This window comes from Anguilla anguilla, chromosome 5 (assembly GCF_013347855.1).
Source record: "Anguilla anguilla isolate fAngAng1 chromosome 5, fAngAng1.pri, whole genome shotgun sequence".
Classification (NCBI taxonomy): domain Eukaryota; kingdom Metazoa; phylum Chordata; class Actinopteri; order Anguilliformes; family Anguillidae; genus Anguilla; species Anguilla anguilla.
Window position 1 is genome coordinate 59,837,739 of NC_049205.1, and position 282,724 is coordinate 60,120,462.

Sequence of the window (282,724 nt, forward strand, 5' to 3'; positions counted from 1 at the left end):
GCGTCACTAGGGTTGGTGACACCCGGTCCGGTGAACCGATGGTGTCACCTGATGTTGACGACGGGGGGGGGGGGGGGGCATCTGCTGTTGGACAGGGCCGGCCCTAGGATTTTTGGCCCTAAGCACATTTGGCCTAGCCAGGGGGGGGGGGGGGGGGTTGTCGGATTCCGTTGAGCATGGGCGGGGCGGCGGAGCTGTTGTGGTTGGATTATGTCGAGCGGGGGGGTGGGGGGGGGGGGGTTCGCTGGGTAAAAGCCTTCTTACATTACATTGTTTCCGTTTTAAATTTGTACCGCTAGTTATAGTTATAGGAGACGAATAACATAATTGTGGAAATAACGTTATTTACCTTAGATACATATTGGATTGTGTGGCCATCGTGTGGATGTTGGATGTTGTCAACCAGGGAGGGTGGGGGGGGGGGGGGGAGAAATTAGCTGTTTCAACTCGTCGCTACTGACATGGGAGGGCAATGTGACAAAACAAAGTTTTCTTTCTGATATGAAACAATTTCGCAGAACTGGTTTAGAATTAGAGCTGGAAAATGAGTAATATTGGGATTTGACCTTGCTTACTGAGAAAGTGCATTTATTTCCTAATTGTCTGAAAGCGAGCCAGAGAGATGAAAGCTTTATTCCTGGCATTAAACTATGTTGACAGTGAAAAAATGTTGACATGCGAAATCCAGGGATTACAGCTGTCCTGTCTTTTACATTTTTTTTTAAATGGAGCATGTTTATCAACCAAAGAATTAAAATTGTTCTGGAAAAAGCCCAGTGCTAGGTCAGAATCATAGATATCTACAGTGAAAGGTAAATCACTGTGATAACGATCATTCGGGAAGGCTTTTTCATTGAAATACCAAACAAAAAAAATTTCTTCACTAAAACTTGTGATCTAAATTTTTTAAAGATGTTCTTCAAGGGTGAAAGGTATTTATTTTGCTTCTGTTTAAAATGAATGGCTGTGGGCTGCTTTACCAGAACTTTGTTTCTGTCATTCCCTTTAAGCTGAAGAAGAGTTAACTGTCCAAGAATCCAGACGGAAAGGTGGAGCTTGAATGTGAATGTGGATCCAAGTATGTTTGTGTTTGTATGGGGGTGGGGGGTGGGGGGTGGACGGGCAGACGAAAGACTAGCCTATATATTGTAGGACACCAAGTACCAACGCCAGTAGAGCAGTAGTCATCATGCTGGGCTCCCTAATTCTCCTGTGGATAATCTTCATCCTCCTCTTCTTTCTCTTCAGAAATCAGAGGCCCAAAAACTTCCCCCCTGGACCTCCGCTCATCCCGTTATTCGGAAGCCTGCCTTACCTGGACCTTGTCAATCCTCTCAATGACCTCAGGACGGTATGTTTAAAAATCTAAACTCATGTGCACCCTTTTTTTTTTTTTTAGCACATCCTCTTAAAACTGATATTTGTAAAACTGTAAAATATGAAGTGTAATACTCATGTGCATGAGTAAATTATCTTGGTTTTTACTACAGATAAGGTGCATTTGTAATAGACAGCTGAAGCCTTTGTAGCTGTTTTAATTAATTTTTTGTTGTTGTTGTGTATCCAGGTCAGGGTGCCCTATGTGTACAAATTGTGAGACTACCTTGGTCTGCATGTCCTAATGGAGTAAATACACATGCTGCCGGTCATGGCATTATCTTAAACGTACTTTTGCAATCAATGGAGGAAATACTTCTCAGCCACCATAAATCTGTAGCACCTACCTGAGCGATCTTCACAGAGATGATACACTACATTCCCAAAAGTATGCGAACACCTGAACGTCACACCCATATGTAGCAGTTGAACATCTCATTCCAAATAAACATGGGCATTAATATGGAGTTGGACCCCCTTTTGCTATTGTAACAGCCTCCACTCTTCTGGGAAGGTTTTCCAGTAGATTTTAGAACATGGCTGTGAGGATTCGCTTCCATTCAGCCAGAAGGGCATTAGTGAGGTTGGGCATTGATCCTGGATGTAAGGCCTGGCTCGCAGTTGACATTCCAATTCCTCCCAAAGGTGTTTGATAGGGTAGAGATCATGTCTCTGTGAAGGCCAGTCAAGTTCCTTCCCATCATTTCTTTATGGTTTGTGCACGGGGGCATTGTCATGCTGAAACAGCATCCCCAAACTGTTGCCACTAAGTTGGAAGCGCACAATTCTCTAGCATGTCATAGTATGCTGTATCATTAAAATTTCCCTTCACTGAAACTAAGGGGCCCAAGACCAAACCATGAAAAACAGCTCCAGACCATTACGCCTCCTCCACCAAACATTACAGTTGGCAATATTCGGGCTAGTACAGTCGGCACCATGCATTCCACCAAACCCAGATTCGTACGTCAGACTGCCAGATGATTCATCACTCCAGAGAACGCATTTGCACTGCTCCAGGGTCCAAACGACTGTGCGCTTTACACCACTCCAGTCGACACTTGGCATTGCACATCTTAGGCTTGCGTACGGCTGCTTGGCCATGGAAACCCAATTCATGAAGCTTTTGACGAGCAGTTCTTGTGCTGATGTTGGTCCCCAGAGGTGGTTTGAAACTCTGTAGTAAGTGTTGCCACTGTGTCCGCTACACTGGGTGTCAAGTGTCAATGCAGCAAATGTGGGGAGGAAAAAAACTGAGAAATGCTTAGAAATAATGAATGTTCATGTCTCCAGTTTCACGTGACACTTCATTTCACTTCATTTCCATCTTCCATCGCAAACGTAAGCTGTCGGAGCGCTATGGGAAGATCTACAGTATCTACTTCGGGAGCCACAAAGCTGTGGTGCTGAATGGGATGCAGGCGATCAAGGAAGGGCTGGTCACTCACTCAGCGGAAAATTCTGGAAGACCTACAGGCTTTATGATAAACGATATAACAGAGGGGAAAGGTAAAAACACCTAACTTTACATCCTATGACATGATACCACACTCTCCACCACTTCCTGACTCCTACTAGGCAGCTCTGGAGCATCAAGCCTTTAACTTTTTTTTTTTTTTTGTATTTTTGAGAAGGCAGGCTTGAAAAAAAAATTATTACAAAGGTGCCATGCATTATCGATGCTGATTTAAATCAAAAATACACAAATCGCTTTCTTGAAGCCACGGACGAACAGGAGCAACTGCCTGCAGCTCGTTTGGCTCAGAGATAGATTTATATGCTATAAAAAGACTTGCACAAAGTTAAGACTTGCATGTTTGCTCCTCCTTTCCTATATACTACTAAACGGATGCCATATTTACAGTTAGTCTATTATTATATTGCCACAATTTCATAGACATTTAGCATATTACTAGAAAGTATGAAGTATGGCAGTTCACAGTCGCTCATTTCACAGTACTAATGTTACTTCTACCAGTCCAAGTAACTATGTTAGGTGGAGTAACTTGCCATGAGTGGGTGGGGTTGAAGAAGGAGGAGGAGACTTATTTGATTGTAAACACAGGTTAAGAAATCCTACATAGTATGCCTTTAATGGGAAAGTCCCAACTTGACTGTCCCCACTGTAATGTTGCAAAATGTCTGGCATCACCTGAGATACTTTGATAAAACTGCTAAAATTTTAAGCTAAAATTGTCTGTGGTATCACTCAATAGGTATTACCATTGTTTGTACTTATTGAATGACATAAGAACACTGCCCCTAGTGGCTTGGATGATAAATGATAAATTTCATCCTTTAGGCATCGCCCTGAATTACGGGCCAGTGTGGAAGATGCACCGGCGATTTGCCCTAATGACTCTGCGGAACTTTGGCATGGGAAAACATTCTATGGAGGCCAGGATTCTGAGAGAGACTTCCTACCTCACCTCATATCTGGAAAAGAATGCTGGTAGCAATAAGACTTCAATAGTCACTTTAAACTTGTATTAATTGTTGTATTATATAAATTTAAATAGAACATCCCCTAAATGGGTGAGGATTGGCCACATATAGCATCTGCATGAAGGGGTTAAATAGTTAATTTACAGAATAAAGTTGGTTTTATTTATGAATGTGATGAAAGGAAGGGCACTGATCTCTGCTTTACTGACATTTCTGGAAGGCAAAATAGACCCCCAGATCCTTTTCCACAAAGCCACATCCAACATCATTTGCTCCGTCCTCTATGGGACTAGATACGACTACGAGGACAAGTTTCTAGAGCTAATCGTCTGCTGCATCACTCGGAACAACAAGATCTTCAACAGTTGTTGGACCATGGTAAGAAGACCTACTACGCAGACCAAACACGGCTTAACAGTCCTGCCAGAAAAGTAAGATAAAGTGAATCTGCCTTGTTTTTATACCATGTTTTATTTTTTCAATAATCTACTTAATTACACGGTGACATTAGCACAAAACATTTAAGGGCTATTTTAATCTCCACGCAGCAATAAGTGAAAACAATCACTACAAACCCTCAAAAAATAAGACTAAGAGAAAGTCCCCAGAGGCCACTTCGCTCTGTGGTGCTTCCGGGTGGATGCTACCTTCATCACATTTTTAACAAAGATTTTCAGTGACAGGCCAGTTTCTCATGTTCTGTAAGTACAAGTAAAATTAAACACAGCACCTTTATCTGCCCAAACTGCAGATCTATGATTCATTACCCCTGCTGAGGTTCCTGCCCCTGCCCTGCCTGAAGGCCTATGAGAACTACAAAATCCTAAAAGAAGCTGCAGCAGCTCAGGTGTCCCAACACAAGAAGTCCTGGGTGCAGGGAAAGCCCCGGGACCTTGTTGACTGCTACCTTGATGAAATTGAAAAGGTACAATATCTGTTTAACCGTCATGCCCTCTGGCCTCAGTCCAAACTCAAATCCTTATCAGCCCAGCGCCACCAAGGGCTGATCTATAATAGACTGCTTTATCGCTGATTTAAAAGAACTGGAAAACTAGGGCACGCATTTCAGTGGATGTGGGTGGACACTAGTCTTTGATCTTCTGAATTGATGGAAAACACAATGGCGTGTTCAAAATAATGAAAACACGCCATCGGAATGAAATAATGATGGGTTCATATTTATCAACGGATCTCTCTCCTTGTTGTCTTGATTGCTGTCTCTGCCAGAGGAAAGACGATGGCTTCTCCTTCAATGAAAGCCAGCTGTTAATTGTTCTGCTGGACCTCCAGATGGCTGGAACAGACACCACTGCCAACACACTCCTCACAGCCTTTCTGTACCTCATGACTCACCCAGATGTTCAGGGTGAGTTCTCAGTTGTGTTTCTATGGTTACCTGTGCCTGAGACTGAAATGCGCACAGCTGCAGCAGCCTTTAAGGTGGAGATGTCTCCCAGCTCAGTGACGTGTGCCATCTCTGCCTGAGGTCTCCAGAGAGGTGTCAGAAGGAGATCGACGAGGTGCTTGGGGAGAAGGAGCAGGCCTCTTTCGAGGACAGACTCATGATGCCCTACACACAGGCCATGATCCATGAGGTTCAACGAGTTGCCGATACAGTGCCACTCAGCATCTTCCACACTGCCACCGAAGACACACGGGTGATGGGCTACGATATCCCCAAGGTGAGGCCACAAAGCATCCTTTACAAGACAGGATGGAAAAGAGGCACAGCAAAGGCCCAGAGAAAAAACTGATCTCAGAAAAGTATTGTCAGCAAAGTGGTGCACTTTTCCTTGTCTTTCTCCATCCCTCCGTCTTTATATTTCCTTCTCTCTCTGTTTTGATTTTAGGGCACCCTCATTATCCCCAACCTCACCTCTGTGCTGAGTGAGGAAACCCAGTGGAAGTTTCCTCACGACTTCAACCCCTCTAACTTCCTAAACGATGAGGGAGAATTTGTGAAGCCAGAGGCCTTCATCCCCTTCTCTGCAGGTAAGACTGGGACACGCTACAGTCCATTTGGTTTATATTGTCATTCTGTGCAATTAAAATCTCTGTAGTTCTTTGTATTCTGAATGTAAATATGACTAGGGAAACCAGCTTACATGTATCAAGGCCAGTTTCCTCACATGCAATTCAGTCATTCCCCACTTTGAGAGACTTTTCTCCCATCCTTCATCTTTTCGTTCGCAAATCAGCAACAGCATGCTGCATGTAATTCTGCTGACGTTGTATTACAGAGGTAATAGCTTCTAATACACTTCTTACATGCCTTTTTAAAAACGCAAGCCATTTAGGATTGTTTTCAGCTTCATCACGTTGAATATTTAAGCTCCAAAATGCCTCCGTCAAATCTCGAATGACGTCTGTCCACCGCTAAATTCCGTTTCTTACGGCAACAGAGAGTTTCCCCCTCGCTGTTTATTTCAGATAGTGACTCCTTTTGTGCAGCATACCAGGAGGGGGCCTGGTCGACATGATTTTGTATCTGACATTCAATCCATGCCAACCAATTGCTTTAATGACGGTCACAATTGATCAGTAATTGGATAAACAGTAAGGGAACGGTGACAATGTAATGCCTACAGTCACTACACTGTTGTCCCTGGATATTACAGTATGTGTGTGTGTGTGTGTGTATGTGTGTGTGTGTGTTGTAGGGCCTCGGTTGTGTCCTGGAGAGGGTCTCACACGCATGGAGCTCTTCCTGATTCTGGTGACGCTGCTACGCCGCTTCGAGTTCATCTGGCCTAAGGACGCCGGGGTGCCAGACTACACCCTCACTTTTGGATTTACCCAGACACCCAAACCCTTCAGAATGGATGTCAGACTGAGGGCAAACTAGTGAAATGGAACAATGTAATGTTTCTGAACAAATCATTTGGATAGCTACTATAAACAGCAAATTTCTAATTAGGACTGACAGCATGTTGTAGTGATTATGGAACTAATTTGCTCTGATTCAAATAATAGTGTACACAATGAGCAGAACAGAAGTGTATGAAAGGCTTCTCCTAAGCTTATGAAAGGGGCCCCCCATGGTTAAATTTTAGGTCTGATTCCACATACTATTATATTATATTTCAACATAAATGTCTGCTTCACATGCCAATGATATCTTTAATGTCCACTACTGATATTCACTGTTGCTCAACAATCATGATACATTTCTATGCCATTATGGCCACACTTGCCACTATTATGACTGCTGCTGCATGCTAATGAATCTTTTTTTTTGTTTTAGTTTTTTACTTGTTTGTTAATTTATCCTTTGTTTTCTTTGTTTCTGTGTTACGTTCGCACTAACAAAATGAAAACAATATATTCATTTTTAAAATTCCATTCAAATTCTGTCCACACTACTGTTTATACTAGTGACTGAAAGACTGAGAATGTTCAGGGTTTACAATCAGTACTTGATTAAAATCAGATACAACTACTCAATACTGTATAAAATGGTACAATAGATCTATCTTTCTATCAGGAGTCTAAAACACTGGTGAGCAATGCCGTTAGTATTATTGTTCCTCCTCTTAAAATATCACAGTTGACATCCTGAACTCACACTTGCTGTTATCATTTACTCTTCCAAAGGTTACAGCAGAAATTGGGAACCTGTGTTTTCACAAATGCTCCATGATCAGACCAACTTACACAAAACTGTTTAGAGGAACTAGATTAGAGGAACTGGCATCATTGTCTGATTTAAAAAAAAACTCTTTTAGTAAGTTCCATTTGTGTGTATTTTCTGTCTTGCCGTCTTTTTGTATCGTGATTGGCAGATATACAAGCTGAAGAGTAATGATCTGGTACATGGTTTCCAGGTCTGTAAAAAAAAAAAAAAGTTGATCAAACTTGAGATATCTCCAGGTTAAATAAAGGCATTAAAACATTTTAAGATAACAATTACAAGGATTCTTTTTTTTTTTTTAATGCTGCCTCATGATTATTGTCTATAATTTTTTGTATGCGTTTTATTTTATATGTGCAACAAACAACATAAATCCACAGTCTGACTGTACAACAGAAAGCATACCTGTATATAAGAATGTTGCAGTACATCAAACAACACCCAAACGTAAGCATGTTTTAAAAATAAGAGAATGAGGCAGATGGAAATTTTTTTTGGAAGTTGAAATTTTCAGCATAATAGAAATACAGAATGGGACTGAGAGTACCTTTGTATGGAGATAAAGGTTTAAGGTAAAATCAACATCCAAACAAACAACTCGAAGTAGCAAAATGGGCTTTGCACAGGTGCACATGCAAAAGTACCTAAAGCAGAAGCATTCAGCGCCAAACCAAGGTAAGTACATGGCATAATCATTCAAATATTTAATCTAAATACGCGAGTCGTCCGGACTGAAATGCCCGTATGTAGCAGTGTCCTTAGCCATGCAGTCAGCAACAACACCAAGCACCTGAAAGTTCAGCGGCACTGCTGACAGAGCTGCTCTCTGCATATTGCCTACAGTGTTTATCTGGAACAAACTGAAAAACGGGGCATTTTAGGAGGAAGATAACCTATGCATCGGGAGGCTTGCTTTATTTGTATCGCTACATTATTCAGGTCAATTGAGGACCCAGTTCTTATAGGCTAAGATGACTTGGGGAACCAATGTGCTGAGGAAACAACAGGTACTGTGTAATTGCTTTTAGAATTACATGAAAGGGTGTCATGCCCAAGTGTCCCCATATTCACCACTGAGAAGCCAGCTGGTAATCACACACAAACTATCTGGGTTTTCTGAAAATCATACGCTAAAAATGAAATATTTAAAACCACCCCCCCAGAAAGTGAAATACCACTTTAAGATCAACTATTGGATTCCAGCCACATTCAATAAACTAAAAGAGTAAATAATTGATAAGAGTTGGAATTACTTTATTATACAGTGGTGCAAAGACCAACAGAGCAGAAGTGACCATGCTGGGCTCTGTGATTCTCCTATGGATCGGCTTTGGCCTCCTCTTCCTCCTCTTCAGAACTAGGAGGCCCAAAAACTTCCCCCCTGGACCTCGGCCAGTCCCAATATTTGGAAACCTGCTGCAGCTGAACATGGCCAATCCTCTCAACGATCTCAGAAAGGTACAGTGAAAACTAAAATCATGAATAAGTACAGCTTTCTTTAAAACCACTCAAAACTAGAACATGTGCCAAAAGTTATATTAAACGTGCCATATGCATAGACGACATCGTTCAAATTTATTATTTTTACTATTCATTGAAGTGACAAAGGTTAACCTACCGCTGGTGTGTTATTGTCCAACCATTGCAGTCTCATTGATCTCTACTTTGAAAATTGGGGATTGATGAATCTAGGACTTTTTGTACACTAATTGTAAGTCACGTTGGATAAGAGCTTAATGCCTAAAATGTAAATGTAATGTAAAATGTATTAGTTTCATATAACAATAAGGCTGCGACTCATATGCAGTTACCATCAGAAAGGTGAGACCCATCTCCAGGTGCAAGCTCACCCAGATTCTAACAGTATTGAGTAATCTGTCGTGTGGAAAATACTCACTGGAAGAGTTCACACACTTCAGACACAGCGTTCGTAGCAAAGTCCAAGTACCAATAGGCTACAACTAGGAAGAAAACATGGGTGGAAATCTATTGAAAAAATAATTAATGCCTATGTCGCTGTCTTGAGCCCCACATCATAGGCTGATTCATTTAATTTCCATCTTCCATTACAAATGTAAGCTGTCGGAGCGCTATGGGAAGGTCTACAGCATCTATATTGGGAGCATGCCAGCTGTGGTGCTCAATGGTCTGCAGGCAATGAAGGAAGCACTGGTCACTCAGTCTGTGGAGTTTGCTGGACGACCTGAAGACCTTATGGTAAATCACCTATCAGAGAGCAAAGGTAAAAGTGAAACCGTACAAATTTCAAAATAATGCCACACTCTTCACAACTTCTTGTCAAACTTGGCAATTAAGTCTCATGACTTAAGATTTGATAATCAAGAGAATATTGTCAATAGGAAAGAATTTAATTAAAAGTGCGGTATGTATTATCCACAGTGACTTGAATCAGAGAAATAAATTACATTCTCACAGAAGTAGATATCCAGGTGTTGGTGTCTGTTTTAAAAAAAAAAATTATTTAACCTTCATTTACCTTGGGTAGGTTCGCTGAGCACGGATGCTCTTTTGCAGCAACGCCCTGCTTCACATTCATACACATTCACACCTGGGAGCTGCCCAATACAACCGCAATCCTCTACTGTTGGCCACTGAGCAGCTCCACTGGAGGGAGAGAACATTATTTTAGCCAATTAAATCAGTGGTTGATTAGGTGGCAAGTTTTTTGCGAGAGCCTGATTTCTTTTTTCTTTTTACAGATAAAAGCTATAGAAAGAAATGCAGCCATTAGGCACTAGGAATGAAATGGTGTTATAAACAAAAACAGAGAAATCTGTTGACAGCTCATGTGAATGACCTCAACAATAATAATATACAAAGCTAAAATGGTTTGAGATTATAACAATGGTAGAAGTAAATGACTTGACTACAAAAATGTAAGAAGGATAATAAGTATTCTCGCCAAATTTCTGGTATCACTCAATATTTACAAACATTGTTCTAAGAATGCTGCCCCTGGTGGCCAGGATGACCAACAACAAATTTGAATCTCAGGGATTGTCTTGACTAACGGGGCTATGTGGAAGGAGCACCGGAGATTCGCCCTAACAACCCTACGGAACTTTGGCCTGGGGAAACGATCCATGGAGGAGAGGATTCTGGGAGAGATTTCCTACATAGCCTCGCATTTGGAAAATAATGCAGGTACCACTTAATAGCAAAAAAAACTTGTTTAAACATCAGTTTCTCTGTAGACCTGAGTTCATCAGTGTGCCCTGTTTTTAAATAGTAAACATTAACCACAATCTAACAATTTAGTAATGGTAAGGGAAGGTCACTCATCTCTGCTTTGCTGACACTTCTGGTAGGTAAAGCTATCGACTCACAGATCCTGTTCCACACGGCCTCATTCAACATCATCTGCACTGTCCTGTTTGGGACTCGATACAAACATGAAGATGAGTTTCTCCAGAGCACCATCCGCCGCATCACGGAAATCACAAAGATTCTCAATGGCCCCTGGTCTATGGTAAGTACACCAAAATTCAGTCCAAACAGTAGACTGAGAGTTGTAGAAAACTCTTTTTGATGGGAGTTGTGCTAATGAAAGTCAAGGAAGCCATTATGAGGTTGAGAAATAAGAAAACACTGCCAGAAATACAGGTCAAATCTTAGGTTTACCAAAATCAACAATTTGGGATGTCATTAAGAAGAAAGAACTGGTGAGCTCAGTAATCTCAAAGGGCATGATAGGTTGAGGAAGACTTCTACCAACGAATTCTCACCATAATAAAAAAAAACCTAATATATATATATATATATATATATATATATATATATATCCTTTATTTAACCAGGTAAAAGTCTCATTGAGATTAAAATATCTTTTCCCAGTCCAAATAGCAGTCCCACAGATCAAAAACACTCTTCAGAAGGCAGGCCTAGATGTGCCAGTGCCTACTGTCTGAAGAAGACTTCACAAACATAACTACAGAGACTACAATACAAGATGCAAACCACTAGTTAGCCACAAAAACAGAATTGTCAGGTTACAGTTTGCTCGGATGCACCTCAAAGAGCCCGCAGAGTTCTGGAAAACGTTTTGTTGATACCAAGACTCACTTGTATCAGAGTGGCAAGAGCAAAATGTGAAAGTCAAAAGGAATTGCCTAACACCCAAAGCACCCCGCCTCCCCTCATCTGAGAAACATGTTGGTGGTTGGTGTTATGGTTTGGGGATGTATGGCTGCCACAGATACTGACTCACTCGTCTTCATTGATGATGTAGCCTAATTGCTGATAGCAGCAACAGAATGAATTCAGAAGGGTACAGAAGCATCTTATCTGCTCAAGTTAAAGCAAATGACTCCAAACTCATTGGACTATGCAAGACCTGGGTCAAATACGTATTTGTTGTGGGTTCAAATACTTTTCTACACTTTTCTGATCTTGTCAGGTGTATTGGAACCAATGAAATACTCTCAAAAAGTGTAATCCCCGCCTTGTGGTAATATTGGCAGGCTCGATTACACCAGGCAAGATCAATAGAGCACAGAAAAGTATTTGAATCTAAAACAAATACGTATTTGACGTAGGTCTGGACCATGCTTCATCCTACAGCAAGACAATGATGCCAAACATACTGCAAATTAAAGCCACTAAAGCAACAATGGAGATTACAAAACCAAAAACTTGAAATTTCTTGACTGGATAAATCATTCACTTGATCTGAATCGAACTGAACAAGTGTTTTATATATAAACATATATTAAATGTATATAAAGTTAGACCTAAACACAAATCCTGTAACTTTCCACATTGCAGATTTATGAAATGTTGCCCGTGCTGAGGCACCTCCCCCTGCCCTTCCAGAAGGCCTTTCAGAACGTGAACATGGTCAGAAAGTCACTGGCAGACCAGGTATCCCAACACAAGGAGTCTTGGGTACCAGGAGAGCCACGGGATCTAACAGACTGCTACCTTGATGAAATGGACAAGGTACCACAGCACATGTTTATCCACTATGTTCTTAGCCATCCACATGCATATACCCCAGTCTAAACTCAAATGATTGTTAGCGTATGCAGTAACCAAGGATTCTTCAACATTGGAGCAGGCATCAGTAAATCCAGGATGTGACATTCCATTTTATCACATTGTAACCTGTTCAAAATAATGAAACTGATGATGGGTTGATATTTACCAATAGATCTCCCATCTTGCTGTCTTCATTACTGTTGCCATCAGAGAGGGGACGATGGCTCTTCCTTCAATGAAAAACAGCAAATCATTTATCTGCTGGACCTCCTCTTTGCTGGAACAGACACCACTGCCAACACACTCCTCACAGCCTTTCTGTACCTCATGACTCACCCAGATGTTCAGGGTGAGTTCTCAGTTGTGTTTCTACTGAACTGCATGTGCATGTACTGAACTGCGCAGCAGCCTTTAAGGTGGAGAACGATGTCGCCCAGCTCAGTGACGTATGCCGTCTCTGCCTGTGTTCTCCAGAGAGGTGTCAGAAGGAGATCGATGAGGTGCTTGGGGAGAAGGAGCAGGCCTCTTATGAGGACAGACACAAGATGCCCTACACACAGGCCATGATCCACGAGGCTCAGCGAGTCGCAGACACGGTGCCGCTCAGCGTCTTCCACACCACCACCAAAGACACACGACTGATGGGCTACCATATACCCAAGGTGAGGCCACAAAGTATCCTTTACTGGACAGGAAATAAAAGCACAGAACTCCCCCTGAGTCCAACAGTACTACTGTCAGCAACTACTGAATTTCCTCTTACTATTTCATTTTCATTCCCTCCTTTTTATGTCTCCTTCTCCCTCATCCCTCCATTTTGTCTTTTCTGTCTGTTCCGGTTTCAGGGAACCGTCATCATTCCCAACCTGTCCTCTGTGCTGAGTGAGGAAAGCCAGTGGAAGTTTCCAAAGGAATTCAACCCCTCCAACTTCCTAAACGATCAAGGAGAGTTTGTGAAGCCAGAAGCCTTCATGCCCTTCTCGACAGGTAAGAATCAGACGCTTCCTTTACAGTGATTTTTTATTTATTTTTATTGGAATAACTAGTGGAATGCTAGTTAATTGTGCTGTAAATGTAATATCTGATCAGGGCCAGTTGTAACTAATTGGGGAGGGTAGGCAGTGGTGGAACCTATCACTAATGGGCTGACGGGGGGGGGCGGTCTGGAGACAAGAACAATAGCATGGAAAAAGCTCTGAATATGATCCATAAAATGGCAGGGTTCCATGGCACAGCAAGTTTGAGAACACGGCCCCCTACCTCTCCTTCAGAACAGTGAAGGAACTGCCTTTGGGAATTGTAATGTTGGAACTTCATACGCGTTTTGGTTTTGATAGTTTGGTATGATACAGTGTGTGTGTGTGTGTTTCAGGGTCTCGGGTGTGTCTGGGAGAGGGTCTCGCTCGCATGGAGCTCTTCCTGATTCTTGTGACACTGCTACGCCGCTTCAAGTTTGTCTGGCCTGAAGACGGGGGGGTGCCTGACTACACCCTCATTTATGGTCTCACTCAAACACCCAAACCCTACAGACTGGGTGTCAGACTAAGAGACAGTTAAGATTTTACATTAGGCACCGGTGGGGTTGGGCCTCACCAGCAGATGGCGCTGTAGTGCACAATGCATGGAAATGCATATCTAATAAATCAAATAGCGAAATAGTGCAAAAACTTGTTCAATGAAGTAAACTCATAAAAAAGTCACAATTATAAGGGTGCTGCTTGGAGCCATTTCCCTTGGAAAACACAGCTTATTGTGCGTGTGTACATCCAGAGCTGCATTGACAGCAGGCTATCTTTTGTTGCGTGTGATGGGGCCAGTAGCTTTTCAGCCACATAGAGCTGTTGTGTGAACAAGCAAATTAACTCCTTGCATAAATACCCAGTTCGAAAATTCATGTTTAGCTTGGCGGGCAAGCCATTGTAAATGAAAGGACTGCTGAAGTGGAGATTTTGCCTGGCAACTTGTGGTTAAACACGTAATTTAAAAAATGTAATGCCAGCATTTTGCCTTGAAATTAAATGTCTGGGTCCACATAGGCTCATGGTTTGTTATTTAGGCCGTGTCTTTTGTGCTACATTGTCTGTATACATCACTGACTCTTTGTATGTGTTGTTTGTGTGTGAGAGTGTGTGTTTCTGTGTGTGTGTGTGTGTGTGTGTGTGTGTGTTTGTGGGTATGGGATTAAGAACAGTACAGAATAGGACTCAGATGACCTAGGTATGGAGAAAAAAGTTTAAGGTAAAGTCAACAGCACCCAACCAACCACATAAAGTAGCACAATGTGTTCTGAGCAACCTCACTGCTTGAATAAAAATATCAAGGCAAGACAATAATGGAATTTTTCTTGTTACCCCCACAAAAACCCTCCACATGCTCAAAAATGATAAAAAATCCCCAAATGAACCTTGCTGGGACAAGCGGGAGTTTACTAAGGGCCCAGTCCAGCCTCCGTCACATCCCACAGCTGAAATGCCCCTGTCTGGCCCTACAGCCCGTACATGAAATAAGCAGGTCAAGGTGACTCCTCTTTAAATAAATACGCACATGTAGCGGTGTCCTGAGCCGTGCAGTCAGCAACGTACCAAGCACCTGAAAGTTCAGGGGCACTGCTGACAGAGCTGCTCTCTGCATATTGCCTGTTGTGTTAATCGGGAACAAACTGAAAACAAAATGGGCATTTTTTATTTTTATTTATTTTTTGCCATTTTTCTCTCATTTTCTCCCCAATTTAGTCGTTATACCAATTCCGTGTGTGAATCATGGTCCTGGTTGATGCGATATCCTCTGTTGGTCTGGGGAGGGTACATGTGGAGTCGCCAGCCACTTCGTTTCATCTGACAGCGAGGAGTTTCACTGGGAGAGTGTAACATGTGCGGAGGTTCACGCTGTTTCCCCCAGATCCCCTCCCTGCTGAACAGGCAGTAGGAGTCGCCAATGCAACGATCAGGACTCATACCCTCACTGGCTTCCCACCTGTGAACACTGCCAATTGTGTTTGTAAGAACGTCTGGCCAAGCCGGAATTACCGCTGCCGGGGATTGAACCCGGGTCTCTGCAGGGCAGTCCCAACCTAGGATCACTCTTATTACTAACATCCTTCCACTTTATTCCTGGACGGAGTGTAGCACAGTGGGTAAGGAACTGGGCTTGTAACCAAAAGGTCGCAGGTTTGAATCCCGGGTAGGACACCGCCATTGTACCCTTAAGCAAGGTACTTAACCGGAATTGCTTCAGTATATATATCCAGCTGTATAAATGGATGCTATGTGAAAGTTGTGTAAGTCGCTCTGGATAAGGGCGTCTGCTAAATGCCTGTAACGTAATAATATTCCTATAGCACTTTCATGACACACATGTACCTCCTGTACCACTTTCATTTTACATGTAGGCTACCTCCATCCAGCACTTATTTTGAACTTGTATTGTTATCTTGATGTTGTAGCTTGTTGTCATGCCTCCTAGTTTGACTTAACATTACTCTCTGACATAGCTTATGCTTACTGTGTGAACTGCGTGTTCATGGCCGTGAATAACTGTTACAGAATGAGTACTGTACCTTATCGGACGTGCGTTTTGTAGTTGTTCCAATGACCTTCGATATGTACTTACTGTACCTTGAATAAAAGAGTCTGCCAAAGAAGCGTAATGTAATGAGAGTCCACCCCACGTTCCAAGTGTCCCTGTTGAAACCTGTGGTTACCAGCCCTCTGGTCCCCCCTGCTTCCTTCGAATGTCATCCTGGCCAAGCCTTCCATTAACCACACCATCCCACATTTGACAATATAAGCTCTGACCGGGCCAGTGTTCTGGCCTCCCTCACCGCCACCACCAAAAGACCCTCTTCCTACAGGAATAAGGGGGGCTGCATTGTAAATACACAGCCCTCCCGTGCAGGCACAGGGGACACTGCGAGACCGCTGACAGCAGAAAAGAGACGTTTGGTGTGCTCTTCTTATCAACTCTTATCGACCTCGGTGTACAGTGCATTTTGACGCTGTGTGGGTCAAAGACGATGGCCCCCTCTTACTCTGATTTTTATAATCCCCGATAACCCTGCAATTTATAGCCTCTTACACATACATCGATACCCCACCTTGGAACATACATACCCACATAATCACCTCCAAGACACAATCTCATCCCTCTCATCACGTGTTAGCACATTACAGGCATTTTTTTTTGTTTTTAGTTAGTACACCGGCCCTGTCTGACCAGCAATAATAAATGCATTTCCTTACAACAATGTATACAGATTCTGCAATGTGCTGGGATCAAGATTCTTGTCAGTTGTTGCCGTCAGATGTTTCATGGCCCCTGTCAAGTTTTGATGCCCAGCACTCCTTCCCCCATTATGGCAACATCAGTGACAGCAGGTGCTCAACAGAGACTCAGACCTCAAGGTACAACATACTGTACCAAAACAAACTTTGAAGAAATGAAAATGGTACCCGTGTTATAGTAATGCAATATGGGCATGCTGTTTACGAAATTTATACATAACAAATTTTTCTTAAAGGAAAAAAGCATGCTTTCTTTCCACGATGAAATAAATGTAGTGAGTAAATGCACCTGCCAATCAATGCGTTTCATTTATAGGCTCTATCTAGCAGACTTTAACTGCCCGTTTACTTTTTTTTTTTTTTTTTTTTTTTTTTTTTTACTTCAAACTACAGTGCTTTTTACTGTTGCTGCAGTTGCGCACGTTATTTCAATTATTTCCCACTGGTGCACATGAGATCCATTTATCAATTTCATAAATTAACATAAAGCACTTCCACTTTTTCCAGTTCAGCAAATTTGGCATTATTGCTCTCTGATTTCTGCCAGTATTTTCTGTGACCAACACCCAGCTTTACTGATCAGTAATCTGCAGTAGTTTTCAGGGTCTATGTATTTCACCCCATTTCAACAGAGTCATTGTCCAGCACTCCATCCCCAATTCCGGTACCATCAGTGACAGCAGGTGACTCAGCAAATCACAATCCCCCAGTGGGTGTGGGTTCATGTCCCCGGCCTCCCCCACCCCCCCCCCCCCTCCCCAATATTCAAAAGTGACACTAGCCTTGTTCAGTAAACTAAAAAGAGTAAATCATTGAAACAACTCCACCTCTGATGTTTCCTATTTTTTTCCTATTTATACGGTGGTGCAAAGACCAACAGAGCAGTAGTGACCATGCTGGGCTCTGTGATTCTCCTATGGATCAGCTTCAGCCTCCTCTTCCTCCTCTTCAGAAATAGGAGGCCAAAAAACTTCCCTCCTGGACCTTGGCCCATCCCAATATTTGGAAACCTGCTGCAGCTAAACCTGGTCAATCCTCTCAAAGATCTCAGAAAGGTACCGTAAAAACTAAAATCATGATTAAGTGCAGCTTTTTGTACACTCAGTCAAAACCTTAACATGAGACTAAAAATGCGATATTGAATGTACCATATCTATAGTATTCTAGTGACAAAGGTTTACCTACCACCGGCGTGTTATTTCCCAACGATTGCAGTCTCATTAGTTGCTATTTTGAATATTTGTGAATCTAGGCCTTTTTGTGCACTAATTGTAAGTTGCTCAGGATAAGAGCATCAATGTAATGCCTACACTGTAAATGTCATGTAAACTGCATTAGTTTCACATAAGGCTACCATTCATAAGCATCAGAAATCATCAGAAAGGTGAGATCTCCTTGTGCACGCTCACCAAAACTCTAACAGTACTGAGTAATCTGTTGTGTGGAAAATACTCACTGGAAGAGTTCACACACTTCAGGCACAGTGTACCTTGCACAAGGTGTAAGTACCGACACAATAATAACCTTAGAGGTACAACTAGAAAGAAAAGCCAGATGGAAATGTATTAATACTCATTATTGTGAATACATTATTCACAATAATTAATCCCTATGTCGCTGTCTCAAGCCCCACATGACAGGCTAATTCATGCCATTTCCATCTTCCATTACAAATGCAAGCTGTCGGAACGCTATGGGAAGGTCTACAGTATCTATATCGGGAGCACGCCAGCTGTGGTGCTCAACAGTCTGCAGGCAATGAAGGAAGCACTGGTCACTCAATCTGTGGAGTTTGCTGGACGACCCCAAGACCTTATGGTAAATCACCTAACAGAGAGCAAAGGTAAAAGTAAGACATTACATTGTTCAAAATAATACCACACTCTTCACAACTTCCTTTCAACTTCTTATTCGAAAAGAATCTCATTAAAAAGGTGGAATGTATTATCCACAGTGACTTGAATCAGAAAAACAAATTATTATCCTAAAGTAGTAGGCCTACATATCCAGGTGTTTAAATATGCAAGCTAAAGAAAGAAACACAGCCATTAGGCACAAGTATTTAAATGATGTTCCCATTTAATTAAATGGCATTCTAACCAGAAACAGATAGACCTAAATATGTGTAAAGCTCATGAGAAGAGTGATACAAGCATTCTTGCCCAATTTCTCATATCACTCAATATTTATTGACATTGTTTTAAGAATGCTGCCCCCAGTGGCCAGGATGACCAATATAAAATTTGAATCCCTTAGGGGTTGTATTGACTAATGGGCCTATGTGGAAGGAGCACCGGAGATTCGCACTAACAACCCTACGGAACTTTGGCCTGGGGAAACGATCCATGGAGGAGAGGATTCTGGGAGAGACTTCCTACATAGCCTCACATTTGGAAAATAATGCAGGTAGCACTTAATGGCAAAAAAAAAAAACTCATTTAAACATCAGTTTCCTTTGGGACATTTAGAGTGCTCTCCGAGTTCACCCATGTGCCATGTTTTTAAATAGGAAATATTAACCATAAACGAACAATTTAGTAATGCGATGGGAAGGTCACTCATCTCTGCTTTGCTGACATTTCTGGAAGGTAAAGCTATAGACTCGCAGATCCTGTTCCACAAGGCCTCATTCAACATCATCTGCACTATATTGTTTGGGACTCGATTCAAACATGAAGATGAGTTTCTACAGCAAAACATCAGCCATATCACAGAAGTTGCAAAGATCATCAATGGCCCCTGGAGTATGGTAAGTACACCAAAAAAATACCCAAACAGCTGTCCGACAGATTAAAAAACACTCTTTAGGAGGCAGGCCTAGATATGTCAGTGCTTACTGTAACCAGGATGGCCTGGTTACATTTTGCTAAGAAACACCAAAAAGAGCCCACAGAATGCTGGAAGAGCAAGAGCTAAATGTGGAAGTCAAAGGGAACTCCCTAAGATCCAAAGCACACACCCCCCCAATCTGAGGAACATGGTGGTGGCAGGTGTTACAGTTTGGAGATGTATAGCTATCGCAGATATTGGCTCACTTGTCTTCGTTGATGATGTAACTGCTGGTAGCAGCAAAATAATTAATTCTGAAGGGTACAGAAGCATGCAACCACAATTCATCCTATGGCAAGACAACAATGCCAAACATACTGCTAATGCAACAGCAGAGATTTCAAGGCCAAAAACCAGAAAATCCTTGACTTGCTAAGTCATTTGCCCAATCGAAATTAAATGTATCAAGTGTTTCATATATGTAAACATAGATTTATTAGCTGTACAAAAAGTTAGACCTAAACGCAAATACTGTAACTTTCCACATTGCAGATTTATGAAATGTTGCCCCTGCTGAGGCACCTCCCCCTGCCCTTCCAGAAGGCCTTTCAGAACATGAACATGATCAGAAAGTCACTGGCAGACCAGGTATCCCAACACAAAGAGTCTTGGGTACCAGGAGAGCCACGAGATCAAACGGACTGCTACCTTGATGAAATGGACAAGGTACCACAGTACATGTTTATCCACCATGCTCTTTGCCGTCCACATGCACATACCCCACAGTCCACCATGCTCTTTGCCGTCCACATGCATATACCCCACAGTCCACCATGCTCTTTGCCGTCCACATGCATATACCCCAAATGCTTGTTAGCTTATGCGGTAAACAAGGAGTCTTCAACATTGGAGCAGCCATCAGTAAATCCAGGATGTGACATTCAGTTTTATCACATTGTAACCTGTTCAAAATAACGAAACTCAGTGATGATAGGTTGATATTTACCAATAGATCGCTCTTCATGCTGTCTTCATCACTGTCCCTTTCAGAGAGGAGATGATGGTTCCTCCTTCAGTGAAAAACAGCTGGTCAGCTATCTGCTGGACCTTCTCTTTGCTGGAACAGACACTAGCTCCAACACACTGCTCACGGCCTTTCTATACCTCATGACTCACCCAGATGTTCAGGGTGAGTTCTCAGTTGTGCTTCTATGGTTACCTGTGCATGAGGCTGAAAGCAACGCAGCAGCCTTTAAGGTGGAGAACGATGTCTCCCAGCTCAGTGACGTATGCCGTCTCTGACTGTGGTCTCCAGAGAGGTGTCAGAAGGAGATTGACGAAGTGCTTGGGGAGAAGGAGCAGGCCTCTTATGAGGACAGACACAAGATGCCCTACACACAGGCCATGATCCACGAGGCTCAGCGAGTCGCAGACACGGTGCCGCTCAGCGTCTTCCACACCACCACCAAAGACACACGGCTGATGGGCTACGATATCCCCATGGTGAGGCTACATAGTATCCTTGACTGAACAGGATGGTAATAGAAGTGCAGAACAGCCCCTGAGTCCAACAGTACTACTGTCAGCAACTACTAAATTTCCTCTATTTAAGTTTTCTCTCTCTCCTTTCCATATCTCCGTCTGTGTCTCCTTCTCCCTCATCCCTCCATCTTGTCATCCCTGCCTGTTCCTGGTTCAGGGAACTGTCATCATTCCCAACCTGTCCTCTGTGCTGAGTGAGGAAAGCCAGTGGAAGTTTCCAAAGGAATTCAACCCCTCCAACTTTCTAAATGATCAAGGAGAGTTTGTGAAGCCAGAAGCCTTCATGCCCTTCTCGACGGGTAAGAATCAGACACTTCCTGTACAGCAATTTTGTTTTGGCTAGTTAAAGTGGAATAACTAGTGGAATAGTAGTTGCTTGTGCAGTAAATGTAATATGACCATTTTGGTGGCCCTAAACCGGGGGTAACCAGTCAGGGAAGGTAGGCAATGGAAAAACCAATCACGAATGGGCCGGCCGGGAGTTTGGGCAGCGGGCGATGTGGTGGAGAGGGAGATTTGGGGTGGGGTGGGGCTGGGCGATGTGGTGGTGGTTGCAGTCGGGGGACATGAACAATAGCATGGAAAAAGCTATTTGCACTACGTGAATATTGTACAATTAAAATGTCGCCCAAAAAACGGAACATAGCCTACATTTAACAGGGCCCATAATGGAGATTAAATACACGTAAACGCCACTTATCCACCTTTTTAAAACATGGCAGTGTTTACTCACCTATTTTCCATTTAACCGCATTGATAAACCATTCACATTGTTGCAGTTTTCTACAAAGTCATACTGACGCTTTATGCTTCTAGGTATTCAACATCATTTAACGTTATTGTACAAGAGCAACATGGGAGGGTAACTGGGAATGATAAATACAGATTGTGTGGGAATTATTCTCGTGCTTTCTTTAATCAATTTGCTTTTTTTCTTAAATTCGTTTTCTTATCACAGGTAGGCTACAAACGGTATTTCAATATTTTGTCCAACCAAAACGTTCTGTTCACAACACAAATCACCTTCCAGTACAAACACATATTTGCAATGTATGTAAATGGAAACTGGAAACTTAATTCAATACATACATTTCTGTGTTATTTCGCATTACACCATGTTCACCAATTTAACAAAAAATACAGCAGTATAACAACTTAGCTAGCAATACATATTCAACTCATACAATTGCAGTTCAATACTAGCTTCAATTCTCAATAACTCAGTACATGGAACGTTTTTTTTTTTTTACATGGGAGTCACAATTTCGACATAACTAAATGCATAAAACCATAGTAGTTAAATGCTGGTTAGCTATTGTAGCTACCATTCTTCATAACTGAATACACGGCTTCTAACACGAGTCGCCATTTTACAACTAAACGCACACGTTTTAAACATGGGGGTGGCCGTGTTAATTCGAAAAGATTGTCACTCCCCTTGCCCTCATATCTTTCAAATCAAGGAGTAAAATACAATATCGGTTGTACGATTTGCATGAATGAGAAAAACCTCGCTGCCGTATCCACAACAAGGAATGTTCCAGCAGCTAGTTTGGTTTAACTCCGTTTAGCTAGCTAGCTACCGTTTTAGCTCCAAATAGAAAACGATCTCAACATGAACATAACTACATTATTTTACTTGCACCGAAGAGTTTCTCTATTTCCTATACCGTGTTATAAGTTACTCCAATTAACTTTATAGCACATTTAAAGAGTTAAAATAGTTTTACATACCTGGGAATGATAATGGTGCTTTTCAATTCACTTTCTTTGGCCCCACACAAGGACAATAGTTTATTTATCACTGTTGGTACAGAGTGCCATCTACAGGATGTAACTATTATGACATGTTAGCTGTCAACTCCCGTAATTATTAAGAGTAGGCTAACTTTTAAAATGGTCACAGATCACACACTTTTTAATGCACAGAAAAACTCTTCCAAAAAAAAAAAAAAAAGTCACTCAAGTACAGCAGACTAGGCTGTAATACAGTTACACACAATAAAACAAATGAACTTCATAAAAATGGCCAAAAGAAATTTCTCCCAGAACACCCCCCCACGCCCCTGCGTTCTCCATGGTAAAGTAATAGCCTAGCCGTGTCCACCAAGGTGGAAAATGACTAGGCCCAGAGTTTACCCACTTTTAAAAAAAAATTTTAACCACAACAGCACTGCCTGAAAAAGTGGCAATAAACAGATAATTGCGGCAATAAACGACCGCTTAGAGCGTTTATGCCAGCAGCCAGCTCTGAATATGATCCATAAAATGGCAGGGTTCCATGGCACAGCAAGTTTGAGAACACGGCCCCCTACCTCTCCTCCAGGACAGTGAAGGAACTGCCTTTGGGAATTGTAATGTTGGAACTTCATACACGTTTTGGTTTTGATAGTTAGGTATGATACAGTGTGTGTGTGTGTGTGTTTCAGGGTCTCGGGTGTGTCTGGGAGAGGGTCTCGCTCGCATGGAGCTCTTCCTGATTCTTGTGACACTGCTACGCCGCTTCAACTTTGTCTGGCCTGAAGACGGAGGGCTGCCTGACTACACCCTCATTTTTGGTCTCACTCAAACACCCAAACCCTACAGACTGGGTGTCAGACTAAGAGGCAGTTGAGATTTTACATTAGGCACCTGCATGGAAATTCATGATGCATGAAAATGCATATCCCTAATTAATCAAATTGCAAAGTAGTGCAAAAATCAGCTTGGTCAATGAAGTAAACTTATGAAACAGTCACAATTATAAGGGTGTTGCTTGGAGTCATTTTCCTTGGAAAACACAGCTTAGTGTGCGTGTATACTTCCGCAGCTGCATTGACAGCAGGCTATCCCTTGTTGTGTGTGAGGGGGTCTGCAGTGTTCCAGCCACACGGAGCTGTTGTGTGAACTGCATAAGTGTGGGCAAACTAACTCCTCCCGCACAGGCCCAGTTGGAAAATTAATGTTTAGCGTTGGGTGCAAGCCATTGTAAATGAAAGGACTACTGAAGTGGAGATTTTGCCTAGCAACATGTCATTAAACACGTAATTTAAAAAAAATGTAATGCCAGCATTTTACCGTCGGAGGAAAAACTTGAAATTAAACATCTGGGTCCACATAGGCTCATGTAGGCTTTGTCTTTAGTGCTGCATTGTCTGAATCCATCACTGACTGTGTGTGTGTGTACAAGTGTGATTTCGTGAGTGTACATTGTGTATCCAGTACATAGTACATACACCTTGGTGCTACGTAGTATACTTGTGCTTCGGAGCCCTAGTCCCGGCTACCTTCCCTTGGGCCCTGGTGTCAAAGGTCAGGGATTTGTTTTTAACTTGTGAGAAACTCAATTTGTTATGGCTACAGATGTCATGGGCTCGGGGACACAGTTCCTACATCTCAGAGATTCAGACGTCCTGTGACACGATACCTTGTGCCAATCTCAGAGGTCAAGACTTGGGCTCCACATGTGACAGATTCCAGACGGTTCCAATACTTGTTGCAGCCTGTGGCTGCACTCTCAGAGGACTGAAGACTTGGATCACACTGCTGTAGGACACCGATCATTAGAATTTGCCTCAAGTGCGCGAGCCTGAATTTCTAGGCCATGCATCCGACCCTGTACTCAGAGGTTGAATGACTTGGATTCTACTGTTTAAAACTCTGAAGTCTGAAACTGGTTACTTGCTACTCAGATGTCTCTTATGAATGACTTGGTTCTAGTATTGAAACTCTGAGGTCTCTTCTATCTTGTACCCTGCTCTGGGTGAGCAGCATGGCCCTGACTCTGAGATGCAAGCACACACTGCACCTCAGCCTGTATGCACTGGCTCTAGTGGGTTTGCATTTAACCAGGAGCCGCAATGGCCTGTGGCGCTGTGGACAGTTTTCAAGGAAGCATTGGGGCATGTTACAATTATAATGGGTTTTGACCATATAAGGTCTGACTTGGCCAGTGTTCCAGCCTCTCACACTGCCACCACCAAATGACCCTCCTCCAAAACAAGGGGGGGGGGGGGGGGGCTGCATTGTAATTATACAACCCACAGGGGAATTAGCAATACAGCTGGTAGCATGGAAGGGACTTTGGACAGTAGGTGTGCTCTTCTTATCAACTCTGTCACCTCTGTGCATGTAATGAAATTTGGACGTGCAGTTTTCCATAATTTTCAACAAATTTGGCACTACTGCTCCGTGACTTCTGCCAGTATTTTCTGTGACAAACACCCAGCATTTACTGTTTAGGGGGGGTGGAGGTGGGCGGTTGGGTTGGACTTCATGTACAGTTCCACCGTTGTGTGTGTGTATCCCACCCATTGATAATCCATTCACAACCTATGGAGATTTAACCAGGCTGTATACATTGCTTTTTGGAATGACTTGAAACTCAGATGCCCAAGTGCCCCCATATTCACCACGGAGAAGCCAGCTGGTAATCATAAACTTCTTCAAGCTTAAAAAATTTCCTCCACCGCATATATAAACTGTCTGAGTAGACCAAAATCATACAGCATCACTTCAAGGTCAAATGTTGGATTCCAGCCTCATTCAACAAACTAAAAGAGTAAATAATTGATCAGAGTTGGAATTAGTTTATTAGACAGTGGTGCAAAGACCAACAGAGCAGTAGTGATCATGCTGGGCTCTGTGATTCTCCTATGGATTGGCTTCAGCCTCCTCTTCCTCCTCTTCAGAACTAGGAGGCCCAAAAACTTCCCCCCTGGACCTCAGCCAGTCCCGATATTTGGAAACCTGCTGCAGTTGAACCTGGTCAATCCTCTCGATGATCTCAGAAAGGTACAGTTAAAAACTAAAATCATGAATAAGTGCAAGTTTCTCAGGATAAAAACATCAGTTTAACAGCTAAAATGTAAATGTAATGTAAAATGTATTAGTTTCATATAACAATAAGTCATAAGCCATCAGAAAAGTGAGACTGATCTCCTGGTGCAAGCTCACCCAGATTCTAACAGTGCTGAGTAATCTGTCGCGTGGAAAATATTCACTGGAAGAGTTCACACGCTTCAGGCACAGTGTTCCTTGTATGAAGTGCAAGTACCAATAGAGCAATAACCTTAGAGGTACAACTAGAAAGAAAAACGTGGTGGAAATGTATTGTTGAAAAAAATAATGAATACCTATGTCGCTCTCTCAAGCCCCACATGACAGGCTAATTCATGTCATTTCCATCTTCCATTACAAATGCAAGCTGTCGGAACGCTATGGGAAGGTCTACAGTATCTATATTGGGAGCAAGCCAGCTGTGGTGCTCAACGGTCTGCAGGCAATGAAGGAAGCACTGGTCAATCAGTCTGTGGAGTTTGCTGGACGACCCCAAGACCTTTTGATAAATCACCTAGCAGAGGACAAAGGTAAATGTAAAACCTTACATTGTTCAAAATAATAACACACTCTGCACAACTTCCAGGCAACCTGGCAGTTCAAGAGCACAAAGTATCATGTCTTAATATTTAATCATTACAAGAATATTGCTATATGTATTATGCACAGTGGCTTGAATCAGAGAAACAAATTATATTCAAAAAGTAGTAGAGACAAGCTATAGAAAGAAACAGTCATTAGGCACCATGAATTAAATTGTGTTCTAACTAGAAACAGTGAAATCTCTGGACAGCTCATGTGAATAACCTAAAGAAAAATAATATACAAATGGCTAAAATGGGTTGAGAATACAAGAACAATGGTAAAAGTAGACTTGACTACAATAATAAAAATAAAAGAGTTATACAAGTATTCTTGCCAAATTTCTGGTATCACTCAATATTTATTGACATTGTTTTAAAAATGCTGCGCCCGGTGGCAAGGATGACCAGCAACAAATCTGAATCTCTTAGGGGTTGTCTTGACTTACGGGCCTGTATGGAAGGAGCACCGGAGATTCGCCCTAACAACCCTTCGGAACTTTGGCCTGGGGAAACGATCCATGGAGGAGAGGATTCTGGGAGAGGTCTCCTACATAGCCTCAGATTTGGAAAATAATGCAGGTACCACTTAATAGCAAAAAACTTGTTTAAACATCTGTTTCTTTTGTGACATTCTCCGTGTAAACCTGAGTTCATCTGTTTGCCCTGTTTTTAAATAGGAAACATTAACCATAAACCCACAATTTAGCAATGCAAAGAAAAGGTTACTCATGGCTGCTTTGCTGACATTTCTGGAAGGTAAAGCTATCGACTCGCAGATCCTGTTCCACAAGGCCTCATTCAACATCATCTGCACTGTCCTGTTTGGGACTCGATACAAACATGAAGATGAGTTTCTCCAGCACAACATCCGCTACATCAAGGAAAACTCAAAGATTGTCAATGGCCCCTGGGCTATGGTAAGTACACCAAACTCTATCCAAACAGTAGACTGAGAGCTGCAGACAACTCTCTTTGACTGGAGACAATTTACTTGACATTTTAAATTAATGTGAAAAATGATTTTCAAACTCTTTATGGAGGAACAAGAACAAACCGAATCCTTCCATTGGTATATATATATATATTTTAATTGAATTTGTTTAATTCACTGGCACAAAGAAGAAAATATTTTGGTTATTCCCATCTGAAATGTTCCTTCTCTGCAGTCTCTCCTGTAATGGACTATACATATATCTACAGTGAGCAGTATCGTGTTCGGGACAAACATATTTTTATTGATTTGTTCTCCACAATTAAAAACTTGAAATCAAACAATTTACATATGAAGTGCAAATTCTCAGCTTTTATTTAAGGATATTTTTATGCATTTTAGTTTCATCCTGTAGAAATTACAGCACTGTTTGTAAATAGGGCATCATAATGTTTGGGGCAAATGGCTTCACAAATGTTTCTGATTAGTCAGGTGTGTTCAATTGTTTCCTTAGTGCAGGTATAAGACAGCCTTCAGTATCAAGTTTTGATTCTAGCCATTTGATTACCCTTGGAGTCTGTTACTGACTATTTCATCATTATGAGGCTGAGAAATAAGAAAACACTGGTGAGATCAGTAATCACGTAATGGTAACCATGTAATCAGTAATGGTAGGTTGAGGAAGACTTCTACCAACAAATTCTCACCAGAGTGAAGAAAAAACCCCATATATATATATATATATATATATATATATCCTTTATTTAACCAGGTAAAAGTCTCACTGAGATTAAAATCTCTTTTAGCAGTCCAAATAGCAGTCCGTCAGATCAAAAACACTCTTCAGGAGGCAGGCCTAGATGTGGCAGTGCCTACTGTCTGAAGAAGACTTCACAAACAGCAAACCACTAGTTAGCCACAAAAACATAATTGCCAGATTACAGTTTGCTCGCATGCACCTCAAAGAGCCCACAGAGTTCAGGAAAAACATTTTGTTGGTACCAAGACTCACTTGTATCAGGGTGATGGCAAGAGCAAAATGTGAAAGTCAAAAGGAATTACCTAACACCCAAAGCACCCGGCCTCCCCTCATCTGAGAAACATGCTGGTGGTTGGTGTTATGGTTTGGGGATGTATGGCTGCCACAGATACTGACTCACTCGTCTTCATTGATGATAGCAGCAACAGAATGAATCCTGAAGGGTACAGAAGCATCTTACCTGCTCAAGTTAAAGCAAATGACTCCAAACTCATTGGACTATGCAAGACCTGGGTCAAATACATATTTGTTTTGGATTCAAATACTTTTCTACACTTTACTGATCTTGTCTGGTGTATTGGAACCAATGAAATACTCTCAAAAAGTGTCATCCGCGCCTTATGGTCATAATGGCAGGCTCGATTACACCAAGCAAGATCAATAGAGCACAGAAAAGTATTTGAATCCAAAACAAATACGTATTTGACCTAGGTCTGGACCATGATTCATCCTACAGCAAGACAATAATGCCAAACATACTGCTAAAGCAACAATGGAGATTACAAAACCAAAAACTTGAAATTCTTGACTGGATAAGTCATTTACTTGATCTGAATCGAACTGAACAAGTGTTTCATGTATAAACATGTATTAAATGTACATAAAGTTAGACCTAAACGCAAGTCCTGTAACTTTCCACATTGCAGATTTATGAAATGTTGCCCCTGCTGAGGCACCTCCCCCTGCCCTTCCAGAAGGCCTTTCAGAACATGAACATGATCAAAAAGTCACTGGCAGACCAGGTATCCCAACACAAAGAGTCTTGGGTACCAGGAGAGCCACGGGATCTAACAGACTGCTACCTTGATGAAATGGACAAGGTAACACAGTACATGTTTATCCACCATGCTCTTTGCCGTCCACATGCACATACCCCACAGTCCACCATGCTCTTTGCCGTCCACATGCACATACCCCACAGTCCTCCATGCTCTTTGCTGTTCACATGCATATACCCCACAGTCTAAACTCAAATGCTTGTTGGTCCATGTTGTAACCAAGGAGTCTTCAACATTGGAGCAGGCATCAGTAAATCCAGGATGTGGCATTCAGTTTTGTCACATTGTAGCCTGTTCAAAATAATAAAGCTCAGTGATGATGGTTTGAGATTTACTAATGGATCCCTCTCATTACTGTCTTCATCACTGTCCCTTTCAGAGAGGGGACGATGTCTCTTCCTTCAATGAAAAACAGCTGATCGGTTATCTGCTGGACCTCCTCTTTGCTGGAACAGACACCACTGCTAACACACTCCTCACAGCCTTTCTGTACCTCATGACTCACCCAGATGTTCAGGGTGAGTTCTCAGTTGTGTTTCTACGGTTACTTGTGCATGAGACTGAAATGCGCACACCTGCAGCAGCCTTTAAGGTGGAGAACGATGTCTCCCAGTTCAGTGACATGTGCCGTCTCTGCCTGTGGTCTCCAGAGAGGTGTCAGAAGGAGATCGACGAGGTGCTTGGGGAGAAGGAGCAAGCTTCTTATGAGGACAGACACAAGATGCCCTACACACAGGCCATGACGCACGAGGCTCAGCGAGTCGCAGACACGGTGCCACTCAGCGTCTTCCACACCACCACCAAAGACACACGGCTGATGGGCTACGATTTACCCAAGGTGAGGCCACCAAGCATCAGTGTTGGGGAGTAGTTTACCTTCATGTAAAATGCTGTTAAACTAGTAGTTTAATTACATTTTGCAGCGGTTTGCTGGTAGTTCAACTATATTCAATTGTGTGTAGTGGTTGTAGTAGTTAATTGCCTTTTTTCGTCATTTTGAGGTATACAGTAAATGCCAGCTACTTTTGACCCTAAATACAGGTATATATTTTTTTTCCAAACTCCTTTGACCAAATATTGCCTACTCGACTACCCGATTCAAAGCCCTGACCCTTGCCTACACTGCCGCCAACAGGACAGCCCCCATCTACTTGCAGGACATGACTCAATTCTATGTGCCTGCTCGACCACTCCGCTCTGCGGCAGCAGGGCGTCTTGCAACCCCTCCCACCCGCCCAAAGGGATCACAGAGCTTCTCCACCCTAGCTCCCCAGTGGTGGAACGAACTCCCCGTCCCTCTCCGAACCTCCCCCTCACTATCCATCTTCCGCCGTGGCCTGAAGACTCATCTCTTCAGACTATACCTAGAATAACCACCACCACGCTGTATATATATTTTTTTTTAAATTTAAAAAAACCCTTTTCCTATCACTTGTTACATGTTGCCCCTTCCCTGCACTTCTTGGTAAATTGTATTCGTCCTAATACTGTAGCTTATCTTCTGCCTAGTTTGGCTTTGCAGATGTTAGACCAGGATAGTGTTCTTTGTTCTCGGCTAGAAATAGCTTTACAAAATAAGTAATTGTACCTTACTGAACCCGTGTTCAGCAGTTGTCTACGATCATGAAAATGCACTTTTTGTACGTCGCTTTGGATAAAAGCGTCTGCTAAATGAATGTAATGTAATGTACTCTCACTGCTTTCCCTCCAATCTTGATTGGACTCTGCTTCATTAGAGTTGCCAATGGTCAACTGGCAATTGGCACTATTGCTGGTTCTTCCCATTGAGATGTACAATGGTTTTCCCTGTGTGCATAAAGAAGGCACATCATGTCGACGTGATAAGGATCATTTTTAACTTTTTTTTTTTTTAGTAATTGTAGTCAAAATTGTAGCTACTTTTCACGTTGGGCTAGCTTGGCTGTAGTTCAACTATTGTGTAGTTTCAGAGTACTTTCCTCAACACTGCAAAGCATCAATTACTAGCCAGGATGGTACTAGTCCACGCAGTCCCTGAGTCCAGCTGTACTACTGTCAGCAAACTACTACAGTTCCTCAAACCATTTAATTTTTATATCCCTCTTTTGCATAACTTCCTGTGTGTCTCTTTCACCCTCATCCCTCCATCTTGTTGTCCCTGCTGGTTCTGGTTTCAGGGAACCCTCATCATCCCCAACCTGTCCTCTGTGCTGAGTGAGGAAAGCCAGTGGAAGTTTCCCCACGACTTCAACCCCTCCAACTTCCTAAATGATCAGGGAGAGTTTGTGAAGCCAGATGCCTTCATGCCCTTCTCTGCTGGTAAGACTCAGCCACTTTCTGTGCACTGATTTTGCTTAGATTTTTTAAAAGTGGAATAACTAGGGGAATAGTTGCTTGTACTGTAAATGTAAAATGACATGTGAATGATGCACACAAAATCTCCAGGCCCTTCTTACATTACTGTATTGTCGGGGAGGTGAGGATAAAGTAAAATATGCTAATGTTTTGATTCCAGCATTTTTAACAGCTAACTCGTCCGTTGATCGTTCGGCTCTTGGAATACCGAAGTGCATCAACAGTTAAAACTTCTGATTTGTCTAACACTTAAGATACATTTATTTTATTTTATTTGGTAATTATCAATTAAGTCACTGAACTGGTTGATTGGCAGATCATTCTGTTGGATCAACCTTTATCAAAATGCTACAGCTCGCAGCCAGATTGAAATTATTCTTAAGTGTTCTTAAGTTTAAGCAAATACTCAACGTGGGTCTCGAGTGTAACGCTGTAAAGTTACAAAGCAAAAAAACACGAGACACGCGACTGGGATTTGAGTCCCGGTCGCACCATTGGCCAGAGGTCCGCATTGGCCTGGCAACAATTGGCTCAAACTCGCCGGGGAATGATGGGGGTAAGGCGGCTAGTTCCGTTGGTCTCATCGCTCTCTAGCGCCCACTCCTGCTCAGACCAGGGGCCTGCAAACACTCAAACCGAATATATGTTGTGAAATATGTTGACTTTGTTATCCTCCGATGACATAGGCAGTGTATGATTGGTGGTGCACCCGCAGTGTGGAGAATGGCGAGAATAGGCATCACATGAATCGAAGGAGTCATATGTCTGCCATCTCCTCCTTGAGGTCAGCAGGAAGGGTTGCTGGTAGGAAATCTACAAGTTTGGTTGAGTTGGGGGCTGGGGAAAATGGGATAAAATCAGGTATGCTAACAGCAGGTTAAATAGACTGCATTTATATAGCACTTTACAATTGATGCCTCGCATTCACCCAGTCACACACACACTCACACACCAACGGTGAAAGGCTGCCATGCAAGGTACCAATCAGCTCGTTGGGAGCAATTTAGGGGTTAGGTGTCTTGATCAGGGACACTTCGACACGCCCAGGGTGGGGAATCGAAGCGGCAACCCTCCGACTGCCAGACAACAGCTCTTACCTCCTGAGCTATTTCGCCCCCAACCCCTGATGGCCGCCGCAACAGGACTAATAAAACTGACTGATGTTAAAGCTGACCGAAAAGTTTACCACCAAAAGAAAAGAAAGGCCCACATGTTATGTAGTTGTAATAGGGATGGGGGGTGGACAGTTACACAATTTTTGTTGTTTTGGCCCTGTACTCCAGCAGATTTGACTTGAAATGAAACAACAAACATGAGGCTAAAGTGCAGACTGCTTTAATTTGAGGGCATTGACATCCATACCGGTTGATCCACGGAGGAATTACACTCTTTTTTATACACATTTTCCATATTTTAAAGGACCTGAAGTAATCGGACAAATGCCCGCACAGCTGTTTCTTGGCCAGCCGTGTGTCATTGCATCATTTCATGAACAAGAAAGCTCGCAAATGGCTGCAGACTGTATTTGAAATGAAACAATGAATATGAGGTCAAAGTGCAGAATGTCTGCTTTAATTTGAGGGTGCTGACGTTCATATCAGGTGGTCCATGCATTACAGCCCTTTTTATATATAGTTCCTCCATTTTAGGGGACCAAAAAGAATCAGATAATTGGCTGCTCAACTGTTTCTTGGGCAGTCATGTGTCATTACATCATTAATTCACGCAAACGAAAGCCACCAAAAGGTTGTGAATTATGCTGTATCTACACATCCGGCAGTAAACAACTCAAAATTTTATTTATGACCATTATCTGTCCACCCTTGCCCCCCAGCCCACACCCCACACCTGTCCTCCTGCACTGTGACAAAATGGCCTTTGGGATGTCAAATGTTGGAACTTCATACACATTTTTGTTTTAGCGGGTTTGGTATGATACAGTGTGTGTGTGTGTGTGTGTGTGTGTGTGTTTCAGGGCCTCGGATGTGTCTGGGAGAGGGTCTTGCTCGCATGGAGCTCTTCCTGATTCTTGTGACACTCCTACGTCGCTTCAACTTCGTCTGGCCTGAAGACAGTGGTGTTCCTGACTACACGCCTGTTTTTGGGATCACCCAGACAACAAAACCCTACAGACTGGGTGTTAGACTAAGAGGCAGTTGAGATTTTACATTAGGTGCCTGTGGGAGTCATGCCCCACCAGCAGATGGTGCTGTAGTGCACAATTAATTGTAACGCATATCTCTAAATGAACCCAATGGTGATTTAATGAAAAAATCAACTGGTTCAATGAAGAAAACTCATATAATGGTCGCAATTATAAGGGTGCTGCTTGGAGTCATTTTCCTTGGAAATCATAGCTTTGTGTGTGTATATACGTACATTAAAAAATGTAATGCCATTTTGCCATTGGAGGAAAAACTCGAATTAAACGTCTGGTACCGTATAGGCCCACAGTTCAATATTTAGGCTTTGTCTTTAGTGCTACATGGTCAGCATTCATCACTGACTCTGTGTGTGTGTGTGTGTGTGTGTGTGTGTGTACGAGCGTGTATGTGAGAGAGCATGTGTGTGTGTGTGTGGGTGGGTGTACGTGCAAGAGAGTGTGCGTATTACATTACAGGCATTTAGCAGAACCTGCTGCCATGGCGTATGTGTGTGATATAGAGAGAGCGAGAGAGAGTGTGTGTGTGTGTGTGTGTTGGACATTTTCAGAGGAAGATAATCTACTGTATGCATTAAAACTGTTCATGATTCACCTGAAGGTTGAAGTGCAGCTTTCAAAATGTGTTTAAAGAGTATAAAGTCAAAATCAGTGACACCAGCTTCCAATATTACAAAACAGGCCCAATACCCCCCAATAATAAATGATATAGGATGATGATGAGAAAAATTATGTCATATAATAAAGATGTGATTGGGATATACGTATCTGCAAGGCCGGGTGTTTGTCACAGAAGTCGCAGGTGTCACGGATTCCGTGACTATCCACTTTTTTTTGCCGTTTCCGTGATTTTCTCTGTTTTTAGAGCTTTCTGTGATTTTTTGGGCAGTTTTGGGTGGTTACTGTCGACATAGACACAGTTGCGCAGCTTTGAGAGAATGCATTGTTTACCGAATGTACATTGTGTATCCAGTACATAGTGCATACACCTTGGTATACTTGTGCTTCGGAGCCCTAGTCCCGGCTACCTTCCCTTGGGCCCTGGTGTCAAAGGTCAGGGATTTGTTTTTAACTTGTGAGAAACTCAATTTGTTATGGCTACAGATGTCATGGGCTCGGGGACACAGTTCCTACATCTCAGAGATTCAGACGTCCTGTGACACGATACCTTGTGCCAATCTCAGAGGTCAAGACTTGGGCTCCACATGTGACAGATTCCAGACGGTTCCAATACTTGTTGCAGCCTGTGGCTGCACTCTCAGAGGACTGAAGACTTGGATCACACTGCTGTAGGACACCGATCATTAGAATTTGCCTCAAGTGCGGGAGCCTGAATTTCTAATTTTCTGAATTTATCCGACCCTGTACTCAGAGGTTGAATGACTTGGATTCCACTGCTTAAAACTCTGAAGTCTGAAACTGGTTACTTGCTACTCAGATGTCTCTTATGAATGACTTGGTTCTAGTATTGAAACTCTGAGGTCTCTTCTATCTTGTACCCAGCTCTGGGTGAGCAGCATGGCCCTAGCTCTGAGATGCAAGCACACAAAAGATGCAAGCACCCTCCTCCAAAACAAGGGGTGGGGGGGGGGGGCTGCATTGTAATTATACAACCCACAGGGGAATTAGCAATACAGCTGGTAGCATGGAAGGGACTTTGGACAGTAGGTGTGCTTTTCTTATTAACTCTGTCACCTCTGTGCATAGTGCATATCCCCCTTTGTGTGTTGAAGGTAATGAAATTTGGATGTGCAGTTTTCCATAATTTTCAACAAATTTGGCACTACTGCTCCGTGACTTGGTAATTCGTAAATAGACTGCATTTATACAGCGCTTTTATCCAAAGTGGGAAAATAGGAAACATTAACCATCAACTAACAATTTAGTAATGCTAAGGGAAGGTTACTCATCTCTGCTTTGCTGACATTTCTGGAAGGTAAAGCTATCGACTCGCAGATCCTGTTCCACAAGGCCTCATTCAACATCATATGCACTGTCCTGTTTGGGACTCGATTCAAACATGAAGATGAGTTTCTCCAGCGCAACATCCGCCACATCAAGGAAGTCACAAAGATTGTCAGTGGCCCCTGGGCTATGGTAAGTACACCAAACTCTGTCCAAACAGTAGACTGAGAGCTGCAGAGAACTCTCTTTGACTGGAGACAATTTACTTGACATTTTAAATGAATGTGAAAAATGATTTTCAAACTCTTTATGGAGGAACAAGAACAAACCGAATCCTTCCATTAGAATATTTTTTTTTTTAATTTAATTTGTTTAATTCACTGGCACAAAGAAGAAAATATTTTGGTTATTCCCATCTGAAATGTTCCTTCTCTGCAGTCTCTCCTGTAATGGACTATACATATATATCGACAGTGAGCAGTATCGTGTTTGGGACAGACATATTTTTATTGATTTGTTCTCCACAATTTAAAACTTGAAATCAAACAATTTACATATGAAGTGCAAATTCTCAGCTTTTATTTAAGGATATTTTTATGCATTTTAGTTTCATCCTGTAGAAATTACAGCACTGTTTGTAAATAGGGCATCATAATGTTTGGGGCAAATGGCTTCACAGATGTTTCTGATTAGTCAGGTGTGTTCAATTGTTTCCTTAGTGCAGGTATAAGACAGCCTTCAGTATCAAGTTTTGATTCTAGCCATTTGATTACCCTTGGAGTCTGTTACTGACTATTTCATCATTATGAGGCTGAGAAATAAGAAAACACTGTCAGAAATATAGGTCAAATCTTAGGCTTACCAAAATCAACAGTTTGAAATGTCACAAAGAAGAAAGAGCGAACTGGTGAGATCAGTAATCATGTAATGGTAATCATGTAATCAGTAATGGTAGGTTGAGGAACACTTCTACCAACAAATTCTCACCATAATGAAGAAAAACCCCCAAATATATATATATATATATATATACATATATACACATCCTTTATTTAACCAGGTAAAAGTCTCACTGAGATTAAAATCTCTTTTAGCAGTCCAAATAGCAGTTCGTCAGATCAAAAACACTCTTCAAGAGGCAGGCCTAGATGTGGCAGTGCCTACTGTCTGAAGAAGACTTCACAAACAGCAAACTACTAGTTAGCCACAAAAACATAATTGCCAGGTTACAGTTCGCTTGCATGCACCTCAAAGAGCCCACAGAGTTCAGGAAAAACGTTTTGTTGGTACCAAGACTCACTTGTATCAGAGTGATGGCAAGAGCAAAATGTGAAAGTCAAAAGGAATTACCTAACACCCAAAGCACACGGCCTCCCCTCATCTGAGAAACATGTTGGTGGTTGGTGTTATGGTTTGAGGATGTATGGCTGCCACGATACTGATACTGACTCACTCGTCTTCACGTATTTGTTTTGGATTCAAATACTTTTCTACACTTTACTGATCTTGTCTGGTGTATTGGAACCAATGAAATACTCTCAAAAAGTGTAATCCCCGCCTTATGGTCATAATGGCACCAGGCAAAACAAATACGTATTTGACCTAGGTCTGGACCATGCTTCATCCTACATCTAGACAATAATGCCAAACATACTGCTAAAGCAACAATGGAGATTACAAAACCAAAAACTTGAAATTCTTGACTGGATAAGTCATTCACTTGATCTGAATCGAACTGAACAAGTGTTTTATGTATAAACATATATTAAATGTAAATAAAGTTTGACCTAAAAGCAAATCCTGTGACTTTCCACATTGCAGATTTATGAAATGTTGCCCCTGCTGAGGCACCTCCCCCTGCCATTCCAAAAGGCCTTTCACAATGTGAACATGGTCAGAAAGTCACTGGCAGACCAGGTATCCCAACGCAAGGAGTCTTGGGTAACAGGAGAGCCACGAGATCTAACAGACTGCTACCTTGATGAAATGGACAAGGTACCACAGTACATGTTTATCCACCATGCTCTTTGCCGTCCACATGCATATACCCCACAGTCCACCATGCTCTTTGCCGTCCACATGCACATACCCCACAGTCCACCATGCTCTTTGCCGTCCACATGCATATACCCCACAGTCTAAACTCAAATGCTTGTTGGTCCATGTCGTAACCAAGGAGTCTTCAACATTGGAGCAGGCATCAGTAAATCCAGGATGTGGCATTCAGTTTTGTCACATTGTAGCCTGTTCAAAATAATAAAACTCAGTGATGATGGGTTGAGATTTACGAATGGATCCCTCTCATTACTGTCTTCATCACTGTCCCTTTCAGAGAGGAGATGATGGCTCTTCCTTCAATGAAAAACAGCTGATCGGTTATCTGAATGACCTCCTCGCTGCTGGAACAGACACCACTGCTAACACACTCCTCACAGCCTTTCTGTACCTCATGACTCACCCAGATGTTCAGAGTGAGTTCTCAGTTGTGTTTCTATGGTTACCTGTGCATGAGACTGAAATGCGCACACCTGCAGCAGCCTTTAAGGTGGAGAACGATGTCTCCCAGTTCAGTGACATGTGCAATCTCTGCCTGTGTTATCCAGAGATGTGTCAGAAGGAGATCGATGAGGTGCTTGGGGAGAAGGAGCAGGCCTCTTATGAGGACAGACACAAGATGCCCTACACACCGGCCATGACCCACGAGGCTCAGCGAGTCGCAGACACGGTGCCACTCAGCGTCTTCCACACCACCACCAAAGACGTACGGCTGATGGGCTACGATTTACCCAAGGTGAGGCCACCAAGCATCAGTGATGGGGAGTAGTTTACCTTCATGTAAAATGCTGTTAAACTAGTAGTTTAATTACATTTTGCAGCGGTTTGCTGGTAGTTCAACTATATTCAATTGTGTGTAGTGGTTGTAGTAGTTAATTGCCTTTTTTCGTCATTTTGAGGTATACAGTAAATGCCAGCTACTTTTGACCCTAAATACAGGTATATATTTTTTTTCCAAACTCCTTTGACCAAATATTGCCTACTCTCACTGCTTTCCCTCCAATCCTGATTGGACTCCGCTTCACTATAGTTCCCAATGGTCAACTGGTAATTGGCACTTATTGCTGGTTCTTCCCATTGAGATGTATAATGGTTTTCCCTGTGTGCATAAAGAAGGCACATCATGTCGACGTGATAAGGATCATTTTTAACTTGTGGAAGGGTGGAGGTATGGTAGAGGGGTCAGACAAGGACAGCCTTATCTGAAAGTAGACAAACACACAAAAGGCTGTAGGTGTGGGGTGGGGGGGGGGGGGGGTATGGGGCTACTGGGACTCTTTGTGAATTAATCACTTGTTTTCATTTGCTTGACTTGCCATTCAGACGAACTTTGACAATGTTGTGGTATCGGAAGGCCATTATTAATTATCATTGTACTCCCAGTTAATAAAATGTGCAATTTCACGCTGAGAAAATAAGGTTGTGTTATTTTATATTTGCCACAGGACTTCAGCTTTCAAAAGTAAAGTCCACAAGCATTTGGACAGTGTCACAATTTTGTTGTTTTGGCTGTGTACTCCAGCAGATTGGACTTGAAATGAAACAACAAACATGAGGCTAAAGTGCAGACTGCTTTAATTTGAGGGCATTGACATCCATACCGGGTGATCCATGGAGGAATTACACTCTTTTTTATACACATTTTCCATATTTTAAAGGACCTGAAGTAATCGGACAAATGCCCGCACAGCTGTTTCTTGGCCAGCCGTGTGTCATTGCATCATTTCATGAACAAGAAAGCTCGCAAATCGCTACAGACCGTATTTGAAATGAAGTGATGAATATGAGGTCAAAGTGCAGAATGTCTGCTTTAATTTGAGGGTGCTGACGTTCATATCAGGTGGTCCATGCATTACAGCCCTTCTTATATATAGTTCCTCAATTTTAGGGGACCAAAAAGAATCAGATAATTGGCTGCTCAGCTGTTTCTTGGGCAGTCGTGAGTCATTACATCATTAATTCACGCAAAAGAAAGCCACCGAAAGGTTGTGAATTATGCTGTATCTACACATCCGGCAGTAAACAACTCAAAATTTTATTTATGACCATTATCTATTCACCCTTGTCCCCCAGCCCACACCCCACACCTGTCCTCCTGCACTGTGACAAAATGGCCTTTGGGATGTCAAATGTTGGAACTTCATACACATTATTTATTTAGCGGGTTTGGTATGATACAGTGTGTTTGTGTGTTGTAGGGACCCGGGTGTGTCTGGGAGAGGGTCTCGCTCGCATGGAGCTCTTCCTGATTGTTGTGACACTGCTACGTCGCTTCAACTTCGTCTGGCCCGAAGACAGTGGTATGTCTGACTACACCCCTGTTTTTGGGGTCACCCAGACACCAAAACCCTACAAACTGGTTGTTAGACTAAGAGGCAGTTGAGATTTTACATTAGGTGCTTGTGGGGGTCAGGCCTGCGCTGTAGTGCACAATTAATTGTAACGCATATCTCTAAATTAACCCAATGGCGATTTAATGCAAAAATAAACTGGTTCAATGAAGAAAACTCATATAATGGTCACAATTATAAGAGTGCTGCTTGGAGTCATTTTCCTTGGAAATCACAACTTTGTGTGTGTGTATACTTCAGGGGCTGCATTGACAGGCTATCCCTTGTTGTGTGTGATGGGGCCCGCAGCTTTTCAGCCACACGAAGCTGCTGTGTGAACTGGATAACTGCGAGCACATGCCCAGTTGGAAAATTAGCTTGGGATGTAAGCCATTGTAAATGAAAGTACTACTGACGTGAAGATTTTGCCAAGCAACATTGTTGTACGTCGCTCTGGATAAGAGCGTCTGCCAAATGCCTGTAATGTAATGTAATGTAACTTGCGGTGGGTCTTTTGCCTAGAAACTTGCAATGGCAGCAGGTTCAATTCCCAGGTTGGATACTGCCGTTGTACGCTTGAGCAAGGTACTTAACCTGCATTGCTTCAGTATATATCCAGCTGTATAAATGGATGTGTAAAAAAAACAGTTCTGTAAGTCACTTTGTCTGTTAAATGACTGTAATGTAATGTAATTGTGGTTATACATGCAATTTAAAAAAATGTAATGCCATTTTGCCATTGGAGGAAAAACTTGAATTAAACGTCTGGGACCGTATAGTCCCACAGTTCAGTATTTAGGCTTTGTCTTTAGTGCTGCATTGTCAGCATTCATCACTGACTCTGTGTGTGTGTGTGTACGAGTGTGTGTGCGAGAGAGCATGTGTGTGTGTGTGTACGAGTGTGTGTGCGAGTGAGCATGTGTGTGTGTGTGTGTGGGTGGGTGTGTGTGCAAGAGAGAGTGTGCGTATGTGTGTGATATAGAGAGAGCGAGAGAGAGAGAGTGTGTGTTGGACATTTTCAGAGGAAGATAATCTACTGTATGCATTAAAACTGTTCATGATTGGCCTGAAGGTTGAAGTGCAGTTTTTAAAATATGTTTAATGAGTATCAAGTCAAAATCAGTGACACCAGCTTCCAATATTACAAAACAGGCCCAATACCCCCAATAGTGAATGATACAGGATGATGATGAGAAAAATTATGTCATATAATAAAGATGTGATTGGGATATACTGATCTGTGAGGCCGGGTGTTTGTCACAGAAGTCGCAGGTGTCACGGATTCCGTGACTGTCCACATTTTTTTCCGTTTCCGTGATTTTCTCTGTTTTTAGAGCTTTCTGTGATTTTTGGGCAGTTTTGGATGGTAACTGTCGACATAGACACAGTTGCGCAGCTTTGAGAGGATGCATTGTTTACATTATGTATCCAGTACATAGTACATACACCTTGGTGCTAAGTAGTATTCCTGTGCTTCGGAGCCCTAGTCCCTTGGGCCCTGATGTCAAGAGGTCAGGGATTTGTTTATAACATTTGAGAAACAAAGAGGTCTAAAATTTGTTATGGCTACAGATGCCATGGGCTCGGAGACACAGTTCCTACATATCAGAGATTCAGACGTCCTGTAACACGATACCTTGTGCCAATCTCAGAGGTCAAGACTGGGGCTTTACATGTGGCAGATTCCAGATGATTCTCAGAGGACTGAAGACTTGCATTGTAATTATACAACCCACAGGGGAATTAGCAATACAGCTGGCAGCATGGAAGGGACTTTGGACAGTAGGTGCGCTCTTCTTATCAACTCTGTCACCTCTGTGCATAGTGCATATTCCCCTGTGTGGGTTAAAGTAATGAAATTTGGATGTGCAGTTTTCCATGATTTTCAACAAATTTGGCACTAAGCGCTTTACAGACATGATCATTTCACATTCGTCCAAGGGGGGGGTGGAGGTGGGTGGTTGGGTTGGACTTCATGTACAGTTCCACCGTTGTGTGTGATAATCCATTCACAACCTATGGAGATTTAACCAGGCTGTATACATTGCTTTTGGAATGACTTGAAACTCAGATGCCCAAGTGCCCCTATATTCACCACTGAGAAGCCAGCTGGTAATCATAAACTTCTTCAAGCTTCAAAAATTTCCTCCACTGCACATAAAAACTGTCTGGGTCGACCAAAATCGTACAGTATCAATTCAAGGTCAAATGTTGGATTCCAGCCTCATTCAATAAACTAAAAGAGTAAATAATTGATCAGAGTTGGAATTAGTTTATTAGACAGTGGCGCAAAGACCAACAGAGCAGAAGTGACCATGCTGGGCTCTGTGATTCTCCTATGGATTGGCTTCAGCCTCCTCTTCCTCCTCTTCAGAACTAGGAGGCCCAAAAACTTCCCCCCTGGACCTTGGCCAGTCCCGATATTTGGAAACCTGCTGCAGCTGAACCTGGTCAATCCTCTCGATGATCTCAGAAAGGTACAGTTAAAAACTAAAATCATAAATAAGTGCAATTTTCTCAGGATGAAAGCATCAGTTTAACAGCTAAAATGTAAATGTAATGTAAAATGTATTAGTTTCGTATAACAATAAGTCATAAGCCATCAGAAAGGTGAGACTGATCTCCTGGTGCAAGCTCACCCAGATTCTAACAGTGCTGAGTAATCTGTCGCGTGGAAAATACTCACTGGAAGAGTTCACACACTTCAGGCACAGTACCAATAGAGCAATAACCTTAGAGGTACAACTAGAAAGAAAAACTTGGTGGAAATGTATTGTTGAAAAAAATAATGAATGCCTATGTCGCTGTCTCAAGCCCCACATGACAGGCTAATTCATGTTATTTCCATCTTCCATTACAAATGAAAGCTGTCGGAACGCTATGGGAAGGTCTACAGTATCTATATTGGGAGCAAGCCAGCTGTGGTGCTCAACGGTCTGCAGGCAATGAAGGATGCACTGGTCACTCAGTCTGTGGAGTTTGCTGGACGACCCCAAGACCTTTTGATAAATCACCTAAATGAGAACAAAGGTAAATGTAAAACTGTACATTGTTCAAAATAATACCACACTCTACACAACTTCCAGTCAACCTGGCAGTTCAATTGCACAAAGTATAATGTCTTAATATTTAATAATTAAGAGAATATTGCTATATGTATTATGCACAGTGGCTTGAATCAGAGAAACAAATTATATTCAAAAAGTAGTAGAGACAATCTATAGAAAGAAACACAGCCATTAGACACGTGAATTAAATGGTGTTCTAACTAGACACAGAGAAATCTCTGGACAGCTCATGTGAATAACCTAAAAAAAAAATATACAAATGGTTAAAATGGGTTGAGAATACCACAACAATGGTCAAAAGTAGACTTGACTACAAAAATGAAAATAAAAGAGTTATACAAGTATTCTTGCCTAATTTCTCATATCACTCAATATTTATTGACATTGTTTTAAGAATGCTGCCCCCAGTGGCCAGGATGACCAACATAAAACTTGAATCCCTTAGGGGTTGTCTTTGCTTACGGGCCTGTATGGAAGGAGCACCGGAGATTCACCCTAACAACCCTACGGAACTTTGGCCTGGGGAAACGATCCATGGAGGAGAGGATTCTGGGAGAGGTCTCCTACATAGCCTCAGATTTGGAAAATAATGCAGGTACCACTTAATAGCAAAAAACTTGTTTAAACATCTGTTTGTTTTGTTACATTCTCCGTGTAAACAGATAAACAGAGTTCATCTGTTTGCCATGTTTTTAAATAGGAAACATTAACCATAAACCCACAATTTAGTAATGCAAAGGGAAGGTCACTCATCTCTGCTTTGCTGACATTTCTGGAAGGTAAAGCTATCGACTCGCAGATCCTGTTCCACAAGGCCGCATTCAACATCATCTGCACTGTCCTGTTTGGGACTCGATACAAACATGAAGATGAGTTTCTCCAGCACAACATCCGCTACATCAAGGAAGTCACAAAGATTGTCAATGGCCCCTGGGATATGGTAAGTACACCAAACTCTGTCCAAACAGTAGACTGAGAGCTGCAGAGAACTCTCTTTGACTGGAGACAATTTACTTGACATTTTAAATTAATGTGAAAAATTATTTTCAAACTCTTTATGGAGGAACAAGAACAAACCGAATCCTTCCATTGGTATATATATTTTTTTAAATTTAATTTGTTTAATTCACTGGCACAAAGAAGAAAATATTTTGGTTATTCCCATCTGAAATGTTCCTTCTCTGCAGTCTCTCCTGTAATGGACTATACATTTATATCTACAGTGAGCAGTATCGTGTTTGGGACAAACATATTTTTATTGATTTGTTATCCACAATTTAAAACTTGAAATCAAACAATTTACATATGAAGTGCAAATTCTCAGCTTTTATTTAAGGATATTTTTATGCATTTTAGTTTCATCCGGTAGAAATTACAGCACTGTTTGTAAATAGGGCATCATAATGTTTGGGACAAATGGCTTCACCGATGTTTCTGATTAGTCAGGTAAGTTCAATTGTTTCCTTAGTGCAGGTATAAGACAGCCTTCAGTATCAAGTTTTGATTCTAGCCTTTTGATTACCCTTGGAGTCTGTTACTGACTATTTCATCATTATGAGGCTGAGAAATAAGAAAACACTGTCAGAAATATAGGTCAAATCTTAGGCTTACCAAAATCAACAGTTCGGAATGTCACAAAGAAGAAAGAGCGAACTGGTGAGATCAGTAATCACGTAATGTTAATCATGTAATCAGTAATGGTAGGTTGAGGAAGACTTCTACCAACGAATTCTCACCATAATGAAGAAAAACCCCCAAATATATATATATATATCCTTTATTTAAACAGGTAAAAGTCTCACTGAGATTAAAATCTCTTTTAGCAGTCCAAATAGCAGTCCGTCAGATCAAAAACACTCTTCAGGAGGCAGGCCTAGATGTGGCAGTTCCTACTGTCTGAAGAAGACTTCACAAACAGCAAACCACTAGTTAGCCACAAAAACATAATTGCCAGGTTACAGTTTGCTCGCACGCACCTCAAAGAGCCCACAGAGTTCAGGAAAAACGTTTTGTTGGTACCAAGACTCACTTGTATCAGAGTGATGGCAAGAGCAAAATGTGAAAGTCAAAAGGAATTACCTAACACCCAAAGCACCCAGCCTCCCCTCATCTGAGAAACATGTTGGTGGTTGGTGTTATGGTTTGGGGATGTATGGCTGCCACAGATACTGACTCACTAGTCTTCATTGATGATGTAACTGCTGATAGCAGCAACAGAATGAATTCTGAAGGGTACAGAAGCATCTTATCTGCTCAAGTTAAAGCAAATGACTCCAAACTCATTGGACTATGCAAGACCTGGGTCAAATACGTATAAATACAAATACGTAATTGTTTTGGATTCAAATACTTTTCTACACTTTACTGATCTTGTCTGGTGTATTGGAACCAATGAAATACTCTCAAAAAGTGTAATCCTCGCCTTATGGTCATAATGGCAGGCTCGATTACACCAGGCAAGATCAATAGAGCACAGAAAAGTATTTCAATCCAAAACAAATATGTATTTGACCTAGGTCTGGACCATGCTTCATCCTACAGCAAGACAATAATGCCAAACATACTGCTAAAGCAACAATGGAGATTACAAAACCAAAAACTTGAAATTCTTGACTGGGTAAGTCATTCACTTGATCTGAATCGAACTGAACAAGTGTTTCATGTATAAACATATATTAAATGTACCTAAAGTTAGACCTAAACGCAAATCCTGTAACTTTCCACATTGCAGATTTATGAAATGTTGCCCCTGCTGAGGCACCTCCCCCTGCCCTTCCAAAAGGCCTTTCACAATATGAACATGGTCAGAAAGTCACTGGCAGACCAGGTATCCCAACACAAGGAGTCTTGGGTAACAGGAGAGCCACGAGATCTAACAGACTGCTACCTTGATGAAATGGACAAGGTACCACAGTACATGTTTATCCACCATGCTCTTTGCCGTCCACATGCACATACCCCACAGTCCACCATGCTCTTTGCCGTCCACATGCACATACCCCACAGTCCACCATGCTCTTTGCTGTTCACATGCATATACCCCACAGTCTAAACTCAAATGCTTGTTGGTCCATGTCATAACCAAGGAGTCTTCAACATTGGAGCAGGCATCAGTAAATCCAGGATGTGGCATTCAGTTTTGTCACATTGTAGCTTGTTCAAAATAATAAAACTCAGTGATGATGGTTTGAGATTTACTAATGGATCCATCTCATTACTGTCTTCATCACTGTCCCTTTCAGAGAGGGGACGATGTCTCTTCCTTCAATGAAAAACAGCTGATCGGTTATCTGCTGGACCTCCTCTTTGCTGGAACAGACACCACTGCTAACACACTCCTCACAGCCTTTCTGCACCTCATGACACACCCAGATGTTCAGGGTGAGTTCTCAGTTGTGTTTCTATGGTTACCTGTGCATGAGACTGAAATGCGCACACCTGCAGCAGCCTTTAAGGTGGAGAATGATGTCTCCCAGTTCAGTGACATGTGCAATCTCTGCCTGTGTTATCCAGAGAGGTGTCAGAAGGAGATCGATGAGGTGCTTGGGGAGAAGGAGCAGGCCTCTTATGAGGACAGACACAAGATGCCCTACACCCAGGCCATGATCCATGAGACTCAGCGAGTCGCAGACACGGTGCCGCTCAGCGTCTTCCACACCACCACCAAAGACATACGGCTGATGGGCTACGATTTACCCAAGGTGAGGCCACCAAGCATCAGTGTTGGGGAGTAGTTTACCTTCATGTCAAATGCTGTTAAACTAATAGTTTAATTACATTTTTCAGCAGTTTGCTGGTAGTTCAACTATATTCAATTTTGTGTAGTGGTTGTAGTAGTTAATTGCCTTTTTTTGTCATTTTGAGGTATACAGTAAATGCCAGCTACTTTTGACCCTAAATACAGGTATATATTTTTTTTCCAAACTCCTTTGACCAAATATTGCCTACTCTCACTGCTTTCCCTCCAATCCTGATTGGACTCCGCTTCACTATAGTTGCCAATGGTCAACTGGCAATTGGCACTTATTGCTGGTTCTTCCCATTGAGATGTATAATGGTTTTCCCTGTGTGCATAAAGAAGGCACATCATGTCGACGTGATAAGGATCATTTTTAACTTTTTTTTTTTTTTTTAGTAATTGTAGTCAAACTTGTAGCTACTTTTCACATTGGGCTAGCTTGGCTGTAGTTCAACTACTGTGTAGTTTCAGAGTACTTTCCTCAACACTGCAAAGCATCAATTACTAGACAGGATGGTACTAGTCCACACAGTCCCTGAGTCCAGCTGTACTACTGTCAGCAAACTACTACAGTTCCTCAAACCATTTAATTTTTATATCCCTCTTTTGCATAACTTCCTGTGTGTCTCTTTCACCCTCATCCCTCCATCTTGTTGTCCCTGCTGGTTCTGGTTTCAGGGAATCCTCATCATCCCCAACCTGTCCTCTGTGCTGAGTGAGGAAAGCCAGTGGAAGTTTCCCCACGACTTCAACCCCTCCAACTTTCTAAATGATCAGGGAGAGTTTGTGAAGCCAGATGCCTTCATGCCCTTCTCTGCTGGTAAGACTCAGCCACTTTCTGTGCACTGATTTTGCTTTGATTTTTTAAAAGTGGAATAACTAGGGGAATAGTTGCTTATACTGTAAATGTAAAATGACATATGAATGATGCACACAAAATCTCCAGGCCCTTCTTACATTACTGTATTGTCGGGGAAGTGAGGATAAAGTAAAATATGCTAATGTTTTGATTCCAGCATTTTTAACAGCTAACTCGTCCGTTGACCGTTCGGCTCTTGGAATACCGAACACAAGTGCATCAACAGTTAAAACTTCTGATTTGTCTAACATTTAAGATACATTTATTTTATTTTATTTGGTAATTATCAAATAAGTCACTGAACTGGTTGATTGGCAGATCATTCTGTTGGATCAACCTTTATCAAAATGCTACAGCTCGCAGCCAGATTGAAATTATTCTTAAGTGTTCTTAAGTTTCAGCAAATATTCAACGTGGGTCTCGGGTGCAACGCTGTAAAGTTACAAAGCAAAAAAACATGAGCCATGCGACTGGGATTTGAGTCCCGGTCGCACCATTGGCCAGAGGTCCGCATTGGCCTGGCAACAATTGGTCTCGCCGGGGAATGATGGGGGAAAGGCGGCTAGTTCCGTTGGTCTCATCGCTCTCTAGCGCCCACTCCTGCTCACACCAGGGGCCTGCAAACACTCAAACCGAGAATATGTTGACTTCGTTATCCTCCGATGACCAGAGGTGGGTATAGTAGCCAAAAACTGTACTCAAGTAAAAGTATTGTTACTTTAAAATAATAATGACTCAAGTAGAAGTAAAAGTAGTCATCCAAATAATTACTTGAGTAAGAGTAAGAAAGTTTCTTGTGAAAAGACTACTCAAGTACCGAGTTACTTCATATAATCTGATTTAATGTTGAAATAAGCAGAGCAAGATGAACGTAAAAATCCAAATGTCCAAAATATAAAATTGTAAATGCTTGTCCAATAGAAATAAACAAAATATAAAATAGCCATGTGCAAATTCAAATATGGCCTAAATCATATCCCTTTAAATAAAACAATACACAGGAGGTTCGTCAGAAGAGGAGGATTTTCGCTTTCTGTTGTACTCTATTAAGTCTGTATACCTCATCAGTTTGTTGGGGTGAACCCTCCGTTGACAGAAAAAATATCAATGAGGCTACAGGGGATTTATCCATTAAAATAGACTCATCATCACAACAAAGAGGAGCCTGCTCAAATTCAAACAGAAACTTTATATGTGGAAAACATAATGCTTTGTCGCACCATTATTGTACCTTATGATGCACTTATCCACAATATTCCAAAGTCCCATGATGCCTTGCGCGGAATATGTGCAGAACTTCCGGTTTAGCGTAAACAAACTTTGGCTGTGTCCCAAACCGCACACTTCCATGCTCCGAGTGCGCATAGCGAGCATGCCTCCATCTTGGAGTGCGAGTCCAAACCGAAGTTCGGTAGTGCGGAGCACGGATAAAGTACCCGGATGCGCACTCCATTTGATCAAAATTTGAAGTGTGCATCCGTGCATGCTCCGAATGGGAAAAATACCATAATTCCTTTCGCGAAAACGGTCAAAAACAACGGTAATGGCGGATGACAGTCTAGTGTAGGCTACTCTCTTGGATTGGAAATTGAAATCATGTCACAGGAAAATGGTACACAGGAGCTGGTATATAAATAAAGTGGTACAGTGTTAATGAATAACGCAATATGTAAATATCAGTTGTTTTTTTTTAGTTTAAAGGAGTACCATGGTGATTTTCACACTTTCTCGGTTTTATGTGCTATTTGCACAAGAGGCATTGAAGAAACACAATGAGTAAAGTATTAAATATGTCCGTTCTGTATTTTTGGAGAAATATGCGTTTTAAATTTATCGTCCTATTTTCAACCGGTTGAGAAAGTTGTCAACTTGGTGCGTCACGAACACAGTAACCACTCCCCTTTCCACGCCCCGTAAACCCATGGATAACTCGAGACCCATAGTTTGCTCCGCTGGCTTACAGGCAAGACAATGCAAATATTTGACTAACGTTAGGTTCACTTAAATTAGAGTGCCTTTTAAGGACTATTAGATTATTTCTGGTTATATTCATTTAGCTAGCTAGCTAACGTTAGCTAGCTAGGTAGTTTGCTTTCATAAGGCAATGTTATCGATAACGTTAGCTAGCTAGTTTGCTTTTATGCGGACGTTATAGTTGTGCTTTTATCTTAGCTTGGCTAGCTAGATAGCAAAAATTATAATTGGATATAAGTCAACGTCCTTACCTTAGCTATCTATCGATACTTGATATACTACTAAGCTAGCTAGCTTGTGATAAGTGTCTCAAAAAGAGCGCGTATCATGAGGGTAGCTATGGTAACGGGGCACGGTCTGTCAATCATAGCTAACTGACAGTTCTCATTACCACGCCCAGACGGTTCGGGTGAACTTTTATAGTGGGAAATTTAGGCTTAGAAAAATACGTTGAAGTATTGAAGTACATTGAAATGACTGAATAATAATTTAAAAAATGCACATTTGTTTTTTTGTTGCCTAAAGACAACTGGGAAGTGTCACGTTCAACCACCATGTTACTCCTTTAAAGATATGTACTTTTAACGAGTGTAACTAGCTATATTGAATACATCGGTGCTAATCGTCGGGTCCCGTTTTGAATTATAAACGGCCGTTTTATTCTCGCCACTGCCCATCTTTTCATTTAATTTGAAATACACCCCTTGCCTATGGAGTAGCCACCACAAACGACTGGCTCCATAAATGTTACCTAACTGAGTAGACTACACAGCGCGAAAATAATGAAAAAAAACCAGACACGACTGAATGACAATGAAATGGCAACTTTGTTATGGGGTTGACAGTACACTGAAAGCTATCCAAACTGCAATTCATATTTTCCAAGCTATCGTTGCCTTCCACTGCTCTTCTGACAGCAAAAAGGAGAATTCAATTGAAGTGGCTAGTTCGAAAAAAGTTGCTGATATTAGCCTACTGGTTAATCTAGATCATAATATTTCAGTAGCCTACTACTACTTTAGTGTGAGTATCTATCGACCGGGTTCGTTCGGTAGACAGAAAAACATCAGATTTTCAACTGTAGTCTATATAAAATATAAGTAACAGCCTGTACCTAGTTATGTAGAAAAAAACGTCCTTGTTATCCTCCGGAGGTAATTTTTTCAGTACTTTCGCGATTTTTTTCTGTGGGCAGGAAATATATATATAGACCTAAAAAAACGCTATTCCAAAAGCAAAATTAGACATGTTATACATCGTTAGAAAGCTTATAATCTCACCTACTGAATAAATGAATTGTCAATCAAGCCAGACTGTACTAAAAAGCGCGACAACGACGTAAACAACAGGTGTGGTATTACGCGCAGCTATTTTGGAAGATACCCAGGCGTCACGAATGCGCTTATATTTCACAAACGGATTGTCCAAGACAATAAATGACCACTCAGTCAAATAGTTAGCTATCCACAGCCAAAACTAACCTACAACTTACCGCCACATATTTTCTCAAGTTCGAAGTTGAGTTCTTGTAGGCTGAAATGTTCACATTTCTAGGCAGACAAAGAAAGCAGCGCATAATGTAGCCTAACTACTGTTTTTTTGGTAGTCTGTAAGTAAAACATAGTTTGAACGTGAGGCCAGGGGTGTTCTGCCTCCTACGAATCATCCGCCGTTGTTTCAGCCATTGTTCTCGCCCACTCATCCTTCTGTGTGCTGTGACTGGCTACGTTTGATTGGTGAAACGGAGTCATGTGGGGCTATGACAGCGCCAAAGCAAAGACCAGTCAGCCTCTTTGGCTGAAGTCTCTCTGAGAGAAAGAAACAAACAGAACGTGCGTTGAATAAAAAAATGGGTAAAAAATAAAAGTAACGAGCGGAATGTAGCCGAATATAACGGAGTAAAAGTAACATTTTTTCTTAGCAAACATACTCGAGTAAAAGTGAAAAGTATGTTGCATTAAAAGTACTCTTACAAGTACAATTTATTCAAAAAGTTACTTAAGTAAATGTAACGGAGTAAATATAACGCGTTACTACCCACCTCTGCCGATGACATAGGCAGTGTATGATTGGTGGTGCACCCGCAGTGTGGAGAATGGCGCGAATAGGCATCACATGAATCGAAAGAGTCATATGTCTGCCATCTCCTCCTTGAGGTCAGCAGGAAGGGTTGCTGGTAGGAAATCTACAAGTTTGGTTGAGTTGGGGGCTGGGGAAAATGGGATAAAATCAGGGATGCTAACAGCAGGTTAAATAGACTGCATTTATATAGCACTTTACAATTGATGCCTCTCATTCACCCAGTCACACACACACTCACACACCAACGGTGAAAGGCTGCCATGCAAGGTACCAATCAGCTTGTTGGGAGCAATTTAGGGGTTAGGTGTCTTGCTCAGGGACACTTCGACACGCCCAGGGTGGGGAATCGAAGCGGCAACCCTCCGACTGCCAGACAACAGCTCTTACCTCCTGAGCTATTTCGCCCCCAACCCCTGATGGCCGCCGCAACAGGACTAATCAAACTGGCTGATGTTAAAGCTGACCGAAAAGTTGACCACCAAAAGAAAAGAAAGGCCCACATTTTATGTAGTTGTAATAAGGGTGGGGGGTGGACAGTGACACAATTTTTGTTGTTTTGGCCCTGTACTCCAGCAGATTTGACTTGAAATGAAACAACAAACATGAGGCAAAAGTGCAGACTGCTTTAATTTGAGGGCATTGACATCCATACCGGGTGATCCACGGAGGAATTACACTCTTTTTTATACACATTTTCCATATTTTAAAGGACCTGAAGTAATCGGACAAATGCCCGCACAGCTGTTTCTTGGCCAGCCGTGTGTCATTGCATCATTTCATGAACAAGAAAGCTCGCAAATCGCTACAGACCGTATTTGAAATAAAACAATGAATATGAGGTCAAAGTGCAGAATGTCTGCTTTAATTTGAGGGTGCTGACGTTCATATCAGGTGGTCCATGCATTACAGCCCTTTTTATACATAGTTCCTCCATTTTAGGGGACCAAAAAGAATCAGATAATTGGCTGCTCAGCTGTTTCTTGGGCAGTCGTGGGTCATTACATCGTTAATTCACGCAAAAGAAAGCCACCGAAAGGTTGTGAATTATGCTGTATCTACACATCCGGCAGTAAACAACTCAAAATTTTATTTATGACCATTATCTGTTCACCCTTGGCCCCCAGCCCACACTCCACACCTGTCCTCCTGCACTGTGACAGAATGGCCTTTGGGATGTTAAATGTTGGAACTTCATACACATTTTTGTTTTAGCAGGTTTGGTATGATACAGTGTGTGTTTGTGTGTGTGTGTTTCAGGGCCTCGGATGTGTCTGGGAGAGGGTCTTGCTCGCATGGAGCTCTTCCTGATTCTTGTGACACTCCTACGTCGCTTCAACTTTGTCTGGCCTGAAGACAGTGGTGTGCCTGACTACACGCCTGTTTTTGGGATCACCCAGACAACAAAACCCTACAGACTGGGTGTTAGACTAAGAGGCAGTTGAGATTTTACATTAGGTGCCTGTGGGAGTCATGCCCCACCAGCAGATGGTGCTGTAGTGCACAATTAATTGTAACGCATATCTCTAAATGAACCCAATGGCGATTTAATGCAAAAATCAACTGGTTCAATGAAGAAAACTCATATAATGGTCACAATTATAAGGGTGCTGCTTGGAGTAATTTTCCTTGGAAATCACAGCTTTGTGTGTGTGTATACTTCAGGGGCTGCATTGACAGGCTATCCCTTGTTGTGTGTGATGGGGCCCGCAGCTTTTCAGCCACACAAAGCTGCTGTGTGAACTGGATAACTGCGAGCACATGGCCAGTTGGAAAATTAGCTTGGGATGTAAGCCATTGTAAATGAAAGTACTACTGACGTGGAGATTTTGCCAAGCAACTTTGTTGTATGTCACTCTGGATAAGAGCGTCTGCCAAATGCCTGTAATGTAATGTAATGTAACTTGCGGTGGGTCTTTTGCCAAGAAACTTTGTCTGTTAAATGACTGCAATATAATGTAATTGTGGTTATACATGCAATTTAAAAAAATGTAATGCCATTTTGCCATTGGAGGAAAAACTCGAATTAAACGTCTGGGACCGTATAGTCCCACAGTTCAGTATTTAGGCTTTGTCTTTAGTGCTGCATTGTGAGCATTCATCACTGACTCTTTGTGTGTGTGTGTACGAGTGTGTGTGCGAGTGAGCATGTGTGTGTGTGTGCGGGTGGGTGTGTGTGCAAGAGAGAGTGTGCGTATGTGTGTGATATAGAGAGAGCGAGAGAGAGAGAGTGTGTGTGTGTGTGTTGGACATTTTCAGAGGAAGATAATCTACTGTATGCATTAAAACTGTTCATGATTCGCCTGAAGGTTGAAGTGCAGCTTTTAAAATATGTTTAATGAGTATCAAGTCAAAATCAGTGACACCAGCTTCCAATATTACAAAACAGGCCCAATACCCCCCAATAATAAATGATATAGGATGATGATGAGAAAAATTATGTCATATAATAAAGATGTGATTGGGATATACTGATCTGTGAGGCCGGGTGTTTGTCACAGAAGTCGCAGGTGTCACGGATTCCGTGACTGTCCACATTTTTTGCCGTTTCCGTGATTTCCGTGAGTGTACATTGTGTATCCAGTACATAGTACATACACCTTGGTGCTAAGTAGTATACTTGTGCTTCGGAGCCCTAGTCCCGGCTACCTTCCCTTGGGCCCTGGTGTCAGAGGTCAGGTTTGTTTTTAACTTGTGAGAAACTCAATTTGTTATGGCTACAGATGTCATGGGCTTGGGGACACAGTTCCTACATCTCAGAGATTCAGACGTCCTGTGACATGATACCTTGTGCCAATCTCAGAGGTCAAGACTTGGGCTCGACATGTGACAGATTCCAGACGGTTCCAATACTTGTTGCAGCCTGTGGCTGCACTCTCAGAGGACTGAAGACTTGGATCACACTGCTGTAAGACACCGATCATTAGAATTTGCCTCAAGTGCGGGAGCCTGAATTTCTAGGCCATGCATCCGACCCTGTACTCAGAGGTTGAATGACTTGGATTCCACTGCTTAAAACTCTGAAGTCTGAAACTGGTTACTTGCTACTCAGATGTCTCTTATGAATGACTTGGTTCTAGTATTGAAACTCTGAGGTCTCTTCTATCTTGTACCCTGCTCTGGGTGAGCAGCATGGCCCTGACTCAGAGATGCAAGCACACACTGCACCTCAGCCTGTATGCACTGGCTCTAGTGGGTTTGCATTTAACCAGGAGCCGCAATGGCCTGTGGCGCTGTGGACAGTTTTCAAGGAAGCATTGGGGCATGTTACAATTATAATGGGTTTTGACCATATAAGGTCTGACTTGGCCAGTGTTCCAGCCTCTCACACTGCCACCACCAAATGACCCTCCTCCAAAACAAGGGGGGGGGCCTCATTGTAATTATACAACCCACAGGGGAATTAGCAATACAGCTGGTAGCATGGAAAGGACTTTCGACTGTAGGTGTGCTCTTCTTATCAACTCTGTCACCTCTGTGCATAGTGCATATCCCCCTTTGTGTGTTGAAGGTAATGAAATTTGGACGTGCAGTTTTCCATAATTTTCAACAAATTTGGCACTAAGCGTTTTACAATTGATGCCTCTCTGACTTCTGCCAGTATTTTCGGACAAACACCCAGCTTTACTGATCAATAATCTGTAGTATTTTCCCCCTTAGAATTCACCAGACATGATCATTTCACATTCGTCCAAGGGGGGGTGGAGGTGGGTGATTGGGTTGGACTTCATGTACAGTTCCACCCTTGTGTGTGTGTATCCCACCCATTGATAATCCATTCACAACCTATGGAGATTTAACCAGGCTGTATACATTGCTTTTGGAATGACTTGAAACTCAGATGCCCAAGTGCCCCCATATTCACCACTGAGAAGCCAGCTGGTAATCATAAACTTCTTCAAGCTTAAAAAATTTCCTCCACCGCATATATAAACTGTCTGAGTCGACCAAAATCATACGGCATCACTTCAAGGTCAAATGTTGGATTCCAGCCTCATTCAACAAACTAAAAGAGTAAATAATTGATCAGAGTTGGAATTAGTTTATTAGACAGTGGTGCAAAGACCAACAGAGCAGAAGTGATCATGCTGGGCTCTGTGATTCTCCTATGGATTGGCTTCAGCCTCCTCTTCCTCCTCTTCAGAACTAGGAGGCCCAAAAACTTCCCCCCTGGACCTCGGCCAGTCCCGATATTTGGAAACCTGCTGCAGCTGAACCTGGTCAATCCTCTCGATGATCTCAGAAAGGTACAGTTAAAAACTAAAATCATGAATAAGTGCAAGTTTCTCAGGATAAAAACATGAGTTTAACAGCTAAAATGTAAATGTAATGTAAAATGTATTAGTTTCATATAACAATAAGTCATAAGCCATCAGAAAAGTGAGACTGATCTCCTGGTGCAAGCTCACCCAGATTCTAACAGTACTGAGTAATCTGTCGCGTGGAAAATATTCACTGGATGAGTTCACACACGCACAGGCACAGTGTTCCTTGTATGAAGTGCAAGTACCAATAGAGCAATAACCTTAGAGGTACAACTAGAAAGAAAAACTTGGTGGAAATGTATTGTTGAAAAAAATAATGAATGCCTATGTCGCTCTCTCAAGCCCCACATGACAGGCTAATTCATGTCATTTCCATCTTCCATTACAAATGCAAGCTGTCGGAACGCTATGGGAAGGTCTACAGTATCTATATTGGGAGCAAGCCAGCTGTGGTGCTCAACGGTCTGCAGGCAATGAAGGAAGCACTGGTCACTCAGTCTGTGGAGTTTGCTGGACGACCCCAAGACCTTATGGTAAATCACCTAACAGAGGACAAAGGTAAATGTAAAACCTTACATTGTTCAAAATAATACCACACTCTACACAACTTCCTGTCAACCTGGCAGTTCAAGAGCACAAAGTCTCACATCTTAATATTTAATAATTAAGAGAATATTTCTATATGTATTATGCACAGTGGCTTGAATCAGAGAAACAAATTATATTCAAAAAGTAGTAGAGACAAGCTATAGAAAGAAACACAGCCATTAGGCACCAGGAATTAAATGGTGTTCTAACCAGAAACAGAGACATCTGTGGACAGCTCATGTGAATAACCTAGGCAAAAATAATATACAAATGGTTCAAATGGGTTGAGAATACAACAACAATGGCAAAAGTAGACTTGACTACAAAAATGAAAATAAAAGAGTTATACAAGTATTTTTGCCTAATTTCTCATATCACTCAATATTTATTGACATTGTTTTAAGAATGCTGCCCCCAGTGGCCAGGATGACCAACATAAAACTTGAATCCCTTAGGGGTTGTATTGACTAATGGGCCTATGTGGAAGGAGCACCGGAGATTCGCCCTAACAACCCTTCGGAACTTTGGCCTGGGGAAACGATCCATGGAGGAGAGGATTCTGGGAGAGACCTCCTACATAGCCTCACATTTGGAAAATAATGCAGGTAGCACTTAATAGCAAAAGACTTGTTTAAACATATGTTTCTTTTGTGACATTCTCTGTGTAAACTGAGTTCATCTGTTTGCCATGCTTTTAAATAGGAAGCATTAACCATAAACTAACAATTTAGTAATGCTAAGGGAAGGTCACTCATCTCTGCTTTGCTGACATTTCTGGAAGGTAAAGCTATCGACTCACAGATCCTGTTCCACAAGGCCTCATTCAATATCATCTGCACTGTCCTGTTTGGGACTCGATTCAAACATGAAGATGAGTTTCTCCAACACAACATCCGCCACATCACAGAAATCTCAAAGATCATCAATGGCCCCTGGGCTATGGTAAGTACACCAAACTCTGTCCAAACAGTAGACTGAGAGATGCAGAGAACTGCCTTTGAGGGGAGACAATTTATTTGTTTTAAATTACAATGAAAAATGAAGTGCAAATTCTCATCTTTTATTTAAGAATTTATTTAAAGATATTTTTATGAATTTTAGTTTCATCCTGTAGAAATTACAGCACTGTTTGTAAATAGGGCACCATAATGTTTGGTACAAATGGCTTCGCAGATGTTTCTGATTAGTCAGGTGTGTTCAATTGTTTCCTTAGTGCAGGTATAAGAAGGCTTTCAGTATCTAGTTTTGATTCTAGTCATTTGATTACCTTTAGGGTCTGTTACTTATTATTTCATCATTATGAGCCTGAGAAATAAGAAAACACTGTCAGAAATATAGGTCAAATCTTAGGCTTACCAAAATCAACAGTTTGGAACGTTACAAAGAAGAAAAAGTAAACCAGTGAGCTTGGTAATCTCAAAGGGCCTGGTAGGTCAAAGAAGACCTCTACCAAAGAATTCTCTCCATAATGAAGAAACCCCCCCCCCCCTCAAACAACTGTCCAACAGATCAAACACACTCTTCAGGAGGCAGGCCTAGATGTGCCAGTGCCTACTGTCAAAAGAAGACTTCATGAACAGAACTACAGAACTACAGAGATTACAATGCAAGATGCAAACCACTAGCTAGCCACAAAAACAGGACGGCTACAGTTTGCTAAGAAGCACCTAATAATGAACCGACAGAGTTCTGGAAGAGCAAGAGCAAAATGTGGAAGTAAAAAGGAACTGCCTTAGGTCCAAAGACCCCTTCCATCTGAGAAACATGGTGGTGGTTGGTGTTATGGTTTGAGGATGTATGGCTGCCACGAATACTGGCTCACTCATCTTCACTGATGATGTAACTGCTGATAGCAGCAGCAGAATGAATTCTGAAGTGTACAGAGGCATCTTACTTGCTAAAGTTCTAGCAAATGCCTCCAAACTCATTGGACCACACTTCATCCTATGGCAAGACAATGATGCCAAACATATTGCAAAGGAACAATGGAGATTTCAAAGCCAAAAACCAGAATATTATTGACTGGCTAAGTCACTCGCCCAATCTGAATCGAATTGAACAAGCGTTCCATACATATACGAACATAGATATATTAGATGTTTATGAAGTTAGAACTAACCACAAATCCTGTAACTTTCCACATTGCAGATTTATGAAATGTTGCCCCTGCTGAGGCACCTCCCCCTGCCCATTCAGAAGGCCTTTCAGAAAGCGAACATGATCAGAGAGTCACTGGCAGACCAAGTATCCCAACACAAGGAGCCTCGTGTCCCAGGAGAACCATGTGATCTAACGGACTGCTACCTTGATGAAATGGACAAGGTACCAAAGTACATGTTTATCCACCATGCTCTTTGCCACATGCATATACCCCACAGTCCAAACTCAAATGCTCGTTGGCCTATGCAGTAAACAAGGGGTCTTCAACATTGGAGCAGGCATCAGTAAATCCAGGATGTGACATTCAGTTTTATCATATTGTGACCTGTTCAAAATAATGAATCTCAGTGATGATGGGTTGATATTTACCAATAGATGTCTCCCATTGCTGTCTTCATCACTGTCCCTTTAAGAGAGGGGACGATGGCTCTTCCTTCAATGAAAAACTGCTGATTGGTTATCTGCTGGACCTCCTCTTTGCTGGAACAGACACCACTGCTAACACACTCCTCACAGCCTTTCTGTACCTCATGACTCACCCAGATGTTCAGGGTGAGTTCTCAGTTGTGTTTCTATGGTTACTTGTGCATGAGACTGAAATGTGCACACCTGCAGCAGCCTTTAAGGCGGAGAACGATATCTCCCAGTTCAGTGACATGTGCCATCTCTGCCTGTGGTCTCCAGAGAGGTGTCAGAAGGAGATCGACGAGGTGCTTGGGGAGAAGGAGCAGGCCTCTTATGAGGACAGACACAAGATGCCCTACACACTGGCCATGATCCACGAGACTCAGCGAGTCGCAGACACGGTGCCACTCAGCGTTTTCCACACCACCACCAAAGACACACGGCTGATGGGCTACGATTTACCCAAGGTGAGGCCACCAAGCATCAGTGTTGGGGAGTAGTTTACCTTCATGTAAAATGCTGTTAAACTAGTAGTTTAATTACATTTTGCAGCGGTTTGCTGGTAGTTCAACTATATTCAATTTTGTGTAGTGGTTATAGTAGTTAATTGCCTTTTTTTGTCATTTTGAGGTATACAGTAAATGCCAGCTACTTTTGACCATAAATACAGGTATATATATTTTTTTTTAACTCCTTTGACCAAATATTGCCTACTCTCACTGCTTTCCCTCCAATCCTGATTGGACTCCGCTTCACTATAGTTGCCAATGGTCAACTGGCAATTGGCACTTATTGCTGGTTCTTCCCATTGAGATGTATAATGGTTTTCCCTGTGTGCATAAAGAAGGCACATCATGTCGACGTGATAAGGATCATTTTTAACTTTTTTTAAATTTATTTTTTTAGTAATTGTAGTCAAACTTGTAGCTACTTTTCACGTTGGGCTAGCTTGGCTGTAGTTCAACTACTGTGTAGTTTCAGAGTACTTTCCTCAACACTGCAAAGCATCAATTACTAGACAGGATGGTACTAGCAACACAGTCCCTGAGTCCAGCTGTACTACTGTCAGCAAACTACTACAGGTCCTCAAACCATTTAATTTTTATATCCCTCTTTTGCATAACTTCCTGTGTGTCTCTTTCGCCCTCATCCCTCCATCTTGTTGTCCCTGCTGGTTCTGGTTTCAGGGAATCCTCATCATCCCCAACCTGTCCTCTGTGCTGAGTGAGGAAAGCCAGTGGAAGTTTCCCCACGACTTCAACCCCTCCAACTTCCTAAATGATCAGGGAGAGTTTGTGAAGCCAGATGCCTTCATGCCCTTCTCTGCTGGTAAGACTCAACCACTTTCTGTGCACTGATTTTGCTTAGATTTTTTAAAAGTGGAATAACTAGGGGAATAGTTGCTTGTACTGTAAATGTAAAATGACATATGAATGATGCACACAAAATCTCCAGGCCCTTCTTACATTACTGTATTGTCGGGGAAGTGAGGATAAAGTAAAATATGCTAATGTTTTGAATCCATCAGTTTTAACAGCTAACTCATCCGTTGACCGTTCGGCTCTTGGAATACCGAACACAAGTGCATCAACAGTTAAAACTTCTGATTTGTCTAATATTTAAGATACATTTATTTTATTTTATTTGATAATTATCAATTGAGTCACTGAACTGGTTGATTGGCAGAGCATTCTGTTGGATCAACCTTTATCAAAGTGCTACAGCTCGCAGCCAGATTGAAATTATTCTTAAGTGTTCTTAAGTTTCAGCAAATATTCAACGTGGGTCTCGGGTGTAACGCTGTAAAGTTACAAAGCAAAAAAACATGAGCCATGCAACTGGGATTTGAGTCCCAGTCACACCATTGGCCAGAGGTCCGCATTGGCCTGGCAACAATTGGCTCAAACTCGCCGGTGAATGATGGGGGTAAGGCGGCTAGTTCCGTTGGTCTCATCGCTCTCTAGCGCCCACTCCTGCTCAGACCAGGGGCCTGCAAACACTCAAACCGAGAATATGTTGACTTCGTTATCCTCCGATGACATAGGCAGTGTATGATTGGTGGTGCACCCGCAGTGTGGAGAATGGCGCGAATAGGCATCACATGAATCGAAGGAGTCATATGTCTGCCATCTCCTCCTTGAAGTCAGCAGGAAGGGTTGCTGGTAGGAAATCAACAAGTTTGGTTGAGTTGAGGGCTGGGGAAAATGGGATAAAATCAGGGATGCTAACAGCAGGTTAAATAGACTGCATTTATATAGCGCTTTACAATTAATGCCTCTCATTCACCCAGTCACACACACACTCACACACCAACGCTGAAAGGCTGCCATGCAAGGTACCAATCAGCTCGTTGGGAGCAATTTAGGGGTTAGGTGTCTTGCTCAGGGACACTCCGACACGCCAAGGGTGGGGAATCGAACCGGCAACCCTCCGACTGCCAGACTGCCGACTGCCGCCACAACAGGACTAATCAAACTGACTGATGTTAAAGCTGACCGAAAAGTTGACCACCAAAAGAAAAGAAAGGCCCACATTTTATGTAGTTGTAATAAGGGTGGGGGGTGGACAGTGACACATTTTTTGTTGTTTTGGCCCCGTACTCCAGCAGATTGGACTTGAAATGAAAAAACAAACATGAGGCTAAATTGCAGACTGCTTTAATTTGAGGGCATTGACATCCATACCGGGTGATCCACGGAGGAATTACACTCTTTTTTATACACATTTGACCTGAAGTAATCGGACAAATGCCCGCACAGCTGTTTCTTGGCTAGCCGTGTGTCATTGCATCATTTCATGAACAAGAAAGCTCGCAAATGGCTGCAGATTGTATTTGAAATGAAACGATGAATATGAGGTCAAAGTGCAGAATGTCTGCTTTAATTTGAGGGTGCTGACGTTCATATCAGGTGGTCCATGCATTACAGCCCTTTTTATACATAGTTCCTCCATTTTAGGGGACCAAAAAGAATCAGATAATTGGCTGCTCAGCTGTTTCTTGGGCAGTCGTGGGTCATTACATCATTAATTCACGCAAACAAAAGCCACCAAAAGGTTGTGAATTATGCTGTATCTACACATCCGGCAGTAAACAACTCAAAATTTTATTTATGACCATTATCTGTCCACCCTTGCCCCCCAGCCCACACCCCACACCTGTCCTCTTGCACTGTGACAGAATGGCCTTTGGGATGTCAAATGTTGGAACTTCATACACATTTTTGTTTTAGCGGGTTTGGTGTGATACAGTGTGTGTTTGTGTGTGTGTGTTTCAGGGCCTCGGGTGTGTCTGGGAGAGGGTCTTGCTCGCATGGAGCTCTTCCTGATTCTTGTGACACTCCTACGTCGCTTCAACTTCGTCTGGCCCGAAGACAGTGGTGTGCCTGACTACACCCCTGTTTTTGGGGTCACCCAGACACCAAAACCCTACAGACTGGTTGTTAGACTAAGAGGCAGTTGAGATTTTACATTAGGTGCCTGTGGGGGTCAGGCCCCACCAGCAGATGGCGCTGTAGTGCACAATTAATTGTAACGCATATCTCTAGATGAACCCAATGGCGATTTAATGCAAACATCAACTGGTTCAATGAAGAAAACTCATATAATGGTCACAATTATAAGGGTGCTGCTTGGAGTCATTTTCCTTGGAAATCACAGCTTTGTGTGTGTGTATACGTCCGGAGCTGCATTGACAGGCTATCCCTTGTTGTGTGTGATGGGGCCCGCAGCTTTTCAGCCACACGAAGCTGCTGTGTGAACTGGATAACTGCGAGTACATGGCCAGTTGGAAAATTAGCTTGGGATGTAAGCCATTGTAAATGAAAGTACTACTGACGTGAAGATTTTGCCAAGCAACTTTGTTGTACGTCGCTCTGGATAAGAGCGTCTGCCAAATGCCTGTAATGTAATGTAATGTAACTTGCGGTGGGTCTTTTGCCTAGAAACTTGCAATGGCAGCAGGTTCAATTCCCAGGTTGGATACTGCCGTTGTACCCTTGAGCAAGGTACTTAACCTGCATTGCTTCAGTATATATCCAGCTGTATAAATAGATGTGTAAAAAAAACAGTTCTGTAAGTCACTTTGTCTGTTAAATGACTGTAATGTAATGTAATTGTGGTTATACATGCAATTAAAAAAAATGTAATGCCATTTTGCCATTGGAGGAAAAACTCGAATTAAACGTCTAGGACCGTATAGTCCCACAGTTCAGTATTTAGGCTTTGTCTTTAGTGCTGCATTGTCAGCATTCATCACTGACTCTGTGTGTGTGTGTGTACGAGTGTGTGTGCGAGAGAGCATGTGTGTGTGTGTGTACGAGTGTGTGTGCGAGTGAGCATGTGTGTGTGTGTGTGTGGGTGGGTGTGTGTGCAAGAGAGAGTGTGCGTATGTGTGTGATATAGAGAGAGCGAGGGAGAGAGAGTGAGTGTGTGTGTGTGTGTTGGACATTTTCAGAGGAAGATAATCTACTGTATGCATTAAAACTGTTCATGATTCGCCTGAAGGTTGAAGTGCAGCTTTTAAAATATGTCTAATGAGTATCAAGTCAAAATCAGTGACACCAGCTTCCAATATTACAAAACAGGCCCAATACCCCCCAATAGTAAATGATACAGGATGATGATGAGAAAAATTATGTCATATAATAAAGATGTGATTGGGATATACTGATCTGCGAGGCCGGGTGTTTGTCACAGAAGTCGCAGGTGTCACGGATTCCGTGACTGTCCACATTTTTTGCCGGTTCCGTGATTTTCGCTGTTTTTAGAGCTTTCTGTGATTTTTTGGGCAGTTTTGGATGGTAACTGTTGAGATAGACACAGTTGCGCAGCTTTGAGAGGATGCATTGTTTACATTATGTATCCAGTACATAGTACATACACCTTGGTGCTAAGTAGTATACTTGTGCTTCGGAGCCCTAGTCCCGGCTACCTTCCCTTGGGCCCTGGTGTCAGAGGTCAGGTTTGTTTTTAACTTGTGAGAAACTCAATTTGTTATGGCTACAGATGTCATGGGCTTGGGGACACAGTTCCTACATCTCAGAGATTCAGACGTCCTGTGACATGATACCTTGTGCCAATCTCAGAGGTCAAGACTTGGGCTCGACATGTGACAGATTCCAGACGGTTCCAATACTTGTTGCAGCCTGTGGCTGCACTCTCAGAGGACTGAAGACTTGGATCACACTGCTGTAGGACACCGATCATTAGAATTTGCCTCAAGTGCGGGAGCCTGAATTTCTAGGCCATGCATCCGACCCTGTACTCAGAGGTTGAATGACTTGGATTCCACTGCTTAAAACTCTGAAGTCTGAAACTGGTTACTTGCTACTCAGATGTCTCTTATGAATGACTTGGTTCTAGTATTGAAACTCTGAGGTCTCTTCTATCTTGTACCCTGCTCTGGGTGAGCAGCATGGCCCTGTCTCAGAGATGCAAGCACACACTGCACCTCAGCCTGTATGCACTGGCTCTAGTGGGTTTGCATTTAACCAGGAGCCGCAATGGCCTGTGGCGCTGTGGACAGTTTTCAAGGAAGCATTGGGGCATGTTACAATTATAATGGGTTTTGACCATATAAGGTCTGACTTGGCCAGTGTTCCAGCCTCTCACACTGCCACCACCAAATGACCCTCCTCCAAAACAAGGGGGGGGGCCTCATTGTAATTATACAACCCACAGGGGAATTAGCAATACAGCTGGTAGCATGGAAAGGACTTTCGACTGTAGGTGTGCTCTTCTTATCAACTCTGTCACCTCTGTGCATAGTGCATATCCCCCTTTGTGTGTTGAAGGTAATGAAATTTGGACGTGCAGTTTTCCATAATTTTCAACAAATTTGGCACTAAGCGTTTTACAATTGATGCCTCTCTGACTTCTGCCAGTATTTTCGGACAAACACCCAGCTTTACTGATCAATAATCTGTAGTATTTTCCCCCTTAGAATTCACCAGACATGATCATTTCACATTCGTCCAAGGGGGGGTGGAGGTGGGTGATTGGGTTGGACTTCATGTACAGTTCCACCCTTGTGTGTGTGTATCCCACCCATTGATAATCCATTCACAACCTATGGAGATTTAACCAGGCTGTATACATTGCTTTTGGAATGACTTGAAACTCAGATGCCCAAGTGCCCCCATATTCACCACTGAGAAGCCAGCTGGTAATCATAAACTTCTTCAAGCTTAAAAAATTTCCTCCACCGCATATATAAACTGTCTGAGTCGACCAAAATCATACGGCATCACTTCAAGGTCAAATGTTGGATTCCAGCCTCATTCAACAAACTAAAAGAGTAAATAATTGATCAGAGTTGGAATTAGTTTATTAGACAGTGGTGCAAAGACCAACAGAGCAGAAGTGATCATGCTGGGCTCTGTGATTCTCCTATGGATTGGCTTCAGCCTCCTCTTCCTCCTCTTCAGAACTAGGAGGCCCAAAAACTTCCCCCCTGGACCTCGGCCAGTCCCGATATTTGGAAACCTGCTGCAGCTGAACCTGGTCAATCCTCTCGATGATCTCAGAAAGGTACAGTTAAAAACTAAAATCATGAATAAGTGCAAGTTTCTCAGGATAAAAACATGAGTTTAACAGCTAAAATGTAAATGTAATGTAAAATGTATTAGTTTCATATAACAATAAGTCATAAGCCATCAGAAAAGTGAGACTGATCTCCTGGTGCAAGCTCACCCAGATTCTAACAGTACTGAGTAATCTGTCGCGTGGAAAATATTCACTGGATGAGTTCACACACGCACAGGCACAGTGTTCCTTGTATGAAGTGCAAGTACCAATAGAGCAATAACCTTAGAGGTACAACTAGAAAGAAAAACTTGGTGGAAATGTATTGTTGAAAAAAATAATGAATGCCTATGTCGCTCTCTCAAGCCCCACATGACAGGCTAATTCATGTCATTTCCATCTTCCATTACAAATGCAAGCTGTCGGAACGCTATGGGAAGGTCTACAGTATCTATATTGGGAGCAAGCCAGCTGTGGTGCTCAACGGTCTGCAGGCAATGAAGGAAGCACTGGTCACTCAGTCTGTGGAGTTTGCTGGACGACCCCAAGACCTTATGGTAAATCACCTAACAGAGGACAAAGGTAAATGTAAAACCTTACATTGTTCAAAATAATACCACACTCTACACAACTTCCTGTCAACCGGGCAGTTCAAGAGCACAAAGTCTCACATCTTAATATTTAATAATTAAGAGAATATTGCTATATGTATTATGCACAGTGGCTTGAATCAGAGAAACAAATTATATTCAAAAAGTAGTAGAGACAAGCTATAGAAAGAAACACAGCCATTAGGCACCGGGAATTAAATGGTGTTCTAACCAGAAACAGAGAAATCTGTGGACAGCTCATGTGAATAACCTAGGCAAAAATAATATACAAATGGTTAAAATGGGTTGAGAATACAAAAAGTAGACTTGACTACAAAAATGAAAATAAGAGTTATACAAGTATTCTTGCCTAATTTCTCATATCACTCAATATTTATTGACATTGTTTTAAGAATGCTGCCCCCAGTGGCCAGGATGACCAACATAAAACTTGAATCCCTTAGGGGTTGTATTGACTAACGGGCCTATGTGGAAGGAGCACCGGAGATTCACCCTAACAACCCTTCGGAACTTTGGCCTGGGGAAACGATCCATGGAGGAGAGGATTCTGGGAGAGATCTCCTACATAGCCTCACATTTGGAAAATAATGCAGGTAGCACTTAATAGCAAAAAACTTGTTTAAATGTCTGTTTCTTTTGTGACATTCTCTGTGTAAACCTGAGTTCATCTGTTTGCCATGCTTTTAAATAGGAAACATTAACCATAAACTAACAATTTAGTAATGCCAAGGGAAGGTTACTCATCTCTGCTTTGCTGACATTTCTGGAAGGTAAAGCTATCGACTCGCAGATCCTGTTCCACAAGGCCTCATTCAATATCATCTGCACTGTCCTGTTTGGGACTCGATTCAAACATGAAGATGAGTTTCTCCAGCACAACATCCGCCACATCAAGGAAGTCACAAGGATTGTCAATGGCCCCTGGGCTATGGTAAGTACACCAAACTCTGTCCAAACAGTAGACTGAGAGCTGCAGAGAACTCTCTTTGACTGGAGACAATTTACTTGACATTTTAAATTAATGTGAAAAATGATTTTCAAACTCTTTATGGAGGAACAAGAACAAACCGAATCCTTCCATTGGTATATATTTTTTTTAAATTTAATTTGTTTAATTCACTGGCACAAAGAAGAAAATATTTTGGTTATTCCCATCTGAAATGTTCCTTCTCTGCAGTCTCTCCTGTAATGGACTATACATATATATCTACAGTGAGCAGTATCGTGTTTGGGACAGACATATTTTTATTGATTTGTTCTCCACAATTTAAAACTTGAAATCAAACAATTTACATATGAAGTGTAAATTCTCAGCTTTTATTTAAGGATATTTTTATGCATTTTAGTTTCATCCTGTAGAAATTACAGCACTGTTTGTAAATAGGGCATCATAATGTTTGGGGCAAATGGCTTCACAGATGTTTCTGATTAGTCAGGTGTGTTCAATTGTTTCCTTAGTGCAGGTATAAGACAGCCTTCAGTATCAAGTTTTGATTCTAGCCATTTTTTTACCCTTGGAGTCTGTTACTGACTATTTCATCATTATGAGGTTGAGAAATAAGAAAACACTGTCAGAAATATAGGTCAAATCTTAGGCTTACCAAAATCAACAGTTTGGAATGTCACAAAGAAGAAAGAGCGAACTGGTGAGATCAGTAATCACGTAATGGTAATCATGTAATCAGTAATGATAGGTTGAGGAAGACTTCTACCAACAAATTATCACCATAATGAAGAAAACCCCCAAAATATATATATATATATATACATATATATACATCCTTTATTTAACCCGGTAAAAGTCTCACTGAGATTAAAATCTCTTTTAGCAGTCCAAATAGCAGTCCGTCAGATCAAAAACACTCTTCAGGAGGCAGGCCTAGATGTGGCAGAGCCTACTGTCTGAAGAAGACTTCACAAACAGCAAACTACTAGTTAGCCACAAAAACATAATTGCCAGGTTACAGTTTGCTCGCATGCACCTCAAAGAGCCCACAGAGTTCAGGAAAAACGTTTTGTTGGTACCAAGACTCACTTGTATCAGAGTGATGGCAAGAGCAAAATGTGAAAGTCAAAAGGAATTACCTAACACCCAAAGCACCCGGCCTCCCCTCATCTGAGAAACATGTTGGTGGTTGGTGTTATGGTTTGGGGATGTATGGCTGCCACAGATACTGACTCACTCGTCTTCATTGATGATGTAACTGCTGATAGCAGCAACAGAATGAATTCTGAAGGGTACAGAAGCATCTTACCTGCTCAAGTTAAAGCAAATGACTCCAAACTCATTGGACTATGCAAGACCTGAGTCAAATACATATTTGTTTTGGATTCAAATACTTTTCTACACTTTACTGATCTTGTCTGGTGTATTGGAACCAATGAAATACTCTCAAAAAGTGTAATCCGCGCCTTATGGTCATAATGGCAGGCTCGATTACACCAGGCAAGATCAATAGAGCACAGAAAAGTATTTGAATCCAAAACAAATACGTATTTGACCTAGGTCTGGACCATGCTTCATCCTACATCAAGACAATAATGCAAAACATACTGCTAAAGCAACAATGGAGATTACAAAACCAAAAACTTGAAATTCTTGACTGGATAAGTCATTCACTTGATCTGAATCGAACTGAACAAGTGTTTCATGTATAAACATATATTAAATGTATATAAAGTTAGACCTAAACGCAAATCCTGTAACTTTCCACATTGCAGATTTATGAAATGTTGCCCCTGCTGAGGCACCTCCCCCTGCCCTTCCAAAAGGCCTTTCACAATGTGAAAATGGTCAGAAAGTCACTGGCAGACCAGGTATCCCAACACAAGGAGTCTTGGGTAACAGGAGAGCCACGGGATCTAACAGACTGCTACCTTGATGAAATGGACAAGGTACCACAGTACATGTTTATCCACCATGCTCTTTGCCGTCCACATGCACATACCCCACAGTCCACCATGCTCTTTGCCGTCCACATGCATATACCCCACAGTCCACCATGCTCTTTGCTGTTCACATGCACATACCCCACAGTCCACCATGCTCTTTGCTGTTCACATGCATATACCCCAAATGCTTGTTAGCCTATGCGGTAAACAAGGAGTCTTCAACATTGGAGCAGGCATCAGTAAATCCAGGATGTGGCATTCAGTTTTGTCACATTGTAGCCTGTTCAAAATAATAAAACTCAGTGATGATGGTTTGAGATTTACTAATGGATCCCTCTCATTACTGTCTTCATCACTGTCCCTTTCAGAGAGGAGACGATGGCTCTTCCTTCAATGAAAGACAGCTGATCGGTTATCTGAATGACCTCCTCGCTGCTGGAACAGACACCACTGCTAACACACTCCTCACAGCCTTTCTGTACCTCATGACTCACCCAGATGTTCAGGGTGAGTTCTCAGTTGTGTTTCTATGGTTACTTGTGCATGAGACTGAAATGCGCACACCTGCAGCAGCCTTTAAGGCGGAGAACGATGTCTCCCAGCTCAGTGACATGTGCCGTCTCTGCCTGTGGTCTCCAGAGAGGTGTCAGAAGGAGATTGACGAGGTGCTTGGGGAGAAGGAGCAGGCCTCTTATGAGGACAGACACAAGATGCCCTACACACAGGCCATGATCCACGAGACTCAGCGAGTCGCAGACACGGTGCCGCTCAGCGTCTTCCACACCACCACCAAAGACACACAGCTGATGGGCTACGACATCCCCAAGGTGAGGCCACCAAGTATCAGTGTTGAGGAGTAGTTTACCTTCATGTACAATGCTGTTAAACTAGTAGTTTAATTACATTTTGCAGCGGTTTGCTGGTAGTTCAACTATATTCAATTTTGTGTAGTGGTTATAGTAGTTAATTGCCTTTTTTTGTCATTTTGAGGTATACAGTAAATGCCAGTTACTTTTGACTCTAAATACAGGTATATATTTTTTTTCCAAACTCCTTTGACCAAATATTGCCTACTCTCACTGCTTTCCCTCCAATCCTGATTGGACTCCGCTTCACTATAGTTGCCAATGGTCAACTGGCAATTGGCACTTATTGCTGGTTCTTCCCATTGAGATGTATAATGGTTTTCCCTGTGTGCATAAGGAAGGCACATCATGTCGACGTGATAAGGATCATTTTTAACTTTTTTTTTTTTTTTTTAGTAATTGTAGTCAAAATTGTAGCTACTTTTCACGTTGGGCTAGCTTGGCTGTAGTTCAACTACTGTGTAGTTTCAGAGTACTTTCCTCAACACTGAAAAGCATCAATTACTAGACAGGATGGTACTAGCAATACAGTCCCTGAGTCCAGCTGTACTACTGTCAGCAAACTACTACAGGTCCTCAAACCATTTAATTTTTATATCCCTCTTTTGCATAACTTCCTGTGTGTCTCTTTCGCCCTCATCCCTCCATCTTGTTGTCCCTGCTGGTTCTGGTTTCAGGGAACCCTCATCATCCCCAACCTGTCCTCTGTGCTGAGTGAGGAAAGCCAGTGGAAGTTTCCCCACGACTTCAACCCCTCCAACTTCCTAAATGATCAGGGAGAGTTTGTGAAGCCAGATGCCTTCATGCCCTTCTCTGCTGGTAAGACTCAGCCACTTTCTGTGCACTGATTTTGCTTTGATTTTTTAAAAGTGGAATAACTAGGGGAATAGTTGCTTGTACTGTAAATGTAAAATGACATATGAATGATGCACACAAAATCTCCAGGCCCTTCTTACATTCCTGTATTGTCGGGGAAGTGAGGATAACGTAAAATATGCTAATGTTTTGATTCCAGCATTTTTAACAGCTAACTCATCCATTGACCGTTCGGCTCTTGGAATACCCAACATACCGAAGTGCATCAACAGTTAAAACTTCTGATTTGTCTAACATTTAAGATACATTTTATTTGGTAATTATTCCCAAAGACATCAATTATCAATTAAGTCACTGAACTGGCTGACTGGCAGAGCAATCTGTTGGATCAACCTTTATTGAAATGTTACAGCTCGCAGCCAGATTGAAATTATTCTTAAGTGTTCTTAAGTTTCCGCAAATACTCAACGTGGGTCTCGAGTGTGACGCTGTAAAGTTACAAAGCAAAAAAACACAAGCCACGCGACTGGGATTTGAGTCCCGGTCGCACCATTGGCCAGAGGTCCGCATTGGCCTGGCAACCATTGGCTCAAACTCGCCGGGGAATAATAGGGGGTAAGGCGGCTAGTTCCGTTGGTCTCATCGCTCTCTAGCGCCCACTCCTGCTCAGACCAGGGGCCTGCAAACACTCAAACCGAGAATATGTTGACTTCGTTATCCTCTGATGATATAGGCAGTGTATGATTTGTGGTGCACCCACAGTGTGGAGAATGGAAAGAATTGGCATCACATGAATTGGAGTCGTGTGTCTGCCATCTCCTCCTGAAGTAAGGAGGAAGGGTTGCTGGCAGGATATCAACAAGTTTGGTCAAGTTGGGGGTCAGGGAAAATGGGATAAAATCAGGGACACTTACAGCAGGTCAACCCCTGCTGTTCACTACAACAGGACTATTCAAACTGACTGGCGTTAAAGCTGACCCAAAAGTTGACCTCCGAAAGTAAAGAAAGGCCCCCATTTTATATAGTTGTAATAGGGGTGGCCCATGCAGACTTGAATGAATGATCAGGGGATGATGGTTGTGCTAACTGGGTGAGGTGTGGAAGGGTGGAGGTATGGTAGAGGGGTCAGACAAGGACAGCCTTATCTGAAAGTAGACAAACACACGATAGGCTGTAGGTGTGGGGTGGGGTGGGGGGGGGTATGGGGCTACTGGGGCTAAACAACAAACATGAGGCTAAAGTGCAGACTGCTTTAATTTGAGAGCATTGACATCCATACCGAGTGATCCATGGAGGAATTACACTCTTTTCTTATACACATTTTCCATATTTTAAAGGACCTGAAGTAATCGGACAAATGCCCGCACAGCTGTTTCTTGGCCAGCCGTGTGTCATTGCATCATTTCATGAACAAGAAAGCTCGCAAATGGCTACAGACTGTATTTGAAATGAAACGATGAATATGAGGTCAAAGTGCAGAATGTCTGCTTTAATTTGAGGGTGCTGACGTTCATATCAGGTGGTCCATGCATTACAGCCGTTGTTATATATAGTTCCTCCATTTTAGGGGACCAAAAAGAATCAGATAATTGGCTGCTCAACTGTTTCTTGGGCAGTCGTGGGTCATTACATCATTAATTCACGCAAACGAAAGCCACCGAAAGGTTGTGAATTATGCTGTATCTACACACCCGGCAGTAAACAACTCAAAATTTTATTTATGACCATTATCTGTCCACCCTTGCCCCCCAGCCCACACTCCACACCTGTCCTCCTGCACTGTGACAGAATGGCCTTTGGGATGTCAAATGTTGGAACTTCATACACATTATTTATTTAGCGGGTTTGGTATGATACAGTGTGTGTGTGTGTGTGTGTGTGTGTGTGTGTTTCAGGGCCTCGGGTGTGTCTGGGAGAGGGTCTCGCTCGCATGGAGCTCTTCCTGATTCTCGTGACACTGCTACGTCGCTTCAACTTCGTCTGGCCCGAAGACAGTGGTGTGCCTGACTGCACCCCTGTTTTTGGGCTCACCCAGACACCAAAACCCTACAGACTGGTTGTTAGACTAAGAGGCAGTTGAGATTTTACATTAGGTGCCTGTGGGGGTCAGGCCCCACCAGCAGATGGCGCAGTAGTGCACAATTAATTGTATCGCATATCTTTAGATGAACCCAATGGCGATTTAATGCAAACATCAACTGGTTCAATGAAGAAAACTCATATAATGGTCACAATTATAAGGGTGCTGCCTGGAGTCATTTTTCTTGGAAATCACAGCTTTGTGTGTGTGTATACGTCCGGAGCTGCATTGACAGGCTATCCCTTGTTGTGTGTGATGGGGCCCGCAGCTTTTCAGCCACACGAAGCTGCTGTGTGAACTGGATAACTGCGAGTACATGGCCAGTTGGAAAATTAGCTTGGGATGTAAGCCATTGTAAATGAAAGTACTACTGACGCGAAGATTTTGCCAAGCAACTTTGTTGTACGTCGCTCTGGATAAGAGCGTCTGCCAAATGCCTGTAATGTAATGTAATGTAACTTGCGGTGGGTCTTTTGCCTAGAAACTTGCAATGGCAGCAGGTTCAATTCCCAGGTTGGATACTGCCGTTGTACCCTTGAGCAAGGTACTTAACCTGCATTGCTTCAGTATATATCCAGCTGTATAAATAGATGTGTAAAAAAAACAGTTCTGTAAGTCACTTTGTCTGTTAAATGACTGTAATGTAATGTAATTGTGGTTATACATGCAATTAAAAAAAATGTAATGCCATTTTGCCATTGGAGGAAAAACTCGAATTAAACGTCTGGGACCGTATAGTCCCACAGTTCAGTATTTAGGCTTTGTCTTTAGTGCTGCATTGTGAGCATTCATCACTGACTCCGTGTGTGTACGAGTGTGTGTGCGAGAGAGCATGTGTGTGTGTGTGTACGAGTGTGTGTGTGAGTGAGCATCTGTGTGTGTGTGTGTGTGTGTACGAGTGTGTGTGCGAGTGAGCATGTGTGTGTGTGTGTGTGTGGGTGGGTGTGTGCAAGAGAGAGTGTGCGTATGTGTGTGATATAGAGAGAGCGAGAGAGTGTGTGTGTGTGTGTGTTGGACATTTTCAGAGGAAGATAATCTACTGTATGCATTAAAACTGTTCATGATTCGCCTGACGGTTGAAGTGCAGCTTTTAAAATATGTTTAATGAGTATCAAGTCAAAATCAGTGACACCAGCTTCCAATATTACAAAACAGGCCCAATACCCCCCAATAGTAAATGATACAGGATGATGATGAGAAAAATTATGTCATATAATAAAGATGTGATTGGGATATACTGATCTGCGAGGCCAGGTGTTTGTCACAGAAGTCGCAGGTGTCACAGATTCCGTGACTGTCCACATTTTTTGCCGTTTCCGTGATTTTCTCTGTTTTTAGAGCTTTCTGTGATTTTTTGGGCAGTTTTGGATGGTAACTGTCGACATAGACACAGCGCAGCTTTGAGAGGATGCATTGTTTACCAAGTGTACATTATGTATCCAGTACATAGTACATACACCTTGGTGCTAAGTAGTAAACTTGTGCTTCGGAGTCCTAGTCCCAGCTACCTTCCCTTGGGCCCTGGTGTCAAGAGGTCAGGGATTTGTTTATAACGTTCGAGAAACAAAGAGGTCTAAAATTTGTTATGGCTACAGATGTCATGGGCTCGGAGACACAGTTCCTACATCTCAGAGACTCAGACGTCCTGTGACACGATACCTTGTGCCAATCTCAGAGGTCAAGACTGGGGCTTTACATGTGGCAGATTCCAGACGATCCCCAGACTTGTTGCAGCCTGCGGCTGCACTCTCAGAGCGCCGGAGACTTGTATCTGCTGTGGACCCCAGGGGTCCTGGTATTCAGAGGCCTAGTGACCACTGGTACTGGCCTCAATCTCTGGGACTTATAGGCGTGGTTCCCCCAGGATTCCAGATGATCCCAATACTTATTGCAGCCTGTGGCTGCACTCTCAGAGGACTGAAGACTTGCATTGTAATTATACAACCCACAGGGGAATTAGCAATACAGCTGGCAGCATGGAAGGGACTTTGGACAGTAGGTGCGCTCTTCTTATCAACTCTGTCACCTCTGTGTATAGTGCATATTCCCCTGTGTGGGTTGAAGGTAATGAAATTTGGATGTGCAGTTTTCCATGATATTCAACAAATATGGCACTAAGCGCTTTACAAATGATGCCTCTCTGACTTCTGCCAGTATTTTCGGACAAATACCCAGCTTTACTGATCAATAATCTGTAGTATTTTCCCCCTTAGAATTCACCAGACATGATCATTTCACATTCGTTCAAGGGGGGGTGGAGGTGGGCGGTTGGGTTGGACTTCATGTACAGTTCCACTGTTGTGTGTGTGTATCCCACCCATTGATAATCCATTCACAACCTATGGAACCCAGGTTGTATACATTGCTTTTGGAATGACTTGAAACTCAGATGCCGAAGTGCCCCCATATTCACCACTGAGAAGCCAGCTGGTAATCATAAACTTCTTCAAGCTTAAAAAATGTCCTCCACTGCACATATAAACTGTCTGAGACGACCAAAATCATACAGTATCACTTCAAGGTCAAATGTTGGATTCCAGCCTCATTCAACAAACTAAAAGAGTAAATAATTGATCAGAGTTGGAATTAGTTTATTAGACAGTGGTGCAAAGACCAACAGAGCAGTAGTGATCATGCTGGGCTCTGTGATTCTCCTATGGATTGGCTTCAGCCTCCTCTTCCTCCTCTTCAGAACTAGGAGGCCCAAAAACTTCCCCCCTGGACCTTGGCCAGTCCCGATATTTGGAAACCTGCTGCAGCTGAACCTGGTCAATCCTCTTGATGATCTCAGAAAGGTACAGTTAAAAACTAAAATCATGAATAAGTGCAAGTTTCTCAGGATAAAAACATCAGTTTAACAGCTAAAATGTAAATGTAATGTAAAATGTATTAGTTTCATATAACAATAAGTCATAAGCCATCAGAAAAGTGAGACTGATCTCCTGGTGCAAGCTCACCCAGATTCTAACAATACTGAGTAATCTGTCGCGTGGAAAATATTCACTGTAAGAGTTCACACACGCACAGGCACAGTGTTCCTTGTATGAAGTGCAAGTACCAATAGAGCAATAACCTTAGAGGTACAACTAGAAAGAAAAACGTGGTGGAAATGTATTGTTGAAAAAAATAATGAATGCCTATGTCGCTTTCTCAAGCCCCACATGACAGGCTAATTCATGTCAGTTCCATCTTCCATTACAAATGCAAGCTGTTGGAACGCTATGGGAAGGTCTACAGTATCTATATTGGGAGCAAGCCAGCTGTAGTGCTCAACGGTCTGCAGGCAATGAAGGAAGCACTGGTCAATCAGTCTGTGGAGTTTGCTGGACGACCCCAAGACCTTATGGTAAATCACCTAACGGAGGACAAAGGTAAATGTAAAACCTTACATTGTTCAAAATAATACCACACTCTACACAACATCCAGTCAACCAGGCAGTCCAATTGGACAAACTATAATGTCTTAATATTTAATAATTAAGAGAATATTGCTATATGTATTATGCACAGTGGCTTGAATCAGAGAAACAAATTATATTCAAAAAGTAGTAGAGACAAGCTAGAGAAAGAAACACAGCCATTAGGCACCAGGAATTAAATGGTGTTCTAACCAGAAACAGAGAAATCTGTGGACAGCTCATGTGAATAACCTAGGCAAAAATAATATACAAATGATTAAAATGGGTTGAGAATACAAAAAGTAGACTTGACTACAAAAATGAAAATAAGAGTTATACAAGTATTCTTGCCTAATTTCTCATATCACTCAATATTTATTGACATTGTTTTAATAATGCTGCCCCCAGTGGCCAGGATGACCAACATAAAACTTATATCCCTTAGGGGTTGTATTGACTAACGGGCCTATGTGGAAGGAGCACCGGAGATTCGCCCTAACAACCCTTCGGAACTTTGGCCTGGGGAAACGATCCATGGAGGAGAGGATTCTGGGAGAGATCTCCTACATAGTCTCACATTTGGAAAATAATGCAGGTAGCACTTAATAGCAAAAAACGTTTAAATGTCTGTTTCTTTTGTGACATTCTCTGTGTAAACCTGAGTTCATCTGTTTGCCATGCTTTTAAATAGGAAACATTAACCATAAACCCACAATTTAGTAATGCTAAGGGAAGGTTACTCATTTCTGCTTTGCTGACATTTCTGGAAGGTAAAGCTATCGACTCGCAGATCCTGTTCCACAAGGCCTCATTCAACATCATATGCACTGTCCTGTTTGGGACTCGATTCAAACATGAAGATGAGTTTCTCCAGCGCAACATCCGCCACATCAAGGAAGTCACAAAGATTGTCAATGGCCCCTGGGCTATGGTAAGTACACCAAACTCTGTCCAAACAGTAGACTGAGAGCTGCAGAGAACTCTCTTTGACTGGAGACAATTTACTTGACATTTTAAATTAATGTGATTTTCAAACTCTTTATGGAGGAACAAGAACAAACCGAATCCTTCCATTGGTATATATATTTTTTTAATTTAATTTGTTTAATTCACTGGCACAAAGAAGAAAATATTTTGGTTATTCCCATCTGAAATGTTCCTTCTCTGCAGTCTCTCCTGTAATGGACTATACATATATATCTACAGTGAGCAGTATCGTGTTTGGGACAGACATATTTTTATTGATTTGTTCTCCACAATTTAAAACTTGAAATCAAACAATTTACATATGAAGTGCAAATTCTCAGCTTTTATTTAAGGATATTTTATGCATTTTAGTTTCATCCTGTAGAAATTACAGCACTGTTTGTAAATAGGGCATCATAATGTTTGGGGCAAATGGCTTCACAGATGTTTCTGATTAGTCAGGTGTGTTCAATTGTTTCCTTAGTGCAGGTATAAGACAGCCTTCAGTATCAAGTTTTGATTCTAGCTTTTTGATTACCCTTGGAGTCTGTTACTGACTATTTCATCATTATGAGGCTGAGAAATAAGAAAACACTGTCAGAAATATAGGTCAAATCTTAGACTTACCAAAATCAACAGTTTGGAATGTCACAAAGAAGAAAGAGCGAACTGGTGAGATCAGTAATCACGTAATGGTAATCATGTAATCAGTAATGATAGGTTGAGGAAGACTTCTACCAACAAATTATCACCATAATGAAGAAAAAGCCCCAAATATATATATGGTAAATGGTAAATGGTAAATGGACTGCGTTTTATATAGCGCTTTTATCCAAAGCGCTTTACAATTGATGCCTCTCATTCGCCAGAGCAGTTAGGGGTTAGGTGTCTTGCTCAAGGACACTTCGACATGCCCAGGGCGGGGTTTGAACCGGCAACCCTCCGACTGCCAGACAATCGGTCTTACCTCCTGAGCTATGTCGCCCCATATATATATATACATATATATACATCCTTTATTTAACCAGGTAAAAGTCTCACTGAGATTAAAATCTCTTTTAGCAGTCCAAATAGCAGTCCGTCAGATCAAAAACACTCTTCAGGAGGCAGGCCTAGATGTGGCAGTGCCTACTGTCTGAAGAAGACTTCACAAACAGCAAACCACTAGTTAGCCACAAAAACATAATTGCCAGGTTACAGTTTGCTCGCATGCACCTCAAAGAGCCCACTGAGTTCTGGAAAAACATTTTGTTGGTACCAAGACTCACTTGTATCAGAGTGATGGCAAGAGCAAAATGTGAAAGTCAAAAGGAATTACCTAACACCCAAAGCACACGGCCTCTCCTCATCTGAGAAACATGTTGGTGGTTGGTGTTATGGTTTGAGGATGTATGGCTGCCACAGATACTGACTCACTCGTCTTCATTGATGATGTAACTGCTGATAGCAGCAACAGAATGAATTCTGAAGGGTACAGAAGCATCTTATCTGCTCAAGTTAAAGCAAATGTCTCCAAACTCATTGAACTATGGAAGACCTGGGTCAAATACGTATTTGTTTTGGATTCAAATACTTTTCTACACTTTACTGATCTTGTCTGGTGTCTTGGAACCAATGAAATACTCTCAAAAAGTGTAATCCCCGCCTTATGGTCATAATGGCAGGCTCAATTACACCAGGCAAGATCAATAGAGCACAGAAAAGTATTTGAATCCAAAACAAATACGTATTTGACCTAGGTCTGGACCATGCTTCATCCTACATCAAGACAATAATGCCAAACATACTGCTAAAGCAACAATGGAGATTACAAAACCAAAAACTTGAAATTCTTGACTGGATAAGTCATTCACTTGATCTGAATCGAACTGAACAAGTGTTTCATGTATAAACATATATTAAATGTACATAAAGTTAGACCTAAACGCAAATCCTGTAACTTTCCACATTGCAGATTTATGAAATGTTGCCCCTGCTGAGGCACCTCCCCCTGCCCTTCCAAAAGGCCTTTCACAATGTGAAAATGGTCAGAAAGTCACTGGCAGACCAGGTATCCCAACACAAGGAGTCTTGGGTAACAGGAGAGCCACGGGATCTAACAGACTGCTACCTTGATGAAATGGACAAGGTAACACAGTACATGTTTATCCACCATGCTCTTTGCCGTCCACATGCACATATTCCACAGTCCACCATGCTCTTTGCCGTCCACATGCATATACCCCACAGTCCACCATGCTCTTTGCCGTCCACATGCATATACCCCACAGTCTAAACTCAAATGCTTGTTGGTCCATGTCGTAACCAAGGAGTCTTCAACATTGGAGCAGGCATCAGTAAATCCAGGATGTGGCATTCAGTTTTGTCACATTGTAGCCTGTTCAAAATAATAAAACTCAGTGATGATGGGTTGAGATTTACCAATGGATCCCTCTCATTACTGTCTTCATCACTGTCCCTTTCAGAGAGGAGATGATGGCTCTTCCTTCAATGAAAAACAGCTGATCGGTTATCTGAATGACCTCCTCGCTGCTGGAACAGACACCACTGCTAACACACTCCTCACAGCCTTTCTGTACCTCATGACTCACCCAGATGTTCAGGGTGAGTTCTCAGTTGTGTTTCTATGGTTACTTGTGCATGAGACTGAAATGCGCACACCTGCAGCAGCCTTTAAGGCGGAGAACGATGTCTCCCAGCTCAGTGACATGTGCCGTCTCTGCCTGTGGTCTCCAGAGAGGTGTCAGAAGGAGATTGACGAGGTGCTTGGGGAGAAGGAGCAGGCCTCTTATGAGGACAGACACAAGATGCCCTACACACTGGCCATGATCCACGAGACTCAGCGAGTCGCAGACACGGTGCCGCTCAGCGTCTTCCACACCACCACCAAAGACACACGGCTGATGGGCTACGATTTACCCAAGGTGAGCCACCAAGCATCAGTGTTGGGGAGTAGTTTACCTTCATGTAAAATGCTGTTAAACTAGTAGTTTAATTACATTTTGCAGCGGTTTGCTGGTAGTTCAACTATATTCAATTTTGTGTAGTGGTTTTAGTAGTTAATTGCCTTTTTTCGTCATTTTGAGGTATACAGTAAATGCCAGCTACTTTTGACCCTAAATACAGGCATATATTTTTTTTTCCAAACTCCTTTGACCAAATATTGCCTACTCTCACTGCTTTCCCTCCAATCCTGATTGGACTCCACTTCACTATAGTTGCCAATGGTCAACTGGCAATTGGCACTTATTGCTGGTTCTTCCCATTGAGATGTATAATGGTTTTCCCTGTGTGCATAAAGAAGGCACATCATGTCGACGTGATAAGGATCATTTTTAACTTTTTTTTAATTTATTTTTTTAGTAATTGTAGTCAAACTTGTAGCTACTTTTCACGTTGGGCTAGCTTGGCTGTAGTTCAACTACTGTGTAGTTTCAGAGTACTTTCCTCAACACTGCAAAGCATCAATTACTAGACAGGATGGTACTAGCAACACAGTCCCTGAGTCCAGCTGTACTACTGTCAGCAAACTACTACAGGTCCTCAAACCATTTAATTTTTATATCCCTCTTTTGCATAACTTCCTGTGTGTCTCTTTCGCCCTCATCCCTCCATCTTGTTGTCCCTGCTGGTTCTGGTTTCAGGGAACCCTCATCATCCCCAACCTGTCCTCTGTGCTGAGTGAGGAAAGCCAGTGGAAGTTTCCCCACGACTTCAACCCCTCCAACTTCCTAAATGATCAGGGAGAGTTTGTGAAGCCAGATGCCTTCATGCCCTTCTCTGCTGGTAAGACTCAGCCACTTTCTGTGCACTGATTTTGCTTTGATTTTTTAAAAGTGGAATAACTAGGGGAATAGTTGCTTGTACTGTAAATGTAAAATGACATATGAATGATGCACACAAAATCTCCAGGCCCTTCTTACATTCCTGTATTGTCGGGGAAGTGAGGATAAAGTAAAATATGCTAATGTTTTGAATCCATCAGTTTTAACAGCTCATCCGTTGACCGTTCGGCTCTTGGAATACCGAACACAAGTGCATCAACAGTTAAAACTTCTGATTTGTCTAACATTTAAGATACATTTATTTTATTTTATTTGGTAATTATCAATTGAGTCACTGAACTGGTTGACTGGCAGAGCATTCTGTTGGATCAACCTTTATCAAAGTGCTACAGCTCGCAGCCAGATTGAAATTATTCTTAAGTGTTCTTAAGTTTCAGCAAATACTCAACGTGGGTCTCGAGTGTAACGCTGTAAAGTTACAAAGCAAAAAAACATGAGCCATGCAACTGGGATTTGAGTCCCAGTCACACCATTGGCCAGAGGTCCGCATTGGCCTGGCAACAATTGGCTCAAACTCGCCGGGGAATGATGGGGTAAGGCGGCTAGTTCCGTTGGTCCGCCTGTCTTAACGACTAATTGCATTTTTATTTATTTTTATTTTTCCATAGATTGCGTTGTTGCCGTTCTCGTTGTTACTGTTAATCAGTTTAACCATCAGGGTCCAAGTTGAACTATGCGGTTGTTCCCTGTACTTGGACCGGTACTTCTCTCTAGGGTTTTCGTCATACTTGTTCCTGGTTATGGTTATACACTTTGTTGTACGTCGCTCTGGATAAGAGCGTCTGCCAAATGCCTGTAATGTAATGTAATGTCTCATCGCTCTCTAGCGCCCACTCCTGCTCAGACCAGGGGCCTGCGAACACTCAAACCGTGAATATGTTGACTTCGTTATCCTCCGATGACATAGGCAGTGTATGATTGGTGGTGCACCCGCAGTGTGGAGAATGGCGAGAATAGGCATCACATGAATCGAAGGAGTCATATGTCTGCCATCTCCTCCTTGAAGTCAGCAGGAAGGGTTGCTGGTAGGAAATCAACAAGTTTGGTTGAGTTGAGGGCTGGGGAAAATGGGATAAAATCAGGGATGCTAACAGCAGGTTAAATAGACTGCATTTATATAGCGCTTTACAATTGATGCCTCTCATTCACCCAGTCACACACACACTCACACACCAACGCTGAAAGGCTGCCATGCAAGGTACCAATCAGCTCGTTGGGAGCAATTTAGGGGTTAGGTGTCTTGCTCAGGGACACTCCGACACGGCCAGGGTGGGGAATCTAACCGGCAACCCTCCGACTGCCAGACTGCCGACTGCCGTCACAACAGGACTAATCAAACTGACTGATGTTAAAGCTGACCGAAAAGTTGACCACCAAAAGAAAAGAAAGGCCCACATTTTATGTAGTTGTAATAGGGGTGGGGGCTGGACAGTGACACATTTTTTGTTGTTTTGGCCCCGTACTCCAGCAGATTGGACTTGAAATGAAACAACAAACATGAGGCTAAATTGCAGACTGCTTTAATTTGAGCGCATTGACATCCATACCGGGTGATCCACGGAGGAATTACACTCTTTTTTATACACATTTTACATATTTTAATAAACCTGAAGTAATCAGACAAATGCCCGCACAGCTGTTTCTTGGCCAGCCGTGTGTCATTGCATCATTTCATGAACAAGAAAGCTCGCAAATGGCTGCAGACTGTATTTGAAATGAAACGATGAATATGAGGTCAAAGTGCAGAATGTCTGCTTTAATTTGAGGGTGCTGACGTTCATATCAGGTGGTCCATGCATTACAGCCCTTTTTATATATAGTTCCTCCATTTTAGGGGACCAAAAATAATCAGATAATTGGCTGCTCAACTGTTTCTTGGGCAGTCATGTGTCATTACATCATTAATTCACGCAAACGAAAGCCACCAAAAGGTTGTGAATTATGCTGTATCTACACATCCGGCAGTAAACAACTCAAAATTTTATTTATGACCATTATCTGTCCACCCTTGCCCCCCAGCCCACACCCCACACCTGTCCTCCTGCACTGTGACAGAATGGCCTTTGGGATGTCAAATGTTGGAACTTCATACACATTTTTGTTTTAGCGGGTTTGGTATGATACAGTGTGTGTTTGTGTGTGTGTGTTTCAGGGCCTCGGATGTGTCTGGGAGAGGGTCTTGCTCGCATGGAGCTCTTCCTGATTCTTGTGACACTCCTACGTCGCTTCAACTTCGTCTGGCCCGAAGACAGTGGTGTGCCTGACTACACCCCTGTTTTTGGGGTCACCCAGACACCAAAACCCTACAGACTGGTTGTTAGACTAAGAGGCAGTTGAGATTTTACATTAGGTGCCTGTGGGAGTCATGCCCCACCAGCAGATGGCGCTGTAGTGCACAATTAATTGTAACGCATATCTCTAGATGAACCCAATGGCGATTTAATGCAAACATCAACTGGTTCAATGAAGAAAACTCATATAATGGTCACAATTATAAGGGTGCTGCCTGGAGTCATTTTTCTTGGAAATCACAGCTTTGTGTGTGTGTATACGTCCGGAGCTGCATTGACAGGCTATCCCTTGTTGTGTGTGATGGGGCCCGCAGCTTTTCAGCCACACAAAGCTGCTGTGTGAACTGGATAACTGCGAGTACATGGCCAGTTGGAAAATTAGCTTGGGATGTAAGCCATTGTAAATGAAAGTACTGCTGACGCGAAGATTTTGCCAAGCAACTTTGTTGTACGTCGCTCTGGATAAGAGCGTCTGCCAAATGCCTGTAATGTAATGTAATGTAACTTGCGGTGGGTCTTTTGCCTAGAAACTTGCAATGGCAGCAGGTTCAATTCCCAGGTTGGATACTGCCGTTGTACCCTTGAGCAAGGTACTTAACCTGCATTGCTTCAGTATATATCCAGCTGTATAAATAGATGTGTAAAAAAAACAGTTCTGTAAGTCACTTTGTCTGTTAAATGACTGTAATGTAATGTAATTGTGGTTATACATGCAATTTAAAAAAATGTAATGCCATTTTGCCATTGGAGGAAAAACTCGAATTAAACGTCTGGGACCGTATAGTCCCACAGTTCAGTATTTAGGCTTTGTCTTTAGTGCTGCATTGTGAGCATTCATCACTGACTCTGTGTGTGTACGAGTGTGTGTGCGAGAGAGAATGTGTGTGTGTGTGTACGAGTGTGTGTGTGAGTGAGCATCTGTGTGTGTGTGTGTGTGTGTACGAGTGTGTGTGCGAGTGAGCATGTGTGTGTGTGTGTGTGTGTGTGGGTGGGTGTGTGCAAGAGAGAGTGTGCGTATGTGTGTGATATAGAGAGAGCGAGAGAGTGTGTGTGTGTGTGTGTTGGACATTTTCAGAGGAAGATAATCTACTGTATGCATTAAAACTGTTCATGATTCGCCTGACGGTTGAAGTGCAGCTTTTAAAATATGTTTAATGAGTATCAAGTCAAAATCAGTGACACCAGCTTCCAATATTACAAAACAGGCCCAATACCCCCCAATAGTAAATGATACAGGATGATGATGAGAAAAATTGTGTCATATAATAAAGATGTGATTGGGATATACTGATCTGCGAGGCCAGGTGTTTGTCACAGAAGTCGCAGGTGTCACAGATTCCGTGACTGTCCACATTTTTTGCCGTTTCCGTGATTTTCTCTGTTTTTAGAGCTTTCTGTGATTTTTTGGGCAGTTTTGGATGGTAACTGTCGACATAGACACAGCGCAGCTTTGAGAGGATGCATTGTTTACTGAGTGTTCATTATGTATCCAGTACATAGTACATACACCTTGGTGCTAAGTAGTAAACTTGTGCTTCGGAGTCCTAGTCCCAGCTACCTTCCCTTGGGCCCTGGTGTCAAGAGGTCAGGGATTTGTTTATAACGTTCGAGAAACAAAGAGGTCTAAAATTTCTTATGGCTACAGATGTCATGGGCTCGGAGACACAGTTCCTACATCTCAGAGATTCAGACGTCCTGTGACACGATACCTTGTGCCAATCTCAGAGGTCAAGACTGGGGCTTTACATGTGGCAGATTCCAGACGATCCCCAGACTTGTTGCAGCCTGCGGCTGCACTCTCAGAGCGCCGGAGACTTGTATCTGCTGTGGAACCCAGGGGTCCCGGTATTCAGAGGTCTAGTGACCACTGGTACTGGCCTCAATCTCTGGGACTTATAGGCGTGGTTCCCCCAGGATTCCAGATGATCCCAATACTTATTGCAGCCTGTGGCTGCACTCTCAGAGGACTGAAGACTTGCATTGTAATTATACAACCCACAGGGGAATTAGCAATACAGCTGGCAGTATGGAAGGGACTTTGGACAGTAGGTGCGCTCTTCTTATCAACTCTTGTCACCTCTGTGTATAGTGCATATTCCCCTGTGTGGGTTGAAGGTAATGAAATTTGGATGTGCAGTTTTCCATGATTTTCAACAAATATGGCACTAAGCGCTTTACAAATGATGCCTCTCTGACTTCTGCCAGTATTTTCGGACAAATACCCAGCTTTACTGATCAATAATCTGTAGTATTTTCCCCCTTAGAATTCACCAGACATGATCATTTCACATTCGTTCAAGGGGGGGTGGAGGTGGGCGGTTGGGTTGGACTTCATGTACAGTTCCACTGTTGTGTGTGTGTATCCCACCCATTGATAATCCATTCACAACCTATGGAACCCAGGCTGTATACATTGCTTTTGGAATGACTTGAAACTCAGATGCCGAAGTGCCCCCATATTCACCACTGAGAAGCCAGCTGGTAATCATAAATTTCTTCAAGCTTAAAAAATTTCCTCCACTGCACATAAAAACTGTCTGGGTCGACAAAAATCATACAGTATCACTTCAAGGTCAAATGTTGGATTCCAGCCTCATTCAATAAACTAAAAGAGTAAATAATTGATCAGAGTTGGAATTAGTTTATTAGACAGTGGTGCAAAGACCAACAGAGCAGAAGTGACCATGCTGGGCTCTGTGATTCTCCTATGGATCGGCTTCAGCCTCCTCTTCCTCCTCTTCAGAACTAGGAGGCCCAAAAACTTCCCCCCTGGACCTTGGCCAGTCCCGATATTTGGAAACCTGCTGCAGCTGAACCTGGTCAATCCTCTCGATGATCTCAGAAAGGTACAGTTAAAAACTAAAATCATGAATAAGTGCAAGTTTCTCAGGATAAAAGCATCAGTTTAACAGCTAAAATGTAAATGTAATGTAAAATGTATTAGTTTCATATAACAATAAGTCATAAGCCATCAGAAAAGTGAGACTGATCTCTTGGTGCAAGCTCACCCAGATTCGAACAGTACTGAGTAATCTGTCGTGTAGAAAATACTCACTGGAAGAGTTCACACACTTCAGGCACAGTACCAATAGAGCAATAACCTTAGAGGTACAACTAGAAAGAAAAACTTGGTGGAAATGTATTGTTGAAAAAAATAATGAATGCCTATGTCGCTCTCTCAAGCCCCACATGACAGGCTAATTCATGTCAGTTCCATCTTCCATTACAAATGCAAGCTGTCGGAACGCTATGGGAAGGTCTACAGTATCTATATTGGGAGCAAGCCAGCTGTGGTGCTCAATGGTCTGCAGGCAATGAAGGAAGCACTGGTCATTCAGTCTGTGGAGTTGTCTGGACGACCAGAAGACCTTTTCATAAATCACCTAACAGAGAACAAAGGTAAATGTAAAACCGTACATTGTTCAAAATAATACCACACTCTACACAACATCCAGTCAACCTGGCAGTCCAATTGCACAAACTATAATGTCTTAATATTTAATAATTAAGAGAATATTGCTATATGTATTATGCACAGTGGCTTGAATCAGAGAAACAAATTATATTCAAAAAGTAGTAGAGACAATCTATAGAAAGAAACACAGCCATTAGGCACCATGAATTAAATGGTGTTCTAACTAGAAACAGAGAAATCTCTGGACAGCTCATGTGAATAACCTAAACAAAAATAATATACAAATGGTTAAAATTGGTTGAGAATACCACAACAATGGTTAAAAGTAGACTTGACTACAAAAATGAAAATAAAAGAGTTATACAAGTATTCTTGCCTAATTTCTCATATCACTCAATATTTATTGACATTGTTTTAAGAATGCTGCCCCCAGTGGCCAGGATGACCAACATAAAACTTGAATCCCTTAGGGGTTGTCTTTGCTTACGGGCCTGTATGGAAGGAGCACCGGAGATTCGCCCTAACAACCCTACGGAACTTTGGCCTGGGGAAACGATCCATGGAGGAGAGGATTCTGGGAGAGGTCTCCTACATAGCCTCAGATTTGGAAAATAATGCAGGTACCACTTAATAGCAAAAAACTTGTTTAAACATCTGTTTCTTTTGTGACATTCTCTGTGTAAACCTGAGTTCATCTGTTTGCCATGTTTTTAAATAGGAAACATTAACCATAAACCCATAATTTAGTAATGCAAAGGGAAGGTCACTCATCTCTGCTTTGCTGACATTTCTGGAAGGTAAAACTATAGACTCACAGATCCTGTTCCACAAGGCCTCATTCAACATCATCTGCACTGTCCTGTTTGGGACTCGATTCAAACATGAAGATGAGTTTCTCCAGCGCAACATCCGCCACATCAAGGAAATCACAAAGATTGTCAATGGCCCCTGGGCTATGGTAAGTACACCAAACTCTGTCCAAACAGTAGACTGAGAGCTGCAGAGAACTCTCTTTGACTGGAGACAATTTACTTGACATTTTAAATTAATGTGAAAAATGATTTTCAAACTCTTTATGGAGGAACAAGAACAAACCGAATCCTTCCATTGGTATATATATTTTTTAAATTTAATTTGTTTAATTCACTGGCACAAAGAAGAAAATATTTTGGTTATTCCCATCTGAAATGTTCCTTCTCTGCAGTCTCTCCTGTAATGGACTATACATATATATCTACAGTGAGCAGTATCGTGTTTGGGACAGACATATTTTTATTGATTTGTTCTCCACAATTTAAAACTTGAAATCAAAGAATTTACATATGAAGTGCAAATTCTAAGCTTTTATTTAAGGACATTTTTATGCATTTTAGTTTCATCCTGTAGAAATTACAGCACTGTTTGTAAATAGGGCATCATAATGTTTGGGACAAATGGCTTCACAGATGTTTCTGATTAGTCAGGTGTGTTCAATTGTTTCCTTAGTGCAGGTATAAGACAGCCTTCAGTATCAAGTTTTGATTCTAGCCTTTTGATTACCCTTGGAGTCTGTTACTGACTATTTCATCATTATGAGGTTGAGAAATAAGAAAACACTGTCAGAAATATAGGTCAAATCTTAGACTTACCAAAATCAATAGTTTGGAATGTCACAAAGAAGAAAGAGCTAACTGGTGAGATCAGTAATCATGTAATGGTAATCATGTAATCAGTAATGGTAGGTTGAGGAACACTTCTACCAACAAATTCTCACCATAATGAAGAAAAACCCCCAAATATATATATATATATATATATATATATATATATATATATTTTTTTATATATATATGTATATATACATCCTTTATTTAACCCGGTAAAAGTCTCACTGAGATTAAAATCTCTTTTAGCAGTCCAAATAGCAGTCCGTCAGATCAAAAACACTCTTCAGGAGGCAGGCCTAGATGTGGCAGTGCCTACTGTCTGAAGAAGACTTCACAAACAGCAAACCACTAGTTAGCCACAAAAACATAATTGCCAGGTTACAGTTTGCTCGCATGCACCTCAAAGAGTTCTGGAAAAACATTTTGTTGGTACCAAGACTCACTTGTATCAGAGTGATGGCAAGAGCAAAATGTGAAAGTCAAAAGGAATTACCTAACACCCAAAGCATAACACTGTCCGTCTCCCCTCATCTGAGAAACATGTTGGTGGTTGGTGTTATGGTTTGGGGATGTATGGCTGCCACATATACTGACTCACTTGTCTTCATTGATGATGTAACTGCTGATAGCAGCAACAGAATGAATTCTGAAGGGTACAGAAGCATCTTATCTGCTCAAGTTAAAGCAAATGACTCCAAACTCATTGGACTATGCAAGACCTGGGTCAAATACGTATTTGTTTTGGATTCAAATACTTTTCTACACTTTACTGATCTTGTCTGGTGTATTGGAACCAATGAAATACTCTCAAAAAGTGTAATCCCCGCCTTATGGTCATAATGGCAGGCTCAATTACACCAGGCAAGATCAAGAGAGCACAGAAAAGTATTTGAATTCAAAACAAATACGTATTTGACCTAGGTCTGGACCATGCTTCATCCTACAGCAAGACAATAATGCCAAACATACTGCTAAAGCAACAATGGAGATTACATAACCAAAAACTTGAAATTCTTGACTGGATAAGTCATTCACTTGATCTGAATCGAACTGAACAAGTGTTTCATGTATAAACATATATTAAATGTACATAAAGTTAGACCTAAACGCAAATCCTGTAACTTTCCACATTGCAGATTTATGAAATGTTGCCCCTGCTGAGGCACCTCCCCCTGCCCTTCCAAAAGGCCTTTCACAATTTTAACATGGTCAGAAAGTCACTGGCAGACCAGGTATCCCAACACAAGGAGTCTTGGGTAACAGGAGAGCCACGGGATCTAACAGACTGCTACCTTGATGAAATGGACAAGGTACCACAGTACATGTTTATCCACCATGCTCTTTGCCGTCCACATGAACATACCCCACAGTCCACCATGCTCTTTGCCGTCCACATGCACATACCCCACAGTCCACCATGCTCTTTGCCGTCCACATGCATATACCCCACAGTCCACCATGCTCTTTGCCGTCCACATGCATATACCCCACAGTCCACCATGCTCTTTGCTGTTCACATGCATATACCCCACAGTCTAAACTCAAATGCTTGTTGGTCCATGTCGTAACCAAGGAGTCTTCAACATTGGAGCAGGCATCAGTAAATCCAGGATGTGGCATTCAGTTTTGTCACATTGTAGCCTGTTCAAAATAATAAAACTCGGGTTGAGATTTACCAATGGATCCCTCTCATTACTGTCTTCATCACTGTCCCTTTCAGAGAGGAGATGATGACTATTCCTTCAATGAAAAACAGATGATCGGTTATCTGAATGACCTCCTCGCTGCTGGAACAGACACCACTGCTAACACACTCCTCACAGCCTTTCTGTACCTCATGACTCACCCAGATGTTCAGGGTGAGTTCTCAGTTGTGTTTCTATGGTTACCTGTGCATGAGACTGAAATGCGCACACCTGCAGCAGCCTTTAAGGTGGAGAATGATGTCTCCCAGTTCAGTGACATGTGCAATCTCTGCCTGTGTTATCCAGAGAGGTGTCAGAAGGAGATCGATGAGGTGCTTGGGGAGAAGGAGCAGGCCTCTTATGAGGACAGACACAAGATGCCCTACACCCAGGCCATGATCCATGAGACTCAGCGAGTCGCAGACACGGTGCCGCTCAGCGTCTTCCACACCACCACCAAAGACATACGGCTGATGGGCTACGATTTACCCAAGGTGAGGCCACCAAGCATCAGTGTTGGGGAGTAGTTTACCTTCATGTCAAATGCTGTTAAACTAATAGTTTAATTACATTTTTCAGCAGTTTGCTGGTAGTTCAACTATATTCAATTTTGTGTAGTGGTTTTAGTAGTTAATTGCCTTTTTTCGTCATTTTGAGGTATACAGTAAATGCCAGCTACTTTTGACCCTAAATACAGGCATATATTTTTTTTTCCAAACTCCTTTGACCAAATATTGCCTACTCTCACTGCTTTCCCTCCAATCCTGATTGGACTCCACTTCACTATAGTTGCCAATGGTCAACTGGCAATTGGCAATTATTGCTGGTTCTTTTCACATTGGGCTAGCTTGGCTGTAGTTCAACTACTGTGTAGTTTCAGAGTACTTTCCTCAACACTGCAAAGCATCAATTACTAAACAGGATGGTACTAGCAACACAGTCCCTGAGTCCAGCTGTACTACTGTCCGCAAACTACTACAGGTCCTCAAACCATTTAATTTTTATATCCCTCTTTTGCATAACTTCCTGTGTGTCTCTTTCGCCCTCATCCCTCCATCTTGTTGTCCCTGCTGGTTCTGGTTTCAGGGAACCCTCATCATCCCCAACCTGTCCTCTGTGCTGAGTGAGGAAAGCCAGTGGAAGTTTCCCCACGACTTCAACCCCTCCAACTTCCTAAATGATCAGGGAGAGTTTGTGAAGCCAGATGCCTTCATGCCCTTCTCTGCTGGTAAGACTCAGCCACTTTCTGTGCACTGATTTTGCTTAGATTTTTTAAAAGTGGAATAACTAGGGGAATAGTTGCTTGTACTGTAAATGTAAAATGACATGTGAATGATGCACACAAAATCTCCAGGCCCTACTTACATTACTTTATTGTTGGGGAAGTGAGGATAAAGTAAAATATGCAAATGTTTAGATTCCAGCATTTTTAACAGCTAACTCGTCCATTGACCGTTCGGCTCTTGGAATACCGATTTGTGGTGCACCCGCAGTGTGAAGAATGGCAAGAATAGGCATCACATGAATTGGAGTCGTGTGTCTGCCATCTCCTCCTGAAGTCAGGAGGAAGGGTTGCTGGCAGGAGATCAACAAGTTTGGTCGAGTTGGGGGTCATGGAAAATGGGATAAAATCAGGGACGCTAACAGCAGGTCAACCCCTGCTGTTCACTACAACAGGACTATTCAAACTGACTGGCGTTAAAGCTGACCCAAAAGTTGACCTCCGAAAGTAAAGAAAGGCCCACATTTTATATAGTTGTAATAGGGGTGGGGGGTGATCACCCCCACTCCTTCTGGCCCATGCAGACTTGAATGAATGATCAGGGGATGATGGTTGTGCTAACTGGGTGAGGTGTGGAAGGGTGGAGGTATGGTAGAGGGGTCAGACAAGGACAGCCTTATCTGAAAGTAGACAAACACACGAAAGGCTGTAGGTGTGGGGTGGGGGGGGGGGGGGTATGGGGCTACTGGGACTCTTTGTGAATAAATTACTTGTTTTCATTTGCTTGACTTGCCATTCAGACGAACTTTGACAATGTTGTGGTAACGGAAGGCCGTTAATTATCATTGTACTCCCAGTTAATAAAATGTGCAATTTCACACTGAGAAAATAAGGTTGTGTTATTTTATATTGGCCACAGGACTTCAGCTTTCAAAAGTGAAGTCCACAAGCATTTGGACAGTGTCACAATTTTTGTTGTTTTGGCCGTGTACTCCAGCAGATTGGACTTGAAATGAAACAACAAGCATGAGGCTAAAGTGCAGACTGCTTTAATTTGAGGGCATTGACATCCATACCGGGTGATCCACAGAGGAATTACACTCTTTTTTACACACATTTTCCATATTTTAAAGGACCTGAAGTAATCGGACAAATGCCCGCACAGCTGTTTCTTGGCCAGCCGTGTGTCATTGCATCATTTCATGAACAAGAAAGCTCGCAAATGGCTGCAGACCGTATTTGAAATGAAACGATGAATATGAGGTCAAAGTGCAGAATGTCTGCTTTAATTTGAGGGTGCTGACGTTCATATCAGGTGGTCCATGCATTACAGCCCTTTTTATATATAGTTCCTCCATTTTAGGGGACCAAAAAGAATCAGATAATTGGCTGCTCAGCTGTTTCTTGGGCAGTCGTGGGTCATTACATCATTAATTCACGCAAACGAAAGCCACCGAAAGGTTGTGAATTATGCTGTATCTACACATCCGGCAGTAAACAACTCAAAATTTTATTTATGACCATTATCTGTTCACCCTTGCCCCCCAGTCCACACCCCCACACCTGTCCTCCTGCACTGTGACAGAATGGCCTTTGGGATGTCAAATGTTGGAACTTCATACACATTTTTGTTTTAGCGGGTATGGTATGATACAGTGTGTGTGTGTGTGTGTGTGTGTTGCAGGGACCCGGGTGTGTCTGGGAGAGGGTCTCGCTCGCATGGAGCTCTTCCTGATTCTTGTGACACTGCTACGCCGCTTCAAGTTCGTCTGGCCTGAAGACGGGGGGGTGCCTGACTACAGGCAGATTTATGGTGCCACTCAAACACCAAAACCCTACAGACTGGGTGTTAGACTAAGAGGCAGTTGAGATTTTACATTAGGTGGGGGTCAGGCCCCACCAGCAGATGGCGCTGTAGTGCACAATTAATTGTAATGCATATCTCTAAATGAAACCCAATGGCGATTTAATGCAAAAATCAACTGGTTCAATGAAGAAAACTCATATAACGGTCACAATTATAAGGGTGCTGCTTGCAGTCATTTTCCTTGGAAATCACAGCTTTGTGTGTGTGTATACTTCAGGACCTGCATTGACGGCAGGCTCCCTCTTGTTGTGTGTGATGGGGCCCGCAGCTTTTCAGCCACACGAAGCTGCTGTGTGAACTGGATAACTGCGAGCACATGGCCAGTTGGAAAATTAGCTTGGGATGTAAGCCATTGTAAATGAAAGTACTACTGACGTGAAGATTTTGCCAAGCAACTTTGTTGTACGTCGCTCTGGATAAGAGCGTCTGCCAAATGCCTGTAATGTAATGTAATGTAACTTGCGGTGGGACTTTGCCTAGGAACTTGCGATGGCAGCAGGTTCAATTCCCAGGTTGGACACTGCCGTTGTACCCTTGAGCAAGGCACTTAACCTGCATTGCTTCAGTATATATCCAGCATTATAAAAGAAGGTAAAAAATAAATAAAATGCTATGTAAAACCATTTGTCCATTTGTCTGTTAAATGACTGTAATGTAATGTAATTGTGGTTATACATGCAATTAAAAAAAATGTAATGCCATTTTACCATTGGAGGCAAAACTTGAAATTAAACGTCTGGGACCGTATAGTCCCACAGTTCAGTATTTAGGCTTTGTCCTTTGTGCTGTATTGTCAGCATTCATCATTGACTCTGTGTGTGTGTGTGTGTGTGTGTGAACTTTTCACCCTAATGAAGAAAAGTCATTGTATTCGCCAATTAGGTCTTGCTTGGCTTAGCTGGCCTTTTGAATTACTGAGCTCACAGGGCTCTCTTTCATCTTAATGATGTTCCAAACAGTTGGTTTTGGTTAGCCTAAGGTTTGGGCCTGTATCTCTGACTATTTTCTTATTTTTCAGCCTCATAATGGCTTCCTTGACTTTCACTGGTTAACAATCGCCAATAACAGACTCCATGAACCTCGTTGATCATGGCCTGTGGCCTGCTCCTTCTCCCCGAGCACCCCGTCAAGCTCCTTCTGACACCTCTCTGGAGACCACGGGTAGAGATCGGCACACGTCACTGAGCTGGGCGACATCGTTCTCCACCTTAAAGGCTGCTGCAGCTGTGCGCATTTCAGCCTCATGCACAGGTAATCATAGGAACACAACTGAGAACTCACCCTGAACATCTGGGTGAGTCATGAGGTACAGAAAGGCTGTGAGGAGTGTGTTGGCAAGTGGTGTCTGTTCCAGCAGCGAGGAGGTCATTCAGATAACCGAGCAGCTGTTTTTCATTGAAGGAAGAGCCATCATCTCCTGTCTGAACGGGACAGTGATGAAGACAGCAATGAGAGGGATCCATTGGTAAATATCAACCCATCATCACTGAGTTTCATTATTTTGAACTGGTCACAATATTTTAAAACTGAATGTCACATTCTGGCTACAGAGTTTAAAAGTAATGTCTGAAAGAATTTCATTTGGCCTGGGTAAATTTGTATAGTTTTGAATAGACTTCAATGGGGAAATGTACTTTTTGGCACCAGAGGCTCACTAAACTGTAATACCTTGTAAACACCTCACAGCTAGACCAATGAGGGTTTGTAGCTGGAGGGGAAGGTATCGCGTGTTCTCCCTTGGCTGGTGTGATTCAAAACCGGAGATGTTAGTTATTTTCCTCTGTTCGTAAGAACAGGGCACAATTATAATTAAGAATGCACTGGTTCCGTTGCCACGGGTTAGATATGAAGGCGCTGCTTCATATCCAGCTTAAAACTGGCCTGAAACGGATCAGTAGCATTCAGGTTACTCTCCGTTCGTAAACGGGGCTATGCTGTCATCAGAGATATATCCGATCTGTCGCCGGACTGTCAATATCCTAATGGGAGCATCAGAATATTCACAAATGCGCGGAACAACACAACAGACATATCCGTGACCACAGCAAGAAAGCGTAACAGTTACTATGTTTTACTCTCGTGTTAAATCTGACTCCATTTTATATGATAATTAAAAATTTGGCTTTAACTATACGTGGAACTTGGGAGTGGTTACACTCGACTCTATCTTGTGCCATCATTCCTCAATATATGCTCCCGGGCTTTAGCATTATTGTTAAATCTCAGTTCGGCAAGGAATCCAGAGGGTAGGAGGCTGACCACCATAATACATGCCTTCCATGCCTGGCTTACATGGATAGTGCATCGACAGTTATGAGCCCAGGACGGTGCGTATCTATCGGGCTCCTTCAGGCGAATTTGACAAGAACCGGCGTACTACGCCCATGGGTTCTCTTAAGCCAAAACACCAGAACCAATACCACCAATCCCTTAACAGGCAGATCGTGGTCACCTATCTAACTTGAAGACCCCACTAAAGACGTTTACTGTACTAGACCCCTGATCAGTAGGTCCTAGTCAGATTGCCCCCCTGAGTATTTAAACGGAATTTCGGCTGAAAAGAAGATAAAATGGATTAGAGTCATGAAGACCACGCAAGTTAAAAATAAGAATTTATTGAACAGGCAGGTAGGTTATTATCTTCAATTTCCAAAATCAATTATAAAGGTTAAAAACAGAAATTCAGAGTAAAAGGGTTCTTACCAGCCTGTTTAGCTACACACAGAACATCGAGTATGCGCAGTGCGGGAAGTCGATTGCGATCTTCCTTGTGAATCTACACACACCACGCAGATTATGTGTAACGTGGGGAAGTCGTTTACGATCTTCCCTGGCTATATCTACACACAGCGCACATAGTATGTGCACGGTGGGAAGTCGATTACGATCTTCCCTGATTGCTTTGTCTCCCTTCCTTTTAAGCCAAATCCCGCGTTTGGTCTAGGCGGCATTGCCATAAATTAACCTGTCCGAATCATAAATCTCTAATTCCGGCCCCCACCATTTGGAGGAGGTTGTTAAAACAATTGGTGAGGAAATGGGGAAAAGGAGATGATTACCAGAGAGGACATTCCATTGTGTTAGGTTTTTCCTGAGTTATTGAAACTATGTTTTTTCAAATTCTATTTGGTATGAAACATATTTCATTCAATTGCTTGAATTATTGTGAATTATGTACATACCAAACATGCCAAGTGGATGTAATATTATTGTGCAGTTGTCATGAAAATACCCTTCTGTTTAACCATTGTACATGCAATCCATGTTATTATTACATAAGGCATAATACAATAATACAATGAACACATGTGCATGGTTTGTAAGGTTTTCCGGGATTTGTAAATAAGATATACAGATGGTTTATAGTCCAGATCCAGAAAAGAAATACAAAGTGTAATGTCAGAGGGGTCCATATGTGGGCAGTGTGGTACTGTCCCGTGTAGTGCCCCCACCAGGTGCCGGTCGCTTCACCCTTTACGACCCCAAAACACCCACACCCACAACCACAGACAAAGAGACTAGTTCCCCTTATCTTGGTTGTGTCCAGGTGGTAACATTCCAGAGAGCCAAATGGCCTGCCCATTCAGAGGAAGTCCGAGTGACTTATTGTTTTACCACAAGGCTCTCGGGTCCTTTGAAGTACACGCTGCGTCCCAGCATGCTAGCTCGTTCAAATGTCAGCCTTTTCTGGGTCCCAGTTTAATTTCCCTCTTACAACCTCAAGTAACCACAGGTGTTTGCAAGCTTCACTGAGAATCAATCCCATGGTCCCCAGGTTGGGGCACTTATCAAACGGTTTAATCGGTGCTAATTGGATCAGTGTGAACAGGGTAGTCTGTATCTCTTAGGTGGGTGCTGGTTCCCTTTCCTTCCCACATTAGGGGTGGGCATGGATGCATTCCAAAGGGGTAACAAGTACCCCCCCCAACCCCCCATTTCCTGATGGTAGTGGCAGTTACTTTGTCAAGAGGAGAGAGGTGAAAATAAGAATTCTGTAGCATAGCTTAACAACGAATACAATGCATGGTCACCACATCAGCGAAGCCAACTTCAAACAAAAAAGACAACTTCAGGAGTCAGTTCTGTAACAGAGCCAGGGAACCAGTCCAACACTGCCTACTGTGTGTGTGTGTGTGTGTTTCTTTGGGGGGAGGGGGGGGGGGCAGCTCTATATATTGTCAGATACAAAGGCCACCAGAGCAGTAGTCACCATGCTGGGCTCACTGATTCTCCTGTGGATTGGCTTCTACCTCCTCTTCTTCCTCTTTAGAACTCGGAGGCCCAAACACTTCCCCCCCGGACCACTGCCTTTCCCGTTATTCGGAAACCTGCTGCAGCTGAATATGAGCAATCCCTTACAAGACCTGAAGAAGGTAGAGTAAAATGCAAATGAATGAATGAGTACACCATTGTGCACATCACCATGCGTGTGTCTGTATACAAAACCATTAGTACTGTTGACAAGCTGTAATCAAGTCTTAATTAGTAGATATAGTAAGTTTTTGATTTGCTCAAAGGGCAAAATAAGTTTTTGAAAAAGAATTTGATACGATGCCTTGAATCGGGGACACACTGTTTGTTGCGCAACACACTGTTTGTATACTGTTTGTACTTTTTGTAGTATAGCATGATAGAACTGTGGGACAAGCAAGGATTAATTAAAAATATGATTATTTTCTGAATCCAGCGGCTCCAACAGTCAATGCTCTCGTTAAAATGTCCAGCACTCTGAATACTGAACACAAGCGATATTGCGGGCTAGAACCCCTCACTTAACCTACATGTAAAATATATTTGATTTGATTTAATTTAATAATTATGTTTAAAATTAGAATTATCGATTAAATCGCCAAATTCATTGATAGGTCTACAGAAAACTGGTGGAATCAACCAACAAGTCAAAACAAGCTCTATATCAGGTTTTAAGATTAACTAATTGAACTTGCTACAAAGCAGTCAATTAGATTAATGCGTTAAAATCGTACATTCTTTATTGAATGCAGGCAGACAGAAGACATACAACAAAACATTAAACAATTGATTATGAGACACCAGAAAAGATGGTGAGGGAGAGACAGATAAGCCAGTCCTTGCCAAAGTATCACCCACTTCCAATTTAAGTGCCACAGGATGAAAGGAAATCAGCTAAAAACACACAACCAAGGAACCACCACCAAAGTGAAAAGAGAAAAACTCTTCTTCTACAAGGCCCCGAAACAAACAGCAACACAACAACATTTTCCTGTGGCAATCATAAATACCTAGCCCTATTGGGTAATGCCGAGTTAAGGTGAAGGAGAGAAGGGAAGAGGGCTAAGTCTAATTTATGACAAGGACTGGCCTACCTAAAGATTGCATTCAGACTTAAAGTAATGGGAAATTGCACGCAGGGTGTCCGACCCCCAATATGGTGTCTTGTCGTCTTCTGGTTTGTCTCTTCTAAGGAGGCGAGACCCATAGATTTTCTGCCTAGATTATGGTCAGTGGATTTTAAATTTCCCTAATTATATTTGCTTTGATGCTTGTGATGGGGAGGCCAGGCCACATTCTTAGAAACAATATAATATTGTGTCAAATTCACTGCTTCCTTATCTAAGGCCATAATCTAAGCACTACATATCTGACAGAACCACAGACTGTAGAAGACAGGTCTTGCATGTTGACCGCGTAGTCACTTCCTCCGTTACTTCCTCCGTTACTTCCTCGAGAAAACTGAAACACGTTTGGAAGATGGCGGAGACGGAGGTGATAGCTCTACTGGTGGAACCTCGTGTGCAACCCAATTAATCTTCCAAAGTATGGGAGCACGTTACATTGAAGAATTCAAAGGAGACAAGTTTGCAGAAAAACAGCTGAACTTGTGTGGCTCGAGAGCACAACAGTGACGCATGAGCTCCTGTAGAAAAAGAACGTTTGAACCATGACGCAGGATGAAGAGGGCTATAAGCACAAATACAAAATCCTTGCCAAAAGAACACTGCCTGCTTTTCGACAAGCACAGTTTATCACAAATTAAACAAGTTTAGCTTCAGTGTTCGAGTTTTGTTCACCTTGTTGGTACAGTAAGTCAGAAGAGGAAAACGACAACATTGATTCTCTGTCTCTATCTACTGAACACAGATAACATTTCATCATCGCTATGTAAGTATTACTGTTCGAAATATTTCAGTTATATACGTCATTTTTGAAATTGAGTGTCTTTAAATAGGTTATAGGTGGTATTTTAAAATGAGGATATTTCACACTAAGAATGCAAGCGTTCGTTGGTAGCTCAATAGTGGTTTTGTTTCATGCATCAGATATGCTGTGAAAGCTGGAACATACGGGATCTCTCAGTATTTCATTGCAAACTAAAAAAAGAGCAAATCCATTTTTGCTTTTTTGCCAAGACAATTGCATTTGTGGCATTTTATTTCTTCCTAAATTATATAAACAAATCTAATTTAGTACTGAAACACATTTAATCTAACACTGACATCAAACAATAGGATAGCATAAAACTTGCAATACCTGATTTGGGTCATTTTACTGCTATTTGTTGTGTTTTGTTTTATTTTGCGCATTTTGGTCTAGAATAGCAAATTCCATGACCTTGTTGTTTTATCTTGTTAAAACATTTTATGAGACTGATTAAATGAACTAACCACATAACACTGAGCAGCGTGTCACTAACACAAAGTAACCTTTGTTAAACGGTAGTACTGTCAACCTTTATAATTAGCATAATTATAATTTCATCTGATTAAGAATCATATATTATGAAAATGATTGTTTTCAATTATCTTATTTATATATTAATTATCAAGAGTCAATAATATATATATCATTTTTTCAAACCATTGTCGTGTCTATGTTATTTCACTAAGTTGGGCTCTCCAGATGTACAGAATTCTGATTGGTTGTTGAACTTTATACGTTCTGAATAAACCCCACCAAACATCACTACATAAACATATGATTTGTTCCCATCTTCCATTACAAATGCAAGCTGTCGGAGCGCTATGGGAAGGTCTACAGTATCTATATTGGGAGCAAACCAGCTGTGGTGCTCAACGGTCTGCAGGCAATGAAGGAAGCACTGGTCGCTCAGTCTGTGGAGTTTGCTGGACGACCCCAAGACCTGATGGCCAACCACATTGCAGGCAGCGAAGGTAATTCCTTGGTGTACACCTGTTGCACGGACAGTTAACCAGGGCAGTCATTCTACCCTTAACGGTGCGGTTAGCCCTTCTCCTCATTTAGATTTTTTTGACCTCTGGGAAGATGTCCACGTTACGGAATCAACAGTTTTGTGTTAAAAAGACATTCCAGGAAGTGGTCTGGATTACTCGTGACAGGTGCATCCCCGCACTGTAGGTGTCATATTGGCTGATTATGGGCTCAGCTGGAAGAAACACCGGAGATTTGCCCTGATGTCCCTACATAACTTCGGCCTGGGGAAACGGTCCATGGAGCAGAGGATTCTGGGAGAGACTCTGCACATCAGCTCATGCTTAGAGAGAAGTATCGGTAATGAACACTAGTCTGGTAATGAGCACTAGTCTGTAGCAAAGACTATACCAGTGGCCTCCAACCCTGGTCCTGGAGAGCTACAGGGTCTGCTGGTTTTTGTTTTCACCTTAAAATCAGCACCCAATTGAGACCCAAGACACCAGGTGAGTTGAGTTAACCGTGTAATCAACTGCTCTAATTGATCCATGAAGTGCAGAGTCACTATGAAAACCAGCAGACCCTGTAGCTCTCCGGGACCAGGGTTGGAGACCACTGGACTATAATAATGGGCCATATTTACGAAGGTGATGGTGACGACTGGTATCAATCGTCTCTTGACAGGAAAATCCATGGATCCTCAGCATCTGTTCTGCAGCGCTACGTGCAACATAATATGCTCCATCATGTTTGGGTCTCGGTACGAATATGAGAATGAACGCTTTCAGGCCATGCTCAGTATGATGCAGGAGAATTCGAAGATTACCAACGGACCCTGGACTATGGTAACAGCGTTACATCAGGGCATCACATTCATAACCCAGTATTTATTTAAAACAATTAATTTTGAAAACAGTTTTACACTGAAAGGATGAATTTCCATACATAGCAAATGGGGTTTCGCTCTGAAGTTTAAAGCATGTGTGTCAACATACACCCAAACCCGCAGTTACCGCCTCAGTGTGGAAACTATTATCTGCCAAAGTGGTTTTCAAACACAATAACTGATTGGTGGTTGGGAAAGAGACTATTCACAAGGAAGACGAATGCGCCATCAGCGATGGTCAGATTCCCGACCAATCGAAACTATGGAACGGGGGCGGAAAACTGATTGAGTCACACCGGAATGTCGACAGGCTCCCTTCTCCTTGCAGTTATACGACACAGTGCCCCTGTTCCGGAACCTGCCCCTGCCGTTCCGGAGGATCTTTCGGAACTACAGCAACGTGCGGGAGCACGTTCTGGGCATCGTGAGCCAGCAGGAGAAATCCTGGGTTTCCGTGGAGACGAGGCACCTCATCGACTGCTACCTGAATGAAATGGAAAAGGTGCGACCGCACACATCCTTACCCATGGCATTCAGGGGTGCAGTGGGGACACCTTTTCTGCCATGTTTTCAACTGTACAGTGCCCTCCGTAATGTTTGGGACAAAGACTTTTTTTTTCTCTTCTTGATTTGGCTCTGTAGTCTACATTTTTAGATTTGTAATCAGACAATTCACATGTGGTTAAAGTGCAATTTCTCGGATTTTATTACAGGGTAGTATTCAACATGTGAATAGTACGATTACTAATCAAAAATTGTGGAGTACAGAGCCAAATCAACATAGGTCTGTCCCAAACATTATGGAGCTCACTGTACATTCCAATACCTTTAAATTGTTTCTGCAGTATGCATTTTGAAAATGTTTTGTGCACACTGTTTGGAAAGCACTGTATAAATAATGTAATTATTAATAAATTAATTCTAAACTAAGGATTTTTTCCCCCTTTTTTTCAGCAAGGTGACAGCAATATTTGCTTTCACAAAAGCCAGATGGTTGCCCTCCTTCTGGACCTCCTCTTTGCCGCAACAGACACCACCTCCAACACACTGCGCACCACCCTCTTGTATCTGATGACTCACCCACACGTGCAGGGTAAGCTGCGGACTTCAGGTTTTTACCAAACATTAACAAACACCCTGTTTCTGAAATGACAGTCCTCGAGGGGCTGAGAACTGCTGGTTTTCCAACCCTCTCTTTGGAGTCAGGTGGGAAGACTGTCTGGCCAATCAGTAGCACTAATTGCTCAGTTAATTAACTGGGGGAGTGGGAGGGGGAGGGGAGGGGGGGGGATTCAAGGACCAGATTTGAGTATCATTCTTTAATGTGTTAGGGAAACACAACTTCAGAGATGTCTCCCAGCTCAGTGACATGTGCCATCTCTGCCTGTGGTCTCCAGAGAGGTGTCAGAAGGAGATCGACGAGGTGCTTGGGGAGAAGGAGCACGCCTCTTTCGAGGACAGACACATGATGCCCTACACACAGGCCATGACCCACGAGGCTCAGCGAGTCGCAGACACGGTGCCGCTCAGCGTCTTCCACACCACCACCAAAGACACACGGCTGATGGGCTACGACATCCCCAAGGTGAGGCCACCAAGCATCCTTTTAGCCTGTTTCAAAAAGCTACTAGACGAAGAAAGGAGTCGTAGGCAGAATGGCATTGAGTATAAGACTACACACTGCTCGCTTTAACCCCCCCCCCCCCCCCCCCCCCCCATCTCCTCGGCTTTGCAACCTCACAACCATTCCACTTCTCGTCCTCCCCGGAGTCAACTCTATCGTTCTCTCCATTCTTGCCTCAGGGAACCGTCATCATCCCCAACCTGTCCTCTGTGCTGAGTGAGGAAAGCCAGTGGAAGTTTCCCCACGACTTCAACCCCTCCAACTTCCTGAACGATCGGGGAGAGTTTGTGAAGCCAGAGGCCTTCAAAGCCTTCTCTGCAGGTACAGGAAGACTCAAGACGCTTCCCGTCACGCCATAGACACACAGGCCCCAGTATCATTACCCACTGAAGCTGTGCTCTGTCTGTATGTGCGTGTGAATATGATCCATAAAACGGCAGGGTTCTTGGCGCAACAAGTTTGAGAACACGGCCCCCTACCTCTCCTCCAGAACAGTGAAGGAACTGCCTTTGGGAATTGTAATGTTGGAACTTCATACATGTTTTGGTTTTGACAGTTTGGTGTGATACAGTGTGTGTGTGTGTGTGTGTGTGTTTCAGGGCCTCGGGTGTGTCTGGGAGAGGGTCTTGCTCGCATGGAGCTCTTCCTGATTCTCGTGACACTGCTACGCCGCTTCAAATTTGTCTGGCCCGAGGACAGCGGTGTGCCTGACTACACCCCTGTTTTTGGGGTCACCCAGGCACCCAAACCCTACAGACTGGGGGTCAGACTGAGGGAAAAGCCGGGGAAGTGATGCATGTTGGGATAGCTGGTGACGCAATATGTATATAGAAATAACCTGGTCCCCACTCTAAAATTTAACAAGGAATTTGATCTTAATGAGACCCCCTTTTCTAGACCCCCGTGTACGATTTAACAAAATATGCCAACTATCCACTGCTCTCTATACCAAACCAGTCAACAGGAATAGCCTTTTACACGCTGCAAGCGCACAACCCCCTCCCATCAAGAAGGGGCCTCCCTTATTCTCATATTCATGATTAAGACAGGCCACGGACAGCTTTATGAACACAGTTGTTTTTTACTTCATGTTTTTTATTCATTTGTATTGTTATATTAAGTAAGCGGAAATTAGTTGGCTAACATTAACTAGCTAGCTATGTCAAGTAGAATGGATGGCTGAAGAAAGCACTTTAGGGCAGTTTTATAATTCCAGGCATCTACTGCTATTTCTTAAAATGTTATACGTGTACAGGTCTTCAATCGCTAACATGTTTTGATTTATTCTTGGTTTTGTAATAGTTGAATAAAGTAATGTTCTACACTCAGAACTCATCAGAATAAACCATTTCAGAGTAATTTCTTTAAAAAAGTATCTCATGGGGGACCATGCCCCAAAACTCCGTCTCCTTATCTTATCTTTCCCTCTCCAACTCCCTTTTTCTTAAATTACAGCAATTTATCAATAATTATTCCTCGCCACCAAGGAAAAGCAATTCCAAGGTTAACCCAAATTCTTGAACGAGCCCCTGTTGGCTTAGCTGTACCTGGACTCCTGTGCTGGCCAGCTCTGCAGCCACACCCACCCCTCCTCACACAGAAAACAGCACCACAGGACACAGAAACGTCCTGAACACAAGTTTAAAATAACAAATACAGATAACGGTGCAGGTATTTGGCGAAGGTGCGTTAACACAGAGATTGCCAGTGCATCATAGATATATGCCTTAGCATGGTTATTTTATAATATTTTCTTGGTAAAAATCCTGCACAGTATGCCTTCAATGAAAAACTGCCTTGTAGCCATCATGACAGAAAAGCATTCCTCAGAAGCCAATATATTCACCAGTAGATCAAAAAATGCCACAAGACTCCAGGTCAGACACAGTTACATTGTGGTATAGCCCATGTCAGAGAGGTATCCTTTTTTTTTTTTGGTCGCTGGCATGATGTCTTCAGACGTCAGCAAAAAGCGGGAAATGGCGCGTGCCATTCATCGTACGTGAGAGGGCAGTGAGAAAGTAAAAACAAAGCGATTTATTTCTAATTTCAAGCATTTTGAATCTCATTTCGCATTTTGAAATATGAAATGTCCGAAATTGGAAACATCTGCATGGGAGTCAATTGAGGATTGGAGGTTTTTTTTTACGAGTTTTTAGTATTCATTAATTCAATTATTCAATTATTACATTACATTACATTACAGGCATTTGGCAGACGCTCTTATCCAGAGCGACATACAACAAAGTGTATAACCATAACCAGGAACAAGTATGACGAAACCCCTAGAGAGAAGTACCGGTCCAAGTGCAGGGAACAACCGCATAGTTCAACTTGGACCCTGAAGGTTAAACTGATTAACACTAAACAACAAGAACGGCAACAACGCAGTCTATGGAAAAAATACAAGCAGTAGTTAAGACAGTTAATGCACCTAAGTCACCTACGAAACAGCTGCCTAGTTACAACCCTAAGCTTACAGTCATACATTGGAATCAGACCACACTTGAACAGTGATTCGATTTATATGGTCCACGTTGCACTGTTTGAAAAGGAGTTGCACTGTTTGAAAAATAAATTTTAAATAAATTAAAATAACAATGTTAATCCAAGAACGTTAAAGTTCTAAAAATGACAAAGTTGATAACCTGCACGGGCCCGAACACGTGCCCCATGTAAGTTCCATTAATGAGGTGCCCTCTGTAAAATGTAGGAGAAGATAATGGGGGTATACCACTTAGAAGTCTGAAAGTGGCACATGCTTCACGATTAAAGTACATGAAGTAAGTAGTTACCTTTAGTGGCTGATCCTAGATGGGTGCATCTGTAATATGTATACAGTGTGAGTTGCTGTTGTGCGGATGGGAGTTGAGCGGCTACGCTGGACGTAGATCAGGCGTCAACGGAACAAAGAAAGAACGCTGAAGCTTCTGCGAGCACTCGGAAGTGTGGCACACAAACCACGTGTGAATCACCACGTGGTCTCGAGGTGATTTCTGTCAACACACAGAAAGCAAACTATTTAGCTAGAAACTTGGGTGGAAACCAATGCAAAGACAGAGTAAGAACTTGACAGGAAAAATACCGCTGTAGGAATGGCATCAGAAGCAAAAAGACCAAAGGTCTGTATGTGCTTTTTAAATGTTCTGATGTTACACTGACTGGAAAAGCGGCCATATGTCCTTGATTTTGTATGATCTAACATGATACAAAACACTGCTTCCCGAGCGGCTAGCTGGCTACATAGCTAGTTAGCCCTCATGACTTCGTAAAATGGTGTTATGGCTTCTTATCTTAAGACAACTGCCACTCAGCAGTTTAGATGCTTGGTAGATCTGGCTCGTTGATTACCCGTTTCGTTGGCTTCTTCGCTAGTGCTAGCTATTAACGTACTTGAAGTGTTTACTTAGGTGACAAATATCCTTGTCAAAGTAATCCACTCTCGGTACGTTACAAGACATTACGTTAGCTAGCTAGTGCAAAGAACGTCTTGCAGTGCGTGAGAACAGTGCATCTACCTGAGCTGTATGAGCGACAGTACTGCACCTGGCTATGAACATTCAACAACCAGGGAGTGTGCGTGCACCAAAAACGAGCTAACTTTGCAAACATAGTAACGTCACATACGTACAATTGCATGATAATCTGCTCACGTCATGACAAGCACCGTGTGGATGAAGCTGCAGGTGGAAAACCCAGGTTCAGAACGTAAAGCTCCTTCCCGGTATTTTGTTCCAACCACCCGGATTTTCTAATTGGCACAATTCTTCACACTGATTCTTCAGTCACGAGGTAGAACTAATTAGTGAAATCAGCTGGCTGAGCTCATGGGTGGAAGAAACAGGTAGGACTTTTGCTTTCTGACCCCTGAACTTTCCACCTCTGGAGTTGATGACCGATTCAGTAATTCAGAGCCTTACCTCTGGATAATCCATAATCTGTAAACTATCCTAGTAGTAAACAGCAATGGCTTTCCATCCATGAAGATTGATGTCATTAAAGCTCTTCTTATAGCCGTTCTAAATGCAACAGGCATTGCCTGTTGTTGCCCTATCCAATCAACCCAGTCCATATTCAGTGGCAGTGCTGTATGTATTCCGAAACCTTCAAGTATGTGTGTCGTCCATCAAGGTGGATGAAGATTCAACCTCAGACCTTTCGTCAGAGGATCCTCTCAAGAACTTCATGCGCTGGTGTGATAAAATTGGTCTGACGCTCAGTAACAAGGTAAGCAGGAGTTACAGTACCATCTACATTCAGTGATGTGAGTTTTGTTTTTTCCCTCAGAAAACCACAAACTCTTACTTTTTACTTAATTAGAAGCCTTTGTAATTCCAAGGATAGAAAGAGTTGTGATTTCTAAGATGCAAATACAGGTTCTTGTAATTCCTAGGGCAAATAATTTGAAATATTTTAATAAGTCTATATACAGTCATTATTGCATATGAAGTCTGGCCAGGGACCCCTTGTTGAACACTGAGGCTCTGTGCGGTAGAAACCCTGGCAGTGCTAATTTGGAGCTTTGCGCCCCTCCCCTTACAGGTGTACCTGAGCCGAGAGGGCACGGTCGCGGAGTACGGCATGCTGGCCAGCGGGGACATCGAGGAGGGAGAGATCGTCTTCTCCATTCCCCGGGCCGCTGTCCTGTTTCAGAGCACCACCAAGGTCAAAGCTGTCCTGGAGGAAGGTAAGGCTTAGTTTTCAGGTAGTGGATAGGCTTCTGTCTGTATTGTAGCAAGCCGTCTCTTTCATGATAACTGTACTTTTGTTTAAGGAACTTTACCTGGTGCACTCAGTACCGTAGTACTGACTTTCGAAATGTACAGTATAGCAGTAGAGGTGCTTGCAAGCACAGCTGAGAGAAGATGAATTCTCATTTTTAACCTGGACATGGGACCAGGTTTAATTGTTTCCACAATGCAACGGTGCGTCTCAGACCCTTGTCTCAGGACACCTGCCGTGTTCTTCTCTGCTCTGCCCAAGCTAAGGCCTCTCTGGACAGCGCGTCCGGGTGGGTCTCTCTCCTTATGGCTCTGATGTGGGAGTACACCTCTCCCGAATCCTACTGGGGGCCCTACCTGTCCCTCTGGCCTGACTTCAAGGTCCTGGACCACCCCATGTTCTGGTGAGGGACACTGACATTTAATTCTTATTTCTGTGGTCTGTTTCAGTTGGAGAACCTCCGGGTTCAGTTCAACTCTAGATTACGATAATGACGTTTTTGTGGATAGTTGCATGATGCTTCCCTTTGTGGGGCTCTGCTGTAAAGTGGCATCCTGATTGGTGTGTGGTGTCATTTCTCCTGTTCGTCCTGGGACGGGGGAGGCAGGTCCGAAGAGGAGCGGGTTCGACTGCTCCAGGGCACAGGGGTTCCGGAGGCGGTGGACACGGACCTCGCCAACATTCGGAAGGAGTACAGCGACATCGTCCTGCCCTTCATGCGCCTGCACCCCGACCTGTGGGACCCCGAGAAGCACACGCTGCAGCTCTACACCAGCCTGGTGGCTTTCGTCATGGCCTACAGGTGACTACAAAGAGCCTCCCAAAAAACTACAACTCTCACAGTGCCCTCTCCCTGTTCTCAGGCTCCGTTTCATCAGACGATCGCAAATAAGTATCTCGTGTTCAGAAACGTTTTGTGCCCTGGCCTCACGCCTGATTTAATCAAACGTTGGTAACTCACAGATTCGAGCAAACATTTGACAGGTGCTGATGAATCGCACTTGATGTTAAATTTTGTGTATGTATGTTACGGTTCAAAACTCACTCCCTCGTCTTGCTGACTCTGACATTCCCACTCTTGGACACACTTGCTCTTTTCCTTATTCTCTCTCTCTCTCTCTCTCTCTCTCTCTGCAGTTTTCAGGAGCCTCTTCCGGAGGAGGATGAGGACGAGGTCGAGCAGGAGCCGAACTTCCCCATGATGGTGCCAATGGCCGACATGCTGAACCACGTGTCCAATCACTGCGTCCATCTGGAGTTCACGCCTGTGAGAGACACGCCCACATTGTCAGCACTTTCATACCCCCCCACCATCTTGATGACATCAGCACTCACCCCTCAATATCAGCTGTGATTGGTGGTTTCAGTAATGAACACGGGGGAGTAAATGGAATAAGATAAAGGACCAAGGCAATATTCTGTGCTTAAAAAAATAATGTAACATATATATTACATGGCCAGTTCTAATGAACAGCTAAAAATGTGTCAGTAAAACCTTCATCAGGGAGTGAAAGAGTGAAGTTTTACAGCTGCATCTTTGCCAAATAAAAGCTCTGATGCAAAAACAGATGCAAACCTGCACTACAATACATTGACTTCTCGGCATCATGCATTGGAATAAAACATGTTGAAATTATTTAATGATGTCATGGAAAGCATCATGCAATATTGTCCGGTAGACCTTCTCCTCCCTCTCGATCTGTCAGACGTTTCTGTTTAATTAAGTAAAAACAATCACAAAACTCCCTGATGTTTGAAGAAGCCCATTTTCTCAGCCAGTAGGCTTGGTTTTGACTCGCCTCAGGTGGGGATTTATAATTCGGGGGGGGGAAAAACTCCAGCAAGGGTTGTGAATAGCGGTTACCATGGTAACCTGGTATGACAGACGTGTCTTCCTGTCTCCATCCCCCAGGACCTTTTGAAGATGGTGTCGGTGCGACGCATAGCGATGGGGGAGGAGGTCTTCAACACGTACGGAGAGATGGCCAACTGGCAGCTGCTGCACATGTACGGCTTCGCCGAGCCGTATCCCGGCAACAGCAACGACACCGCGGACATACCAATGTCCAACGTCTACAAAGCGGCCGTCCAAGGTGAAGGGGCTTGGGGAGTTTAGCGGGGTGATGTCAGGACACCACAGTGTGAATCGGGCACATTATTATTTTGTGTAAACACCACATAATTTCAAATATATATATATATATTTTTTGTTGTTTACATACTTGAGTTTGAAGGTAAACCAGTCTAGACACACGAGACTGGTATGCAGTCTGCAAACAAAAAAAAAAACTCTCGCCCTTGTGACACAGGCTGATAAAATGGCTTGTCCCTGTTGTCCCGGTGCAGCCACACAGAGCAGGGATGACCAGCGCCTCCTGGTGGACAAGTGGAGTATGCTGTGCGATATGGAGATGGTCGGGGAGAAGGGCGTGTTCATCTTCGGCCAATCAGGGGTGCTGACGGTCACGGAGCTCTACAACACGCTCAAGGTGCGAACGACTTATAAAATTTCCATTCATGCGTCATAAATGCTAGAGCACTTTTTCCCTGTTTGAAAGTCACTACAGGGATGTGTGCTCCTGTTTTAATGTTGCTGCTGGGTCCGCCACTCAGCTCTAGTGTGCAGTCTTGGAGGGCCGCTGTATCTGCTGGCTTTGGCACTTAAGCGATTTAAGTCACTGATTGGCTAGAATCTGCCCACTTGCTTCCAAAGCCTAAAATTGGCCACCGATTGAAACCACAAAAACCAGCCAGATGGCGCAGCGTGAGGCTAACACAATACGATACACGCCTGGTCCCGATCACGGCTGGTGTGGGTGCTCATCACGGCTGGTACAGAAAACATATGGTGCTGAACACACCTGGTGCTGAACACACTGGGTGCTGAATATGCCTGTTGCTGGACACACTGGGTGCTAAACATGCTTGGTGCTGAACACGCCCGTTTGCTCCCTCCAGATCCTCAGCATGCCGTCGGAGGAGTTCGAGGAGTGGAAGGAGAACGAGGGCTGGGAGGAGGTGGAGGAGGAAGAGGACGACGAAGAGGACAAGATGATGCGGGCCCTCTCCTTCGAGGCGATGCCCCAGCTCGCCCCCTGCTGGAGGCGGCTGGTACACGCCTCCGCCCGCTTCACCCTCGACTCGTACCGCGGGGACCTCCGGGCTGACAAGGAGCTGCTGGAGGACCGGGTGGCCTACGCCCGGCTGAGCAGCAGGGAGCGGCACGCCCTGCAGGTGCGCTACGGCCAGAAGGTGATCCTGCACAAGCTGCTGGGGCTCACTCAGCCCTGACTGCCCCCTGCAGGTCCGGAGGTCATCCTGCACAAACTGCTGGAGCTCACCCAGTCCTGACTGCCCCCTACAGGCCTGGAGCATCCGCAGTGAACTGTTAACTGAACACCCTTCAAAGGCAGGCTTTTTTTTCTTTTTTCTTTTTTTTAAATCGCATAATGTCTCATTTCAAACCGTATCTCTCAACGTTAAAGAACTGAACAGGTTTCAACATGAACCTTGGGATTTCAGGGTTTTTCATAATTCAAATCCCATGTACTGTCAATCCACGCTGCTTTTAATTTCTTTCTTTTTTTTGCTACCCCATTTCTTTCCGAAAATTGTATACCCCCACTGGGTTATAATCTCCTGTGGAAAGAATGTCTGAACTCCTGCCAGCCTTGTGAGTGCTTACCTGAAGTGAGCCTGCATATAACACTGTACCACTTGTGTGTGTGGTGAAGCAGAACTAAACCTCACTGTCGTAGGTTAAGACCTGTAGTGCTTGTTTTGAATGTGCTCCATCACTGAAAGCATATTGCTTTGTGTTTTGTACGGTATAAAACATCCATTGGGTGTATATCTGAGCAATCTCCCCCAAGGCTTTCCACCTTAATCCGTGGATTGAAAGCATTGTGTTTTAAGATCCTTTTTTTGTATTTATGGCAATTAGGGCAACTAGTTAAGACAGTTGGGACAGTTACTCAGCGATACACATTACATTACAGAATTTAGCAGACGCTCTTATCCAGAGGAACTTACACAACTTATATATACTGAGGTTAAGTCATGCTCAAGGGGACAAAGGTGGTGTCGAATCCAGGAATCAAACCTGTGACCTTTAGGTTACAAGACCAATTCCTTGCTTCAAACACGCCCCCCCTGGTTCCAAGCTCCACCTTCCTAAACCACTCGCGCTGTGGCCACTGCGATGCAGATGCCGCCATGTTGGCTCAAGTCAGGATTTTCAGTGGAGCCGTTGCTGATGAAAGTGACCTTAACTGTAAAGTGGGTGGTGTCAAGTGACTACCATTTTGTGAGTAGATCAAGTGCTGTGTGTACCTATACAATTTCTATTATTTTTTAAACAATAAAATTCAATTGAAACATGTCCCGGCTTTTCAATGAGCTCAAAGGAGGGCCAAAACGTATCGCACACCACAACAATCAAAGTAGCAACCAAAAGAGATGCAGTTCAAGACTTTTAATGCGTTAACTACAGAATGCATACATACAGGAAGTAAGTGGCAGGAACTAAAGGCAAAACTAAAGTACTACAAAATACAACACGTGGACCAATACATTTACAAAACATTCAAAATCCTTACAAAAGGGGCTGTATTGGTCCATTTCTTTTTCTCTCTTTTTTTAAGTTTTGCAATTTGGGGTCTTTGTACAAACTAAGATTTTAACCCATCTGAAATTTCTGTAATCCACAATTTTACAAGCATCAGGGAGAACCCGTTACCCCAAGTTTAAAAATTACACACCCCACCCTGCACTTTTGTCCACCCCCTCCCCTCTCCCCCCCCAACCACACAAAGCCTGGAATAAACTCTGATAAAAGAACACAGTGCACTGCTCCCCCCCCCACCCCCTTACGATTCCTCCCCACAAATTAAAAAAAGCAAACCAGAGCTAGGCTTTTTACCACGCCTCACAAGCCTCTGAATGCAAACTGAAACCAATCTTTCAAAGAAGGCAAAAAACGAAATCCTCTTGGGGGAGACTGAGCTGTGGGACCCACCAGATGGGGATGGGGGGGGGGGTTTGGGGTTGAGGGGGACGGGGGTGGCTGGCTTGCTCCCCAAAAATGGAACTCTAATCAGCAGCTGCCTTTCACTGTACAGAATTTGAGCATTTCCCACCCCACCCCCCCCCCACCCCCGGTCTGTGACCTCAGATTAGCATGCCGTCTCTTCTTACCATCCAGTTGTGAGACGCCCGTCTACTCCCTTTTTATTTACATTAAAGTTCCCAAATTATATTCACAGCATGTCCTTCTCTTTTTTTTTTTAAATTTTTTTTTTTTTTTTTTAATTTTTTAAATTTTAATGATTTTTTTTTGTTCTTTTTTTTGGGGTTTCTTTCTTTTTTTTGCTGGCCAATAAACTGAAAGCAGTCCGCCGGAGGCAGTCATGTGACCTCGTGTGTCTTGGGCGTGTCCTGTGTCGGTTGCCGGCCGGTGCGGTCGCAGGGCGGAGGGCAGGGTGTGTGTGTGTGCGCACCGTTGGGAGTCGTCGGGGCAGGGGGCAGGGGCAGGGGTTTGGGCGGGGCTGTGGTGATTAGGGTGCAGCCGGATTAGCTGGCGCTGGTGCCCTCCATCACCTGCTGTGCTTGTTTCTGCCCCATACAGCACTGAGCCACCGACTGGAACAACCTGGGGCAGGAAGGGAAGAAGTGTGCAGTCAGTAAGCTTTCCCTCTTCAGTGCTACAGGCCACAAACCCTGCACAGGGCTACTGCAGCTCTGACCTGCTCATCCCCCCAGCACTACAGGCCATAAACCTGCACAGAGCTACTGCAGCTCTGACCTGCTCATCCCCCCAGCACTACAGGCCATAAACCTGCACAGGGCTACTGCAGCTCTGATGTGCTTGTCCTCACACAGCCTTACAGACCCAGTTCCCCACTGCAACACAGCCCAGACAGCACAGGCTATAAAAACAAGCTGCCAGCAGGAGAGCATATGCGCACACGCATGCACTCACACTCACATTACACATATACAAACTTACATACAGCACAAATTAGTAATGCCACAGACACTTTTAAATCTGATAACTTCTACAACTTGTCTCCCCCCTCTTTTCTAAGTGTTTTGAGCAACTTTAACTGCCAAATGTCTATCCAGGTAATTTCTGGTTCACTTAAAGCTTTGCTTGATTATTTGCTCCGCCTCCTTCACCCCACGCATTTCACTGAACATCCACTGCATTGGCGTTGGCGCCCGATTATGACATCACAATTCACTTTGCAGCATAAAAAGGTCAGAAGGGTTTTCAGTGCTTGTGACCTCACACAGACAGACTGAGCTGCAATATGCACCAGTCACATGTGCTTATTACCACTCTCACCCAGACTGCTGGTGATACACACTCATAAAAAAGGGGGGGGGGGGGGTATGACTGTTACCCTGCCCAACACAATAAAAGCGAAGCGGAGTTTGATAAAGCGCGGGGGGGGGGGGCATTACTTCTCTATCTCCGGTGCGCAGTGCACAAAGTCGTGGTTCCAGAACTTGAAGGCGGGGTTCTTGATGAGCTCGATGAAGGTGATGAGGAGACCCCAGGGGTGTGGCCTGTTCACGATCAGCCTCTCCAGCAGCACCCTGTGGCAGAAACGAGCCAATCGAGTCACTCGAGCGTTTAAGCCACCCATGTTACAGAGTTGCTCAAGCGCTTCACCACGAATGTTACAAACAAATCGAGTCACTTGAGCGTTGAGCCCACCAAAGGCTACTAGTTCTGTCTTCGGTTTAATGGAGGCTGTTACATGAATTACTACAGTCTAGTACTTCTGTCCACCAGAAAAAACAAGGTACCCCAGGCCTGGCCAGCAGAGGATGGGCTCCCCCTCTGTAGGTGGGTTCCTCCCGAGATTTCTCTCCATTAGCAAGTGTTTATTTATTCATTTAAACGTCAGTTGCTTGCTCTTTGGGGATTCGGGCCAGATACTTCTCAAATTATCCTTTTGGTTTCCTCTGAAAAATGTCTGTCTCGCAGTATAAAGTGTTACACAGACAAAACCGAATCGAGTCGCTCACCGAGTGATCTGCTCTTGAATGGCTTCTGTATTGGCTTCGGCAAACAGGTAAAGCATAGTGCAGCTGAAGTAGTGGGTGTGGCTGTTTGGATACCGCAGCTGATTGGCTATCGCATTAAGGAACAGGTACCGCCCTGAAAACAGAAACAGCCCAAAGTAAGACACAGGGAAACAGAACAGGACATTCACTGCTATAGTTCCACAGGCTCTGCAATCCCCACAACACAAGGACACCTGCACATAAATACAGCTACAGTGCACAGGCACTTTTATACTGCACAATGCCCTTACGAGACAGGCATACTGTGCACACCAAACAAACCCCACACATTTCATATTAAAACACACACACGTATCATTCACATCACACACACAGTCTATATTATTCACATAAACCATATTCACAATGAGATGTGTGGCTGGGACAGGTGTAGGTGTGTAGCTGGGACAGGTGTAGGCGGGTAGGAGAGGTGTAGGTGTGTAGCTGGGACAGGTGTAGGCGGGTAGAACAGGTGTAGGTGTGTAGCTGGGACAGGTGTAGGCGGGTAGGAGAGGTGTAGGTGTGAGTAGCTGGGACAGGTGTAGGCGGGTAGGACAGGTGTAGGCGGGTAGGACAGGTGTAGGTGTAGGGACAGGTGTAGGCAGGTAGGACAGGTGTAGGTGTAGGGACAGGTGTCGCTGTAGGTACACGCGCGCAGCTCACCCTCTGTGTCCAGGTCCACGGCCAGGTTCTGGAAGATGTCCATGTGGGCCGAGTGGGTGATGGTGCTCATGGAGGGGGTGCTGCCCTTGTTGTGGATGTGCGCGATGGCCTGAGTGCCCACGTACAGCACCAGCGCGTTGATCAGCTGGATGTTGTACCGGTTCCCCGGCTCGTTCGACACCTGAAGCCACAGTCACAACACACACAAAAAAAAGAAGCTCCTGATTACATACGCTCTTTATTATTCTCTAATCCTTCAGACCATTTCCCCTAATCCTTCATCTTATCGCTGAGCCCTGTGACTAAATCTAACTGAATTTTCGGTTTAAAAATGTAGAAAACAAATATAGCAAACATTTCCTTCCTAAATTGAATTATTCTGTACAAGTTTTGAGTACTGTCATACAGCAAAAAGCTTTTAAATTCGTATCTGCTACATGCAAGAAGGTAAACAGACAGATATAAACTATAAACCAGAAACTGCCACTGTCTTACAAATACTAAAACACTCCTAATCCAACTCTGCATCTGACTAACAAGGGCATTTTGCATAAACACAAATTAACACAATGCAGAAAAAAAACAAATAAAAAAGTTTGATGAAAGAGTTAAAAAATTGTTAACCTGGTCTATAGATGTGTCACTTTGCTGCAAATGTTTCCAGGGACCCAGAATGGTGCCCCCTACCTGCAGGTTGCTGCGCAGCTCGGACAGAAAGGTGACAGGGGAACGAGTCTTTAGGTAAGAGTCCAGATCCTTCTTAAACTGAGACGGCATCACCCCGGTGAAGTTGGTGAGGATGCGAGGGGCGATGTTGATTTCGCTCAGCATGTCCACCTAATAGGGAGGGGGGAGGAAGGACGGCAGGGGTGTTAAGCGGGCGCAAACATACGACCGGCCACGAGGCACGAGGAAAAAGGAGAGCAGCGCCCCCTGCAGCACTGAAGAGGGTTCAGGTTATTTAGAAAATGCACTCAGGATCAACAGTGCTGATTAAGTCCTAGAACAGAACCACAGTAGAGTGCTTTCACCCAGGACACACGCACAACAGGAAGCTGTAGCATCACACACACACACACACACACAGAACCACAGTAGAGTGCTTTCACCCAGGACACACGCACAACCTGCAGCTGTAGCATCTCACACACACACACACACACACACACACACACACACACACGCTCACACACACGCTCACACACACGCTCACACACACGTCCTTGTGCACCACCGGGACGTATTAAAAAATGCTATAAAATGACAAAAAAGGCCTATTCCAATTTGCCCCATTCCTAAACCATAGAGGAAGAGCACCCAGGGGACAGCTTCCTTTGGGCCAACCTGACAAACTCGATATAATAAAGACTGAAAGTTTTTTTTTTTTTTAGTTTGTAGTCCAAAAACAAGTCACAGCCATCTATGGTGAGCCATGAGGCAGTATAATTTACAGATCAGTGACTGAGGTATATCCAGCTTTTAACCTCCGGTCTACTCCTTATTAATCTAATTACAGTTATAATACAGTCTGATTCCTCAGCACACGTATGTAACTATTTTCCACTGTCTTGTTGGGTAACATTGTGTTGTAAGTCAGGTCCCCCCACGCATAAAGAGATTTCCATCTGGATGGGATATTCCTGGATAAATAAAGGTTAAATAAAATAGCATCGTAAACGCTCCCCCCCCACCCTTGCGGAAAAGCGTTCCGTTACCTTCAGGTTGGGGGTGAAGGGGTCGGGCAGCCTCATGTTGCGGGGGAAGGCGCTGAGGATCAGGTTGCGCAGCTGGATGCAGTTGGGCGGGATGACGTCGCAGAAGCCGTAGTGGTAGTCGCACAGGAACTCTGGGAAGTCGTGCAGCAGCACCAGCAGCACACGCAGCGTGCCCTGCAGGTTTAAACACAGCCAAAGACAGAGGGGCGGCGGCGGCCATCTTAGTCAGCTCATCTGCAGAGCCGTTGCAGATTTAAACACAGCAAAAGACAGAGGGGCGGAGGCGGCCATCTTAGTCAGCTCAATCCGCAGGGCCATGACCGGTGCAGTCATTTCAACAACTGCACAAATTAAACACTACTTTTTTATTTTTATTTAAAAAGCCCTTCAACAGGGCCATTAAGAGTCAGGGAAACATTTACAACACGTGTATAAATGAGCATAAACAGCAGCATGGGCCTGAAGGCCAGGGCTGCACACCTTGTAGAGGATCTGCATGTGCTTGTTGAGCTCTACGTTCCTCAGGAAGGGGGCCAGGTACTTGAAGAGGTCGATCAGCAGCTGGGCGTACATGGGCCAGCCCTGGGAGAGGGGGAGGGGGGACGAAAAAGCGGGATATTAAAAAGGGACGAGGAGGCGGACCGGGCCACAGCGAGCGCCGAGTTTATCCGTTTTTCTCTGTTTTTAAAAGAGGACGTGCGGCCTTGCCTTCTGCTGCGGGGTGTGCGCCAGCATCCGGGCGATGAAGATGCGGTGGGAGATCAGCTCCAGCCAGGCGTACACGAACCCCGGCGCTTTGGTGGGCCGCAGGATGTGGAACGTGTTGCTGTGGACGAGCAGGAAGAGGATTCCCAACGTTAGATCCCCAACGTTAGCCTGATGATGGACTGAGACTGACCACCCACCACCTCCATTCCCAGAGCAGGAGAGAGGAGCCTATTCCACTAAGGCTGGTTCAGGTCAAAGTTAAAAAAAATCACCAGCTGACAAGAGTTTAAAGATGAGACTGCTAACCCTGTTGTTACGGAAACCATAATTTAATTTGTTCGCGGTCATCACAATTCAGTCCATGTTCTCTGCTCAGTAACGTTCCTAAATGAAATGAAAACTCATTCATCGTGGAGGCGTTAGTTTTGAGCTGAACTCGTCTTCAGTGGCTTTCTGGAGCTGGACAGTGCTGCGCTGTGATAGGTGGAGGCGGGGAGGTGAAGCGCTGTGATAGGCGGAGGCGGGGAGGTGAAGCACTGTGATAGGTGGAGGCGGGGAGGTGGGCGGGGCTCACCAGAAGGCAGTGAGGGTCTGGAAGTTGATGGTCTCCAGCACGTGCTCGGGGGCGTTGAGCTCCAGCAGCAGCATGATGAAGATTCGGTGGTACGGCAGCTGCTGGAACTCCGTCTGCCGCACGTCGTGGTCCTGGATCAGAACGCCCACCACGATGCCCAGGACCTGCGGGCGCCAACAGCCAAAGGGGCGGAGTTACAGAACAAGCTCTCATCACAGAGTCACAGCCGTCAATCAACGCCTTTCCCCATGTCCGTAAATGGAGAAACTTGTGCGGGATTCCTGCGTTTCTGAGTCACAGGCACCCACAGAAAAGTAACTGCCACAGCCAAGCAGAAGCCTGCTCATGTGACTGACAACCCGGCGAGCCAATAGGAGCCGTTTAATAATCTACAGTGATTTCTACATGACCGGACAAGTGAGCTCTGAAATGCAGAAATCAGGAAATCTTAAATTTTCCTCAAGGTGGTTTGGTGGCAGCTGAGCGAGCTCCCTGTGCCCACACTCCCCGTGCCCACACCCCTGTACCCTCGCCCACACCCCTGTGCCCACACGCTCACTCCCTGTGTTCCCCCGCAGCCACCCCCGTGGTGCCCCACCTTGTTGAGCAGGTTGATCTTGGTGACGGTGTTGGTGGCCTCGCCGGAGTGCTTGACCAGCAGGGCGATGAGCCGCACGAAGGCGTCCAGGTTGTGGTAGCACTTGGCGCGGATGATGGCGGCGCTGGCGGCCGGGTTGTGCTGCTGCTCGGCCTGCGCCCGGTAGCTGATCTCCACGCACATCTCCGTGCACAGGCGGAAGAAGCGCGTGATGAGGTCATCGGTCTTCAGGATCCCCTGCTGGTGCATCTGCGGTGGGCGGCACAGCAAGGGCACCCAAGTCACATGCAAGCCCGAGACCCCTGACAAAATCCCTGAACTGACAGAGGCGCTCCCATTTCAACACATCAAAGCCTGTACATTTCCAGGTAATACCCAGTCTGGAATTCCCTGGAAAACTCCAAATGACTCAAGTCCTAGGACCAGAGACAAAACCACTCTGGGGCAGGAATTTAAGAATTAAAAAAGCGTTATCTAATGCAGTCCTGTCTCTGCTGCTGGTGTACTGAAGCTTAACCACAGGAGCTCTAAAAGCGGGCGGGACGGCCGCTCCGTACCTGTCCCACGAAGGCGGAGAAGGCCTTGGTGCTGTCGCGGCCGGCGGCGGCGGAGTGGTACAGGTTGACCCACTCCCTCAGCAGGTACTCGGCCTTCTCCCTCAGCCCCGGCGGGTCGTCGTACTCCGACGCCTGGGAGATCCCAGAATGCATCATGAAGTTGGGCCCCCCGTGGGCCCGGTCGATCATGGCCTCGTAGTTGGAGCGCACCACCTCCATCAGCTGGGGAAGCCTGCGAGCGCAACAGAAGCACTCATTACTTCTACCTCCATTACCCACAATGCAGTGGGGGCTTACAGAGACTGAACTACAGAGTGCGACAAAAATATTTCTTCAAAACAAACAAAATGCTTCTGATTCCCACCACTCTTTCAGGGCAGGGTTGAGACATTTAACCAATAATTATTTATCCAATCACAAGCTCAGAAACTCAGTGTCCCCCGTGTGGAGCCCCGGGCTCACCCCTCGGGGGCGTTGGCTCTGGAGTGGGTGCTGGTCCTCATGAGCGTCTCGATGGTGTGGAACAGGTCGGACTCCGTGATGTGGCTCACGCTGCGCTCGTCCACCAGCAGCAGCTTCACCAGCTGCATGGCGAAGGCCACCGCCATGTAGTGCAGCCCGTTCTCCATCGACTGCCACGGGGAGAGAGGGAGGGAACACAGGCGTGGTGAGAAGGGAGGGGAGATGGTGAAAGGAAAAGAGAAAAGGGATAAGGATAGAAGGCAGGGGGGGAAGGGTAGAGGAAGGAATGAGATGGATGTCCCAAATTTAGCATGCGAGACTAACCAGCATCATATAACCGAGGCATGATGTCAATTTGTGGCTCCAATGTCATTAGAAATAATGTGAGTCAATCAAAATGCATTTGCACTGCAGGGCACTGAGAAAGGGTGTATTTAACCCACTGAAGAGCAGGCTTTTTGGAACGTTTTTTTCAATATTCTAACACTGATAGACAATGTGATAGACTTTAAGATTCAAGATTCAAAAAACTTTATTGTCTAAGTCAGTGTTCTAGAACTCCACTGCTTTCAAATTACCAGTAGTGACTGTGACATCAGCATTAGAATGTCCAGTCCAATGAGCACTGAGCCCAGCGCACACAGGAGAGAGCCCTGCAGACAGGCCATCGGGTGGGCGTGCTCTTACCTGTGCCAGGTGCAGGTCATACTGCTGCATGTTCACCAGGTGGTTCCGGATCAGCAGCTCCACGGCCTCCACGTTGTACTTGTACTCATCACGGCACTCGATCAGGCACCTGTGACAGGTGGGGATTAGTCATTCAGTCCACCAGCACTCATCCAGGAACACTGAACCCCAACCAATTTCCACTAAGCAAGGCCATCAGAATTTAATTAGAACATACTGAGGACTTCATGCAGTTCAAAAATATGGCACAAAAAAATAACTTTAAGCAAATATCTAAAAGGTCACCAAAAGCAGCAAAATATTAGACTTCTCACATCATAAATTCACCAAATAGTAAACAGCAGTTTATTATTTCATTTATTTAAACAGGACAATGGACAGTAACTGCCCTCTAATTAGCTTAATAGCTAAATTTAATCTGTAGTCCGCCAGCAGGAAAAAAGCAGGCAAATTTACAATAAATATGTAGTTGAGTGAGCATGCCAGTGTGGACCTATTCCCGAGTGTTCCTCAGCTTTCCAGGGGCCCAGCCATGGGGGGGGAGCAGGGCCGCGTTTTAGGAGCTGAGAACTGATGTGGCACTACAGCGTAACCTCTTCAGTCACAGAGCGCACCAGAGGCTTAAATAATAGTGCAGGGGTGTGGGGGGCGGGGTTTGTAATGTGCGGGGCGGGGCTTGGGCGAGGGGGCGGGGCCACGGGGACTCACCGCGTGATCTGCTTGTTGCACCACTGAGGCCCGTAGGCCCGGCCGTCCTGCAGGGCCTTGAGCACCAGCAGGTGGCACTCCCGATAGCGCAGCAGCAGGTCAGCGTCCGCACCGCTGGTGGCGTCCAGCAGGCCCTCCACAGCCTGGAGAGAGAGAGAGGGGGGGAGGAGAGGAGGGAGGGGAGGGGGAGAGAAATGGGTGAGAAGAGAGAGGGAGAGAGACAGAGAGAGGGAGGAAGAGAGAAAGGGGGGGGAAGGAGGGAGGGAGAGAGAAGAGGGAGAGACAAAAAGAGAGGGAGGATGGGATGGGGAGAGACAGAAGTTGAGCAAAAGTGTGAAAGCGTGAGTGACAGTGAGTAAGAGGGAGGGGACAGTGAGAACGTGTAAAAGAGGGAAGAAAGTGTGAGAGAGAAATTTACCTCAGATACTCATTTTCACATCAAGCATCATTCATCACTGCTATTCTTACCCTCTCCCCCCAGCACTTTTTACTAATTTCACAGCATATTTCCAGTGGAAAAAAAAAAAAAAAAATTCAAGTGCAACCAAGTTTCCGCTCTCATAAAATGTGCCCACCGAAAATATGAGCTGAGAAACAGCGCCGTCACAGACACAGAGGAGACGGGCTATTTTCAGCACCGTGTCTGACTGCACGTAACACGGGGAAAGAGATGACGCAGAGCTCAGCTGTTACTCAGCAACAAGGTTTAATATTTCCTCTGCTGGGGGGGGGGGGGGGGGGTAATGGCGTACCTTCTGGAGCAGGCCGAGCGCGGCGATGCCGTCGCGGGAGTTTCGGGCCAGCGCCACGGACTCCAGCAGGCTGCGCAGCGCCTGGGTCTGGGGGTTCATGGCCAGGGCGGGGGGGATGGCGTGCAGGTGCTGCTCCAGCTCCCCCATGCACTTGTCGTAGATCTGCGCCACGTCGTCCGCCGCCCAGGCCTGTTGCTGCGGAGACGCGCGGGCGAGGGGGAGAGAAGGTGAGAACGGGTGAGCTGCAGGCGACCGCGCAAAACAGGAAGCGGCGGCGGCGGCGGCGGCAAATAAAAACACGGTGGCATTGTTAGGAATGAAAGTGTAAAGTGGGGAAGCGCTCGTTTACCTTCATGGGCTGAGCGAGGAACCCGGTGGGCTGGGACAGGTCGTTGCTGGGTAAAAACCCGGGAACGTTGCGAGCAAATTCCTCATAAACAGCCAGCTGTTTAGGGTCCACACCACCGACCTGCACGGTAAAGAACATGAAAAAATATAAAGTAAGACTCAGTCTGAATCAGTCTGAGCCTGTGAGAGCAGGAGAGACAGGGAGAGAGGGTGAGAGAGAGAGGGAGGAGAGGGAGGGCGAAAGGGACAGAGAGAGAGAGAGAGAGACAGAGAGAGAGAGAGCGAAGGAGAAAGAGAAAGGGAGAGGCAGAAATGGGGGGAGGGGGAAAGAGAGGGAGAGACAGAGGGGGGGGTGGGAGGGAGGGAGAGAGAGAGAGAGAGAGCGAAAGAGAAAGGGAGAGGCAGAAATGGGGGGAGGGGGAAAGAGAGGGAGACGGGGGGGGGGGGGGGGGGGGTGGGAGGGAGGAAGAGACAGAGGGAGAGAGAGAGAGAGGTAGAGAGCGCTGACCTTTAGCCTGATCTGCTCCGGCATGCGCTCGGCCTGGTACGTCAGCACCACCGGGTCACAGTAGCGCCGGCCTTCCTGCCGAGCGTGCTTCCTCAGCTCAAACTCCTGCAGGGGAGAGGGGGGAGGGCGTGAGAGCAGCCAGACTGGATGTGTGTGTGTGCGTGTGTATGTGTGTGTGAGAGAGAACGTGTGCGTGTGTGTGTGTGTGTGTGTGTGAGAGAGAACGTGTGTGTGTGTGTGTGTGCGTGCGCGCGTGTGTGTGTGTCAGTGAGTGAGTTACTCACGGTGGCCAGTCTCTTGTCCATCTCGGGGCCAGCCTTCTCCACAGCAGTCTTCTGGATGAAGCAGCAGGCCAGCTCACAGTTGTCCTGGGCGATACGGGCGGCAGCCTCCTCCATCATCTCCCTCTGCTGGGGGGTGGGGGCCTGGGGACGGGAGGAAGGGAACGAGACTCAGACAGAGAAAGGGTGTGTGTGTGCAAGTTGATGAATGAATGTGAATGAGAGGTGAGAACGTGAGTAAATGAGTGTGGTGCAAGGCAAGCGTGTGAATGACTGAGGTGCGTTGTGCGTGAATGAGTTAGGTGTGTGTCGAGTGAACGAGTGAGGTGCGGGTTGAGTGAATGAGTGAGGTGCTGGGCGTGTGTATGAGTACGGTGCGTGGGGGGGCATGTGAATGCGTGAAGTGCTTGGAGCGCGTGTGTATGAGTGAGGTGCGTGATGAGTGAGTGAGTGAGGTGCGTGAACGAGTGAGGTGCTGGGCATGTGTGTAAGTGAGGCGTGTGACCTGTGAATGAATGCGGTGCTGGATGTGTGAATGAGTGAGGAGTGTGGGGGCGTGTGAATGAGTGAGGCGTGTGGGGGCGTGTGAATGAGTGAGGCGTGTGGGGGCGTGTGAATGAGAGAAGCGCTTGGAGCGCGTGTGTTTGAGAGAGGTGCTGGGCGTGTGAATGAGTGAGGCGTGTGGGGGCGTGTGAATGAGTGAGGCGTGTGAATGAGTGAGGCGTGTGTATGAGTGAGGCGTGTGGGGGCGTGTGAATGAGTGAGGCGTGTGTATGAGTGAGGCGTGTGTATGAGTGAGGCGTGTGGGGGCGTGTGAATGAGTGAGGCGTGTGAATGAGTGAGGCGTGTGAATGAGTGAGGCGTGTGGGGGCGTGTTAATGAGTGAGGCGTGTGAATGAGTGAGGCGTGTGTATATGAGTGAGGAGCATGTTGAGTGAATGAGTGAGGCGTGTGAATGAGTGAGGCGCGTGAATGAGTGAGGCGTGTGGGGGCGTGTGTATGAGTGAGGCGTGTGTATATGAGTGAGGAGCATGTTGAGTGAGCGAGTGAGGCGTGTGTGAATGAGTGAGGCGTGTGAATGAGTGAGGCGTGTGTGAATGAGTGAGGCGTGTGAATGAGTGAGGCGTGTGTGAATGAGTGAGGCGTGTGAATGAGTGAGGCGTGTGTATGAGCGAGGAGCATGTTGAGTGAGCGAGTGAGGCGTGTGTGAATGAGTGAGGCGTGTGAATGAGTGAGGCGTGTGTGTATGAGTTCTGACGGCCGTACCCGCAGGGCGCCGGCGAAGCTGCTCTTCAGGTTGGTGGCGATGCTCATGAGCAGCGGCTCGCGGCAGGTGATCATGGCCATGCCGGCGGTCAGGTTGCGCATCATGTGATGCGCCGCCACGCGCATGCGCGACTCCTCCGAGTCCAGCGCAAAGTCCTTGCGCACGATCTGCTCGCAGGTCGTCATGGCGATCTTGATGGAGCGGTCCACCACGGGGTGCACCAGCTCCTGCACGGCCCGCTCGATGGACTGCCTCACGCACTGCTTCAGCTGGGGGTGCGCCTGCAGCAGGGGGATCTGGGGGGGGGGGTGAGAGAGACTCCTTCAGCATCGCGCTGTACCACAGCTGCCATTTTTAGGAGCACTTTCTCAAGGAAATCCATTGTCCATGCACACCAACTAGAAAAATTATTTGGGACCACATCCACTAACTGGGATGAATTGGTGTGCTCCTAAAGTTTTCCCACTTAGGAGCCCATGGACTTATTAAGCCTGGTGTACCTCAGCACAAGCCCATCACTCTCCAGTTCAGCTTGTGCTTTGAGTCTTATGAGCGCTATGATGACTGCGGCTATGCTGGAGGTGAGCTCCCCCCCTCCTTTACTGTAAACTACTGCGAGAGCACAGACTGCCATGCGAGTGCAATCTGTTACTATCATCACTACGAGCATGGAGCTCATTCATCCACTGCTGATTCACAGAGGCTTCACGTGAGGCTAGAACCTCATACCCACCAACTCTACAAAGCGACAAAGGAGTTTCAGTCACTAAGCATGGCTGAGATCTCACAGGAAAATGGCTACAGCTTTGACATCTTGTAAATTCGGTTATAAAATGTATTAACCACACCTTGGGGTGCCTTGGGGTTGGGTTAGAACAGGCAACTGGTGTTTTAACCATTTTTTTTCCCCTATTTGCACACAACATGGGCTGTGACCAGATCAGCTGCACGGGACACTCACGTTGACGTTGATGTTGATGTGGGGGGCCAGGCCAGCCAGGGCGTAGACGTTGATGTCATGGTAACTGAACTGGGGGGTGGGAGGGCCGGTGGCTGTGCAGGCGGTGGTGGTGGCGGGGGTAGGGGGCGCAGTAGCAAATGGAAGACAGTCGCCTGTTGGTAAAATAAATAAAATTACGTGAAAACAGTTATTTAAAATTCAGTTATAAGCAGCATAGCACAAGAGCACAACAGAGTCTGCCAGAAACTAGGAGGCTGCACCTGTTTTTCCACATTCTGTCGCAACACTGGATGCTTCAGGGACAGCCGCAACTAAGACTCTGCATACCCGTGTGAGCAACCCCAGTCCTGGACAGCCACATCCACACGATAAGCAGATTTCAATCTGATCGTCTAGAAGAGTCTCTGCTCATCTCTAGGGTCTAAACTGTATTTTTTTTTGTTATGAGGTGGAAACCAAACGCCAGCAGATGCCGTGACCCAATTCCCCCCTGCTGTACATAACCAAGCTCCCACAAGGCGTTAAGAAAATGGCTCGGAGAGAAGAGGGGCGCGGACGGCACCTGGGGGCACGATGGGCAGCATCTCCTCGGGGGGCTTGGCCTCTTTCTTTGGTGCGGACAGCTGCTCGTCCAGGCTCTTCAGCTTCTCTTTGTCCTTCAGCAGGTTCCCGGGCTTCAGGTCATTGATGTCCAGCGACAGGTTCTTGCACAGCACCTCGATCTCAAACTTCAGATTGAGCTGGAGGGACAGACGGAACACGGACCACCGTCAAACTGCGCCCAGGGAGAAGCACCATGAAACACTCCTCTGACTGCTTCAAAACCCACTGCAGGCAGCACCAAGAGATACTTATATGTTCACAAGAGATACTTATGAGTTCACAAAATATGTGATTAGAATGTTCTGAAAATTCTGATGCTGGTAAATGAAAGCAATGACGTTCTAGAACACTGACTTAAAATCTGGAGAAGAAAAAAAAAAATCCTAAAAAAGATCCTCTTCAAAGGGTTAAAAGCAAGCATGTGACAAGGGATGATGACTACTTGGTGCATGCCTTAAATGGACATACCACGTTTTTGACAAAACAGGAAAGAGGGAGCCAGCCTAAACGTCATATTTCCAGTCAAATATGGGAATTGTTAACGCTTGTAGGCATTGGCTGAAGTTCTGAAGATGCCGTCTTACAAAAATATGGCAAATGTTCAAAGTACAAGAGTAAGGGCGAAAACTGACCTTCAGATCATGTTCCTGATGCAGCTCTGCCAGTACATTCATAATGGCCATAGTCCAAGGGTTCTGGGGTCTGAATATCTGCATGGGAGGGGAAAAGACACGCATCGGTACAGTCCATTTCTGCTCCATGCATCACCACTCACAGCTCTTAATACGCCACAAGGCCATTTGGCACATTCCAGGTGATGGGGGGGGGGGGGGTGTAGATTCCAGACACGGGACAGGGACGGGGAGAGGAAGGGGGTACATTCCGAACACAGGACAGGACGAAACGAGCACAGGGGGGGCGGACGTTACCATGCTCCTCAGACTGGATTCCAAGACTTTGGCAACGAAGGGGACGACATAGAGCAGCTCCTGCTGCCCCTTGACATAAGCCTCCAGCAGTAGAGACTTCACCTCCAGGTCCTGGAGGAGCGGAGCACAGAGCTGAATCAGCACAACACCCCTCGCACGGCGGCACAAGACTCCGCGGAGAGGGGCTCCTACTCCCCCAGCGAAAACTACCACGCGTACGTTTAAACTGGAGGAAGAGACCATCTCAGGAGCCAACGTGCGATCCCGAAATCTCCATCTGTTTATACCAAAATAGACCATTCTAGGCTTCTTTGCAAGGAAAAGCCCTTGATGTCTGCGGTGTCCGACGCACGCTCACCGTGTACAGTATGGGCTTGTTTTTAGCCAGAGTGATCATTCCGAGCCAGTGGCCCAGGTTCTTCAGCAGAGATCGGTCAGAGAAGTTAGCCGCAGCCTTGTCAGATGTCAGCAGAACCTGTCCGAGGAAAATTTGCCAAATTTATAAGAAATTATATATTTTTTTAAACCAAATGGAGAAAAGAACAGTAAAACTGACAAACTCACTGTAGGATAACAGGTTATCTTCTAAACTTGAGTAAGTTAAACTAACCCAACTGGTGGATAACCACTACGGAACCACTTGACGAGAAAAACAAAATCATCCAACGTGATCTAACCTTGATATTTCTGTAGGTCTCATTCAGGACCATTTTGACAAACTCGGGGTTCTTCAGCGTGTCCAGGAAGTTGGAGTAGAGGCTGTGGAAGTTTGGTTCGATGCTGACCCGCTTCATGACCAGGTACTGAGAGACCCAGGGCATGAACTCCTCCTTCACAGTCTCCTTCAGCTCCTCCACCTTCACAGGCAGGACCAAAATGCAGTTTCCACCAGCAATTTCAAACCCTCACCAGTATAATCTGTTATATTACACTGAAAAAAAACTGATCACTACCTATATATCTGATACTTTCAATTTCTGTTTCAGAAGGTCATCCAGGGAAGTGATGGATGAAGATGGTTAAACCAACTCCACAAAAGAAATGTCAAATGTTTAATTGGGTGTAAAAGCAAAAAGAAAACCCTTGTTCAGGAGCTCACCTTCTGGGTCATATTGGATTGAGACAGATTGTTGAAAATGAACGCTATCTTCTCTTGGACGTTCTCTGGAGGCTCAACAATCCTCTCAGTTTGGTCTGTCGCCACCAAAAGGGTGTCGATGTTTGTCGTATTAATAGAGGGCTGAAAACAACATCACAGAAACTAAGCATTCAGGGAGGAAAAAAAAATCTACATTTTATTTTACAAAAATATTAGTCTGATTTGAGCATTCAGGCTAGGTTTCCATGCAATATGTTCAAATAAAAACAAGCTGCTATAAAGAAGGAAAACTCAAGTTTTCCGGCTATTCGTTGCATTCACTTTAAAGGCATAGCATTACTGTATGGAAAGGTCATCTACATGCATGCGTATATATGTATGAAGTAGGTAAATAAGCACAGACAGACACACATACCCCGACTTCCCTGGCGTTACCGATACTCACTGGAACGTCCTTCTTGAAGCTGACGGTGGTGGGGCGGGTAATGGTAGTGGTTTTGGCAACAGTGGTTGTGGTGGATGTGGTTACCATGGTGCTGACCTGTCCCGGGAGGGGGGCTTTTTGGGGCGCCTGCGACTGGGCCTGGGCGAGGGCCAGGCTGCCCGGGGTGGTGATGGATCCTTGCATCTTCACTGGGGGGTCTCGTGACTGCTGGCCGTACTCGATATACTGCACACACAGGATATGGAAAACGCGCAACGGGAGACTTATTCATCTCGAAGTAGGACTCGCTGTCTATTACACTATCAGAGGGAACCAGAGCACATAAACTTACATGCAAAGTTAAAAAGAAATTTATTTATCAATTTTTAAAGGGTGATGGGCAGGGGGAAAAGGGTACTTTTGAAAAGGCCTGACATATTAAGCAGTGAAATTGGTCTAAATTAATTCAATTTCACGCTTAGAACATACAAAGATATCAGATGGGACAAGATGCTCCAGACCACCTTCCAGGTGCAAAACCAGCCTTAAAGTCTCTAATCTTTAGCATAAAAAACCGCCAAAGGGCTAAGCGTGTAAGCATCTTGACCACATCATGATATCTTTGTTGTATCCGAGAAACCAGTTTACCTCCTGTAAATGGTGAGGGAACTGCAGGAAGTGTGGAATGGAAGCCAAGTGCTGACAGTACTGGGGATAGTCCTTCAGTCTGAGGGGGCAGAAACAAATGTTAGACTGTGACTTGAGACTGCGCCCAACTGTCAACCAACTGTCATTTATTCAAACGCGCAAAAAAAAAAAAAAAAAAAGCAGCAGCATATCCTACCTATTCTTAAACCTATCTAGTGCAGCGATGCCGAAGTAGTACATTTTGGTGCCATAAGGCTTCCTCAGGGCCTCCAGAACGTAGCGCAGGGCCAGGCCTAGCGCCATGTACGTGACCAGGCCCTTCTCGATGATGCCGCCGAACAGGCAGGCGGTGATGTGCAGCTCCTTGTCCGGGTACTGGGGGAAGAAGCGGTACTCCTCGAACAGGTTGCGCAGCATGCAGTTGAACACCTCGCGCTCCCGCTTCACGTTGGAGTCCTTGAACCGCTGGAGCATCTCCAGCACCTGGGAGCAGGGAGGGGCAGGGAGAGACGAACGGCGTGACCCACGAATCCAGTCCGAGGCGTTTTCTCCATCCGCATCCATCTCTCCCGTTCATCACATTACATATAAACGTTCATACAGATACACGCGCAAACACTGTCCATATTCGACGCGGGCAGTAAAAATTACTTTTGACTTTATCACAAATTTATGGGGCCAAAAAACCACACAGGCACACAACACGAGTCGCCGAGACAACCAGCAGGCTTACCTCATCGACAGACATGGTGGGGTGTGGCGGGTGGTTGTAGATGCGCTGGAAGTAGCTGTTGGCCTCGTCGTCGATCTCCTTGCTAAAGTGCTGGTTTGCCTCAGGCCACACCTGAGAAAGGTCAGCTGGGGGGGGGGGGGGGGGGGGGGTACAAGCATTACACCCTTTATTCAGGGGACTGTGATATCCATATACTACACTAGCATGTCTGGCAGACATCAATCAGCAAAGCGAGTCATTTTGTTCCCCATAGGAAAGGGGCATTTAGCTCATTGGGGAAGATCCAGACTATGCAATTGGGCGTATCTGGAATTTAGGGGGCAAAACCTTGTGATGCTGAATTGTTTGGCTCCAAGGTGAATCAAACAAATGTAAAAATAAATAAATCACCCAATCAAACCATCCAAACTTGATTACTCCTTGCAATCTAAGAAGCAGTGAGGTTACTCTCGATTGTGACTTGGGTCAGAGTGGCTCTCCTACATCTCAAACCAAGTGAAGCCACAAGACCAAAACCCCAAACACTGCAAACGCTCAGGCTTCTTAAAACAAATCAGTCATCCCTAAAAACCACCGGGAACAACCAGAGAGGACAAAGCTACTTTTCCCCTCAAGACTCACAGAAAAGAAGATCTTTTCACACGTTTTGGTTTCTACAGTAATTTCAGCTGGCCGTTTTAGACATGATTACTCCTCGCTAGCATTCAAACAGGTAGAGAAGACAGTGTGGGAGGAAAAAAGCATGGCTGTGGGTTGAGTGCTTACTGCCATCCTGACTGGAACAGTGCGGTGCCAAGCGACATTGTTTCAGAGGAAGCACAGCGGAGAGGTTATTTTCTCTCTCTCTCTCTCTCTGTGTGTCAGTCAGTCAACACCACAACCACTTACAGGCCTTCATCTTACTCTGCTGGAAGGTGGTGGGGTTCAAGCCCGGGGTGCTCATCTTCCTCGTGACGAAGGGGTCGCTGCTCACGGCCGGCATCCCCAGACCCGACCCGATGCCGGACAAGCTGCCGCTGCCCAACGGACCTGACGAGACAAGAGGGGGGAGAATGTGGGTCATGTGATCGGTAGGTCACGCACATTACTTGCAAGCTCATATGATAACATAAACACACGATGGCTCGTTGCTAATGTGTCGCTGGAGATTCTATCAAAGCCGCCTGCCTCCTGTAGCTCTCTCAAAACACGGCAAACGTATCTGGCCACGCTGGCCTTCGTACGTCAATCTGGATAAGTGCCTGCCAAATGATAAAAAACTAGCACTGTACAAGAAGTACTGGTTCTGCACACTCGTCAAATGGCCCCCACAGACAGCACGCTCCACTAGTGCGATCTGTTGTCTTAAGAACGCCCTCAAAGTGAGTCACATCTGCACTGCTGCGCATTCACCAACTTCAGAGAGGCTGGCTGAAGTGGAACAACCATTGCCTTTGTTTAAGCTGTTTTTAACGCTACAAGGACCCAACGTGGGACCTAAACACAAGTCCTTCTCCAGGACTGCAGTATTCTAAGGCCACATCTTACTCACACCAGCGTTAAATTTAAATGTCAGGAACAATCTCCTGCATGAATAAGGAAAAAAGCAGTTACAACGTGACATCAGGAACAACTAATCACAAAAGGGATATGTAACTTGCATTCAAAAGAGCAACTTTTCTGGTAAGATGCTCTGAATTTATGAAGTCCCGTTACATTTTGTAAGTCACTGTAGCACTTTGATTTTGTCTGCTGGGTTACCACATCACAGATAACAAGACAAAACACAGTGCACTCATCTGCAACACCCAAAGGGTGACCAAAAACCAACCCTTTAATGGGTGAGATCACAAATATATGATTGGAATGTTCTTAACTGAATGTCACAATCACTGCTGGCAACTACGTTAGCAGACGCTCTTATCCAGAGCGACTTACACAACTTTTTTATTTATTGATTTATGTTTTTAACTGAAAGCAACAGAGTTCTAGAATGCAGACTTAGAATTTAGACAAAACATTCCAAGAAGCCTACTCTGCAAAGGCTTAACACCACCACACTTTATCCAAGAGGCATTACCTGGCAGCTGGGAGGACAGGCTCCCCAGCCCTCCGAACGGGGTGGAGGGGGTGGGGTTGGACAGGGTGGGGAACACCTTGGCCGGAGACTGGGGGTTGCTGAAGGCGGAGGCCAGGGGCGTGGGGAAGCCGGGCATGCTCTGCGTGTGGGAGGTGGCTGAGCCGCCCAGCGTCAGGGTGCCCATGGCTGTCAGGGGGTCGATCTGTAGCGCAGCGTTTGGGGGGGGGGGAGGGGAGGGCGGGGTGAGCCGCAGAGAAACAGACCGTCAGGCTTTCAGCAGGAGATAAGACTACACTACTACACACAACACAAACACACTCAAATGTTCCAGAGAGGAGATGATAATAAACCAAAAACAACAAACGCAATTAGACTCAAACAAGAACAATGTATGAAGGTTACTGAACGATACAAATCTAGGGCACCACTATTTTGACGCAGTCGCACTTTTAAAACTGGGGAGGGCGGGGCTAATAACAGACATATCCCGTCATCATTAGGTGCGACATCTTAAATCATCAAGTTGAGGGGGGGCCTTGGTGGCAATTTGCCTTTTTACTGACACACAAAGATGCTTTTATTCAGGGCAGGTGATGTGCTACAAAAAAGTAAAACATTACCCATTTGCTTTGTTACTCCTTTAATAAAGGAGGAGGGACTGTCTATACTGCTTAAAATTTTTTTTTTTTTTGTTGCTTTATTCAGAGGTAGAATTCAGAAGGGATCACCGCTCATACGGTGCCAAGGCAAGGATCAACCCCCCACCTGTATGGGGGCGGGCGGCTTGTTTACAGCTGGAGAGTAGCCCCCCCCCCCACCGAGTGCGCCACGTCTCACCAGTTAGATGTTTTAGCCTACGACTTTAGCTACTGGTATGGTGCATAATTCATCCCTCACACTGGAAATTCACAAGAAGCACAAACACACACTGCACTAAAACACAGTCAACAATCGCGACACTTTCAAAGGCCCCAGGGATTGCTCTCTGAAAACCACCCACTACATCACCTGAACACTCACTAACAGCTGGCCTGATTGGCTTGACCAGACATCAGTCAAGACAAAACTACGCACGAGGGCTCGACATTATAGAATCTGTGCCTAGAATTTGATGGGCTACCTGGAAAAAATATTTAAGCGCACTAATAGGGACACTTAATTTTTCAACTTAGGAAAAATATGAAAGAAATGTTGAAAAACCTTGGGGGAAAAAATGCCAGCGTAGAGCCCTGTGCACACTTGTGGGACGGCCCTTTTAAACAGCCATTCCACAAACACTTTGTGTGAACGCATTTAAAGCCTTTCCTGGGCCGACCCCTCCTTCCCAGAGAGCAACCCCGTCGGTGGCCTTCGAGGAGAGATGAGATGTAAACTTGAGCCCATCACCTGCAGAGGGGACACCGATACCTGGACGGGGGAAATGGCGTCGAGGCTGCTGGTGCTGGGGGCGCGGCCCTTGGGCATCACGCCCGGAGGGGGCTGCCGCGCCTTGTTCATCACGTTGCTGCAGTTCGCCACCATGGTCAGGATGGTCTCGGACAGCTCCTGAGAGACACTCCTACGCGCGACGGGGGACAAAAGATTAGGAAAAAAGTCTCTGGAACTACAGACAGCGAGGATAAGTAGGAACAGTTAGGCTGAAATTTTTTGATACAGCTCTCTATTATGCTGCATAAAACTGGAGCCCACAGCCCAGATATCCGACTGCCACCAAAAAGAACCAAAGAACAGGATGCTTTTGCCAGAGGTGCACAACTCCTGGGCTTTAATCTGAACATCTTCACCCATGGTACAGTACAGTCCTCAGCTGTAGCTCAATATTTCAAAACAAATGTCAGACCAAGGCAATGACCAAGCTGATTAAACCAGAACAGAAGTGAAATTGCAAAATCACAAAATAGACTGGCACTTGTGCACCTGTGAAAGTACAGATAAAGAGGAACTAGGCAATCATATGTTAAAAGGCAGCATGAAATAACAGCAGTGCACAGTTCTGAGTGTGGAAGGATGCGAAGGCACACAAGCGGACGGGCGGGTGGACAGACAGACGGACGTACCCCGCGCAGGACTGCAGACACGCCAGCATGGTAGCCAGCGTCTCCGGGGGAAGCTGGGCGCTTTTGGGCTGGTCCTTCTCCGGGGCCAAGCCCCCCATGATGGAGGGACAGCGCCTCTTCAGGAAGGTCACACAGGCCTGGATGAAGGGCTCCTGACCAATCAGAACACAGCAGGTCAGACCGTGGGGAAAAAAAACCTCTATCAGCATGAACAAACCCACTGAGCCTTGTCCAGCTACTCTACACACACACACAGGCACTTTATCAAAGCACATATTCACCTTCATTCAGTGAAAAGCACCTAAACACTGAGATCTTAGGAGTTCACCTGCACGTGCATACAAAGGGAAACTGAAGCCTGGACCCACTCACCCCGTGCTCTCTGATCTTGTCAGTGAGCCACTTGTCAAGTTTGAGGTATTCACGTCGAGACGCAAGTGCAGCAAGGTCAATAACGAAGGCGAATGGAGTGCCGTTTAGCAGCATAGATAGAGACTGAAAGAGAAAAATGTCTGGTTAAATATCACATCAATTACAATAAAAAAATTTTTTAAAACCCATTCACTTCCTCATAACTAGCTATTCAAAATAAAGGCCACAGGTTCAAGAACCTTTTCAAACCTTGTAAAACAGGACTGAGAATGTGCAAACTAGTATAATGACAAAACACAAAATGATACAAAACTACAGTTTTAAAAGTGACCAATGCAGCCCTAATATGCTCAGGCAGCCAGGTTGCCGTGGGAACGGAGCGGAACGGCGAATGAGGAAGGCCGAATGCACCCCCCGTACCTTCAAGTCCTGAGCCACATCCAGGATGCGGGAGAGCTTGGCCTGGTCATACTGTTCCCCTCTCATGTACCACTCCGCCATCGAGTGCATGATCAGCTGCCGGATGGAAGGAGACTGTCCCTGAGAGAGGAGAGGAGAGGAGAGGGAGAGAGAGAGAGAGACCCTGTCAGATCGGATATGGCCGCTGCGTGTAACGCATGCCCGAAGCGTTTGCTTCAACCGTCACCGTAACCAGCCTCGACAGGCCGCACGCGGACGGGAATATCAAGCGATACGAACATCATGAGCCCCTGTGGCCCCGTTCTCTCTCCTCCTCCGTACGTCCGTACGGCAGAGACAGCAACCAAAAGCAGGTGAAGGTTCCCCAATACGCAGAGCACGGGCAGGCAAATCACGAACACTAAAAACCAGCTTAACCAAAATCATGCGACAATTCCAACTAAGAGCATCCCAAAGCTCTCCTCAGGTACCTGCAGCTAGATTCAGGTGTTTGATGTGTCCTAGCACACCTGATGGGCTCGATTAGTTGGCACCAGGTGTGCCTGAGGTGGAACACATCAAGTACCTGAATGGTATGGGGGCTGGGGGTTCCCCGAGGAGAGGTTTGGGAACCACTGTCCTGACTGAAGCTCAGAGCCGGCAAATATTCCTTCTTGTTTCAAATCAATATAGATCAGGTGTGCCATCCCTGGCTCCCCCAACTCCCCTCCCAAGCCCCCCACCTAGGGCACCCTGACGACTCAGCCACTTCCTCATTCCTTTCACTGGCAAGAGACAGAGGAGGGGGATCTGGGGCTAAACCCAGCAGGAGAGACGAGTGCCCAGTCTAGTGCATTTGGTGACAGAAGACCTTAACGTCTCTTTTGTTTGAGTATCATTCCCCTGTTCAGGCACACCCCCCCCCCACAGGCCAGCGCCAGGACTCACCTGTCCGTGCCATGCGTAGTGCAGGATGATGGCGGAGTTGGGGTGGTTGCCCAGGAAGATGGGCATGAGGGTGGAGATGAGCTCGTGGCGCAGGGTGTGCCAGGAGGTGCTGATCTGCAGCAGCGCCAGCACCAGCATGTCCGGGCAGTGCTTGATGGGGAAGCTGAAGAGCTGCTTCACCTGCTCGTACTGCCCCACCTCCGAGAGGCGGAGCAGACTCTCCACCAGGTCCAGGCTCTTCCTGCGCGGGGCGGGGAGAGAAAGGGGTAAATCGCCAAAATCACAAACTCCGTACTCAAGAATTCACAAAATCCAATTTAAACAAAACAATTCTGGATATTCAGACCCCTTTTCACTCAATTCAGGGGAAGCAGTACTGAGGCAAGGTGCTGTAGCAAAACAGTGTTCCCAATCTGGATCTGGACCACTCCCAGTTCATCACGTGTGCGATGCTGGCTAAGCGCCCCCCTCTGGCCAGACAAAGCCGTGCAGCAGAGCACAGAGACAGGACACTTGACTGGCGGCAGGCCTCCCATGGGGGGCGGGGCTAAAGAGAGGGTTTCGGGACGTACCAGGTAGCGATTTCCCGGTTGTCGTCTTCGGGGGGAGCCTTCAGGATGTCGATGGCGACGGTGTGGCAGGGGTAGTCCGCAAAGCAGAACATCTCCGGGCTCATCAGGGAATGCTGGATGAACGACAACTGGAGAGGGGAAGGAGAGAAGGGAGAGCGTGAGGGAGGGAAGGAAGAGAGAGAAAACAGACCTCCACAGAGAGACGCTGTTCTTTCACACCAGTGGCAGGGATAATAAAATTAAGACTTGCTTATGACATCACCTTACTAATATGAAGCAGAATATTAGCCGAACGTGTCAGAAACGACCAGCAGAACATCAACAGTGACTGGTGAATGACAACATTCACATTACAATCACTCAGCATACCACTTCCTGGATATGCACCAATCAGCCAGCAACGGGACAAGCGTAGCTCTCGGATTGGCCGTGCCGTACCTGTCCCTCGGCGTGCTTCCAGGGCCTGTAGATGAGGTCGACGGGGAACACCTCCATACCCAGGCCCCTCTGGATGCCGTACACCACGATCTGCAGCCCTTTGCTGTCGCGGATGACGAACCCCGGGTGGTCCAGCTCGTAGGTCACCTCTTTGAAGTTCAGATTGGGGTTCTGCGGGGAAAAACGAGGCCACACCCCACCAAATATCAGCCCGAATTCTGCAGCTTCATTTAAAAATAAAGAGAGGGGCGTAACACAAACGGGTAAAACTTCTCTCCCTGACCCATTTTACTCGCTAAAAACATAAAGTTAAGAGGAGGGGAGGGGAGGGGAGGGCAAAGGTGTTTGGGTGTACGAGGTGACTTACGACTTCCTTGACAATGTCAATCAGAACTTCCACATTCCAGGTGTGGGTCTGGGAGCCTTCGCTCTTATCCTTCCCGTCGCTCCAGATCCCACTGCCCGGAGCGGAGATGGACTGGAGAGAGCGGGAAAAGGCACACGGAAGAAAAATAAAGAAAAAAACCATGGTGACAAGGGTGGTGAACATACTGTAAATCACAACGATGATGACACTAAAAAACACCAAGGACACATCAGGTTGTGGTGCGTTTCACAGACAGCCTAGCAAAACTGGTGTGGGGGCTAGGCTATCTGTGAAAGTGTAGGTGTCCTGTATTCCTCCCCTATATGCAACGGGCAGCAGTTTTGCTAGGCTATCTACGAAACACACCCTCCACATTAAGAGCAAAAACCAGGCCACAAGCACGGCAGAGGGAATAACACGAGTGATAAAACACCTTGTACAAATAAACCAGCCCTCAGGCATGCCCCCCCCCCCCCCCCCCGAGAGGAACACCCAGTTCCCTTCCCAGACCGTTCCACACCGCCAATAACAAACACAGCACGGGATTCCCAAGGTCTGTTTGCCCGATACAGCGATCGGAGGGGCTTTCTAAAGGGCAAACCGTCTGACTGGGAGCTGTGGCTGACGTGTTGCCGGGCAGAGGGAAGGAGAGAGAGAGGCGGACTCAGACAGTGCTCACCTGCAGGGGAATCCCATCGGTCAGGCCCGAATGGGTGCGCGCCATCATGCCCAGCACCCGCGCCACCTGACTGGCAGTGACCTCCCGCACGCCATACTGCCGGATTATATTACGGCACTCGTCGAGACTGAGAGGGAGGGAGGGAGGGAGAGAGAGAGAGAACACAGAAGCAAACTTGTTAGCGCCACACTGGGGGTTAACTGCTGAAGAGGGGGGGGGGGGTGTGTCTGTGTGTGTGTGACAAAAAAAAAAAACAAATCAATTCTTTATCATTACTCCCTTTCAATTACCCACCCCAAAACAGGGCATGGGTGAGGCTTCAGGAGGCTCACCTTGCACAGAAGCCGTAGCCCACTTCCTGCATGAACTCAGCGAGCGAGCTCTCCATCATGTTCTTGGCTAACCCCCCAGAGTCTGGCAGGATCCTGTCCATCAGAATGTCCCGTTTTTCAGGGTACAGCAGTGGTGCGAGCACCACGGGACAGCGCTCTTGCGGGAAATCTGAAAGGCACGGGGTGGGGGGGGGGGGGGGCGGACCACACAAAAACGCACAGCACAGTCAGAGAAAACGCCAGAGACCCAAACGCTCTTCGGCAAGACGAGCAGCAAAAGAAGCAGCCGGACTGCAGCGTTGGGCTTCTGCGGGCCGCAGTCCAGAGATCGTCACTCCAGGTCCCGGAGAGCTGCAGGGTCTGTTAGCTTTTATCTTTTATTATTACTCAGCACTTAGTTACTCAGTAAAGCAGCCGGTTACAGCTGACTCACCACACCCCATTCCTCGGGTCAGAGTTGGCCGCTGCTACTGAGGCGAAAAGAAAAACAAGCAGACCCTGTGGCTCTCCAGGACCAGGAATGAAGATCGCAGCTACAGTCACTCAGCTACTTGGGTGAACACCCCACACGGCCATCCAGTTTGTTTAATAAAAACATACAGCCACTTATCCCTGCACTGGTTGGTTTTTGGGAAAGTAATAAAGGAATACTGGCCCTACCACAGAGAAAACCTTTGTCTGTGGTCTTTCCATGTGTAGCCTTTTGGCTGTAGACCAGGTAGGCAACGCTAATACACGATAGAAGCATCGGCTCTGCGGTTGTATTTCGTGGTAGTCACTCGCATGCATACTCAACTGCTCAGGGTTTGAAACGATCGAAAACAAGGTCAATATTGGCGCACATAATGAGCATCCTCCTGGCATCACAGGAAAACAAGTATATAATCATTATTCCCTAATTTAAAGAACAGACAACTCCAAGACTTCATTTTTATTTTAAAATTCAATAATCTTTCCACACATTCTACAGTGTACGCCAAAAAATAAGGAGGGACTAAGAGTTCTTTCATTCCCTTACAATCTTTTTTACAATCTGTCTTCCATGTTCAGCTTGCATGTGAAGTGCTCTACAGGAATTACCAACACAAATTAGAAAAACTGCAAGCTGTGCATTTTATGTCCGTTTTAAACAATCCTGTCCCGACGGCCAGATCTACTGTCATTTCTACAGCTACGGTGGGAACAGAGCTGCTTCCTGAACAAGGTCACCTCCCTCCATCTGCCTCCAATGACAGCAGGAGGAGAAATTCACCTCAAATAATGAATTCTCCACACCAGTAGGGGGACAAAGATAAAGCAGTGCTCTGTGCGTCCCTGTCAGACTGAACCAAATAGCTAAAAAAGTAATAACAGTAATTTCAGATATTTTATTCAGTACAACAAGGTTGACCAACACTGTTTCTGGAGATCGAACGTCCTATAGGTTTTCATTTTAACCCTAATTTGACACTCAAATTTACCAGCTAGCCTAACGATGAGTTCTCCAGCTGTTGAATGAGATGCGTTTTGCTAGGGTTGGAGTGAAAACCTACAGGAGAGTAGATCTCCAGGAACAGGACAGGGCAGCCTTGCATTACAACCACAGAGTGGTAGATGTCCGGCCTAAATCAGGGGTGGGCAACACCGGTCCAGGAGGGCCGGTGTGTGTGCAGGTTTTTGTTTCCACCAATTGCCCTGGCTAAATGAGCTAACTGGTTGTATACACTCTACACCAGTTCACTAGTAAATTAGATCACAGTACAACGTTTAATATAGGCACACAAGAACAGTCTTTGGCTATCGTTGAGCAGATGCGTTTATCAAGAAATGCGGCAAAAATGTTTCCAAGACGGCACAAATGTCAGGGCTAATTCAGTAATTAAGGCCAGGAGTTGGCACGAAAAGCAGAAACAGATACGGCCCCCGTTGCCCATCACTGGCCTACACAGTGCCAACGGAATCTCCCAACTGAGGAAGTGCCCGGAGCCCTGAACGCGGAGGTGAAAAACGCAGAGTCACGGACCGCGAGCTCATCATGGCGGCAGACACTCACCTCTGCACAGGGTCTTGAGGAACGCGTCGATCTGTTCCTGTCCAACCCCACAAGCTCCCTTCTGCCCAAAGAGGAGGTGGGAGAGGAGCAGGTGCAGGACCTCTATGGCAATATCTTGGAAGCCACCTTCCTGGTTCCCCCCGAGGTCCGAGTCCACGTAAGAACGCAGGAGGTCCGGAAGCTTCTGTTTCACAAACTGGCCGGCTGGTGGAACAGAAAAGAAGAACTATGTTTTTCCAAGGGGGGGGGGGGAGACAAGATTTCTCCAGGTAGAGGAAAGACAAATGTTTAACATGTTGCATTGCGACAGACTGCTAATAAAATTACATTTCCACATTCCACTCTAGCCGTGTTCCGTGTGAACAGAAGCTAAGCACACCCTCACCAACCTCTAAACAAAATGCCAGAAAACACCCCACTAATTGAAACAGCAGATTACAGGAAAGACAATCCAATTTCAGGCAATGGCACAGCAGACACCACTGAATAGGCTTATAAACACACTCACACAGCCAGTCTGGCTGCACGCTTATAGCTGTTCACCTCTCCAAGAAAAAAAAAAAATCTGGCTTGTGGGTTATAAAATCTTCTTAAATGGTTTGTGTAAAAACCCATGGTTCAATCATCAAAGTGGCTGGAAGATGACTGGCATTCAAAAAGGTAATCTGGTTGCTAAAGTGTTTTTGCTTATAAACATAATTAAAAACACAGGGGGACAAAGTGTTTGTAAGGCACGGAAGGCTGCCGGCCGTCCAAATCATCTTCAGTCATGCTCAAGTGCTTATTAACATGGTACAAAGAACACCCAAGAGTGCAAACCATATACCAGCCATTTGGCATTTTTAGGATCCACAATCCAACCAGAGTTGGGGTTTTTTTTTTTTTTGGTGGAGAAACCACAAACCTCAAGAGATTATCAGGAGCAATCTAACACTATTCCTTGTTCCACAGGTCTTGATGAATGCTACATCTTTGGTAAGAATGCTGACAGGCACATTCAGCACAAGCCGACCAATGTGTGTTTTTAAGAGGAGAATAAAGAACAGATTACTTACCAAACCCTCTCAGGTCTACGCTGGAGGAGTTCAGCAGGGCAAGGCCAAAAATCACCTGCAAGAAACGGCAGCACGTCAGCACAACTGCACGAGCATCGCTACAGGACAAACACACCTCGTCTACAAGCAGTCTGAATTCGGCCATGAAAGCCAACGGGAGGGTCCTCCTCTTACCTCCTGGACCTTGCTCAATTTCAGCACTTTACTCAACTGAGTAAACAAATGGGGTGACGGCTTCAAACTCTACAAAAGGACAAAAAAAAAAAAAATCAACGTCACAAAGCACTGACCAATGCAAAAAAAAAAAAAAAAAAAAAAAGAATCACATCCCCTTTCACACTGCAGCTGTGCAGACGTCTGAAAATAGCCACAGATAGCACCTTATTAAATGAAAACTACAAGCAGGTGCCTGCTAGCAGTCAACTTGCCGCCACTGTAATTAATATGGGTGAATGAAGGTGCACGTTTAAATACAAAGTGAATGAAGACACCTTCCCCATCACAAATACAGGGGCAAGGAAAGAACGGGACAATAATGAACCTGAAAATAAACCCACTCAACAGCAGCAGAGCTAGCGCAACGCAGCCGGAGAACAAACCGGGGCGGCCTACCTTCTGATAGTGTAAAGGATTGTCGATGGCGTAGCAGAGCGTCGAGATAAAGTTTGGCTTGGTGATCAGCGACGCGCACTCCTGGATCAGAAACTGTGTCTTGGGCAAATGGACGAGAAGGAGAGAGAGGAGAGGGGCGCAGAACAAAGGCGGTTAAGGAAGCCATTGGCTCAGAACGCACAGGCGTGAAGGCCAAAGATGAAGGCTATTTTTACACGGGCAGGCAGGAGCGCGATGGCATTAGGACACTGATGGGCGAGACTGAAAAGCAGGGCTATTGAGTTTCCCCTCAGGACTGATAATGATGGAGTCTTAAACGTTCAGGGCTTTCTGTTGACACACCTCAGCCCACTACATTAAATTAATAGCTCAGCACATGACCTCATGAAGAACGAGTTATATCGAGTTATATTCTTTTTTTTTACATAACTTTATTAAGAGAACATTTCCACTGACACAGTCGCACATATACTGGAGATACACAGTGTAAGATGCCCCATCTGGGATTCAAACCCCTCAAACCTTTAGCTGCCAGGCCCAGCTTATTAACCGCATCGCCGCCGCCACAGCCACCACAACAATTAACCGCAAGGCGGTTTGGCGCTGGAGGGAAAAAAGAATTACCTGATGAAAGTCTTTGCCGCTGCTTTTACCATCGCCACTGAAATCCACATGGGAGAAGAGACAGCGTAACAAATGCCTGTCTGCCTCGGGGCCGTGTCGATTCACAATCTGGGGGCGGAAAAAACCACAGCTTCAGTCGCATCAGTCGCAGTCGCGCCGAAACGCAGCCGCGGGACAGCCGCTCACGCCAGGCAAAACCCCGGCGTGGCACCCGGCTCCTGTCAAAGCAGGTGCTCTCTCTCCAGAACAACGTGTGACACGGTGCACTACACATTCTGTATAAATGTGTATCAAGACTTAGTACTAGGGACCTTCCCCATGGGCTAATTTTAAAAAATATATAATTTCTAAATTGATTAATGTAAAGACAAATGTACATTCAAATATCTCCAACAATTCTGCTGGGAACTCATGTCTTTTGTTTTCCTTAGGTAGAAGCACAGTGTAATTACCCTCCACCAGCCAAATGCTGGTGGAATTTTGATTGTGGCTGGTAAGATATTACACTCTAGCAGTCACGTCGGCAGGTAGCCAACCAGGTTGTGTTATACTGAGAAAGGTAATCTGGTTCATAAAATGTTGAAAACGGCTGGTGATTTTTTTAGAATGCGCAAGCCACTCTAGCTTGTGGGTAAAAAAAAAAAAAAAGAAGATTATTTCATACCCTGGGTAGAAGTCAGTTTCAGCATTGAGGACCTGAGTGTAATTGCCTATCTATTAATCTAGTCCATGTGACCAGCCTAAATCATATTAGTTCGTTCAGATCTGATGTGATTGATTAGCAAGTCTTTGAATAATCACACTATATTTATGCACTTAATTGAGACTCTGGGCTGGCTACTGCAAATCGACAAGTCCTAAAGATCAAAATGCACATCTTTAAACTTAAGGATTCATTTTTCCGCACTCTCGTCAACATGAAATTCAGTTCACATTAGACACCCAGGCCTGAGTCTGGTCACACCACCTGCTCTTAATAGTACCTAAAGCAGCCGTAAAGCTCGTTCACATTAAGTGGCTGTCATGCGGTTATCAACGAGGTGCAGAGTCGCATGAAAAACTAGAGAGAGAGAGAGGCTGTGCTAGCAAATGAGACTAAATTAGCAACACAGGTAAACATTCCCTAAGGGATGCTCATTAGACAAGTCAACCCTCTTCATCGATCAACAGGAGAAAACAACCTAAGCACCATACATAGTGACAAATGCAGCTAAAAATGAAGACCTATGTGCCAGCCCTCCATCAGGAGACTGATCACAACAATCAACACGTGCAAACACCTTTAACCAAGACTTACAAGTGAAGTCTTATGTTAAGTGTGGGTAAAAAATCGCACGCGATGCACCCAAGGTGAATCAGATTACAGCCGTACCGCAAACACAGAACGTCGCGACGGCTTTGAGCGGTTAACAACACGTGCAGTGTGGAGGGAGGGGGGGTTATGCGCACCTTGCGGGTGAAAGTGAGTGCAAAACTTTTTGGAACGGTTCCGGGCGGATAGTATACTCACATGTTGTATTTCCTGCTGGCTGGCTCTGTAATTTTTCTTAGTTAAATTGTCAACCAGGTAGCTGATTTGAGACAAAGCCAGCGAGAGCGAGTCAAGATTCATTGCTGGTTGGGGCGGAAGCAGGCGGCCGAGCCCGGCGCAAAATCACCATTATTCCCCTTTAGTCACCGCAGAGATAGGTCAATTCAGCTTTGGTCCTCCCCCAAGGTGTGAAATTATGATTTTACAAATCTGATTTAAGTCTTCCAGTGGCTCTTGACGCGAAGTAAAGTCCCTCAATCCAGCATCAAGTTTGGCATCTACAGAAGAGGACGAAAGAAAATGTTTTAAAAAAAATAATCTAAATCACCCCCTAATAAACAGGGAAATGAACAGTCACATACAAAAATACTCTTTGAACATATGGGTGCTGGCATCGTAGGAATCCTATAGTGGGTATTATGTCCAGGTGAACAAACAATATATACACACAGATGCTGATAGAGAGCACGTTTAAGGCATCACATCTACAATGCTGTCACTGGGAAAATTTCACAAAGCGAAAGCTCGCCTGTTCATTACAACTTAACAACAGACGTCACTTCGTCTGAAAACATTGTGGAGCTATAAAACTATACATGTATAAGTTAAAACAATTACACATATTGATTTTTGCACATCCATATGTGCCTAGCTTGCTCGTTCATAAAACTCAATCAGGGATTAGTTAAGTTAGCTACCTTGCTAACATCCGTTCAACGAGTAATGGCACAATTGCATTCAATAAAGTGCTGCTGGCGAGTTTCAAAACATTGGGCAAACCTGCTGGCAATTAACCACTGATGTTCAATAACACAGCATCTCATATAAACAAAGCAAAATAATCCATAATATAAACAAAACCAAGAAACCAAAAAAACTACCGCTACTCCAGGACTGCGCAAATGCTCGTCATTACTAGGCCTCGAGGCCTGCACTGTAGCCCTGAGTGACTCAGTAAAGATAAATGCAGTACAGAAAATTGTCGTTAAATATGTAATGTTACGACACTATATAAAAATAACGTTATTTTTTCATGGGATTAATCCGATGTACAACTAGGACAATATCACAAGATATTTCCTTATCTGTGTAATTAAGCATAAGAAAACTATCGAACTACTTAGCTTGCTAACTCAACCCCCCATAAAAAATACAGCTTAATTGACACAGTGTTATTCAAACGTCCACCAAATCGGTTATAACCTGAACATTCGGATTATTTTTCAATGGGGGAAAAAGAACACGATTGAAACCATTAAAGGCTACGGTCTTGGTTTGTTACATACACTTTTAAAACTAACGGCCCCACGCTGGACATATAGCTACATCTACCCATTAATGTAGTTAAGTAAAATTACTTGCTAGCAAAATTACTGATTGCAATTTCCTCACATCGAGAGCTTGCTATGCACGTATCCGGTCAAAATCAACTTGAAAATTAATTTACAGCACGATTAGGCCACGTTCGATAACCCAGCAAGTGAGTTTTACTTTAGCGCTAACGTTAGCTGGCTAAAGGCATTTCCCGTCTGATAATATTAGTTAGCCAGCTAGCTACTAGCTATAAAAAAGTAATTCAGTCGTGAGCCAACATTTTTACAAATACAACGACCATTTTCTCTATGATTTATAACGTTAGTCCACCTTAGCCGACATAACCAAGCCACCTAACATTAGCTATCGCGGTAACCGCTGAAATAGCTTGCTAATATAGCCTATTGCCGTGCAGCTATTCAGAGGCTAACAAATCTCCAACCCCAACTTTCAGACAGGGAGTTCGAAGGCCAAACTAGCAGTACCTAAACTAACGTAAATTTGTTTTCACAGAAGTTAACGACCCAATATGCATACCTGACACCGTCGTTCTAGTCACATTGTGATAACGTTGGGTCAATATTGATGCATGGCTAAGTTATCGGTCTTAGCTTTACAGACAAGCTACATTATAGTCATTTGGCTTGCAAAGTTAGCCATTGCTACTATTAAATATGACACCAAACTAACCAGTTGGACTAGAAATGACGAATTCACATATGTCACAAGCTAGCTGGCTAACATGCAGGTCAAATATTCTGGCCACCTGGGCATTTAGTTCACTAACGAATTATAATTTACGTCAGGTAAAATACAAAATGTACCTAGGTGGACAGCTAGTCGTCGTAACACAAACCTGTGCTATGACACTGGCTAGGTACTTCCCACGCTGACAGAATGACTTCGCTAACCCCACTAGCGTCAGTCACTGATACGCATCGGGTGTAACACTAGGTCGCCACAAACAAGTTGAAATAAACCATTTAGCTAACAATGAACTGCTGGCTACATATCAGCGATGGCCAGTTAGCCCACATAAGTTAATTCTGTGTCTGTTTAATTTGAAACTAACCAGTAGGGAGCAAACAATGTTTGTTAGAAGAAGAAAAATAATTTTCTGAGGCCCAGCTCAGCCTTTGTTCCTGTCGCTAGCCGGTTAGCCTGACCGTGGATAGCTAGCTACATAGCTAGCATCCACCATCCGACGAATGGAGTTCTACAAACCGCAGCTAGCTGCTTAGCCGGGCAATGTTAGCTACATAATGTTAGCTATGCCACGAAGTCGTTCATTGAGCAGTTCACGTTATACTTCAGTTACTAATTTAAGACACACTGTGAATTCAGAGACAGTAGTCTTAGTAAATCCGATCCAGAGGATGAAAAAAATGTTATTTAGCTAACTACCTGGAACCTCGGAAATACATTTGCACTGCCAAGAAAGGTAGCTTAGAAACTATCTTGCTGGTTAGCTATGATGTCCGCATTGCCTGAACAATTTTCACTTGACAAATAGGTATCCAGACATACAGACGTTATAGTATCCGTTGTTGTCACCGTTACCTTGCTGGTCCCAATTTATTTGCCGATGGACATTTCTTTTTACGTTTTCTGAGAATCGAAACTAATAAACCGTCGCTTTCGCTCCAATTCGGTCTGATTTCCCAACATAAAATGGCGACGGATACCTCGCGCGCGCTCACAGCGCCATCTTCTTGAGCTCGAGCTGAAGCTCGCGACACCGCAACATCACTCGGAAAAAAAGAAAACAACAATAAAAGAAAAACTATTTTGAATGCACAGGGGTACCAGTGCACGACAAGGACACATCAAAATCACGAAAAATGCAAGCAGGCGGTAAGATTACGCCCATACCTGTCGAGAGGCGGGGGTTTTAAATAAAACATGGTACTTTCTCTTGCAGACAAAAAAATAAAAAAATGTTTCAAAATTTACCAACCCATCCCCACACTCTCACTGTGTGTCTAGAGCGAGACCACTGGCAAGGCTTTGGAGGGGGAAAGTTACGAGTCCCCCTTCAAACAGCTAAAATGGTTCAGTCCAACCAGTTCCTGTAGACTGCGTCTAGTTTTTTCGTTCAACAAAAATATAGAGAGCTCTGGTGTTAAGAACAGAGTATCAAAAACAGTAAACCGCACTTATTTACTGATAAGTTTTGAAAACAGCTAAAAGAAAGACAAAGTCAAGTAAACAGACATAGAACTGCGTACTTTTCAAGGACACTTTATTACTTGATTAATGAAGAAAATGAAGCCACAGGGAACTAATGGAATCGTTACGCCAAATTTACCAGAACAAGCAAAACAGCAGATATCGATAAATGTAAATGTTTGATAATCGTTGGATAGCTGTCACGTGATCACGAGTTTTCCCTTTTGTTCCGTATTCAGCCACGTGTTGGCAGAATGTCCGTAACGAAATAGTAAAAGCAAAGTGCCTAACCACCTATCTCTAAGAACAACAAATGCTTATTCAATACTGTCAACATTGGTATTTCCATTATTTGTATGAAAATATTTTTTTTCATTTACCGAAGAAATTAGGTGATTCGAATTTAGCAAATAAAAGTTAGAAGAGTTAGCAAATGAAAGACAAATGTTAACAGACTTGGATAAGCGTTTGTTGTTCTTAGAGATAGCCACTTTAGTTTTGTCATTTTGTAGAAATTACTGTAGTTCTGGCTGCTTTGCAACAATATTATTGTTGTGCTTTTGTCAGACCTTTTTGTTAGACTGTGTAATTTTGTTCCATTCGATACTGTACTTTGAATACCCACTTGTACATTAACTTGTAAATTAAGGAAAACGTTGTGCCATTGGAACTGTTTTGAGCAAAAACAAAATTATTCTTTAGGTATCCTAAGCTATTAATAAAACTACAGTTGAATGTATTTTAAAAGCGGTATGTTTATGTTTCACCTGTCTACGCCAGAACAAGGGGCGTATACACACACAAGCAGCGCGTGCAGAAAGGGGTGTGGCTACTATTTCGTATAATCACGTGACGAGATAGATGCGCATGTGATATGGTCATATGACTGACCGTACACGGATGGTATGTGGAATCAAAGCGGTTAGTGGTGCTGTTTGGGAACTGCGATGATATAGCTAACTAGTTAGTATAGTTTTCTGGAGACATTTGTGTGCCACCTATAACGTATGTTTTTTTTTTCATTTTACAAAGACTATTCCTTGATTTTGTTTGAAGACTGCAGACAGAATGCGTTTGTGTACTTTGGCATTTTTTTCCTTGGTTCTGTGTAATGTCACCTGGGCTGTATACGATCCGGATGAGGTGACCGACTTACCTGGAATGTCCTTTAAGCCCAACTACACACAGTGGTCCGGCTACCTCAAAGCGAGTTCTGGGAAGTATCTCCATTACTGGTAAGCTAAAAGAGGTTATTTGCTAAGCTGCACAGTTGGCTAGCTAGCTACTTCCTCGTGACAATTGCCATCTTTTGTCAACGCGGAAAACCGGTTCCACGGGCGCGTTTTTAGCTTCACAAGTCACAATGCGTGGTATTTCAGTAAAGTATTATTCCATTTTAAATCAACAATCCAGCAGTAAATTTAACACGATGTTTCAAAGAGGAGTACAGCCCCTTAGTAGAATGAAGGCAGTGTGTGGCGTGGTCGACCTCTGCAATGAAACTGGGACGCTGGGTGGTGAAAAACTTTGCCTCAGAAGCAACAAAACAAAACAAATGTCTATACGTGAGTTGTAAGAATATTTAAACAGCGGTTTGTTGCAAGACCATTTCTTATGTCGTATTGGTAATGCATCTATCTCGCGTAGCACGCAGTCGCTGTGGCACGGAGGATTTCTCAAGTTCCGGGCGATCGCAGAAACTTGCGGTCTCTATCGCGATGTGATCACATTAATATGCTCATCATGCCTGGAAACATAATGTCAGTAGGCCTACTTATTGCTAGTTGTTAATAGCCTACGTTAAACTTGATTGCACGGAAGTAAACTGGAACTTTGAACTGTCAACTCAAGCAAATTGTTTCATTGTAAAATTAACTCGTGACATCATAACTTATGGAGAATAAACTGTGTGGGTGTTCTCGCCGCCTCGATGCGCTGACAGGTTCGTGACGTCACAGAGGGACCCAGAAAAAGACCCCGTTGTTCTCTGGCTGAACGGCGGTCCGGGATGCAGCTCGTTGGACGGGTTCCTTTCTGAGAACGGACCTTTTCACGTGAGTGCGCGTGTATTCTAGTTAGCCCCTGCGTCAAATGCAAATCTATCCTGGGCCTAGCACCACAGTACTATTTCGCCGTGAAGACTGCATCATGGTTACACTCTTTCAAGCACACAACTAAATGCATGTAGAGTCACTCAAGCAGAAAGGCTGTTATCACAAATATGCTACTTAAATTTAAAACCTAATACAATTGTTGCAGTCATTTTGTGAACACTAAGTAATCCTCAAAATTTCACATATTCAAATTTAGCATCTTCAGATTTGGTGAATGGAGGCCAAGTTCTGAGTCGGTTTAAAGTGAAAAGATATTTTGCTTTTTCATGACTGTTTTTGGCCTTTTTACAGGTGGCAGACGATGGTGCTACCCTGTATCAGAATGAGTTCAGCTGGAACAAAGTCGCTAACGTGCTGTACCTGGAGTCACCTGTTGGTGTGGGATATTCTTACTCGGATGATAAGAAATATAAAACGGATGATGATGAGGTGAGTATGACATGAATATGATGCATTTTGAGCTTCGTGCAGCAACATGTAGGCTATTAGAAAAGCACGGTTAGTTCCTTTGGGTAGTGGTTAGAATTTTTTTGCGATCTTTGGCATTAAAAATGTTAGGTGTTTAACTTTAAAAAAATGCACTGTCTTCTTCCTGGCATTCATTTTTGAGTGAGTCTACGAAAGGCACTGGTGTCTTGTCTGAGGGAACTGGTGCTTGGAAATAAGCCTGCATCTTGCAGCAGGAATTGTCAGAAGCCGTGTGAGCGAGACACAGAGCTGAATACAGAGCGCGCGTCCTTGGCACGTTTTCTGACGCGGCCCCCACGAAATGTGTCCGTCCTTCAGGTGGCCGAGAACAACTATCTGGCCCTGCAGAGCTTCTTCCAGAAGTTCCCCAACTTCACCAAGAACGAGTTCTACGTGTTCGGGGAGAGCTACGGCGGGATTTACGCCCCCACGCTCAGCCTCAGGGTGGCGGCCGGGAGCGCCCCGAAGATGAATTTAAAGGTAACCGCTCTCGCTCCAGTAACGGTCGGGTTCCTAACCATACGAGTGGCCGCGGCGACGCTGCTTTTACCGCGTGTCTGAGACGCTGAGGCGCTGCCTGACGTGTCCGTCTGACTCTCTGTGACAGGGCTTCGGAGTGGGGAATGGCATCAGCAGCTTTGCCCTCAACGACCAGTCGCTCGTCTACTTCGGATACTACCACGGCCTCTTCGGAGAGCAGTACGGCGCTTTCAAACGATCTCGTTTATTATTCGTGTTGTTTGGGAATATGGAGAATGCAGGCAACCTGAGGGTGTGTGGGCTTTTAAGTATTTGCTTCGCAGAGCCACGGCTGTTGTAATTTTGAACCAGCCTGCCTGTTTGGTAAATGACTTAAAGCAGCCCAGTATTTGCTGTTGTCTGTTGGGGAGTACCTGAGAAGTTACCCGTCCAGTCACACTGCCTCTGTCTCTTGCAGACTGTGGGCGGATCTCAACAGCCACTGCTGCAAAGACGGCGCCTGCAACTTCTACAACAGCAGCCAGCCGGACTGCGTGCAATCGGTAACCGACGGCAACGATCATGCGGTCATGTGCGGCATGAGTCGGTCAGGTCGCCAAGTCTTTTATGACATCACATGGCAGTCCTGCCACGCTGACTCTGCAGAGGTGTTGGCAGGAGATCGATTGGCATGTTCCGATGGCTGGGCCTCTCTTTGTTTGTGTCTGAATTTGAAGTGTGTGAAAGGTGCCTCACTTTGCATGTCTCCGTCTCCACGGTCGCAGGTGTCCGAGGCGTTCGGCATTATCTACCAGTCGGGCCTTAACGAGTACGCCCTGTACCTGGACTGCGCCGGGGGGGCGACGTCGGTGAGGTCGTACCACAAGACCATGCTCAACCTCTTCAGGAACTACAGGAAGCAGTGGAGCACTGACAATGTGAGCAGCCCCACCCCCACACCCCCCCCCCCCCCACCCACCCTGCAGGGGAACAATTGCCGGTCGTTCACTGTACTACCACAACAGGACCAGGTTGAACCATAAACAGTCAGGTGCTGAAGAAAGGCAGACTTCAGGCTGGTGATGAGGTTTCATGAGCCCAGAATGCACTGAGCTACAATGAGCTGTCAATCATGTTTGTGCCAAATGCAAGTTTTTCCTTTCCAGTGGAAAATTCAATGATTGGTTTCAATCAGTGAAGGACTGACAGCCCATGTTTCTCTGTCCCTCTGCCAAACTTTAAAATACAGTTTCCTGGCCTGATGCAAGGAAAACCTTTCCCTGATTGGCTGCTGCTGTGGAATTGGCCTGTATGCAAGCCAAATGAGCTTCATTATTTCCAGGTGGATGGGAGGAGTTTTTACGTCTGCCTTTCTTGATAGCAGGGACTGGGCATTTGAAAATCACCGTGGGCTTAGTAAGATGCTTGTATCCATGGCGACCTGTCAGCTGTGAGGGAGGGAATCCTGCCGCTGTCATGGCAACCGCGTGTTGTTCCGTGTCTCTCTCTCTCCTGCTGTGGCAGCTGGCCTCTGGGGAGGGGGGGGCCAGCGGCGTGCCGGCGGGCGGTCTGCGGGGGGTGCCTCCCTGCATCAACAGCACCGCGCAGATAAACTGGCTGAATCGAGGCGACGTGCGCAAGGCCCTGCACATCCCCGACACCCTGCCGCCCTGGGACATCTGCAGGTGGGTCTACCCCCCCGTCCCCGTCCCCCCCCCCACCGGTCCCTCAATGGGATCTTCCTCCCTCCCTCCGGTATTGGGAGACGGGTTGAGTTGGGACCCTCAGGGCGGTTTTAAGTCTTTCTGTGAGACCCCAAAGGACGGGGACTGTGCTTCTGTGATGCTGAATCGCTCTCTTTTCCCTTTTCCTAATTTTAACCGATGCATTTGGGTAAAATATCGGTTTAAAAAATAATAATAATCCTAAATCAAGCAAATTTTTATTTTTGCTCGTTTGGTTCAACTTTTTTTTGAAAGATAATTGTTTGCTACACAGCTCATTAATTGAGAACGTTTTCACACCTACGTATATGTGCGCATCGTAGTCATACACACACACAGGCACACTCCGTATTCAGCAGGCTAGGAGGGGCTAGGAGTCACGAGACGTTCATTATCTTGGTTAATCTCAGGGAATGTGAATAGGCCTTCCGGCCTACCTCGTGCCTGTCATTCCAGTTGTTCGCAAACGGCAGGCACATTTTACAACAACCAGGGAGCTATTCTCCACCGTCCAAGTCTGACTCTGCTCTAAATAAGTCACATAGTCCTTTTTCACTCCTCTGTCCCTCCTGTGGAGTGGCACTCTGTGTGTTTAGCATCTCCCAGAAAACCCCAGGGCTGGGTAGGTGTCTGTTTTGAAGCACGCCAGCCGGCACACCAACCTGGTTCATGGCGTGTTGTCGGTTCCCCCGTGAAGCAGGCCGCTGCTACAGAGCGGTGCGTGTTTTTTTTTGACCGAGTGGTAATCTGCGTCGTCCCCTTTCCTTGACTGCGGGTGTGCGCTCTCGTTTTTTTCCCCCCTCAGTGACGAGGTTGGAATGCAGTACCAGGTGAAGTATAGCACCGTGAGGGATGTGTACCTGAAGCTGCTGAGCCTGGGCCTCAGGGCGCTGGTGTACAACGGGGACACGGACATGGCCTGCAACTTCATTGGAGACCAGTGGTTCGTGGAGCAGCTCAACCAAAAGGTCAGTGATTAGCGATGCACAGGGGGGGGGTCTTCATTGCTACTGCAAGGTGCAGTTACAGTGGGGGGAAATATCCAGGTTGTGGCAGTATCCATGTTGACATGCTAGGTACTGCTGACTTAATAAGTAAATTGATCCATTTTTGGTGTGTTTTTAATTCACTGCTTTACAATATTAAAAAAAAGAAATGTTCAGACTATATCTGTTTTTGTAGTTTGAATGCCTTTTTGCGTGGTCTGATTCTAACACGCTTTTATTTTGAACGGCAGGAAACCACCAGCTACCAGCGCTGGTTATACGACAAACAAGTCGCTGGGTTCTACCAACAATTTGGCAACATAACCTTCCTGACGGTGAAAGTGAGTGATGTATATTCAGTAGTGTAAGACTTTTTTGGCTTTGACTCAAAATTGACATCCAAAATGATTGCCTCAGTCAGTCATTCCAAAGCAAAATAGCTTTCAGGCTATAAATAATCTAACATTCAAGAGCCTAAGGGCCAGGAAAGTGATCTTTAACTTTATCAAGTGAAACGGTTTTTCTTTTCCACAGAGTGTAGGCTGTTGAGGGAAAACTGCTGATTTCTTAATTTAAAAAAAAAAAAAAGTACCATTGTGATTAAAAAAAAAAAAAAAAAAAAAAGTATTCAATTTTGTAATCATCGTAATGTATTTCCCATCATTCTTTCTTAGGGGGCAGGTCACATGGTACCACAGTGGGCTCCAGGACCCGCCCTCCACATGTTCCAGTCTTTCCTGGCCAACAGCCCTTACTGAGCATGCTCTGGACTTTTCTCCCCCATCAATCACTTCTCTGACCACTCCCCCTTGTTCCAGAACAAGAGATCATTGCTGCAGAGTGCTAATTAGAAATACAGATCTAGTAGCAGCTTTAAGGTAAAACCAGCTGTCCTCAAATGTTTGTGTGCCCTATCATATTGATTTTCACCTGTCTATTTTTGTATGTTTGTTTACCTCAGCCTTGGAGAACACAATATAAATCATTTTGTTCCTGATATCTTATTTTCAACTTACTTCACGGTGTAACTTATAAGGGATACAACCATTTTAAATGGCTTTGAGATAATTGGGGTTCTTTGGCACCATCTAAACTGATTTGTATTTGTATTATCTTTTTAAAACACAAAAATCATGGCGTTTGAGAAACATCACATTCAGGAAGGTAATATATTCATTCCTGTGCCAGAATAACCAATGATGTCTAGACTGATTTTTGTCCTGACCTAGTTTCTCCCTTCTTGGGGGTGGGGGGTGGGGGGAAAGAACGATATGTTTAATTTATCAGGAGCCCAAACTGTGATTCTAGGCTCACTGTGTTTAGTTCCAGAGGTACTGGCCTGACTGCATGGGAACAGATAGAGGTTTATTGTGAATAAGAGGTTTATTGTGAGGATTGGAACATGTCCACATCACTTTAATGTGCCTCAGGTTTGAGTTAATTGCACTTAACAGGAAATGAATGTTAATATGAGCCCAGTGAGCAAGGACTGCACTGCACTGGTTCATTTAATCCGTACAAACATTCACTGCTGATCATTGCCCTGCCGTGGCTTGTTCAATGCAACATAGCTTTTTAATTGATCTTTGCAGTTGTCATTTCCAATAGCAGGCTGTCCAAAAGAGCGTCTATTCGTCATTCGTATCTTATTTTGATTACATTGCGCCTTCTCTAAATTCATCTGGGAAGGCAATTCCGATGAAGCGGTCATAGTTGTGCCTTTTTATGGTCAGTGGTCTCGTAATGTCGTTGGGGAATTACGCTGCGTGTTTTCTGGGTAAGAGCACAGGGGTTTGTGTTGCCCTGGCAACAAGGGAAAAGGGGAGGAGTTTCAGAAGGACTCCATCCTGCTGATGGGAGAGTACGGCTGTGTGACCCTCAGAATGGTTGGAGCTGTCATTAGTGACTCCGTGATTTCAGCCAGTCAGCTTGCTGTGCTCTGAACAGCCAATCACTGACTGCCATCATGGTGAGGAGATCCTGACCCTTTATGAGAGTAACGTAGCTCTGTTATCTTTGTTATCTGTTATCTATTACCACAGAAATCTACTTGTCATGTCTCACTCTTCAGGTGTCACATGTGTAGGTGGCACTGTTGTGGATGAATACCCTCATTAAAGGCAATCGAATCAGTGCAATGTTTTTTGTGAATTTTGTCTTCAAATCCTCTTTTCCTAATAAAACATTCTTGGTATGAACTGGCCAATTGTCTCGTTTCTCTTGTGCATACTGAAATGTGTGAAGTAAGATCTTACTATGAAGTATTTTGCGCATGCAATAAATGTTAAATATGCTGTACTGTTGTATGGATTGAGGAGCTACTTGGGGGAGGGGAGTTGGGGGGGGGGGGGTGATGAGAGAGAGTCTGAAGTTTGGGATTAAATCCCAGAGGAGGGAAAGCATTCCAAAAATAAACAATTTTAAATGGTTTTTGTGTTCTGCCCCGGGGGGGCATGTGGTCACATCCTGTACAGACAGCGCCAGACACAGATTCTGCGGTACACTGGCGATATCAGCTGCGTGTTAGCATTCCTCCTCTTTTCCTGGATGTTTTTCTGTGACTGAGCAGCCGGTGGGCACCCAAAATGGCCCCATCTCTGGAGAAATGCGCTGTCCTTTGCAGGGAACAAGGCGGTAATGCAAGTCACCGGACAGAAAAGGGCCAATCGCCATTTTTATTATTTGCTAACCATGTGATTCCCTTTCTTTTAAAAAATACTTAAAAAGGAGGGGGAAATTTTTTTATTTGGATGAAATTTAAAACAAAGGCACAAAAACAGTTGACCAAGTCCCATTACACTTCAATAGATCTCCGAAATGTTGATTTTAAAAATTTGAGGGAAGGGTGAAAATTTTTTTTTTTCCAAGTGTCCTGTTGGACTCAGGATTCTGCACTGGTTGCACACAGCTGGAGGGACTCTTAAGTGAATACTTAGGGGGAGAAAAACGGTCGATTGCCATGTTTCAGTCACACAGACCTTCACTTGAAAAGGCAAAACACTGAATTTAAAGGGGTTTTCAACATTCAACATTTCCACTTTATTATAGCTTCTCAAATGCACCTGTGACTGAGCCATAATTCCTGCCTAGACACTAGACTGCTGGATAAGAGCCGAGCCTTCGGTGAAGACCGTTTAATCCGTCCGGGAGTGTGCGCGGGAATCACCCGTCAACGTTCTATAGAATCCCAATACAACGATTCCCAATGCGAGGATTCAAAAGCATTTGCGAGTCAAGTCAAGTGTGTAATTACGGTGTGGATTGCCGCAAAAACCGGAATCGCACACATTCCTGGGAATAACAGTGTAAGATAATCAACAGGTGGGGAGTTCGCCTAGCTTGTACGTGGGTTCAAATGGCCACGATTGGCTGCTGGAAAATGGTCACGATTGAAAACATACAGCAAGGGAAAGATGCCCGTGGGAAACATGCAGAAGCTCAGGGAATGGGGTAAACCCAGCCAGGATCTGCAATGAACAATGAATACGGGTAACTTTTTCTGAAACCGTAACTTAACGTTTGGCGTAAACCGCTATGTTTTCCGAGGCAGAGATGATGTGGGAATGATGACACGACCTGCACTGTGCACCGCGTTCACTCACAAATCTTAGGCCTGTGATTGGCTGATCGGCATTGCAGTTTCTCTCTTGAATTTTTCCATCAAGTGAACTCTGTCATCTCTCTCTCTCTCTCTCTCTCATTCTGTGAAGAACTTAATTCATTTTTAACATCTACACTTACATATGGTGACACCCTGAAGGGGTTAGGTCACCAAAAAGAAAAAATGAAGAAGAAAACTGGGTGGAAGATGAATTTTGCACAATAATGACAAGGGTGCCCCATGATCCTGGCTGTTGTACAGCACCACAGACAGTACCATGGCTGTAACAAACTCTGAAGAGTTAATAGTGTTAATTGTTCAAAAAGCAAAAAAAATACTGAAAAGCTGGAAGTCTGATATTTTCTCTTTGTAATTGTCATTTCAAAATCAAATCTAAACACGAAATGGCATACTAAAAACTTTATTTTGTTCAATGAAATAATACATGCAAATATTGCTGGCCAGTAAAAAAAACAAAAAGGAAAAAAAAAATCTGGTAAATTTTACATGTTTACCTGCCCTTGGAAGGTGAGCCAGAAAGTTATTTTCGGACCCTGCACCCAGCTAAATTCAAGTAAACAACTTCAATTTTACTCCACTGTGTAAACAAGTATTTCCCTTGCCTAAAAACAAGTGTTCACAAGCAGCTATTTTTTCAGTCCCAGAATTCATCCCTTTTCCTTGATCCCCTTCCAAGTCAGACTGGATGTTTTCGGACACCCCACGAAGAGGGCCTCTGTTGACTGTACTACATAATTCCCTTGATTGCATGAATTATTCACATCTCTCGCTTCTCAGCTAGGTCTCCAGCCCGGGCTTGGAACTGAACGGAACCAAGCTATTAATAATGACTGAGGAAGCCACCGGGACTGCCTTCTGTACTGGCATGTGTCCCTTTTCCGTTAGGAAGATGGTGAGAAAACCTGTGACTTAACAGAAGGTTTTTTTTTTTTGGAATGTCTTTTTATAAATTCAAAGTCAGTGTTCTAGACCTCCACTGCTTTCAGCTACCAGTAGTGATTGTTACATCATCATTGGAATGTCCAGTTCTATAGAACATACGAATCCCATATTTGTGATGTCATGCTTTACATGGTCAAACCTGTTCCAAAAAAATATGAAACCCATCCAATAAGAGGGAGCGTAATCCCTTTACATAGGACCCTTGTTTCCTTGTCCTTGTATCTTACACATTCAGCAGTATAAAAACATGACAGGTTGATTCAGCTAAAATCACCACCAGTACGAGCATTAGTGTTGTTGTTCTTCTTTCTGGCAGACATTTAAAGACATTATTTAAGTCAGTTTTCCTTACAGGCAGTTACATGAGATACTAAAAACAGCCCATGGTCCTTTTAGGAAAATTCAATGGCCGCAGGTACAACAGAGGTTTGAAATAGACTATGCCCACTCTTCTGGACCTTGCCAGGACACCTATATAGGCCACAAGGTGAACAAAGGCAGATTTGGAAACAATGTGGCCTTTCATTGGGGGTGCAGTGGGGCCAAATGGTCAGTTGTTTGTCACATGAACTGAGAGAGGGGAAAAAAATCAATTTAACATTTTCATTCCATAGCATGTACATTAAACATCTTGCTAGTGGCAGCAAATTTAAAAAGGGTTCTCTGGGATTCATCAGAATTCATAATATTTTTTCTCCCCCAAATTTGACCAAACTCAACTGATGGGGTGAACCGAACAAACTCTAACTGTCACTCAAGTTTTACCAGGCCCAGGGTCAGTGAACCAGATGTGTTAGTGTGAACTCTGAACGTAATGCAAGGCCAAGGGGGAAGAAAGCCAGGATCAACAGACAGACTAAACATGCATTTACTGCTCACGGTGCCCCCTGCTGTCAGGATTCAGAACTGCAGTGACCATGTTACCAAGTGGCATGCTTCCTGTGTTTGCTTTGTGGTACTTTGGCAATGGTCTATCTTTAGCACAACTGGAGAGGAGAGGAGGGAAGGAGGGACCACAACCGGTTTAATGATCATCTGATATTAAGGGTCTCCAGTTCAGCAGCAAAACATAAAATCAAACATATCCCAGCAGCAGAGGCAATTACAGTTAATCAGAAAAGGTGTCCGTCTTGTGAAAATTAAATCCATCGGTTTGATTCCATAATTTCAATTCCACTGGCCCCGCCCCCTTCGACCGGCGTGCCTTCCGCCCTCACCACCAATCAGATTTCATCTCAGGCCCTGCTGTGCCAATCAGAACATGGGGTTCCGGGTGGCTCCTCTTCATTGCGGCTCTTAGGAGGAGAGAGAGGACGAGGCCCTGTTTACATTATCAGGTTCGGCACGTGTGGTGCCAGCGCGTCACAAGGGGCCGAGGAGGCGACTGCGTTGGGACTGGTGGTAGCGATGCATCGGTAGGGGTAGGAGGCTGCATGCAGGAGGAGTCCAAGGAGAGCCCGAGAGAAGGAGGGAGGTCAGGGAGAGAGGTCGGAGTGGAGGGTGAAGGACTATGAAGGGACAAGGGAGGTCTGGCAGTGCACCTGAAGCACGGACCTGTGCCTCTCTCCTGAGGTCAGTGTAGCAGCTTCTGTCCTCCTCTCTATACCATCCACCCTCCCCCTCTCGCACTCTCCTCCCCTCCGTCCATCTCTCTCTCTCTCTCTCTCTCTCTCTCCACACCTCCTCATTTTCCACCCCGCCTCCGGCCAGCTGCCTATTGGTTGTCGTGGTAGAGGAAGTCGCGGAAGATGGCGCTGGTTGTGGTCTGCCCAAAGATGAACGCTCCAATGGTCACCATGAAGATGCCGTAGGACACCAGCCCCCACCAGCTGCCGAGAGAACAAAACGCACTTCAGCCCAGGGATCCTGCTATCTGACCTCTGACCTCTGACAGCACAGCAGAAGTGATTTCACAAAAGAGCAATATGGGCAAAATCTAGGCCCGGGCTACCAACCGCTGTTCCTGGAGATCTATTGTCCCGTAGGTTTTGACTCCAATCCAAACAAAGCACACCTCACTCAACAACTAGAGGTCTTATTGAGTTGATCATTTGTAGAATCAGGTGCACCGAAGAAGGGCTGAATTGGAAAACCTACAGTACATCTCCAGGAGCAGGGTTCGCCAGTCCTGGTCTAGGCTCAACTAGAGCTCAGAGATCAGCGCCATCTGCTGGTGGGAGAGGGAATAAAGCTGCACGTACCTTCCGGGTCTAACTTCCTGCATCTCCGAAAGCTTGGCTTGAATCAGACACAGGCCTGGGGGGGGGAGTAGAAGAGCATTAGTCCACGATGAAGGCCATCACCACAATCACCGTCAATTAGAGAACAGCATCGGCAATGGAGGAGAAAAGCTAACCAGAAACCAAAAAAATAGAAACAGGCCTCATCTTTAACGGCAGTTACATGAGAAAAAAGGGGGAAATAAACAAGATGAAATTAAAGGAAACTAAAGAAAGACAGTGTCCAAGAAGCAGTACCAAAGTGTGAAGAGGGAGCTTAACTCTGAAATAAAAACTGTTCTCAGCCTGTTTGGACAGCTTCATGAAGAAGCTGTTCAGTTTGAGGAAGAAGCACTGGCTTCTTTATGCTGACCTGAGGGGCATTGTAGCACACACATGAATCCAAATTGTGGAGAAAAAAACAAAAAAAAAATCATTTTAAAAATGTGAAATAAAATCATGCTCCTTTCATGAAGTTTGTTAAAATAATTTCACCTGCACTAGTATGGCACTGGGTGCAAACAATGAATGAATGAATTAAAATGGAATTGGTGTGTAGCAAGTGAGTAGTGAATGAAAAACAATCTATATCAGGTCCACGACGAATAGCATCTTGAACCAGTTTTTTTCTTCTCCATCTGTAGGTCACCAGTGGCCGCTGTCAAGAAGAACAATGATGGAAAGAGGAAATGGTGGATGGAGGAAGAAGACGAGTGTGTGTGAATAAGATGTGTGCTTGGATCAGTTCTCTGTCAGTTCAGTCAATTCAGGAAATGAAACGAGACTCAATTTGTGAACTGAAAAAGGCCCAATGCGTTCCATGAGATCTATTAAAATAAAACAACTCAATTTTGTGCTTCATTTCCCCCGAGCTGGCGGCGAACAGCGATTGGCTCCTTGGTGGGGGGGAGGCTACCTGGGAAGACGAAGATGAAGCAGGCGGCGAGTCCGCCGATGAGGGAGATGACGCGGCCGATGTCCGGGATGAAGAGCGCCAGGAGGAGGGTGAGCGCGAACCACGTGACCGTCTGCAGCAGCCGCCGCCGCCGCTCCCGCCCCACGTCCACCTCCACCGGCTCGTCCCGGAAGCGCAGCCACAGGCCCTCCAGCACCGCCCTGCAGGACCGGAGGGGAACAGCGCCTCATGAATAACGTGACCCACTATCCGGGGACGGCCCCCAACCGCCATCCGCTCACAACATGGCGCATTAAACACGGTATCTGACGGGCACGACGTGTGTGCATCCGGACAGTTCAACTACTACAACTACTTTAAAGCAAACTGCCACTGCATGGAAACAGCGCCATCTCATTGGTCCAGCAGGTTTACCAGCTGATCTGCATGTAGTGAACTACCATCCCCAGCATGCATTGCAAAACATTTCCCAGTGAACTCTTGGCATGTTGCTTTTATTAAAAGAAAAGCCTTTTACTAATTACACTAAAGAGCTTTAAAATATCGTAGGATTACACTGCCACTATAGTGTTTGAGTTCTTAGTAGGCAGGAAAAAAGCATACAATAAAGTAAGTATCCAATAAAGTAAAAATACAGATTCAAGGTTAGAGAAACAAAATATGAAGTCATTAATTTTGCTTGAATGCGCCATTACATTGTATGCGCACACACAGTGAGGAGCAGTTCAGTGATACCTTCCGCAGAAGTGCAGAATGGGATATGATGTCACCACACAGACGACTATGAAGGCCCTGGCGACAGCCACGGCGATGTCGTTGGAGGGGTATGACATCAGAACGTCCTGATTCACGGTGGAGCCGAACGACAGGAAGCCACAGACACCTGGGGGAGGGAGAGGTCACCACCTGTCAATTACTCACGCGACCCCGCCTCTAACCTTGAAAAGAATCTTCCTTTCAAACTTCTAAATATCATAGTCACAACACACAACAGCACACCAGTGACACATTCATAAGGTATGACACAAGAAAAAACACATGCACGCCTTTACAGCGTTTTTGTGAGTCAGCCTTGATTCCTGCACTGCGTTCCATACTTTAACAGGCTTTTCAAAGGTGCACAGACTGTGTCAGGTGACCTAGCCTAAGAGCTCTGATTGGACAGCCTTGAGAACAATGGGCTTTAAATACAAAACGAGTTTTTAAAAAAAGCAATGAACTGAAATGAAAGGCTGAACCGGTGGTTGTGTAAAGTGAGAAGCAGACCTGAAATGAAAGGCTGAACCGGTGGTTGTGTAAAGTGAGAAGCAGACCTGAAATGAAAGGCTGAACCGGTGGTTGTGTAAAGTGAGAAGCAGACCTGAAATGAAAGGCTGAACCGGTGGTTGTGTAAAGTGAGAAGCAGACCTGTGCCGGTGTAGACGAAGAGGCAGATGATCATGCCCGCCGTGACCACGCCCCCCCAGGGCTGAATCTCACGCTTCCTCATGCTGTTAAAGACGGGCACGCTGCTCACGTGGCACTGAAACACATACACACACAGTTACACCTCCACTGTACAGTACCAATCCTACTGAAATACTCACACAACCATCTCTACTGAAATACTCACACAACCATCTCTACTGAAACACATGCACACACAGTTACACCTCCACTGTACAGTACCAATCCTACTGAAATACTCACACAACCATCTCTACTGAAATACTCACACAACCATCTCTACTGAAATACTCACACAACCATCTCTACTGAAACACATGCACACACAGTTACACCTCCACTGTACAGTACCAATCCTACTGAAATACTCACACAACCATCTCTACTGAAATACTCACACAACCATCTCTACTGAAACACATACAAACACAGTTACACCTCCACTGTACAGTACCAATCCTACTGAAATACTCACACAACCATCTCTACTGAAATACTCACACAACCATCTCTACTGAAACACATACACACACAGTTACACCTCCACTGTACAGTACCAGTTCTACTGAAATACTCACACAACCACCTCTACTGAAACACATATACAGTTACACCTCCACTGTACAGTACCAATCCTACTGAAATACTCACACAACCATCTCTACTGAAATACTCACTACCATCTCTACTGAAATACCGACACAACAATCTCTACTGAAACACTCACACAACCATTTCTACTGAAATGCATACACACAGTTACACCTCCACTGTACAGTACCAATTCTACTGAAATACACAACCATCTTTGCTGAAACACACATACAACCACCTCTATTGAAACACACACACACACACACACACACACACACACTGCAGAAAGTCGCAGAAGATAAATCACCTGGAAGCCGAAGCATATGGTGGGCATAGCATTGAACACGTCTGTCCAGGAGGAGGGACTGCAAACAAAAGGCAGATGTCTGTCAAACACTGAGAAACCATTTTACATTTCTGCACTTATCACACACTCACATCCAAAGCAAAATACACAACTGCATTTTTTTACATACAATCCATTTAATCAGCTGGATTTTTACGGACGCAATTCAGGTTAAGTTCCTCGCTCACGGGTGCAACAGCAACGTCCCAACTGGGGACCGAACCTTCAACCTTTGAGTTACAAGGCCTATTCCACGATCATTACACCACACTGCTGCCCCATAGCAACCCAGCTTGTACAGATGTATAAACGTGGACGGAGTGTAGCGCAGTGGGTAAGGAACTGGGCTTGTAACCGAAAGGTCGTAGGTTCGATTCCCGGGTAGGACACTGCCGTTGTACCCTTGAGCAAGGTACTTAACCAAAATTGCTTCAGTATATATCCAGCTGTATAAATGGATACAATGTAAAATGCTATGTAAAAGTTGTGTGAGTTGCTCTGGATAAGAGCGTCTGCTAAATGTAATGTAATGTAATGTGTAGCTGAGTTCCAGACAACCTACCATGTACCATTGCGAACACTAGAGGAGAAAAGGGAGGGAGGGGGATGTTTGACAGGGTGGCAGTGACGCACCCCCACAGTCCAGGATCAATACCTGACTGGACCAGGGCCATGTAGCGTCTAGCAAGCCTGAATCCTCAGCTAGTGAGGTGCAGTCTGCAGTCTGTCTCTGCAGTCCGTGTGCGGGGAGCACTCCACCAGTGCCAGACAGCCGCACGACTCAGCAAGAGGACAGCCGAGGGAGAAGCGTCGGCGGCTGGCCGGGGGTGAAGCGTGCGCTTCTCAGCACCCTCTCGAACAGACAGAGGAAGCGTCGCAGCGCGCTAATGTAGCTGCCGATCACGGCAGCCGATGAGAGCCTCCTTAACGAGGAATTCTCCACGGATCTGGCAACCCTGGCTCATGCCATGCCTCCTGCCCCGTCGCCTAATTAAGCTCGCTCTCTTCTGGGAGGGAAATACCGCAGTGAGCAGTTAGGACCTACCGCTGGGCCTCTCTCCGGGAATCGTTAACCTTTGCAGACTAATCACCTTGCCAACCAACGTGGGCCTAATGACACGTGCGCTTCTTGGCTAGAAAATTACTAATGTGGAAGTCTCACTGGGTAAAGGGTATTGAGCCAGTATCCACTGTGGGCCATTATGAAGTTAAGATGGCCCCAGCTCCCCAAGCATTGTGGGAAACGTAGTTCTTGAGGAGTGTATTGAAGCCTACCTGGTGGGAATGTAACCCGGTGAAATCTCCTTGTCCGGCCAGATATACTTGATGATGACGACAATGGTCACATACCAGGTACCAATGACACTTAACGCACTGCAAGCAGGAAAAAGAGCAACTAAGAGAAAAAGCAAAGCCATATGCCAAAATAAAATATAGAACCATTAGCAAAACCATTCTCACACAATTATCATAGGCATTTAATTAGTTTAAAAATTAGTTTCCTGGCGATCGACCATCCAGCAGGTTTTCACTCTAACCCTAACCCAAGCACACCTCATTCAGCAGCAAAGATCTTGCTGAGCAGCTGATCAGTACAGTCAAATTAGTGTGTCAAATCAGGGTTGAAATGAAAACCTACAGGATGGCAGATCTCCAGGAACAGGGTTGGTTACCACTGGTGCGAAAAACGACAAACATTCTAAAATGCAGACGGACGTGTTTCCAGGTTACACAAGGGTAAGTGTGAATCCCAGTGGCCCATATTCCGCAGTGACGGAACAGGACTCCAGTTACATCACACAGAGACAGATCTGGCACAGTGACAGAAGAATGGGGGGGGGGGGGGCGGGGGCGGGGGGTGGGCTGCCAGTGACTCATTCACTTCAACCTGCCACAGCGTCCGTCTATCGACCGCAAAGGCATCTGACCGTTAATGAGGACATTCCGCCATCACTTCACTAACTGTCAATCACAGGCCGGATTTTTCCGACAACCTTTGTTTTGAACCGGGGAACTCTGGGATGGCCGCTGGGGTTTGGTGTGTGGGGGGAGAAGGCGGGGGGGAGGGGGGGACCCACCTGGCATACTTCTGGAAACCAATCTCCTTGGGGATGGAGAGAGGCAGGATGACCAGTACTGAGGTCACCACGATGGTGAACCTGCGGTCGGTGTACCAGTGATCGTCCATCACCCCCTCAGGCTCGTGAGCCATGGCTGCGATCACTGGAGAGAGAGAGAGAGAGAAAGAGAGAGAGAGAGAGTGTGCACAGAGCATAGTGGTGAACAGTTTTATAATGCAGCCGCTGCTTGTGCAATAAAAGCGCCTATATTTGTCCTGCCAATAAAGCACTCTGAAATTTGAATCTGAGAGTCTGACACAGGCACAGGCCAGACCAGTCAGCCCGTGAGTGCGTGAGTGAGTCTGACACAGGCCCAGGAGCACTGACAGCCAGGGTAACAGCACTGGAGAACTCTTCTGACAGTCACTGAAATTAAAAGGCAGAACGCGCTCCGGAGAGCTCTGGGAAAAAAATAAAATAAATAAATAAAATTAAACTCATCGCATCGTGTCCCATTTGTTCTATAAAGCTCAGACCTTCGGAACACATAAAACTGCAAGGCCTCGAGGCCAGAAACTCTCCTGAGCTACTGCTGCTTTCGCTAGCTGTTCAGAACAACGAGACAGACAAACACGGTATAGTATCATCAATTCCTTCACATGCAACCTTTTTTAAGAATTGCCAAGGGCACAAGACGAAAGGTGCACTCCCATGGCGCACCTGTTCACGAGCCAATGTCTATTTTCCGGCAATACAAGCCACACAGTAGTGCCAGAGCAGAGCTAGCTGGGACAGGAGAGCCACCTCTCAAACCGACAACAACCGGTAACCTGTAAGGCGTCTGTTGAGTTTATCAAAGGCACTTGCGCTGGCTAAGGCTGAAAATATTACATTACATTACCGGCATTTAGCAGACGCCCTTATACAGCTCCCGGATTAGGCTCTGCCCGGGTTCGACTGACTCTGCGAAACCTTTGAGGCAGCTGTGCATGAAAGCTTTGTTAGATCGTATCGCTATCTCTCCATCACTGCGCGTATATTTTTTAATAAACTTCGTCAAATCTGCATCAGGCATCGAAACCGTGTCAGATTTCCTAGCGGGCCTTATCCTCTATGCTCAAGAATTTCTCTCCAAAACAAGAACACTGGCCAACTTATATTAAACAGAAAGCAATAAACTGTATATAAGGAAGGTGCTGCTTTTTCTCATTGTTGGAGACCAAACAATATGGTCCATACATGCAACAATCCGGCACAGTGAAAGAGCATTGAGCAGATTCTTCGTAGCGCAAAGCCACGCTCAGAACAGCGCGCAGTCAAGCGGCCGCACAGGAAGGACGCGTGGCGCACACACTCACGCTTGTCCAGCTGGTCGCCGATGATGATGAGGAAGGCGATGCAGGTGCCGAAGGTGTAGACGGCGATGGCGACCTCGCAGATGACCCCCGTGACGCGCCCGCACACCGCCCGCACCACTTCCTGGTAGGTGGTCTCGTTGCTGACCTGGGAGCAGTAGGCCAGGATCACCAGTCCGCTGATGATGAAGACCAGCATGCACTGCAGGAGGGAGACAGGAAGTCATCTTAGTTAAATCAGCCGTGCAAATGTTTTTAATTAAATACACAGAACGTGAAAAAAAAAATGAACCGTCAGCGGAAAAAAATAATGTCAGTCCTGGTATAAAAAAAATGCATACATGCAGCCTAACAGCACCAGAACGAATCCGTAACCAGAAAATGTTCACCGTATTCAACCTTAAAAACAAAACAGACCTAAATGTGCATTTTCTCCCTCTGTGAGTGTGAGCATGCTCAGTCTGAGGGTTACTGAGAGAATAAGTGGAGCTGAATCGGGATTTCTTTAGACAGGCTGTGCCTGTGGCAGGCCCTCACTGTTGGGGTCGTCGGAGTCCTAGCAGAATAAAAGAGCCTGGAGGTAGACCCCAGCTGTACGTGATCACCACCTTCGCCCGCAACAGCCACTGAGGCCTTTTTTTCCTTCAAGCAAACTTCAGGCATCAATCAATGCGATGTTTGTTAACTAACCATTACTTGTCCTGTACAAAAAAACACGTCAGCGGAACAGAAAAACATCTTGCTACTTTCTCAAGTGCCTGTCATTTTGTTCCAAAAAACAAACATGTCTGAAACGACATGAGACAGACTGAAAGGGACTCAATCGCATTCAATGCCTAACTTATTCAGTGTCTAAAAGGGACACTGTGAATGCCTACTGTAAGTGTCGCGCACATCAGATGTCTTGATTATGTTTTCCCCAAACAGGTAGGTAAACAACTACAAACCTGTATTTTTATGCATTTTAGCCCCTAGCTACTTATGCCATGCTTTACCGCCCCACATGTCAACCACATAGCAACCACTATTTTGGTAGCTTATTCTCCCCAAAGTGCCAAATATGGAACGCAGGACATTTTCGGCATAAAAGCAGGATGTCCCAGTTAATACGAGACACTTGGCATCCCTAGTCTGTAAGCAGGTGCAGTCTCCCAATCCCCCTTACCCCCATTACACTCCACGGGCCTGTGCCCAGACTCTACGGCCCGAGCGCAAGAATTTGGGGCGGTTCCCCGAGCGTTCCCCTCTTACCAGCTGGAGCGTGACCCCCGAGGTGACGCCGCCGGCGACGTTGAAGGCGGCGGGGAAGTTGAGCAGCCCGGCACCGAGGGCGGCGTTGACCACGATGAAGACGGCGCCCAGGGCTGAGGTCCCGCCCCCGCGCCCCTCCCTCTCCCGCTCCGGCTCGCGCGGGGGGGGTCCCGTCTCCACGCTGGGGCTCTGCAGGAGCCAGGCGCGCTCCCCGGCGTCATCGCTCCCGCCCCAGTCCCCCGCCTCGCTGTTTATCGCCATCTCCGGCCCCGACATCCTCGCCGCAGCCCGCCAAATTCAGAGCTGTTCCCCTCCTCTCCCAGCAAACCGCCAAATTCAGAGCTGATTCCCCCTCCCAGAAAACCGAATTCAGAGCCGATTCCCCCTCCCAAACACACAAACACCAGATTCAGGCCACTGAGTGCGATTTAACAACACTCACAAAACAGGCCGCTCTCGATGGGCCACCCCCTTTTTTTCCCCCCCCCCACACCCGATTTCGGAGTAAGATGTCCCAGGTGCCCCGTTCAGAGAAGTCCTTATTGCCAGCGCCCAACGGGAAAAGAGAGCAGAGGGCAGACGATCGCAAAGCCGGGGGCCGGGGGGGTGCAGGGAGGCACAGGCGAAAGACAAAAGTGCGTTGGTCCTCGGAACATTTTCACAGGGATTCCGGTGCAGCCAGGAATTCCACACACGGAGCACCTCCAGAGTCCAGCCAGTCCCCCAGGGACTCACACACGGAAGGGCAGGTCCGAGCACACACCTTCCAGCCCTTTCAGGAACCTAAAAAACAAAAAACAAAAAAACACCCAGTGAAGGAAAGCACCACACACATACATGTCACTGACATGGCCCTCACACTTTTCTGCACCATGCCAAAAAGAGGCTTCCACAGTTTACCTCTTTATCTTGGCAGCCGTATATTTTTAAAAAAAGATTTCTGCCACTATGGCAACGGTAATTGTAATCGCTCTCTACCTTGCCAAGTTGCCTGCATCACCGTTATTTTCAGCACCCTCTCAAGCTGCAAGACGGATATGAGAAAATTCTAACTGCACCCGATTCACTTTCTGTTATTTATGCTCTCGTTTGTCTTAAGCCACTGTTCTGGGTGGACCAAGGCAGTCAGGCCATCCAGATGCTGTGGACGAAAGAAGACGTAATAGACCTGTAAACATACAGACAGCTCATGAAAAATGGCCTAATTTGCAGTGCAGCACAGTGCACTTCTCAGGAGAGCCATGCCAGTGTCCTTGGGAAATCACGAGATGTGTCACCACACTACACCGCATTGTCATAAACCTTGCTGGCTTGTGACTAGAACACTTAAAGCTGTATGTGTGGAGTACAGAAATGCACTGACAGGCATAAAATCTACACTCCCCCAGCACCAACCAACCTCCATAGTTTCCAAGTTGATCATTACTTTGTTGTCTGACTAATACGCTCTGTCCCTACTTCCCCTAGACAAATCTATACGCGACACAGTCAGCATTCTTGCGTGTATGTCATGTTGCACAATGACAGTTCGCAAAGAATAACGCACGGCAGTCCCGGTCTACCCCTCCATCACGTGAGATAATCACGTCCCACATCTTTGCTGTCTATGCGTTAGTCCACTTCCTCTACATGCTTAAAAATGTCAACGCGTTGGTTTCAGTGATTGTTAGACCTGGGCTGTACAGTCTGGCGGAAAAAGAAAAGAATCGCCTCCGATATACAAGACAAGCAAGTTAACATGTGGCAATTGAAATGGGTATTCGGGATGTGGGAATTGTTGATTCAGCTCGTTAGCCGGAAAGACCGAAAACACTGATAACTTCGCCCAAACATGCTCGCCCAGTGCCTGAAAGTGGCCTCGTTAATTGAAGGCCCCAGTCAGACAGCGTAGAGTGGTTTGAGGATAATAATCCTGGTTAACATGTGATGGTTCTGCAACCTTACGGCAAAGAGGGATTCTGTGCACCATCCCAAATCAGACAACAATGGGTCCAACAAGGGAAACACGATTAAGCTATCACAGATAGCTAGCGCACAAGCCGGCAAAGCCGTGATTTTAGTTACCTGCCTTTGCTACAGTAGCAAATTAGCCAACTAGTAAAATTACGCAGCAATTTTAAACATACCAAAGTACAGTGGTAGACTGAGTTTTACACGCTGAATTAAAACGCTGTGCTATTTCATAACAAATAACATATTCGCATAACGTAGCTATTTACTGGAATGAGGACCTATCGTATTGGTACCGACCTTGTCATTTCTTCATCCAAGCGTAGATCGCAAACACGAAAGCCTTGGTAGCCCGGAGGACCATTCAAATATTCGGTAGTAACTGGGAATTTTTTTCAAACTCGTCCTGTTTCACCGCTACGGTGACACCACACACTAGCTGCCCGGGTGCCCGGCTATCTGAGACAGGGGGCTGTAATGCAGCGAGTAGTGTTCATTCCTGCTGATCTCAATAACAGCGAGAGCATGTGATACTCATGTGACCATTCCGTCCAATGACATCGCAGAAGCCGCGGTGGGTAGTGGGGGATGTTGTTTAATTGTATAAGACTTTAGTTAGCAGTTATCAACCATCAAGAATCCAGATATGGTGCTATACTGTGGTTATTTCCTAGGTGTTAGAAGCAGTACGTGAAGCTTGCAACACACTTTCGTAGAGATTAGATAAAACAAACTTTGTCACGTTACTTTATGTGGGAGAGTAAAAAATAGACGACAGGACAGGATTAACGGAAAGACCACCGACTTATTGATCTGTGAACAAAACGTTTAAAGAGGTCTATTTAAATTTACTGTATAACTAAAACGACCACACCAAGCATAGCAATACAGTAGCACACAAACATGGTAGTTAAACCTCAATAGTTTAAAAGCAACCATTGCAAACGTTTAATCGATGCTCATTAAACGAGATTTTTTTTTAAAAACTTGAAGCTAAGTATGGGTAAATATGCAATTATGGTTAATTCCAGCTACGAGCCTAAGATGGAATCTTAGCTGGAACCAGCTTCTGCTCCATCTGGATATACCATCTGGACTTTGGTGACGGTCTGTTGTCTGTACCAAGCTGGCCCACCAGCTGGACATAGTCTTCGCCAGCATGGATGCCATCTCAACTATCTTGTTGCCTGCGTGAACATATCCAAGACAGATGTACTAATTTGAAACCAAGCTGGAATTTTAACCAGGGTGATCACGTAATTCGCATGTAAAATGCGACGGTGTGGTATGTGTTATCAGTAATTTGCTCATCGGACTATGACAGGGCCGAATAAATTGGCTACCGAACGGCGGTGCGCAACTCATGCCTCTCCAGGTCCGTGGCCTGTAGCACGGGGAACAATGGATGGATTATTTGTGTCATTTCTGTGAAGTGTAGCTCTGTCTCAGCCTATTTCGTAGACTGCAGTACGATTGTTGCGCTGTCCTCTCTCTGCGCTGTAGTTTCCCCGAGTCAGCCAGACTGTGCTGCCAGGCTACCACTCAAGTAATCTATACCGAGACACTGCTTGTTTTTGCGTTATTATTAATAAATAATTACTATTTACCCCATCCTACAGGTCCCTAAGGAGGGACGTCCTTAGTCCTCAGTCAGAAATACTGGCTGACGTCTGTTGAATTTTGATTTACTGATGGATATGTACCACAGTTAGGCAGGTAATGCAGGCATTTGGAGTTTCTTCATATCCACTGTTCATATGGGGTCAAATATTCTGCAAAGTCAGCCAAAGTTAACAACCTTGAAGGAATATAATTTAGACATAGATAGAATCAGCAAAACATATAATGTCATATGTTAAAGGGTCACATTACACAGTGACATGAAATTTGAATACTTTTACCAATGCCTGAAGGCTTGTTTTTAAGTTATTTTCTGAAATTGTCAATTGAAATATGATGGAGCATTTACTTTCAGTTTTGGTTTTGATGACATTTTGAGTTCTAAACATCGCTGATAATGTTCTCCCCTAACATTTCTCTCTCACTCTCTCTCTCTTCTCTCTCTATCTCTCTCTCTCTTCTCCCTCTCTCTCTCTCTCTCTCCCTCCCTCCCTCACACACACACACACACACACTCACACAGTCCCACCTATTTTTGTGTACGTACTGTCCCTTTAAGAGTAAAGTGCAGGAAAGAGGAGTGTAGAAGTTTGAAATTTCTGGCTCCTCCTCCTGTTTTGGCCATCCTAGTTTCCTTGTTTCCAGGGGCCTTTTGTTGCGTAGTATGGCCAGCATGGGTTCGTCGCTCGAAATACCTTCCCGTGCGGACACCGATTGCCCCCTCTGCTCAGGAAAATGCCGGGAGCCCTCCTTCCTACCGTGTGGACACTGTTTCTGCCGGGCCTGCATCCAGGAAGTGTGGAGCAGCTCCCCTACGGGGCCGTATTACTGCCCCGAGTGCAGAGAGGAGTACAGGAAGATGCCTGCTTTTGATAGACACGGAGGGGGCCCACCTACCGCCGCTATGGGAACACAAGGACGCGGGGCGTTTTTCTCTTCAGGTAGGGGCTACACTGTCCCGCTACACTTATATGGCTATCGCACACACAGAGGCAAAACGGCTACGTGCACGCGTAGGGTACAAGGAGAAGATCACATAGGGGGCACTAGGGGTCCTTCTTAATATAAACTGTTCCCAGAATAAGCCACTTTACTTCGGCATGCTATCGCAAATTGCCAAATTTCTCTGAAGACTCTAGCCTCTTCTACCCTGTAGTTACTATGACTACTAAATAATAATAATAATAATAATTATTATTATTATTATTATTATTTCTACTTAATTTTACAGTGTAATAATGCAGAACAATCAGGCAAAATAAAAACAAACTATTCTGTGCATACCTCTATTTGAAAACATGAGTCATCAGTTGCAGTCAGGTGTTGAGTGCTTGGTGAGAGACCAGTTGTAAATGAGTCTGGTGTGACCCAAAAAGGTATCACATTAAGTTACTGAATTTACATGAAGTAATTCTTGCTGGTGTGCGTAGCCAGAAAGCTCAGTCGTGGTCTCATGTGATCATAGCGCTCAGTTCCAGTGGAAGCTCGGCGCTGGAGCACTCTTGGTCATGTGACGTGCTGGCTTTCCCTGGTTTCATGGTGTCGTGTTCATGTTTTTAAGATCGCTCGGATGGAGAAATGCCCTCCACCTCCACCTCCGCACTCTTATCTAACCTCACCCAGCGGCTTGGAAAGAGACGGGCGCCCTCCTTTTCCCGGACGGAGAGGAGAGAAAGAGGGGACCCTCCTCCTTCTGTTTCTCCTCCTCCTCCTCCTACTCCGTCATCTACCGCTCGCGCAGCCTCCGCCGGGCCCGACGGCTCGGTGCGCTGCAGCTACTGTGCCTCGCCCGGCCAGCAGGTGGCGGTGAAGACCTGCCTGGTGTGCGGGGCGTCCATGTGCGCGGCGCACCTGCGGCACCACCTGGAGTCGCCGGAGTTCCAGGCGCACCCGCTGGTGGCGCCCGTGGCGGACGTCTCCGCGTGGCGCTGCGCGGAGCACCAGGAGGCCAAGAAGATCTACTGCCGGGACTGCGCGGCGTGCGTGTGCACCGTGTGCACCGTGATCGGGGCGCACCGCGACCACGCCTGCGTCGGCGTCGCCGAGGCCGAGGGCCAGCTGAGGGTGAGTCGCCGTCGCCGTGCCTCGTCGCTATTGGCGCTGCCGGGACGTTGCCGTGGGAGCCGACGCGGACCGGCTCCTCTGTCTCTCTGCCTCGACGTGTGATGGGAGAGTGAGGTCACGTGAGCCTCACAAAAAGGGGTGGGGCTACAGCGAAACTGTCCACCACTGAACCAATATAAAAAAAAGTTTTGCGGTTTCCACGGCAACCCACCATGCTTGGTTAAAATCAGAGGGCCAGTGGTAGCATATAGGGCTGCTCAGTTGTGGTTGAATGAAACCTTACTCTCACATTACTTGCCAGTGTCCTGCTTCTCTCCCTCTCTTCTTCTTCTACAGCTAGGGTCTCTGCATCTCTGTCTCTTTGCCATTTGTCAATCTGCTGGTCTGGCTCTTCCTTCCTGCTGCTCCAACTGCTTCTGTCTCTCGTGTTTCAGGTATACTATTCATTACTGGCTCTCATCTCTCACACAGACCAGTAGTCTACTTGCATTGACACTTGCCATGCAACTAGACTGCTGGCTCACTCGCATTGCATCTTCGTCTTGTCACCCAGTGACCTGCACAAGTCCATAAACTGATGATGTCCCCGTGGAAAATGACTGTGATTGGTCCGAAGGTTCCATACATTTTGGTTTGTGCACATTTGTAATCTGCTCTGCCGAACTGACAGAGGACATTACAGAGAAATGGGATAGGCCTATGAACGTATTTTAGTGATGAGGAGAAATGCTAAACGTGATCAAGGTTTTAAACTGTATTGCTGAATGAGATGAGATGTGGTATGATGGGTCTTTCAGGGCAGCCTGAGAGATGACATGAAGAAAATGAAAGAGAACGAGGAGGTCATCCGAAGCAGAGTGGCCAGTCTCCAAGAGAAGGAGCAGAATATTCAGGTGAGAGGAGGAACCGAAGAGAGGAAATGCCATTGCAACTTACAGTACCACACCTTGACACGTGTGCCAGCGTCAGCCAGTGAGCGATGTTGATGATAGCGATGAGAATGTTGGTCACAATGATGAGAATGTTGGTCACAATGATGAGAATGTTCATGGTGATGATGAGAATCTTGGTCATAATGATGAGAATGTTCATGATAACGATGAGAATGTTCATGATGATGATGATGAGAATGTTGGTCATAATGATGAAAATGTTCATATTAATGAGGATACTGGTGATAATTATGGGGACGCTGGCGATGATGGGGACGTTAGTGATAATGATGATCTTTTTGATTACTCCCTCTCTCTCTCCAGGAGACTCTGGACCAGTCCCGGGACAGTCTGAGGCAGCAGTACCAGGCCATGAGGGAAGCGTTGGACAGGCAGGAGCTGATGGCTCTGCAGGTCGTGGACCGGGAGGAGCGTCGGGTTCTGGGGGGCGTCCAGGCCCAGCTGGAGCTGCTTCAGGAGGAGCTGAGATCCATCCAGACCAGCCTGGACACCCTGGAGGGGCTGTCCAATTCCAAGGGTGCCGAGCGGGTCAAAGGGCAGGCCTTCATCATGGTAAACGGGGCCTCCTTTGCACTTTGTCCCTACAATCATTTCTGCAGAAGGCTCCGATGTCAATACTTCCAATAACATTCTCTGTAACGCTGTTGCTATGTAACACTGTCACTCAAGGGGGTTCTTTATTGCTACCATAACCCTAGGCTTTTTTTTGTGGAGGTTCTAGCCCAGGATATGCAGTGTGAGGTAGTCAACCCCAACAGCAGAATGTTAATGCCAGATCCACATTAAGTCCCTTCACTCATGAGTAGTTATATCCTAATAATTTGTATTTTCCCTCCAACAGGAATACAGCAAGATTTCCGAAAGGTGAGTCTGACAAATTGACAGACCGCCTAGAATATGCATTCATTCGTTGAAACTGTTTGCTTATTGTACAATGCATTCAGTAAGGGTGGTTTTTATTTACATAGGGCTGGGTCCTAGAGCTTGTAAATAAAACAACCCTTTATTGACTGTGATTGAAATTCACGTTGAAACAAGCATTGTACAAAAGCACTGAATTTCACTAAAGAAATACCCTGCCCAGAATAGGCGGGTACAGATAATGGATGGATGGATGCATGGTGACCCTGCCCAGAATAAGCAGGTATAGATAATGGATGGATGGATGGATGGATGGTGACCCTCCCCAGGATAAGCAGGTATAGATAATGGATGGATGGATGGATGGATGATGACCCTCCCCAGGATAAGCAGGTATTGATAATGGATGGATGGATGGATGGATGGATGGTGGCCCTCCCCAGGATAAGCGGATATGGATAATGGATGGATGGATGGATGGATGGATGGTGGCCCTCCCCAGGATAAGCGGATATGGATAATGGATGGATGGATGGTGACCCTTCCCAGGTTAAGTGAGACTGCCCCGGTGAGTGTTGGCAGTCTGCTGCTGTGAATGCTGTGCCTCATACACGCTTGCGTGATGGGTTGTCTCGACGCGTCCCCCCCCTCAGTGTGACAGCGATGTCCAGCCCGTTAGGGGAGCTGGAGCCCCTGCAGGAGGTCGACCGTGCCCGACTGGGACAGCTGGAGGAATGGGCCGAGAGGAGGCTGAACGCGTTCCTGCAGGCCACGATGGACCGGGACGCCCTGCGACTGCTCTGTGAGCATCACGACCATAACCACAAACATAACCATAATCACACTATTACCATAACCACAACTACTACCATAACCATAACCACAAACATAACCATAATCACACTATAACCATAACCATAAACATAACCATAATCACACTATAACCATAACCACAAACATAACCACAATCACACTATAACCATAACCACAAACACAACCATAATCACACTATAACCATAACATAACCACAAACATAACCATAATCACACTATAACCATAACCACAAACATAACCATAATCACACTATAACCATAACCATAAACATAACCATAATTGCACTATAACCATAACCACAAACATAACCATAATCGCACTATAACCATAACCACAAACATAACCATAATCGCACTATAACCATAAACATAACCATAATCGCACTATAACCATAACCACAAACATAACCATAATCGCACTATAACCATAACCACAACCACAACTACTACCATAACCATAACCACAAACATAACCATAATCACACTATAACCATAAACATAACCATAAGCACACTATAACCATAACCACAAACATAACCATAATCACACTATAACCATAACCACAAACATAACCACAAACATGACCACAACCACGACCACCACATCCACAACCATAACAATAACTATAACTACAACTACTACCATAACCATAATCACTAGAATCACAGCCACAACCATGAACATAATCACAACCACAACCATAACTATAACCATAACTACTACCATAACCGTAACCACAACCACTACAATCACAGCAACAACCATTAACATAATCCCAGTCATAACCATAACCACAGCCACAACAAATTATCTAACTCAGTAGTCCTGCTTTGTGAAATGTGCTCTGTTCCACCAGTAGAGAGCGCTACCTGTCACACAAATCAGCAGAAACCAGTGCAGCCCTTAGGCTAGAAGAGGCTGAGCATGTAGTGAGGTACTCAGCAGTTAGTTTGAGACACTGACCCTCCACTGAAATGTTATGTAGATCTATGGGGCAGCACTGGCATGGGAATTCCCTGAAATATCCCAGCATGCACGCTGCAGGCATCATTCATTCAAAGTTCAGGATATGTCAGTTATTCCCCTGGTTTCCTTAAAAATTGTTTAAAAATCTAATTACTAAGCTCATGACTGCAGATTTGTCAGAGGTTAGGCTGAGTGAATATATTTTTCTTGAAAATCCGTATCACCTGGTCTTATATAGTGTCTATTTGCTACAGCATTTCTTTTTCTCCAGTGGTTCCCCAGTATCATGTAGCCCTAGTTCTGAGAAGACAATGATTGTCTGAAGAGTACTACATTCACCCAAATGTATATCAGTTTGTTTTATTGTACTGCAATGGCAGTACAATATTAGCTAGCCGGCTAGGCTAAAACGCGGGTCCCCAGCGGGAGAAGCGGCTACATTGACCACTGCAATTAAAGATGAGTTTACCAGTCAAGGAGCGATTAGGGCTGCAACTCGGGTGGACTGCAGCTCTACAGTGTGTACCGTGCATGGTTCGTAGCCTGTCGTTCACGCGTCGTGCTGCATTTACAGATGGGATCACCCCCTCTCTGGATCCCGACACCGCTCATCAGAAGCTGGTTCTGTCGGAGGGGTACACCAGGGTGACCCACAGCGACGAGCCCCAGCCGTACCCCGACCAGCCGGCCCGCTTCAGCACCTTCCCCCAGGTGCTGGGCGCCAGGGCCCGGGACGGGGGGCGGAGCTACTGGGAGGTGGCGGTGACGGGGGACGGCCGCTGGAAGGTGGGCGTGTGCGACGCCCTCCTCGGACGCAAGGGGGCGAAGGACGCCTGCCGAATCGGGTTCAACCCCCACTCCTGGTGCCTGTTCGGCGAGCGGGGCAAGATGGAGGCCCTGCACAACAAGGAGTCCTTCCCCGTGGAGGGCGGCGTCCCCGAGAGGGTGGGGGTGTTCCTGGACATGGAGAAGGGAATCCTGTCGTTCTACGCCGTGCCTGAAGGGGGCACCCTCACCCTGCTGCACAGCTTCACGCAGGCGTTCGCTCAGCCCCTCTTCCCCGCGCTGGCCGTGTCCAAAATGGAGCTGGCCTTCTGCCACCTGTTCCAGTGAACTTGCCCCCTCGCTCTCCCCAGTAACTGGTTGTTTTGGCTTCGCAGGGATAGTAGAGAAGGAACTTTTATCTCCTAAATGCACTTTACCAACATTACAAAGCAAAATGCTGACAAGCAAAGCATTGTAGTAGAATTGTAGTTGTGGACTGTGATAAACAGTCCATGGGCATTTTATGCATAAACACCAGCCATCCAATATGAAAGCCTTAGCTTTGGTCGAAGAGTGTGTTGCTGAATATTTGTTGTGTGCATTTGAAAGATTTTTTTTTTAATTTTTTTAAATGAACACCAAACCCAACCCCCCCCCCCCCAATCAACTGCACAAACTTTCTTAAAACCTATCCACTACAACAGGGCAGCTAGTGTCCTCCATAACAATGACACAAATGATAGCATTTTTTAAAATTATTAGTCATAATTATAAATTCAAATTGCAGTTTGAACGACCTTTTCTGAGTTTAGGAAGAGCTGTTGTAAGGCAGATTTAGAACATTTTTAAATATTTTAAATAAAAAATGAACTTTAAATAAAAAACCTTTGCATTTCAAAATATGCTATCCCAGTGTGTCGGACATCTCAATGTTTGAGTCATGGAGGTTACTGGCTTACATGCATTGCAAAGTGATCTGAAGCCAGCAGGTTTCTCTCTCTTTTAATGGAGCACGTTAAAAGCTTCAGACAAGAAAGCCTTGTGATCTTCATGAAAATTCATTGAAAATGGCAAACACTAAGTATTTGCTCGTGAAAGATAAGGGAAACAAAGCTACGAAGTACAGAGCACCATGGTGTGGCCCTTCTCAACAAGTAACAAAACACACCCGCAAGAACAAACAGAAAGCAACAAGGACGCAGGTCTACAGAGCTCACTTTATTTTCAGAATGAGTGCAGGCGGTTGTGGACGCCGCTGAGACACAGATAACTGCCATTTTTCTTGTACATTCGATGCTGAAATGTGGTGCGTTGACTCCAGCCTGACCTTGAGGGTGAGTGAGCTAGTGAGTGAGTGACTACTTTGAAATAAAAACCAGTTACTTTTTTTTGAAATAAATGACTGCGTTTTTGCGGTTGCATTTGCACCCTCTGTGGTCAGAGGAGACCAAAAATGAATGACAGACCAAGAAAAAGCCAGCATACGTTAAGATAAAAATACTAGTTTTAGTTTTAGTTCAGCCTCCATCTTAAGTCAGTCAGACAACCAGGTGGTTAATGGGGGGGAGGTGTGGAGAGGGGGCAAAGGTCAAATCTGTGATTAAACAGAACTGATTGGTCAATCCTGGGATAAAGCTCTCACGCAAATATTGACTGATTTGACGTATTAACGCTGCCAGCTCTTTCCGAAGTGCACGATAAGCACAGAATGATGCCACATCAAGCATGTTAGATATTCAGAGCGGGCGTGAGCGCTCGACACACGTGTGAGGAAAAAGAGGGCTCAGATTATTATCTACAGAGTAGACGGGTGGAGTAATCCAAACAGAAACCTGAAGCCAGCTGTAAAGGAGATAGCCGTATCTCCTCCAGGAGAGTACCCGGCGGCCATTTTCAGGTTTCCGTTCGATGTCGCCCCAGCTCGTTTTAAAGTCACAAGTGCAAATCTTTAAGAACGGGGGGCCGTTATTCCTTAACGATACCTCAGAGCACACAGGGACACACTCGTAGTTGGAGCCGTTCCTGGTATCGGTGCATCGCAGAAGCAACACGGCCGACCTCAACTGAATAGGTGCTATGGTTCCATTACTGCAGCATGATCCGCCTTTTTTTTTGTTTTTGTTTTTTTGATCGAGGGACTTGTGAAACAGCACAGATGCATGTTATACTACAGACAAAACACTGAAAAACACTTTTCAGGAGGGGGCAGCACGTTTTTAAATTAGGACATTTTAAATATATATATTTTTGGATTCAGTTAAAATAGCAAGCTTCCTCCCAAGTAACCACATGGTCAAGAAAATATTCCTTGTTAAAACCAAGGGTTTTTGTTTTTGAAAAAAAGAAAAAAAAATGCAAACACATCAGTGCTTTGTGAACAGGATAAACTCCCATCTGAAAAGTTCAAAAAGGTTTTGGGATTTGGGGTAGGTGGGGTCAACTGAAGCGGTCATATTTATCCTATCCAGCATAAGTCAAAAAACCATAAGTGTGTGCTGCTCTCTTATCTGAATAAATCCAGAAGAATGCAAGCACTGTTATAGATCTACTCAGGCCTGCACCTTGGGGGGGGGGGGGGGGCAGAATCCAGGTTTCCTAGCAACAAACATCCTCAGAACAAGGAGGAGGGGCTAAATTTGCCCAATTAAGACAATGATTGGTTGAATTTGTGCTCAAGTCTCTGCTGTGCACCCAAACCCCATTGGCCCTTCTGGGCCCTGGCCAATGACCTTTAACCTTTTCAGATGGGAGTGGGGGGGGGAGCGGGTGGTATTGTACAGGTCTGAGGAACAGACGGACTGTTAACACCCTGATCACAGGGGACACACAAAGTGAACTCACATTAATACATTATGAACTCAAGCCATGATGCAGATTCCTAAAACTTGAGCTTTTTTTTTTTCTCCTCCTTCTATGCAAGTGTCTGGGACAGACACAGAAAAGTAATAATAATTATGGAAAAGCCGTTCCCCCCCCCCACCCCCCCCCCCCCACCACCAGTAATGAGATTTTTCGTCGGATGCCCCCGGTGTTGTGGGCGGCTGCCGGGCGCCGCGGGCACCCGCTTCACTTGGTGACCGCGTGGATCCCGTGCGCCAGGTAGGCCACGTTGCCCGAGGTGACGCCCGCCATGGAGATGCGCCCGTCTTTCGTCATGTAGACCGAGAACTCCTTCGTCAGGCGCTCCACCTGTTTCACACGGACACACACACATGCACAAAACAGCACTCAGTCTGACTACGAAATAAAACACTCCTGAACCATCCCACCTGCAGTAAGACACATCCGTCTTATCAAATTCAATTACATCATACCAGAATGGCAAGCATGTAAATTCAGGCTCTCCAAAACTAATCCCTTTAAGAAATAACACCGCAAGTATGAATATCTAACTCCTAAAATAACCCAGAGACAGGACCCAGGCCCGGAGCGACAGGACCCAGGCCCGGAGCGACAGGACCCAGGCCCGGAGCAACAGGACCCAGGCCCGGGGCCCGACGGGGCAGCACCGCGGTGCGGTTCTCCTACCTGCTCTGGCTTGAGGCCGGTGAAGCAGAACATGCCGATCTGGTCGATGACGTGCTGCCAGTTGAGGGTGGAGCCCTCCTTCTTCAGGTTGGCCACCAGCTGCTCCCTCATCTTGATGATGCGATTGGCCATGCTGTGGACCTCCTCCAACCTGGCAGGGAAAGGGGTGGGGCTTAGAAGAGGGGGCATACCCCATATGCAACCACAATGGGGGGGGTGGGCATGCACTAAATACAACCGCAATGGGAGGGTAGAGACGCTTGGGAGAGTTCAAGTCCAGGCAAGACCTAGTGCTGGATCCTCTCTAGAGCACAGGCAAAGGAGTCAAAATGGGCTGAATGAGCCATTCTCATTATTACTTTCTCATTATCATACTTTCTTATTCTCATAGCAGAGGGCGACATAGCTCAGGAGGTAAGAGCGGTTGTCTGGCAGTCGAAGGGTTGCCGGTTCGAGCCCCGCCCTGGGTGTGTCGAAGTGTCCTTGAGCAAAACACCTAACCCCTAAATGCTCTGGTTAATGAGAGGCATCAATTGTAAAGCGCTTTGGATAAAAGCGCTATATAAATGCAGTCCATTTACCATTTACCATATGAACATATAAAACCATGAGTTACAAGGAAGGATAATGCTAAGGGAACTGGGCATGGCAATGGGCGGGTAGTGTTTAGTGGGTGGAGGCGTGGTTGGCAGGGGGAGGTGGGGTTGGTGGGTAGAGATGGGGGGTTAGCGCATGGGTGGAGTTTAGCAGGTGGAGGTGGGTTTAATGGATGGGAGGTGTTAAGAGGATGGAGGCAGAATTAACGAATAGAGGCGGAGTTAGCGGATGGAGGCAGGGATGAGTAGAAGGGGAGGGGCTACCGGATGCAGGCGGGGTTAGTGGATGGAGGCGGAGTTAGCAGATGGAGACGGGGTTATCAGACGGAGGCGGGGTTAGCAGACGGAGGCGGGGTTAGCGGATGGAGGCGGAGTCGGGCGGGACTCACCACTCGCTGCGCAGCTCGGGGGTGTTGAGGATGGTGGCGGCGATGCGGGCCCCGTTCATGGGTGGGTTGGAGTACATGGGGCGGATGAGGATCTTCAGCTGGGACTCCACGCGTTTGGCCTCCTCCGCGTCGTTACACACCACCGTGAACCCGCCCACACGCTCGCCTGGGCAGGAACCAATCAGCAAAAGAATTTACTCTCGAAGCACATTCAGAGGGAAATTTGCAGCGTTTACGTTCTGGGGCCTCATTCTGTAATCTGTTTGAAACGTCGCTTTAACAATCAGGCAAGTGTTCTAGTCTGTAGTGCAGGAGTCAGGTTTCTGGAGAACTGAAATCTAAGAGGTTTGACCCAGATGCCCTTCACAACTCCTCTAGCTTCTCAAGTACTCACCACAGAGAACTCACCACAGAGCACTCAACACAGTGTACTCACCACAGAGAACTCACCAGAGTACTCACCAGAAAACAAGCAAAAAAAAAACAAAACAAAAAAAAAACCCCCCAGCAAGTCTTTTTGTTCTTATTTTTTTAAATCCCACTTTCAGGTTGTGAGCCACAGACTTGAGCACTAGCGGTCCCACAGGACCGATTCATCCGCCCATTTGACACGCATCACGCTCATCAGAGCACGCCAGCGTCCTGAGCGGGGGGCAGCAGCGTAGCGCAGCGGGGACAGAGCAGGGAGCGAACGCATCGGCCCACAGAGCGCTGGACGGACCGCCGCGGGGAAAGAGCCGCCGACACGCCGTCGTATGATCTAAGGCGCCCCGCGTTTCCGTGGTTACGGAACGCCCGTCAGCGCCCAGCTGACCTTTCAAATAAACGGGATTCGCAGTTTAATTTCCACTTCAGGAATCGGTATTTCGTGAAAGGAATTATGTTCAACGTGGAATTAAATGAAGGTCAGCAACGTGTTGCTCAGAAACTAGCACGAGGTCAGATAAATAGGGGTTTCATTACATTTTAAACCAAAATATTTAAATCGATACAAATAACAAATAAGGAGGAGGAGGAGAAGCACACCGACTGACATTTAGACGTGCAATTTAGTTACCCGTCATTCTAATAGTCTGTGCCCGCGAACTGTGCATATCCCCCCCCTGCACTGATGAAATCAGTTTTTTTACAAAAAAAAAATGAATGTGAGCAGTGTGCCTGCTGAACGGCTCATAGTCTGAAGATGCTGAGAAGTGGACGGTTAATGTCAGCGATGCAAACCTTGTGATGAGGAGATGGCAAATTTCAATTTCAATTTCTACTGTCCAAATTTAGTTTCTAGTGAACAACTGCAATGCATCTTAGAAAAATATGTGCACACGACACTATGGAGGGAGGCGTGGTTTAGAAGAAAGTAATCAACAACGGATCGAAATAACAAAAAAGGGAAAAGCCGCGGCTTCCTGCCTCTTTCAGCCCAGTGCATGCTGGGATAGGCTCCAGCGGGTTAGATAATGGATGGATAGACGGAAGCAGGGGGGCCCTGCTACTTCAAAGAGTGAAAGAATCAATGGGAGAGAGGACGGATGGAGAGAGAGAAACGATGGGGGGGGGGGGGGAGGGGGGAGGAAATGCCGAACAATATTCTATGACTTTGCTAATTTGGGCCAGGTTTCAGACAGGACACAGAATCGCACTCGAATGCCGGAACAGAGATTCTTTTTCCAACATGGCCGACGTCGCTCCCTCCCTCCCGGGTCCGGAAGCAGGGGCCGCAGAGGCGACGGGGGGGGGGGGGGGGGGCCCGGACTCACCGTACAGGCCCATGTTCTTGGCGAAGGACTGGGACAGCACGATGTTGTGGCCCTCCGCGATGAAGTGGCGCACGGCCCAGGCGTCGCGGTCGATGTCCCCGCTGGCGAAGCCCTGGTACGCCATGTCGAAGAACACCAGCAGGTTCTTTTTCTAAAATGGAGGGTGGGGGGCGGGGGGGGGGGGGCAGGGGGGTTGGCGGGAAAAGAGGAGAGACGGTGAGAAACACAAACACAAACAGCCGCGCGCCCTCGGACTTTGCGCTGGAGAGCAACTCCGTGCTCTCTCTTCTCCACTTCGCAAACGGAAAAGCTCCCATTTCATTCTCAAACATTGGAAAAGCGTGCTGGGATCTTTAGGACCCTGCGCGGTCCGAGGCCAGGGGCAGGTCCGAAAGCTGAAACGTAACCCCCCTTCACCCCACACGGGACACATCTGCCTTCAGCCACAGCTGCTTTACTGTTCCCAGAACCGCAGCGCAGTCCCTCCGTAAATCACATTACACAAACAGAATTTAAACGTTCAGCTAAACACAGGAAATGTTACGGCCCTGGGCTGCAGCAGGGCTATTCAAATGCAGCCCTAGGGGGGGTCTAATTTGGCCCACTGAAGGTACAGAGTAGTCCTTCGATTAATGAGACTATGCTGACTATTCAGAATGAAATCAGGCACATTAAAAATTGTCCACATACTGAGGTCCGCACAGGGCCAGCACACTAGAATAATATCTCTGCACATTTTAAAACATCGACTTTCTCTAGAAACACACGCAGACTGGATCTACTTTGTATTATGAATGGTTTAGTGTAACATTTTGGGCCCGTGTGCAGCATTTTTTATAAAACGAATTTGCCCCTTAGGGTGTGTAATGTACCTAGTTAGGCTAATACGATCACGTTAGTTTTTATTTGCCAGGATTGTTTTTGTCTGATTCTGATTAGGCAAATGTGATTTCAGTGCTAGTTTTGTACTTGGCAGGATTGTTTGTTTGTTTGCTGAACAGGTTACCCTACAGGGTTGGAGTCCTGATCTATGTGGTCACTTCTGGCACTACGATCTTTACTTCACTCTAGTGTGTTTCTTCTGCACCTCTGCACCTTGAACTGATGCACTTGTTGTACATCGCTCTGGATAAGAGCGTCTGCTAAATGCCTGTAGTGTAATGTAATGTTGTCCAGGGCCTTCTAATGCAGCTTCTGGCTGCAGCGCCACCTTACCTTCGCTAGGGCGGCGATCTCCTTCCACTGCTCCGGTCGCGGGTCCACCCCCGTGGGGTTGTGGGCACAGGCGTGCAGCAACAGGACGCTCTTGTCCGGGATTTTCTTTAAGGAGGGAATTTTTAAAAATGATTAATGATTCAGCATTGCTCAAATCGCTAAACTGAATGGATGTGGAGACCCAGTGACCCCCGTGCACATCATCCACTGGATTTATAAGATGTGTAGATCTGTGATGTGTCGTCAAATCACGGATTCAGCTGAACCCAATCAATCAACAGAATAATCAATCTCAGAGTAACAGGGTATGATCAGTTCAAATCAGCAAGCTGATCACATTACAACTCCACCCACTTTTGGGATTACTGAAGTCACGTTCTTCCTTCACCACTGTCCACCAAACCCCAAACTATTCCCCATCTGACGTAAAACAAAAAAATAGAACACCCAAGGTAAATCGACACAAGATCGCAAATGTGTGATCAGAATGTTCTTCACAGAACATTCCAATGCCGATGTCACAATCACTGCTGGTGACTGAAAGCAACAGAGTTCTAGAACACTGACTTAGAATTTTGAGAGAGAGAAAAAAAAAAAAAAAAAAACTACTCTTCAAAGGTTTAGAGGTCAGAGACACTTATTACACCTATGTTATCATGAATGTAAGCTGACCGCAGTCTTACCGAGATATCATCCAGGGCTCCCTTGGAGTTGAACCCGCAGGTGCTGGGGTCATAGTAGGTGTAGGCCTTGAGCTGCATGCCCGCATCCCTGAAGATGGGGGTGTGGTTTCCCCAGGAGGGTTTGGGCAGGTACACGTCCCGAACAGCCGTGTGGAAGCGGGACTGGGGGGTGGGGGAGGAGGGGGGGAGGGGGGGCAGCAACGTGAGATTTACTCCTCAGACTGTTCCGAGTGCAGCTCGCTCAATGATAAAGACCTTCTGTGCTGTGGAAAGGGAGACTTACCAGGAAGTCGGCGCCGATTCTCAGTGACCCGGTGCCAGAAATGCTCTGGACGGTAACACTCTGCAAAGAGAGCGAAGCAGGGGGGAGACTTTCAATGCGATGCAAACTTGCCAAAGGCACTATTTCACCCCAACGGAACGCATCTGCTTCTCAAACAGCACACTGCTCAGACTCTCCCAAGCGCCGCCATCCATCCCATTTACAGCCTATACACCGCCATTCACGGAAGGTCGCGCACGTTCTGCGCTCCCATCATTTTCAGACGGGCACGTAGGCGGACGCCCTCCCCCTCTCCCCGGGCACTCACCCTGCCGCTCTTCAGGACCTCGCTGTCAGCACCCAGGGCCAGCTCCGCGCAGGCCTTGGTGAATTCCCCCAGGCCTCCGATCGGCAGGTACTCCTTGTCCAGCTTCTTGGAGGCGATCAGGGCCTCTGCCTTTTAAGGGGGAAGTGGCAAGAGAAGTGAGTGGGGGGGGGGGGGGGGGGGGGGGGGGGGGGAGGGCAGTGCAACGGTTCGGTAACTGCCACTGTACCCTTGAGCAACGTGCCTAATCTGAATTACTTCAGTAAAACTCCCAGCCGTATAAATGGAGTGATTGTATGTTAAAAGAATGCAAGCTGTGTACGTTTCTCTGGATAAGACTGTTGACTAAATGGGCAGGCATTCATATTTAACATTTTTTAGACTACATTTTAGACTTGCCGTCTAAGGCAAGTACATGACAAAGAAAGTGAAACACACACACACATCTTGCACACAAGCTGCATAGAAGACCTTTATTAGCCTGCAATAGGCCTCCACACGTGCCCAATGCTTTACAGCACGCTTAATGCAATCTTCTCTAAGCTGCCGTGTCTAACACACAAGCTGGTGTGTAAGTTCCGGGTCCTCGCGTTACTCAACGAGGACCTGAAATGAACCGCATCGACAGTTCCCAGAAGGCCGTGGGGCCTGTGGTGTACAGTTGCCCAACTGGGCCTGTAACTCTATAGGTCTCACGTCCATGGCAGGGCATTAGCTTTGCACCTTTGAGCCATCAACCTAATATCCTGAATATCCAGGTGAAAATGAGTAAATATGTATAAAAATAAAAAAAAATAAAAAAAGTTACTTTGAATAGGCTCATCTGCTAAACAAATAAGACCCCCTGACAAAGGCATTTATACATTTCAGTTTTTCTCATTTACTCAGCATTTGTTCTTAACATTACATTACATTACAGGCATTTAGCAGACGCTCTTATCCAGAGCGACTTACACAGCTTTTTACATTGTATCCATTTATACAGCTGGATATATACTGAAGCAATTTTTGGTTAAGTACCTTGCTTAAGGGTACAACGGCAGTGTCCTACCCGGGAATCGAACTTGCAACCTTTCGGTTACAAGCCCAGTTCCTTACCCACTGTGCTACACTCCCTCCTACATACTAATAAACTGACTCTCGTTCTCGAAAGATGCATTTAATTTGATCATTCATTGTTTTTAATCTATATTTATTCTGTTGAATGTTCCACAATTACATTTACTGCAAGAGCATAGCCTACTATATGTGTTCTGCAGTTGCTCCAATGACCTTTCACATGCCCTTACTACTGTCACTTTTGACAAAAGTGTCTGCCAAATAAAATGTAATAAAACGTAATGTAATGCATAGTGACTGTCTTACACACATCAGTCAAAGCTTATAAAACAGAGAAGGTGCTCTGAGTTGACTCTGAGGAAGACGCAACGTCGAAAAGTCAGTCTTATTCAAATTAACGAGGCTTCATTTTGCATGAGCGCTCCAGCGTCTACTTTGGATAGTCTCTCTGAAGAGCCTGGGGGTATTTTTTTGTGCATAGCCACTGGAGTTTAGGACCCAGCACACTTTTTGCTCGGGGTTCACTATCGGTGGTGAATGGTGACGGCGTGCTAGTGTTTAAAAGCTGATTGCGTGCAGGTTTCACTGCGATCCGTCTGAAGCTCACTGGAGCGGTGCTGGTGTAACAGGAAGAGGGAGGGACGGTGTCCGCAGGATGCACACCTTGCGCACGCAGCTCAGGACGTAGGGCTTGCCCTGGTCGTCACGGTACGCGCCCACGCCCAGGTTCATCTTCTTGGGGTTGCTGTCGCGCTTGAAGGCCTCCGTCACCCCCAGGATGGGGTCGGGGGGCCCCATCTGCACCTCCGACCACCATGAGCTGGAGAGGGGGGCAGGAGAGGAAACAGAGGAGGGAAAGGAGGGGGCAGAGGAGATGGGGCAAGGGAGGAGAGGGGGCGGGAGGAGGGGAAGGAAAGGGGGCAGGAGAGGGATAGGAGAGGGGGGCAGGAGAGGGACAGGAGAAGGGGGCAGCAGAGGGACAGGAGAGGAGAGGAACAGAAGAAGGGGCAGGAGAGTAGAGGGGGCAGGAAAGGTGAGGGGGGGCAGGAGAGGGGAGGGGGCAGTAGAGGGGCAGGAACAGCAGAGTCATCAGCATGAGGCCATCAGGAAAAGTGGTAGAGGAGCAGAGGCATTTAAAGAGCCGGACGCTGGCAGTGACAGACTGAATCACCACACTCTGCTCTGCTCCTAGTCACACAGTTAATGCTTTACATGCATGCTCTCAGCCAATGCCCTTGTCCCGAGGACCTCGCAGAGTAAACAATTTTGCACACGCTGTAAATTACACAATTCACTTCCACATCTGGAGTCAACTGAGGCAGCCATCTCCCACAGGCCATGGAGGAGGAGTAGCTGTGCTCCAATCAGAGCCTGACAATTCAAGACTCATTCAAGCTTCAGAGTCCAAGGTGTTGCAGCTCTTATTGTAACCAGAATTACAACATTGATTGTACAGTCAGAATACACAAAATAAAAAAACTAACTGTAACATACTCAATCATTAATCCCCAGAGAATCTTATTTCATGATCTCTGACCTTAAGGATGCTCTCTTGCAGATTAGCCTGACTGCCAGCCAAGGCTCCCCCCACCTCTCAATCTTAGTTACCGTAACAAGTCTAGCCTAGACAGTCATGTGACCATCCCGTACTGGCCACACAACAGGGGAGAAGGGGCAAAACCTCCTTTCTCACAGAAGCTTATTTAATAAAAGAGGCCATGGAGATATAATATTACAAAACTTCCCACCACGTGAATAAAAGGAGCTCTTTCACTTGCACAAAGCTGTGGTCTCAGAGAGAGAGAGAGAGCATTCACAAATACCCGCTCCAGCATAAGAGGCTTAAAACAGCCCTCCTTTTAGAGGCCGCCTACAGTTAGCTAGGGAGGAAGCTCAGGGTCGCTCCCACAGCTCACTTCCTGTCATCGTGCGTGCCCTGCAGCAGCAGCAGCATTTATAATGACAGCCCTCAAACCCCCTACGTATAGCAGTGTGCCCAATTTGCATTTCAGTTTAAAGAGCAGCGTTTCCAAAAACTGTGGGTCGGGACCCAAAATAGGTCGTGGGAGTGCATGAGGCAGGTCCCAGAACGAGTCTTTAGTCCACTGGGCTAAGTTAGTATTTGTATTTGATCGGTCCCTGAAGTTACAAAATTTCTCATTTGGGTCCCAATATTAATAGGTTTAACAACCAGTGCTTTACAACAATGATACGACCATTCACTGTATTTATAAGTTAGAATTTTATCCTTCTAAGCATCAGTAAAATTTTCTTGGATTTTTCTAAAAGGCAAGTAAGAAACACAATGAAAAATTAGCCATACAAATAAATAAAAAAAAACACTAAAAAATAAAACCTGGAATGGGTTTCTGAAAGGAAAATATTACACAGGAAACCTTGTAACATGCAAATTGCATTTCATATTTCCCATCACAAACTGACCTAAGCACTTAGTGGTCATGGGACAGCTAAACAGACGGAAGTGTAAGCCAATTCTAATTCACAGAATGGTTATTACTGCATCCTGTGTCTGCCAGGGCTGAAGAGTGTGACTCAGGACACAAGATGAGGTATAAGCACACCTTTCCCACCTCCATGATTCGGACAGCCAATAGCGCGTTGCTTTCCAACGGGGGTAAGTTTCCAGAGAGCGAATGAGATCAATTTTATCCGGCACGGTCGCACACACCAGCTCTGTTCTGCGTGGTCTTCTCACATTTCACTTTCAAAGCCTCCTGAACCTTCACTAAATATAGAACCCTGGATGGACGGCCTATTCTGAAAGGGCACCGTAGAGAGGAATTGCGCGCCAGCAGCCATGATATGACTCGTAGCTGACTCATCACCTGATTGATAACGAAAGAGAGAGAACGTTTTTTTTTTTAATGCCTGGTGGAACAGGTAGTGGAGGCGGCAGCTTCACACTGAATGCTGGGAACCTAGCTGTACCGTACCCCGCTTGCAATGTGGGGAAAAAATAAACCGTCAAAACTGCTTTAGGGAAGATTCACTCATTTCAAACATGAGATCTTGATTTTATTAGCATCTTTGTCTGGAGCCTATGACCGTGACAGTTATAGTCACATTATGGTCATGCACACCAGCATTCTCTCTCATCAACGTTCTCTTCCATTTCTGTAGCCAATACAGGAGTAGAGTGGGAATGAGCGAACTCCAGATTCCCATGCAGATTCCTACAGCCAGTCTGTATGGCTTTGAAAGAATGGGCTTATCATGTGCATCATGCAGTAAACGGGCAACTAGCAAGGTTATCTGTCAGCCCAACTGAAAGTCAGCAGAAACACTTTTCTTTTTTGTTTTTAAAGCTCACTAGTGTTGCAAGTAAAGCTTGATCGGTTTGATCTCTGTCCTTGAATTGCAATACAGTCACCATTACTATATACAGATTACTAGCACGCTATTCTGTAAAGTCTGGTCGTCTGACACACCCGGATAATAGACCCACTATTATTAAAACCAAATCATAGCATCAACAGGGTATCAAGAGGATAATGCTGACTAAATTCAAATGTATGCTTTAACCTATGTTTTCGTGCAACGATCAGTATGATGCTTAGAGAGCCATTAAAAGGAAAGCCATTGAGGAAAAATTAGGTGCCAAAAAGTGTCCAGAACTTCTATTAATCCCTGTTTATGATCACTTCGCAGACAAGGAGCATTGCCTGAAGTGATTAATGGACTGTTCTGAAAAAAAACCCTCATCGATGGGGCAGTCCCTAGCCTCTTCGACTGGTTGCTACGCGAGAGTTGTTAGCTAGTAATTTGCCAGTTGGCAAGGCCTTGAGCATGTACATTCGTTATTTGGTATGGTACGGGCCAACAGAAACGCACGCAATCGACGGCACAATTATGGCTGAACGCTGGCGCACAATTCTTAGCGTTTTTCCAGAGTCACGTACTGAAAATAGGCTACTAGCGGTAAGTTATACCAATTTGTCCTCCAAGAGGACAACTTAAGGACACAGAAACTCCGACCAATCGGCATCGAGGCATCTGCGTCTTCTAACCAATCACAATATAAAACAGACCAAGCCTACGGTGTCCCGAGTTGATCAAAATTCTGAATTCCACTAAAATGGTGCGTAGAAGACGAAATAGAAATGGCTCCCATGACCTCTTCTAGCTTGAAACTAGGTTTACGCAAATACAAAAAGACGAGGCTGTCTTATATTAATAGTATTAAATCGTGCACCCACTTCTGTGGCTAAAGACTAAAAACTTAGGTTGTTGAGAGTTCCAGCAGTAATATTAAGACGGACCTCCACAGAAAAGTTCGCTAAATGTAGCTAGCTAGTCTACCTGCTAACTGCACACAGAACGCGCGGAATAAGTTTCATTACGTTTGAAATTCACGCTTTTTACTTTAGCTATGTTAGCAACACAAGTCACTATTAAAACAGTCTGGAAAGCATAATCCAAATACCCAAGTTAATTACCATTCTTCACGGCAGCTGGATAGACCTTGACTTGGCTCCCGTATATGCGCGCTACATAGCAGATGGATAGCTAAACCATTAAGCCACATTACAGAATAATTGACAAAGCTAGATATGATCCATATTCAGATTGACATCCAATCTCACTCAAAGATATGCGAAAACGGACGGCTAATTAGGCAACATAAAACTATGTTGAACTTATTCGAAATCCGGAAGATCAACGTAACTCAGCTGGCTGGCTACCTAACCAGGTACCGTTACCTAGCTAACTTCAATGATTAACAGTGGGTTTTTATAAATGCTACTAGCTCTGCTTATGCGCGTACCTAGCTAGGTGGATAACGCCAGAGGGGCGAACATACAACGCTAGCTAACATTAGCAGGGAACTGAAAAATCTGTGATGTTGCATCACTATTGAACAGCGCCAATGTAAAAACCTAACGTTAACGTTACCTTGCTCGAATGGGGAACACCCCCAACGAAGGGGAGAAAGTCCCGATACTGGAGAAGATCTTGCTGGATTTCAGTAGGGCCATGGTGGTTCGCTGCTCGAGGCAAAGCACGGGGTGAAGTGACAGGATGAAATGGTTAGGCAGTTGGCAGGCTCGTCGAGGAATCGCACGCACGTTGCACGCAACCAAGAGCACGTAAAATGGCTTGGTTGTGTACTAAATTTTCCACAGCGCCTCCAAACTACAACTCCAAGTCATACACACACCGATGCAACAGTGGTGCTAAACCTAGCTGCAATCGGCTCAATGCACCGTGTATTGCGTGTTGCAAACTATTTTTTCTACAGTCCATGGTTGCAAAACATATTTATGTTCGCTGAGATTACCTCTTGAGGTAACTATATACTTTTAGAATGTGTCTCATTTATATTTCAGAATAAAATGTATTTATTTAATAAAGTTATACCCGGGAATCGTTTGTTTGAAACTCCATCATTTCAGGCGCTGTATTGCTGCTCAGTTCTCGTTCCGAAACGTTATAACCTATACTGTTAGTCGTTAAGCAAAACGATAACACATTCGAAAAGGGGTTTTCATTTGCCAGAATGACAGAAGTTTGGGTCGTGTTTAGGATGTAACGAAGGTATCTCCTGTATATCTCGGGTTATTATGCAGAGAACATTCAGGGAGTTTTAACACAGTAAAATTAAGGTAATGTATTTGTTTTTAGTGACTTGTGCTGTTATTCTGTCTATTGAAATATCGAAATATTCCAATCTGGCTTTAGATCCCTCCACAGTAGGCTTACTGAGACTGCGCTGCTCAAAGTCTGTAATTACCTGCTGTTGGCTGAAGACGCTGGTGAATGCAGCCATTTTAGTTCTGTTGGACCTCAGCACAGCCATCGACACGGTCGATCATAACTTGCTCACTGACAGACTGGAAAAGTGGGCAGGTATCAATGATGTGGCCCTAAGCTGGTTCATGTCCTACCTATCTAATAGATGCTTCTCTGTGACTGTGGCTGGCTCAGTTTCTCCCCCCACGGACATTTTTTAAGGTGTTCCACAGGGTTCAATCCTGGGTCCCATTTTATTCTCCATTTATATGCTCCCTCTTGATGTCATCATCCGCAAATATAACGTCCAGTTTCACTGTTACGCCGATGACACACAGCTCTATATTCCAATCAGACCCGGTAACCAGTCTAATATTGCAACCCTCCACAAGTGCCTTGCTGAAATAAAATATTGGATGTCAGACAACTTTCTCCAACTAAACCATACAAAAACTGATGTCATTGTACTTGGTTCCCCCGCAAGCAGAAATCAAATCTTGGCAAACCTAGGAGAACTAGCAATCTATGCTAAGTCCTCAGCCAGAAATATTGGTGTAATTTTTGATCAGGACTTGTGTTTCAAACCCCATGTAAAAAAAGTAGTTCAGTAATGTTTTTATCATTTGAGAAATATAGCAAAGGTTAGGTCCTTCATCTCTGCCCCAGATCTGGAGAAACTCATCCATGCTTTTATTTCCTCCTGCCTCAACTATTGTAACTCCCTGTATACCAGCCTTAGTCAGAAAACAATCCACCGCCTACAGTTAGTTCAAAATGCTGCAGCTCGGCTCCTAACTCAATCCAAAAAATGTGATCATATCACCCCTGTCTTAGCATCCTTGCATTGGCTGCCAATCCTATCTTAGGATTGATTTTTAAATTCTTTTAATTACTTTTAAGGCCGGGCATGGGATGGCCCCTCACTATATTTCTGATCTTTTATCCCCCTATGAGCCAGGACACAGACTGAGATCCTCGGGTAAGGCGTTGCTAGCCATTCCAAAGTCAAGGCTGAAAACCAACGGCGACAGTGCCTTTGCTGTCAGAGCCCCTAGACTTTGGAACATTCTATCAGTAAATATCAGGCTTGCAGAGTCAGTTCCCCATTTTATTTCACTTCTTAAGACATATTTTTATAATAAAGCATTTATTGGGTGATTTTGTATTTTATTTTATTTATTTATTTATTTAATGTTATTTTATTATTTTTATTTGTTTTTGTGTTTTGTATCGACTATTGTGAAGCACTTTATTTCCTCTATTGAAAAGTGCTATACAAATAAAGCTATTATTATTATTATTATTGGACCATGCATTCTCTGTGACATGTTTAACAAAAATCTGCTAAATGAATCTGAGTGTTAAAACACTTTCAGACTGAGCGGTCATCTATGGTAGCTGACCTGGTTGTTAGTTTTAAATGAAAACAACCAGCAGAACTTGATGGATAGTTCTCATGGACCCAAAATTTTGTGTGAAAGTAGTGGAATGCAATACCAAAAAAATCCACTTGGTGGTGCAGTTGCACTGGTAGTAGATTAGTTAGTCTCTGGGGTTGAACAAGCTGCATTTAGAATGTGTTTTCGATAAAGGGGATATGATTGCATTCAAGCTGAAAACATTCATCCACATAATTCTTAAAATACGTCAATCATTCACGTAAAAATGCACCCCGGCATATTGTCGGTTCAACAACTACGGTATTATTCAATGCAAAAAACTTGCAATGCCTGTGTTCCTCTTTGCATTGATGAAAATGGTAGCAAGTCAGTAATTTTTATAGGATGAATATTGTTTTTTAATATCTTAATTTGATATATTGTGCGTGGTGATGCAGCGGGTAGCACTGTTGCCTCACACAAGGTCTTGGCTTCGAATCCCGGCCTGGGCCTTTCTGTGTGGAGTATGTATGTTCTCCCCGTGTCCGCGTGGGTTTCCTCGAGTACTGTGATTTCCTCCCACAGTCCGAAGACATGCATGTAGGATAATCGGAGACTCTGAATTGCAATAGATTGGCGACCTGTCCAGGGTGTGTTCCTGCTTCTCGCCCAAGGCATGTTGGAATAAGCTCCAGCAACCCCTGCGACCCTGCCCAAGATAAGCGGATACAGATAATGGATGGATAGATTTGATATCTCTCTATATATATTTTTATTTTTTTTCCCCTCAGGTTGGAACTGCCGAAATGGAGAAGCGGAGGCTGAGAGCGAAGAGGGGGAATTTGTCTGGGCCCCAGCTGGCGTCTCGTCTGCCTCATCTACGCAGCTGCTTCGGCCGACCCGCGCGGAACAAAAGCCGCTGACCTTCCGCGCCGCGCGCCGCACCGTCTTTATTAAGCGCATTCTGCGCTGGAAAGAAAGCTGGCGGGAGTTCAGCGCAAGAGCAGCGCCTCGTGCTCGATTGTCCCGAGTCTGTCCTCGCACCACCTGCCCCTCTTTGCTTTCTTCCTGTTATCTAGCGTCCCCCCCCCCCCCCCCCCCCCCCACTTCACATCAGATTCCTAAGCTTCGCCATTGAGTAGTTCCCATCCCTTTGCCTCCCGCGTATCCGTCGAACAAAGCATGCGCCGCAGCAACACATTTTAGCACCAAAGGCGTTAATATAATGATCTGTTATGTTCCCCCAATTGACTGCGTATTCCCATTGTGACTCAATTAGCCTTGTCAACAATGATTCAATTTGTCTGCCAGAATGTAAAGGGAATGAATTAATTAAATATAAAATGGACCGATATGATGGTTAATTTTAATCAGATATTCCCACACTAAGTTACTCCGTGGCTCCATACCCCTTCGGGACAGAGTTATTTTTTCCTTAATTTAGTTTTAATTAATAATAAGGCTTGAATTTAATTTAACTCAAGGTACATCGAAATGGCGCAGATTTAATTAACTGAATGATGGAATTGTTATATCCATTTCCTCTCGCTATTATCGCACTTAGGTGAAGGCTGCAGCGCGGGAGCAATTTTAACCGGTTTTTACCGGTCTTTTGTGCTTCCAGCTGACTCAGGGGGGGGTCTAAAGATAGGAAATAAATGGGGAAGAAATAAATCAGGGATGGTCAGTTTCAGATTCTCTCAAGATTCTGTCTTTTGTTTTCTAGCACTTCCCACACACAGAGCAGAGCACTGGTCTCTGGATCTCGCCACAGTGCTGTTGTTGGGCAACAATATGTGCTGCAGATCACAGAGGAAATATGAAATAATTGTTGGGAGGAAATGAACAAACTGACCACTAAAGGATTCCTGTGAAATCTCCTCAGTCCCTGTCTGTCGGATTGTTGTGAACATTTTTGTTGTTGAAGAGTTGGTGAAACAGTCTAGGTGTCCAGATGAAAACATGGCCTACATATGGTTGAAAAGTGAAAGTTTTCTAGTCGACTAGGACATAGCCAGGCTACATCCAAGTAACACCTGGGCTATAATGTGGTTAACCTAGTCTGCTTATGTCAAAGCATCTGTCAACCTTTAGATCTCCTCCCATCTGGACATCCAGATTCGGGCTTTTGCTCCCTGGGTGTTTTCCTGGGGGTGTTGGTGCAGTCAGGACGCCCCCCCCCCCCCCCCCCCACAAAGAATCCCTAAAAACTGTCATCTATAAAATTTGACTTATCAGATGATACTCGGTAACAGAGCTGTATGATGGCAGTGCATGGTTATATAATGGGTGCTGGTTTTGAATAATGCTACACCATAATAACTAAGCCAGTCTCCTCTCCCCTTCTTCTACTGTACAGTTAGGGGAGGATGGGCCAGATTACTCATACATGACTGGTGTCTGTACCACTTTGTGCTCCCCCCCCCCCCACCTTAAAAGGAGTTTAAATGAGCTGTTAATATCCCAGCAGACAGGCGGGGCTTGTGTGGTGGGATGGGGAACAGGGAAGGGGGGGGGGGGGGTGCTGGGTTAATGCACATCATTCATTTTACATGGGGCTCTTCACTCTGAGACGGGTGGAGTTGGGGGGGGGGGGTTCTCTTCACCTTCCCTTTCCTGCCTTCCCAGCCTCCTCCATCTCCTCCTATTTCTCACTCTCCTTTGCCTCTTCCCTTCCCCTTTTTACTTCTCTGTCCCTTTTTTGAGCTGCCCCCCCATCATTTCACGCTCTTTTAGTCGTTTTTTTCCCTGCATATTCTGTCCTGCCACTCTCTCTTTCTTCTTTTTCATTTTCTTTTCCTCTCTTCCCTTTTTCTGGTCATTCTCCGCCACCGTGCCGCTCTCATCCTCATCCCCCTGTTTTTTACTCTCTCCTCTCTTCTCTCTTTAGGACGTGACTGTGTGTATGTGTGTGTGTGTGAGAGAAAGAGAGAGAAAGAGAGAGAGCATGTGTGTATGGGAGCGTGTAGCCGGGAACTGTTCCAGGGGACACCTTTGTTGTCATGGTCCCGCAATCTGTCTGTTTGTGGTGCACATGTGCTGTCAAGATGTCTCTCTTTCTACACAGATTTGGACTCGCTTGAAAAGAATACAGGATCAAAAACCACCATTTTCAGCCTGTTCTGTGGGATACCTCCCCCCCCCCCACGCCCCATTCCCAAGCCCAGCACAAACATCACCTCGGTTCAAAAGCAGAATATTTCACACATTACCGTTCTTTCTCCATATGTTCTCTACTTCTTGTCCATATGTTGTCATACGTGTACAGAGGAATCCCTCTGTGTAATGAGCAGCCGTCCTGTCCTTTGAGTGCAGCAGCCCAGGGAAGCGAACATCCGAGGATCAGAGAACAGCCAGAAATTGTGTACTGCGGGAAAACTGCACTTCTGAAACGGTGCTTCCAGAAACTGCGTGCGCTGTTTTGTTACAAGTTGTCCTACGCCAAGAACGTTAAAGAGCTAAACAAAAACGTTCCATATTTACAGAATACAGAACATTGGGAGAGAGAGAAAAAATCTCTTAAACACGAACACATAGGAATTCTCCCTGTTGTAGAATAAAAATAATCATTTTTTTTATTGGTGATTTTTTAAAATTATCGTGCTCAGAATTTATGGATTGCACAGTACACTGACATGTCATGTTATTGGGATGTTTAGGGGAACAGCCGAGCTCAGAGGTGCTGTTTTATTCATAATGAGAATGGCGTTGAACTGACGGCAGCTAGATATGCACTAAATCCTCAGGAAAATACGAACCTCCTAAACGCATCGTCAGGTGCAGTCCCAGGTCTTACCACAGGGTGCGCTGTTCCTCTTCGTGTTAGGCCAAGTGCGTGAGTGTGTGCCTGTACTTGTGCGTGCGTGTGTGCGCGTGTGGGTGTGTGTGTGTGTGTGTGTGTGTGTGTGCTGGGGTAAAGGTGTCTTGGACAAGGGTGTGTAGGTATGTTTGTGTTCCAGACAGTATGTGAAGTTGGGGCTACGGAAAGTGTTCTTGCTAATGGGAGAGCATGAAAGCTTTGGCAGCTTATCCGGCAATGAGGGAGTCTGACAGTTAACTCCAGGGAGTTAGTGGAGGGAGGAGGAGGGAGGCGGTGGGGGTGTGTGTGTGGGGGGGGGGGGGGGGGGGTAGGGGGTGCAGATGGAAGGGGAAATTAAAGGAAGATCCGAAGATTAATGTGCACTGACATTTGAAGGCCTCTTCTCAAAGGGGCTTCCCAGGACTGAACTGAACATTTCCAAAGTGCTGTTGGGAGGCTGAGTGTCATCGGGGGGTGGGGTGGGGGGTGGCGGGTCGAGGGGGTGGGGCGTGGAGGGGGGCGGGGGGTGTTCAGGGGTGCTCTGGTACATTCGGAGCAGGCAGAGCCCTGGGGACGCTGGGGCAGGGAGCCCTGGGGGACGCTGGGGCAGACGCTGGTCGCACACAACACAGATTCTATTTTCTTGCCGCCTTTCCCGCCATATTGCGGCACGGGGCCGCTGGCACGGCCGTCTGGCGTGGCGAGACTCTTCTAAAGTTAATTGGCTCGCCCGCGCCAGTTTGGCGCCCGCGGCTGGCAGGCGTCCGAGCCTGGCGGCGCTCTCGTGTTTTTTTTTTTTTTTTCTGTTTGTTTATGTTCTAATTGGGCCCTTCCCGCGTCTGTCCGTCCCCTGTGCCAGGCTGTCCGTCCGTATGTCCGTCAGTCTGTCCCTGCAAACCATGAGTGGCACAGAAAAGAGAGCAGAGGCACTGATACGATGGGCCGGCGTGGTACAATGCCATGTTTTCAGATAGACACACACACATGCACACACACACACACACATGCACACACGCACACACAAGCATACACACACACGCACAAATGCACACAGACACACACACACGCACACACGCAAACAGACGAACACTCCCATGGATTTGCTTGCTTGGTATACGCACACATGGAACTGGACTGTTTACATACTGTATGAAGGTCCATTGATCAAAGTTATTACAGCCGGTTGTGTGTTCGGCCTAGTTGTCATGGATACTTCCAGAAAGAAAGTCCTTTATGGTAGAAAAAGCTCATCACTCTCTCTCTCAATCTCTCCCTCGCTCTCTCTCTCTCTCTCTCCCAGTTGCAGAGGATTTGTGGTGTCCCCTGGGATCCTACTTTGATTACAGTAGATATACGAAGCTGGGGGTGCGGGGGGGAGGGGGTCTTGGTGCAGATTTAACCCTTGCAGAACCACAGTCCTTAAGACCATGGAATGTCTGTTTCTCTGAGGAGTTAAAGCTGAGATCTCCAGTTTGAACTCTGAGTCAAAAGAACTGATTTAACATGGGGTGAGGTCACTTTGTATTTTAAGTGAACCGCAGTCTTTGTGCGCTGAGATGACGCTGAAGCGAACTGAAGTGCTCTGAGAAAGGGTGTGCCATCTCCTGTAGCTCAGCCGGCTGAGCTGACTGCAACCTCTTTTTGTAGTTTTTTTGGGTTTTGTAGTTTCTTCTAGATCAGCAGTCCATGTAGGTCTTCGGAAAACAAGGCGTGTGGACTCTTAATTTTTAAGCAAACCATTGACTTAGACTAAGTGCTGAAGTACGGAAAAACATCAGAAGCCGGCACCACAAACCTCCAGTAATTAGCATCACAGCCCAATGCCATGGCAACGACATTAGCCAATTGTGCCCTGGGCTTTGCAAAATTAGCCGGGGGGGGGGGGGGGTTGTGGGGTTGAAATTACCCATGGTTCCTCAGTCCACCGCTGGATTAGTTGCCCCCAAGCATGTGCCAGGGGGCCTACAGAATACCAGCCATGATCAGCAAGAATTTGGCATCCCCTGTAGTACTGTGTGGCCTGTGGTGTGTGGAAGGGCGAGAGAGGCAGTCACGCTAACCACTGCACTAAAGATGAATACAACCTTAGTAGAGCAGTTGGGCAGCCTGAGGAACACACCGCTACGATTGGTTAACGTATTCCTCATTCCCAACCCCCCCCCCCCCCCCAACAAATTCTTCTGGAGTGTGTCCAATGGATTTGGAGGGGGGCGGGGGTGGCTGAGGTGGGGTGCACCAGTTTTAACCACAGGTTTAATTCACAGGAGCTGTAATTAAATTGTCTATAAATAAAACAAGGCTTTTCTTCCTCTGATGTGGATTCCACCCCCCACCTCCCCCCCCCCTACCCCAACCTTATTCTTGTCTTGCACGTGGCTGTTGCTCAGTCCGTAATTACACGTGTGTACAATTACCAATTAAAATGCGTCCATTAATTCACTGGTATGCATATATGCATAGGTCTGGGGAATTCAAGCATAATCCCTAAAGGGGGGGGGGGGGGGGGGAGAAAAGGAAGATGAAATGATTTCCCTGCCGATTCACAAGTTTCAGATGGCCAGGGCCCAATCTATTCGCACTCAAGGATCTGCCATAAATTGCTTTCGCTTTGCAGTGATTGATTCGTCCATACGAAAACTTCCCACAGGATTATGGACCCTCCTCACCCCAATTGGCCTAATGTTGTGGTAAATTGTCCTGTCCTGTTAAACGCCAGGCAGCTCCAGGGATATTTTATCCTTCACTATCCTTCCTTTTTAACAAAAAAAAAAACTCTACTCACATTCAAACCTTCACGTGAAAGGAAGCAATTTCACAACAAATGCCCTCATCACTCATCCGGGTTCCTTTCTGTCAGCCTCAAAGCGCTCCTGTTATGCGTCCGTTAAATTGCCTCGCGACTGCGGCACGCGCGGCCGTTTCCATAATGAAAACTGCCATACGTTAATAATTACACCGGTAATTAATTACCATGTCTTAGTCTCGCTCATTCGGGATGCGCGCAGGCATTCGTCTCCCTGTCGCGCGAGGGATTTTTTTAAAGGTTGGAGCGAGTGACATGCGGACTCGAGGGACCGGGAGGAGCCGGTTCGATTAGACATGCGAGCTTGGGCCGGCGGAAGCTTCGTCGGGGGCAGGAGGCAACGGTCGAATCGTCTCGCGGACACTGTAATCAGCGGGGATATTGCGTTATTGTTTCCTAGAGGGTCCGTTCTGGAAGCATCGGGTGAACATTCCGGAACACTTGCCATTAAGAATCACACTGAGGCACGCCGGATGGTCGCATCTGCGCACTCGTTGCCTGTGGAGCCGCTGCTGCATATTATGCCCCAGACAGTATGTCACCTGCTGCCCGGGGCCCCCGTAAAGACACGGTCAGGGATGTGGGCAGGGAGAATCGCTAGCTTCCAGTGGAATAAATAGCGCGTGCAGGAAAATCTCTCCCTCCGCTCCTGCAATGCACGCACAATAGCACGCGCGGCCCGCAAGTTTTAAGCATCTAGGGGATTAATTCCATTGCGAAAATGGATTAAGAAAAAAAATTAAACAAAACAAAGGCACAAACCTGCATTTTTCCCCCATTTTTATTCATATATATAATTTTTTTTTTTAAACTCGCTCTCGGGAAAGCAGGGATTAACGAACGGGATGAGAGCGGGACGTGAAGCACTCCCCTCCCCCTTAGGAGATCCGTCGGGAGGATTATCCCACATCTGTTATCCCCCGTGCTGGCGAAATCCGTCAACTTCCAGAGAATTCCTGAAAATCACGCGACGGTCCGTGTGGCTCGGACTGGCCACACGCCAGACGCTCGGTAGAGACGCAGACTGAGCCTTCTGCGGAGGTCACGCAGGGGTCGAGCGGGAGCGGGTTGAGGGTTCCAGGCCAATTCATACCTTCTATCTACATCTGCACAGGATGCGTGGATCTGTGCGAACAAAACCGTCACACTTTTCCTCCTATCCTCCTGAGATATGGCTGAAAAAAAAAGTTTTTTTTCAGTATTATTTTTGACCCCCTAATTGAGACTTGAACCCCCCCGAAGGGCATAAAAACAGAAGGTTGGGGGGGGGGGGGGGGGGTCAGGAGGGTTCTAAAACCTTCTGATAAATGAAGTCCTTGTAACAGCCTAGCAAATATTCAAATGTGTTTCCCCGGGTCATACCATTTCCGATCCCCTGAGTTTGCCTGAGCGATCTTGACTCACTCATCACATCGACACATTTAATTGTTAAGAGTGAATGCCCCGCAGTGTTGTACAGGGGGAGCTGGGGGGGGGGGAGCACCCCCCAAAAAAGACCAGAACCACCCCCTCCGAGCTGTGATCTCATCAGCCAACCCCCCCCCCCCCCCCAGTATAATTTGAACCCTGCTGGTGAGAATTACAAAATGATATAATCAGAGTTTACATCACGACTACAGGGGCACTGTGAGCATCTGAACGGCCGCACACGCCTGCCAGATATCCACAGCAGAGCAGAGGAGAGGCTTACCAGGCCGCCCACAGCGAGGGTCTCAACCGCTTTTCACTCCTGCTGACATCCCAGTGACAGTAAAGCAGCCCTCTTCACGATCAGCTCGTTTTTAATGACAAAAACCGAGTCGCGCGGCTGCGTTTACACACACCGCCCCTGGGACTGGACCCAACAACGTTATGGTGACCAGTTCAAGGCCCCAAACCTCTAAACTCTGCATCTACCATACACTGGTGCTGTCTACAGCCGTGTTCTCTCTTTGACTCAGCTGTTTAAGGTGTAAGATCACACATATATGTGATTAGAATGTTCTCAACTGAACGTTACAATGCTGATGTAACAATCACTACTGGCAGTGGTGACTGAAAGCAGTGGAGTTCTAGAACGCTGGCTTAGAATTTTGAAAGAAACCCCCACTCTTCAAAGGGTTAATGCCACGGTAACAATCAGCAGGGGTCCAGTGCACGCCCGTTGTGTTCACCTGCTTGTTTGTTTCCGTCCACCTGGATCTAGTCTAGTTCTAGAATCCTGCGCTTCAAGGGGTTTGAAGTCCGGAGCTCGAAGTGATGCGCACAAGGAGGAGGAGGTAGGAGATCCAGGTTTGGCAGGGGATCTTTTTCGTTGCTTTTTGGTAATGGGAGGAGCTCAGGGAAGATGAGGGGGAAGTTTGTCTGTTTCTGAATTATGATGCCGGGGGAGATGCTGTAAAAATGTACGTTCTTGTTATTTTATTTCTCTTTTTCTGTTTTCAGTCACTCGCAATGCAGGATGCGCAATGTGTGTGTGTGTGCGTGCGCATGTGTGTGTGTGTGTATAAATAGTGTGCATTGTACAAAAAAAGCTGTATTTTCTCTAACCGAAACTTGCCTTTCAATTAAAGATTCAAGTGCTGATGATTAATTGATGGGTACTCCTGCAAGCTCCTCTGTGTACAGTACGAGGGAGGCTCGAGCGCTGAATTATTGAGGTGAGTTTAAAAGCCTCTGCACACAATTAGAGAAGAATTTTACTAGAAAAACTGGAGGGTCCCTTTTTAAAGAGAAAATACACACTTTATCTTTAGAGAGAGAAATGCAGATGCAATGTATTTTGCGATAACGAATCTGAAAAACAGCGTTTTGTAAAACATACAGTACACTTTGAAGAATCTTTGTGTGTGTGTGTGTGCGTGTGTGCGTGTCTGTGTGTGTGAGTGTGTGTGTGTGTGTGTGGGTGTGTGTGCATTTTATGTGTGCGTGCATGGAATTCCCCATGGATGAACCTGCAGCATTGTCTGCTCTAACATTTACCTGTGTACGTTGTAACTTCTTGTGCACGTGATTTCATTCAATTTATTAATTTTGTGTGTGCATGCAGGTCACCTCTGGTGGCTCTTACATAACATACACCCATTTCCCCTGAACGCAGTGCTCCTACACAAACCGCCAACCCCCTCCAACCCCCCCTCCCCTCACCGTGGAATGGATGGAGCCGCACTGCCATGACTCAGTCACATGACTCAGTCACATGTCCATTTGGACACTCATCTGTATCGTATCCCCATCTGTGAGCAGTTTGTATGTCACCAACACCTGTAAAATGACCTCTGGGTGCCATAATTATAATGATGACGACGATGGTGATGACGATGTCAACAGCAACGATGTTATGATTATATATATTTGAACTGATGTTCACTTTGGTTTCCAAAAACACAAAAATACATAAAAAAGGAAAACAATGGCTTGAAAAAAAAGAAGAAGAAAAATAATACGCTTTTCTTGCTTCCACACTGTACCACAGAGAGAAGATGCACTCATCCCCACTGCACTGCATTACACACGTGTCACTCTGATATATGTCCCCACTGAAACATTTACTCCACCAACGTCTTACACTACAGGAGTGACGTTTTAGAACAGATACACCCTGGAGGCAGCTGCCATAACACCCAGACATATTTTTGGGTTGAATAACTCATCTGCCTCTTTAATGGAAATGGGGCAAAAGTGATCCATCGGCAGAGAGATAAGGCTTTCATTCAACCAGGGAACCCGGAGTGGAAGCCATATTCATGGAAAAGGCCTTATACAAGCTTTTCTTTAGCATGCTAGAGTTTTATTAGTTAGTCCTGGTGCGGTATTTCAGATGTATGCCAGCTCATGTCATATGAATGCTCCAGTGGAATTTTACGATTCTGACAGAGAATAAAGCTTCGAGAAAGTGTTCAATGAAAATGCAAATGGCACCATGACCTCATTCTCAGAAACGGTGGTTGTAAAATCTCCTGCAATATGTACATATACATATATATAATACATGAGAGAGAGAGAGAGAGAGAGAGAAAAAAAACTTCAATTGACTTTATTTCAAAACTCGTCGGCTCAATATGTATTCACTCTGAGGGTGTTAGTCGATTTTAAATCCTAAATTATTGTTATGGAAGCGAGCGGGGCAGAGGAAAATTAAACCTTTTACAACACCGTCCCCCTTTTTGACAGTTTTTTTTAATACGATTTCCCTGGAAATGAAGAATGTCTGTTGAATAATGAGTGGGTTGCTAATGTTCAGTGCTGCTATTCAGGTACCCAGCAAACGGTTAACTTCTCATTCACACATTTTCATCATTACCGGGGAGGCATGTGAGAATGCGATGCAGACGCTGGTCGTTAATCCTTAAGATCTGGCCCAGCATCTGCTCCCTCCTTGAGCCTTCCATAGCTCAGGAGGTAAGAGCGGCTGTCTGGCAGTCGGAGGGTTGCCGGTTCGATCCCCCGCCCTGGGCGTGTCGAAGTGTCCCTGAGCAAGACACCTGACCCCTAATTGCTCCCAATGAGCTGATTGGTACCTTGCATGGCAGCCTTTCACCGTTGGTGTGTGTGTGTGTGTGTGTGTGTGAATGGGTGAATGAGAGGCATCAATTGTAAAGCGCTATATAAATGCAGTCCATTTACAAACAGATCGGCCAGACAACACGTTTTCAGCTACACGCCTGGAGACCACAGATTCGGCCACCGTTCTTCTCCAAGTTTAATATTTCAGCAAGCTGACGGAAAAAGTGAAATATAAAGAGCCCTTAGAAAATGGAAAAGGGTGGGACTCCTCATCAGACTCAAGAGAGCACAGCCACAAACTGGGAAAACGAGCTGAGACGATATGAATAATAGAAATAATAAAAAATGAAGTCAAAAAAGGCAGGCGCTAGTCTTCAGATATCTTTATTGTAGCTTCCAGTGACATCCTCAGTAAAACAGTATTAGCCAAAAACTCCTAAACAAAACAAGGTAACGGTGATACAATGGCGAGAGACAGAGGCAGGAGGACCTTCAGCAGACCCACCAAAGAAGAAGAAGAAGAAGAGAAGGAGTAGGGAAGACAACAAAGAAGACAGAAGTCAAACCAAGCATTTCAAATAGATATTCATCACATCATAGTCATATTCATTTTTCATTTATTTTTCTCAGATTAAATATATTAATTTATTAAGATGTACCTTATGCTTCATTTTTTATTTGTTTATTTAAAAGTTTCGAAAAATATAACTTAACAAACGAAAACAAGCCGCAGACGACGGTGACGTTTAAGAGAAGCGCCTGTCTGCGATTGGGCAGGAGGGCAGGGGATGGGGCGGGAGGTGGGCGGGGTGGGGCGGGAAGTGGGCGGGGTGGGGCGGGAGGTGGCCGAGGCCAAAAGCTAGAGGGTTTGTCTGTGCCTTTTTTACTTGCACATCTATTCTTTAAAAAACCAATGAAAACCGAGCCCAGCGCATGCACCTGGTTATGTAGAGTTTGACAGGTGGAGGTCGGTGTTATATGGGATGGGGTCAGGGGTCAGGGGGCAGGGTGGGGGGGTGGATAATGAAGGTCAAAGGTCAGGGGGGTGGTCGCAGGGTTCACAGCATTGGCTCCCGACACAGGACGATCTCCAGCTCGGTGCGGTACAGCTTCCCGCCATCCGACAGGGCCATGATGCTCTTCTTGTAGCCCGTCAGGTTCTTGGTGTCCACCTCCTGGTGCATCGTGGGAAAAAGGTAGAAACTGTTAAAAACTTTTTTCCGAGTTCGCATCGCAACCTCCAGTTTTGCACATCAAACGGCGGGTCATATGGGGTCTCTTACAAGACGCACTCCACCGAATCAATACTAATTTGTAAGTCAGGGTGAACAATAAACGTATGTAAATTAATTCCCTTATTAAGGAATGGCTGCAAGGTCAGTCAGAAGATTCAGAGTCATATTTCATGCTGAGTACCCAGCCAAGCTGACACACAGTTTGCATTCTGAAAGGCTGCAGCTCTTTCCCACCGTGTTGGCCACTCACCTTGTTGTTCTTCTCATAGAGGTCTTTGAGCAGAGCTTCCAGTTCTTGCTCGTCGATGTATCCGTTTCCATCCTTTGAACGAGAGAGAGAGAGAGAGAGAGAGAGAGAGAGAGATAAAGAATACAGGTAAAAATTTCAAATACATTTCAGTTCAGTTTTTTTTTTTTGTTGCTTTTTTGTTTTTCTGTTTTGTTTAGTTTCCTTTGTAAACATGAAAGGCGATCTTTTCTGACTCCAATTAAAGCAAACAAAAGCTGAACATCAGCTCAAACAGCCGTTGCCCCGGAAACTCCTGCTGGTTTGAGACCGTTATTCAGGCATAGCAATGTGGAGCAGAGGAGGAAGCCAACCAAACAGACATTAGCCTCATTTCTTAAGTTTTATTATTCATATTATCATTCTCATTAAGAATCATATTTTCTTTCTTATTGTCAGTTACTTTTTTTTGTGCGTCACTGGGGTCATTAATCATCCAAACCATGCTTACTTACAAGACACTATTTAAAAAAATTTTCAGAAATTAGAAATGAGAGAGTACTCTTTTTAAATCTCAAATCAAATTCTTATTCTAAAGTTTAAAAAGACTGCATATTCTCTGTTCTGTAATGTCCTTTTATCAGTTATTCTGGGATCCCCTAAAGAAATTACAGTGACCAGTGTCTCACAAGACTGAGCATGCATCTTGAGCATGCAGAATATCTTTTTGCATGGTTGAAACTGAGGTACAGGGCAAAAGAGGAATGATTTGTGTGGCATACTGCTGTTTAATTATGTATGGGATGAAACAACATTTCTGACAAAAAGTGAAGGAAATTATGGGGTGGTTGGGGGGGGGGGGGGTACACAACACTAACGGCACAGCAACTGTGTTATTTGTTTGGATAGTTTTGGCTCATTAGAAGGAAAGATAGCGTGCTGTTCATCTGTTCGCTTTTTGCATCCGACTGCACAATTTATTTCTGCCAGAGTGCAGCCCACATTAGCGTCCGGTTGACCTGAAGTGATTTTTCATTCTGTCCTCCTCTCGCCTTTTTTTTTTTGTCATTACTTTTAATTATTTAAATCGCAGTTGTTAAACGTCCGAGCCACGGGGGACGAGCGATGGGGGGGGGGGGGCACCCAAAACACGTCGTGCTCAAAACCCCAGCGTATCGCTTCCGATCGAACACGTCGCCCTCCCCACGCAGTAGAATCCCCTTCGGTCCAGTCACAAAAGCACCAAAAACCACTGAGCAGCGGCACAAACAAACTATACTGTGGTCAGGTGACCACTGGCGCAAACCGACTTTCCTCACCGTCGCTGCAGTTATGTCCGTCTAAAACTTTGCGTCCATCTGCCAAGCCAGGTGTAACGGATAATGCCCGTCGCTGAGCTGGGATCAGAGCTGCAGGTAAAACTACCCGACTAAAAAGCTCCTGTCACGATTTCTCAACCTCTTCCATGGATGTCGTTAAAGCATACTGCAGATGAACGAATAGACTGCGGCTATACATTAATACTAATCGTAAGTTCTCGAAACGGTCCCCGCTATGATGATATATAAGACCATTTATTAATAAAAAATAATATAGAATTAAGGAGCGAATATGATTAAGATATGAATGCGGGCAGGCGCTACTGCTTATGCTTTTGTGCTTCAAATGCCATCGAAGGTGAGAGAATGAATTAATGACATGTGACATTTAATCCACAGAAAGCGTGAATGAAAAGAAAAGAATATCAAATCAAATCTCCGCGTCCCTGGCTCGTATTTAGCCCCCCGGCTGCAAAGCCGCGCCCCGTAAAGTTAATTTCACACCCAAGCCCCGAAAACGCGAGGAAGCGAGGTCAAATATCACTCGCGGATTTTGTTTCCCCGGTCATACTGTGAGAGGTTTAATCTCAGGAACGTCGGGAGGACGTGAGCACGTGGATTAGTGTCAGCGTTGGGGGAGGAGATATTCGGGTTAGGGTTGTCCTTTGATCATAGTCATGGTCAGTCCCTCCCTCATACCACAGGGCCACCCCCTGTGGAATGGATGCACACACTCACACACACGCACACACACGCACGGCAGCGCAGGTGTTCCATTCTCGCTGATTTCCCTGTCCAGGTGCCTGGCAGAGGTCCCTGCTTTGCATGGGAGTTGCGTTCACGCACTCGACATGCAAATCATCGCCGAATCGTGACACTCGGGTTTTCCCTCCAGACATGCGGCATGTTTATTTATATGTATTTTTGGAGAGGGGTATCGGGTGTTCCTTGTTTACCTTGTCATAGTATGTGAAGATGGCATTGAACTGCTCAGAGGTCAGCTTGATGCCCTGTTCAAAGATAGGAAATAGATTTAGAGGTCAGATTGTGAGGTCATAACACACGCACACACACGCTGTACACACTCACATACATACACTTATATATATATATATATACAGATTGATTGATTTGACCAAACTCCTTTAATGAATTGGTGTCCCAGTGATATCTGAATCTGTTTAAAAGTTCTTCTGCTCTTTACCTGGAACTTCAGTAGGAAATTCTCCTGCACTGGTAGTAGCCTGCAATAACAGAAAAAAGAGACTTATTGTGGGATACATTTCAGAACTGCTCAGCGGACTACAGAATTCCACAGACTGAGACTACAACTCCCACCGTGCATTGCTCACAGGCCGTCAGACACCCACCTGGCCATTTCTGACAGGCCCAGCTTCCCGTCTCCATTCAGATCAAACATCTTCAGCTGGAGAGGTGGAGAGAAAGAGAGAGAGAGAGAGAGACAGACAGACAGACAGAGGCACAGAGGGAGAGTTTTTAACGAAACATTGAAACTGGGAAGACATTCTGAGTTACGAATTATCAGACAGAATCCAGTGCATGGTTTTACTTGACACAATTCAGTAATGAAGTTATAGTCAAGTTGTTACAACTTGTAGAGTCAACAGCTACATCCATTACATTTCATAGAGTTCAGTGATTAGACCACAGTCTTTCAGATGCCCTGAACCTGGGTCAGGTAATGATTCTCCGTGGCCATCTACAGATCAGTGGGGTTCAGTTAGCTATTCAGTAAATCTTCCCACAATTCAAGTGGCCCAAATAAATCCCTCCGTACCTCCACTGATGTGTGGCGGTGAACATTCCAGCACAAAATGGCTGCCGTGCATCACCCAAGTGGACGGTACATATTGGCAGTAGCTGAAATGTGTGTCACCCTCATCCCAGTAAAGTGCTTAAAGTGCTTTTAGAAGAGGGGTGAGCGTTGCTGAGCGAGCGTTTTAAGTGTTTAATCAGTGCTATACAGTCAGTGCTACGAAGCCAGCCCCAAAATCAAACTCCTTTTTTTGGTATTTGGATATATTCTACATAAGGAGACAGGTTTAGCTTAAGACTGACATGTCGTTTTTTAAATATATATTGCCGGAAACATTTCACATTGAGTTCCAGGCTCAACGATTATAGTAGCAGTGGCAATTGTACATTCGGCAATGTCAAGTAACTAATTTTATCTCTAACCATTATACTACTCTACAGTAAATTATAGCATTTAACAGGTACTCTTATCCAGGGCAACTTACACTGATAACTTTTTTTTTTCTTTTACACATACCACTCAATTATAGAGCTGGATATTTTGCTGAAGCTCTTCAGGTTAAGTACCTAAACTCAAGAGTACAACAATAGATCCCCCGCTGGAAATTCACGACCTTTGAGTTATGAGTTCTCTAAACATCATACTGCAGTTCACATAAGTTCAAATGTTATTGCTGCATTATCTGCCGAATGCCAAAACTGTAGCACTACAGTTCTTGTAAACCCATTTCGATGAGCTTGTAGGCTTTAATTTGTAAAATCGCCCTTGATAAGAGCATCTGCTAAACGGATGTAATGTAACGTAATGGAAATGAATGTGAAAAAAAGGGAATTATAACTGACAGTAGCTTCCAAGCATGCAGTCAGTTTCTCTGCTGGAGGCTGTCTGTAGAAGTGTTCCTTGTAGGGAGGTCTACAAGGGGTATTAAGGAGCAAAAAGGAGCAGAAAGGGGCATTAAGGAGTTGTAAGGGGAAATAAGGGGCAGTAATAAGCATAAGGGGCAATAAGTAACCCTCAGCTTATGTTGCTGTGTAAAAGCTGTGTAAGTCGCTGTGGACAAGAGCATCTGCTAAATGCCTGTAATGTAATGTAGCTTATGCACCGAAGGTTAAGCTTGGGAGAGTCCACATCTGCACTCCTGCAGAAGCACATTATAAAAGTGGTGTGTCTCTGTGCTGGCTGGTCACAGTCCACTACCCGAAGTCCGAAGCGTGTACAGCAACAAATGACTCTGATTCATTTTCTCCGGTGGTTTTGCTCGTTCAGGAATTTCATGCAGACAAAAAACGGAACGCCGTGCCCAATTATCATGTTTGGTTTTTTTTTCAGCTGTTTTTTTTTTTTTTTAAATTCCAGCAGGACTGGCCGATCGCTCGGGAGATAACGCGGCTCATTCGCCGCGAAATTTCTCCAGATGAGCTGACACGATAGGCTGAACCCGATTACACGCGTCTGGCCTCGTCAGCGTGCCGAGCCTGAGCAGCTCCCCCCCCCCCCCAACTATCCCCCTTACACCCCCCCCAGAGTGAGTCACCCACCCTCTTTCAGAATTCCAAAAAGCTCCTATGCTCCGATGCTCCAAAATTTACTGCGGCCCTCTAGGACCGGAGTTTGACACCCCTGTCATACAGTCCTAGCTTAGTGTCTCTGCCCTGCTTGGACTCCATTTTGGATTGTAACAGTCAAAGACCACCGGGCCCCATGTCATGTTCACTTGAACCAGACCTGGGTCACATTATGTATTTGTTTTGGATTCAAATACTTTTCTGTGCTCTATTGATTTTGTCTGGTGTAACTGAGCCAATATGACCAGAAGGCAGGGTTTGCGCTTTTTGAGAGTATTTCCTTGGTTCCAATACACCAGACAAGATCAGTAAAGCATAGAGAAGTATTTGAATCCAAAACAAATACGTATTTGACCCAGGTCTGACTTGAACCAATCAAGCGATTCTATGGAAATGGCTGCTCCAATCATTAGCTGCGGTGCTTGTGGGTGTGCTGGGGAGGCCCGGGTGCTCACAATGGTCTGTGTGTACTCGAGCAGCTTCTGGTCATCATAGTGTCTGTTGGCCTTCTTCAGCAGGTCTGACAGGAACCCCTGTGGAGTGAATCAAAACTCAGTCACATGATCACATGGCTCTGGCTCTGCTATTGGTTAACCTCGGTCACATGGTCGCAGAGTCATACATTGGTGCTACCAGGCTAAGATTTCTGGATTGAAAAGTTCTTTTTTTATAGAAAGGGATCAAGAAGAATAGGGTTACGGCAAATTGCTCAAAAGGTTCAGAAAAGCATTAGTAGATTGAAAGAGAAGATTGTAGCTATAAAGAGCATATATCAGGGATTTAACATCCTTTTATAGGTTGAAGGCATTGTAATGTTTTACCTGTAATACATTGAATTCTTTCATTATCATCAAAGGATGCATGGACATGAGAGAGTGTATCGATGTAATCAACAGTGCACTTTCTCATTTGACTAGATCCTCCAGGAAGACAAAGGGACGCACCAGTACCACACAGAGCACCACGTCTGCTTTCTGGTTTCCTTTAATCTGCTCCATCCTGTAAATCAAAACTCTCTAATGCCTCTCCCCTTTCCACACAAATCTGCCTGTATTTGATTATCCTCTGGAATGTGTTTTTTTTTTCCCCCCCTCCTTTCTGGTGATTGTGAAATTTGTATATTGTTTTTGCGTGGCTGGCTTGGTAGCCATAATGCTTTGCATTAGTTTCCATCTGTCTCTTTCTCTCTCTCTTGCATCAGTAAAGAGAGGGAGAAGACCTATAGGGGATTACCCTAACCAGCCAGAAAACACAGGCTGACACACAATAAATATTCTGAAAGGGTTGGGGGGGGGGGAGGTGGGGGCTTGTACAGTCTAACCTGCAGCGTGACACGAAGATTCCCCATAGCTTTACTTTGCCCCGCACGACAGAGCGAACAAACGCTTTTAGATGCCACGGCAAATCCGCGGGCAAAAAAAACAAAAAAACAAAACCTGCATTCAAATTGTTACGGTCCATTTACGAGCTATGCTGCCAGGCTGTTTCTCTTCACAGCCACATTCAAATATTTCCCGAGAATTTACAAACAGCAACAGCAGCGACAACAGCAACAGCGGCACATTTGTCTTCAGTCTTTAAGGGCCGGGGGTTCGCTGCAGTTCGTTTTTCGGATGAGGTGCATCCCGTCCTCATGTTCTATTCTAGGGTAGCAATCAGGAGCCTCACTTTCTCTGTCTCACAGGGCGAGTCTTACTAAATAACATACTGACAGGCCTCAGCTGTGTGTGTGTGTGTGTGTGTGTGTATGGGTGTGTACGAGCGTGTGTGTGTGTGTGTGCGCATGTGTATGTGTGTGTGCGAGCGTGTGTATGTGTGTGTGCGAGCATGTGTGTGTGTCTGTGTGTGTGTGGTTATGTATGTGTCTATGTAAGCACACAGCACATGTACAGGCACCCCTGCTTTCCATGTTGTGTAGAATCAGTGCTGTAAGGCTGTCTGTGTGAGGTCACAGAGCAGCACAGGCTAGACTCCGCCCCCTATTACCTTCAGCTCATTGGCTTCAATGTATCCACTGCGATCTGTGTCATACCTCCGCCATGCCTGCAGAACGGACATACAGACACACCAGGGTTAGTACTCATACACACGCACACACACGCACCAACACACACATGAACTCACACATGCACTCACACACACACTCACACATGCAAACTCACACACACACACACACACACCCACATGCACTCATATGCACACTCACACACACACACACACATACGCGCACTCACACACACACACACAAATGCTTTCACACACACACAGGCGCAACCACACACACGCAAATCCACCATAGCCCTGCATCTCTAAAACGGATGTATTTGCATAATGAAGTAAAATCTCAGTACGTAAACAATCCAGGTAATTTCTTTTAATTTGACCGGATTCATGAGCACGGAATGAGTTCCCCTCTCCGCGAATGATGTGGGGCCGTGTCACCATGGCGATGACATTCCTGGAGATACCGCAGCGGCTTTCATCTGAAATAACTATATTCATGACAAAAAAAAAACAGTTTGAAAAGGCAAAAGTACTGTGTGCGGAGATGACAACTCATGCTGAATATCCGAACATCTAAATTAGCGGATGACAAAAAAAAAAAAGAAAAAAAAAACAATCTCACGATATCGAATATATTTGGCATGTAATTGTCTTGTTTTTTTTCTCTTTTCTTCTTCTTCCCTTCTGCCAGCTTGCCTTATCAGATCGAGTTATTCATTAAAGCGCTTTCAGTCTCACATTTCCATTACTTTTTTTGCGCCGGAGTTTTTTTGCGCGAGCGGAACGCGGAGGGAGGAACACGTTTTAATTTATATTTTAATCTGGCGGCTGTCCCGATTCCAGCGAGCGCTCTTATCAAAGATGGATGCTCCCCCGCCCCCGGCCTTGCTGAGCCTCAGAAAGGCCCATCTATAATACATGATTCTCTCAAAATAGCAGTTTGTACTTTCTCATTCTCTCCTTTTTAAAAGGTTTGGGTGATTAAAGAGCACCCCTTCACCGCTTTCTTTCTTTATATATACACATTTATCCCTCCAGAGAGAATTCCACAATTAGGCAACAAAGTACATCTTCCCCCTTTTCTCTTTCTCTCTCTCTGTCCCTCACTCTCTTTCTCTTTCTCTCTCTCTCTCCCGCTCTCTCTATTTCTCTTTCTCTCTTTTTCTCACTTTCCCTCTCTCTCTGTTGTTTAATCACTTTCACCCTCTTGTTTCCTCTTTCTCTCTTCATCTTTCTATACCTCTCTCCCCCCCCCCCCCCTGCCTCATCTCTTTCCAACGTCTGGTTTTCTTCCTCCATCACTCTTTCTATATCTCTCTCGTCTCTTTCAACCCCCCCCCCCCCCCCCCCCCCCCCCCCCCCCCCCACACCCCCACCCTTCTCATTATTAGAAGGTATGAAATCCTTTAAACTGACACAGAAATGAATAGGGTGGGTGGGGTTGGGGGGGGGGGGGGGTGGCAGGAGCCAGGAAGTAAAAATCAATTTTTTCTTTCTTCCTTTTTTTCCTTCGTTCTCAGGTCTGGCAGCTGATGCGTGTCTTTTGTCTCTGCTGAGGACGGGGCTGGCGGAGACAATGGCGGCTGAATAATGTGCCGTCAGTTTATCGGAACCGATCCCGCCCGCCGGCCGTCAGCCGCGCGGCGCGGTGGCTACTTTTGAAGGGCGGCAAAAAAAAAAAAAAAAAACAGCGTTAAATGCCAACCTGGCTAACAAATGGCCCTGAAAATGGCACTCTCTTTCACGGGAGAAAAACGAGAGAAAGTGTGGGAGAGAGTGTGTGTGTGTGTGTGTGTGTGTTTGTGTGTGCGGTCTGTGTGTGTGTGTGTGTCTGTCTGTGTGTGGTGTGTGTGTGTGTGTGTTTGTGCGTTCATGTGTGTTTGTGTGTGTGCGTGCATGTGTATGTGCAAGTGTGTTTGTGTGTGTGTGTGTGTGTGCGTGCGAGTGTTTTTGCGTGTGTGTGGTTGAATGTTTATGTGGAGGGGATGGGGGGGGCGGGTGGTAGTTCAAACCTAAGTATGTTAGCCGATAGTACGTTCCTGTCCAAAATCACTGGTATGGGCTCTGCCCAAAAAAAAAAAAAAAAAGATTTCCAGTCACACGAGCTGAAAATGAAAAGTCGCAGGATATGCAGTCGAACGAACGAATACACTGTGTATGTAAATGCGACTAGCCTGGCTTGCGGCTCTGGTATTCAAATGCTGCGTGCGGAAGATAAATATTACATTCTGCCGATGCCGGGTGTGAGGGATTGTCCTCCGCCACCTATCTATAACACTTTTGGTCTCGATGAGACCGTGAATGGCAGCTCATAATCACCTGCGGGGTATTTTATTTATTTATTTTTTTTCTCGAACGGCACAGGTGTTCAGTCACGAAGCCGAGCGTCGCGCAGACAGCAGAACTGAAAGGTCAAAGGGCGCTCCACGGGACGGGCTGCCATTTGTGGAGACGAAAACTCTTCGGCGGGGCTGTGTGTGATAGGTGCACTTTCTGGTAATGTCACCAGTTCTAGACTGCGGTGTCAAAATAGGTGATCGGGTTTTATAAATCTCTTCAGGTTTCAGAAATCTCTTCAAAGACTTGGGACACGCGCACACATGCACACGCTCCTACACGAACACACACACGCACACATACACACACGTGCACACAAACACACACATACACACAGAAATGTACACATTTTCTCTGACACACACACACACATACACACAAACATATACACTCAAACACGCACACACACACACACACACATGCGCACAAACACACACACACACACACACACACACACTCTTCCTCCTTCGCTTACCGCCATGAACTCCGAGCTGGACCCCACAAACTGTCTGAAGCACAGCAGGAAGTTCTCCTCTGTGGGCAGAATCTGAGCCAGCTGCAGGGCGAGAGGGAACAAGAGCGTGTGAGAACAGACAGAAACAGAGAAAGAATAAAAACAGGGGATAATGAGACGAAGATAGAGAGAGAGGGACAAGGAGAGAGGGAGAGAAAAAGAAAATAAATATATAGACAGAGGGCTGGGGAGAGACAGGGAGAAGCGAGGCTTTCTCAGTGCGGGTGACATGGGTTGTTGGGGCTTGTTGGAGACCCACTTTCTCCCTGACAGTGCAGAAGTCGCCGACCCGTAGGAGCGCGGCGTTGGAAGGAGGTCGATTTGGGCTGATGGATGCGCCTCTCTCTGGGCTGGGCATCCTTCACACACCGTCAGACTGACGAACGACCCTGCACAGACTCACGCTTGTCCCTGCCACCTCGGGACAAACGGGCCGTGTACAGGCGGCCAAACCGAAAAGGCAGGAGTCGGGACCCTCTTATTCACAACCTCACAACAAGCACCCTCATTTTCACTGGTCTGGGTCCACAGGGTCGCCTCTGACCCCCATCCTGATATATTTGATCCCCCGCCCCCCCTCCCCTCCACATGCTTGGCTGTGAACTGTATATGTAAGTAATTGATGTATGTCAGACTGCAGAGGGACACAGATGTGACATAGTAAACAATTCAATGGAAGGTGGAGCTGTCAATCACTTCCCACAGCAGAGCATTATGATTGGTTCCAATTAGTTACTGAGATTTTTTTTTAAATACTTGTAGCTCCACCCATTTTGTGTTTCATGGAATTTCACTGTTCCATCAGTTGTTCATATGGCAAGACTTTACAATGAGGTCACATGAATTGGGGTTAACTAATGTAGTTCTTAACATTAATTATTGGTGTACAAATACATTAATTAACCATGAAATGTAGTTAGTAGTTAATAAATACATTAACTAATGTATTAGTTACTTCATTATTTTTACATTAGGATGGACTTATAATTAGTTAACCATTAACAAATAAATGTGTTATTTTAATCCCGAAATGAGTTGGCCTTAACTAATGTAGTTGTTAACATGAATTAATGATGTGCAATACATTAACGAAGCTGTACAGATGAACTTTTCAGGAGTTAGCAGTTAACAACCACATTAGTTAATGGCAATTCATGTGACCTTATTGTAAAGTGTTACCGTTCATTTAAAAGATAAATACCAGAGCGCACAGGTTTTTAAATGCTCTATTACACTGCCACTGCTCTAGTTCAACAAACGATCTCACGTAATAGCGAATAACCGAATAGTCAGATGAAAATCAGTGTTGGATATTTAAAATGTGCAACGCGTCGTTTGCGTCGTGGCCCACTGTACCACGCCGTCCACTGACACCGAAACACAGTGAGACACAGAGCGAAAATAGCACAGCCAGCGCACAGACGGGTCCGATCAAATCGAAGCGCGCTTCTCTTGTAATTACGAGGAGCAAAGCCGACCGTGATTGGATTAAGCGCAGATTACATAATGGCTGCGCGGCGCGTTACGTGTGCCGCGATAACATTCGGACAAATACGAGCGCCGTCCCCCCCCCCAGCCGGATTATCGGCAGAGTAAAGCCCTTTCTAAGCTCCCTCCACTGGCCCGTGTGTGCGTGTGCGTGTGCGTGTGCGTGTGCGTGTATGTGTGTGCGTGTGCGTGTATGTGTGTGCGTGTGTGCCCGTGCGCACGCAATCCATGCGCGTGAACACGTAAATGGTAAATGGACTGCATTTATATAGCGCTTTTATCCAAAGCGCTTTACAATTGATGCCTCTCATTCGCCAGAGCAGTTAGGGGTTAGGGGTTAGGTGTCTTGCTCAAGGACACTTCGACATGCCCAGAGTGGGGTTTGAACCGGCAACCCTGACGTATGAGTGCGCGTCGTCTGCACGGGAGCGACATGCGCCGCTCTTGTGTGCGTGTGTTGCCGTGACAGCCACCGGCAGCACAGCGCTGTGTGGCCCAGGGAGCCTTCTGAAGCCAAAGGGCGGGGGGGGGGGGAGGGGGGGGGGGCAGTTGGGTTCAAGGTGTTTATCTCACACAGGTAACACCTGGCCCGCTGAATCCTCTCTAATTGCCACAGGGGCTGAGAGTTCGATCCCACTGGGGGGGGGGGGGGGGGGGTGGAGCAGGTGTTTGGTGATTACTGTTGGGGTGTTTGAGCACAACGAGGAGAGTTTTTTGTGCGTTTGACACGATTAAAAGTCCTGGAAGGCTGTGTGTCCACCGTACGTTCTACACAGTGTACTACAGAGCGGGGGGGGGGGGGGGGGTCTAAGGGTACTCCAGTGCATGCTGGGATTCCTCACAGCCATAATTGCAGCTCCAGAAGCATAAGAGGCAGGTAATTGTTTTTTAATTTGACACTTTCAATATGTAAGGAGGGCTGAGCTACACTCTCAATGGCACATTATGTCAGAATATTCAGATATATGAACAGATATTCATATCACAATGAAGTTTTCAGACACACACACACTCTCTCCCTCAACATTAATAAAAAGACTTATGATGATCTCTGTCTCTCTGTCTCTATCTCTATCTCTCTCTCTCTCTCTCTCTCTCTCTTTCTCTCTCTCTCTCTCTTAGCTGAAATGTTGAATGTGTGTAAACCTGGTCAAAGAGGTCTAAGACACAACGTAAAATGGCAATGCGCCTATCCTACAAATCTGTTCAAGCGCAAAATTCTCCAACACAGCTATAGCACCTTATCAACAACCATACTTTATCAAGAAAAACCTTATCCCACCCTGCAAGACCCTGCAATTCATATTTGTCCTCTGTAGGGGACCTGAGTCTCTGGTCTCAATCTCAATCACCATATATTCTACTATGCCGAAGCCTACATTACAAAAAATACAAAAAATAATATCTATATTAATATTTTTCTAAAAATATTTTCACTGCAACATGTATTGTCATCCAAGACACTTGTGATATGTCACAAAATAAAAAAATAATAATTCTGCCAGGACTCAAGGGGATATACAGTCAGTCCCCCAAGGGTCAAGTTTGGGAACATCTGAAAAAGATTTCTTACCTCGGACATCTCAATTCTCCCATCTGCGTTCTTGTCGAATTTTGCCATGAACTCCTTCATCTTCTCCTTGAAGGCAACGTTTGTGGGATCCTGTCCAATTGAACAAACAGCAATAATTTTAGCTCGCACTCTGAGAGTTTTGATTGAGTATCGACATAACTTTGTCCCCTTTGCCCACGAAGTGATGTCGATATTTGTGAGAAAGCCAGCCCTACAGGCACAAGAAAAACACACTACATCAAGCCCAACTTATGGCCCATTACCCCTCATTTTCAGTTATTCCCACACAGCAAAATGGTTTCTGCAAAATCAACTCTGATACGAGAGCTTCTAAACTCAAATGCAATAGCCGTAGGGTTGATTTAACATGCCGGTTGCCATGTTGGCCGGCCTGAGGACGAGAGCTGTCCGAGCCGAGAATGAAACGCATTTCCACAATTTTCCCTCATCTTTCCGATGGCTTTGCCGTTCACGGAGCACAAATCGTAAAAAAAAAAAAATAAAAAAAAAAAATAAAAAAATGACAACACATCCTGTTTGTCTGGGAAAAGCTCTGTTTTTGTGCTTGAGTAGAACTCTCCAGGGAAATAAGCCTTGACATAATTTTGATAATGAAGTACTGTTTGATTGGACTGGAGGGCGTTATTTGAATAACTCTGAGTGCTGTGAAAAATAATTTTATGGTTGATGTATTCTGACATATATTCTCGTCCTCGTCGTCGTCCCCCCCCCCCTCCCCCCACCCCCCATATTAACATGTCTGTGATTGGATGTGAACTGGCGGAGATTAAATCACAGGTCAGACACATATTTAATTTACACATATTTTACCTCCTCGAATCGCAAATGACATGCAATTAAAGTCTGTTAGCCGACAGCTCTGACCCTGATAAACAGTTATAAACAATGCAGTTGCCACTTGAGTAGAATAGAATTTAGCAATTTTTTTTATTTTAAAAAAAATTCAGTTTCTGCTTCAAACCGTTAATCAAAAAAAAAAATTCAAAACCAAGGCGGTGGTCTATCTTTGAGCTACATGAATGCCACATTGACCTACTTTTTAAAACTTTCACTTTTAAAAAAAAATTCCTGTTTCCAGTCCACTTCCTGTTGAATCTGAGGTGGCAGTGCTCGAGTCTAAAATAGGGGCTGAAGGCTGACCTTTAAACTTAACGCTGTGCCTCCCCACGTTCCTTCCCATTTGTTCAGGATGTTTAACGATTACTGTACGCCAGTTACCCAAACAATTAATCCCTTGGGGCAGGTGCAAAAATGCCCTTTTCTCTTGATGCTGCACATTTCACGATAACTTCTTCCAAAATCCGAGTAATAATGAACTAAGACAGGCCTTTTTTAAAGAGGTACATTGCCCCATATTGGCACAGCATGTGGTTAAATGGCGAAGTGGCAATAAAGTTAATTCTGGAAAGGAACGCATTTTCATTGAGATTTGCGCTGTTCTGAGATTGTCCCGCTTAATTGGTCTTTATGTTGTTGTCACTGTGCTCTGTTGGTGAGGAAGGAGCAGGGACAGGTGTGTTTGCGTGCTGTAAATTCGGAGATGCATAGAATCAGAATGCTATCGCACGAAACCGCAGGGGTGGAGAGCATTAGCGGCCAAACCTGTGCGTTTCGCCATCGAGTCGATTCGTCGCACGAGTGTCAAGCAAGCAAAGTACAGGAGGGTTTGAGATCAGTGATTGATTTCTAAAGGGATTCTGCTTATGATTTTGGTCTCCCGCACATCCTGATCATGACTAATAGATGTTGTGTGTGTGTGTGTGTGTGTGCGTGTGTTTGTGTGTGTATGTGTGTATGCGTGTGTGTGTGCACATGCATGTGAATGTGCATGTGTGTGTGTGTTTGTGTGTGTATGTGTGTCTGTGTGTGTGTATGCGTGTGTGTGTGTGCACATGCATGTGAATGTGCATGTGTGTGTGTGTGTGTGTTGCTTACCACACCAGCCCCTCTTCGGGCAGTCTCCAGCTCCTTGAAGAAGTTTTCCAGCTCCTTGCCTTCAATGTAGCCATTACCTGCGACACAGGTGTAACACATTCGATCAGAATTGAAAGACGACCACAGATCAAACGCAGGAGTCATTCAGAACTGAAATGCAGAATTTGTCTCAGAGTGAAACATCCATAACCTTCTATCCCACTGTTTCCCAAGAGCACATATTGGTCGTGACAGTATTTGGGCAATAATCTTCTAGTTTTTCCCAAAACTGTCTCGGTTGTTTTTTTCCCTCCAGAAAATCTCCATTGTAAAGCACATTGTGTGTGTGTGTGTGTGTGTGTGACACTGCTAATTTTGATAATTAGCACTCATTTTGTTACACAGGGAGTTGGACCCAGTTAAATGTGATTTTTACACCCTTTCAAGCAAATATTATCCCAACATAGCACCTCCATTAGCACTTCACACACATTCATGAACATACAAACTACACTATATTAACACGCATGTTATACATGTTTTAAAACGGCTGGTATGTTAATAACACATTTATGGTAAATGGACTGCATATATATATATATAGCGCTTTTATCCAAAGCGCTTTACAACTGATGCCTCTCATTCACCCATTCACTCAGTCACACTCACACTCACCCACCAACGGTGAAAGGCTGCCATGAAAGGTTCCAATCAGCTCGTTGGGAGCAATTAGGGGTTAGGTGTCTTGCTCAGGGACACTTCGACACGCCCAGGGTGGGGGATCGAACCGGCAACCCTCCGACTGCCAGACAACCGCTCTTACCTCCTGAGCTATGTCGCCCCCATGGCATGTTAATGCTATAGAATTGGTATTAAAGAGCACCAGCTCTCCAACAATTCTCCCGACATTTACATTAAAGTTAAGGCCTTCGGCCGCCATGCTTGTTTAACGCGACTTGCAAAGCTCACAAATTCATTACATGCAATCCATTTATACGGATTAATATTTACTTTCAGTATTCAGGTCAGTGGCAGTGCCCCGCCCCAGGATTTAAACCAGCAACCTAAGAGTTACATGCCCAGCTTCCTAACCATTATGTAACACTGCTGCCCCGTGCTGCACCCGTGTGGTAAATTATGCATGTACCTGTGCGCATGCATAACCTGTGAACGAATGGCCAATGTGAAGACCGGAGAAGATGTTCGGCAGGCAAGGATGAAAAATTAAAGGACGTGAAGGAACACCAGCACACACACAAATGCGTGCACACAAACGCGTGCGCACACACACACATACACACACACACGCAAACACACACATACACACATACACACATACACACATACACGCTCACCGCAAACACACACATACACGCACATACACACACAAACACACATGCACATACACACATACACACATACACACACAAACACACATGCACATCTGCACACACAGACATACACAACAGATACCGACACAGTGGCACACACACACACACACACACACAGCAGACTCAGTGTAGTACTATAGGTGCTCCAGTAAACAGTGGTTCTCAGCAGATCTCTGTGGTTTTTATGTATTTGTATTTGCTGAAAGCAGTAATTAGTGGCCTGGGGTCAGATTTGTTTTTTTCTCTGGTTGCTGAACTGGTGGCTTATTCAAATGATGGCTGTTATTAAAGAAAGTTTAATTCATCACTCAGAGGGACTCTGAACATATCTATCTCTCTCTCTCTGACTCTCTCTCTCCTCCTGCTCTATTTGTCTCTTTCTCTCTCTCTCACTATTTAATGGCCATTGTTTAATGCCATATGGAATAAAGAATTTTTTAGTAGAAGAGTCTCACTCTCTCTCTGTCTCTCTCTCTCTCTCTCTGTCTCTCTCTGCCCTCTCTCTTTCTCTCTCTCCCCCTCTCTTTTTCTCTCTCTCTCTCCCTCTCTTTCTCCCTGTTCCAGTCTCTCTGTTCTGACCGCCTCATTGGCCGGCAGGCTGGCAGGATCCCCACTTCATGGATCTTAATTAAAAATCCAGGAAAGAGTGTGCAAGCTGTCACAGGCTCTCTGAGACTGAACACCCCCCCCCCCCCCGTTTCACACACACACACACACACACATGCACACACACACACACACGCACACATACACTCACCAAGACATACACACACATACACACACGCTCACACACATACACATACTCTCACACACACACACACACACATGCACACACACACATAAACACACCGAGACACACACACACACACACATATATACACACACACACACACACGCAGACACACACATACACACATACACACACACACACACGCACACACATACACACACATACACACACCGAGACACACACACACGCACACACACTTTCTCTATGCCTCTAATTGGGGCTGCTTTACTGCCGTGGTTCTTTGAAGTTAATTCATTTGAAGGGATGAGAGAGAGAGAGAGAGAGATTTTCAGGCTGACAGACAGGTTCCATTTTATTTTATTTCTCTGTTCTAAAAAACGGGCCGCGGTTGCGAAAAATCCTCAGAAATTCACCCAAATCCTGGAAAGTAATGTCCTTCCTCACGTCTGTGGGCTGGGATTCTACGGTCTTCTCGATCCACATGCATTACCTCAGTTTGGAGTGCAGCCATCACCAGGACAAAGGTTTTACTGAGTGCTCCAAGGGCTTCGCTAATCTGTGTGGTGGTGATGGTGACGGTAGTAAGGGGGGGGGAGGGGGGGGGGGATGTGGGCTTATGGGGCATCCATGGCAGGGATAATATGGGAGTGTAAAGAAAGGGATTGGTGACTCTATCTGGCAGCACTGTTTTACGGATGGGGTTTGTTAGAGAAGAGGGAGGGGGGTGTCGGGTGTGTGGATATGGCGGTCGATTTTGATAGATTAACATTGTGTGTTTTCTCTAATGGCTGCCTCCTCCCTCACAGCCCCCCAAAGACCCCCCCTACCCCCCCCCCCCCCCCCCCCCCCACCCCCTTGAGATGGGTGCCTCGCAGGAATCGTGCATGGGGAGGGCTGGGTTTTAAATCGGGGATCCCTCCTGGGGTCACCCTCCTCCCCGCAAACAACAACAACCCCCCCCCCCCACCCCTCCCCTCCTACCCCCGCACCACTCCCCCCACCCCTTGCATGGATAATGCCAGTTTGCCGGCAGAGAGCTGATGTTCGAGCGGATGAGCGTGAGTCGGAGCGCGTCTTCCCATGAGGCAGAGGAAGGAGGCGGAGTCAGTCCCACATCACTGCACACGCCTTCACCGGGCCTGCTTAAATATTCCATCCCTCAGCGAGTAGGATTTTTGGAATGTTTTTTTTCTCCACAATTATACAGTCAGTGTTCTAGAACTCCGTTGCTTTAGGTTACCAGTGGTGACTGTTACATCAGCATTGGAATGTTCAGTGAAGAGCATTCTAATTTTGTATTTGTACATCCCATACACCTTCAAGGGCGAAAACAAAATGCCGTCTGTCAAAGCCCAATACCATCTCGCCCCCCCCCCCCCCCCCCCCAACCCACGTCTGTGGATTAATTCACCCTTCAAATCTTTGATGACTTTCATTTGCAGGCGATGCGGGGAAGGAACACTCCCGGGGGGAAAACCAAAGAATGATATTTAAATAGAAAAGCAGAACAGAATACATTAAAAAACAATTACAATATAAAAAAAAGTCAACAGAAAAGAAGCGCCGCTGTCTTGCAAAACAATTTACTTCATATTGTGCTGAATTTCCATAACCGTACACAACAGCTTTCATTGCATCATGGTGATAGCGTATTACCTTGGCGCATTCTCGACTCAATTAGCGGTAGCTCCAAATCCAATGTGGCGAAATGCATTAAATCTTAGACTTGCGATGTCTTTCTGAGTCGAGGTGAATATTACGTTTGCGGAAATGTCCCTTCGGACACGACGGCTTCCTGCCGGATGATATGAATTATTCCCAGGAAGGAGCCATTTTAATGGAGGCGCTATAACAGCCGAGCAGTTATGCTAAAACATTCATCCACCTCATACTGAGTGCTATGCATTATCTATTGGCATATATAGAGCATGCATTACATATTGCATACATATGTGATGAGTTTACTCTTTAATCCGTATATGACATTTTTTTTTAAAAATACACCATTTGAATATAAAAATATAGATTGATATTTTGTCTCACCTATTATTTTTTTTAAGCTTTAAGTTTTCATATTTTCAAAACACCCAGACTCGCGAGCGTTGCCTTGTTCCTAAGCCAGATTGGCCGGATCACTGACCAATCCTACCAATCGAACAACACAGCGAGCATGTGTACAGGAGCGGAGCTTATCTCCAAACAAATCACACCTCCCCGCCCCTCCCCAGTCCCCCCCCCCCCCCCCCCCCCCCACCCCACCCCACCCTCTCCTTGTCTTTGCATGACACTTTGATAGGTAAATAGCCAGCTGCAAACAATGTTCCAATCCTCGGCAACCCGCACAATGAGATCTACCCAAATCGCCAGACAAAGCAGGCCAGCTGTACTCTGCGGCGTGTTGGGTCAGGGGTGGGGGGGGGGGGGGGTGGTGGAGAGGTGGCGTTACATCTGTCCGACTACAGCAGCACTGAGACGTGATTCCTCTGGTCCAGCTCCGGAAGCGTCACCTTTAACGTAAGCGGTTGCTTTACTACCGTAAATGTCTCTGCTGAAGGAACACTGTGACACTCTCACGCTTCATAACCTGAAGATCAGTTTGAATAAAATGCATGGGACTGGTCACATTAACGCATGGGGTTTCACAGAGCTCACGTTGCCTCTGTCACAGTGCAGAGAAAACCTTACTGGGAAACACATGGTGTGGAGTCATTACATTAGGGCTCACCAGTGCACATTGGACAGTGACGCTGTGTTCGCTTGGGCTTCCTGTGAGCTTTGATAAGCGCCCAAAATCACTGGTGACCAATAGAAGAGCCTCGCGTCAAGGTGTCGCAGCATCCACCATATTGAATCCTGACAAGCTGGGAAAAGCAATCTGATCGTTTTTTTTATTTTAATTTTTTAAACTTTGATTAAGGTTGTTTCCTGAAAGCATTGGCTTTAAACAACAAATATCTCAAATACATATAAAATGTCTCACCATCTCCAACCACAGTATGGAATACTTTAAATCTTCCTTGCTGCTGCAAAGTAAAATGTTCAGTGTTAAATGACCTTACAGGGTATACATGATCCCTGTTGGACTCGTATTTACTCTGTCAGAGTTGAATTAACACTGGACATTCTACTGTGCCTGCTCTTTGCTCCCCGGTAGTTTGGTGAATTTGTGCCAGAACATCCCATTTCTGAGCCTTCCCCTCCCGCCTCAAATGTACCAGAACCAAGTGCTGGAGAAGGGCTGCTGATATAGTCAACGGCAGTTGGAATTTGAAATTTAACCGCCACTTCATCCGTTTCTTTCTAATTCAGGCCAACTGCAGCACAGGCGGGAGGATCAACCCCCTGGCCTCAGGCGGGTTGTTCAGCCATCGAAAAAAAATCCATCTGTGCCAAAGTCTGGGGAAACTCCCCTCAACTCACTCAACCCGAGGGTGGGGGGGTGGGGGCGGGGGGGGCTTTCACCAGCCCTAAGCCCTGATTGCATTTGGATGGGAGACCCCCCTGGGAAATGCATGTTGCTGCTGGCAGTGTCGTTGGTGGGACAGTAGGGGGCAGCATTTCATCAAGCAAGCAAAAAAAACAGGCAATCAGCCAGGGCACCGATGGAGGGAATACCGTTCTGTAGGTGATATCGCACTTTGGATGAGATCTTAAGCTAAAACTCGGACGCATTGCGCTCACTGAAGATCCCATGGCACTTAGCTCGTTAAGGTGTGAGATCACAAATATGGAACATTCTAATGCTGATGTAACAATCACTACTGGTAATTTATGAAGTGGAGTTCTAACACAACTTCCAATAAAAGTTCTTCACTAATTTCGGTTAAATTCATGTTAGGCCACTGCAGTCCACAGAGCACATTTCTTGCCCCTGGACTTCACCTAGTCCTGATTTTTATTATTATTATTATTATTATTATTTGTTTTTTGCATGGTATCTCTGTCCTCTTATTAACAGTAATGCGTGTTGTGCTGGTGAAGAATCCAGCTATGACAGCAGACACACTGTGGTGTTTGACAGTTAAGCCTCACATTCACCCATCTTCCAGCAACTGCCACTGCAAACCAACAAACTGAGTGCAGATTTAAGACGCATTTTACATCATAACCGTTACTGTCATCTTAGTTCACAGTACGTGTAATGCTTGTGGGAGTTGTAGTCTAATTGTGAATTATTAGAATAGAATAGAATAGAATAGAATAGAATAGAATAGAATATTTATTTTCTCCTGGCACTCAGCAGAGCTGAGGAGATTATGGCTGAGGATGGGGTCAGGGGTCAGGGGTCAGAGGTCATGATGGAAAGGGTCGCATGACCCTGCGTGGGGATTGGCACAGAGTGCGGGCATTACAGAGCAGCAGAGATAAACCGCAATGATCCGCCCTGATCCAGTCCAAAGGGCGGCTCTTCACTGTGCCATGACTGTAGGCATGAATACGGGACACTGGAGCATGCAGCCGATTGCCGTTCTGTTTGGTTTATAGACGGCAGGATGGGGGAAATGCTGGCAATCTGGGCAGAAATGGAAATAAACAAATGCTCTTTTTAATCTACCATTCAGGATCAGTTCCCTTTTTGCACATCTCTTGGTTTGTTTGGATAGTCCTAGTCCTCACTGCACTGCTTACGGTTGATGTGGTGGATATTTACATTATTTTATTTATTTTATTTTTTTTCTCGACGTGGCACAGCTGATATTTCAGGCGTTGGCTGACCCATATGAGCACTGTCATTACCGTGACCGTCCTCATTTTTGTAACCACTGCCTGTTCCACAGTCACCCTCATCACCACAGCCATTATCAAATTTCTAATATGGGGGGAGGGACTGGTTCACAGACTCCCTCATCGCACTTATCATGCCGATTTAAAAACCATAAATCATACATCATACCTCATACATAAATCCCACTCCCCACGAGGAGGGATTTATCATGATTATGGCTGACATCTGAATTTTCCCCAGAGAGCCGACCAATGAAATTAGACATATAACCTGCATCTGGACAGCAGTCTGCACTGACATTTAGAAAAATACCCACTCAAGTTTCAAGACAAAGCATCTTGCCTTGCAGGCAAATATTAAAGTGGCACATGGGATTCAAACCTGCAATCTTCTAGTCACAAGTGCTGTTTCCCTCACCAGTTCATTGCACCTATTTTCATATTTTCAAGTAATAAATAAGAATCAAGTTAAACCACTAATGTGTAATGATCACCTAAAAAGCATATTTTCTGTTAAATATATTATTTGAATTTTATTTTGTGTACCATTGATTTGAAAGATCATGATATCTAAACTGAAGAAAAAAATCGCCAACAGTATCTCATAAACTAGAGATTATGTCTAGGATTAGACCATCGCTCCCCACCCCCATCTTTCCCATCTAATATTTATACCCCCCATGCCCTACACCCCCTTCTTTGCAGCCTTAAAATAACCACAGACACCAACCTTGCCAGCTGATTGGCTCCTATTCTTTTTCTCTTTTTTTTCTTTCTTTTTTAAACCCAGCAACAACAAAACGAATGTTGCAATTATGCCTGCAGTTCCAATAGTGCATTTCAATGCCTTGGCATATTTAATGCAAATGAAGACACTTCCTTTTTTTCCGCCACGAAACTGCAAATGAGGGTATCTCCCCTCTTCCCACACAGAATGCTTTCGTTCCTGGAAAGATCCCGAAACCTGTGATATTTCTGGAGTGCAAGCCCATTTCGTTTTATGAGCTAGATGCATTCAAACTTCAGGCGTCGCAGAAGAGGCTGATTAATTCATAGTAGCACCGAGCGCCTGACTCGTTTTACAGGTAAACTGAAACTGCGCTACGACATGCGTCATAATCGCATTTCTGTGATTTGTCACGCGCCGCACTCATTTCCCAACGGTCCTTAAACGATACGTAACTGTCAATGATGATATTGCATAACGGCTCAGTGCGGGCCTCTAAAAGAGTAATAATGTGAATCATTATGGATGACTGATTGCCCTTATTTCTACGAAGTGCGCAAAGCCATGCAGAGATGGAAAAGGACTTGCACATTCTAGAGAAGCGGGTTGCGATGTCGGCTGTTTGCTAGGCAAACATTCATATGCAGAGCTTAATGCATACATTTTTAATATTATTATCGTATTACTTAAAGCTGTGACATCACTGCCCCGTTCTCGAATGGAATGTGCAGCCCTTAGTTTATGAGGCCAGTTTTCTGATCAATGTGATGCAAGCGATTCTGAGTAGGCTGTCACTTGAAAACAAGAGCCCATCAGTTGTTGTTGACAAGTTTACCTCTGCCTCTCTATCTATATACATGCACGCGCAGAGAAAGAGAAAGAGAGAGAGAGAGAGAGTGATCATCGTAAGTCTTTTTATTAATGCCGAGGGAGAGTGTGTGTCTGAAAACTTCATTGTAATATGAATATCTGTTTCTGACATAATGTGCCATTGAGAGTACGCAATTGTGTGCGCTCACCGAGCTTAGAGCATTCCCCGTCGCGCTCAGGGAAGCTTAACTATTCGGGTGTAAAGAAAACTGGACTAATTGCGCTGCCACTGGATGGAGACAGCGAGCAATTTAAAAGTTCCTGCGTTTTTGTTCCGGTACCCGGTGCAATTCAGCATGAGCAAGAGGGGTCTAATAGAGAGGTAACTAGAACCGTCCCACGTCCGTGCGCGTCAGCACAGACTGAGGATTCCCTAGCTCTGCTCGGGTGTGTCCTTTTTTCTCGCAAGCAGAGCAATCCCCTATCCCCCAAATGAGGCTCTCCTAGCATCAGCGCGCGCAGCGGTGCGCTAAAAAAAAAAGAAAAAAACCTGCGCCACTCCTTAGTGGAATGCACACGTATTTCTTTCCTGACAGGCGATCAGCTTTTCGGCAGGAAAAACGAGTTAATTGTGTGGTACTTTCATCCTGGAAAAGGCCACTTGGGAGCCGACAGCAATCGTAACACGGTTATAGTACCCACTGAATTTTCGCGATATGGACTACTGCTTCAACTTATACGAGAGATAAAAATAATGGTCTGGAGAGGGTATTGGGTGACCGAGGGTACAATAAGTGATCCGTGAATGCAAAACAAAAATCGAATGCATGGAAAGCAACTGACTGATCAGTAGCACTTTTATAATTTGCCACCGTTTCTGTAATGGTTCCAACTGAAAAAATCAGCAAAGCATATAAGTAGACAGATGTCCCGAATTGCAGCAATATCGACATAAAACATGTGTAAAAATAGAAGTAGAAATCATATTTAAACACAGTTGAGGACGCCCTTTTGGCTCATACTCGCGAGCGTACGATAATTATCACCATAATTCCATAATTATCACCGAGAGCCTTCTCGTCTCGTTTCACATCGCAGACACCCACGGAGAGCGGCGATCACGCAGTCGAAAGGACTGAGTACACTTTATGAATGGGGCCAGCCTGTAGCAGCGGAGAAGATGCGCACTGATGTTGAGCGTTGACTGCTGAGTGTTTTTCACACATTGAGAAAACGATGTCGAGCGAGTGAACGTCAGAAAATCTTTTTTGTTTTTTTTGGTGAATTTTTAATGCGTCAACGAATCCAACAATAATGCGCGTGCCGAGGTATTAAGCCACTGCCGGAAATTTGGTGAAATTCCCAGATTGCGGATTACCGTGTGCATTGCCAGGATGAATTGCGCAGCTAATTGGAACAAATCATGGAATGCATCTAAAGGAATTAAATGTGCCAATGTGTGTCTGTCAGAAGTCTGAATTCCAAATGCATTTCTATTCAGCAGCCGACTCCAAAGTGCGTTCGTACAACTTACTCATAATGACTGTATTTTACTTCACACGATGATACACTTTTCAGTAAAATGTTTTCTCATATATGATACTCTATCGATATATATATATATATATGTATTTAAATTATGTTTATACTAACACAAGTTAAATTCCTAAATGCCTCCTCCTTGGGTGGTGCCGGAAGAAAAATATCGGTTACATAGCCTTCTGTGATTAAACTTCTAAGAAAAGATAACGGCGTTTATTATAGTAAATCCAATCGCCCCATTGATTATTGGACTGGAAATGAAAGACGCGCGTCCCAGGAGAGCGGCGAAGATGCGCTGCCGGCTGAAACGCTAGTTAGGCTGCTGACACGCCCATCTTTCTTCCAGCGCGAGGTACACGGATGCGCGCGTATCAGAACAGCTTCTCTTGTCAATATTCCGCTCTGCTGACAGAAACTCTACTGATAAAAATACACCGGTCCATTTAAATCGGATCGGATTCCGCCGAAAAAAATCAATATCTGGCAGCGGTATACATTATTCATTACGTCTCAGCAATTTTGATAAAGAAACTCAATATAAACTCCCATCCCCATTCCCAGTTGCGTCTTAATGCGTGGCGATAGGGAGCTGTTGCGAAAAATGTATATAACATGATACAGGCTGTAGGCTTGATATCCAAGTGGGTCAGTGCTTGATACAGCTGTTTATAGGCAATTGCTTTAGTAAATATCTTGTGATATAAATCGATTATATTTATTATAACGAATATAACTGACCCAAACAAATAAAACAAAACAAGCACAATAAAACAAAACAAAACAAAACAAGCAAATGTTTTAAAATGATAAACTGTAATATTTGTATACTGGGTCTGGATAACAGTGCTAAAAGAAAACGAAAACTATTTCAAGCTTGCGCTACATTGATATCGTTTATGGGCTACTGTTGGACCTCTCTCAAAAAAGTTTATACATGGCTTCGCATTAAAATTGATCGTGGTGTCCCGTCCAAATTACGCGAGGAAAATTGACCATTAGGGTTAAATAGGCACAATGCCAGACCCGGGTCCTCAGACACATAATGTTTGTGTATCCCATAGAACTCTCGGGATTCATCTGAAGATGGTTATATTTTTTTAAATAAAAACCAATTCAGGGCAAGTCGTTTTCAATAAAACAAAAGTCATACCCAAAGAAATATGTTTAAATGCATTGTTTCATTTTCTTATTCAGGACAATTTTCCAATATTTCAGGTAGTTTTACGTAGCAATATTGAACATCCTCCGGAACTATCTTCATAGTACCACTTCTAATAGATTTGCCCTCAAGACGGACGTAACTGAAATCAGGGTTTAGTTCGTCGCCTATTTTAAAGTAATTCCACAGATTGACGCAATATACTTCAGACAGAATGCGAGTATTTTTATTTGGGAAAATATGAATTCAGATAATTAAAATATTTCTGATTAGGTTTGATATCTTTTTTTTTTTTTTTTCAAAGCAAAGGGTCAACTCACGGTACATCCTGCCCTCTTTCTTCCACAGCATCATTTCATTTACCGTGAAACTAAAACAACTTTGCTCCGTCAGCAAGAGTCACTCTCATCCCAAAAAATATTTAATAATAAGTTCGCATAGCTCTTACTAACCATCAGTGTCGAAGTGTTTCCAGATGTCCAGGAACTGGGAGGCAGTCAGCTCCGCCAGGTGTAGGTAGGGAGGCTGCGCTTTGTTGGCCATGGTGCGGTGTTAATTTTTTTCTTCACTGTGTTTTTTTGTTTTTTGCGCTTGAAAATCCCGAGCGAACTTCTTACACAGTCAGATCCAGATTCTTACTGTCACAGCATCGCTGCTCAGTCGGAGCTTTTAAACCCCCAACCGCGCGTGCAGTACTGCTCGCTGTCCTGCGGGAGGCGCAGCGGCACTAAGATCCACGCCCCCCTCTCCCAGCAAACTTTGCCTGCACGCGCGATGCCCGGCGGGAGGATTCTCTCTAGGGTGCGCGGGTTCTCTCCTCTCGGTACGCCGAGAGATGCGCAATGCCCCAGGACGCATCTACCGCTGTTCCAACCGCCATGTCTGCTGCGGGTTGCTGCTGCTTTGATCCCCCAGGCTGTGAATTGACAGCGCTGGTCTTCTATCCTATTGGAATTATGGAAATCATGCCATATAGAGAGATTGATGTATCCACTCTTCCAAAAGCAGAAACATATTCAAACGACTCCACTATATAGTTTTTTTTTTAATGTTGTATTTTACAAATCAATCAACCGGCTTGCTTGGAGTGTAATACAGAACATGAATAAAATAGCAGGTGTATGTTTTCAGTGGGATAGTAGTTGAGAACGTGAGTGCATGCTGTGTGCAAATTTTTACATTTCTTTAAAAAAAAAAAAAAAAAAACTCATCAGAAGAGGTGTCCATGGGCTTTCACAGCAAGAAAAAGGTGTTTACTCTTGTAGTGAGAAGGACTGGCCACCCGGGACGAATCCCAGGTACGGGCCAATTATCCCCGCAACAGCAACGCCTGTTTACAGGCTTCTGGTACGGGACCGAGTCACTCAGGAGCACAGGGCCGAAGGGAATACTTTCGCATGGCTGCACCATGCCAACGGGCGGGGAGGGGGGGAGCGGGGGGGGGGGAGCGGGTGGGGGGAGAGTGAGGGTACGCAAAGCAGTAATTGCTACGCGCCCGTAGCGGAGCGACTGCCTGGCCCGATAGGAAGGCACCTTAAAAAAAAAAAAACTCGCTTTAACAAGCCGTTTACCAGCGATTTCCCCCAGCAACCGCCCTGAGGGCCTGATTAATTAGAAAACCACCGGCTAATCACTAATTACACGAGTCCCCGGAGAGATCCGCCAGCGCGTCGTCCTGCCGTTCCCTATTTCAGGTGAAGGCGGTGAAGCCACTGCTCCTCCGATCAGTGGCGGTAGGAAATGAATGGATTCCGCCTCTCCGTCCGTTTATTTAAGATCCAGTGCAAGGAGCAAATCTGATTTAAGATTCTAACCTCAGGAACGTTTTTTTTTTTCATACGCTCGATGGAAGTGCCACCCACCCCCCCAACCCCCCCACCCCCCCACTCTCCACTCCCCCGACTTTCATTAAACGAGAGACATAAAATCCTCCATTCTGTGCTCCTCATTGTACACACATATACACACACGTATACACACACACAGAAACACATACATGAGTTTGTCAGACTGAGTTCCCTGGCTTGCAGTGTCCCAAAGCAAACACCTCCGGTGTACAGTGTAATCACATTGACTCCACCCAGCATTGGAGGGGTGGGGGAGGGGAGGCAGGAAGCGGGTGGAATACTATCCACTACACATTGCACTCTAGGCCAGCCTCTTGTGCTGTTGCTGTTGTTTTTTTAACCCCATAACTATGATGGGAATGAGCATAGCAAGCAGGGTCGTATAGAAAGCACACCCAGGGCCGTATAGAACACACTTTGGACTCAATGTGAGGGAAACTGTGCACACACAGGTCACGTAACATTATGTTTGGGAGGACTCTGTCTTGGCTGAGAGATGAGGTCACAGGTTCAGCACGGTCACCAATCCCCCCCCCCCCCGCATTGCAGGAACATTATGAGAATGTCGCAAAGTCTTTCGCCACTACCCACTCCGTCCAGAAGGGGGCGACAGTGTCGTCCCAGGCAGGAGCCACAGCCCGGATTCCCTGGCCACTGGGCCTCAGCCAGCACATCGGGTGACCCCTGGAACCCTTGGCTCAGAACCCCTCTGCCTGGTGATGACGGCTCAGTTTGGGTCCTTCGAGAAACATTAATCAGCACAGGTGTTTGGGCCCACGCTGCCCCCCCACCCCCATGCAGCTTATCGGTGGGACAGAAGCCAACGCATCGTCCGTTCAAGATGAGAACTGTCAGCGCTGCAGACAGGATTAATGTGTAACCTTTCGACAGTCAAGCTCACTTTCTCTCTCTCCTTTCCTCTCTCTCCCCCTGTCTGTCATAACACATTGTATCTCAGCATTTCTCTCAGCTCTTTCTCTCTCTCTCTTTCTTTCTCCTTTTCTGTCTGTCTTTCTCAGTTTTTCTCCCTGTCTAAAATTCAATTGAGTTTGATTAAAATCTGCTTTACTGACAGGACAACCCTACAGTACGACAGTGTTGCCAAAGCAGTCATGAGAAATTAAAGTAAACAAACAAACAAACAATAAACAACTGCAATAATTATATTAACATACATAAGCACAAATGCATGTAAACTTGAAACATATATACATCTACAAGAGGGGAGAATCGTAATGACCAATAATAAAAAAATTATATACAACAACAGTGATTCAAGCAGACAGTTAAAAACGTTCAGTGTTTGCCGTGCTGGGTACTCAGCCTGCGGCCTTCAAGTTGTAAGGCCTGCTTTACCAGGACACAAGTGGCTGACATTTTTTCCATCTGTGTCAGGTTTCAGAAGAGTAGGTGAGGAGGGCAGTAATTATCTCTTTTGAAGAACACCTGCCTCTCTTGTGAGTGTAGAACACAGCTGACCGCAGCCTCGGACTCTCTCCTTTAATGGGGGGCGACCGAACTCTCTCTCCTGGGCTGGCCAGTGTTTCCTCGTTGAGGCCGATTTCAGTGGAATTCAATCTCCCTTCATAACGACATTCCAAGCAAGTCACAACGAACGATGCCGCGGAAGAAAGGTCCGTGGAAAGTTTTGCCAGTTTTGCGACTCAATGTAGTAAATAACTTGAAATGCAGATGGTCATCGGTGTTCATTTTTTTTGGGGGGGGGGAATGTTAAAAAGGATAAATAAATCGCCATTCATCGCTTTCATTCGGCACGGGCTGTAACTGTATTCGACGAGTAGCTTCCATGACGTTTGTCATGACTGAATGATGACGTCAAAGGCTGTCGCCTGGAAGTTTCAAAGCAAAGTTCCCAGAATCCCATTTTTCAACCAGATGGGCATCGAAGTAGAACTGTAACCATGCAGTACGTACTGTACATATAAATAATGCACATGCACTGTTCTCCTTGACATCGAAGGTTTATGTGTGGTATCAAAAAAAAAAAATAATACACTGCACAATGTTAAGTTGTTATTGGTTGCTATCCTGAATGTTAATTATTTCAGCTAGCTTATTTTCCCAGAGAATTTTCTCATTTTTCTCATTTAATCAATTTTTCCATAGTTTGGAAAGCCATACCACCAGCTCTGCCAGGTAATTACCATTCACCATCATTTTGGACATAACCTTCCTAGTAATTGAGCATTTCGTGTTTCAATAGTAAATGGCTATACTGTCCACAGACAACGCCGTGTGTTGGAGACTGAGGGGAATGTCATCACTGGTGAGGTGAAGGGGGCCTATTGCCTCGTGTTGGAAGAATTGCTCATATTTTCCTTCTTCTTTTCTCTCTGGTGCCTCAGCAGCTATGGTTTAGCCTCCATATTGAAGGAGGGGAAGAGATGGAGAGAGAGAGATGGAGAGAGAGATCGAGCGAGAGAGGGAGACTGAGTGAGAGAGATTAAAGGTACAGTACACAGCAGGGGAAGAGAGAAAACTCTTTCCATCGTCGCTAGGCATTGCAGTGTGTTGATTAGGACAAAATGAAAAAGAGCTGGAAAAAAGAAAAAGAGGGAGGAGAAGACAAAGGGATGAGAGGGAGATGTGAAAGAGAGCATTCATGCTTCTGAGAAAAGATGGTAGAGGCGGGTTCTGTCTCTTCATCACAAAATGGATGGAGTTTTCCCCCCAAAAAAGTTAATCAAACCAGCAATTTGTCATGTAGGGCTACCATAGATATAATTGTGCAGAGTGAGGGTGAAGGGGTGGGCGGGTGGGTGAATGGTGAATGTTGGTGAATGGTGCTGGTATGTGTGTATCTTATTGATTGCAGACGGGTGTTAGAATTAGATTGTATTTTGATTTTAGGAAGAGTCTTGTTGATTCTTTTTTAATTTTATTATCCGTTTTTACTTTATTTTGAAAGAACCCTTATGTTCTGGCAGCTGCAAATTCCAGATCATTTTCCGAGTTCACGTTCTGTAAGCTAAATTTAAAAACTCATAACCTGGGAAATGTGTTGTTTTGTACACTTTAATCACACTTTGATTATACCGTCATTTTCACCATGACCATAACGTCATGAATTTAGTGACTTTGTATTGGGCCGCCAAGACCCCCCTTGAATCTCCACCTATGGCTCGACAGATGAACACAGACATGGCTTTTTATTGTAAAGTTTGTTGCGCAGTCTACCTAATTCATAAATCAACCAACTGCTAGAAGCAAGACTGCATCAGAACAGTGCCACATTCGATAATGGTAGATTACAAAACTAATGCTGATAGGGAGTTATTTCCCGGACAAAACACATAGGCCTCTGCCACATTTTGAAGGCGCTAAATTGTTACTGGCTTGTAAAAATCCATGCACATAATTTGGGTAAAGCAATTCCAGCTGCGTTGAACGAGCTTTTTAGCCGACCTTCGCGGCTGTTATCCTTATTTCACCCAAGCCAAAGTTATTGATTCCCAGTGAGTGAATGCGCAGTTACGACGAATGGACTCGAGGAACACATTCAGTCAAGCGCTGACCAATCCGCTCATTTTGAACTCAACTGTATGAACACCGGTTGTAGGGTACGTCACAGGGCATATCTTACTCGGCTCGTGTGTTAAATGCAGCGGTGATTACAATTAGTGGCAAAGTAAATAACGCCGGGGGACAACTCCGTGGATATATGGCTCCTATACAGCCATCATTGTGATCAAGCGAAGCCTACAATACATTGGCAGTCCGAGCGCAAACATACGGCGCACTGACACTTTTATGGCCAGTAGTCCTGACTTAATTACTCGGAATGAGAAGATATAGCCATTACAGAGTCAATGTGGACTTTAAATGTACTTACGCCGCCGCCATGGTGATATATTCTGGAGGAGGACGCTTTATTTAGCAAAGCACGCCGTAGTTTTCACGCATTTCATCGCAACAAGACAGTGCCCAGCACGAAACATAACTCTTCACACCTGCGTGTGCAGAATATACTGCCTGTACACAAAGCACGTAGGCTACTAAATCTGACAATTGGCGAACGAGTGCTCCTGATAACAGCCCATGTCAACTATTTGAACAAAAATAACAATTTCCTGTATCCCAGAGCGTAACAAGCCAGGTGCGAATACTAATGTTCTAGACCAGTCACAGGACTCTCACTGACTACTGTATTTACAGGAAGATTTCAGAAATGGTCATTGTGACAGTAAGAGCACTGACAGCTAGGAGAACAAAAAACCACCCCGATTATATTGGTTTAAAATGGATCATTAAACGCTGCTAAAACCTGATAAACACGCTACGTGATTCATCCTGAACCGGCGCTAACATCAACTAACAGCCTATCGCAGGATGAAAGTTAGTTTTTCTTTTTTTACTGTGGTAGCAGACAAACTGTGATATAGGCCCTATACGTTCCACAAATCCCTCTACCTAGGACTAGTAGTTGTTATTAGGCCTACAACAATTAGCCTCGCTGGTGCCATGTATAGCAACAGGAAACGTGCTTCCTTTTCATAATCCATTTATTCCTAGAAATCCATTGAGATTAAAATCTTTTTTTTTTTTTTAAATAGAGATCAAGCCCTGGGCCACATTACTAACTGAAGTGGGTCGCGAGAATGCCAAAGGAGCTCACTGGTGATTCGTGTGACGTTAGCTTCACGGATCACTCGTCCGCTTATAAGAAAATGCCGTTTGCCAAGTGCATTATGCAGAACGCAGACATGGTCGCCCGAGTGTGGAAGTGTATTTTAAATAAATGACATTTCAAGATTTACGATCGTTTCAAATAAGGACAGAGGCGTGTTCTTCAGTGTTTTTGCTTAATAAGATTATTTCTCGTCCAGCGCTCGTTGCGCTTCACAAGTAAATATGAGAAAAGGAAAAAGTATAGGCTACGCGTAAACCTATTATTTTTATCGATTAAAGACAATGCGTTAATCATTTTGGGGTGGGAATTGGAGCATGCCGCAGTACGGAATACACCCTGGATAGGTCACCAATCCCTCTCAGGGCATACACACACCACTCATGCACTCATACCTACGGTATCCAGTTAGTCTACTGCACGTCTTTGACTACCAATATAATAATATTGTTATCAAAAATAATATGTTACACGGGAAATAGAATCGCTATGTGCACTGTAGACATAACCGCAGGAAAGACAACAGATTAGCATGAAACAGCGGTACTGTTTTAAAATGAATGATTGAATAATTGAACGAGCGCTGAACAAAAATAGGTCTGAGCAAGACGTTCACTGCACATCCTTAGTCAATGACTCATGAAACCGTGTATAATACTGGGCTACCCCCCCCCCCCCCCCCCCCCCCTCCCCTCTCTATTTCTCTCTCTCTCTGTCTTTCTACAATGAAAAATCCCCTCATTGTAGTAACCACAGAGAAAATGTTCAGTTGTTTGTGTGTGTTTGTGTGCGTGTGCTTGTGTGTGTGTGCGTGCATGCTTCTGTATGTGTGTGTTTGTATGCGTGTGTGTGTGCATGCTTCTGTGTATGTTTATGTGTGTGTGTGTGTGTATGTTTGTGTGTGTGTGTGTTTTTTATGAAAGGTTAGAGAGGAACATTCTTTCCGGGAATACCTCAGAGCAAAGCAGCTAAAACACTTGAGATTAACATTTAAGATCTTAATTAAATCTCTCGCTCTCTCTCTCTTTTCACAGGCCTCACAAATTATCTGTATTTTACGATGATTATTTTATTTAAAGTATTAAATTACACTTTCATTCAGAATGTCCTATGTGTTTGTTTTTTTTTTCCTCAGCAGAAACCCTTGCGGCTTTATTTTGAAAATGTAAATGTTATATTATTTGGCAGCATTTCTCTGGCCTTGGTGGCAGCCTGGCATTAAAGCTCACTGTGTTAATGTTTTATAGCAGTCCCAGTTCTACAGAGCGTGGGTGAATGGGAAGCAGAAAATATTAATAATGAAGAGAGAGAGGAGGGAGGGGGGGAGGGGAGGAGGGGGTCGTTGAGAAATGGAGTTTGCATTTCATTCAGTAGCAATGGTGCATGCACGTGTATGCATGTGCGCACACACATGACTTGTGTTTGTGTGTGTGTGTCCATATGTGTGTGTGTGTGTGTGTGTGTGTGTGTCTGTGTTCCCTTGAGGAACAAGCTTACCCTGAATTGCCTCAGTAAAATATCCAGCCATATAGATAGATTATATGTTTTAGAAAACTAAGTTGTTCAAAGTTTCCTGTGGAAGGGCACATATACAAAGCTAATGAATAATGTAATCCATGAGTCTCAGAAACAGAAACAGAATGTGGCCTTCTGTGCAACGGGAGTTGTGATTGTGATGTATTGTCTGTGAAAGAATTCTGTTACATCTGTCAAATCTGTTGGAAGGGTCAGCCAACAATAACACACACACACACACACACACACATAAACGCATCTTCACACATTCACACACACACACACACACACACACACAAACGCATCCTCACACATTCACACACACACACAAACTCTCAACCTCTCAAACTACAGCACAAGCTAGTTTTTTTCCATTTTAAAGCTTACGTACGTATCCAACATGTCCGCCTGATTTTATACCTGTGGGTACCCCTGTTCTGCACATCCGGTCACACTGAAAATGGGACAGCGTTGCCATAGCGTTACAAACACATTGTGAGAACCTGACATTTTAGCCACAGTGTGTGACCACCGAAGGTACGCTGGATGATGCATATGAGGACATTAGCCTAATGGTTTGCGGCTATATCTGGACAGATCGTTTTCAGGGTGTAGTTCTTCCGTCTCGGTAATGTTATGTAAAATGTTACTGCGCAGTTCAAGCATAACCGTGGAAGGAGGGATGGAGTGGATGAAGCGAAATGGATATTAATAAGAGGTGAATCCATTTTTAGAATATCAGACCCTGTTTGGTATTGACTGAGGCCAAAATATCGAAGTGAAATCTATGAAAGAGATTTATTGCTAAAAATGTATAGAAATCATTTCTAAAATGAATTTTGCAGACCATGTTATTTATATGATTTGCCAGACCTAGAAGTCAATTTGCCTTTTTTGCATTTGTGAGAAAACATGCGATTTGTTCGTTCTGCAGCCTTATTCTATAGCAGGTTAGATCAGTATTATAAAAAAAATTGTGCATACATTTATTTGTTAATTGTGGTCTTGATTATCCTCCTTAGACCTGGAATTCATTTTTGACACTTGAATTATGTAAAAAAAAATATTTTTTAATTCTGGATTTTTTCCATCTTGTTCATAACTAAGAGGGACCAAATGCATTCTTTCTGAGTAAACTGTACTCTGTGAGAGTTCATTTAATTCTGAACATTCTTCTTACATACGTACTGTCTGCTGACTGTTTCCCTGAAGAAAAGATATTTCAAACGAGACGAAGCACACAACTCCTAAATGTTGCCGCATGGGGTGAAGGCCAAACATTTTGATCCAAAAGTGCGATGCATATTGGACAGGTGCGATCTCATGGCTGTAATGGCTGTAAAATCTCTGTTTTACAGCCATTGCCTGGAGCTACAAATGAGCGGGTGCTTTCAGTGTCTGTCTTGTGGACTGGTTGCTACCCAGTATTGTGTTTAACGTGACCTAGGTCCATTTGGTGCCAATTCCACATATGTGTGTCATTGTGGTTGTCTTTACACAGTAAAATGTTCAGTGTTAAATCAACTTTTACAGAGTACATACTGTATGGCCCCTATTGGACTATATATGTACTCTGTTAGAGTCGAAATACCACTGGATATTTTACAGTGTAGAAGCTAATTTAAGTCCATTTAGCTTCACGGTCCCATGCTTGCTTATGTTAAGAGCAAGAAAGATATTGTACTGTACATTGAGCCATTTCCGTGCCAACTATAAATATTCACACACACACACACACACACACACACACACTCTCTGTCTCTCACACACACACACAATTATGAAACTGGTGCACATTACATCCTTAAATTGAGCCTCACCTACATCATCAACATTACTGTTGCCATCATACACTCTCCTGAGGAGATTCTTTACACGCTCTGCTTTATAATTAAGATTTTTTTTTTTGCCAATGTGACTCTCACTGAAACTGTGTGGAATTTACAGGGAAGGTGGCAGAGAATGTCCAGCCATTGGGGAAGCATTATGACATCATGGTCTTAAGTTTTGTACATGAAACATGGTCGAAGGTTCTTTAATGTTGGGACATAGTTAATGAATGTTCCTCACCTGGTTTTCAGTACAATGATTAGAGTCCCACGGTGAAAGGCTATACCGTGGGAAATAAAAAAAGTGACACAGAAAGCTCCTCTCACTCTTAAACCGGGCGAGAAATGAAAAGAAATCAGTCTGAGGGTCTGAGGTAAGTACAGGGTTATCCACACCTCAGTGCCCGATGGTTGGAGATGTCGCCCCCTACAGTTGAGAAAAGGCTACTTTAATATATCAGATATGTAACTTTGCATATTTTTTATTTACAAAGTGACAGAAAAAGGGAGAACATTGCTCTTTCTCTTTCCTCTGTCTACCTCATTCTCTCTCTTTCTCTCAACCTCTCTTTCCTCTGTGGTTATTGATCTCCCTTATTGACGACTATTACCCCCAATGCCCTTTCTAAACACGGTGTAAAATCTCTTCCTCTGCTCAATGAAGCTTGTTAAAAAAGATGCGAGTCTATTTCTCTTCGATCTCCCCGGCGATCGATAGTGACACCGCGACAGGAGAAACCGCGGCAGCGCCAGGGTCCTGCCTACCGCCGTATAGCGCCGCGTGCCGGGCTCTTCGCTCGTCCGCGTGGCTTAATAACGGCCTCTCCTCATCGACACCTCAGCGACCACGAGAGCCGCTCGGCACCGCTTCTCACATTATCCCTTAATGGAACCGCTTTTTAACTGCCCCCCTCACATTGTGTTAATCAGGGATTAAGAGCCCGCTTTCCGCGCTCACTCCCACCTTGGGAATTGCACTGCCCTCCAAGGCAACGCAGGGAACCACCCCCCCCCCCCCCCCCCCCCAGACTGACTTGAGCTGCGAAAATCAGTTAACTGGCACTCATGGGGAATGGCGAAATGTTCCTGGAAGGTTACATTATTTATTTATTTTTTATTATTGTATGGTTGTATATTTGGAATGTATGTATGTGTTTCTGTATTATTGTTATTGTTATCAGCATTGTTGTTGTTAACGTTGTACTATTATTATTAGCAACAGTACTTGCCGTATTATTTATCTGTACATACAAACACACGGTAGTGGGGAATGGGGTTAGCAGCGCGGTAAAAAGCGGGACTCCAGACCCCCCCCCCCCCCCTTTAGCTGTTACAGAAATGTAGACAGAAAACATAGACAAGACACAAAATGTCTGTTTTTATTTTTTGTTTTATTGTTGTCTATTTTATTGTAGAATACAAAATATACTTTCATAATCCCTAATCCTTGGTTTACAATACCTTAATTAGTAATTATATTACAATCTCATTAAACCATCAATTATATTTACGTAGATATAGGCTATATTAATCTTTGGAGCATAGCCTAAAGTATCCCTTTGCTATAGTCCCCATAATGCTGTAACACAATGTTCAAGTAAAAGTGGTTTTTCACCATTTGTGAAATAAACAACCGAAGAACACTATATATATATATCTTCCCCATGGCTATAGGCTAATGTACCACCAATGATGTAGTCTCTCTTTTTTAAAACATAAATATGTATCAAGTAAATATCAGCATTATTAAAAAATATAAATGTAATAGTTTTTAATAAATAAAATAAAACTTATTAGGTGGTCCCATTTGTGTATTAGCCCTTGGGGAAAAAATTTAATCTTATTTAGAGACTCAAGACTTAGAGTAAGTATTAGAGGTATTATCAGGAGCGAAAGAACCAGAAGTAATCTTTAATAAATACATTCGCTGAAACAGTTATAGTCAGTAGCTGGAAACATGCATGTACAATACTTTCCATCTCCCTTTTACAGTAACTGTTTTGTGTATATATATATATATATATATATATAATATATATAATTTATTATTATTATTATTATTATTATTATTATTATTATTGTTTTGTTTGTTGAAAAAGCAGTCTATCCACACCAAAAGTCATTTCCTGCAGAACAGGAAGTGATGCAATAACATGCCTGTGACAGACTGCAGTATTCCTTTGTAGTCTTTGATCTATTGCCACCGTGAGCCACTGACGGACAAAGTGCAAATAAAATGTAAATGCCGTTTAGGGGTCCTCCAGCATTAGGGCCTTCCCTGGTCACGGTTTTGGGGGGGATTAGTAGATTACACAGAGGGAGATTGTTCAAGCTAAATGTGTAACACAAAATGCTTACAAATATACACTGCCAATGCAGGATGCGCTGACAGAAGATTATCTGAAGCCGTCGTCACAAGTTAAATAACATGATGTGTGATGTTTTCATTTTTGTTTGTTGGTGCTCAATATTATCTTAACTACCGTTTAAGATTTAAAAAAAAAACTCCTTTAACCTAAAAAATTAAAAAATTTAAAAAAAAACACAGAAAAGAACAACTTGCGTAGACGGTGGGCGCTCTAAATCTTGGCCAGCAGGCTACTGACCAGCCCCTGCAGCGCCAGGGCCCTCTTGCGCGTAGTTTCCAGGACCTCCTCGTGATTGGCCCGTTGCTCACTGGAGTAGTCCATCACGGCCTTGTTGGTGATGAGAGAGAGCCCGAAGACGCGCAGGCCGCAGTGGCGAGCAACAATGACCTCTGGGACTGTACTCATTCCTACAACAGAGAGAGAGAGAGAGGGGGGGTATTCTTGGTAAGTCTGCTTCACTCCAGTGTTTCATTAAAACACACACACACACACACACACACACACACACACAGAGAACACAGAACACACACAGTCAACAGGCCATTTTCTCTGTTATTATTTATTTTATTTTATTTTACTCTGTGATTACTGCAATGACTTGTGGGCATTTTTTTACAGGCCGCAACCAGCCACTGTAACCCTAACAAAGCACGGCTCGTTTGCAACAGCTGGAGATCTTTGCTGAGTTGCTTTCACTAAAGTCAGGTGTGCCAAATTAAGGTTGAAATGAAAACCTGCTGAATGGTACATCTCCGGGAACAGAGTTCATTAACCACTGCCCTAGACTCTTGTTTTAATGTTTCAAAATGTTCGATATATGGCAATGTGGTTTTTGCTTCAGGCAGACTAGATAGGGAAGCACGTTCATCACATTGCTTAAAACTATCCAGCCATTTCAGATATCACTGGTGCCTCGTGTTTAAAGGCTGTTTATGGGCGTGCCCAGGAATAACAGGGATGCCTGGGGGAAAGAATGGTTTATTATTAGATTAAAATCAACGGGAATAAACTGTTAAAACTGCTGTCTCTGGGAACTACTACCAGTGATCTCTGTGCTGGAAATAGCAACCAGGTTTACTTAGCACACAAATGCAGAATGTCTATAGATACTGTGTGAAAGGGAGAAAGAGAAAGCAGGAGAGAAGACGTTACAGAGAAAGAGAGAGAGAGAGAGAAAGGTTATTGTCTGCAGGGCAACTTGTGAAACAATTTATTATGCATCGCTTGAAAATGCTAATACGGCATTTTTTTTTCTTTCTACTGCTCCGCCTACTTGAGGCACACTAGCAACAGTGTAGCAATGTGCTAGCATTGGTGGTTCAGTGGTAGAATTCTCGCCTGCCACGCGGGAGGCCCGGGTTCGATTCCCGGCCAATGCAGTACCCTTTTCTCTTACCCTCCTCAGCAATGGCGCACCAATCTGATGCGTAAGCAAATAAAACCTGCATTATGAAAACGTAACGTCAGGGTTTTCGCCGTGACGGGGAATTTTGGGAAGTGAGATAAGGCCAAGTAGTCCCTCAGGCTGTGCTCCTCTGCTTGTCTCAATATGCGGCGGCATCACAGTTCAATGTTACCATCAGCCTCTTCCGGTCACGCAAGCTCTTTATTAAGATCAATAAATGAATTAAGGAGACCACGGGAACATTACGTGGTGCCCTGTGGTCTGCTGGCCTGTTGCTGAACGTGAAACTAACACAGTCAGAATTTATGTGCAGCAGTAGCCGCGCGATTGGTGCGCAGATTGAGATGGGATACGCTTCCCTGCTTGGAATGTAATTCCACGCCGCTGAGAGTTCACATTAATTGACCTTTGACTCAGAGGTTGACTTCCCTGACTCGGTTGCCATGACGAATAACCAGCTGTTTGTCGGCATGTTACTCTGCCTGAGAATTTGCCCCGACCTGCACTAGTGAGGCTGGACCTTTATGGAAACAGAATAAGCATTATATATACTATATGATGCTTATTTTATTTCATATACGTTATGTAATGCTAATTATATTTCAGAGCAGTGTAATACTTCACAGTTCCAGAGCATGGACACCCATCTGTATCCATCTGACACACGTAAGTAGATTTTTCATCTCTCAAGACGTGTCATGGTACAATATGCAATAGACTATACTTTTGATTTGGGAACATATTTCAAAAATTAAAAAAAAAAACCCTTTTTCAGGTATGATTGGGGTTCCCCTCCGCGCCTCTGATTCTGGGTCGGGGGTCCCTGGATCATAAAGAAAGGCTGAAAACCTCTGATCTAGATACTGGTGTGAAAATGGCCCCCGTTTCCAGCAGATACTACGGATCCGGATATTACCGAGTTTCCCCCAACAGCTGCTTTGCCGGGCGGCCTGGCGGTCAGGCGTTATTGAATTAGAAGGGGGGGGAGAGAAGAGAGGGATGCTGGGACATTTCTGCGGCAACTGACCGACGGCGTCGACGCCCAGGGACTGCAGCATTTTGCACTCCGCGATGGTCTCGAAGCAGGGGCCTCCCAGGTTGCAGTACACCCCCTGCTGGAGGAAGGAGGAACAGCCCTGCTCCACGGCCGTCTCCGTCGCCAGGCGGATCATTTCCCTGTCGTAGGCGTCCGACATGCAGGGGAACCGAGTCCCGAACCTGGGGCGGGAGGAAGGAAGGGAGGAAACAAGGCCGTGAAAGTCCACCCTGGACCCTGTTTCACAGAGCGGGATCATCACCGGGTTAGCCGGATAACTGTGAAAAGAGTAAAACCCGGAACCCTCCCAAATCTGGAACATGGACTGAAGTAAAAAAAAACGGGTTTTACTCAGCGCAGTTATCCTGCCAGCTCAGTAATCCTGCTTCCTGAAAAACCAAAACACTCGAGCCAATTACATTTAACGAGTCCGATTTCTGTTTTTTTGTTTGTGTGTTGCGCGAACGGTCCCATGCAGTTAGACTGCGAGCACGTTTCTCCTGGTCACCGCGTTTGACGTTTAAATCCACGCGTGCCTTTTGTTCTTTCAAATTTCCCGCCAGTAACCAGATGTCAACACAGTTTTGGATCCCGCTTATTTTGGCTGTCAGTCTACATTTCGTTCAGTTAAAACGCAAGCACTTGCAAAAGAAACCCTCTTCTATTTTACAGCAAATTAACGCGTTCATCACATGCTGAGGGTCTGCCATGTGAATATGGGACTTGCACGGCATGCTTCTGTTGTAATCTGTCCTTAAAAGGGTAAATCATCACCGGGGGAATCCTGTATAAGTGCCTTAACTTCAGGTCCCTTCAATTTTATATGTACAGTGCTTTTTACAGGGACACTAGGGGGAAAACACAATGAGAAAATAAAAGAAATGTGGCCAAAAAACCCAGACCTGAACCCCCTAAAAGCGAGCAATTGAGGTAAACAGTAAATAAGCTCCCCAGTGGGAAGAAAAAGGCTCAGACAGCTCCCCCCTAGGAAAAGGTCACCTGTCGAGGGTGAGCCCATCCCAACTACGAGCAGCACGCTGACAGATCGTTACAATTCGTAATACGTCTCCTGGCCGTTTTCATTCCGTTTCAGTTAATAATATATGGATATGCGCTAAGTAAATTAAACACGCAATTTCATAATACAGTAAAATAAATAAAACGTTTTCGAGCCCACCTCTCCTCATTGTGACCACGCAGGGGGTTCACCCCCGAGAAGCCGGGCATGTTGACGTGGTCCTTGATGAGCATGATGTCGCCCACGTTAAATTCGGGGTTCAGGCCCCCCGCGGCATTGGTGACGATCAGAGTCTCCACTCCGAGCAGGTGAAAAACGCGCACGGGGTATGTTACCTGAGAGAGAGAGAGAGGGAGGGAGAGATAGAGAGAGAGAGAGAGAGAGCAAGACCCTTAGTAACCACTGAATTCTCATCCCTGACTTACTGGACCTGCCAATAATCCAGTGGTTTCCCTGTTCTGACAACTGATCAAAACTCAACAGTTGACTCAGTTACAGATCTCCCCCTTCATACAAAACACCTTAAGCGATGGGCCAGTTTTCTCGATAAGTGAAACGGTTCCTGCTCCTGCTGACAGTCCACACCTTCCTCCCGGAGTCACGAAACAGCAGAATAAACACACAGGACAGGTACAGTACGTGTCGGTTGGGTGCCCCACTCTCATTCCTGGCATGAGGGCCTCTTCATAAAACAAAACAATTCCTTTTTTACGGTGCTGAGCAGATGAGAGCGATGCCTGCTCAGACAGGCAAGGGGTTCATGCTTGGGCTGTAGACGCGGCGGCGTTGGCACGGCGACAGGTTTGATGGGAATGTGGCGGGGTCGTGCTGGTGCATGTTCAGAGCTAAATTTCAAACGAGGGGCATTCTGCTTCTCAGTTACAGCCAAGCCCATAGAGAGAGAGAAAGCCATGCAACTTCCATCGACGGCAATGGAAGTGCAGTGTCATGGTGTGACCATCGGGGGGCACTGCTAAACAGAGCGGAACCAGTGGTTATGTATGGGGGTGAATGGAGCTTACATGCTATGACTTGATCGTCAAAGTCTATTTCAAATAATTAAACTATACTGAAACAAATGTTACGCAAGCCATTAAACATTTCAGTATAATGCCAGCATCCTAGCTAAAACGTTGCAGTGTCATAAAAAAAATGTATTTTCATATTTTATCAATAGTTTAGCATCCTTGCTGTAGGCTAGTGTTCGTCTTTAGAGCTAGCATGTTCGCTAGTGAGTGAATCATGTTAGCTACAGTTTTAAGCTGTTGCTTCATAATATGCAATTATTTAGTTATAAGTAACATTATTTTTACTTCTATGGTGCTTGCGTATATTTTCATTTGCATATTTTCATTTGTATTAACCCCTGGCCTATAACATTCGCTATTTAGACTCCGACTGCCTGCAGGTCCTCCATCTTGCTTTTTGGTTTTAAGTTAAAAAACAAAATAAAAGAAAAAAAATAATCACGAATATTCATGATCTATTTGCATAACCACTAAAAAAAGAAGGTATTTTTATGTAAACGCTTCAAGTGCATAAAAAAAATCTTATCTGCATAAAAGCGTCAGTAAATTTTCTTCAACTCACAATAAAAAAATGACTATCTCTTACAGAGTTGGTTTTATGGAAGACTGCCATTGATCCCCATTCATTATAGTCTGTTTAACCCAGTTTTAGTGCTCATAGTCGCTCCCTGGAGGTGGAACGGGATATTCATTGAGGGACATATCTCTATATATTAGAATATCTCTGGTTTCAGTCTGTAATCAGCAGCCTGTGGCAGGCAGATCACCAAGAGAGGCACTATTCTAGAGGCACTGTTGCATCATACTAGAACAGGTCAAAGGTCACCTGGGAGGGCTAGGACTGGTTATGGAGATGATTCTGTAGCCAGGCATGAAAATCTAACGGTCAAAGATTAACTTAAAAATGGGTGAAAATTAAAGAGGGTCAACTACCAATCCAACCTGCATCTCACAGATCTCAAACAGGCTAACCCCTACCCTGCACCCTTGATTTATGGCTATAATGACAAATACTTTTAAAAAAATCATTTTTAACTTTCTACCTTTTTACCTACCGTTTCTTTCTTCTAAATTTGAAAAGCACAACCACATTTGTGGGTCCCGTTTGGGAGAGTGCAGATCAGCGTGTGTGTCCTCTGTAAATTTTCAGAGAGCTCAGAGTAGTGCGCATGCCCTCTAAATTTGGGAGAGTGCACGTTAGCGGGAATACCCTGCTGACCGAAACGCTCCTTCCCTGGGCGGATGGGATCGGGACTTGATTTCAGAGAATAGGGTGTGTCGCCGCACCAAAGACTAGTGTGTCAGCAGGATATGCTACTGAATAGGCCAGGTCACACTCAGTTAAATCACATCCTGCGTTCAAGCTCCAATCACACAGGCAAGCAAGAAGGGACCCCCCCCCCCCCCCCACCATGCCCCATGCAGTCATAAGTGACTAACCACATGAAACAGAAAACTGTCACACTGCCTGCACTTCCTGTTTCGCAATGAGATGCTGCTTTTTCATTGGGCAAAAACCACAGCCTCTCAGGACAGATGTAGGGGCAGGTATTATCTGTGAATGACTGTGCATTCCTGTAAGAAACTACCCCCCCGCCCCTCCACTACTGCAAAATGTCCAGTAAGTCATTCATTGACTGCCCAACTTTCATCCACGCACACACACGCACGCACGCTCGCACACACACATGCACACACACACAAATACACACATACACATACAGGCACATACGTACACAGACACGCGCGTGCACACGCACACATACACAGAAACGCGCACACACACACATACACCCATGCACAAACACACTCAGGCACACACACACACACACACAGCACTTGCCCTCGCAAGTACAAATGCCTATCCGCCATAAGGCATTTTTTAGTTGGATCAGAGCAGTCAAGTCGTGAGTAAACCAGGGGCTGTAACGATTCTTGGTCCGGAATCTTTTCAATGGGCGTGTTTATTAATGATCAGGCTAAAGGTATTCTTGAAATAAGACCAGGCATCATCCACAGAGGGGATAAGGTTGATTCTATCCCAGTTCACAGCTGCAACATCATGTAGGAAGGCCTGATTGTCAAAGTTTTTCAGTGAGCGCTCGGTCGTAATCACTGGTTTGACAGAGAGGCCAGAGCGAACGCATGCAATGGCACAGTGGTCACTCAAGTCCTGACTGAAGACTCATTTGTTTGTGTGCAGGCACACAAACAAAGGACTGGGCTGGCGGCCATGAAGATGTCCTATCTGCGAGGACACACACACCCAAAAACATACACATATATGCAAATACACACTCAGGCACACACAGGCACACACACACACACACACAGGCACACACAGCACTGTCCCTCTCAAAGGTAAATGCCTATCCCCGGGGCTCAGGCACTTAGCCCTTGAGGACGACCGGGCCAAGGTGAGGCAAACACAGAGGTCCTTCAGCCCAGCGAGGCGCTATCGACAGCCAGCACACCAGGGAGCACTGCACTGAGCTGCCAGCCAGCCAGCTACAGTTCTATGGACCTGCGGTGCCCAGAGACAGTCGCTGCAGGAGGGGAATATATTGCAATATACAGAAATGAAGTATGTCAGGAGGATACCTGCAACACTTACATGAGCTAATACATGAGCTAATATATGAGCTAATATTATTTCCTCTCTCAGATATTCAGATATCAAATACTCTGACGCGGCATGGTGGTGCAGTGTCAGTGCACTGTCGCCTCACAGCAAGAAGGTCCTGGGTTCAAATTCTGGCCTGTGTCCACATGGGTTTACTTCTGGGTACTCCCGGTTCCTCCCACAGTTCAAAGACACACAGGCTAACTGGAGACTGTAAATTGCCCTTAGGTGTGAGTGTGTGAGTGAATGGTGTGTGCGCCCTGCGATACACCTGTTCAGGGTGTACTCCTGCCTTTCGCCAAATGCGCTTTGGGATTGGCTCCAGCACCCCCTGTGACCCTGCCCAGGATGCGTGGGTATATAGATAATGGATGAAAATTATATTTTTGTCCACAATATATTTACAAAATATTGCAGCAGCAGTCCATCTTTGTCAGGGATGTCGTCTCCAGCAGAAAGCCGAACGGATGGCCAGGCGCCGCAGAAGCAGCGGTTGCAGGAACGTTGCGACAACGTCGCGTTGCGCATGGCAGTTGTAGCGGGGCAGGCAGGAAAAAAAGGCGGGAAACGTTGCGGGGACGTTAGCGCGCGGCGGAGCTCACCGTGGCGATGCCGTAGCCCTCGTAGTAGTGGAATCGGCCCTGCATGCAGACGCACGGCTTCCCTTTGAGCTGTCCGAACACCAGCTGGCCAGCATGTCCGTGCACTGCAGGGGAAGACAGGGAACAAGGAAGCCATCTTTTAAAAAAAAACCCCTCAGCTGAACTCAGCCACACATAAAACTCTACTCAGGACTCACTTGTTAGACATCCATCATTTTTACCAGCTGATCAGGATCAGGACTCATCTGCACACACACACACACTGAATTTGATACTGGACCGTGAGATCCATGTGGAGCATTACAGATTCTATACGGGACGGTAAGACCCATTGTTAACAGTCAGGATTCCATACTGGACTAGGTGTCCAATTTGGAACAGTTCAGATTCCATACTGGACTAGGTGTCCCATTTGGAACAGTTCAGATTCCATACTGGACTAGGTGTCCCATTTGGAACAGTTCAGATTCCATACTGGACTAGGTGTCCATTATGGAACAGTTCAGATTCCATACTGGACTAGGTGTTCCATTTGGAACAGTTCAGATTCCATACTGGACTAGGTGTCCAATTTGGAACAGTTCAGATTCCACACTGGACTAGATGTCCTATTTGGAACCGTTCAGATTCCATACTGGACTGTGAAACCCTTCTGGAACAGTCTTCTTTTAACTGAATGTGCCTCCCAGCTGCATTAAAATGTCTTCTACTTTCCTTGGCTATATTAGGAGTCACAGCCCCTCTCTCCTGTATTCAAAGGAGGGATAATGAGAGTGTGTAACGAGCAGGGCTGGGTTCTGAAACCCAGTACCACTACGGCTCTGGTTCCCATACGAATAGTACCCACCGGACCAAATCGAAACAGAGATTTCGATGCCACACACCTCCACTAGCTAACACTCGCTCTGCCGACTCAGGGACAGCAGGTGCTATTTACTAGCTAGCTGACGTCGAACTCGGTCAAAACGCCAACAGTGTAACGATAAAAATTATTAGTACAAAGTAATTTAAATTATTAACTAAACAATTGTTCAATTTCTTAGCCTTTGCAATAAACACGACGTTCTTAATTGTCATTGTTTGCTCTTTATTTTTAGGTATCAGTTCAGGCACCGACAATGTTTTAAAACTATCGTTTTAGCACCAGCATCAGCCAAATCTAAAACGACACCCAACCCTAGTAATGAGTGGGGTCTGTCCGTGGGGAACTTTCCCTTACATGTTATCAGACACACTCCACAGGTCTGCTGTTAAATACGGGAGGAAGAAAAACCGAGAACACAACAACCTAGGCAGGAACCAGGAAAGACCACGATCCAGATCACCGTGTTCCCCAGTAATGATGTCACCAGGGACCCCTCCGCCGCCGCCGCCGCCAGCCACCACATCCCAGTTGGCTTGGATGATGCAACCCCGCGCGGCCTGCCAATTTACCGTCAGCCCCCCCCCCCCCACCCCCCCCGCGCAGAGGCGCACCGTGCGCCTCTCTGTCATTTAAAAAAAAGACGGCGGCCGCTGCCTCCTGTTTGGCCTGATAAAACTGTAACGAACGAATGCCCTGCGGATTTATATCCTTTATCATTCGTCACGATAAACATACTGTATCGTACCCCCCCCCGCGGGGAGTCTGGCAGAGAAATGGATTTTTAATTTAATAACGTGTTTTTGCAGATGCGCTGCGAACCCGGACACTGCCCACGCCTCAGATTGGACTATTGATTTTACGATCTGGCCTGATGTCGCCGCGGCGGCTGCTGTTACTTTGAAGGAAACGGCTCTTAGAATGGCTCGGAGATAAAGGCAGTTACAAGCAGGCCCTGCTGGTTTCACAGCACCGATGTAGGACTGTCTCCTCGTGTCATGCAGCGACAGCCTGTGATGTCATCACTAAGGGACAGAGATCCTGCCCCTCAGCTTGTGTGCAAATGGGGTGTCACAGTGATGACGTCTTCTTGTAAGTTGCTAACCTGTTGCCGCATTGCAACTACAATGGTTGTCGCGTGCACGTAGGCTAGTATGGAAACTTGAGTGGCAGCTGTTGCCAGAATGCGACCATTGTTGTAGTTTCATTATAGCAACTTGTCAGCCACTTGCTTTTATAAAGCACGTAACGGCTTCGAAATTCACGGTTGAGACATTAATGGGTGTAATTTATCTCGTAGAACAAAACGTGAAACTCTCTCAGGCTTACGTGAACCGCAGACCTTATTTGCTGCAGAAAACGAAATCGTCACGGGGAAAAAGCGATTGGGAACCTGCCGAGGGAACCTCAGAAGCCTCAGAAGTGTGAACTCGCTTCCGCGTTTTTAGCACCGCGAACCGTAACGCTCACAGTATAGTTTTACGATGTCGTCAAACACCCGCTGGAATCGAGCCTTCCGCAAATCAGGGCAGGGCAGGTCAACAGGAGCGCAAGGGCAACTGTGCCAACATCATGTGACGAGTCAAAAGGGTTTTATGAGTTTGCAGAGTCAACAGAGATGTAAAAGCGCACACCAACTGAAGCCGCCTACACCGAGAGGCAGGGCAGATGATAGCCTGAAAGCGTTAAGCTAGCTGGTGAAATGAATGTTCAGTTCTGGAGGAGAGGTGACGCATCTAGGCCTCCAGGTTGCATTATGTCATGGGGCTTGAGCACGGTTGTTTCTTTAACAGGCAGATATTTAACATTGCTAAAAAAGTGAAGCTGTCCAGCCATCCCCCGGTTTACAGCTTGCTATGTCAGTGCGAATGCCATTTGTGTGGTTAATACAATGTTAGTAGCACAGCTAACTGTCACTAGAATGGTACTGAATTTTTTTTTTTTTTGAGTACAGTCTTAGCTTTACACAATAGTTGTCTACATTTTTCTGGTTTTTCCAAAGAGTTGACATACAATTCATTAATTCTTCATTTTCCATTTTCTCAATACTGATAGATTCCTCCTCTTGATTTGATTTGGGGGCAATTGGTATCTGACTGACTGCACAGGGATCAAAAGCCTGGACAGGCCAAACATCCTACCATGCTTGTTGGGATTTCTCGCATTCTTTTGGACGTGATGTCACCACGCGTGTTCCTTTGATCTCTCCCCCGGGGCAGAGGCAGAGGCCCTGCATATTGTGATGTCATAAGAGAGCCAACCGAGGTGCCACTGACCTGTACTCTGGGGGAAGCTGGGGATATCCTTGTAGGGAATCACCGTTTTGTTTTCCAGCAGGTCTGCAAGGCCGCCCAGCCCAGAGCCACAGATGATGGCTACCTTGGGCTTCTGGCAGCTGCGGTTCAGCAGCCAATCGGCTGTCTCCTTGTAGTCCTCATACGTGTAGCTGCGTGGGAAGAAAAGCAGGGTTACACGCTGACCACGCGTGAAACTTTACTTTAAGGCAGGAGGAACCATCCCAGCGGCTTTAAAAAAAAAAAAAAAGTTCAATGTCAAAAAAGACGCATGTGAGAAAGAGGAAGGGGAGGAAGTAATGCAAGTGCTGCAATAAATCAGGCAATACCTGTTGGCCAGAACAATATCTGGCTCCAAAAACTGGTTTGTTCCCTTCTGGCAGGGTATGCTCTGTCTTTTCTCCTGACCGGGCCAGTTACACAAGGATTGACTTTTTCCTGTTCAAACGTTCGCTGCCTATCAAACGCAACGTACTCACAACTAGATAAAACTCCCAAATTCAGCCATCAGCTCTTCAGACCGGGCGTTCGACCGAATCGAATGGAAATATATGTCCGCTGCTCTCGACCGTTTTCTGATTTGGCGATAAGTCTGCATAGAATGCTGCAAGCCCTGCCCCAGATCTGCCGCGTTAACGAACTACGATGGATCCAACCAGTTCCTACGACGGCGCGGGACCCCGACAGGGATGCTGCACCTCCCCCCGACGCTCTTCGATCCGGCGCTCGAACCCCTCGGCTGTTTCCTCCACTAATCGAAGCGATGAGAACGGGGAACCACGGAAAGCCTGATTGGCCCGTACGCTGATGATGTCATTTGAAGTCCCTCATCAGAAGTTCAGACCTCTCTTCCTCCTCTCTGAAGAGGGATAAAGCAATCTGGGACACTGGCAGGCTACGCCATCAACTGGGAAAAAGAGTCTTTTTATGCCCCTTGCTGATGACCCACGCTCAGCTTTTTATCAATAACCTGCCCCTTTTAGACTTTCAACTGATCAGTTTGTTTATCTCTGATTGAAAATGTAAAGGAATCCCAAGCTTTTATTTAAACTGACTTACCTAGACATGGTTACAAAACTTTAAAAAATCAATGGAAAACCTCCACGAAATTAGAGGGTTTTGTCATTGTTCATGATAGGCCAGGTTAAGGCTATGAAGACTCAGTATATGCGCCAATTTTCCATAGAATCACTACTTTTAAGCCAGGCCAATCTGACACTGTTTTCACAGTCTGGGCAGGGGCTTATCCATAATTAAAGATTTTTATGTTGACAACCCCTTTGCCTCTTTCAGTCAATTACATTTGATTTAAACTATGATATGTGGGATGGGACCGGGCAAACGGATTTATGTGTCTCCTTTTGTACTTTTTATTGTATTTTATTTTTGTTTGTTTTGTTTGTTTGCCTTCTGCCTTCGTGCCAATTTTAAAGGTTAAAGGAACAGATCCCTGCATGTGCAAATACATGCAAAGGGGGGTGGGGGGGGAGTGCCACGGGAAGCTTGTCACACAGCCAGCAGGAGCAGAACAGAGCCTTCGCGCAGGCCAGGGTAACCCTGGGTAACCCCCCCCAACCCCACCCTGCAGCAGCCTGCCCCTGCGGTGCCTGCATGCAAATGAGCGTGTGCACTGATCGGCTCAGATGGCAGATGGAGGCGTTAGCTTAGCCCTGTTAGCACTGGGGCCTAGGACTGGCTCTGTGGCGTTCCCACTGCAGTCACTGTGTTGCAGGCAGCAGGCTAAGGGGTCAAATGTGTATTTTAAATGCTTACGCTGCCTTGGAGTCAGGTGAAGTTTGTGCAGGTATGAGAATTTGCAAGGAAACTAAACTACAAAAATGGTCGCTGACCTGCCGGAATTTCACTTGTGTCTGAAGGGCTTGAGTTTTTTTGTTTTGTTTTTTTTTTTTCCCAAATATTTGAAAGTGTGGTGACAGCCTGCATATTTGCAGGAACAGAGCCCTGGGGAGGGATGGGGGGGGGGGGGGGGGGGGGGGGGGGGGGGGGGGGGAGGGGGGGGGCGTGAAGGTACCCTGCAGTGCATCTCACAGGCTGCAACCATCAATCAATCCGATCAGGTAATAGTAATAACCACTCATAATCATAACACTATTACCATTATTACTATTGTTGCTGTTATTTCTTTAGAATGTCACACAGACAGCAAGATAATGTTTTGAAAAGAACAAAGAGAGAAGACATGCATTGTGTTGCAGTAGTAGTGAGAGTGAGGAAATAAAATCAACCAGTAGGCGGAAAGCAGTCAGCCAAAAGCATTTACATTACAGGAATTTAGCAGACGCTCTCATTCCAGAGCGACTTACACAACTTTTTTACACAACTTTTTTAAAAGGCTGTGACACATGCATCGCTGAGCAGGCTAGACCTGAACGCCCTAAAGCTGTGTGGCTACTAACCATCTACTGCATTCTTCGTCTGTGTTGAAACAAGCCATGTTCAAAAAACCAACGATACATTTGCTTGAAAAAAAAAAAAAAAGAAGCTAAAATGGTAAATGGACTGCATTTATATAGCGCTTTTATCCAAAGCGCTTTACAATTGATGCCTCTCATTCGCCAGAGCAGTTAGGGGTTAGGGGTTAGGTGTCTTGCTCAAGGACACTTCGACATGCCCAGGGCGGGGTTTGAACCGGCAACCCTCCGACTGCCAGACAATCGGTCTTACCTCCTGAGCTATGTCGCCCCAATGAATTCTAAAACTCTCAGGTTGCCAAGACAGAGGTAAGGTCAAAGAAGCTATGTGGGATCTTTTTCTAGAATGATCTGCCAACTCCATTTTGGACCAGTTGCAGCAGTTGTTTTTTTTGTTGTTGTTTTGTTTCTCCCCTCCCCCCCCTCCCCGATTACAGTTACCAGGTGTGCTGAGTTATGAAAGCATGTATTAACCTGTCTGAGAACATCTGTGGAATACTTTCACAAGCAAGGTTAGCGAGTTCAGTAATCGCTAAAACTAACATGCAAAGTTAATGCAGTAAAACTGGAATGATTGCGTTTATTTTTAAGTCAAATTTAAGGACAAAATTTGATTGAATATAGGCTATTGGCTGTCACTAACTGAAAAACTGTTTTTTTTTTTTTTTTTTAGGTATTTTGTCAAGAGAGCAGGAAGGTGGATTTCATTTTCATGACAAGTTTCCTTATCATATTTGCATAATATTTGCAGGGTAGAGGAATCAATGGCTGCATTATGGGTATGTTTTGGTTAGTCTGGTTAGTTTGAACCTCCGCTGCCTAACTGCCCCGTGGTTTTCAGCCTGCCTACACCACATTTCAGCCAAAATACGCTTAAACCTTCTGCTAACGTGGGTCTGGAATGAGAGAAATCAAACCTAGCACAACCACGCAGAAAATCCCTAAACACAAATGTTTTAAGAGCAACTGCTTAAAAGCTTAACAAAAAAAAACCAAAACAAAATGTATCAAGTGCACATGAAGATACGTGCAGAGTTTAGAAACGGTCACCTCCTCTTTTTTTTAAATTTACTTATTCACTTATCTACGAGTTCTTCACAGTCCCCGGGTCAGTATGAAGCAGTGCTCTCGCACCCCAGCGCAATAGCGCCGGGCTCAGTACCGCCGTGAGAGTGGCGCTTTAATTCCGCCAGCGGGTCATTTGTTCTCAGAAGTGATGCCCGTCCCGTGATTTTGGTGGGGTGTGGGGTGGGGGGGGGGGGAGTCGGGGGCAGTCGGGCGGGAAACGGATCAGGGATCGGGGGTTAGTTTTCAGAGGCTGCAGGTGCGACGACACGATGGAGACGTTTTAATCAAGGGAAGACTGTGCGTCAGTAGCAACGCCGCCTCCGAGGCGGGGGTCACAAGGCACAGAATGGCCTTGGTGGAGTGGATAGGGTCAGCGCGGGGGGGGGAGGGGGGTTTGCAGCAGGGGCAATGATGGAATGATTCCTGGACCCCCCCACCCCCCCATATTTGTTAAGCCTGAACAACTTACTGCAAAGGAACAAATCAATTCCCTGCAGAGTGAGAGAGGCTACTTCGAGGGCTCTGACCACCTAGGAAAGCTGAGGCAATCAGATGGGGGCGGGGGGGGGGTGGGTGGTCTGTGGGCGGGGGTGGCCAGTAAAAGATGGTTTGTGCTCATGGAGGGAGCTCATTATTGTTCCTTACGGGAACAGTGTCTGGGAGAGTCGCCATAAACGCAGCGCTTGACGAATGTGACGCGGTCGATAACTTAATGCGCAATGGGGAACAATGTGGATAGCGTAGCCATTTCAGGTTTGTCGCTACATGCAGCTGCAATTTCGTTCAGTTCCTCCACCATCTCCCAAAGGAACGGAGCAACGCGATAAATATTTCGGCGGGAAATATTTCCAAAAAAATGTTTTTTGAGTGAGCGAAGGAAAAAAAAAAAACTGCTCCAGAAGTAATTTTTGGTATAAGACTTTATTTTTTGCACTCACAATAAGTAAAATCATACGTAATTTTTTAAAAAGTTACCTGTCCTTAAAAATAATGTATTCTAACGGGAATTGGATGCTAGGTGACCAAAAATCATGATAATCCTGTCTGTATGATTGTAACAGCTGTGCTTTTGTGCTGTTATATGTTTACAGAGTGCCATCTAAAGAGAAAACGAGCGGGTTGGTACCCAGGGAGGTCATGGAAAGGGCTTCAGATTCAGAATTTGGTTTTAATTACATCCGATTCAATTATGTTATGAAAGCAATTTAAATGGCTAACGACAGCTGAAAAAATGTTAAAGCTGTTTGAAGTAAAATTTCATAGTGCTAGGCTAAATATCTTTTTAAAATATTTAAATATTTTCAGAGTAAATGAGCAAAATCCGAAAACTGTTACATTTGTGGCGACTTCTCCCCAACAGCAAAATTATGTGACCTTATTATAGCAAATGCTAATAACAGGCAGGCAGAACTGGACCATGGTTCACACACACACACACACACACACACATGCACACACGCACACACACAGTTGAGTAGAAGAGGCTTGTTTTACAAGGGAAGTCATATCATGAAACTATACCCTCAACCTCCTTATTCTACTGGACCATAGGGAAAACCTCTATAGGAAGCTACGTTGGGGGATGTGGGTGGGGGGGTTATGGGGGGGGGGGGTTGGGTGGAAAAATCTAAAGGCAGCCTGGGATATTCAGATGCTTGAACGGATGTAAGCTGCAGTGCAAGCTGAGCCATGGGGCAGATATTTTTTTATATTTTTTATATTTCTTTTCAGATTTGAGGGGCATGAAATGAGCTTGGAAAGCTGGCCAGGGTGTTTGGCATTGGTGGGTAGGGGCACCATAAGGGGAGTGGGGGGTGGGGAGTTAGGACAATTTTAAGGGCTGGCAGGGGCCCTCAAAAAATATTACAACATAGGATTTTTTGGGGTTTTAGGGCTCACGGGCTACCCTTGTGATATTAATAGCCCGACTGCATCTTGGGCACTTAAACAAACACTCCCACCCTCTCCACCCCCAAAACCAACAGCCTGTCATCCACAGCATTGGGATAATCCAATCCGCTGTATCTTAGCAACATGTCCAGCTGATCGGAACACTTTCAAAAGCCACCTCTTGTGCGAAGTAAAACAGGTTCACTCTGAGAAATACTGTCAGCGTTCACTGCACTGTGTGTTATTGTTTTACGCACCTACACCATTTTCTACCACCTTTTTCCATAATGGTATTTTGCTCTACAGTGACAAGTGTGAAGAATGAAATTGGCTCTTTGTGACTGTAGGATAAAGATCTTGTGTGTTATGCAAGATTTTGATGCAAGTCTTTTGTATATAATGTTTTTTTTTTTTTTCCTGGTGAATTTGTTAAATGCTTTTGCTGACTGCAACTTAAATGTCAAAACCGACGACGAACACCAATGTGGATTGAAAAAAGACTGCTTGGCCACCTTAAAAAACACACGCACACACACATTTCACAATTATCCTGTTTATAGGTGACTGTGCATCACGCCATGGTAAGGTCACATGGTCGTCAGAGTTAACCTGCGTATTCATTAGACTGAGCCAGTGTTGTCAGAGAGACAGAGGGAGAGAGAGAGAGAAAGAGAGAGAGAGAGAGAGAGAGAGAGAGAGAGAGAGAGAGAGACTGGCATCTACCCAGGACAGTGCTGAATGCTTCTTTGGAGCCATTCTGACAGAGAGTAACAACCCGTGTTATGTAACCTTGAGCCAGCGCCACCATTTCCGCATAAAGTGGCACTGTCCGGAAGGGAAGTGTTTGAGATAAACTTGTATTACAGACATTTTTTTTCCATATGGACATGCATGGTGGAGATATTATGAAGTGTCCAAATACATGGGGAAAACAAATTTGCCCCATCTGATGCAGTATATAACTGTATTCGGCTTTTAAAAGTGTGATGTTTTATGACGTACTTCATTTGAATTTGTACTTAATTTAATCGGCATAAACTCCAGTTCCTGCTGCTTTATTATTCATGTAGCACATGGAAACGAGGCTTGATTTCGATCTTTGAAAGGTGACATATGTCCATGGAATTTAAATATGGAAGGGATGTGGACTTTTCCAGCCGGGGGGTGGTGGGAAAAAAACCCTGTATAATGCTGAACATTGGCAGACATCAGATTAAAGGTTTGAGGGGAACCCTCGGCAACGCCCTATTTTATGCAGCCTATGGCAACGCCTCCTGCATGGGAGCTGTCCAGGGTCCTGCGGGTCTTCGCTGGATCAGCGATTTCCATTCTGAAAAGGGCCGGGGTACAATCGCAGCCAACTGTGTTGCTGCGACACGGGCGTACAGAAGAGCACGCACAATAGCGGAGCACTTTGCTTTTCAGAGGACGTTTTTTTTCTAACCGCCCCCGGCCTCTCCCCCCAAAGAACCGACGACAGCTCAGGACAGGAGGGCTGTAGGCTACTTCACTTGTAAATGTGGTTCGCGTTTGTACTTGAATAAAAATTTGAGTAAGTCGGTTACAATGTAAGATTTCACGCTCGCAAAGAGAACGCAATTTATCGGTGGTTACTGTATTGTACGAACTCCCTGCCTGTGAAAATGTAGTTTCTGGTGGATGTTGGCACGTGGGACAGCGCGTAGCCTATTAGAGAGCTTTTGCTAAACAGTCAAATGTATGTGTTTAGGAAGTAGCCTACCTGCGTGTGCTTGCTCGGCATTTCGGGTTATAGTCTATTTCATAGACTGCTGGTGTGACGTACAGATTAGTCTAAGGGAAAACTATTTTTGTTAACGTTATTTCGAGAAAACGTGAGGACGATGTTCTACAGTTCGGTTGTAGGCTACAATAACCTATGTTGTATTACAGGTATTAAGCATGGCTACGAATGTATTTTGAAATTAGCTTAATCCAACGTTTTGGCAAGAACTAAAAGCGAACAAAAATATTAGGCTATAGTCGCTGAAGTGTCGAATTAGTTTCTTTTCACATGCAATGTCCTGTTACGACAAATGAATTATTTATGTTGCTATGACGATGACAGTCTACTAATACTACGTAACAGTCTGATCATTGCCCAAGTGAATATGAACGTTATAGGGACATGGATTATGTAAACTTCTGATCGGTTGTCTGTAGACTATTAATTCACCGATGTTCTTACCTGCGTTCGTTGGCAGAAGACATGTCGAGCACGGATGAGTAGAAAAGCTTCTGTCGCGCGGTGCGGTTACGTCAGTTCTCAGTGAGTCCGGAGCTCTGTAGGTGTTGCAGATGCCGGCGGAATTATAAAGGCTGTCCTCTCGCGTGATGGTGGGAGTGGCTGTGATCGTGGTGCCGTTGTAGGCTAACGCTGCTTTATTCCCGTGCAATTCATGGGTTGCAGATTTATTCTAAAGCCAGTTATTCTCGTATAACTGGGTCTAGAGCTTTCGCGGGGGGCAGTAGCACTGATACCTTGCTGCAATTTGATGTTTTGGTTTCTGTGTTAATGCGTCCTTGTTTTCTGTGCCTTTTGGGACGGCGGCTAGCCATAAATGTAAAAAATAAACTAGCTAATTTACATTTGGTTTTATTGGCGAGCTTTCAGATTTGCAGTTGATGTGTTTTTCCATTCATTTTCTTCAATGATTCACAGCCTTATCTGACTAATTTCTGTAACCCTGCTATATCCTAGTAGGCTATACCGTCATGTCCACTGCCCGGATGACATTGACGTATCTAGCAAAATGGTCTCACAGCATAGCATATTAGTAAGAATAATACAGCCAGTGTTCAGAATAGTCTCAAAGAAATGCCATCATTTTGAAGAAAACCGCCTCTGAAAATGTACATAGCAGCTTGTACGTGACAGCTTACACCTCGGCTCAACCCCGTCCACAACGTACCAGTGGGTCCAACATATTTACTGTTGCTGACGCCTCTTGGCCAGGTCATCATTTTAAACGAGAATTGGTTCTCAACTGATTTTACCTGGTTAAATAAAGGTCAAATAAATAAAATAAATAAAAAACCCACAGTTTGGGAACCACTGATTTAGGTGACAGAGAAACAAATGCATTTGAAATAAGTATTGTTGGAAGCAAATATGTCAGCCATAGTCAGATGTCAGGATTTCCTATAGCTAAATTAAGACGAGACTTTAGTTGCATAAAATTGTCTGAAGATTTTATTCTGATTTCTGTGACATGAAGAGAAAGAGCAAGCACAGCTCATGAGAAAGAAACCTTGGCTTTCACTGCTATTAGCTACAATTGTTCTGTATTAAAATTAATTTAAAAAAAACATATGAGTGCAACATGAGTTCACCATGAAAACAGATAATGGTCGCCACATGATCTTTGGTATCAGGGTTATAGTGCATTATTTGGACAAAATTATGTGGACACCTGACATCCAACATCTCATACAAAATTACGGGATGGCAGTAAATCAGGACTGGGCTATAATGGGCCCATAGCACTTTTGTGCTTTGTGATGTGTAGAATCAGAGAGATACATGACATGTCTTTGCAATCTTTACAATAAAATGTGTTTTACACACTGAGGCCCCTTTCAACTTATGATGGCATCCCGCGGGTGCCTTTGTCGGGCATTTCTTTGGGACTATTCTGCACCCTTGCTGTGTTATTCCTTCTGATACGCCATGAGACCATCTTTGTACTAGTCATTACGTACGTCAATGTCGTCCTGGCAGGGGAAGCGAGTGTCTACCACAGGAGGGTTCCCCAGAATTGAGGGCAAAGGTACCGGAGGACGAATAAACCACAGAAATTAGTCAAATAGAGCTGTGACTCATAACGGGAATTAACGAGAAACTCCACAGCAAATGCAAATTTGAAGGCTTGCCAATAAAACCAAATGTAAATTAGCAGTTCCTTTTTTCATTTTTAACATTCATGGCTAGCATACTAATACACTGAGAATGTGGGGGAAATTAACTGGGATGTGAGTGTACAGTTCACTGATGGGGTAGCAGACATGCTATATTTCAGTAGCTGAGAAGTTTCAGTAGCCGAGACGTTCCCTGTGGTGTCTCCTCTATGAACCATTGCCCATCTTCCGCCGTGGTCTGAAGACACATCTCTTCAGACTGTGCCTGGACTAACTAACTATCACCACTCTATGGATAATTCCTATCACTTAAATTCCCCTCTTTCATGCTACATATGCACCTCCTGTGCCACTCATGTTACATGTACCTCCATCCAGCACTTATTGTGCATTGTCATGATGTTGTAGCTGGTAATGCCTACTAGTCTGACTTAGCATAGGTTAGGTAAGAGTAATGTTCACTGTGTGGACTGGACTCAATGAGTTCATGGTTATGAATAACTATATGAAATGAGTATTGTACCTTATCGGACCTGTGTTTTGTAGTTGCTCTAATGACCTTCGGTATGCACTTATTGTATGTCGCTTTGGATAAAGGTGTCTGCCAAATAAATGTAATGCAATGAGACATCTGAGATCCCATCACATCTGTACATTGTGAGAGTACTGATGAGACAGACGGTTTGCCGTAACCAATGATGGTATCTGCAAACCGCCCACTACACCAACTGTGTCATTCTTTCTCAGTATCATCATAACTTCCTAAGCTGAACTCTTGCGTCAGAAAATGCTTGCAAGCAGCCAAACCAAAAGCTCAGTGAATTTGTGGTGGTTGTTGCTCAACCCATAATCACAAACGGTGAGTTGGCCTAGGTTTTGTTGTGCCTGGGGGATGTTTGATTTTGGTAATGATGTCTTCGCAGTGTAGGAAGGGGGATGGAGGGGTGTTAGAGGCAAGACTTCCTCCACAGTCCAGTGTTGCAACGCTACAGCGGGTTACGCTGTCCTTGATTGTGTTACCTTACTGCATATTGTGCGGAGGCATTTTTCTGCCCATTCAATAAATCAATATACCTCACATCCGGCTCCATCATTCATCCGTGGACATTCTTAAATGAAATAAATATCGTTTTTGTACGAATGAAGCAAACCCTTGGTGTGACTCAGGTGTCATTTAGTCAAGTGGCAGAGTCTCATTTCTGGGTTTGTATGATGATGGACATGCCAGTCGGGTGGTTACTGTGGAATCCACCCCGTCAGCAGAGTTCGTCCGCCAGCGCGTCCGCCACCACATTTTCACTTGACCTTAACGGGGCGAACGTCAAGGTGAGAGGCCTGCAGAAACAAACACCAACGCATTATCCGCCGGTTGGGACAATGCATAGACTTCAGAAAAGTCAGGGGGTTGTGGTCGGAGCAGACCACGAGAGGAACAACACCGGACCCCACGTACACCTCAAAGTGCTGAAGCATCCAAATCAGTGCGAGCACTTCTACTGTCTCATCTCGTTACCAGATTTTAAAAGACGGACAATTGATATTTTGTCTGTGACTTGTTCTTGTTTTAAACCCCAAACTTATTAAACACCGTTTTAGTTTATGTATTTTATCATGTTGGTTGTGTTATTCTGTGTGATACTGTTGTCATTGTTGTTGTTTTGCATGCTGTTTTATACTGCGTTGGCCCTGTCTTGTCTAGGTCTCACTTGTAAAAGAGGTTTTAATCTCAATGTGACTTCCTAGTCAAATAAAGGTTTATTATTATTATTCATTCTTCCTCAATAACGGAGTAGTTCAACTGGTAACTGTTAAAACTTCTCAGAGAAATAACTAGCAGGCCTATCAACACCGTTCTCATCCTCCTGGAGCAGCACAGCACCTGCCCCCTACATTACTAGCGCCCACCTGAAGTTTGAAGGGCGAACCCAAACGAGGAGCAGCCAGAACAGGGGTGGAGCTAAGGAGAGAAACCTGACGTTCTCGAAAAGCTTGCTGACACACAGGAGACCAGACAAACTGCGCTTCGGCTTTCAATAAGTCAGTAAGTGGAGCCACCGCCGTGGAAAAGTTCTCACAAAACCCACGGTGGTACCCCACCACACCGAGAAAGCACGACAGCTCTTTTTCGGTAGAAGGAGCCGGGTATCGGTCAATAGCGAACACCTTGGCACGGACTGGGAGCCCCCTGACCCTGACCAACCACTTTTCCCAGGTGGGTCACTGTCGCCTTAGCGACCTCACACTTTTGCCAAATTGACAGTTAAACACGCCCAAGCCGAACGGTCAAACAGAGCACGTTACGCGGGACATGCGTATCCTCCCAGGCGTCACTGTAGACCGCGACATCGTCCAGATAGACAGCACAACCAGCCGGGCCGGAGACTACCTTATTCATGAGTCATTGGGACGTGGCGGGTGCGTTTCTGAGCCCAAAACCCATAACAGAATAGGAATACAGTCCTGTGGGTGTGATAAAGGCGGATATTTCCCTTGCCCTAGGCGTCAAAGGCACCTGCCGGTATCCCTTAAGTAAATCAAATTTCCTAACGAGCCTAGCAGCTCCGACCTGATCAACACATTACATTACATTACATTATAGGCATTTAGCAGACGCTCTTATCCAGAGCGACGTACAACAAGTGCATAGGTTTCATGATGTAACACAATCCTCCATACGCGGAAGGGGGAACGAATCTGGTTTTGTCACACTATTCACTTTACGATAATCTTTACAGAATCTAAATGACCCCTCTGGTTTATTCACCAAAATACAGGGAGAAGCCCAGCTAGAGAAAGAAGGCTCGGCTATACCATTCTCCAGCGTATAGTGAACTTCAGAGTCAATATGAGCACACTTGGCAAATGAGACACGGAAGAAACGTTGACGGATGGGCTCAGAATCGCCAACATCAATGTCATGCTCTATCAGGCAAGTTCGCGTGGGTGTATCTGAAAACAAAGATGAATAAGCTTTAATCAGATCAATCAGTTCAGTGCGCCTATTAACAGATAAATACTCCAACGGGTCATCCAAGACAGCCAACGACTCAGAATTTTGCAGACACCCCAGTAACACAGAATCATCAGGACCAAGAGCCTCCTCCTCGCCCCGCAGTGCCACTGCAGGACAAGGAGAGAACGGTGTTGTAGCAGCATCCGCTAAAAGAATGGTTCTTACCATCCCCTACAGGCACGCACTGTTCAGATTCACACAGATGAATGTAATAGTAATGCTTATCAGATTTTCGCAACATTCTGAATAGTTGGCGATAAGCTTGAGGAACCTGTTCGTAGGCTTGTAAAACAGCCCTTTTCACTTTAGCATAACTCTCGCTATCAGCTACACTGACCACACTGACACTGGACCACAGTTTGATCGCTCTGTTGCCATTGGTCAGGTGTTCTGTTCCTGGATTCACATTGGACCAGAGTTCGGTAGCTGTGTTGCCATTGGTCAGCTGTCCTGTTGGGCAGGTTGAGGTACAGGGTTCTGAGAAGAAACATGGCAGCCAGGTGGAAGGTTGCTGGGATCCTATGAACGCTGAGCTCTACAAGCATGACACCTGGGAAGCACTGGTCACCCAGGTGAACATAACTCTCCCATGTAAAAAATAATAAAACACACAAAACCCAAAGCACAGCATTACAGAGGCCAATTTTCTAGCAGCACAGAAGCCTCCACACTCTCAGAAGAAAGGCTTCCTCTGTGTCTCCATAGAGCAGGGCTGCTCAACCCCCGTTCCTGGAGATCTACGGTCCTACAGGTTTTCATTTCAATCCTAATTTGGCACACCTAATTCTACTAATTAGCAGCTCAATGAGATATCGCTGGTCATTGACGTTTAATCTGATTTTCAGCTGCCTCAACAATGATCCACTTCAATTAATATCTGAAGCCCTCAATCAGTCACTGCTTATTACTTGACTAAACAATGAGCCCTAACACAAGTCTGTTACAACAGTAAGCTTCTTTGAAATGAATAAATAAAAATTATATATATATATATTTGCAAAAAAAAACATCACATATCACAACACTAACAGAAATTTTCATTTGGCTTTGGCACATAATGTGCTAGGAGATCTCTTTCTGATTCATTATTTATCTTGTTTGTTTTCTCTCAGTTGCCTATTGCTGTACATGTGTTGTCTACACCGGCTCCCAGAGCACAGCTCTCATAGTGTTTTTTTTTTTTAAATAGTAATTTCTCGGGGAAGCAGCTGAAAGAGTCTTTTACCAGCGAATGAATCAAACAGAAGAAGAAAACATTCATCAGCCAGGTTACTGCACTGAATTGAGGAGATTGCTGCACATTTATCATCAGATAAGCCTGGTGTAAGTCTAGTTTTAAATAACGCTTTGTGAAAAGTAACAGTTATTTAAAACATAAAACGTAATTTAATAGACATAGCAGAAGACAAGTACTACTCAAAATACTATTAAATTATTAGTATTACTCTGCGATGATTATTTTGACTTTTACACTGGATATTTCTATTGTTATAGGCGGGTCGGCATACTGTCACTGTTTGGGAAGCCTTGGTGGACGAAGCCCTCCAGCCGGTGGGGAGCATGTGATGCACTGGGCCGTGTGACCTTACACAGCACGGACCATCCATCAGGCGCTTCTAATCACACGCAGTTTGACACCAGTTTGATCAGAGAAGCGCCGAGCTCAAAATGGCCTCTCCGCTGGGGCGCAGAGCGCCGCTCGCACAACCTCGCCGTGGAACGAACGCAGTTCTCGCAATCGCGAGGGCTTCCGGCTGCTCTTCACCACTTCGCATTTCATCTACCGGGGAAGGAAAAAAAAAAAAAAACTATTTTCTCTTTTTTTATTTTCATCCACTCTCATTATCTGGGCATGCATGCGCACGCGCACGCGCGCACACACACACACAGACACACACACACTCGTTCCACTACCTTCATTAGGGACATAGGGACATAGGGACATAAAGCATAATCCATCCGAGGAAAAAACGAGGCCTATGCATTAGGAAACTTTTACATATATATACATTTTTTTACCATTGGGTTTAGAAGGCAAGCAAACTCCTAGAATTATTTCGACAGCTGTGCTCTATTGTAGGACCCCTGAGGTGCCAATGCAGAACCCTTGACTGTGAACACCCATTGTGGTGTCAAAAGTTGCAAACTGTTAAACTTGTGGGAAATGGACAAAACAAGAGCAGTGCGATTTGATGACCAGAAAGCGTTTTATCAAATGCTTACATTTTCATACACATAGATTTATTTACATACAACGTTTGTTCATTCATATTCTGCTTTGGTGGTTTTTCAGGAAACACAACCTGAGGACATACTAGAGTGAATACACAACCAAAATATAAAAAACTCCTAATTTTTTGGACTCCTCTTTTGAATTCATTTCAGGCAACTTCTCCCAGTGATTTTCCTTAAGAATATTACAACTCTGATAACAGCAGTTTTGATAAGAGAAAAAAAAAAAAGACTACTTTGTCCCAACAAAAACCCTTTGAAAATCATAAGAAAGTTTGGTTCCCTCAGGGAACTAAAGGCATTTTCTGACCAAACTCTGGAGCCAATAACAATTTAGACAAATTAAGATTAAAAAAAGGAATTACTAATAGGTGTCTTCCCCACATTCTGTTCTTTAAAAAATGAATCAATTCTTAAAACTTTATGGTGCGCAATACATGTAAAAAAAATAAAACACCTTTAGAATCATTTACATTTATTAAGGCTCTACGACCATCAGGTTTAATGGAATATGGATTCTTAAACACCAAAGATCTGTAGTGTGTAACAGTGATCCCCACATCAAACATACTGTACAAAACTTTTTACGCACAACCTTTAAAAAATGATAGAAAAGAAACCTGACAATATTGCATAGTGGCCTAAACTTTGAGTCAGGCCATCCCTCCAGTCTGGATGCAATTCATTTATATAATGCAAAACAAATGCTTTTTCCTCTAGTGTGTTGCTTTCCCACCTTGTATTCTAATAACAGCTATAGAGGACAGTCTTTTCCAGCAGAATAATGTAAATCAGGAATGGCAGTGCAAACAAGGAGTAAGGCCACAATCTGGCAACCTCAAAGTCCAACTCAGGCGGTTGCCTTGATGGAGTGCTGCTTAGCCTGAACCAGCAGGTGCAGCCTGTACCGGGCGATGGTCGTGTTCATGGTCCAAAGGAACTCTGGCAGTGGCCCCTTGAGGAGGACATCCATGGGAACGAACTGCAGGACCTGGCGCGGGCTGGCAGGCTGGGGGGAGTCCGGCATCTTGCTGTGCATCTCCCCCAGGAACCGCAGGACCCAGTCGTCGGGGACGCAGCAGTAGTCGGCGCACAGGAGGACGGCGACGGCGCCCAGGGCGTCGGCGGGGGCGGGGCACCTGAAGGTGACGGAGCGGAAGCACTGGTGCAGGGCGAAGACCAGGCCGGCCGTGAAGCGGGTGAAGGCGGAGACGAGGGGGAGGACGAGGGTGCCCCCCGTCCGGAGGCGGCGAAGCGCGCGCAGGACGCAGGCCAGGAGCTCCCGCTGGTACTGGGGCTCCCCGTCATGCAAGGTCCCGCGGCCTGCGTCGGGGGGCGCGGGTCCCTCAGAGCACTCCAAGTGCAGCTCGTCGGTTTGGGGCAGGCAACCTGCCAGGCGCGGACTCCCAACCACCAGGCAGTGGAGCTTCTGGCCGCCCGCGCCGTGGAGAAGCCGGCCGCGGTGGAGGCCGACCGCTTCCGACAGGATGGACTCGGGAGTTAAGACGCGGCAGGAGCCGCAGGAGGGGACGCGCGGTCCGTCGTCCTTGGTCACCCCGCTCTGTTCCAGGGCTTCGTTCAAGTGGTTCAGCAGGTCCAAGTCACAGAAGGGTGAACTTCTGACCTTGGGTATGGCGGTGCCCACTAAGACGTGCCAAGCGTCCATGCTGCAGTCGTCCGTCGGCCCCGCCAACAGGCAATCCTTCCCAACAGCCTCTGCGACGTGCTCTTCGACTGAAGCTCTGCAGGAGCCCCGGCCCACCTTCTCCATCCAGTCCAGAGTCTGGAGCTTTTTTCTCTCGTTGAAGGTCCCGGCCTGCTTCCTGCTGTTGAACAGCTTGCCGTTCGCGCTGCAGGCCGGGACCAAATTTTTGGACAGCCACTCGCTCCGGGAGACGTGCTGCACCCGGAAGCGCTCCATGTACACCTGCACGGCGTGGTCCCTCAGCAGATTCAGCCTCCCCCTCTTCAGAGCGCCCATGGCCTCGAACAGCCGCAAGTTCTCCGTGATGGTCTGCACCTGGTGCGTGTGGAAGTAGGTGCAGATCTGCTCGTGCTGCCGCAGGAAAGACTCCGGAATGAGGCTGTTGGGGAAGAGGGCCCCCCGGCCGGCGATGTCCGGGCCGAAATTCCGGATCATTTTGGAGAGGAGGGGCTTGACGTCGTCCTTGCCGCAGTAGTCCAGGCAGACGACGTAGACCTCGGAGTTCCCCGCCTTGCTGGTGGCCGGCTTGAACACGTGGACGGCGCGGAAGCAGCAGTTGAGCAGGTAGAGCAGGCAGACGGAGGAGTGCTCGTACAGGGTGAACGCCTTCAGCACGAAGGAGCCGCCGGGGCTCAGCAGCAGGAGGGCGGCCACCGCCTCGCAGTAGTGCAGCGGCGCCACCAGGCTCTCCTGCTCGTCCGGGTTGGCCTGGCAGTCGAAGCTGCCGTCCGCCGTCACCAGGTCCACCGTGCGCATGTTGCGCGTGAAGCCCTGCAGCTCCAGCAGGTACTCCTGCGTCATGAGGTCGCCGGTGTCGTCGGAGCCGAAGAACCACCAGGGCAGGGTGTTGGCGATGAGGCGGTCGTCCGCGATCATGGCGCCGTTGTCGTTGGCCTCGTGGTAGGGGTTGAGGGTGTTGGCCGCCCACGTCCAGTCGCAGTGCACGGAGTTGGACCTGAGGTAGTGGTTCAGGCTGGCGATGAAGGCCCCAGGGGCCTCGCACAGGTGGACAGAGTTGAGCTCCCCGCTCTGCAGGGCCCCGTACGGGACCAGGCCGAAGGTGCCCAGGATCTCATAGAACTTGCACCAGGCCTGGGTGCAGATTTCGGCGTTGGCGGCTGCGCGCACGTGCGCGATGATCTTCCCGGCCCTGTTGGTGAAGGATGTGTGCTGGTGCCAGACCTCCAGGTTCTTGTCGCTGAGCTGGTCCTTCACCGCGTTCAGGGACTCTTTCAGAGCCTGCAGACGAGGGTGCTGCTGGGGGTCGTACCTCAGAGCCTGATTGGGGTCTGGGATGACCCATTCCCCCGACGCAGGTTTTGAATAGGTGGTAGTTTTGTTGAAAAGCTCCTGAATTTCGCTTTCGATGTCTGTGCTGAAGAAGATCGGGTCAGCTCTGTTTTCGGTGAAGATTTTTTTCCTTACACCACGTCTTCGGCTCATCTTCCCCGCAGAGTAGGCTGTCTGTATAAAACATTTTAAAAAATGTTAAAAAAGGTTTTCCTCAGAAATGATACAACCTGCCAAATAAGCATTTTGATACTTTCATGTGACAGTTACACACAGCTTAGTTCGCGCAATAATTTAATAAATATAAATTCACAACACATAATAATAATTTGTACCAACAGCCAAACTGCCTGCGTATACTGTCTTACGTGATGTAAAAATTAATTTGCTTAAGTTTACATACTGACAAAATGACTTGGATTACGTAGCTAAGACTAACTAGCTTGATAATCAAAGCAGCTGCGTCTCACCGGCAAGAAAACTTGTTAAGCAGGGTACTTTCACTTTCAATTAATTAACGCGTAGACAGTATTATAATTATTAGTGGTCCTTACAAACGTAATATACGGATAAACAACCAAGATATGCTCAAAGACAATACATTAACTGGAAATTATTAGAACGGTGAATTCGTTTAACTAGGTGCCTAACCGCCAATACGAACAGGTTCAACACAATGTAGCACACAAAGCTAGCAAAATCTCAAAACTGACAACGTATTCCGATGTTCTATAAAATAGTTAACAGCATCTATACATCAGTACATCTGTCATTAGTATTTAAAAACAAGCCATTTGTATTTTCGAAACATTTACGTTAAGCGCTTAGCAATATCCTCGGTAGAGGTCTTCCAAACCGAGGATAGAACACTTTAAACGAAGAAACACTCTAGGAAAGTACGAGGCGTTGTACTGGGCCTACATAACTAAGCTAGCTTGCTGGCTAGTTTACCGATATACCCGGGGTGTATGCTATCCGGTTGGTTATTTCCGAGTTCATTTTTATTTATTTATTTCACCTTTATTTCACCAGGCAAGTCATTAAGAACAAATTCTTATTTACAATGGCGGTCTTACCCACGATACGGTAAACCCACCTTCTTTAACGGTGGTTACCTTGTATTACCAAATAAATTCGTGTTAACCTGACCAGCAAGCGAGTACGAATAACCAGATAACTTACGATAACGTACAGTATCAAAACAAACATCGTGACGTCCAGACCCACGTGGTGTGCGATGCGCTTTCAGTCCCCGAGAAACGATCCAGGGTCAGTTTATTGAGAACATTAATCCCCAGCCAAACATAATGTAAACAAATCGCAAGCTGATCCAGGAACAGCAATTAGAAGATAGCTAATCAAATATTAACGTTTAAATGATTGCATATTAATGAACACTAAAAGAATACGTAACTTTATTTAAATCGATCGTGAGGTCTATTCTACAAATTGTGAAGATGTCTAGTTATAACGCTAGTTTCCCGTTTAGCATCTATAAAACTGTAGGCTTCTACCGTCAGTTGGCTTGCTTTTTGACTTTAGTTATCAGTTCCAAGAAAGCAAAAACATAAAAAAACGAGGAACCCCATCCATGACCGATCTACAATTAGTGATACCCATTCCCATCTTCATCCCAGTAAGATTCTCAAACAGGTCGTTTCTCCGAAACAAGGGTCAACACAATTTGGATCTCCTCCAAATCTGTTGCTAAGATTCAGCTCCTCAAAACTTTGAGCATGGATCCCACCGAAGAAAACGCACTCAAGAGCTCGCACAGGGTCCAACCAACTGCCGGTTTACTGGGACTCAAGGCAAACACTGCCATGGTAACCACCAAACTCAGTGATACGATGAAACACTGTTGCAGATACACATGCTCACATACAGAAAGAAGAACTGAAGAAAGAAAAACATTTGTAAGTATATCTGCCCTTTATCAACGAGAAAGCAATTTATGTCGATATGGACTTACAAGTTAATTTGCTATTTACTTGCCGTATTCGTAAACCGTGGTAACAGAAGGTTTAGTTGTAATACCTGGCTAACGTTAGCTACCTGACAACTGACCTAAGGTATTTTTCAATTGTGTGGCATAAATTGTAGGCTATAGTTTGCAACATATCTAATTTCAATGATTATTCCTTGCATGAAGGAAAACTGTAACGTCAAGTTAGCAACGTGGGAATCATGTTGGTTCTTTCAAAAATGTGAACTAATTCACAATAACGCATTATGTTCCCCCCTTTCTTGAGAAAATTAACGAGTCTTTTTCCGCTCACGTGGAGGTAATGTAGTCTAATTACCAAGCTGACAATTATGCAGCTAATAATTCACTTCTCTCAGTGATTAAATTAGGCTGTTTAGATTAACCTACCAACTCATTACTTCATGACAAAATGGGGTAGGCTGCTCAGAATTGGGTAATTCATGAATTCATTTTGTATTCCTAGATGAGGTGATTACAAAAGGCGGGAAGGTTTTTAAAAAAAATGCCGACCTCCAAAGTGTTGGCGGCGTCCAGCACTCTGCAAAGTTTGTCCCCGAAAATGCCAGAGGGGTTCAAGAGCAAAGTGGTAGCACCTCGAAACCCCAAACTCGTCAAACACGAAGACCGACCCTTCAGAGTAAGTTGACCCTTTTGGAATTGTGTTCCAATATTCCTATTAAATTTTCAGAAGGATTTCACCTGTAACAAGCACTCTTTCTCCCAGACTGGCTAACATTTGTATATGTGTAAAAATCCACATTTGCAATTGGAAATAATTCAGGTTAATTACCCTATAAATTGGTGTTGTTCCTGTGATACCCCCCCCCCCCCCCCCAACAAGTAGCACTCGCATCAGTGACCTCTCACCACACCTCACAGACACCCACACATACACACACACACACAACTTACTATAATGCTACAGTCCCAATACAGTGAGTTTCCATCACCTACTTCCTGAAATAGAAATGGAAAATTCCTAACTGTCTGCTCTGGTACAAATATATCCTTTCCACAACTATATAAAAAACCAAAATAAAAACAAACAAACAAAAAACAGTATTAAAAAGTAACCTAATTGTGCTTTCTCATTCTTTCAAGGGACAGGATGCTCATTTTGTAATGCTGCCTGATGCTAGTACCGCTAATACAAACTCAGGAGCCTTTCCTGGTCCAGTGGAAATGAGTTAGGCTGTTCATTCTAGAGGTCTGATGCAGCTTGAGCCTCCCTTTGAAAACCGTGAGAAGTCTGCATCCCAGAACATGGCCGTGCTGGTCTTTTCCTGTTTTATCAGTACAGCGCAAGTTGGAGGGGGTTGAAATTTTCTGTTGTGTTTAAATTATGGAGAGGGCTGTATTTTGCGAACGCACAAATAACTGGCAGGTATTAAAAATTAAACGTATCCCCCCCCCCCCTTCTTCATTATTCATTTATATTCTGAGATGAAATCTGTCCAGTCTCCGACTTCTGAAAGTGCGGTTTGGTGTTTTCCCCTCTGAGGGGACGACGGAGATCCTCGCCATTTTTGAGAAAAATAGACGGGGAGCGGAGTTTTAAAAGCCACACCGGGCCGCCGCTCTGGGGAGGCAGAGACGTTCCCGGGGAACGTGACGGCACGATGTACTACCCGCGTGTCTTTACACCACTGCTGTGCGCGCGTGGGGGGTGTGCACGTGTGGGGGGTGTGCACGTGTGTGCGTGCGCATGCATCCGGTCTTCTCCGTGTCATTTTTTCCCCCCACTGAGAAACATAAATACAGCATGATAAATTGTTAACTTGCGATGTTATTTAAGGAAATTCATTTGGAATAACGTTTTGGCACAGACAGAAATGTGAAATGTAGCACACTGGCGCAGACTGCGTGCTCTTTAACTGGCACATAAGGCACAGTAGATCTCTTCACCGTTCCTGTGTACAAGTTCTGTATCTTTTCGGGTAGGGCAAACAGCAGTGTATGGAATATTGCACACAACCCAACCAGGTTGACCTACTTACCTGGCTTGCCGTCATGGGCGGCAGCAATACCTGTTTTTTTTTTTTTTTTTTTTTTTTTTTTTTGTTGAAGCTGTGGCCTAGTTTACGCTGCTTCGCTCACAGGTGTCTGGACTAACCGTGTTTAACCGTGTCTGGTTCCAGCTGACTCCGTCCGCGTTTGCCCAGGAGATGAGCCTGTCCACAGAGCAGCGACTGGCCAGCACGCACCAGATGTGTCCCCCTCGCATCCTGGAGCTCTTGGACATGAGCGAGACCACTCACCAGAAGGTGAAGCCTGCCACGCGTGGATACGTTCATACCCACAGCCTAATTCTCTCCCTGTCTTTCTCTCTCTCTCTCTCTCTCTTTCTGTCTGTCTCTCTCTCTCCGTCTCCCTCTGTCTCTGTCTGTCTGACTCTCTCCATCTTTCACTCTCTTTGTCTTTCTCTGTCCATCTTTCTCTCTCTCTCTCTCTATTGGTCTCTCTGTCTCCATCTTTCTCTCTCTCTCTCTCTCTGTCGGTCTCTCTGTCTCATCTTTCTCTCTCTCTGTCGATCTCTCTCTTCGTCTTTCTCTCTCTCTCAGTCTCTGTCTCTCTCTCTAAAAGTTAGGGATGTCCTACTCCTTATAGCTCAATGTCAGTGTCCGCATGTGTCATAGATTGTTTCACATGGATTGCAAAACATGATTAATCAGTTGGGTTTGCGCAGGTACCTCAAAAACATAAAATCCTGCATTCCAGCTCCCCGTGCGCCTACACAAAGACACGCGCATTTGGTGCAGCTTTAGAGGAAAGATGCTGGTGAGAAACCTGCTGTTTTGGATCCTTATTCTGCTCCGTTTAATTTGGATGTGAATAGGAAATGAGGCGAGCGGCTTTGCATAGATCCCTAACTCTCCTGGGACCGTTATGTGTTTGTTCTGACTGCTTGACAGCACTTCACATGAAGCTGTCTGTGTTGCTGTTGCTGTGTTGCTACATCTTAGCTTTGTGGTGTATCGCTAAGAGAACGTGTCAACACGGTGGCTTGTCTCCTGTGAGGAGACGAAGTCTTTCAGGACGGCATATAAAAAAAAAAAAAAAAAAATACATTAAAAAAAAAAAAAAAAGGAGATTCATGTCCTTGGTGTATGTTTGAATGTATAAGGCCTGAGGAAAAAAAACAAAAAAAGGTACCCTCTTTCCTGTCAGAGACAGAATGGTTGAATGCTTTCTAGGATAAATGTGCTGCAGTGGCATAACAGAAGCAGCCGTCACGCATATTAATGCCTGTCACTGCCGGGCCACGCGTGCTGTCATCACGCACAGATGAGAAGGAAGCTCACGCCGTTCTTTCGGAGAGAAGCGCGATTCGCGGAGCTCTGCGGTGATCCCTTCGGCTGAAACACTTTTTCTCCAAATCTTCTTTTGTTGGGTTTATTGATCAGCGTCAGAAAATATATACGGCTCGTTAATTAGCCGCAGTAGCTGAACATTAGCTAGCTAGCTAGCTAGCTGTTTAACAGTACTGGCACTATTATGTCAGGTTAAATTAGTAAATTTATTATCTCTGCTGTATGAAGTCTGCTGTGTCAGCTGTTCTTGAACTTATCTGGCCTTTGTCGTAAATTCACATGTGAATATGTAATGGGCTTATCTGGCTGGCTCACAGTCAATCAATTTTGATTCGGTCAGTTCAGGAGACAAATGTAAATTCAGTTGAGGAATTGTGTGAAGTGGCCATAATCTTCTATGGGGATATGAACTGAATTGAATATTCATGTCATTTCCTGGAGTGACTGAATTGAAATGGAATTGAACCAGCAGTTCTGCCACTTGACATGTGATCGGGCTGTCCCGGTCTTGCCCTTCCTGGTACTGGGCTTGGGTCAGATCTGAAGATCTGGCAGCCGGTCTTGGTGACAACCCGGGTCTGATGTGGTTGATTTAAATGGGGAAGGAAGTAGGAGAATGATGTGGCTTCACCTCTCTCTCTCTCGCTCTCTCTCACTTTATTTTTCTCTTCCTCTTTCTCTCCCCTCTCTATTTCTTTCGTGGAGATTTCCGGTGGAGTCTTTAGTGGAGGGTTGGGAGGTGAACTCATTCTATTGAAGAGGTTGCTTAATCGCAGCCGGTCTCAGGTTAGTCAGATAAAGGAAGTGACTGAAAGTCGGTCTGTCACGGTGGCTTCGCTACCCCCCCTATCTGGTGCAGTGTTTGCCTGCAGCTGCTGGAAACAGCACCAATGCAACTAATTACAGGCAGCCTGACTTCATCAAATGGACAAAATGTGAGTGGATGGAGGAGGGATGAAGGAGGAAGAGGAGGAGGATGAGGGAGGAGAAGAGGTAGGGAGGGTGTGGTGCTGGTGGGGTTTGGGGTCTTCCTCATCTTGAGGGCTGCAGGTTTGGCTGTCCTATTCTCCCCTGTCACTACAAAGGAGCGCTCTCTCACTCCCTCTGGAGCTGGCAAATGCCGCACAATAGCTTGCAACAGGGGAGAGGGAGCAACTGAAGACCGATGCGTGCACACCCCCACACACACACCCACTAACGCACACCCCCACACACACACACACACCCACTAACGCACACCCCCACACACACACACACACCCACTAACGCACATCCCCACACACACACATACACACACACCCCCACACACACACCCACTAACGCACACCCCCACACACACACACACACCCACTAACGCACACCCCCACACACACACATACACACACACCCCCACACACACACACACCCACTAACGCACACCCCCACACACACACACACACCCACTAACGCACACACACACACACACACACACACACACACACACACACAGCCCCGCCCAGCCGTTGGCAGTAGATGGACCCTGATAAGCTCCATTCAGGCTGAGTCTTTGATTAACACACTCGTGGGCCGACAGCCTGACACCAGCCCTCCGTCCACTGAGGGAGATATCGACACGCAGCCCCTGCCGCATTTAAGCTGCAAACGATCTGTCCAACATCAAGTGCTCAGAGATAAACCATCCCCTCTCCATTTCATTTTTGATTTTTTTTTTTTAACTAATAGCTGGAAGATTTGACCGGGGAGGCGCTTTGAAAACCGCCAGCCTGCCAGTTTTCTGCGCCCGATCGGAATCTGGAGTCACAAATCACCAGTCCTTTTGAGTAGACGGTGTATGCTAATCACCATTAGTTTGGTTCAGATACTTCCAGGCACAATTTGAGGCTGTTATATAACAGTTTGTTCAAAGAGCCCCCCCTCCCCCCCCCCCCCCACCAGCTGTGTAATCCGATAGTGATATCCTTCAGGGCCCTCTCTCTCTCTCTGCAAAAGTCTAATATGGATAGCCCCGGTATGGATAAACGATAATCGCTCTCTCTCTCTCTCTCTCTCTCTCTCTCTCTCTCCCCGGCGCGCTGCAGTCCTCCTCGGTGGACGTGGACCAGCCCATGTTCCAGCCCTTCCCCTCGGAGGTGGTCTTCCAGAACTGCTCCCCCTCGGAGACTTACCAGGTCCCGCTGGTGCTCCGGAACAATGACAAGGTGAGGCGGTGGGGTGGGGGGGTCGGGGGGGTGGGGGGGGGGCGGGGAGGGGAGGGGAGGGGAGTGGTGGGTGCAGGATTTTCAGGAGTGTCAGGATGTCCCCGAGGGAGGGGTCAGCATTGTCGAGTGGGGGGGGGGGTGGGAGGGAGGGGAGGGCAGGGCAGGGGAGTGGTGGGTGCAGGATTTTCTGAGTGTCAGGATGTCCCCAAGGGAGGGGTCAGCATTGTCGAGTGGGGGGGGGGGGTGGGGGTGGGGAGGGGAGTGGTGGGTGCAGGATTTTCTGAGTGTCAGGATGTCCCCGAGGGAGGGGTCAGCATTGTCGAGTGAGGGGGTGGGGGCACTGGCTGCGGTCCCTCAGGTGCGGTAATTGGACGAGGGCGTTTCTCGGCACACCTGACTTCCCCTCCCGTCGTTAATTGCGAGCCAGAGGGCCACAAGGACCCAACAGGTGGGGCCCTCTAATGAGCAATTACACTGTGTGTGTGAGGTAAAAGGTCCAAACCTTCCTGCCTCCCAGGGGTACTTTCACAAATAAATCAGGATATTGGTGGGCGGGGGGACTGCAGCGATGAGCCAGTCATTCATGTTGTCTGTGTCTCCCTGTAACTTCCCCCCCCCCCCCCCCCACAGCCCCCTCTCACCACAAAACAAAAGTCAAGAGGTTAGTAGCAAGTCCAGCAGCCAGCACAATATTGATCTGAGGGTTTGATTAACTCCAAAATATTTCACAGGTGTGGGTTTTGGTTTGAAAAGATTTCCCCCCCCCCCCTGGTGTGGAAACAATTCTCACATCACAGTACCTATACCAAACAATTTCTGGCAGTTTTTGTCTCCTCTCTCTCTCACGCTTTATTTATTTGTTTATTTATTTATTTGCCCACTGAGGGGTTCATTACACGCAGACCGCTCCATCTCGTTGTCTCGGTGACGCAGGAAGACGGTCTCCCAGTGATATTGATGACTTCCTGTGTTGAGTCCGTCACGGGGAATTCACAGAAGCGTTAGACACCATCGGAGAGACGCGAGAGTGATGGAGGAGAAGAATCGCTCGTCTGTCAGCCGGTACCAGAACGTTCTTTTCACTGGTCGCTAACAGTGACAGCACAATACACCAGGAAGAGAAGCCTGTGCCGTAAAATTTAGTTCCTTTTGCGATATTTTTTTTCCCCCCCATATACACGTATGAAGAAATCCAGTATATTGTAGTCTTTCGGCATTCTTTAGTTTTCATTTTTATTTTTTTATATGAAAGGCTTTGATAATATTTTCCCTATTCAATGACACATAACGATATCAAGACATAATGACTTATTTGTGGAATAAGAAACCGTTTCTTGAAACATAGTTATACTGTGTTGTAATTTTTTATTGAGGAATATATTGCATGATCTATAAATATATATTGCAAAATATATTTGCTATCATATAGTAATTTCTGTTTTGAGACCCCTCAGTGGGATATACAGTATATGATCATAACCAACAGAATATATTGAGCAAGAAGTGATAATATATTGGCACATCCTGGACAATATATTTGCAGCATCCC

At 45.1% G+C, this 282,724-nt stretch overlaps 18 protein-coding genes, 2 long non-coding RNA genes and 1 other non-coding gene across 49 annotated transcripts in view; 13 read left to right on the plus strand and 8 right to left on the minus strand.

Moving 5' to 3' along the window:
* The first annotated feature begins 1,134 nt into the window (after positions 1 to 1,134).
* Positions 1,135 to 14,487, plus strand: LOC118228195. The gene is made up of 18 exons (XM_035419533.1): positions 1,135 to 1,351; positions 2,724 to 2,886; positions 3,680 to 3,829; positions 4,043 to 4,200; positions 4,574 to 4,747; positions 5,050 to 5,188; positions 5,317 to 5,504; positions 5,673 to 5,814; positions 6,483 to 6,666; positions 8,719 to 8,911; positions 9,533 to 9,695; positions 10,469 to 10,618; positions 10,783 to 10,943; positions 12,239 to 12,412; positions 12,662 to 12,800; positions 12,926 to 13,113; positions 13,297 to 13,438; positions 13,824 to 14,487. The coding sequence occupies exons 1-18, from the start codon at positions 1,190 to 1,192 to the stop codon at positions 14,006 to 14,008; spliced, it is 2,955 nt and encodes a 984-aa protein (XP_035275424.1). The 5' UTR covers positions 1,135 to 1,189; the 3' UTR covers positions 14,009 to 14,487.
* Positions 14,488 to 17,609: 3,122 nt separating this feature from the next.
* On the plus strand, positions 17,610 to 24,142 carry LOC118226842 (cytochrome P450 2F2-like). Of its 2 annotated transcripts, none has more exons than XM_035416800.1 (9): positions 17,610 to 17,786; positions 18,412 to 18,574; positions 18,988 to 19,137; positions 19,320 to 19,480; positions 20,053 to 20,226; positions 20,551 to 20,689; positions 20,816 to 21,003; positions 21,200 to 21,341; positions 23,472 to 24,142. In XM_035416800.1, the coding sequence occupies exons 1-9, from the start codon at positions 17,625 to 17,627 to the stop codon at positions 23,654 to 23,656; spliced, it is 1,464 nt and encodes a 487-aa protein (XP_035272691.1). In that variant the 5' UTR covers positions 17,610 to 17,624; the 3' UTR covers positions 23,657 to 24,142. The 2 variants fall into 2 exon arrangements, with proteins under 2 accessions (XP_035272691.1, XP_035272692.1); XM_035416801.1 differs by having other exon boundaries at positions 23,458 to 23,661.
* LOC118226849 lies at positions 18,476 to 22,933 on the minus strand. Its single transcript, XR_004765107.1, has 3 exons — positions 22,777 to 22,933; positions 20,507 to 20,570; positions 18,476 to 18,558 (listed from the first exon to the last, which is right to left on the minus strand). It is a non-coding gene; the product is annotated as an uncharacterized LOC118226849 (long non-coding RNA).
* A 1,465-nt stretch (positions 24,143 to 25,607) lies between the features above and the next one.
* LOC118226839 (cytochrome P450 2F2-like) lies at positions 25,608 to 40,774 on the plus strand. 3 transcript variants are annotated; one of them, XM_035416796.1, is made up of 9 exons: positions 25,614 to 25,815; positions 26,228 to 26,390; positions 26,874 to 27,023; positions 27,201 to 27,361; positions 29,062 to 29,235; positions 29,573 to 29,711; positions 29,844 to 30,031; positions 31,350 to 31,491; positions 39,847 to 40,774. In XM_035416796.1, the coding sequence occupies exons 1-9, from the start codon at positions 25,654 to 25,656 to the stop codon at positions 40,029 to 40,031; spliced, it is 1,464 nt and encodes a 487-aa protein (XP_035272687.1). In that variant the 5' UTR covers positions 25,614 to 25,653; the 3' UTR covers positions 40,032 to 40,774. The 3 variants fall into 3 exon arrangements, with proteins under 3 accessions (XP_035272688.1, XP_035272687.1, XP_035272685.1); XM_035416794.1 differs by lacking the exon at positions 39,847 to 40,774 and adding an exon at positions 33,503 to 33,988 and having other exon boundaries at positions 25,621 to 25,815; XM_035416797.1 differs by lacking the exons at positions 29,573 to 29,711; positions 29,844 to 30,031; positions 31,350 to 31,491 and adding exons at positions 37,926 to 38,064; positions 38,197 to 38,384 and having other exon boundaries at positions 25,608 to 25,815; positions 39,847 to 40,023.
* Positions 40,775 to 42,255: 1,481 nt separating this feature from the next.
* On the plus strand, positions 42,256 to 73,657 carry LOC118226836 (cytochrome P450 2F5-like). Of its 3 annotated transcripts, none has more exons than XM_035416792.1 (9): positions 42,256 to 42,455; positions 42,846 to 43,008; positions 43,492 to 43,641; positions 43,826 to 43,986; positions 45,778 to 45,951; positions 46,289 to 46,427; positions 46,560 to 46,747; positions 47,464 to 47,605; positions 52,958 to 53,764. In XM_035416792.1, the coding sequence occupies exons 1-9, from the start codon at positions 42,294 to 42,296 to the stop codon at positions 53,140 to 53,142; spliced, it is 1,464 nt and encodes a 487-aa protein (XP_035272683.1). In that variant the 5' UTR covers positions 42,256 to 42,293; the 3' UTR covers positions 53,143 to 53,764. The 3 variants fall into 3 exon arrangements, with proteins under 3 accessions (XP_035272683.1, XP_035272681.1, XP_035272682.1); XM_035416790.1 differs by lacking the exons at positions 47,464 to 47,605; positions 52,958 to 53,764 and adding exons at positions 70,684 to 70,825; positions 72,718 to 73,629 and having other exon boundaries at positions 42,257 to 42,455; XM_035416791.1 differs by lacking the exons at positions 42,256 to 42,455; positions 42,846 to 43,008; positions 43,492 to 43,641; ... (4 more) ...; positions 47,464 to 47,605; positions 52,958 to 53,764 and adding exons at positions 65,439 to 65,643; positions 66,057 to 66,219; positions 66,692 to 66,841; ... (4 more) ...; positions 70,684 to 70,825; positions 72,718 to 73,657.
* Positions 55,739 to 63,320, plus strand: LOC118226841 (cytochrome P450 2F5-like). Its single transcript, XM_035416799.1, has 9 exons — positions 55,739 to 55,944; positions 56,358 to 56,520; positions 57,006 to 57,155; positions 57,332 to 57,492; positions 58,699 to 58,872; positions 59,124 to 59,262; positions 59,395 to 59,582; positions 60,303 to 60,444; positions 62,391 to 63,320. The coding sequence occupies exons 1-9, from the start codon at positions 55,783 to 55,785 to the stop codon at positions 62,573 to 62,575; spliced, it is 1,464 nt and encodes a 487-aa protein (XP_035272690.1). The 5' UTR covers positions 55,739 to 55,782; the 3' UTR covers positions 62,576 to 63,320.
* A 1,832-nt stretch (positions 73,658 to 75,489) lies between the features above and the next one.
* On the plus strand, positions 75,490 to 84,205 carry LOC118226840 (cytochrome P450 2F5-like). The gene is made up of 9 exons (XM_035416798.1): positions 75,490 to 75,697; positions 76,111 to 76,273; positions 76,746 to 76,895; positions 77,071 to 77,231; positions 79,221 to 79,394; positions 79,732 to 79,870; positions 80,003 to 80,190; positions 80,911 to 81,052; positions 83,264 to 84,205. Exons 1-9 carry the CDS (start codon positions 75,536 to 75,538, stop codon positions 83,446 to 83,448), a joined length of 1,464 nt encoding a protein of 487 aa, XP_035272689.1. The 5' UTR covers positions 75,490 to 75,535; the 3' UTR covers positions 83,449 to 84,205.
* A 1,822-nt stretch (positions 84,206 to 86,027) lies between these two features.
* Positions 86,028 to 94,002, plus strand: LOC118226838 (cytochrome P450 2F2-like). Its single transcript, XM_035416793.1, has 9 exons — positions 86,028 to 86,248; positions 86,639 to 86,801; positions 87,288 to 87,437; positions 87,615 to 87,775; positions 89,600 to 89,773; positions 90,184 to 90,322; positions 90,455 to 90,642; positions 91,235 to 91,376; positions 93,055 to 94,002. The coding sequence occupies exons 1-9, from the start codon at positions 86,087 to 86,089 to the stop codon at positions 93,237 to 93,239; spliced, it is 1,464 nt and encodes a 487-aa protein (XP_035272684.1). The 5' UTR covers positions 86,028 to 86,086; the 3' UTR covers positions 93,240 to 94,002.
* A 549-nt stretch (positions 94,003 to 94,551) lies between these two features.
* Positions 94,552 to 106,591, minus strand: LOC118226850. Its single transcript, XR_004765108.1, has 4 exons — positions 106,528 to 106,591; positions 105,692 to 105,892; positions 97,448 to 97,601; positions 94,552 to 94,658 (listed from the first exon to the last, which is right to left on the minus strand). It is a non-coding gene; the product is annotated as an uncharacterized LOC118226850 (long non-coding RNA).
* Positions 97,449 to 104,234, plus strand: LOC118226835 (cytochrome P450 2F2-like). 2 transcript variants are annotated; one of them, XM_035416788.1, is made up of 9 exons: positions 97,449 to 97,610; positions 100,226 to 100,388; positions 100,594 to 100,746; positions 101,071 to 101,231; positions 101,601 to 101,774; positions 102,227 to 102,365; positions 102,670 to 102,857; positions 103,076 to 103,217; positions 103,496 to 104,234. In XM_035416788.1, the coding sequence occupies exons 1-9, from the start codon at positions 97,449 to 97,451 to the stop codon at positions 103,687 to 103,689; spliced, it is 1,476 nt and encodes a 491-aa protein (XP_035272679.1). In that variant the 3' UTR covers positions 103,690 to 104,234. The 2 variants fall into 2 exon arrangements, with proteins under 2 accessions (XP_035272679.1, XP_035272680.1); XM_035416789.1 differs by lacking the exon at positions 97,449 to 97,610 and adding an exon at positions 98,075 to 99,378 and having other exon boundaries at positions 103,496 to 103,689.
* On the plus strand, positions 105,853 to 111,999 carry setd6 (SET domain containing 6, protein lysine methyltransferase). The gene is made up of 9 exons (XM_035416806.1): positions 105,853 to 106,018; positions 107,028 to 107,123; positions 107,439 to 107,583; positions 107,880 to 108,021; positions 108,226 to 108,420; positions 108,756 to 108,885; positions 109,531 to 109,711; positions 109,965 to 110,107; positions 110,577 to 111,999. Exons 1-9 carry the CDS (start codon positions 105,992 to 105,994, stop codon positions 110,907 to 110,909), a joined length of 1,392 nt encoding a protein of 463 aa, XP_035272697.1. The 5' UTR covers positions 105,853 to 105,991; the 3' UTR covers positions 110,910 to 111,999.
* Positions 112,000 to 112,077: 78 nt separating this feature from the next.
* Positions 112,078 to 147,321, minus strand: cnot1 (CCR4-NOT transcription complex, subunit 1). Of its 16 annotated transcripts, none has more exons than XM_035416773.1 (49): positions 147,181 to 147,321; positions 143,974 to 144,272; positions 142,464 to 142,571; positions 141,840 to 141,938; positions 141,402 to 141,470; positions 141,228 to 141,282; positions 140,173 to 140,376; positions 138,141 to 138,309; positions 137,809 to 137,935; positions 137,130 to 137,240; positions 136,763 to 136,933; positions 136,325 to 136,452; positions 135,753 to 135,993; positions 134,826 to 134,945; positions 134,406 to 134,528; positions 134,034 to 134,185; positions 133,363 to 133,534; positions 131,977 to 132,178; positions 130,821 to 130,946; positions 129,918 to 130,042; positions 129,381 to 129,667; positions 129,185 to 129,263; positions 128,528 to 128,791; positions 128,113 to 128,253; positions 127,691 to 127,870; positions 127,372 to 127,488; positions 127,014 to 127,124; positions 126,717 to 126,794; positions 126,044 to 126,221; positions 125,482 to 125,633; positions 124,520 to 124,816; positions 123,257 to 123,397; positions 122,973 to 123,077; positions 122,466 to 122,585; positions 122,117 to 122,311; positions 121,365 to 121,507; positions 120,657 to 120,765; positions 119,970 to 120,139; positions 119,508 to 119,739; positions 118,951 to 119,199; positions 118,353 to 118,516; positions 117,779 to 117,896; positions 117,551 to 117,652; positions 117,071 to 117,244; positions 115,980 to 116,192; positions 115,356 to 115,536; positions 114,654 to 114,786; positions 114,084 to 114,218; positions 112,078 to 113,268 (listed from the first exon to the last, which is right to left on the minus strand). In XM_035416773.1, the coding sequence occupies exons 2-49, from the start codon at positions 144,073 to 144,075 to the stop codon at positions 113,190 to 113,192; spliced, it is 7,251 nt and encodes a 2,416-aa protein (XP_035272664.1). In that variant the 5' UTR covers positions 144,076 to 144,272; positions 147,181 to 147,321; the 3' UTR covers positions 112,078 to 113,189. The 16 variants fall into 16 exon arrangements, with proteins under 16 accessions (XP_035272664.1, XP_035272666.1, XP_035272678.1 ...); XM_035416775.1 differs by lacking the exon at positions 147,181 to 147,321 and adding an exon at positions 146,994 to 147,173; XM_035416787.1 differs by lacking the exon at positions 147,181 to 147,321 and adding an exon at positions 146,869 to 147,173 and having other exon boundaries at positions 116,043 to 116,192; positions 128,558 to 128,782; positions 133,384 to 133,534; positions 141,840 to 141,932.
* A 1,029-nt stretch (positions 147,322 to 148,350) lies between these two features.
* si:ch211-122f10.4 (lysosomal protective protein) lies at positions 148,351 to 155,430 on the plus strand. The gene is made up of 11 exons (XM_035416805.1): positions 148,351 to 148,712; positions 149,420 to 149,531; positions 149,883 to 150,020; positions 150,378 to 150,539; positions 150,667 to 150,758; positions 150,997 to 151,081; positions 151,304 to 151,456; positions 152,043 to 152,203; positions 153,048 to 153,210; positions 153,480 to 153,569; positions 153,903 to 155,430. Exons 1-11 carry the CDS (start codon positions 148,546 to 148,548, stop codon positions 153,984 to 153,986), a joined length of 1,407 nt encoding a protein of 468 aa, XP_035272696.1. The 5' UTR covers positions 148,351 to 148,545; the 3' UTR covers positions 153,987 to 155,430.
* A 1,402-nt stretch (positions 155,431 to 156,832) lies between these two features.
* On the minus strand, positions 156,833 to 172,099 carry slc38a7 (solute carrier family 38 member 7). Of its 2 annotated transcripts, none has more exons than XM_035417343.1 (11): positions 172,079 to 172,099; positions 167,980 to 168,762; positions 166,732 to 166,930; positions 165,392 to 165,536; positions 164,589 to 164,687; positions 163,275 to 163,332; positions 162,335 to 162,449; positions 161,663 to 161,810; positions 160,928 to 161,127; positions 159,994 to 160,048; positions 156,833 to 159,621 (listed from the first exon to the last, which is right to left on the minus strand). In XM_035417343.1, the coding sequence occupies exons 2-11, from the start codon at positions 168,253 to 168,255 to the stop codon at positions 159,507 to 159,509; spliced, it is 1,410 nt and encodes a 469-aa protein (XP_035273234.1). In that variant the 5' UTR covers positions 168,256 to 168,762; positions 172,079 to 172,099; the 3' UTR covers positions 156,833 to 159,506. The 2 variants fall into 2 exon arrangements, with proteins under 2 accessions (XP_035273234.1, XP_035273233.1); XM_035417342.1 differs by lacking the exon at positions 172,079 to 172,099 and adding an exon at positions 170,230 to 170,464.
* Positions 172,096 to 179,382, plus strand: LOC118227170 (tripartite motif-containing protein 14-like). The gene is made up of 7 exons (XM_035417341.1): positions 172,096 to 172,490; positions 173,111 to 173,613; positions 174,411 to 174,506; positions 174,870 to 175,118; positions 175,408 to 175,430; positions 176,081 to 176,229; positions 177,801 to 179,382. Exons 1-7 carry the CDS (start codon positions 172,214 to 172,216, stop codon positions 178,337 to 178,339), a joined length of 1,836 nt encoding a protein of 611 aa, XP_035273232.1. The 5' UTR covers positions 172,096 to 172,213; the 3' UTR covers positions 178,340 to 179,382.
* Positions 179,197 to 192,884, minus strand: got2a (glutamic-oxaloacetic transaminase 2a, mitochondrial). The gene is made up of 10 exons (XM_035417344.1): positions 192,717 to 192,884; positions 188,466 to 188,622; positions 186,747 to 186,875; positions 186,440 to 186,499; positions 186,157 to 186,318; positions 185,474 to 185,578; positions 184,259 to 184,409; positions 182,505 to 182,670; positions 181,520 to 181,670; positions 179,197 to 181,180 (listed from the first exon to the last, which is right to left on the minus strand). The coding sequence occupies exons 1-10, from the start codon at positions 192,797 to 192,799 to the stop codon at positions 181,058 to 181,060; spliced, it is 1,287 nt and encodes a 428-aa protein (XP_035273235.1). The 5' UTR covers positions 192,800 to 192,884; the 3' UTR covers positions 179,197 to 181,057.
* A 13,947-nt stretch (positions 192,885 to 206,831) lies between these two features.
* Positions 206,832 to 233,749, minus strand: calb2a (calbindin 2a). The gene is made up of 11 exons (XM_035419951.1): positions 233,550 to 233,749; positions 222,014 to 222,090; positions 220,058 to 220,147; positions 216,958 to 217,038; positions 214,128 to 214,184; positions 212,597 to 212,674; positions 210,170 to 210,225; positions 210,004 to 210,043; positions 209,756 to 209,809; positions 207,505 to 207,576; positions 206,832 to 207,194 (listed from the first exon to the last, which is right to left on the minus strand). The coding sequence occupies exons 1-11, from the start codon at positions 233,638 to 233,640 to the stop codon at positions 207,078 to 207,080; spliced, it is 813 nt and encodes a 270-aa protein (XP_035275842.1). The 5' UTR covers positions 233,641 to 233,749; the 3' UTR covers positions 206,832 to 207,077.
* A 10,559-nt stretch (positions 233,750 to 244,308) lies between these two features.
* pnp6 (purine nucleoside phosphorylase 6) lies at positions 244,309 to 264,204 on the minus strand. Its single transcript, XM_035420071.1, has 6 exons — positions 263,770 to 264,204; positions 256,156 to 256,325; positions 253,018 to 253,121; positions 248,924 to 249,099; positions 247,738 to 247,928; positions 244,309 to 245,712 (listed from the first exon to the last, which is right to left on the minus strand). Exons 1-6 carry the CDS (start codon positions 263,790 to 263,792, stop codon positions 245,516 to 245,518), a joined length of 861 nt encoding a protein of 286 aa, XP_035275962.1. The 5' UTR covers positions 263,793 to 264,204; the 3' UTR covers positions 244,309 to 245,515.
* trnag-gcc lies at positions 246,614 to 246,684 on the plus strand. Its single transcript has one exon. It is a non-coding gene; the product is annotated as a tRNA-Gly (tRNA).
* Positions 264,205 to 270,635: 6,431 nt separating the features above from the next.
* Positions 270,636 to 275,739, minus strand: cmtr2 (cap methyltransferase 2). 7 transcript variants are annotated; one of them, XM_035416483.1, is made up of 2 exons: positions 275,652 to 275,739; positions 270,636 to 273,853 (listed from the first exon to the last, which is right to left on the minus strand). In XM_035416483.1, the coding sequence occupies exon 2, from the start codon at positions 273,830 to 273,832 to the stop codon at positions 271,535 to 271,537; it is 2,298 nt and encodes a 765-aa protein (XP_035272374.1). In that variant the 5' UTR covers positions 273,833 to 273,853; positions 275,652 to 275,739; the 3' UTR covers positions 270,636 to 271,534. The 7 variants fall into 7 exon arrangements, with proteins under 7 accessions (XP_035272374.1, XP_035272377.1, XP_035272371.1 ...); XM_035416486.1 differs by lacking the exon at positions 275,652 to 275,739 and adding an exon at positions 274,872 to 275,121; XM_035416480.1 differs by lacking the exon at positions 275,652 to 275,739 and adding an exon at positions 274,862 to 275,121.
* Positions 275,337 to 282,724, plus strand: part of hydin (HYDIN axonemal central pair apparatus protein) — a 157,122-nt gene continuing 149,734 nt past the window's right edge. The window contains exons 1-4 of the mRNA XM_035419534.1: positions 275,337 to 275,595; positions 276,130 to 276,303; positions 277,805 to 277,930; positions 281,056 to 281,175. Coding sequence (XP_035275425.1) covers positions 276,169 to 276,303; positions 277,805 to 277,930; positions 281,056 to 281,175 — 381 coding nt within the window. The 5' untranslated portion in view covers positions 275,337 to 275,595; positions 276,130 to 276,168. The remainder of the gene's footprint in view (positions 275,596 to 276,129; positions 276,304 to 277,804; positions 277,931 to 281,055; positions 281,176 to 282,724) is intronic.

Bases quoted from the DNA above. Each gene is read 5' to 3' on its own strand.
- LOC118226836 (XM_035416792.1), top strand. From the start codon at position 42,294: ATGCTGGGCTCTGTGATTCTCCTATGGATTGGCTTCAGCCTCCTCTTC. The intron at 42,456-42,845 runs GTACAGTTAAAA...TACAAATGAAAG, and splicing joins CTCTCGATGATCTCAGAAAG to CTGTCGGAACGCTATGGGAA. The intron at 43,987-45,777 runs GTAAGTACACCA...TCCACATTGCAG, and splicing joins TCAATGGCCCCTGGGATATG to ATTTATGAAATGTTGCCCCT.
- cmtr2 (XM_035416480.1), bottom strand. From the start codon at position 274,888: ATGTTTGTTTTGATACTGTACGTTATC. The intron at 273,854-274,861 runs GTAAGTTATCTG...TGTTTTATACAG, and splicing joins TTTTGATACTGTACGTTATC to ACAGCCTACTCTGCGGGGAA.
- slc38a7 (XM_035417343.1), bottom strand. From the start codon at position 168,255: ATGTCGGGGCCGGAGATGGCGATAAACAGCGAGGCGGGGGACTGGGGC. The intron at 164,688-165,391 runs GTGGGTCCCCCC...TCCTGCTTGCAG, and splicing joins GGTTTCCAGAAGTATGCCAG to TGCGTTAAGTGTCATTGGTA. The intron at 160,049-160,927 runs GTAGCCTCCCCC...TCCCCCCCCCAG, and splicing joins CTTCATCTTCGTCTTCCCAG to GCCTGTGTCTGATTCAAGCC.
- LOC118228195 (XM_035419533.1), top strand. From the start codon at position 1,190: ATGCTGGGCTCCCTAATTCTCCTGTGGATAATCTTCATCCTCCTCTTC. The intron at 2,887-3,679 runs GTAAAAACACCT...TTCATCCTTTAG, and splicing joins CGATATAACAGAGGGGAAAG to GCATCGCCCTGAATTACGGG. The intron at 13,114-13,296 runs GTGAGGCCACAA...TTCCGGTTTCAG, and splicing joins TGGGCTACCATATACCCAAG to GGAACCGTCATCATTCCCAA.
- LOC118226841 (XM_035416799.1), top strand. From the start codon at position 55,783: ATGCTGGGCTCTGTGATTCTCCTATGGATTGGCTTCAGCCTCCTCTTC. The intron at 59,263-59,394 runs GTGAGTTCTCAG...TGTGGTCTCCAG, and splicing joins GACTCACCCAGATGTTCAGG to AGAGGTGTCAGAAGGAGATC. The intron at 60,445-62,390 runs GTAAGACTCAAC...TGTGTGTTTCAG, and splicing joins CTTCATGCCCTTCTCTGCTG to GGCCTCGGGTGTGTCTGGGA.
- calb2a (XM_035419951.1), bottom strand. From the start codon at position 233,640: ATGGCCAACAAAGCGCAGCCTCCCTACCTACACCTGGCGGAGCTGACT. The intron at 222,091-233,549 runs GTTAGTAAGAGC...CCTGTGTCGCAG, and splicing joins GAAACACTTCGACACTGATG to GTAATGGCTACATTGAAGGC. The intron at 210,226-212,596 runs GTGAGCACCCGG...CCACCTCTCCAG, and splicing joins TCGAGTACACACAGACCATT to CTGAAGATGTTTGATCTGAA.
- LOC118226840 (XM_035416798.1), top strand. From the start codon at position 75,536: ATGCTGGGCTCTGTGATTCTCCTATGGATTGGCTTCAGCCTCCTCTTC. The intron at 75,698-76,110 runs GTACAGTTAAAA...TACAAATGCAAG, and splicing joins CTCTTGATGATCTCAGAAAG to CTGTTGGAACGCTATGGGAA. The intron at 80,191-80,910 runs GTGAGCCACCAA...TTCTGGTTTCAG, and splicing joins TGGGCTACGATTTACCCAAG to GGAACCCTCATCATCCCCAA.
- LOC118226838 (XM_035416793.1), top strand. From the start codon at position 86,087: ATGCTGGGCTCTGTGATTCTCCTATGGATCGGCTTCAGCCTCCTCTTC. The intron at 86,249-86,638 runs GTACAGTTAAAA...TACAAATGCAAG, and splicing joins CTCTCGATGATCTCAGAAAG to CTGTCGGAACGCTATGGGAA. The intron at 87,776-89,599 runs GTAAGTACACCA...TCCACATTGCAG, and splicing joins TCAATGGCCCCTGGGCTATG to ATTTATGAAATGTTGCCCCT.
- LOC118227170 (XM_035417341.1), top strand. From the start codon at position 172,214: ATGGCCAGCATGGGTTCGTCGCTCGAAATACCTTCCCGTGCGGACACC. The intron at 175,119-175,407 runs GTAAACGGGGCC...TCCCTCCAACAG, and splicing joins AAGGGCAGGCCTTCATCATG to GAATACAGCAAGATTTCCGA. The intron at 176,230-177,800 runs GTGAGCATCACG...CTGCATTTACAG, and splicing joins GGACGCCCTGCGACTGCTCT to ATGGGATCACCCCCTCTCTG.
- got2a (XM_035417344.1), bottom strand. From the start codon at position 192,799: ATGGCCCTACTGAAATCCAGCAAGATCTTCTCCAGTATCGGGACTTTC. The intron at 186,319-186,439 runs GTAAGTCTCCCT...CCCACCCCCCAG, and splicing joins GAATCGGCGCCGACTTCCTG to TCCCGCTTCCACACGGCTGT. The intron at 182,671-184,258 runs GTGAGTCCGGGC...GTTCCTGCCCAG, and splicing joins CAAGAACATGGGCCTGTACG to GCGAGCGTGTGGGCGGGTTC.
- setd6 (XM_035416806.1), top strand. From the start codon at position 105,992: ATGGCATCAGAAGCAAAAAGACCAAAG. The intron at 108,421-108,755 runs GTGACTACAAAG...CTCTCTCTGCAG, and splicing joins GCTTTCGTCATGGCCTACAG to TTTTCAGGAGCCTCTTCCGG. The intron at 110,108-110,576 runs GTGCGAACGACT...TGCTCCCTCCAG, and splicing joins AGCTCTACAACACGCTCAAG to ATCCTCAGCATGCCGTCGGA.
- pnp6 (XM_035420071.1), bottom strand. From the start codon at position 263,792: ATGTCTTCTGCCAACGAACGCAG. The intron at 249,100-253,017 runs GTGAGCTCCGCC...TCTCTCTCTCAG, and splicing joins AGGGCTACGGCATCGCCACG to GTAACATACCCCGTGCGCGT. The intron at 245,713-247,737 runs GTCAGTTGCCGC...TCTCTGTTGTAG, and splicing joins CCTGGGCGTCGACGCCGTCG to GAATGAGTACAGTCCCAGAG.
- cnot1 (XM_035416773.1), bottom strand. From the start codon at position 144,075: ATGAATCTTGACTCGCTCTCGCTGGCTTTGTCTCAAATCAGCTACCTG. The intron at 134,186-134,405 runs GTGAGTGGGTCC...CTGATTGGTCAG, and splicing joins ACAAGATCAGAGAGCACGGG to GAGCCCTTCATCCAGGCCTG. The intron at 127,871-128,112 runs GTGAGCTCCTGA...CTGCCTGTGAAG, and splicing joins AATCCAATATGACCCAGAAG to GTGGAGGAGCTGAAGGAGAC.
- si:ch211-122f10.4 (XM_035416805.1), top strand. From the start codon at position 148,546: ATGCGTTTGTGTACTTTGGCATTTTTTTCCTTGGTTCTGTGTAATGTC. The intron at 150,540-150,666 runs GTAACCGCTCTC...TCTCTGTGACAG, and splicing joins CCCCGAAGATGAATTTAAAG to GGCTTCGGAGTGGGGAATGG. The intron at 153,211-153,479 runs GTCAGTGATTAG...TTTGAACGGCAG, and splicing joins TGGAGCAGCTCAACCAAAAG to GAAACCACCAGCTACCAGCG.
- LOC118226835 (XM_035416788.1), top strand. From the start codon at position 97,449: ATGCTGGGCTCACTGATTCTCCTGTGGATTGGCTTCTACCTCCTCTTC. The intron at 97,611-100,225 runs GTAGAGTAAAAT...TACAAATGCAAG, and splicing joins CCTTACAAGACCTGAAGAAG to CTGTCGGAGCGCTATGGGAA. The intron at 102,858-103,075 runs GTGAGGCCACCA...TTCTTGCCTCAG, and splicing joins TGGGCTACGACATCCCCAAG to GGAACCGTCATCATCCCCAA.
- LOC118226839 (XM_035416796.1), top strand. From the start codon at position 25,654: ATGCTGGGCTCTGTGATTCTCCTATGGATTGGCTTCAGCCTCCTCTTC. The intron at 27,024-27,200 runs GTACCACTTAAT...CATTTCTGGAAG, and splicing joins AGATTTGGAAAATAATGCAG to GTAAAGCTATCGACTCGCAG. The intron at 27,362-29,061 runs GTAAGTACACCA...TCCACATTGCAG, and splicing joins TCAATGGCCCCTGGGCTATG to ATTTATGAAATGTTGCCCCT.
- LOC118226842 (XM_035416800.1), top strand. From the start codon at position 17,625: ATGCTGGGCTCTGTGATTCTCCTATGGATCAGCTTCAGCCTCCTCTTC. The intron at 17,787-18,411 runs GTACCGTAAAAA...TACAAATGCAAG, and splicing joins CTCTCAAAGATCTCAGAAAG to CTGTCGGAACGCTATGGGAA. The intron at 19,481-20,052 runs GTAAGTACACCA...TCCACATTGCAG, and splicing joins TCAATGGCCCCTGGAGTATG to ATTTATGAAATGTTGCCCCT.